A 243,793-nucleotide genomic window follows, 5' to 3' on the forward strand; every position below is an offset into this window, starting at 1 on the left:
TCTCGAAGAGAGCCCTACCCGCCACCCAGGTGCTTCCATTTCACTACTCGTTCAGGTGGACTATAATTGCTGAGCCTGGTGAGAAGTTGTCCAGGCATATGTTTTTCACATTAAAAATCCCATTTAATTCTTGGAGATGGTCTCCAGAGATCACACGTTTAACCCGAAAAATCTGCAGTGTGACAGCATTCCCCATGGCCTCTCAGGACATCTTTTGTGTCAGGAACTCCTAACTGAGGACTCAAAAGGAAAATGCCTGTCTGTTCATCACGAGGAAGAGTTGAGACCTCTCCCTCATATTTGTTCCCGAGGTGTCAGCCAAAACTTTGCCTTGCAGCTTTTAACAGATCGGCTGGGAATACGCTTCTTCTTTTTCTTTTTCCTTGAAGATTGAAACAAGACAGATTGTCCTTTCCTTCCCTTCCTTTTAGGATAACAGATTTCTTTCTTCCTGGGGGGACTGTTTCAAATTTCCCCTCTTTTCAAAGAGGAAAGCACCCCTTCTGTCTCCCGAGATCAGGGGGCTCTTAGTCAGGATCCCATCTGTGTAAAAAAGAGATGAGCCACAGTTCCTGACAATGTGTTCTTCAGGGGATGGTTACTCACATCAGGTGCCGAGTGGCCCAGGGTCTTTGGAAAGATTGGAGCAAATTCTCCATCGCAGCTGAACGAGGATATCCGTGCATGTGTTCGCCGGCTGGAGGGGAGCTGGTGTTCCCCGCCCCCACATCCTGCCCCAGGCAACTGGCTGCCCACCGGGTGAGGTGTCCCCCGGCTGGAAAGTAAGAAAGTAATGGAGGCTTTTCCTCCAGAGCCGTGGGACAGGTTTTTACCACATCTCTGCCGGGAACATCTGCGGCACTGGTCCCATGGTATCAGTAAGGCCCTCAGAAGATTCCCAGATAGGCACCAAAAGCGACTTTCTGGCCTTGAACGCATCAGGCAGGTTCTCTGGCTGTGGCTGGATGGATAGGAATGGTCCTCTGTGAGGTCCGGTTTTTCCCTCTTCCCCCACCTAAATTAATCCCTAAATTATTAGTGACCTGTTTCTATCAAAATTCTTTGGATTCAGGTTGAAACATAATAGTAAAAGAGCCAAGGGGCGCCTGGGTGGCTCAGTCGGTTAAGCGTCCGGCTTGGGCTCAGGTCATGATCTCGCGGTTTTGGAGTTCGAGCGCCGCGTCGGGCTCTGGGCTGACAGCTCGGAGCCTGGAGCCTGCTTCGGATTCTGGGTCTCCTTCTCTCTCTGCCCCTCCCCCACTTGTGCTCTGTCTCTATCAAAAGTAAACAAGCATAAAAAAAAATAAAATAAAAAATAATAAATAGCCCAACCCAAAAGATTGTGTTTTCAGTCTAGTCTCCTGCAAACATACATTTGACAGCAATAACCAGGAAGGCTCCCTGGGGTGCTGATCTGATTCGCTGGCACTGGAGCACAGAGAGCATTTCCGCTGATTAGACTGGAGGTGATAGCTTCCTGGGTGGATTACCTAGTTGGCCCTGAGGTGAGGGCTCCCTCCCCATATGCTGTTCCCTCTCTCCTTCAGGTGGCCTTGCTGATCTCCGGCCTCTTCCTCGTAGGCAGCTTTTCACCACCCACCCCACCCCGTGCTCTCTGAGGGTCGGGCCTCAGGTAACATCGAATCACCTGTCTCTTCCACCACCACCCCCGCCTTGGTCACCGATGCTTGTTCCCCGGTGGCTCATCTGAAGAACCCCTCGGCTCCTTCTCCCCCTTCCTGCGGCCTGCGTTTTAATCCATGCAGGATGTGGAAAGAGTCTAGGGGTGAAAGGCAGATATGATTGCACACCACACGGTTCTCCTACTGCAGCAGCCCAGCAGTGACCGAGACAGAAATTTCCTGCGCCCCTACCGTTTCCTTCCAGGTGTGAGGCGGACCAAACAGAGCCACCCAGCTGGAATCCCAGCCCTGCCTCCCTACGTCCTAGTGACCTCTTCTGCGAAAACGGGGATGATGTTTTGGTGAGGGTTGTGTGAGCTGTAGCACAGGGGAAACTTCTGTCAGGAGTCTGTGAAAAGCCACTCCCTCCCTGGTTCCCTCCCCACCCCCACCCTCACCCCCCAGTGTCCTGATGGACAGGGCATTGGTAGTACCTGCCTCCCACCAGCCTTGCCCGCCTCTTGCCTACCCGCTAACTAGCCTTCCTCTTGTCCAATTGGCGTGCCAACTCCCCGTGAAGGCCAGGAACACTGTTGAGTACAAAAACTAATGCTCATGTAGCATCTGTTGTGTTCTAAGCTCTCTCAGCATGTCTGAGGCATTCTCTCATTGGTTCCCCCCAACTTGTGAAGAAGGTCCCTTTTCCGTTCCTGTATCTTGGGGGGGGGGAATCGGAGGCTGAGAGGCCTTGTGTCACGTTGCCAAGGCCCGGCGGCTAGTGCGTCGCAGAGCTGGGACACAAGCCCAGACCTGCTGACTCACCCACTGGTTTGTAGACTTGCGTCTTCTTCCACTTCTGTCTTCTGAGTGTGTTTTCTGAAGAATATTCACCTCACCCCTTCCAGAAGTGTGGTGCTGCTTCATACTTTGGACAACCGGGTGTTAACGAATTACTGGTCTCTTTCAAAACACACTCCCATTGCCGCCGCGTTCTCTTCTGCTCCCGTACGGATTCATCATGTGTGTGGACAGCCCTTTCCAAGTAGCACTTGGCTACTGTTTTGTCGACCCATGAAGTTTGAAACCTTGCTCTTCTCGGATGGTTCCAACCACCTCCTGCTTCACTGATCCCAAAGGTGGCTCAGAGTAACTGCTGTTTTAGCATCGAAACTTATACACGTGTGCTGTGGTCTGTTGAGAAGATGGAGAGGTAACCGGGCCCTTTCAGTGCTGGTTGATAATTAGACGTTCCCTTCCAGTAACTGAGCGTGCGACCAGAGTTGGCCTAGTGTTTGTCTTATCCGGAGGTGGGGCTGGTCAAGAGGAGGGAGGTTGACACTGTGTGTAAGGTTACTTTTGTAACAATTGAGGAAAGGACTGAAGGAGACAAGAGGGAGGTACTTAAGTAAGCTGTTTGTTAAGTAATAAATTCCCCGTGTTTGGAGCCATCTTGGAGGTTGGTTAGTTGGCCATCTTCTGGATGGGGACATGATGGCTCCAAGAAGTTAGTGACCCCGAGGTCTGACACCATTTCATAGCAGACACGTGATGGAAACCCAGGTCCTTCCTTGTCCATCACTGCTCTTCTGAAAGATAGCAGCTTTACTTCTTTATAGCTTCCAAAAGGCAAAACTAGCAACCTCAGAGTGATCCATGTGCAAGGGCGCATAGGTGTTCAGATAACCAGCAATGGGTAAATCATAGCAACAGATAACTTCTGTATCTTTCATCAGGTCAATGATTTCTCCATCTAGAATCATTCTTTATTCATGAACCTTTCTGTTGTAAGACTCCCATTGACCTCCCGAGGCCCTTCCCTGATTGAATTTCTTCCTTTCTTCCAGAGTCATTCTCTGTCACTTAAGGAGAGTAAGAGTGAATCCGTGAATCCCTCCCCATTCGAGGCTCTCTTGCTGGCCTCCCTCGTATGTGTCCCCCATGACAGGGAATGCCCAAGGACACCTGTGGAGGGGGTAAGAAGCCCCTCGGCATCACAGAGACCTGGGGCTTCTTCTCCTGATGCCCCTGAGCTTCCCTCTGTGGTACTGTTACTTGGGTACCCTTGCCGCCGGGCACTTGGCCACTTCTTCTTGTGGTGGCCATGTTTGCCTGGTTCCGGGTAACAGCCCCACAGGCTCAGAACCCTTCCCGAAGGGTTTCCTTTAGAGAAACATGCCCTGGGAGCCTCTTTTCAAATGCATAAAACAGACAAATACAGAACTCCCTGGCCCAAGGAGCCTGGAGTGGGGCCTCTGAACCCCGGAATCTCCTTGACCTTGTTCCCACCCCCATGTGCAATGGCTCCAGAAGCATAATTTGCAGACTCAGGGGCTCAAGAAACAGTTTGAAAATACTGCCTTTGTATGCTGAATTGCAGAGTGAGGTCTTTTCTTGAGCAAGAAGGAGGAGGTAGTTTCAATGGTCTCTTTCTTTCTAGTTGTACTGTGTGTTTCACTCCTGTTAAATCTACCTGAGATCTTGAGGACTTACCTCTTCCAGGCAGTGATAAGTGCTGTATGTGCGTGGTCTCGTTTAGTCTTTACAACAGATTAAGGAGGGCGGGTCATTTGCCCAAGGTCGCACAACTCATGAGTGGTTTAGGGCCCATCAAAGCCAGATCTGTTTTACTGTCTACTCACCATCCAGTTACTGCTAAAAAAAAAAAATCTGCATGGCCAGTCCAGGGCCAGCTCAGTTACTTTGTAAAACTTTTACTTGGTATAGTCCTCTTAAGGCAATTTTCAGAAAAAAGGCAGGAAACAGAGCCAGCCAGTGTTGGTGGTTTCAGATAAAGATAAGGGCCTCTTGAGCCATCCACTCTGTCTTATGTGGGTTTGGTATTTGGACTAATTATAATAAATAATAATAATTTAAGTGGCGCTAATGAGCCCTGTAATTCAGCACCAAAGCTGAGAGACCAGATCATCCAAACATGTTGTACTTTGTCTCCCAGAGTCCAACGTTCCTGTGATTTCTGCCATCCTTGGACACACTGAATCCTCAGACTTAATAAATCATCATTTCCTATCGAGGGGTTAGGCAGGGGTGAAAGGGAAAACAGTGAATTTTTCACTGGAGCTAGAAATCCTTTAATCTAATTGGGTCCAGGTTTCCCCAGGCCTGTTTTTTTAATTTATTTTTTACATTTATTTATTCTTGAGAGACAGAGACAGAGCGTGAGCCGGGGAGGGGCAGAGAGAGAGGGAGACACAGAATCCGAGGCAGGCTCCAGGCTCTGAGCTGTCAGCACAGAGCCTGACGCGGGGCTCAAACCCATGAACCGTGAGATCACGACCTGAGCCGAAGTCGGACGCTTAACCGACTGAGCCACCCAGGCGCCCCAGGCCTGTTTTTTTTTAAATCTGAAGTCTGACTTCTTCCCAACCTTTACTTCACATCGTTACTAACGCTTTAGATGATGGAGCAGAGGGAAGCCCATTAGGTGTCCGTCCCTGTGTCTTCCATTTTGATTGGTGACTGTCGCCACGAGAACCAGATTAAGATGCCGGGCGACTGAGCTGTGCTTCCTTGGGTGGGTGTACCCTAGAGGTAGCTGAGTACTGACGAGCGCAGGGTAATTGACCTACAGAGGTAAGAAAACCCGAGCCGTATCAGAAGGGGAGACTGCGGTATTGTCCCAGCGATGTGTTGCGTGAGTGTGACAGCTTAATGTCTGACAACCATGAGGAAATGGGAGCCTTAGTAAGATTCAAGGCTCTTTGTTTGGGTTTCCGATTGAACTTGGAGTCGTGCAACTGAGCATGACGAAACCTGGGAAGAGCTGCAAAAATTACTGAAAGTTTGGAAGGCAGGTTCTATAACTTGTAGGTGCTCACAGGTACGAGTTCTCTTTACCAGGCTGAACTGCACTTTAATTATAGCATCCAAGTTTATGGCTGATGACATTTATGTGTGTGTTTGTTCCAGCTCATATGTATTAGCTACGGTGGAGGCATAAAGGTGGTACATTCCTGCCGTGAGAGATCGTCTCTATTTCAAGCTACGATGGGGTCGGGGAGAAAAGTAAAAAGCCCAAGTTGGAGTCAAAATGTACTTAGCCATAAGACTTTTCGAGTATTAGGGTTATGGGAATCTACCTGCATGGTAACTGAGGGGTAACCGAGGGGGTTAAAATGGGGTTTCTTGCTGAAAGACTAAGTAAGAAAGTAGAATAGTCTCTTTAGAGGGATGATGTGAGTATAGCAGGGCTTTGTGACACAAAGGCATGAAAGACCTTTCTAGACTCAGGATTCTGAGACACTTTCTTTACCCTTGGAAGAGAACAGTTGAGTCTAGCGATAGCAGTTGCGTTGTTCTCACATCTGTCATCTGATCACTGAATTATCCCAAAATGTTCCATATGGAAATACAATCCCTACCCACCTCTCCCCAGAAAATCCCGCTGGAACTTTTACTGGGATTGCAAAGATTGTCTTGTTTAATTCCTGGAGCACTGACATCTGTACATCAGGCTTCCAATCCATGACCATGGTAGACCTCTTCATCGTTCCTCCGCAGGGTAGAGTTTCGCTGTAGAGATCTCGCACATCTTTCACTAGACTTACCCCTAGGTATTCGGCGTTGTTTGATGCTCTCGCAAATGGCGTCGTCATCCAAGCCCCTGGAGCACGTACCTGATAACACCTGTCCGTCTCTGTGGGCATGAGAAGCAAAGTAATCATGAGCTTCTCCGTTCCCAGGGCGTCGGTGGGCCTTGTTGGAACCCACCAAGGTAGAAATGCAGAATAGCTTCACTGCTGGAAACCCGCTTCAGAATGCAAAGACTGTGGCCCGGAAAGTGTTTTTTTTGGTCCAACCTACATTCCTCCGGTTGGCATGCTAGCTTATTTTCCTTTCGAGTTTGGTTCACAGTTTGCCTTCCACCAAGATTTCATATCTAGCTGTCTGCAGCTTGAATCGTCACACAGATACTTCCACCCTGCGTGGTAAAATACGTATAACTTTCATCAGGAGGGATGTGCTCATGATCCAGTATTATGTTAAAAAATATATAATGAAAATCAAATTTTATTCCTAAAATCTATGCACTGAGATAAAAAGGTCAAAAGAAAAAAAGCGTAATGGTGGTTATCTCTGGGGGACTTACTTACAGACTACTTTTGTACGTGTCTCGATTTTCAAGTTTTTTATGACCAACATGCAACCTCTTTGAACTTTTTAAAGGGAAAAAAGGAAATTAAAGGTGTGTATTCAAATGACTGGCTTGGACTGAACGTCCCCCTTCACTGTGTAAAGGCTATCAGAACACGCTAGTGAATTAAGACAGGTATATACCACATATCTTGAGATAATCAAGAAAGAGAAACTTCTTTTTCAGGGGTGTAAATTTCCCTGCCAGTCCTCTGGGCAGCTGTAAACTCCACTGAGCGCCAAGAATTGGCTCCTCGCACCTGGGACTCGGCAACACCTGTTTTATGTCCCCCTCCCATGATTCCTGGGCGAGACCCACCTCCCCAGTATGGGCTCCAGGGAGGTTCTCCGCGGTCCAGATGTGTCTCCCCCTTCCGCTGCTCTACTAACCCCACTGTTTATTGACAGGTTCTCAGGAATCCGATAGCTCTCAGTCGGCCAAGAAAGACATGCTGGCCGCCTTGAAGTCCAGGCAGGAAGCTCTGGAAGAAACTCTCCGCCAGCGGCTGGAGGAACTGAAAAAGCTCTGCCTTCGAGAAGCTGTAAGCAGTTCATGTTTTGTGCGTGTGTGTCCTCCTCTGTCCTCACAGAGTTAGAAAAAGCAAAGCTGGGGATCACACGGACGGCATAAGAGGGAGGCGGGACCTCTCCTGGACCACAGATGGGGGACACTCACAGCCCCGCCAGTGCTCTGTGACGAACAGGAGTGGGCCTTAATGAACCACTAGGACAGCAATTAAAGTGGCTCTGCCCGAATCCTAAAGGGGACCCCACTGGAACCCAAATGACCGTAATGGCAGTCCCGTGTAAGTACTCGCTGCACCATAGTGTATAAGGCGTCTCCTCCTGTGATACTCCCTCAATGGAGAGACTGGCTTGCCACCATGTAACTAAAATTTTTGTGCCTGAGTTTATGGCCATGGTGGCGCTTGTTTGTCTTGATTATATTTCACATTTATCTTGGGAAATCCTATTGAGAGACCTCGGTGGAGATCAGCAAGGAAACCAAGGTTTCACTTGATATACGATCCCCTTTAAAACCTCATGATCTGGTGTTCCTTTCACTTTTTCTTTAAATGAAGTCTTAGCCTGGTGAGATTTTTAAATTGTACGGAAAGCAATGCTTCCTCAAGCCTCTATACACCAGGCTCAAGTTTCCTTGGGATTTTGGCCCTGTGCCCCGCCCCCCCCCCCGCCGTCTGTATTTGTTTAACATTTATTTATTTTTGAGAGAGAGAGACCACGGGTCGGGGAGGGGGCAGAGAGAGGGAGACCCAGGATTCGAAGCAGGCTCCGGGCTTCGAGCTGTCAGCACAGAGCCTGACACAGAGCTCGAATCCACGAACCGTGAGATCATGACCTGAGCCGAAGTCGAACGCTTACCCAACTGAGCCACCCGGGCACCCCAGAAAAGTTGGTTGTTTAATTCATTACTGTGCGGGGCGGGGTGGGGGGGGGATGGGCGTACGCACACACATGGATGCGGGCACCCTGGGGAGGGCGACCGTGCTCGGCTTAACCTTATACAAAAAGCTCTGTTGGTGAAACAGTTCGGAATGGGAAGCAAAAGAGGTTCCTGAGCTGACGAGTGTCCTCCCCTCCCTTCCCAGCCCCAGTGCCTTGTCGCAGGAAGAGTGAAACAAGGGGCTATAGAATGAGATCGCATTACTTTTCATCTTGGCTTAATTGCGCTCTGGCTTGATTTAAACCCGAGCCTGCTCGAAGCCGACCCACATGAGCACAAATCCACTGCAAAGCTTTGGAAAGCAGCCGGCCGGGCCAGGGGATCTGCTCCCTGATAGTCTTAGCATTAGCAACCTTTTTATAGAGACTGTGCTGAAAGCAATGAAAAAATATGGGCTTGGGTGTCTGTCTGCATTTAATAATTTGTAAAGCCTTGTTTTGTTTTTAGTAAAGGAAACGTCCCTAAACCCAGCAGGGAATCAGCATCCGAAAATTGGAGAAGCCTGTCAGGGCAAGGTTAGCATGCATTATAAAGGTCTCACTGTCTCTCTTAAAATAAAAGCAAAATAAGGGAAACCGAGCTCCCGCTTCTTAGAGTGTCGACACCAGCAAACAAGTTGGGTGGAAGAAATAACCTCTCAGGAAACAGATTGCTTCTGTGCTTGCTCAGCCAGTCTCCCGACTCCCCCGCAGCGAAGGGGCGGGAGAACTCTCTCAGTAACTGCCCCGCTCTTTGTCTGTGTCACACACACCACACACCCTCAGCTCCATCTCGAGGAGCCCCGTTTGTTCGCTGGGGCGCCAGGCGGCCCGAATGCCATGCAGTGCGGCAGGATGTAAGCAACGTAAGAGCAGAAGGAACCAGGCCGACCCCTCCACGAGAGCTCAGCTCGTTAAAGCGCCCCTGCCCCGTGCGGGTCTGGTTCCATGTGAAATCAGACGAGTCATGGAGAATGGAGGGCTTGACTCAAACGCCTTCAAGGGGATGGTGGGAAATCAGTAGCCTCATCTTTGAATCCAGTTTGGTGCAAAACCGCAGACACTTTGGGGTTCTAAGTCAAATGGCCAGGTTAAATCACGTTCCCCTCCTTTTTCTAAGTTTCGAGGTAAAAAAACGAAAGTCCCAAAAAAAAAAAAAAAAAAAAAAAAACGAAAGTCCTAAGAATATAAAACTCCCGGTGTATTGTGTTATTTATAGACAGGCTTTTGGGGAAGCAGATAAAAATGTTGCAAAATAAACACAAAACTACTTTGGAGACATTTGAACTCCGTTCCCTGTTTTAGAAAACAGGGAAGAAAATCGCAGAGCATTTCATACTCAGTAGTTGGCCATTATGTTGTGAAACGCGTACAGTGAGGAGTTAAAAGTCCAAGAGTTCATTTCCTGGTCGCCTGAACACAGAAGGAAAGAGACCCAGGAGAGGGAGCTGCCTGTGCTTATACATTCACACACACACACACACACACACACACACACACACCCTAGTCGCACACACACCCCAGTGCATCCACATCCACAGCCTAGTGCACACACACACCAGTACACACACACCCAGTGCACACACATACACTCCAATGTATGCACACACACACATAGCGGTGGGGAAAGGCCAGATCAGTCCTCCTATAGAAAGTGGGTCCAGACGCCTGGGTGGCTCAGTCGGTTGAGCGTCCGACTTCAGCTCAGGTCATGATCTCATGGTTTGTGGGTCCAGGCCCCACGTCGGGCTCTGTGCCAACATCTCAGAGCCTGGGGCCTGATTCATATTCTGTGTCTCCCTCTCTCTCTGCCCGTCCCCTGCTCGTGGTCCCTCTCTCAAAAGAAACATCATTTAAAAATTAAAAAAAAAAAAAAAAAAGGTGGGTCAACACCTGGGGTCCCACGTCTGGGGCTGTCCCACCCGCCGGCCACTCGTACTGGGCTGCCTGCACAAAAGCTCTTTGTGCAGACGGACCGCCGAGCTCTTCTTATCAGAGCGGCCCCTGGAGTCTCTGTGCCCTGTAGACATGGACAGACGACTGGCAACCCGGGGCTGGGCTCTGCCTGGAAGCGGACCCTGTGCAGTGGAGATGCACAGCGGCCATCCCGCGTTCCCCTGGTCCCTGGAAGTGACCCCGTGCTGTTGATACCCTGGCACTACCAGTGGAGTAGCCACTGACTCAAATCTGGTCTTTATTCCCAGACGTCATCCCTACAATGGAGCCTAGTTCTAATCCTGAATCATCCACAGACCTCAGCGTCAGCCAGGATCACTGTCACTGTGGTGACCTGTCAACTAAATTCAGTGTCCTCATACTCACACAATTAGATTTCTAGAGCTGAGAACACACAACAGATCTCTTTTAATGCCCTTGACCGTAACATAGATTAAAGTTTCAGTTTCTATTGAAACTCTGGAAATCCGTTTCTATTGATTTTTTGGTTTTGGTTTGTTTGGGTTTGTTTTGGCGTTTTTTGTTTTTTGTTTTTTTTTTTTTTTTTAGAGAAAGTGCGAGCGGGGGAGGGCCAGAGGTGGGGGTGGGGGGAGAGAGAGAATCCCAATGCAGAGCCTGAAGCTGGTCTTGAGCCCATGGCGCTGGGATCATGACCTGAGCCAAAATCAAGAGTTGGATGCTCAACCGACTGAGCCACCCAGGCGCCCCAAAGCACATCAGTTCTGTAAAGAAAGGACTGTTCTTACACTTTTTCTGAGACATGAAATTGCGTTTCAGGAGCTCTTAGGTGCGTCACTAAAGGCGACTTTCGAATCTGTGCACGGAATCTGTGCACCACAGTGTGTGTGTGTGTGCACACGTGCATCCTGGAACTCAAGCGCGTGCCTTCCTCTGATTTCTCTTCTCTCTCCTGCTCTTGCACGTACGCAGGAGTTGACAGGCAAACTGCCCATTGAGTATCCCTTGGACCCGGGGGAGGAACCACCCATCGTTCGCAGAAGAATCGGGACGGCCTTCAAACTGGATGAACAGAAAATCCTGCCCAAAGGAGAGGTGTGTCCTTTATGTTGTTGGATTCTGCTACGTCAGCCATATTTGTCCCACGTGTTAGGGCTTCCAGACTTTCTGTCACCGTTTCTTCATTCTCCCTGATGCCAGATGCCTTTTCCCTTTTGCTCCGGGATGTCTCACCTGTTAAGCTAGCTGGTTAGTCAGTGAGGGGCTCCCCTCCCTAGTTACCTTGCTCCTCTGTGAACGGGGAGCCAAGTGCGTGGCTGCCTGCTGCGTGAACAGGGAAGCCAGGCGTGCTCCCAGGGGAGACAGAGGCAGGACGGAGCTGGGGACGGGAGAGCTCTTCCTTCCTAGAATAGCTCTGTGCATGTTCGTGCCAACTTGGGGGTACTTCCTTTTACTGATTCTGGACTGATCTATGCAGGGACAGGTAAGGAAGCCAGGGCACCACGTGGACTTCTCAGTAAGCATTTTGATTTCTGTGGAAGTTGTGTGTGGAACATGATAGGCCTGTCACAAGTGGCTACATTAAGCTTGGGAGAACATCCCAGCAGCACACACATGGGCCTGTCTTTTTAAGGACCTCCCGGCCCTTTGTTACTGGGAGCCCAGCACAGTGTGGAAGAAAACCAGCAGAGAAGCAAACGGGTGCAGGCACCCCGTTGTCGGGGGGAAAGACAGTAGGGTCTGCCCTTGGTGGCCTTAACTTCACCTTGCTGCGAAAAGTGCTACCAGACTTTCAGCAAGATGCTGGGCCCTCCTAATGTCACTCGTCTGCTTTTGGGGGACCCCCTGAAGCTTTGCTTTTTAATCCTCTTTGGCACTAAACGTTGGTGGGGGGCTGGGGCTGGAGAGGTCAGGACTGGGGAGGGGGGCGGGGGGAGGGTCTTGGGTCTCCCTCCGGTTAATAAGCTATCCAGCCTCAGACCAAGAGAGATTCAAGGCCAGGCAAACCTTTAGGCCTCAAGGCCATGTCCAGGAAATGTCTTCCCAGATTTATTCTGAATGAAGCTACTGATGAAAATGCTCTTGAACAGAGGGCTTAAAAGAACAGGCATCAAATCCAATGGAGGAGGGAATGCCACGTATGTGTTTAAATGCACAGACTCTAAAAAGTGATTGGGGGGAGCTCACATTCTTGTGTCACACCCGTGGCGGGTGAGTGTGAGGGTGAATCCCGAGGGGACGCGAGTGCCCTGCAGCCGCCAGCAGGGGATCAGTCTGAGATTGGCACTGGCGGGTCCCCGGGGGGACTGGTGGACACATCAGAAGCTTCATCCACATCACAAGCTGCTCTTCCAGAAGATGAACTTCCCAATCCTTACATCTCTGAGCCTGAGAAACACTTAACTTGCTACTTAACCCCTGCTTAATCGTGCTCAGCGACCAAGAGTTGCTGAGCAGAGAGGAAACAGCGGAGATGCATGGCTGTGGGTGGGCCCTGGATTTTATCGGGGTCAGGACGGGGGTGAGGGTGGGTGGGATTCAGGAGACCACCTGGTTGGGCATTTTTCAAATCCGGCTGTCGGCAGGATTGCCTGAGGAACTGCCATGCCCTTAGGCCGGACAGATGCCTGGCACTAAACTTACAAGAGCAGACCCCACCTTAGCGAGTGCACCGTTGTTCTTCCCGCAGCCCCAAGGGCCTTCTCACCAGTGGCTCCCTCACACTGTCCAGGAAGAGAGGACTGTCCTTTCCTGAGAAGCTCATGTGCAGCCCTGTCTTCCTTACCTGTCCCTGCATAGATCAGTCCAGAATCAGTGAAAGGAAGTACCCCCAAGTTGGCACGAACATGCACAGAGCTATTCTAGGAAGCGAAGAGCTCTCCCACCCCCAGCTCCGTCCTGCCTCTGTCTCTCCTGGGAACATATTTGGCTTCCCTGTTCACGCAGCAGGCAGCCACGCACTTGGCTCCCTGTTCACACAGCAGGCTGCCATCTGGACAGGCAGCGCCGCGGCTCTGTGCTCATCTCTGCTGAAGGGGCGAGAGTGCGTCCTGGGCTCCCACACTGGGGCGGGTCTCGGGCCAGGGCTCTCCTAACTACCCGGGAGCAGCTGCTAGCAGGAGTTACCCGCACAGAACAGCCTTTGTCCTCGGCGACTTGTTTGTTTCAAGACCCCGGGCGGGAATCCATTTCCATATTCTTCTCCCTCCGGGGAAACAAGTGCAGCCAGCCCTGGAAGGAACCGGAAGGAGTTTATCAATCTCCTGAACAGCTCTGTGTAATCTTCACCTCCTCCTCCCTCCTGGGCCCCACTCCCCTCAACAGGAAATGAATCCGGCTAAGAGTTCTGTGTTGGATGGAGGCTGTCGGCCCGGTGCGTGCCTCCCACAGGCGAGCCTTTTTTATCCGGCCCTGAGCTGGAGAGATCTGTCCATCCCAACAGACGTGGTGATGGGTTCCCACGTGATTAGGTCGCTTCCTGTCACGTTTTTGCAAGGGTGCGGATCGCCTGGGGCCTCCCGGGCCTCGCGGGCAGGTACTTGAACACCCGTCTGCCGAGCAGCGGAGAGGCGGCGGGGAGCAGGCCATCCCCGTTCAGCTGCTGCGTCCGCCAGGCTGTTTTCTGGCAGCCACAGGGCAGGCCAGAGGGAGGTGCCCCAGGGGAGGAAGGAGAGCGCCCCGAAGCAGGGCTGCTGCGCCCCCCTGTCCGCGCCTCCCAGCCCAGAGCTGCTGAGAACAAGCAGGTGTGGGCACGGCCGGAGCTGGCACGAAGGGCTTCCGAGAGAGATCCTGGTGAGCGGGGTACGTCCCAGCACAGAGGGCTCAAAATACGAGAGACAGAGGGCACGAGTGCGAGGATGGGGAGTCACACACATGTGAGCTCCTGTTGGTGAACCCACTGCACCCCCAGCCCGGGATGGTGAGAAGCGCCAACCAGACTCCGAATTTCCACGAGGGCTTGGTGTCTGCGAACCTTGCAGTGGGGATGGTGGTAACCAAGGCAGGTGGCCCCCCGCCTGCGGCCGGGGAATCTGCTTCTCAATGATGCCACCAGTGTAGAGACCGACACTTGTCTCCTAAATGTAACAGGAGCCAAGAGTCTCGAAAGTGGGGGTGCCCCGGGCACTAGCTGCCAGAGATTTTAGGCGAAGGGCCATTGCAGGGTCAGGCGAGGTTGGGGCTAGGCCCCGGGCCTTGCTGATTTCCTAGGATGCGTGTCTCCCAAAGAGTAGGGCTCGCTGGCCCTGGGGCAGGGGTGGGGAGGCGGGGTCCCCCTGCCCCGCGTCCCACTGAGTGTAAGCCCGTGTCTCCCTCCCACAGGAGGCCGAGCTGGAACGCCTGGAACGGGAATTTGCCATTCAATCCCAGATTACAGAGGCCGCCCGCCGCCTCGCCAGTGACCCCAACGTCAGCAAAAAACTGAAGAAACAAAGGAAAACCTCTTATCTGAACGCACTGAGGAAGCTGCAGGAGATCGAGAACGCCATCAACGAGAACCGCATCAAGTCTGGGAAGAAACCCACGCAGAGGGCTTCGCTGATCATCGCCGGTCAGTGCTAACTAAGCCCGCTCCCCACAGGGGCCCCTGGCACCAGCACCAGCCCCGAGAGCGGGTCCACAGCTGGCTCCCTGCATGACCTGCGCAAGCTGTTTAACCCCCCGTGCCTTATTTTTGGTCCATAAAGTGAAGCTCATAAGGCCCGGTAACCAGATAGGAACAACACAGCGTGTTCAGGTCCACACAAGAGGATCCCACAAACCAAGCTGTCCGGATCCCTGTCCGCTGTGCCCTGGGAGAGCCAGCGGCCGTGAGCTACATGCTCTCATCGGCCCTCACTGGGAGCTAGGCTCAGCTAACCGTGCCTGCCCAGGTTCTGACGTCCTCGGGGACCTGATCACCCTGCCCGTGTCTGGAAGGAAAGAGGGTGGCTGGGGTCCGCTGCGAGCCAGCACCCCTGCCGAGCCTGTGTCCTCCACAGACGGGCTGTCTCCAAGGGCCCCCCTGTCCCAAAGCCGAACCCCGGGAGGACTGGGCCACCCCACTCTGATTGTCTAGAGTCCTGAGGTCACGACTCCTGGTCAGGAGGGTTTAGAAGCTCGGGTGATTACATTTGGCAAATGCTAGAAAGAAACCCCCCCCCCCCCCCCCGAATCCACCCACGGCCGTTGAGTCCCCCAAACTGTTTTAATCCTTCTTTCCTGTGTCAGCAAACTCTTTGAAACCTACGTCAGATACTCCTTCATGGTTTACGCATGTTGAAAACACTTCTTCGGGAAGATAGAAAGTGGGATAGAGGTGACCAGGGGCTGGAGGGGGAGGCTGAATGGGGAGTTAGTGTTTCATGGGTACAGGTTTTGTTAGGAAAAATGAAAAAGTTCAAGGGATGGTGATTGTTGCACAATAGTGTAAATATACTTAACGGCACTGACCTGTTCAGCTAAAAACGGTTAAAACAGTACATTTTACGGCGTGTATGTTTTACCACAATTACATACGTATAAATCATATGTACTTATAACATACGTAGAGCACAATTGTGTAACCTTAAAATGTGGCCAAACGAGGGAAGCAAGGCTCTACCAGGGCCTCTGCCCCCCAGTTGCCCCCATCCCACCAAACAATACAAATAAAATAACTTCGTAGTTTAGAAAAACAAGAGACCATAAAAAAAAAAATCCTTTCTTCTAGGAAATTTGGAATAACCATCTTTCCCCATCCTGCCCTGTTGGCCTTGGCCAAGACTTTGTCACTTGCTTGCCCACGTCTTAACAGAGCTGCATTCAGCCAGCCTTTCTCCGTCTGAGGCCTCTGTGAGACCTCCTTGGGGAGGCCCAGCTCTGCGGAAACCTCCAGCATGGTCACCAGAGCCAAGTTTGGGAGGGGTACCACAGGGACAGACCTGTCACTGGTCGGCCCCAGAAGAGCCTGGTTTCCCGGCCTGCCCGGCCCGGGCGGTTCTGTGAGCGCTGACAACAGAATTCACATTTAAACAAGTATCTGTCCCAGCGGCACATGGTCCCATGCAAATTTGCAGCCATTGTTTTTAAGTGCTCTAGAATATACTTTATTTTGCCACCGCCTCAAAATGTTTCTGCCACACTTGAATTAGAGGAATAATTACAGTTCTTCTTAGTTCCTTAGTCTGGTGTTTTATTTCTTTTCTTTTTTTTTCTTTTTTTTTTTTTTTTAACATTTTCCGAGAGCAAGAGAGGCAGAGCATGAGTGGGGGAGGGGCAGGGAAAGAGGGAGACACAGAATCGGAAGCAGGCTCCAGGCTCCGAGCTGTCAGCACAGAGCTTGACCCGGGGCTCAAACCCACGAACCGTGAGATCATGACCTGAGCCAAACTCAGACGTTTAATTGACTGAGCCACACAGGCACCCCTGGTGTTTTATTTCAAGAGCTAAAACACTAAACTTGGAACTTCAGACTGGGACCTTTGCTCGTTTTGAGCAGAGCAACTCCAGACAAACCACTCCCCCTCGGTGGCCTCAGTTTCCCCAGATGTTAAGAGGGGAGGACTATTTTACTGGCTCCCTCTTGGGCACGTTCTCATGGTTAACTAGCACCTATAAAAATAAGCTTTGGAGAGATCGAAGCTATAGTTAGCAGCCTGCGTTCACCACTAACGACTTAAGAAGTTTACGGAGAAGACATTTATTGCCACAAGACCAAAGCCAAGTCCTTACCTAGTTTCGCGTGTACCAAATACATAGCAGTTCGCTGCCTTTGGTTGGGTTGGAACACGCCCTGAGATCGGGCCGGGACAACGATGTGGCTTAACCAGGCCGGGCAGCCTTTATCCTGGATATTAAGCTGCTCGGCACGGCAGGGTCCAGTGAAACAAGAGTGCAGATGCGCAAAGACTGGCACATCGCGGTGTCAGGAGCGAGGGATGAGCTAATGACCCACCCCAGGGACTGTCAAAGGAAATGCCAAACAGCATTTTGATTGTACTCCGTGTGTTCTCTCTGATTAGAAAGAGGAGGATGTGGGACGGTCCAAAACGTATGATTTTTACAAGGAGGTCTTTGTCTAAGGGATGGGCTGAACTCATAGACTCTGGCTCTCTCTCTTCTCAGATGGAAATATTGCCAGTGAAGACAGCTCCCTCTCGGATGCCCTTGTGCTAGAGGATGGTAGGTTGTCCGTTTCCTGCTTCAGAACTCGGACACAGATTAACGGGGATTAGGCTGTATGCAGTCTGGCACAGCCCAGTGGGAAGACCAGAACCAGGCTGAGGTGACAGCAGGGTGCCCCGCCAGTCCCTGGTTCGCAGCACTCACCCATTTGGGGGTAGGTGGGCGCCGCGTCAGCTCGGGTCTGTAGGAACTTCGGTATTTCCCGTGGCCCAGAGGTAGGAGGTGAGGTCCGTGAACGGTGTTCTCTGTTTTATAGTTGACAAAACCGCATTTAAAAAAATCTTTTTTAGTGTCTGTTTTTGAGAGCGAGGTAGGGAAGCGCAGAGAGAGGGAGACGGCATCCGAAGCGGGCTCCACGCTGACAGCAGAGAGCCTGATGCGGGGCTGGAACTCACAGAACCGTGAGATGATGACTGAGCCGAAGTTGAATGCTTGACCAACAGAGCCACCCGGGCGCCCCACAGTTTTAACTGAACACCATGTGTAGTTTCCTTTTGAGTATTCATAGTTTCTGGAGGAAAGACATGGTCTTTGGTTGGATCACAAGTCTAAGATTGAAGCCCACTAGGAAAGCCTGGGAGTAGCAGGAAGAAAAACCTTCCATGCCTTCCTGAGAAATCTTGAAAACCAAAGAGAAGATGTCCCTTTAGATTCCTGGTCAGGCCTTGAAATTGTCTTCCTGTTTGCCATTGACCTCTGAAAACCCAGCGGTTATCAGGATATTTTCTTGGGAAATTCTTAGAAAAACAGAACTGATCCCCCACGCCCACACCACCACCACACACAGGGGTAGAAAGAATTCGAGGCATGGGGCCGTCTCTGAGAACGTTCCTGTGGGTTTAAGTCAAAACTTGGGAGGCGAGGACATTGACGATATGGAAATCTATTAAGTGCCAGTTAATTTTTCTGCCCTTTAGGAGAACCTCTGGTGGGCAGTGCTGAGTGGCTGTTGAGACAGAAAACCTTAAAAGGTCTGCCCGACACATAGTCATGATGGGAATTGCAAGGATGAAAATAATTGCTATTGATGTGGGGAAAGGCTGGCGTTATTTACCCAATGGTCTTGGCCCTGCTGTTAGCAATCAGGTCATAATATTTTTATCGTCAGCATCGTTCTGCGGGTGGGGAGGAAGCCAGGCTGCGGGGGAGCAGGGAGAGGGGCTTTGAGTGCGAGCGATCCGGCCCTGGTTTTGGCCTCTGTGGACTTCAGTCTCTCCAGGCGAGGGAACAACAATTGAGTGAGATTCCTTTGTAAGAGAAGAGTTGGGGGAGGTACGTGTTGTTGTTGGCTAACGTGGGTGCATGGATGGCGACTAGTTTCCTCCTGCGTTCCGGACCCCCTAAGGGGCATCATCGCCTCAGTTGGACCATTGCAGGCTTGCCCCTCCTAGGGGCTCTTTGCTTTACTGATTTGAGGGGCGGGCGCATAATAGATGCTGGGTTTCAAGGTTGGGGGATGGAGAATTAGGCTTTGGATAAGAATACGAATTGTAAATGGACTGCGGGGCCAAGTGAAAGGTGGTTGGAGCTTTTGGGGTTTGCTTCTGTGTATTTTTTCCCTTCAGACCCGGCCCTCTGCCTTCACAATGAGCACTGAGTTTCCCCCCCCTCCCCCCCTGCTCACTGCTGTTCCTTCACCCCCCGAGTTGTCCACCCTGATTATCTTCCTTAACCCCTGCCTCGTCTCTCTCCCAGCCTTGCCCACTTGGAACCCTGACAGTTGACTAGCTCTCACACAGGATTTTCATCCTGACCCCTCCGTGCTTAGGAAGTTCCAGAGTCTTCCTAGGGCTTTCAGACCACATTCCCCACTCAGCCTGGAATCGAAGAAAAGCAGAGAGAGTAGATCCCTAGAACCGCCAACAGATAATGACGCGCAACATACATAACTTTCTTTCATTTTTTTTTTTTCCTAACAAGTATTTATTGAGCATCATTCCAGGCACTGAGGTGATAGAAGCAAACACAACAGAACCCTCCTGGAGCTGAAACTCCCCCAGACCAAATTAGACGCTTAAGGTCTATTGAATGAAAACTTTACAACATGTTAATGACTATGTTTTGCTCTTTGGTATGAAGCAATCATTTGCTGTTGGGATTTATTGGCACTCAGGCTTCACTCCATCTGTAGCTAATCAAAAGTGAAACTTCTCTCCCCATTGAAGGCTGCTGCTTGAAGTTTAGGTTTGGTTCATTCTGGTTTGACTTGTCTCGGCAACTGGGGAAGCCATGGGGTGCGCTCGTTGCCTGTCTGGATTGTGGGGGGCGGGGGTGGAATGTGGTCATTGAGCAGACGCCTGTCTGGATTGCAGGGGGGGGGGGCAGCTGTGGGTGGGGGTGGGGGGATCTGTCTGGGTCGGTGGGAGGGACCCTTGCTCAGTTCGTCTCTCTCCATCTCTGTGCAGAAGACTCTCAGGTCACCAGCACACTGTCCCCCTTACAGTCTCCTCACAAGGGACTCCCTCCTCGACCACCGTCACACAACAGGCCCCCTCCTCCCCAGTCCCTGGAGGGACTCCGGCAGATGCACTATCACGGCAGCGACTACGACAAATCCCCCATAAAGCCCAAAATGTGGAGTGAGTCCTCTTTAGATGAGCCTTACGAGAAGGTCAAGAAACGTTCCTCCCACGGCCATTCCAGGTGAGCTGGGTCGGGGAGATCACATGAGCTCACGGGAAAAAACAAAGGGCTGTCCCAAATAGCACCCACAAGTTTCAGAATCCACACCAGCTCATTCCCTCCCTCCTGGGGCGGCCTTAAAACAGTGCTGCGCTCACAGCGCCCTCTGCTGCTGACCCTGTCAAGGTGCAGATCGGTTGTGCAAAAGGGAATGGGCGTTTGGGGCTCACAGTGTCTTGGCAGATGGTCTTAATGTTGTGAAATGACCCGGAAATTAACGAGGGAGGCTTAGGCAGCGTCCTTCTGAAAAGGCAAGAGAGAGTCTACCCCCAGGAATCCCAAAGTGGTTCAGAACCCTACAGCATCATCCAACAGGATTCCAGGGCCAGACAGCTGTAATCCTAGCCGTGCATTATCAGCTCATTACTCAGCTGATACTGCAGAGAGATTTTTGGAAGGCATTTTGGTCTGTTTCTCTGTTTTTCTCATTTCCTTTAATTACACCCTTTAAAGCTCCCAGTGGCTGTCCAGACAGGTAAATATTTGTCCGCTGGAAAACAGAAACTGTGGTTGAGGGCAGGGACTTCACAGAACAGTCCACTGCCTGTTATGCACAAGGCTGATGAGGGTTTCTTTCTTTCTTTCTTTTTTTTTTTTTTGAAGATTTTTATTTTCTAAGTAATCTCTCCATCCCCCCGGGGGGCTTGAACTCACAACCCTGAGATCAAGAGTCGCATGCTCTTCTGACTGAGCCAGCCAGGCGCCCCCACTAGCGTCTTGGTTTCACACTGTGGTGCAGGTCGGGGCCGAGGACCCCCACCCACAACTGGGGCGAAGGCTGAGAGCCAGAATAGGAATCTGGGGGGGAGGGGGAGGGGCGGGCAGACCCGGGCGAGCTTTCCCGACACCCAGGCTGGGGTCCGCGGCCGGGCAGCTCCGCGGGAAGAGGTGCGGTCGTGTGTGGCCGTGACCAGCCTGGTATCCTCTGGTTTGCAGCAGTCACAAGCGATTCCCCAGCACGGGCAGCTGTGCAGAAGCAGGCGGGCGCAGTAGCTCCCTCCAGAACAGCCCCATCCGCAGCCTCCCTCACTGGAACTCCCAGTCCAGCATGCCGTCCACACCAGACCTGCGGGTCCGGAGTCCCCACTATGTTCATTCCACGAGGTGAGTGTACCAGGCCTTTGGGCCACCTCCGTCCCTAGACCAGACCTCCCTTTGTTAACCTGGGCGATTCCCCCCCCCACCCCAAACTGGCCCAAAGAACCGGTAAACTGGGGTCAGGCCGGAACCAGTGAGGCAGGTTCTCGTTAATGCAAAGCGGGATGAAAAATCCGGGACGGCAGCAGTGAGCCCCCGTTAGCTACGAGACCCATTTGTATCCCCGGGTCTACGTCCGGGAGTCACCTGGGAAATCTCCAGGCTTCTGGAAACAGTGGGCATGGAGGGAGTTTCCTCTTTTTTTAAAGTTTTTAAAAGTTTGTTTATTTAAGCAATCTCTACACCGAAAGTGGGGCTCGAACTCACGACCCCGAGATGGAGAGCCACATGCTCTACCGACTGAGGCATCCAGACGCCTCACAGAGGGAGCTTTCCTAATCAAAATGGAGGCAGGAGAGGCTATCCAGATCAGCAGGGAACATGCTGGAAACGGAACGACCTTGCACTGATAGGGGGTGATATTTATTCTCTAGTCTTCATGTGTCTTCCCGCTGAGGCCTGGACTTTTTAATGTCTCAGGGTGTAAATTCATTGAAGAGGAAAAGGAACTGGCAGAAGTGAAGCGTGACTCACTCCTGCATTTTCTGAAAAGAGGCACAACCAAAGCCATCATTTGATTTGATCAAATTGCGCGTAGGGATTTGCATACGCACTGATTGCGTAGGGACTGTGGCTCCAAGGATGGATTTATATAGGATAAGATGGAGCTCGCCAGGCAAGACTGATTCATTCTTTCAGGCAGCATACTTGTCACTTGCCTGTATGCACCAGGTATCACCGTAGGGACAGAGCAGTGAACGAAACAGACCACACTCCAGCTCTCAACGGACTGACGTTTTAGTAGGGGAGAGTGGCAAGAAAGAAAAAGGTCTGTCCCGTGGTGATACGCACTAAGAAAAATGGACAGGGGGCTACATAGTGAAAGGCAAGAGTGACCATTAAGTGAAAGCATCAGGGCAGTTCTCTCTAATAAGGTGACATTTGCGTAGAGACCTGAATGGATGGGGTAGCCAGTTCTGAGGATACATCCGAGAAGAGCAAGGTCAGAGCCCCAGGGCCAGGCCTGCACTTAGCATGTCCCCCGGGGGCTAGGACGGCCAGAGCAGATGACCGAGACCGTGGAGAGGAAAGAGGCCTGAGCCCCAAAGAGCCGCTCGGTGGGGACTTCACGTTCTACCCTGAGTGGCAGAACAGGAACTCACCTCCTCCTGTACTTGGCCAGTGGGGCCGCCCTGAATGTCACATGTGTCCTAGCATTGTCCACCCCTGTGACACTGATGGGTGTTTACAGTGTGGACTCATAAGCAGAGTGGATCATAGACAAAGTAGTGGCATGAGGAGTGTGTGCAGCCGTCAGGTTTAAGTGTTAGCTGCTCCCGCCGCCCAGTTGAGAGTTCCGGGCGAATGGGAACCTACGTGGGTTTCCTAACAGTATCTGGTTGAACCCTGTGAAGTGCGCTAAGTCCGCCTTTCTCTTGCTCTTCAAAGAGAGGGCATTTCATCTGATGGCACGGATTCTCCTGGTTCTCTTTGCATCTATAGAATCCTATTGCGCCATTAAAAAAAAAAAAAAAAAAAAAGCCAGGCTATTAGGGTGCCTTTCTAGAGGCCACCTTTCTGTGGGCGCTGTCCGCTGTCCCGCCCCCGCGCATACTCGAGCATCCAGTCGGGGGGATCTGTGGTCCCTCCGGCCCCTTGGCTTCCCCCGGCGGGACTCCCAGGGCCACCCTGCTCCCGCCCAGCGCTCCTAGGTGCGGTTCGCTGGCGGCTCTGGACGGCGGGTTCTGTCCTTGCCTGCGCCCACCCGGTCCCCCCAGGCGCCCCTCCCCGGGGCACCCCCACCCACCCACCCTCCCGCCCGCCGTCTCCCCGCAGGTCGGTGGACCTCAGCCCCACGCGGCTGCACAGCCTCGCCCTGCACTTTAGGCACCGGAGCTCCAGCTTGGAGTCCCAGGGCAAGCTCCTGGGCTCGGAGAACGACACGGGGAGCCCCGACTTCTACACCCCGCGGACTCGTAGCAGCAACGGCTCCGACCCCATGGACGACTGCTCCTCCTGCACCAGCCACTCGAGCTCGGAGCACTACTACCCGGCGCAGATGAACGCCAACTACTCCACGCTGGCCGAGGACTCGCCGTCGAAGGCGCGCGCGCGGCAGCGGCAGCGGCAGCGGGCGGCGGGCGCGCTGGGCGCCGCGAACTCGGGCAGCATGCCCAACCTGGCGGCGCGCGGCGGCGGCGCGCACGGCGTCTACCTGCACAGCCAGAGCCAGCCCAGCTCGCAGTACCGCATCAAGGAGTACCCGCTGTACATCGAGGGCGGCGCCACGCCCGTGGTGGTGCGCAGCCTGGAGAGCGACCAGGAGGGCCACTACAGCGTCAAGGCGCAGTTCAAGACGTCCAACTCGTACACGGCGGGCGGCCTGTTCCGGGAGAGCTGGCGCGGCGGCGACGAGGGCGACGCGGGCCGCCTGACGCCGTCGCGCTCGCAGATCCTGCGGACTCCGTCGCTGGGCCGCGAGGGCGCCCACGACAAGGGCGCGGGCCGCGCCGCCGTCTCGGACGAGCTGCGCCTGTGGTACCAGCGCTCCACGGCCTCGCACAAGGAGCACAGCCGCCTGTCGCACACCAGCTCCACCTCGTCGGACAGCGGCTCCCAGTACAGCACCTCCTCCCAGAGCACCTTCGTGGCGCACAGCAGGGTCACCAGGATGCCCCAGATGTGCAAGGCCACGTCAGGTGAGCGGGGCGGGGGTGGGGGGGACCTCCGGACATTCTGAGATCGTTAGTTCCAGAAACCTGGGCTGTCAGACGGCTGAGACTGGGGGCCTTCGGGTCCCCTCTCCTTCACGCGCTCCCGCCCCAGCCCTGGCTTTGGGGGACGGAGATCTCAGGGCCGGTGGGGGGGAGGGGGCAGCGCCTCCGACCCTCCCCAGCGGGCTGGGCCAAGTCGCCCTCGGTTCAGCATCCTAGGTGGAGATGCGAACCCTGCCTCCGGCCGCTTCTTGTAAGGACAGACATCAGGGAAGCCCCGTGCTGACGTGGCTCCGGGTTTGTTCCAGTCAAAGATGCACCTTTACCCTGGTGAAGAGACACTAGTACGTTACAGACCAGAGTGGCCCCTTCCAGGGGGACACTTGTTCCAGGCAGGGCCTTGCGTCCTGGAGCCTTGGAACTGGGCCGTGTCCCCTGGGTGGGACCGACTGGTCGGGGGAGGGGGGAAGGGGGGCTTAAAGTCCCAACTGCTCCTGGGTTCCCATGTCAGGGATGTTAGGAGGTGACCAAAAGAATTTTTATAAAGTGCTTTCAGTACCTCGATACTATGCCTTTAAAGCTTTCATAATTAGGCTTTTTTCCTTGTACTCAGAGCATTGAGCAGTGCCAGAACATAAAAAAGTAAAAACGGAAAACACCACCCTTTGCTTCAGAAGCTAGTAGCTTCTCTGGGAAAGAACAGCGGTGACAGCCACCCCCAGTGCTCAGCAGTGACCTCACGGCTCGTGCTCGGGGGGGGGGGGGGGGGGGGGAGCAGGCAGGAGGCTCTGCTTAGACAGACTACAGGGAAAGAAAAGGGAGGCAGCTGAGACATAATAAAATGATTTTTTTAAATAGAAGAATAAAATGAGAGTGATCAGCACACAGAAGGGATTCCAAGTCAGGATCTGACTTGTGATGGGAAAGAGTTAAGTAAGGATAAAGATGGGGAAGGACAGAAAATGGGGTTCACCTTTGGGGAACAGGGGGGGATTCTTGGGCCTTGGAATGAATGGGACAAAGAGGAGGGACCAGCCGGCTGCCTGGGTGCACCAGGCCTCACGGCTCCCGCATTCTATGCCCCGTGTCCCCAGTGACTCATTCGTTTATTATGGCGGCACATTGGCCAAATGACAGGTTCCAGAGAGGAGAACAAAAGTGATTCAGGCAATCATGAAAGAAACCATGGGCTTGGAGGTCCTAGAACCTTCTCCGTGTTCCTCCTTCATCTATAAAATAAGCCCAGTGAAACTCGCCCGGGACTTCGCAGGAGGGTTTGGAGAAAGAACGAATGAGTGCGTTGCTCGCATCATTTAAAAAACATGAGCCTCTGTAACTGTTCAGAGCACTAGCGGTCTGCCAGGAACAAGGAACCAGGAGTGTTTCCCTTCTGTCAAAACTGTAGCACTTACCTGGTGATGAGGTAACTCTTTGAGAACATATTTTAGAAGTTGTAAACGTATTTCGAAGGTCTAAGAAGCTGTATCTGAAGTTTAATGAGAAAGATACTTTGGAGAAGACCGAATTGGCCAAAAGTCAGGGGGGGAAGGGGATCGCCCCCACTGTGACCCTGCCACGGGGTCATACCCAGCATCTCTGGAAAGAAGCTCCTTCACTGGACCTGTCTGACCCCCCCTTTTCTGCATCACCCCTCCGCAGCTGCCTTACCTCAAAGCCAGAGAAGCTCAACGCCGTCGAGTGAAATTGGAGTGACGCCCCCAAGCAGTCCCCACCACATCCTAACCTGGCAGACTGGGTGAGTCCCCTGTTCAGACCTTCTGCCCCCTTCTTCCAGCCTCTAGAATGATCAGCTTTCCTCATCAGTTAGGAAGGATGTCCTAAACACAAGATCCTCGTTGCCGGAAGGGTGTACCCACCAAAAACGTGAGCGTTTGTTCCTGGGAAACCCCTTCCTTCCCAAAGCAGCTGCGTGGACGCTGTTACCTCCCACCTGGCTCCTTTCCGTCCCTGTCCGTGTAGACGGGCCAGTTCTCTGGGCTCTCTTTTCACCCTGGCGGTGGTCCCAGGAACGTGGGGAAGGTGGGTGCCGGAAGTCAAATGGCACTCCTTTGGGCAGAATTCCACGCGGCGTTTGATTTGTGTTCAGATTCTATCAGGCGGACTTCAGGGGGCGGGGCAGGAAGGGGAGAGGGGACTTGAGCTACTCTTGCTTCTCGCCCTGCCCCCACCTTAGAATCAGGACGCATCTGAAGGAAAAGGGCCTGAGGCTCCGAGCCCTTCTCTGTCCTGGCTCCAGCTGCTTGCTCTTAACCCACAAACCAAGGGGATCAGGTGCAGGTTCCCTGAGATCTTTAAGAAGTGACGCACAGCAAAGTAATGAAACCAAAATTCCGTTCCTTTTATAGCTGCCAGCGTAGGCATAGAGCATTCTAGTCTCGTGGACGGTTAGACGTTCTGACCCCTGACGTCCAGCAGATACACGTAAATCGCTTTCCTCACGATCCCTGCCTCTTCTGTTGGTCCTCACACGTCCCCTCGGACTGGCTGTTAGGTTCTGTCCGCGCCCGCTGGGTCAAGGGGTGAGGGATCCCTCGATCGGGCTCTATTCAGTTTCTAGTTTGCTGGAGGGCCCATGGGGAAGCCTGGAAAAAGTTGACGGCCGTCTGGGAGTTGAATCATAGGACAACAGGACCAGAACGGGCTCCACTGGCTGCATTCGGGCTCCCGTGCCTGGCAGACATTTTTGTCTCTGTAAATTTCTCCAGGGTGACTTTAAACCAGGCTTTACGGGGCCTTAGTATTTGACAGAAGGGAAAGGGGAGCTGATGTGTGTTGAGTGCCTGCGGTGTACTCAAAGGCTGGGAGCTTTTTCCGACATTTATAAGTTTCATATATTCTTCACTGCAACCTTGCGAGGGAAAGAGCCAATCTCTTAGTTGTACTGATGAGGCTTAGAGAGAGTAGGTGCTCTGCCCGGAGTCCCACAGCTGAACGAAGCTACGTTCTCTGGCCTCCGGAGTCCTGTCCTCTTCCACCGGCCAGTGGTTCTGAGAGTGCTGTCCTCGGACCGGCAGCTCGAGCATGTGTGGTTTGGGATCTTGTTACAAATGCAGACGCTCCGGCCCATCCATGACTTACTAAATGAGACAAGGGGCGGTGGGGTGGGGTGGGCAGGGCACGGCATTGTGTTTTAACAAGGCCTCCAGGGGATTCTGACGTCTGCTCAAGTCTGACAGTCCCTCAACTATAGCCCATGATGCCTCTTCCTCCTTTTGAGTCAGGAGAACCCATAGTCCCAACCACAGTGATCTGTGTCCACTCCCATTTCTTGGTCTTCGGGGCGGCAGCTACCCTCTCCGTCCTTATTACAGGTCGTTATGACCCTCCCTCCCATGCCACCCACAGGTCAGGTCCATCACGCGTGGTCGGGCAGCTACTGCAAGGCCTCAGGCCTGAGAGTGGCATGGAGATTAATTCATAGGAGAAAGTATGCCAGACCTTGTGTATCTTGGTATCTCCAGTGGCCAAGCCATTTCACCCAAATAAGGAACTTCCCATTTCAGGGTCTTTGTCGGGATGGTCCACATTTTCTGAATCCTGCCCAGTCTCCTCTAATCTGATTATATGACTGTTATTTGCGGGAGGGCAGGCCTGAAAGGAGTGAACGCCCTTGAGCTGGCCTCGAACCCTGCCTGTGTTCCACCACAAAGAGCTAGTGAGGAGGCTGGACAAATTGGAAACCAAGCTGTCTGGGTCCTTGAAGTAAACGTTTATCAGATTGAGGAGGTGGACGGTCGTAAACAACCAGCAACTGTTCTCTGTGATGTGATAGGAAAATGAGAAATGGGTACAAAGTGCCAAAGCCCGCCTTCTGAACAAAACCAAAGAGAAGGCCTTTGAGTCACTCTTGGGGCTTGAAAGTTCTGCGTGAGTTCTGTTATTTGTCACTAACGCTTGGGTGTATAGTCGACTGATCTTTGCAATGTATTAATAAGCTACTAATCATGTCTGTGTCAGTTCCTCTCTTTAACATGACCTCTCTTCTCTTCCTTCTTCTGCTTTCCTTTGTTCAGAGAAGCAACAGAAAACTCACCCATTATGGATGGGTCTGAGTCTCCAACTCACCAAAGCACTGATGACTAGAGGTATTGTAAGGGGGTGTTCGGTTCTCCCCACCCTCCCCCTCTCCCCCCCGCTGCTCACGAGTGTGTGATCTCACATGTGCTGCATGTGTCACCCTTGTCCGCATCGTAATTTCCAGAAGCAGCTTCTGAATGGTGTGGAAGGTGTTATTCTTATGTGGAAGGCGTTATTCTTATGTCTTATTTCTAGATACCTGGGGAACTCTATATGTTTTGACATGAGATGTTAGACATTCCCACTGCTACTTCCCAGAAAAGACCCCACTGTGTGTCGTAGCCCTTCCCAGACTCTGTGTACGCAGATACTTGCAGAAGCTTTTACTGGTGTCATGGTCAATGTCCAGGAAAAGAGGAGCGCCCTACAGTTTACAAGGCAAAGCACCAAAACCAGACTGAGTTGATCCAGTCACCTGCACATCACCCCTGCTTTCATCCTGCATTCCTGAGGGACAGATGTATACTCGGCCTCATGGCCTGCTATCCAAAATGTCCCTAGATAAGAAGCATCACCGTCCTCACTACTTGGGAGCTCGTTGGAAATCTGGACTCCTGGGCCTACTGAATTTGAGTCTGCATTTCAACGAGACCCCTGGGTCAATCCAAGGCACATTCCAATTTGCACAGCACTGCCATGGTGGCCATAAAACCCGTGCTACCTTGTCTGGGTCCGGTTACCAGGGACCAGAATCTAACCGGCAGACAAGACGTTGAAATTTAAATAGCATTGCAAGGGTCAACTAAAAAGATAAGGATACCATTCAGAAGTGGATAAAAAGTTATAAGCTTATGTAACCAGAAAATTAAAATCCTATGTTCCAGGAACCATGCTGGAGGCCAGAGTTCCAAGGGGAGGGGAGGACCCCGGCTCCAGGGCCATACCTCTTGAACCTGGCCTCCACCTCCACGGCCTGGGGTGGAGGGACCTGGAGAAGGGCCATTGCAGGGGCAAAAACACAGATGCATGAACAAGCAGGGCGTTTGTTTGGTAAACACCATGTTGCTGTAGATAAGGAGCCAGACTTCCACCTAAAAGGTAAGGTAGGATGAGGTAAGGAACAGTTCCGAGGTGGCAGATAGGGGATTAGGAAAACAGGGGCTTAGCCTTGGAGAGGGAGATGGTGTTAAGAAAGCAAACAACATTCCGCTGAGGCAATCTGAAAGATTCTGTTGGCTTTATTCATCAATTTATGAATGAAGCAGCCTCTTGTCTAGCAGAAGAAAGGAGCTCAGAGGAACTAGGCAAAATGAGATTTTTATAGCCAGGAGGGAGAGGGAACAAGGAGGCTACACTAGACAAAAATCGGTTGGATATGGCCAAGTCACTTTCCTTTAGGGAATGGCAGGGGTCTGTCAGGCAGACACCCTGACTGGTTTAAGACTCCATTTCTGAGAGAGCCGAAGTTCGGTGAAGTCTGTTCGGTGACGTGGACCTTAGCGTGAGTGACTCCGTTTGGGGCCTATTTTCTTGTTTTCAACATGTCCCTCCTTTTGATCCGATTCTCAGCCTGAGAGATGGGATCCCAACTTAAGGCATTAGGGCCGCTTCCCTCTAAAGCTCGGGAGTTCTCGTGGTCTTTTGCCAAATGTCTGTGTGGTATTTGCGGGTCATGACATCAGGTGCGTTCTTTCCGTTGGTCATTCTCTTTGTTCCTTTTCTGAAGTTCTGTTCTTGGGATTATTTGCTGCGAACATGGATTGAAACCTTTTGAGGAAAAAAAAAAAAAAGGTAGAGAGAGGACTGTCATTATAGCAGGATCGTGGCCACTGTCTAGAGTGTGCATTTAAAAAAAATTTTTTAACGTTTATTTTGGAGAGAGAGTGAGTGCACGTGAGTGGGGGAGAGAGAGAGCAGGACACAGAATCCGAAGCAGACTCTGAGCCGTCGGCACAGAGCCCGACGCGGGGCTCGAACTCACAAACTGTGAGATCATGACCCCAGCAGAAGTCGGACGCTCAACCAACGGAGCCCCCCAGGCACCCCTCGAGTGCACTCTGGAGCTGTGGTCCCCAAGACCCAAACCAAAGGAGGACCCCACTGAAGGAGTCGCTTTCTTAAGTCAGCTGGCTTGTGTAGTAGCGTGTCAGCTCCCCCAGAAGCATCTATCCCAGGTGCCACCCTCACGTTGCTCAGCTAAACGATAAGCAGGGGCTGCCTTAGCGTCAAGAACGACCTCGGCAGAGAGCCTAGGAATTACTGGTAGGCGGCTCTTGCTTTAGTGACGGATTCTGCAACATCTTCAGGAGTGCAGGAGAGGTTCCTAATTGTAGCCTCATTTGCTCTTACTCCTGTCTAGGGGGGGTTTCTGTCAAGGGAAGCAAACTTTGAATATGAATCCTTCATGCTAATTCCTATTTAAGTCTAAGGCTTGGGACTCCCAAGAGCACCACCACGGAGGCCAGTAAAACTTGAGGGGCTGTAGACCCCACAGGTGGTTTTATTTGGTTACCCTTCCCTTGTGTCCCTGTCTTTGGATAGAGCCTGGATGCAAAGTCCTCTGGGTCAGAGGTTCTTAACCAGGGACTGTGACGTGACAGAGAGGGGGCTGGGTTTGGCCCGGAGAAACCGAAGCAGTGGGAGTGAGGCAGAAGTCTGTGACGGGCAGAACTATGGGATCACAAGCACCATGGGAAATCCAGTCTTTTGGAGGTTAGATCACCTTTCTCTCTGCAGTGGCCTGAGCTATGTGAACAAGCGCATTACCTTTTCAGGGCGGGGCAAGGAAAATGGTGGACAAAATCTTGAAGACCCTTCAGGGAGTAAGACTTAGGTAAAAGATGATCAGAAAGTGAACGAGGAAAGAAACTTTCTTACCCCCCATCTTGGGAAGAAGCGGTCGACCTCTCTTGCTGGTCCATTTGAGTTTGAGGTCTCCGGCTTTTGTACCGGACCCAAAGTCAGATGGAGCCTTCCTCAGTTGGGACATAGGCACCCCAGGTTCAGCACCTTCTAATTTGGCAGGAATGTCAGCGGTCCAGAGTTCTTGGTAGGGTTCTTTCCATGCGTTTCAGTTTTGCAGAATCATCAGAGTAAAACAATCAAGGGTCTGTAAATGACAAAATGCTAAAGTTCCGATTGTAGTTCACGATAACGGAATTGATGAGGAAATCTGGTTACTTCTGTGATACACACAATTTAAAGATAATAACTAGATGTCTGAATAATATTATACCAGGCCATGTCAGATTTCTAGACACTTCATACAATTTTAGACTGTTTATACTAATAATATGATCCATACAAATAATCTAATAAGGTTTTTATCACGTATTTGACAATGCTTCCCATGTAGTTTAACACAGCAAATAAACCTAATTAGTATAGCATCTTTTTTTAAGGTGAGAGACAAATCCTTTGGGATTTCCCAGGGACACTCTAGGAAAATCTCAAATTTCTAGGGAAATCTCAAAGTTACCTTAAGGTCAGGAAGACACCCTTGAGAATGTGGTTATGAGAAACTGTCTAAAATATCAACAGGTTTGAACACAGGACTAAATAGGATCACAGATCATTATGAAAGAATACTTCATTAACATCCTGTCACTTTGGTTAGGTAGATAAAGGCAAATAGACAAAGTGACAGAGTGGTGAACAAAACTTAGCTCTTTTACTAGTGGGAAGACTGGGTTTTCTTATGTAATGGACGACTTCATAAAGACCACATGAAGCACGATAAATTATTTTGCTACAACACAAAATCTTGGCTGTCCAGGCCGATTACTTGAAAGGTAAATCTTTTACAGTTGCTTATCAAAATCAGACCAAATGTCCAAGAAGACTTAGTCCTTTCAAGAGAAAACCAAATTCTGTTTTTGCACCCATGTGCTTTGGATGATAAAACGCATTGGGGCACGGGGGTGGCTGGGTCAGGTGAGTGTCTGACTTCAGCTCAGGTCATGATCTCTCGGTTCAGGAGTTCAAACCCCGCATCACGCTGTGTGCTGACAGCTTGGAGCCTGCTGCGGATTCTGTGTGTGTGTGTGTGTCTCGCTCTCTGCCCCTCCCCCACTTGCACTCTGTCTCTCTCCCTCTCAAAAATTAACATTTAAAAAAAACCCCTCGGGGCGCCTGGGTGGCACAGTCGGTTAAGCGTCCGACTTCAGCCAGGTCACGATCTCGCGGTCCGTGAGTTCGAGCCCCGCGTCAGGCTCTGGGCTGATGGCTCGGAGCCTGTTTCCGATTCTGTGTCTCCCTCTCTCTCTGCCCCTCCCCCGTTCATGCTCTGTCTCTCTCTGTCCCAAAAATAAATAAATTAAAAAAAAAAACCCTCATTAAAAAACTTAAATCCATTCCCATCTTAGCCAACTTGACCACATATCAAATTCCCTTCGCAAGATTCCTTTTCCACAAACCACCTACCAATTTTTTAGATCCGTTCAGATTTTGTTCCATGGAACAAAAAATTGGTAGGTGGTTTGTAGAAAAAAGAATCTTGGGAAGTAATTTGAGAATGTGGTCAAGTTGGCTAAGAGCAACCAGTCATTTTGCTTCACTTGCCTACTTTTCATCCACACTTGTTTCTTTTTATTATTTATAAGTAATTTTAATTACATGTATTGATGAGAATTCTTAACCCTTAGAATTCTTCATTTCTAGTAAAAACTATTAGCAATCGTGAATGGTCTCTTACACTAACGTTCTGTAGATTTGCAAACTTACAAATACACTTCATGATTTCTAGAAGTAAATTCTTCTTCATAGTAAACTTTTCCATATGGCCTGAAACAGGTGTACTAATAGGCCCAAATATCTTTATGGCCTCTGTAAAAGGAAGTGAAAAGTGGATAAATCTGTGTCCAGTAATGAACACTTTAGTATTTTATTTGGAAATGAGTCAGTGAAAGTCCATCCTTAAGTTAGCTCACTATAAATTTTCAGGCTTCAAGTGACTAAAAAGATTTTGCAAACTTAAGAGAGAAAGAGAGCACAGGGGAGAGGGGCAGAGGGAGAAAGCGAGAATCTCCAGCAGGATCTGTGCCTGGAAGGGAGCCCTGACACAGGACTCCATCTCACAACAGTGAGATCACGACCTGAGCCAAAATCATGTGTCACACGCTCATCCGAGCCACCTGGTGACCCCTGGAGACTATTTTTTTTTTTTTTTTAATTTTTTTTTTCAACGTTTTTTATTTATTTTTGGGACAGAGAGAGACAGAGCATGAGTGGGGGAGGGGCAGAGAGAGAGGGAGACACAGAATCGGAAACAGGCTCCAGGCTCCGAGCCATCAGCCCAGAGCCTGACGCGGGGCTCGAACTCACGGACCGCGAGATCGTGACCTGGCTGAAGTCAGACGCTTAACCGACTGCGCCACCCAGGCGCCCCTGGAGACTATTTCTTAAGCAGACTGACCCATAAGCATAGCTATTGTTGAAAAGTTCATTTATGAACCTTTATCATCCTTCTGTTTAATTTTCTTGTTCTTAATTTTTAGATTACTCCTAACGTCTCATGAGCATTAGACAGCTGTCATCTTAAATGATCTTTTTGTGGCCAATTCCGTAATAGACAACATGAGCTTATTTGACTTTTAGTTAACCTAGGAAGTAAAGGAGTATTTTATTTCCCACTGGTAATTCTAAAGACATGCCTATTGTAATGAAACTAAGCATCTGAAATTAGCTTTCATTTCCCGAAGATTACCCTAGACCACGTGAACTTGAGAAACATTTGGGCTAGCATTTATTCTTCTTAGAGTGTACCTCATCTGTATAGCCCTTGTTTGTCTTTGAGCCAAATAAATAGAGCTCTTGACCAATTCATTTTGTCAGTACCATCCAGAGGCAGAGAAGATCCCACGTGTATCACAGGCACACATACACTTACAAGATCATGGACACAGATACAAAGATCTTAGAACTTGTGTGTGAAATTTTTAGCCACGAGACAGGTGAAATACTGTAAAACTCACCCATTTATAAGAGGATCACACTCACATCATGCTTCTGGTAAAAGGGTGAGTCAAGGGGACTTCAACTTTTCACTGATACTTGTGAAGACGACATTTTCCACCTTGGAGAACACCACTCTCCCACAGTTTTTCCCTTCTGATGAGAACAACTTTGATTCCTAGAGAAAACCAAACATAACACTTCCATCTCTACGGCACAGAGAAAGAACACAAGTTCGGTAAAGAAGGAATATTGTTACCCTAAGGCCAGAATTTTACAATACCCACAAGCCTTTTGAGATGGATAAGGGGAGGTTTGGGGATTGGTAAAAATGATAGGTGGGCTTTGAATTGCTTCCATTTGAATTGCTACATTTCTGTTCTTGCAAAGACTTGAGTTGCAAGACAACAGGTGTTTGTTTTTAACATTTATTTATTTTTGAGGGAGAGCACGAGTAGGGAGGGGCAGAGACAGAGAATCCCAGCCAGGCTCCATGCCGTCAGCACAGAGTCCAATGTGGGGCTTGAACTCACGAACTGTGAGATCGTGACCTGCGCCAAAATCAATAGTCAGACACTTAACAGTCTGAGCCACCCAGGCACCCCAAGACAACAGTTTTTAATTTCTCAGAATTGGGTTGCAGCCTGAGTGACATCACAGTCTCACCCACCCATCCTGTTATGTTATATTCAGCTTCTTTATCTCAGGGAGATCTTTCTCTAAGATGGAAATCATTAGGTTTCTACTAATTTAGAGCTGCTGATCTTTGTGATGTTCTTCTTTCCCTCTGGGTACGTAGTTCCATTTAGTCTAGGGGGGAAGATCTAAAAGAAAGTTTCTGTCAGGCTCTGAATGTCAGCTTCCAATGTAACCAACATCTGACCACAGAGCTATTTTACAAATCCTTTCCTATGACCTGTCCAGTTTCAGGTGGGACACTCAATATTCCTGGCAGTATGAACCCCAAAGGCATCCTCAAAGAGGGTGCAAAGCATACTCCCCTCCTGAGATGCACAGCCATTCCCAAAGACAGCCAAAAGGAATACAGGTGTCCCTGGGGAGTAATAGGTCTAGATAAGGCAAGGAAGGGAATATGAAATTTCACAGTCGTCTCTCAAATGGGCACAGCAGAGACTGAGGAAAGGTGCCTCGGGTGAGGATCCCCACCCTTTGCCGGCTTCTGCCACTTCACCAGGACCTCCCCTGCAGGGTCCTCCGAAGCAAGCGGAGCATACAGCCCTGGTGGCTACCAGAACAGGGCAAGGCTTTCCATAAATTTCAATTTTAGTTTCCCATTGGCTGTTTAATAGGTAGCAGGTTCCCAGAAAAGCCCTGAGTTCTGTCAGCTCTGAGAAGGACTCGTACAGAGGCCCACGTTTGAGGCCAGTAACTGGGCAGACTTTTGGCTATGGTCATGTAGTCCCTTCTGAGCAGAAAGGCAGTTCAGAGGTTTAGCGGACCACGAGTCCTCCAAGGCACAGGAGGGTGGGGGGAAGCATTAAGAGTCACATCAGTCTCTAGACTCAGAAGGACCAGTGACTGCACCTTGGTCCAGGAAAACTCCCAAGTGGCACAGAATTTTCCTAATGGGGTTTGAGTGATGCTGTTAGTCTTTTCTACTAGTCCCGGAGGTTGAGGACGATACGGCAAAGCCGCCTGCCTCTGAGGTGGAGAAAGGACTACGTGGCCAGGAAAAGGACTTCCAAGGTCACTGTGCAAAACAGGGGGAGGCGCCACATGTAGGGATGATGTCTGCATATAATTTTTTTGCTACAAAACTGGCAGTTTGTTGACAAAAAAAGCTTCTACCCAGTGAAAAACATCTCGACTGTGACCAATATGTATCTGTTCACTTGTTCTTAATGATTATGTTTATGTTAGTCATGAAAATTTCTCAAGACCTTAAACAGCTGGCCAACATCTCAAGTTATCTTTCTGGCTAACAAATTTTGTAACAGAGATGACACGAATTTAAATAACTAGTAAACACGGGTAGAATAAAAGTTGTTTCCTACATTATATTTAATGCTGATAACTCTGAAGACATTACTATTTTAATTAAACCTACAAACCTGAGCCTTTATTTACTGAGGATTTATCCTAGGTCACATGAACTTGGAAAATATGTGTGTTGTTTTTCTATTTGTGACAGTTTTAGAATACGTCATTTAATAAGTACTTCTCTTTAAGCAAATTAATTAAAACTCTTTTACAAATTAAGTTTAGCAATACCGCCCAGAGCCAGAAAAATGTCACGCATTTACAACATTGATCCCTAGACACAGATGGATAGAGATCCTAATCGCTTTTGTGTTAAATTTTAGCCACGAGACAAGTATGATCATGCAAAAGTCATTCGTTACTAACAGAACAGTTGGAATAATTTCAGGTTACCTGCTCAGACAGCCAAAGCATCTGTAGCAAAGACATTTCAGATGTTCATTGGCCTAAGTTCCAAATAGCTTTCCGCCCCCCCACCCCAACCCCTGTCTGATACAAATGATCTCCCTGAAGTTTGCATTTCAAAGAGAGGACCTATTGGCGAAGTTCCTGCAAGTAGAACATTCCCAAGAAGAGCTTTGTTTCTTAAATCCAGATCTCTTAAAATACCTGCAGGCCTTTTGAAATGAAGAGAGAAGGTGTGGAAATTGGTAAAAATGGTAAGTGGGATTTGCACTGCTACTACAGCTACCTTTGTTCTGATCAAGACTTGATTTGTTCTAAGACAGGGACCCCTGTTTTTAATTCCTCAGGAAAGTGGGTTGCAACACAGGCCAACCCACCCATCCAGCTACATTATCTTTGGTTTGCTTCTTTATATCAAGGAGATCTTCAACTAGCATGGAAATTAAATGATTCATAATGTTCTACATTTACACCTTTGTCTCTGGCTTGTTCTAGTAATGCTTCAGAATGTTTTTCTTTACCTCTGGGTACATAGTTTAATTTTGGCCTAGAGGGGAAAGTTCCCAAAGAAATTGCCATTAGGCTCTGATGGTGACTATGCGCTTTCAATTTGGCCAACTTCTGACCATAGAGCTACTTAAAATCGTATCTTGTCAGGTTTGAGCTCAAACCATAAATATTCCTGGTAGTATGGAACAACACCGTGGACACACAAGGTGTCCTCAGAGAGGGCACAAAGAACACTACTCTCGAGATCTGGAGCCACTCCCAAAGATGACCAGAACAAAGTCCATTCCCAAGCACTGGCAGTAGGCATTGGAACCCCAACCGGAAATGGAGTTCAACCGGCATTTCTGCCTGACCACACACTGGGGTTCCCAACGCGATGGTTGCCAAGCCAAGCCCCCAGGACACAGGAAGGCAACAGCTGCCCCTGGGAGGGAAAGGGTCAGTAAGCTGTGGGTCTGGAATTGGGAAGGAAGGGACGTGAAATCTTACCTTCCTCTCTTGAGTGGGCCACAGTAACTTGGGAGAGCAAACTCAGGTAAGGATTCTCACCCTTCTTTTTCCAGGATTCCCATCTGTGAGCTCTGGAGCAAGTGGGGTTCAAAGTACAGAGTGTAACTTGTGCATCTGCCAGAACTTGACAAGGGGTCCCTTTAATTTTAGTTTCCCCTTAGCTGTTCCAGGAATGACTGGTAGTGGTTACAAGAGAATCCCTCAGAATCCCGTCAATCCTGTAAGGGGCCTGTGTGGGGGCCCTCCTTTGACACACTGGTGTGAGTGTGGTCATGTAGTCTCTTCCGGGTGGAAAGACCATTCAGACAGAGGATTAATACTCTTGAGTATTCGGTGTAGAGGTGTAGAGGTGTAGAGGTGGATAAAGGGGAGTTCCAGGAGTCCCAGCAGTCATATGGTCTCATTTTAGGTACCTCTTGGGTCTTTAACTTTTCATTACCCTTTTGCAATCAATCTTTCAATGAAGCAGTTTGGGAATCTTGAAGCCTTCTGGAGGCTTCTGCATGCTGACTGAAATAGGTGACCCGTTCTGTCTGTTTCATTTGGGAACCCTTGCATTCAAGTGCACTTCTTAAATGAGGGAACTTGTCTAACTGGAACATTCCTTGTAATGACCACTGCAATTCCAAGTTGTCTTCAATACTGCCGGTCCGTGTGCATGAGAGACCGTAACTTTTTTTTTTTTTTTTTTAGCATAAAACCACTGGGGTTTTGGGGTGAGGGTCACCCTTAGAGCATTGAGATGCCTGGGATCCCATCTTTAGAGTCTTCCCAAGAGCGCCGAATACTTAGGGTGCGGACTTTGGTTTTGTTTGACAGTGTGCCTTTCGTGGGAAACGTCCTCTTCACGGAGGACAGCCTTTGCCCTACTTGTCTGACCTATGACCTGGTGTCCCTTGTTGCACGGAATCGTCTCGTGGGTGGCAAGCGAGCTGCTGTGAAACTTGCTCGTCTGTCCGCGCCTTATCCTTACACAGTGGTCTTGTACTTTGGAGAAGGCGGTCTCTCCTGGCAGCATCCGTGGTCCAACAGTAAGTTCACTGGCTTGAGGACAGGAGCCATTCCGGGCAGATGTTTACTATGCCGGAGAGAAGTCTCAGTCTCCCGTAAATCAGGCCCTTCCAGGAAATCGGTCCAGTGTTCAGTTCCCTTCTCCTGAGGACACAGGCATGAGCTTCTCCGTGTCATTTCCTCCGGTTTCATTTTAGGCAGTCCTTTCACACAACAGCCCTGGTGATTCTGGCTTGCTTTATGAACATCCTGCCATCTTTGTAGTCACGTACAGCTTCTGGGACCCACTTCTTAGACATAAAAGCAGTTGTGCCAGAAGGGGGCACACTCAATTCTTTGGAACCGGATGATCTCATTTCGTCGCCTGAGCCTTAGGTGTGTCAGAGACAAGTTGATAGTTAAGAGGGACGTACCGCTGGGCTGGGAATCTTGCGGTGTTCCACCGTGTACCTCACTGGGTGGAAATTTTCTTGAGGTTGGCGGGTGACCTAGTGTCCATCTAGCGCATTCCGTAACCAGCTTATAACGGTCGAGTTGGGTGGCCACGCGCTCTAACAGCTTTTAGGTGCCCACCGACTTTCCAGCTCTGGTTTCTGAGCTGCCCATTAACAACAGATTTATTATTCCTTTACCTCATGTGCATGCTCACAGACCCGCAGTGAGCAAGGAGAGGATACTGCGGACTGGCCATGACAAGGCTTTACATGCGCACCACCCGTGGTTCCCAGCGCACAACTGTGGACTGAACGAGCGCACGTCAACGGTGGGCGCCGCGGGCTAGCCGAGGGCTGGGGACTCAGGTTCCAGGTGGAACCACCTGCCAGCTCAGGCTGAGCGGCTAGGCCCTGGACTGGGGTTGCAGAGTAAGCAAGGGCTGAGGACTCGCCCGGTGCCTCCTGGGAGTCCAAACCGAATGTTACCACCGGACTGGGCAGCCGATTCGATGGGGAGCTTAAGGCCAAGAGGGCACAGCTCGAAACCGAGAGGTACTTACCCAGGGCCCTCAGAGATGGTGACAAAGAGAACTCAAGGGGTTTGCAGGTACCACGGTCTCTGTTCCTTGTCCCTGAAGCTGGCTGAAGTCCTCTTTGGATCCCACGGCCGCCACCAAACTGTCAAACAAAATTCAACTGAGTAAATTTTACATTTTAAATTTTAAAGCTCGTTGACTTTATTCAGTCAAGTTGCAACCACACTCCTTGAGGAACTAAAGACAAGCGTCCCCCGTCTTACAAACCCAGGCTCTACAGGAACAGTAACACAGCTCTGGAAACAGTTCACTGCCCACCCCATCGTTTCTTACCAATCCCCAAACCCCCCTATTCATCTCCAAAAGCTTTGCAGATACTTCAAAAGATCAGGATTTAAGAAACAAAATCCTTCTTGGAGAAACTTGCCTTCTTCCCCTGTGTCTTTGAGATGGAAATGCTCTGTCTGGTCTCCTCCTGGAACTATCCCGAAGCCCAGTTCTTTGACTTGCAAACTTCAGGGAGGTCATTCTTGCCAGGAGCAAAAAGCTAGGGGGGAGGCTCCTTAGGATTAAGGCAAATGTCTTCTCTCTGGCTGGCTGAGCAGGTAACCTGAATTTATTCCAACTTCCAGAAACACAGCTTGGATCCAGCTGTTCTTTTAGAAACGGATGCGTTTTACATACAGGCTCATGCTGGTCTCGTGCTTCTGGGCAACAGGGAGCTGGACCTTTCTGGTTCTCTAGCTCCCCTTCTGCTTCCTGCTCCCACCAAGAACTGCCTTCTCAGGAGGAAACCCATCCTCCGGGTGTGAGGGCCACGTGGCCTGGCTTGGGCCTCTGCCCTGCTTTGAACCATGACATTGGTGGGTAGATTCGACTTGGCCCGCTTGCCCACCCTGGGGAGAGTGGAGGGCACCACCAGGACGAGTGTTAGGGAGGGACCGTCCCCCCAAAAACACTATATGCCCCCTGTGGGCCACTGTATGCCACCTTTTCCCGGAAACACTTTCTCAGTCCCTCAGGCACCATGGCAAGAGTCAGTGTTGTCAGCTTGGGGAGGGAGTTTGCAGGATGGCTGCGATCCAGTTAGCCCTTTACCACTTAAATATCGGAACAGATCTCCGTGGCCAGCATCTTATGGGCCTGGATGGCACTTTTGCTTCTGAAAGCATTAACCCCACTGTATTTCAGGCTTTCCAGGCCCAGGACTCCCATTAAAGGCCACAGTGAGCCACAGATGCTTTGAGTTTTCCAACTTTCATGGTATGTTTGTTTTTTTTAAGTTGGTTTCTTTTGAGAGAGAGCAGAGGAGAGGCAGAGAGAGGGAGGGAGAGAATCCCAAGCAGGCTCCCCACAGCCCTCCTCAAGACCCTATCTCTCAAACCATGAGATCACGACCTGAGCCAAAATCAAGTGTCGAATGCTTAACCCACTGAGCCACCCAGGTGCCCCTTTCAGTGTTTCAAAAGCCCGATGACAAACATTTACAAAATGCGCAATGCCTTCAGCTCTTTGTTCCTAGAGAGGTCAGCGAATTGAACAGAAAAATGGGTTCAACTGTTGATTCTTACAAACTGGCTCATGGGGCTGCTCTTTAAACTCACTGTTCCCTGTACCATGTTGGATTAGGGTCTCTTCACACATCCCCACCCATAAAGCAGCAGCAGCAGCAGCAGGGGAGGAAATCAGCTTCCGCCACATATGCAGAATCCTCATGGTGTTTCCAAAGAGAGATTTCTACCCCAAGATGGGGTGTCAGCCTCGAAAATCCAGCAGTAAAAACACAGAGCTACTAACCGGGCATCACAGACCAACATCATTCACAGGAATGTGGCTTCAGCAGCTGGAGGGTCAAGGCCCACAGTTCCATCCCTGTAGGAGTCCGTACAAACATCTCAGAAGGTACTACGAGTTACGCTAAGAAAAAGGAAAGAGCACACAGGCGACACCAGGCCGCTTGGTGTCATTTCTGAACAGAGTACAGAGTTGAGCTGTGCCAGCCAGCACTGGGCGGGTGGGTGGGGGTTGAGTAGAGGCCTTCACCTTCTCAGGCTGCAAGGGCTGTTCCCAGTCGCTGAGCCAGCCTCTGGGCACCTGCCTAGCAATGCTACCCCTTGGCCATGTTCATGGACATGAAGTTTGACCTTTATCTTGCTCCGAAGGAGCCAGTTTGGGATGAGAGAGGGGCTATTTTTCCCAGAAATGATTATTGGCTTTAGTACATCTGTGTAACTATATGTAAAAATTACTTCTCAACGTACATGACAACTTTTTAAGAAGTGTTTTGTTTTCAGTTTAGTTGCCTATATGTTTTCCAAGCATTTTGATAATCAGAAAACAATGCATGTTACTTAAACAGCACCGACGGGGAACACCTGGGTGGCTCAGTCAGTCAGGCATCCAGTGCTTGGTTCCAGCTCAGATCATGATCTCCCCGTTGGTAGGACAGGATCGAGCCCAGCGTCGGGCCCTGCGCTGGCAGGACGGAGCCTGTTTGGGATTCCCTGTCTCTGCCCTTCCCCCGCTTGCACGGTCTCTCTCTGAAAATAAAAAGTAAAGAGCACTGATTCAAAGACTGTTTAAACCACTTTCAAAATACCACGTGTTTCACGATCGGGAAGCCTGACATTTTGAACGTGCTTCTCCGATAGAATAAAAACCCATGGTCACGCCTGAGGCCTCCTGGAACAGAACCGAAGCAGCTGTGCTGCGGGAGGAAGAATCCCGTGGAATCCAGCTCTGGGGAGCTTTGGAAGCTCCCACGGCGCAGGCTCGCCCCTAGACCCGCTAAACCGGCATCTTGAGGGCAGGACCCGAACAGGAGTACCCTTGAGAGTTCCCAGGTGATTCTGGCACGCAGCCCAGTTTCAGAACCACTGCTTCCATTTTGCTCCATCACGGGCGTTCAAGGCTTTGGTCTCCTCGGTGTGCATTTTTTCCCCCATTTGTGAGCACCTCGTCCATACTCGGCACCGAATTAGGCCCAGTTCCTCATGCACAGGGAGGACTACCCATCAGGATCAGCCCCCGCCGAACTGAGCACGAACTCCTGAACCCCTAAACCTCGCTCTCCCCTAACCACCCCCTCTCCTTGCCTTCCCTGCAGGAGCTACGCTGATAGCTGTTTCCTGGATTCCTCCCTCTACCCAGAACTAGCCGACGTCCAGTGGTACGGGCAGGAAAAAGCCAAGCCCGGGACCCTCGTGTGAGCCAGCCGGCCTCAATCTGACCGCCTCAACGCCATTCAGAGATCACCTCACTGCCTCTCATTTGCCTTACCCAGACGCACTGTCACCCTGCACCAGCTTCGGCCCTCAGCACTTTTTTTCTCCCGTCTCCGCATTCCCTTCACCCTCAAAAACCTGACTGAGGAGACATTCTGGAAGGTTCCGGTCCCACTGTGTGTCCTCTGGCTCTCTTGCCCACGGAGAGCCAGGCGCCAATCCTCAACGGCACCTTGGTGGCTTCCCCCTGCCTTGACAGCCCCCAGGCCGGGAGCCATCAGGGAAGGTAGCGGACATCAAACTCCTGTGGACAGGTGGCATTGGAAGAGAACAGGAAAGGGGACTCGAGTACAGGGTGATCCAGAAAGACGATGAAGCTACGGTCGGCCTGCACTCGGTGAAGAGGATGCCTCGCTCGCGCCGGGGAATATGGGACTCCGTTGACACTTGAAATAGTCCCGGGGTGGGAGGGGGGAGGGGGGAGTGGCTGTCGGGGGAGGGGGAGAATGAAAAAGGAAGCTTAACATGTCAGAGATGCATCCGATGATCACAATCAGTTCTATGCTGCCAAAGATTTAAAAAAAAAAAAAAATAAAAAATAAAAAAACAAAAAAGAGGGGCCAAGGGGAAGACATTCTTTCTGCAGTGAAACCTTTTAAATTCTCAACGGCTCCTACTCATCACAAGTGCAAGCCCACCACACGTAAATGGTTTCCCCCTCTCTATCCCTCTCTCCCACGTCCCACCCACTGTCTCAGGCCAGAGCCCGGAGAGCTAACCCAGCTGCTGCCCCAGATCCCTGGGAGTGTGGACGGGGAGGAGCAGGTCCGCCTGGTCTGGGCGGGGGCGGGGCTTCCCGTCCGAGCCCACCACACAAAGCTGCTTTTCTTTTGGGATCTGTAGGAAAGGGAAGGTGGTGATCGCCAAGCACTTCTCTCTCATTAAAACCACCAGTAAAAGCGTGTCCTGTTTTGCACAAGGTGTTTCGTTTTTCTTTTTTACGGGAAACCAAGGGAAAAGCACATGGCCATCCATTCGAGTGTTCTAACCCTTGTGGCTCATTTTCTATTTGTTAGCACTTGTGTGACAAAGAGCTCAGATCCGACTTCGACTTCTCTCAGCACCCGGCTACCAACGTGTCACTTATTCAAAGAACCCAACTATGCCCTTAGATTTTTATCCCGTGTCTCTCAGCTCAGGCGGAGCAGGGGTGGGGGGGGAGAAGGGGGAGAAAGTCCCTGCTCCCAGAGGGCCCGTACGCCTACAGCCTCGTCAGCTACCTTGATGTACCCACATTCGTCTGCAGACACCAAGAGAGGAAGAAAGAAGAGAGAAAAAAGGTGTGTGGGAGCTGCACGTTTACGTGTGTTTTGAGCTCTGCTTAATACACAACCGGAAAGCCATCTATCTTCAAAGGCCTCAAAAATACTTTTATAATAATGAGCGCACACTCTTCGTTGGGTTATTCCAAATGGCACAAACACGGTCTCCACAGAGGGGGTATGCTGTGCTTACTGGCACAGGTTGGGAGGGGGGGCAGGGGAGGGGACGCTTTTTCGCACTTGTAATGACTCCCTATTGCAAAGGCATTTTGACAGCCAGGGACAGGAGCCGGGATGGGGTAATTTTGTGGGCAAACAGAACCACAGTTAGCTTTAGCGTAAAAAGAAAAATCTTTGTTTTTTTTTTTTTTATGTATGTGTAATCCGAGAGTAACGAGACTCTACCAGACCAGGAGGGTAGGATGGACACTACAATGAATTCAGTGGCAGTGCTCTCCTCCTGCTGTAGCTTGGAAAGCACTGTGGGGTCCCACTGAGGCTGGGACCGCTCTGGGCAACTGAGGGCCCGGTGTCCCCTCTCCGTGCACACCAGCTCTGTGGTGATAACAGCTGGAGAAAGGGACATCCTCACAAAACCTCTGGAGAAACCCTGCAGGAGAAACAAAATTGGTTCCAATGCCATGAAGTGATCGTGGGGAGGGAGGGGATGGGGTTTTCGTTGCCCTTATTTTGATGATCAATCAGAGCTACAGCCCGCAGGTTTTCTTCCTTCCCCATTCAGAATATCTGCACCGGGCCATCTTTCTTTCTCTCCAGTGACACACAGATAATCAAACTGAACTGTGTACAGCAGGGCAAGTCAAGAGAGAAACCGAGGAGGTGACAAGGTTACGTGGCTGCGGGGTGACCACGTACCGTAGTTTCAAATCTGGTCTGACGTCCATCGGATCACGCTTTGAGCCCAGTTGGGTTTACGAGGAATGAGAGACGAAAATTCTTCCTCAACGCTTGGGTTCTGGATTCAGGAGGCAGCAAGGAATGGGGTGGGAGGGAAATCCAGTTCAGACAAACACCATTATAGTCTGGTAGTAAAGACGGAGATTAAGTCAAACAGGTTTTACTGTTGAGCTGCGTTCAGTTACTACAAAATGTACATACTGTTAGTCCTTTGAGACCGACATGATTCATGACCAGTGTGGTGGGAAACAATAGCTATTTTGTACAAGCACTTGCCAGCTCTTCCCAGATCCCGATTTCTTTAAAACAAAGTAAGATGGAGTATAAAGCCCCTGGTCTGACATAAGCCCCTACTGGATTCTTGGGATACGTGTAAGAAATTGCCTGTTTAGCCTGAAGACTGTTGGGAACACCTACATCAGACTTTGTTGTGAGACAGGTGGATTTTTTTTGTTTTGTTTTATTATATGCAGGTGAGTGTTGAAACTGTTAAAATCCCGATTTGTTTTCATTCAGTGTTAGTTCTAAATATAGCAAACCCCCCTCCAGGTGCTATCAGATGACCAGTTACTGCTTAGTTAACTAGGTGTAAAGTTTTACATATACATTAATGTCAATAGTTTATTACACGTTGTGTAAAATGGACTCTAGTTTAATAATGGGGAGAAAGGATTAGGTTGTTCCTGAAACTGACTGTAGAGCATGTAAAATGATTTTACTGGATTCTGTTCAACTGTAATCAATGAAAAGGATGTATGTTGTAGACAAAGTTGCAGAATTAAAAAGAAATCTGCTTTTAATTTATTCTTTTTGTATTAAGAATTTGTATAGTACCTTTACATTTTGCAAAACAGTGTTGTCAACACTTATTAAAGCATTTTCAAAATGAAAAGATCTTGGCTGCCTCTCGGAGATTTTGTTTCTAACTGGTCCGTGCTTCAACAGGCTCCGGGAATCTGTAATTCAGGTGCCTTTGTCCTCCTCGGATTTTTTTTTTTCTTTTAAGTCAATCTAAAGCTGATAGATACCCTCACGGTCTTGCTAGATACAGAAGAGCTCAGTTTGTGTCGTAGAGGCTAAGTCTCCCTTTCTCTAATTGCCTTGTTAATTATACAAAGACGACATATTCTCAGTGACGTGCTCCTACCACCAAAAAGGATTAGACATTAGAGGTCAGTCTCTGGCAGGATGCTTGCTACGTTAGCATGTGTCTCACTGTTCCTTACAAGTAGTTACCCATACACAGCATGTGCCGGGCCTGGGTCCTGTCCCCACAGAATGGCGGAACCAACGCTGAGGCAATCTGGGCTTTGGGCCATCCTTAGTCTCTCTGTGGTCCCTGGGTCTGTGGAGGAGGCACAGGACCCATCGGGGAGGCAGGCAGGATGCTCAGGCTCTTCACCAGCACTGCTGTTGGCCCTGCACTCACACCACAGCTCTCGCTCTGTCACCACCATCTACATCACGTCACCGATGCAGCAGCCAGTTGGGCCCGCAGGCGCAAAGAGCCAGCCCCCTGCTGAAGGACAAAATGGCAACTGGCCGACTTTCGTAGAGACCGCACTGCCCTTGCATCCCTGGTCCCCTGACCCGATGTGCGTCTCTTCACCAGCAGGAGACGCTAAGCCCGGAGGCCAAGGACACCCCCTGGACAGAAAGCTCTTGCTGAAGCATTTGCCACCAGAGCGAGCTAACGCCTGCCAGAAATGAACAATCCCCAGAGGAGGCGAGTGAAGCACGTCAGAGGCGAGCCCATGAGGACATTTTACACTTCCTAAGCCTTTCCTTGGGAAAGCAACCAGGGCCGGTGTATCTCAAGATAATCATCACTAACGTCAAACAAACAAACGGAGATATTCTGTAAGTCTTTTACATGTACACAGGTCATGGCTCGGGAAATAAATTCAGCATCTCGTCATTCAGCTCTGACCATCCCACGAAAGCAACTGGCACGCAGGAAGACAGGACTTGAACATTTCTTTTCCTGCTTCTCCCCACCTTTTACACCACACACGCGCACACTCCCCTTTCACAGTGCTAATAACAAAGCAATTCCAAACAGCTATTATGTTGGTTACTAGAACACAAACATCCACAAATCCCAGTAGAAAGCATTAAAAATAGCCAGGGCTGCAGCCGCTTCCTCCCAAAATACTAGTTCAAAAAAGCTCACGCCTAAGATTCTCTCTAAAGCGAGCGTCGGAGAATCACCGGCGAAGGCGAGCAGAGGCCCTTCACTGCACGTCGGGGAGGAATCCAGCTCTTCTCCAGCTCACACGCACACAGATGAGACACAGGCACACAAGCACTGCGCGAGGGGAAACGAGGTAGCCCAGCAGTAAGCAGACGGAAGGAAGAGTTGAAAAGGAGTCCAGAGGAGGAGAAATCGAGGTGTGTCTAACAGGATCTCCCTGCCGGCCTGGTCCAAGGGGCCGGCCGGTGGAAGACGCGGCAGAGAAGGGGGGAAACCCTGCTCCCCCTCTCGGCCTTGCGCGAAGGCCGAGCCCAGCCCAGCCACTCCCTCTTCAGATAGGACCTGAAAGGCCTGGCTTGCAACGCAGGAGACTAACCAGTGAGTTGACAGAACTCATATATTTACAGTTGCACCAAGATTTTTTTTTTTTTTTTTTTTAATCAGAAACCCATTTTTTTCTCCATCAACTATTATCCCTACAACCAAGTGAGTTCCTTTGGACTTTCATTCATTCATCTGTTTTCTATGAAACCCGCTGCCATCAACCTTCTGTTTCCCCCACTCAACCAAAACCACTCCTGTCGAGGTCAAGGACGACTCCCTACAGTCCCAAATGCAACGGTTAATTCCTGGGGAGGTCAAGGACGGCTACCACAGTGCCAAATACAACGGTTAATTCTCTGTTCTCATCTTACATGACTTACCAGCTACACGACACAGTGGGTCCCCTCGCATCCTTCTCTGGAATGCCAGCACACGGCGTCCTCCCGGGTTTTCCTGCTCACGACAGGCAGTCGGGGCTCCTGTTTCCAACCTCCTCGGTAGTTTTCATCTCCCTGGCGCCCCGGCATCGGCCCGTCGCGGCTCTGTTCTCTCCCCTTCACCGTCCCCCACTCTTCCGGTAGCTGGCCTCTGCTCTCACGGTTTTAAGTGTCATGTAGGGGCTGACGACCCCTGTGTTTATCCCCGTGTCCCCGAGCTTGGACATCTTCCTGTCAACGTCTCCACCTGGAGATGATCTAACATGCTAGCATGGCCAGAGCTCACGCTCTGATCTTCCCCCTCCAAACCTGCTCCACTGTCTCCTTCCTCGGCTCAGCCACGGGCAACTCCAACTGTCCAGGGCTCAGGCAAAAATCTTGGGATCATCCGAAAGTCTTGCAGTCACCCCTGGAGGACCATCCGCTCATTCCTTCTCACCTCACGTCTGCAGCAAACCAGAGGTGTGGAATCCCTAGCCCGCAGAGATTTCTATTCTATGGTGAGTGGAGGGAGGGAGAAAATAAAAAGTACATTCTAGAACACACCAGAAGGTGCTAATAAGAAAGCAGGCTCAGTCAGTGGTAGCTACCACTCAGGGCAGGGAAACAAAGGTGGGGGAAGGTTAAGACCTAGAAGCATGAAGGAGGTGCTCTGTGGAGCAGGGAGTCAACCCTTCAAGGAGAGGACCCAGTGGGCGCCCCAGGCACCTGGCGGGACCCGCAGAACCGGGATTCAGGCCCCAGAAGAGGCGGCACAAGCCTACCTCTCCGAGTGATCTCCAAGTGCTGGTTCTCCCAAGTGTGGAAAACTGCCGAACGGAACCATTCCTCCTTCAGCAATTAGGTGGCCCTGCTCATGCTCTGTCTCTCTCTCTCAAAAATAAACATTAAAAAAAATTTATAAAAAACTGGATAAAGGACAAAAAGCCACAAGTACCTTTTAGGCCCACGTGGGCATAATGTGAGTCCCAGACTCATAACGGGAATCAAAGCTGATTTTGCCCCAAAAAACGAAGTCACAAGCATGTACCTTCTCAAGTATCTTTCACATCAGTAACAAGTATTTAGGACTTTTCCCTCTCAAAGCCGTTTGTTACTCTAACAAAGACCTGGGGATAAACACCAGAGAGAGACAAGAGCTAGATGCTTCCATCTAATAAGCCGGGTGACAGAATTGTCCCTCTGGGCCAGAAGCACTCCTCTGGGTCTCCAGCACCCGGTGGTCTCTGAACTGCCTTTAACATCAGTTGGATGAAGGGCTTTTCTGCAGCTGAGATGACCCGGGCCCATATCCACAGACTCACGCACAGGAACGCGGGTGCATTTCTGTCTTACCAGGATGTGGCAAAGCCTCACCTTACTGCAGCTCAGGCAGGCACACCCCTAGAGCACCGTCACATACCTGCCACAAGTCTTGATTTTGTAAGCCAAGAAATCTGAGTAATGTCTGTATTTCTTAGGGGCTGAATTCAGCAACATATGTGGGAACACCCTAAACCAGGAAATTACCCCATACTCCTCTCATAAAACAAGAGGTCACGAGGAAGACTGCTGTGATGCGTAACTGTGTCAACGTGGCCGGTACACAGGGTGCCCAGATGTCTGGTTCAACATTATTCTGGATGCAGGCACCTGGGTGGCTCAGTCAGTTAAGTGTCTGACTCTTGGTTTCAGCTCAGGTCATTATCTCATGGTTTCGTGACTTTGAGCCCCTCCTCAGGCTCCACACTCGACTTGGGATTCTGTCTCCCTCTCTCTCTGCCCCTCTAGCACGCGCGCTGTCTCTCAAAATAAATAAACTTGGGGGGAAAAAGAAAACACATTATTCTGGAGGAGATTGATGTCTGAATCACTGGACTGAGTAAAGCAGATGGCTCCTCGCAGTGTGGGTGGGCCTTGTCCAATCAGTTGAAGGCATGGGGAGCACGCTCACACATGCTCCCTCTCTCAGCCCCACTTGTTGAACTAGGGTATTGGTCTTCTCCTTTCGTCAGACTAGAACTTACACCATTGGCTTTCCAGGGTCTCAAGCATCTGGACTCAGACTGGAATTTCTACCATCAGCTCTCCCAGGTCTCTAGCTGCAGACAGCCAATCATGGAACTTTTCAGCCTGCGTAAATATAAATAGATCTCCATCTCCTATCGGTCTTTCTCTGGACAACCTAAGAAAGCAGCCCAAGGCTTATACATTGACCCCACGACACCACCCACGACCAACTCTGCCATTTTTAGCACCTATCTCTCATCGTCATGATTGCAGGACAGTGGCAAAGCCTCTGAGACTCAGGAGCACTTTCCAGAAAGGAATACAGGATGGGCAGAAGATGTCTGCCGGCTAAGTCTGTTTCTTTCTCTTAGTAAAGCAACAGCTTTCCTGGAATTCCCACCCAACAGACCTCTCCTACATGGGCTACTGGCAGAACATGTCACATAACCAACCCTAATTTCAAAGAGTCATAAATCAGCAAGTAGCTTTAATTATGCACACTGCAGCTCTGAACAAATGAAGCTTCTATTAGCAGAGAGAGGAGAATGAGAGCAGGCTAAGCAACCCGCAGTGTCTACACCACACATAGACGCATCTTAACTTGCACAGCAAAGGAAAAGAACAATAGCCAAGTCTTAAATAATAATGTAATAAAACTAAAGTTTAACAAAAATACAAAAACTCACTAGATTTCCTCTCTCTCAAATCCTATACTCTTCAGGCACACCAATATGGTGACATCATCCATCAAGAGAAAAAATTGCAAGAAGACTGACACATATGATTTATATAAAATCTGGCAAAGACAGCCAACGAAGATTATGTTAACATCTGAGCTAGTTATAAAATTATTTCCCCTTCGCATAAAAAGTAACCTAGCACAGAGGCAAGCCACAGAGTGGGAGAAGTATTTGTAATACATATATCTAACAAAGGACTCATAGCCAGAACAAAGAAATGGAAATCAGTAAGAAAAAGGCAGGCAATTCAATAGAAGAAATGGACAAAAGTAAAATCTGGAAAGGAAACTTCACAAAAGAGAATATCCAAATGGCCAGTAAGCACGTAAAAATGATGCTCAGCTTTATCTGTCGTCAGGGAAATGCAAATTAAAGCCACAATACAATACCATTTTAATCCACCAGAAGGGCTAAAACAAGAATGACAGGATATATCATGTGTAGCCAGGATGTGGAGGACCTGGAACTTTCAAATCCTGCTCATGGGAGTGTCAAGGGTACAAGTCCTTTGGAAAATTCCTTGGCAGTATCCTGTACAACTGAGTAAGTACATATGTCCCAGACATTTCACACCGTGGTGTATACCCATATTCACCAAAAGATGCATACCCAACATTCATATAACAATTAGAACCAACTCAAATGTCTAACAACAGTAAAATAGATAAATCATGGGATGCAGCAATGAGAATGAACAAACCAGAACCATACACAATGAGAATGAGGATTAGAAACTGTAAGAAACAGGGGCACCTGGGTGGCTCAGTTGGTTAAGCATCCAACTCTTTTTTCAATTTTTTTTTGAGAGAGAGAGAGAGAGCATGCACACGAGAGAGGGAGACACAGAATCCAAAGCAGGCTCCAGGCTCTGAGCTGTCAGCACTGAACCCGACACAGGGCTCGAACCCACGAACCACAAAATCATGACCGAAGTGAAAGTCGGACACTTAACCCACTGAGCCACCCCGGTGCCCCAAGCATCAAACTCTTGATTTCAGCTCAGGTCCTGATCTCACGGTCTGTGGGATCGAGCCCCACATCAGGCTGAACACTGACATCACGGAGGCTGCTTGGGATCCTCTCTCACCCTCTCTCTCTTCCCCTCCTCAGCTCACACACATGCTGCGTCTCTCAAATATTAAAAAAAAAAAAAAAAAAAAAAAAAGAGAGAGAAATCAAACATAAAGTAAGTCAAATATACTGAGTCCATTTATAGATGAGCAAATTAACAAACAGGCAAAACTAACCAATGTGGGGAGTGACTGCTAATGGGTATAGAGTTTCTTCTGGGGGTGACAGAATGTTCTGAACTTAGATTAGTGATGGCCCCACATCTCTGAACATTCTAAATCCACCATATACTTTAAATTTTAAGGTATGTATATTATGCAGCAGTAGAGGTTTTTTTTGTTTTGTTTTGCTGTAATGATGTTAGACGCTAGGACCATGGTAGGACTAGATGGGGGCATGAGATTTCTGGGGTGTTAATAACATAATCTTTCCTGACTTAGGTGCTAATTACTTTGGGAGATGCTCACATTGAAAGACTTACCATGATATGGTACTCTCTTGATTTGTACCTTTTTCTCTGTGTTATACTTTGCTTAAAATTTTACATTAAAAGAAATGCAATCTAGCCCTACCTGAGCCTAGGGAAATAATCTTTAAAGGGCTGAGCAGCAACGGAAACAATCAATAAAACTAAAAGGCAACCAACGGATTGGGAGAAGATATTTGCAAATGACATATCAGTTAAAGGGTTAGTATCCAATATCTATCAAGAACTTATCAAACTCAACACTCAAAAAACAAATAATCCAGTGAAGAAAGGGACAGAAGATATGAACAGACACTTTTCCAAAGAAGACATCCAGATGGCCAACAGGCACATGAAAAGATGCTCAATGTCACTCATCAGGGAAATACAAATCAAAACCACACTGAGATACCACCTCACACCTGTCACAATGGCTAAAATTAACGATCAAGGAAACAACAGATGTTGGTGGGGATGTGGAGAAAGGGGAACCCTTTTGCACTATTGGTGGGAACGCAAACTGGTGCAGCCGCTCTGGAAAGCTGTATGGAGGTTCCTCAAGAAGTTAAAAATACCCTACAACCCAGCAACTGCACTACTAGGAATTTATCCAAGGGATACAAAAATGCTAATTTGAAGGGGCACATGCACCCCAATGTTTAGAGCAGTGCTATCAGCAATAGCCAAGGGGCACCTGGGTGGCTCAGTGAAGCATCTGACTCTTGGTTTCAGCTCAGTTCATGATCCTACTTTCCTGCGTTCAAGCCCCAAGTCAGGCTCCATGCTGAGGTGCAGAGCCTGCTGGAGATTCTCTCCCTCTCTCTTCCCCTCCCCCACTCACACTGTCTCTCTCATAATAAACTTAAATAAATAAAATAACCAAAATATGGAAAGAGCTCAAATGTCCATTGACTGGTGAATGGAAAAAAATGTGTTCTATACACACACACACACACACATACATGTACACACACACACACACACACACACACACACACACACACACACACACTGGAATATTATTCAGTGATCAAAAAGAATGAAATCTCGCCATTTGCAATGTGGATGGAACTAGATGGTATTACACTAAGCGAAAGTAGTCAGAGAAAGACAAATCATCATATGATTTCACTCACATGTGGAATTTAAGAAACAAAACAGATAAACACAGGGGAAGGGAAGGAAAAATAAGATAAAAACAGAGAAGAGGGAGGCAAACCCTAAGAGACTCTTAAATACAGAGAACCTGAGGGTTGCTGGAGGGGAGGTGGGTGGGAGGATGGGCTAAATGGGTGATGGGGATTAAGAGGAGGGCACTTGTCGGGATGAGCACTGGGTTTTATAGGTAAGTGATGAATCACTGGGTTCTATTCCAGAAACCAATACTACACTGTACGTTAACTAACTTGAATTTAAATTAAAAATAAAGGGCTAAGCAAACCCTCAACAGATATTTGATGCATACTAGACTCCGCATCTTTCTCTACCCCAACCCCACCTCTGGGTTCTGTTATTTTATACCTTGTTTAATCTTGCTTTACACAACTGACAGCCAGCATAAGGTGGTCATCTATCCACACTGCAATCATATGCAGTGTTGTGGTTTTTCTCCCCTTGGTGGACAGACTCTTCATTTGAAATCTAAGAATTACCGCTTCAGAAGGATTTAGCATTTAAAAGGTTCTAAATTCTATGCTTCACATTAACCTTGAACGCAGAGTGTGATCTCTACACCTCCATATTTAAAAACTTTTTAAAAATTTTCCTAAATATGTTTAATAATGTATTGTTATTATGTTAAACTAGCATAACTATGCTCTTAAATCAAAATTATCTATACATGAGCAGTTCTGGGTTAAAACACTTTTTAAAATTAGAGTCCCTTTGCTCTGAATTCATCTGCCAGCTCATTTTCTTCCTTAACTGATACTTCCTTTTAATCGGTGGTTTTCAAACTGCCAGTCACAAGGCATTATTAATGGGTTTATCAGCCAGTTTAGGGTCACCACCACCATGTTTTTAAAAGAAATACAAGAGAAGACTCTGTAAGTGCTTTTGTTCCAATTATTTATGCATGTAGGTACCTATGTGCTTGTACGGTTTACTCTGAGTGGTGGTCGGGAAAGTTCCAAGTTTTAACTGTCCTACCTCACAGGACAACAGAAACTCTAAGCCAGGCTCAGACTGCAACGCTAATGGTTGGCAATTTCTCCCAAGCGCTTAAGGAAGAGCAGTTGGAGAAGAAAGGCACTTTGGTTTAGGCGAGCTGTCAACCTGGGAGTTCAGAAAGGCACGGGGGCGGGGGGGGCGGGGACCGGGGGGGGGGGGGGGGAGGGGGAGGTGAGGGGGAAGGGGAGGTGAGGGGGAGGGAGAGGGGGAGGCGGAGGGGGTGGGCTGTGCGAATGACACCCGCCCACTGCCGGCAGAAGCTTGGTGAACGCTTCTGATCAGGGTCACTGACAATACTCAAAAAGAAGCTCCAAACTTCTTAGCTGCTCTCCACGGTGAAAGTTCGTGCCAAGCCTGAATGCTGTGAGGAAAAGCCGAGAAGGCTATTATTTCAAAGCTGGTGCCTGAAAGTGGGGAGGAGAGACTCCACAAAACCAAGCGGCCTGCTTCAATAGAGTAATCACGATGGATTATTAGTTCAAGCAAGTTGTACAAAGGACCCTGGAGTTCACAGTGGGGAAAAATAAGTAAGTCATCAAAGCTTTTATAGTAGACTGTTTTGGTAAATGTAAAAAACTTTTTTTTTTTTTTAAACGAGCATGGCTCCGAAATCTTGAATGGGTCAGCTCACACCGCATGGCTGCGGCCAGCCGCACTGCAGTCCCCCTGAATATTCCCCACCACCAGAACTTATTTTTAAATTTCAAAAGACTTTAAGGACACCGTTAACCACCGAAGTACTGGCGCGTGGTTATAGTTCAGCCAATCGAGCTGCGGAGTCTGTGATGAAAACCAGTTGCCATAACAGTGTTCCCATAGCGACCCTCGGGGACCGGCGCTGGCTCCTGACGCTCTGGACAGCTGGAAACTCTTACATAAATATGCCGTGAGAAAGTGCTTATAGTTCAAGACTCGCGGTATGATTCCATACCGTGCATTTCTAGTCCGCGAGGGGCTTCATGGGAGTATCCCAGGGGAGGCACATCTTCAAGATTCAAAGGAAAGAGCCGCACTGAAACTTAACACTCCCCTTTCACTCGAACTGCCCCCCAAAGTTCTCCCACCTTCCACCTTCTATGTTAAGAAGCATTAAAAGGGGTGACTGTGTGGCTGAAAAGGAGCCAGTGATTGGAATCCCCGAATTCAAATCTACCAAAGACTCCGAAACACTTTGCTGTGGTCTTTTCTAAGCTGCTTCCTCTCGGAATAAATTACTCCTTTCTTTCAAATAAAAAGACAGTTGTATTTCTAAAGTATTTACTGAGGTCAAAACCCAAGGCAACCTGAAGTGTGAGAGCAGGTCCAGAAGCCACCAGAAGGAAGCACTTAACGCTAAGAAGCCCTGCCATCAATCCCGTTTCCTATTCCTCCAAATTCCCACTGAGTTCAGAGCCTGCAGCAAATCCCTAAGCTCTGTGACCAGGGACAGCTGCCTTCGTAGCCCTGGTCTCTTGGGGCCTCCCCCTTCTTCTTTGGAGATCTGGACCATCCTCATTCTCTCTCAATCATGTTTGGCCTCAACTTTATTTTCCTAACTTTCCCCAAAGACCAAAAGCAGAGCCCTGCCTTCCCGACTGCCACAGGCTCTGTGTTGCAATGCTGAAAAACACTGCTTGGTCTTTACAGTTGGCAAGAACATTCCCAAGAAACGCAGTAATACTTCTGAGAGAAAGCCAGCATTTTATTAAATTTGAATCCAGAGAGACAGAACTCCTTTGACAGGAATCTAGGCCGGCAATAATGAGGAAAGGGAAAGAACAGTTACTTCCGGACTGTGATTGATTTTTAAAGGATGCCTTTATCATTTTAAAAACAGCTAAAACCAGAATATGTAGTATCTGAACTAAAACTTTCATGATTTGGAGAATGCGAGAGGTCACTATTCTATAGAGCCACATGATTATTTGCACTTACCAGAAGACCTTTAATTTCAGGGAAATGGAAAACTTTCCTATGAACCTGCTTCCTTCTACCCAAGCCCAAAATGGTTAACATTCACGGGACTGTAGAATTTCACCATTTTTTTTTCAAGCCTTCTACCCATACTGATCAATTTTAGAAGGTACTGGTGTCACATAATACAGTTTCTTCCTTATGTGGAAATATTAACAGCAAATGGGAAGACAACGTGAAATTAACGGACTACCGTGCTGTGGCCTGACGTGAATAAAGAAAAGTAATCTGGGGAGTGTTCATGCAACACTATTTATCAACAGGCCCTACCCAACACGATACAACTGAAGTCTAGACTAGCGTCCTATGTTTTGAGCGTCTGTCTCTCTTCTGCTCTAGAGTAAGCTCCCGTAAGTTCTAATTAATTTGATCATAAGAAATGGTTTCCAAAGTGGGGAGTGGGGTAGGGAGTAAGCCTGATTCAGTCAGGGCAGTGGGCTTCAGCCCCCCCGTGCAAAAATCCAGCAGACACGATCAGATAGGCACGGCTATACGCCGGCGACCAGGAGTGGCTTTCAAGCCTTCCCAAAGGGGCCAGAGGAGGCCCCTGTGTGCATCTGTGTGCATCTACACGCTTCTACTGCTCCGCCGACCCTGGCTCCTACCGCATCCTCCCACCTTTTCAACTGAGCACGCGCGGAAGGTGGGCGCGGTCCCAGAGCCCGGACGGAGGCCTGAGCCACAGAACCTTAACGAACGTGTCCGCTACGAAGGCTGCCGCTGCCACCACCACCGCTATGCCGCCACCCTTCTGTGAGCACACGCGGCCTCTCAACGCAGGCCTCACGAAAGCTACTCTGGCTACACGCTAACGACCAGGACGCAACGACCAATATTCACGAAGGTCTCATTCGCCAGACAGTGCGCTAAGCATTTTATTTCACTTGAACACAACGGCGCTCCGAGGTATATACTACGCTTAGTAACTACCACTGCAGACAGGGAAAATGAGGCTGAGAACATGAAGTTACTCGCCCACGGTGGCGCGCTCGGGGGGGGGGGGGGGGGGGGGGGGGCGGGGGGGGGGGGCGGCGGAGCGCTGGAATCTCCAGCTTGGAAGTTGTGGCTTGGGAGCCACCACCTGGCTGCCGTCCGATGGCGCCACTCCACCAAGTCAGGTGTGTTCCCCTCACCCACCTTCCTCCGGGAACGGAGTCCTCTCGACTGCCCGGGCATAGCCATTCATCACCATGATCTGGGTAGGACACCGTGAGCTTCAGAAGTCCTCATCTGAGGAAAGTCAGACCCGTGACCTAGGACTCGGGCAGTAACAAGGGTCCCGGAATCCCGCTCCTCTGCCGGGCAGCTGGCAGCTGGGAGCCGCAGTCCACCGCGGGCCCGGGCACGGCGACACGGGCAGGCAGGCCTATTCTGGGAAGAACCAGGGGCATCAAAATGTCCCCATCCTTGGCTGGCTTGACAATCTATTTCCCCACCTAGAACCTTGATGCACTGGGTTTATGTAATTTAAACTCCTGTTGGGATACCATCTTTTTCAAACTTCTATTTCCTATTAATTCTATCTGTCCCAAGTGATGACGAACATTAAGATTTACACTCCTTACGAGGCAAAAGCCTTGAAATGCCAGAAAACAACACTCCACAGTGATAACGTTTACATTCAAATTCTACTGCAAGATGGCAAAAGTTCAGCAACATTTAAGGACTATAAAGTTTCATTAAATGGTTCCATATTTTCATTGAAGTATATAAAAATATCTTTTATAAATACTACATAAAAGACAATGTGAAAATTACCATATTTTACAGAATTAAGTCCATCCTCAAATGTTCCTTTATAATCACCTGCCAACTCTCAGGTTTAGAGGGGAAAAGTCATTTTAAACCCCCTTCTGTGACAGTTGTCTACACATTTAAATTACGAGGAAAAGTCTTTAGAACTTAATTTTTTGATTAAAGTAAATGACACAAAAATCAGTTTGCAGCCAGATGTGATATGAGAGCCAACGCTGTTTCTTAAAACCAAGAGGACTGCATTAGGTAGAACTCAAACTCAAGAAACTCCTTTTTTCTTCTTCCCTCATTCCTGTTGGTAATTCCAGAAGTCCGTCCCACGTTCACTTCAGTTTCTCGTCACTTATACGCCACACACAGATTTCACAGCGCATTGTACTCCACACATTTTGATGGATCTGTAGGGAAGTGCTTCTGGCAGATGGTCATTAACCTCTTCAAACCCTAAGCAAATAAGGAAAATAAGGACTGGTTATGAACTAGTATTCTTAATTGCCCTTCTCAGTACCCACTGGTTTACCAGTGTCTCCACTCCAGTGTAGCAGCCCCCAGCAAGACCACTCAGATGCACACGCAGAGAAATGTTTGCTCACGTGCACCCAAGAGAAGCACAACACCTTCACAACAGACCTGCTCGTAGTAACAACAGAGCGCTGGAAACCCAAATGTCCGCAAGAGGAGAATGTGTGAATACGGTCTAGTATGGCCACCAAAGGAACATGTGACAACGTAAAAATGAGCTAGCTAGAACTCCAGCAGGTTCCACCGCAGAGGTAAGCCCAGCTCAAGCACCCACTGTACGTACTGAGACAGCAGCTCTCCTTTGTATCTAACACGTCCTGCGTGTATGTACATTCCTTGTGACAAATGAGAAAAGAGTCACAAATCATCTTCTGTGCTGCCTGAGGGAACTGTGTCGATGAGGGATTCTGGTTGAGAACAACTGATACACACACACCTTAGAAACAACGCTGAATATGAAAAGCAAGCGGCAAATCTACATAAGTATAATGTCATTTTAATGAAACTGAAGAACTGTTAAACAAAAGGTACTGCTTATAAATATACACAGAGCGTGGTGGAATTACTTTTGAAAAAGCAAGGCAACAACAAACAAATTCAGGGTAACAATTACTTCTGGGGTAGAGGAGGGAAACAGAGTCAACGATCTAGTTCTTAAGCTAGGAATAAGGCCTTTAGATATTATTTATTTCATAATTTATGTATTACATGTATTCTTTTGTGTATACCAAATATTACATGATAAAAGCATTTAAGATTTTTTTTTTTAGAGAGTGAAAAGTGGGGGAGAAGAGAGGGAGAGAGAATCTTAAGCAGTCTCCACACACAGCACGGAGCCCAACATGGGGCTCGATCCCATGACCCTGAGGTCATGACCCGAGCTGAAACCAAGAGTCAGACACTCAACCAACTGAGCTATGCAGGCACGCCGATAAAAACATTCTAATATCATCGAAAAAACAATACAAATCCCACACATGACTCGGCCGACAGAATACAAATGCCACACATGACTCGGCCGATCCTTCGGAATTCAGCAGAGGTACTCCTGCACTGACCCTGTTCTGGCATCGGCTACCATGCTTTGATTCTCTTCAGGCCACTACGATACACAGAATTGTCAGGACCTCACAAATGTCAAGTGCCTTCTATCTCTTCTGCAGTTAGGCCAGTTCTCAACCAGCCAGTAACTCTGCAGTGACTTTAAATGGATGACAAGAACTGTCACTATTAAAATTGATTTGGCCTCTTTCAGCTCATCTTTCAATCTGTGATCTTTCAACATCCTTGGCTGGCATCTGGTTTTTAGTCATTCCTCTTAGCTTTCTCATCCACCACTGAGCAATCACTAAGTCATGACCCAAGTTCACACACAGCAGAGGGACAAGAACAGAAACCTGCAACATGCCACGATAGACCTCTCCAGTGTCCGGAACAATTCCGGGAAGAGCTTTGCAAACCAGCAATGAATCCTATTAACTCTTTCACCTACCAGTCTATAAACTTCCTTGCTTACAAGGAGGTGCTCTGTCCAATGTTTTACTGAATTCTATATATAAACCACCACCACCAAGAATAGCAGTGCTTAATTTTAATGACTCACAAGGCAACTTTGGGCACAAATTATGTTAAGGCTTCTCCCCCTGGGTTCACAAGAACTGAAACCACCCAGTTCCTACCACACTAACAACAACGAGATCCTATCACAGGCCAGAGGCAGACTATGGTCAGAGCTCTATCGATACTGAATATGGAAGTGTATACAGCACACTGCCTGATACTTAACTAGTTTTCTCTCAGGATTCATTTTCTTTCCTCAAAATGATATGAAATATCATCAGCTCTCACAACGAGACAGGGCTTCACGGCTAGCAGGAAAAGCCATGTGTGGCTATCATTACACAACACAATCACAACAGGGCGTCCCTGGCAGTCTGAGGAGAAAGGGCAAAACAGTGCCTAGAAACGTACGGTGATGTAAGAGGGCTCTAAAACATCAAGCATTTAGAACTCTTACTCTGTAATCACGTAAGTATGCAAACGAAGTTCAAGCTCAGGGACGTCACCAAAAGCAAAGCGAAACAAGCAATAACAACAAAAAGTCCCTGCAAAATCTCTTCAGGGCCACAGTAACTAGACAACAGCAATCAATATAACTCCCTTCTATGAACTGAACTATAATCGATCAGATGCAACATCAGAGACTCATGACTTTCAAACATTTTACTCAAGGTCCTTCTGTAGATTCAAAGAGCGTCCACATTCTGGGACTTAAAAACCAGGAGTCTGGAAGGTTATCTTTCAGCCAATATCCAAGACGGCACCTGCAGGCGGTGCACAGACAGACCATGTGATTCGCTCTGCTCCGCGTTTACGTCTTCTCATTGTTGTCCCCTGTGCTAACCAGGTATTTGCTTTAGGCTAAAGACCATTCCCTCTCACAGTCCAGCCTCTCCTGCTGGGAATTCTCATCATGTGTGTGCAGAATTGTGATTTGTAGCCATGGAAATAGATGTGATAGCACTAATCTGGCATCTTAACTTTTCCGGACAAATAGGTGAGAAGAGAGAAGGCTAAGAAAGAACACCCTGATGAAATCCAAATAGTCTCAGTCAGCCACGAAACATGGCAAGAATTATTATGAGCAAATGAAAGGCAGACTGGTGTTAGGACTGCTGGAGGTAGTTTTTCTTGTCAGAATTGGAAACTTGGCTGTTTGCACCTTATAGAAGATATTTGTGATGCTTATTTAACCCCACTAAACAGATTCTAGGATTTAAAAATAAATACCAGTATCCTGTCTGAAATCTTAGCTGCCACAAGGTTGTGAAATTCAACAGTGTGAGTCATAAATAGTTACCACGAAACATTACAATATATTTTTGCAATAAGGATTGATAGGATGCAGCACAAATTTTTAAAGGGGTGTAATGTCAGGACAGCATATGGTTATTTTCCAAATGGAAACAAATCTTTTCAACCAGATCCCTCAGGATTTCAGTTTCAAATTACCTGAGGATGCTTAAGCCAGTAAGACAATGAGCTGCTTACTTTAGCTTACTGCAAAGAGCTTCTTAAAAACTGGTGCTATTAAATATCATTTTTATTTCCATGTAAGCAATACATATATTTAATAAATCTTTTTTCAGTACCGACAGGGTGCCAAGCACTGTTCCAGGCTGAGAGAACACAGGGAACAAAGCAGAAAAAAATCCCACACATTGAGATTATATTCCAATGAGGGAATGCAGACAAGAAACAAAACGAATATGTAAACCACCTCATGTGAGATTATGATAAATGCTCTGGAGAAAAACAAAGCAGGGAAGAGGTGTGTGTGCATATGGGGCATGGCCAGAAGGACTCTGGCTTTAACTCCATATGAACTGGGGAACCACCGCAGAGCTATGAGCAAGACAGCGCCATAATCCGATTCATACTTTAATGGATCACTCTGGGTGCTGTGCAGATACTGAAGAGGGGCAAAGATACGGGGCGCCTGGCTGGCTCAGTCAGTGGAGCATGCAGCTCTTGATCTCAGGGTCATGAGTTCGAGCCTTGTGTTGGATGTAGAGGTTACTTAAAAGTAAAATCTTAAAAGGAAAAAAAGGGGAAGGGCAAGGGTAGGAGCTCCGAGCCCAGTCAGGAGACGCTGCAATAATCCAAACAAGAGACGTCGGTGGCCGACCCCAGGTGGCAGCAGTGACGGTGGTGAGAAGGGAACAGACTGCAGATACACTGTGAATGTAGAACCATCAAGGTTTGCCAACACACAGGATATGGACTAAGCAATAATTCCTTGTTTTGTATATATATCATTATTTTCTTAAAGTCACATATTACTTAAATAATGGCACTCCTCTGCCTCACCCTTTCCAATCCCCCATTCCAGCACCCCAGAGATAATCATTTCAAATCTCTTAAGTGTTTCTTTCGGTATTTACTGCCATCTTTCTAAACACTATACTGACAGTGCTTGACTTTTTCTGTCTGTACGGTTAATCCTTAAACCACACCCACTGGCCCCTCACAGACAGACACACACACACACACACACACACACACACACACACACACTTTCTCTTTCCTATCTTCCCCAAATACAATTACTAGTGAATGCAATATTCAGGATTTACTGCAGATGTCTACCCAAATGTTGTTCAAAGCAGAGCCACAGAGTATACTATGACAGTATGTCCTTTCCTATCTTTCCCTATCTTTTTGCTTGTTTATGTAGGTATCACCATTTCACTCTTCCACAATGAAACTACACTCAAAATGGCTGAACACAACAGGTAATACATCTGTTCCATTTTTCTCCTGGAGCTCTCTAGGTGTTCCAACCTAGAACAAATGAATTCCAGATCTCTTTGCACTGTGACCATCCTAGAGCATGCCTTCCCCTTCACCCGGGCAGTTCCTTCCACCCCAATCCTGTGCTGGATCTGGTTTCCTGGATCTTTTTTATCTCCCTCCCTCATCTTGGTGGAGCACATCCTCAAGCAGAGGCAATCCAACACAGTGGAGTGAGGATTACCCACGTTCAAACCCGAACTCCAACACTTACTAGCTGTGTGGCCTTGGGAACTAACTTCTCCATGGCCCCATTTCCCCACTTGTAAAACAGAAATTATCCCATCAACCTCATATTATTGCTCTCAAGTGAAGTGAAGCACACAGTAGGTACTAAATAAATGTTAGTTATAATGATTCCAAGGAAGGGTATTTGAGAGGTCACATTTTTAAAACATTCTGAGACTCGTCTGAAAATTTCTTTAGCCTATCTTCACACTTAATTGCCAGTTTAGACAGGAACACTACTGAGTTGAAAATTATTTTCCTTCTGTTACCCAGGTATTGTTTCACGGTCTCGCAGCTTCCAGTACTGCTAATGAGAAGGGCAACAGCTTTTTAATTCCCGAATCTTTGTAAACCACCTGTTTCTTTTCTCCAGAAGCGTTTAAAGTCTTTTCTTTATCGTTAGCCTTCCAGGGTTCTACTGTGTTAGGCCTTGATGGGAGATCTTTCCTATTCATTTGCTATTATTCAGATTTCTCTGAATTTCTCTGTTCACTTTTTCCTGGAATCTGAATAGTGTGATCCTCTAGACTGATTCCCTTGTTCTCTTATCCTTCTCTTTTAACTTTTACATTTCTGCTGTAATGTTTGATTTCTAAGAGGTCATTCTGATTCTGACTTTTCTTTGTGGCATAATCTTACTTCATGGTTACAGCCTTACCTAAAGATATTAATTAAGCTTTTAATTGAAGGGTTTTTGTTTTTGTTTTTTCCTGTTCTTTATACTATAGCTCTATCTCTGAATTCCTTTTTTTCTATGTGTTTCTATGTGTTTTCTAATTTGGTCTCTTTCACACTGTAAACTTTCTCTAAAGGTCTGAAGGTCCTTGATAAACATTTGTATTTATGAACAAGGCACTGGAGAGCTAAGGGAAAGTCCCTGAATGGGCAGGGCTGGTCAAGAACAGAACTTCATGTGGGTACAATACGGCAGCAATCTCGTTTTGTCACTGGAGAAATACTAAATGTTAGTATTTTCTCTGTTCTCTTGAGTCAGTTCACAGAGAAGAATCCTCTAAATTCCTGAGCAGGCTTCCAGCATCACAGGAACCCAGGGAGAGGAGGAACTACAGGTCTCATCTGTTAATACAGAGGCTTTCACTTCAGCATTCTGTTTTCACCATGGCAGGTCAACCTTCCTGAATAGTACAAATCCCTCAGAAGGTTAACTTGTCTTCTGCTAGAGGAGAAGGGCAGTAGGGCCCACGTGGGTAAGGCAGAAGGAACCTCTGGATTACATATCCTAATTCTCAGCCACTATTCCTCGTTTTTAGCCCCATCCCATAGACTGGACTTTTAGAAGTGCCAAAGAGCCCCACATCTTGACCTTTCCAGATTCTACAGTTTGTATTAATGGCTCTTTAATAACTCCCCCCCCCCCAAAATTCAACCAAAGTGTTTTTTTTTAAATCAGTATGTTTCTAGGAAAATATCTACACAAATTAATGGACTGTACACTTATAAATGATTAATATAGTAAATTTTATGTATATTTCACAATGTTTAAAAAATCTAATTAAAGCATTATAGAATATTATAGATAAAGTATAAAAATACCAAATATAGAGGCATCTGGGAGGCTCAGTCTGTTGTGGGTCCAACTCCAGCTCGGGTCAAGATCTCACAGTTTGTGAGTTCGAGCCCCATATCAGGCTTGCTGCTGTCAACTCAGAGCCCGCTTCAGATTCTCTGTCCCCTCTCTCTCTGCCCCTCCCCCGCTCATTCATACTCTCTCTCTCTCTCTCAATACGAAATAAAACATTAAATATACACACACACACACACACCCAATATAGGTACGGTGTGGAGTACCTGCACGTGATACAGGATATGAATCCTGCAAAATGAAAGTTTACACCCAGATAAATCAATGAACGATTATTATATCAATGTGCATCCACTAAAAAATTAGCAATTTTTTTATCGCAGAAAATAATAACTTTCTAAAACCAAACCAAACTACAATCACAATTCTTTAGCTGGATTTGCCTTTTCTTTTACAAACTCTCATTAGTTACTAGGACTTAATGTCGTTGCTTTTAAGTAATCTTTGTACGATGTACAGAGAAGACACTTCATGAAATTATTTCTGTCCCTGTCACTATTCTACACTAAGAACAAAGCCTTGAAAATGAAAGCACAGATCCACTTCGTGATACAGCCCGAGAATGTCAAGAGTAAGGGATGAGTGCCATTTTCCACCTAGCTACTTAAAATTCTAGCAACGAACTGCCCAAGTTCTAATAAAGGAAAGAATTTACATGAGAAAATTAAGTTAAAAACGAATCCTGACTTCGGACTGAAGGAATACTCATTTGACCTCAAGTGTGATGTTCAAAGAAATGTGTACTTAATGATTAAAAGTTAATCTCTACAATTTCAAGTAACACCCATAGTTAAGCATAAAAAAACCAATCCTTCAAAAACTGTTTACCGGAATTCTTTTCACACGAGAACACCATTAAAATTGCATTCATCTAAATAACTCATGCTAGCCTTTTAAGTAACTCATCTGGATCTCACTACTTGGGATGATGAAAAGTCCCACTGCAAGTGCCGAAAGTATAAAAATTTCCAGTATCTGCAGAACTCAATGGAACTTTAGAGACAAGTGGTAACCTGGGACTGACTCACTGTGCCTTTATAGTTTACAGTAAGAACAGAGCTGCTCTCATTCTCACCTGTCTGGATGCTTCTTTTCTGGAAGAGAACATCATTTCACAGAAAGTGACAACGAAGTACAATGACCAGTGATAATCCCATTCTGAAAACAGCATTTGCCTGCTTAGCTAAGTTAGGTGAAAATTTATACCAAAGGACCGATTTGGGCAAAGATTTCCTTTATCTGATTACCAGGCTTTCAGGGGACGAGGCAATCTGACTTTTTTTCATGCATGTAGTTAAGAAACAGACGATGTAATACCCCAAGTTAAATATTTGTTATCAGTGAAGCTGCCAGTTGAAACGAAACACACACAGCTTAGATCAGCATTCCCCAAAATGTGTTTCTACTGAACACTGGCATTCTGTGATATTAAAAGGTGATGTGTATGATTGATAAATGCTAGCCATATTTTTCTCTAAAAACGTAATACAGCAGAGAGTACTACATGGGTAAACAGTTTGTTATCATGAGGTAACTTGTCTTTAAGAAACGGTTTAGCACAGCCAAGAACACCAGGAGGTAGCACGAAGCCACACGGCCCACAAGTGTGACGTATAATTTGCACGGGGACACACAGGGAATGTTTAGCAGCTAACCATGACACCGTATATTCGACATACAGATCAAGTTGTGCCGCTCAGTGCGGTAATACAAGCTTCTGCTATACCATTTTCAGCAACACATGATTATAAATTCACAAACATTCCATGAACAAATAAATCTGGCAAATCCTAGTGTAGGCGAGACATACCCAGAACCTGAAATATAGATTGGACTAATTGACAGAAAATGTTGGCATGATGTCTTTACTAGGGAATTTACTAATCTGGATTACTGACGACAACTCACCAGAGAAGATTACAGAACATTTGCCTTTCATAACAGTGAAACCTCATGAAAAGTATTTGGCAGGAGTATTATTCCTTCATCATCTAATCACCAAAGAAATCTGTGTTATAATACAGTACACAGATCAATTAATCTACATGTATTCGGGACACTATCATCAGGAAACAAAGAGCACGATCAAACTTGAACATGTGATGGCAGTAATTCCAACAATTTCGCAAAGGCATGGGCAGGACTTGGGCCCAACAAGAGACAGCAGAGTGTCCCCGAACTAGCACTACTGGGAAGCTGTAGCCAGCCTGTGCTCTGAAGGGGCAAGAAGGACTGTAGTTACCGAAACCCAGAAGTAACTGTATGGAGATGGCCTCCTGAGAGAAGACATGGCCTTGGGGAGGGGGTGCCATCAGCCCTCACTGACCCCACAGGGAGGAAGCCAGGGACATCAATACTTCTGACCTGTTCTTCTCCCACCTACAAAATGCCTTCAAGCCTCTCTCACTACCAACCCAACAGAAGCCAAAAAGCAAGGGAGACTGTCAATGTCACTGACAAAAGCCAGGTTTCTGGGCCACAGGCCAAGGCGAGGAAACATGGCAAGTGAGCCTGCAGAGCAAAGCCGCCTGATGACAATTTCAGCCTTTCTTCCTTCTCTTCCTTACGGACAAGCATGCCCAAGATATGAACCTTTTCAAGAGAGGTCTTTAAATGACTGAATTATAAGGTCTCTAAATAACCAAGAGCCTCCTATAATCTGTATACAAGAAGCTTTACTCAAATCTGGGCCAAAGGTTACATCTGCATGTGGCAGAACAAACAAAGTTCTTAAAGTTACTACCACCAATTTGAATCTAACCTCAGATTTGAGACCAGCTAATAAACTATACAACTTTTCTTTGATCTGCACGGTGAAAACACCCTCCCTGTGGTGCGTTTAATTTTTGTGAGCAAGAGAACACTTCAAACAACTTTCCCAGTTTAAATTCTATAGAGGTTTGCAGAAAACCCAAAGATGAAATCCCGGTACTATAAAATAGCCTCCTGAATTGTTTTCAGCCATACTTCCTAACACACATATTTCTCACCAGGATGTCTAAATACAAAAATAATTTTTCCATACATCCAAGATTCCATTACATGATGTCCAAAAACAGGCAAAGTTAACCGATAGTAACACAAGTCCGAAAAATGGTCACTTCTGATGGGAAGAGAATTTGGGCTGGGAAAAGGCATGAACAAACTTTTGGGGTCCCACTAGAAACATTCTGTATCTCCACCTTTTTCTCCTGTCTAGATAAAAAATTACATATATCAGGAATCACTGGACTGTACAATTAAGTTTGGTACACCTCATGCATTTAGGTTTATCATAGCTCAGTTTAAAAAGAAATACTGACCCTATTAAATGACTTCCACAATTACCTACTCAGCAAATACCTTAACATAGAATATGTCTGGGCTAGGTAGTCACCAGAGGTCGGCAAACTACGGTCCGCAGGCCATCCGTTTCTTTCCCACTACAGCCTGCAGGGTTCAACAGTTCCAATGGAGACCTAGGAAATGCAAAGCCTAAAATATTTACTATCTTTTAAGATGAAGTTTGTCAACCCCTGACTTTAATATACTTAATGTATCCCTTTTTTAAGGATAGTCCATTAAAAAAACAAAAAAGATATTCTAAATCAACCCCACCTCAACACCAAAGTAACAAGGAGGGAGATTCTAAAGACAGCTTAGCAAACCAGTCAGCTCATCACAATCAAGAATTTCATAGAACTCCGCCACTGGGGGTTGGGGGGGACGGGCAGCATTCTTTGGCCTCGAGCTGTTTAGCACCATAGGTTTATTTTAAGACATCAAAAATCAGCATTTTTGTTTGTCCAAACACAATGCTAACTTTTTAAATTTGGTGCCAATATTTTAAAAAATAGAAGCACACAATATCTTGGAAAAAAAATAAGATCTTTGGCACATATAAAAAATTAATTAAAAAGAGAGGAAGATGGAACACTGACCCATATTCCTACAAGGGAACCGTGAGTTGAAGGGACTCCAGCGGCACCGGGGGCGAGCATCGGCTGACACCTCACACTAGCCTGCACCGTCCCCTGCCATGTCAGAGTCGAGACAAAATGAAACAATGCTTCTGTCTGTGTCCGTATGAAAAGTAGGAGAACAAATGTCAGAGGGTCAGGTGTTTAACACTCAGCTCACTTACTACCTGTCATGGGCATGTGGGTTTGCAACCTTAGGTTTAAGCAGTGGCCTCAAGGGAAATGACAGAGAAGAATCAAAGACATCAAAGGGCCAAAAGGGCAAGAGCTGGGGCACCTGGGTGGCTCAGTCGAGTGTCCAACGTCAGCTCAGGTCACAACCTCATGGTCTGTGAATTCAAGCCCTGCATCGGGCTCACTGCTATCAGGACAGAGCCCGCATCGAATGCTCTATCCCCCCCTCTCCTTGCCCCTCCCCCACTTATTCTCTCTCTCAAAAATAAACATTTGGGGCACCTGGGTGGCTCAGTCCATTAAGCACCTGACTCCTGGTTTCAGCTCAGGTCATGATCTCAGGGTTCATGGACCCAAGCCCCACACTGGGCTCTGCGCTGACAGTGTGGAGCCTGCTTGGGATTCTCTCTCTTTCTCTCTCTCTCTCTCTCTCTCTCTCTGCTCCTCCCCTGCTTGCTTGCTCTCTCTTAAAGTAAATAAACTTTAAAAAAATGAATAAACATTAGGGAAAAAAGAGCAAGAGTTAACTTGATGCTTACAAACATCAAGTGGTAGGGATCTCCCTCACATCTTCCCAGTGGCCCTACTCCTGTCTCAGGGCAATTGTGCCTGTTAAAAAGCTTCTCTGTACTATTTTTTGCAACTTCTTGTGAGTCTATCTGTAATTATTTCAAAATAAAAGTTCAATAAGAAGAGAACTATTGTTTCCTTACACTCATTAGAAAGGTCCTCCTTCCTTCCTATACCTTACCCGGTCCTAAACTACAGGCCAAGTTTCCTCCCCATCCCACCAGAGAGCTCCTCTATTATCCACAGCTCTTGTGCTCAGATCCCTTCCAACGGTCTCCTTCAAGGAGTAAAAAAGGAACATTTTCACATCTCTTGTCCCATATGGTATTCATTCAGGCAGCAGATATTTATTGAGCACCCACGAGTGAGGTACTGTTCTAGATCGGGTATATAACAGAGAACTATGTTCTTGACTTCTGGAACCTACGCTACATTATGTCTAATGATGAAATACAAGCTATCATTACACTTTGTAGCAGTCATATTATACTACTCGTTCAATTGCACGTACAGCCTACTAAATTCCCCAATCCTTTCTCGTATACATTGCTCAGATTGTATACTCAAGCAACTAGGTCATTGGATCCAGATTTTTTTATGGTCATCCTTGTTAAATATTATTTTTTTAGGATCTGTTCTTTTCTTCAGTCTTTCAAGAACTTCTGGAATGCCAACATCTTCTCCACCTTAACACACACCCTACTCTTTCTTGTTTCTTGCTGTCCATAAATCCAATAAATAAACCTCTCAGTATAGTCAACCAAACCAGTCATTAAAATGTTTAACAGGACAGTTTGAGGTGACTAAGACCCCATGACATCTCACCAGCATCCACCCAACAGACATGGATCTATTCAGTACTCCACGGCTTCCCACACTCAACCAGCTAGGTAGGAATGCACCTGACTGTATTACCATATTTACATCTGTCCACAACAATATTATCGGGTTTAAGTCAGACACCTTCCTGAAGTTCTCAGTATGTTTACCAATTTTCCCTAATCATCTTGGGGAAAAAAAGAAGGATTTTTTAAGTGGGAAGGGAACAATTAAAAACGAAGACCAAAGGAAGGGGAAAAGGTCATTATATAGCTTCCAAAAATAAATCAGAAATCTTAAAAACTACTAGATGGATTTTAGGGAGAAAATCAGTTTGTGGGGAAGTAGAAATGACACCACTGCTGAAAAACAAAATACTGCCTTTGAGACAATTTATGTAGTTATACACACTATGGCTCTGGCTATGGTACAGTTGAACACAATTAACACATTTAACAACTGGAAATTTTTTTATTGTTAAAGCCAAATGACTTTTTCTCCCCCAAATAAAAGCTTTTTGCCTTCAATACAGTCACTGGTTATTATTAAAAAATGGAAAGGTCTTTGAATTTCAACCAAGTATTTTTGGACTCTGTAAATTCTACAATTCGTATTAGGGAGTCAGGTTGAACTCCTATCTGAAAATGCTAATATATATGAATAAGGCATAAAGCATGACACACAAGTTAATCTTTAGCACTTGGAACTGAAATCTCATAGCAAGACAATTCATGAATATGGTAATAATTGTTCCCTGGCACAAAATCTGAAAGCACGTTATGCATTTTAAGTGGATTTTACATTTTAAGTGAACTTCCCCAGTATCATCTTCAAGCTTCAGAAGTAACATCCGGCATAAGTCATTATACAGACACAATCTGGGACTTTTGACAATTTGGCAAAAGCTGCGTAACAGTTGACTTTTTTCCCCACTAAGAAAAAAAGTTTTGCCCAACAATAATGCAAACAAGTTTATATGAGGCATATAGGACTGTACGAAAATAAACTATCAACATTTGAGACCTGTTTCTGTCTAAATGTTACTGAAAAATAATTACATTCATTAGGCCCAAATTTTTACTATTCATTCCTTCTTTTTAACCCTGTAGATGTTAAATCTAGCTGGGAAGTGACAAAATGCGATTTACTGCTAAACAGTCTAAATTTGTCCTTCTCCACTAAACTCCCCAAACCAAATGAAGTAGCATTATTTCAGTGCTATGGTAATTAAAGTACAACCCCTCACCCTGTCTTGCGTTATGTATGAAACTTACAAGGGCTCCATTTTATGCAGTGAAGAGGTCTTAAATACAAGTACTTAGGAAAAGCAGACTTGTGTCCTATTGTGCTATGTCCAATTTGCTACAATTCTTCTCCTGCTCTCAAAATTTACGATTGGGGAATCGGAGCATGTTAACCTCCAGAGCAATTTCATTCCCTCCCAACTGCTTACCTGAATATATTTCCGCTGTGTTTCATCGTTTAAAACATGTGCAACGTGCTTAGAAAAGATCTTTTCTCTACCAGTTCTGGCATGGATACCAACCATAGTGACCCCTATGGGCCAAGGGGCATTTCCAATGGCCATCTGAAGATAAGCATCATTAGCCTAAAAAGAAAGAGATCAGAAAAGCAAAAATACTGGGTTGGTCCATATTTTTAAAGTATTTCACAGCCCTTTATGACATAATCTTCATCCATCTCCTGAGCATGTTGAAAGTATTACCATTCCCATCATTCAAACAAAAGAAATTCAAATATGAGGTGACCGATTGCCCTTCCCAGGACCACAAATGTCCTGGAAAAACAGAAACCAAAGTTAATCCTGTGAGTAAAAAGACAAACATGCCTTTGCAACCTTTGTGCACTGGAAATTAATACATTTCAGATCTGGAACTACCAGGTAGGTTTTTTGATGCACTGACATCAACTCCAGTTTGAGTCACCTTTAGACCCAGTCTTCTCCACAGGTGGTCACAAAGAAGACAGAGGTTAAGTGGTTTTTCATAATCCAACCCGCAACTGTATCCACTCCCTGCACAGCAGCAGAGACCTCTGAAAGCAGCAGGGGCTCCGTGAGCTGGGACTATCACACAGGGTCCACAGCAGATGTATAAACAGAGATTAAATACTAAACCTCGAGTCGAATAGTTGAAGGATGAGATCGTTTCACTTTGGCCCCTCAGAACCTCCCACCTGCCAAGAACCTTAAAATAAAAGCTACAAAACGTAAAGACAGGAACCAATGAAGACAAATGGCTCTTTTTCTAAACCAAGCCCAGCTACCTGTGAGGGGAAAAAAGGAGAAAACCAAAAGAGAAATCAAGTAAATTCTACAAGACCCCGAGGGTTTCAGAGACGCTTACCGTCAAGTCTCAAAGATATTCTAATTTTATAAATCCGATACCTATGTGTATGATATGTAGAGCTGATTTAAAAAACAAAAAAATTAGCCTACCAACAGACTAACTAGAAGTTCATTTTCTACCCTAAATTTGAATTTGCTCTACTCAGTAGTTTTAGAAAGCTTAATTTTTAAAAGCCCATTACATACTTCTATCACTGATTCTGAATTGTACAAATTTTAACACTGGGTATTAACTGATAGAATTTCCAGTATTTAATTACCCCAAATTTCTAAAGAAAATTGTCCAAATAGGTTATTCAAGTTTCTTGGTTCTTCTGCGCTCTACGCAAAGTGAACTTTCACCTGATTCGCAAATATGCAAATGCAAAACGTAACAAGAGGGAAGGCACGCTCACTAGCAGACAAGTGATTTCTTCCCGCAGGGATGGTGACCTCATCTACCCACTCCAAGGCAACTGTCCTTAGTAAGCACCATGCAACTAACAGGAACTATCCAAGGATAAAATTGATCGACATAAAACACAAAAACATTTCCTTTGATGAAACTGGCCGGCTCTCCAACAGAAGGAGTAAAATCACTATACCCACGGGTGCCAGCCGGCCCTGTGTTTGGGAAGAGATGGTCAGAGCACAGGGGTAAGCCCGGTCGGTGCCACTTGTCTGGCAGAGCCGCACCTACTGCTCTGGAACAGCCGCTGGAACCGTCACGCTGAAATCCCCTACTCCCACACTCAGGAGGCACCGCCGTGAGAAGCTTCCGCTTCAGACTCTGCTTGTGGCCCAGATGCAGGGGCACTCATCCAGTCCCCACTACTGGTACAGCAGGCCGCTCTCTTTGTGCTCCCCTCCGCCAGCTGACAGCCTTCCACTTGCCTTTCTGAAGTCGGCTCCAGGAACTCCGGGCCACAAGAGCGCTTTCTCCCTGTCGCCACCTCCTAGAGCCCATTCAGGAGGAAAGACACCGGGACAAGGGGTAAAGTCGTCCCTAACAAGGGGTCTGCTATTGTTGCTGTTCTGAAATGGGAGAGGTGAATTCTGGCGGCCTTACTTGCAACGTTTTCTCATAGAAGTATAAAGGGTGGCTAAATTCCATTGTATCATTAGTACAATACTTTAGCTATATTACGGATTAAGTAGGCTTTTATAGCTGGCCTGGGAAACTAATCTACATAACATTGTTTCTATGGGAAAATTTGTTCCAAGCCATAATCTTGAACAGTCTTTGAAATCCAATCCCATTCATGAAATGAACACTGCCTATATCCAGTTCGTGCTCCGAAGAATCTTGACACCTACCTTAAAAATGACTAAAAAACCAGTGTAGTCAGAAAGTTTATTATCAATGTCTAGAAATAAAGCTGACAATACATTAGAGAATAAAAGATTTTGTCACTACTCATTCATTTCACGTTTACTCACATTTCCTCTTAAAGCTCCTATGTAAAATACTCCCACGCTAAATAAACATAATCCACACACACAACCTAGACAGGCTCATACCGTGATTTTGATGCACAGCATAGTAACGTACCTTTACATATTCTCTCTGCAACATGAACTTAATAATATCTGTTATGGATTCTTTAATATCAGCAGGAAGATTCTGGAAAAGAAAAAACATCACTATTTTTGGAAGCTACTGTGTATAGTTCAAGATTGCATTTACTCTTTACAGATTGTTTTTTTAAAAATCAGTTAATGGAAGCATTTTCCAAGGAACCTTACCCTTTTCCGAAGCTTTCTGAAAAGGGGTCTGAGATAGGACTCAGTCTGTTTTTGAGTGGCACTGTTCAGTTTACCCTGCACACTGCGCTTCACGTAATCTTCTCTGGCATTCAGTTCTTTAGCCCAGACACCAAGGAGAAACTGTCGAAAGAATGGGCAAATTTAGACTACAATGCCACCCAGTGGTTCAAAAAGTTTAAATGTTCTCTAAAATACGGAACAACATATTACCATCTTTACAGTATATTTCTTGACTAATTAAAATATCCTCAATTACCGTTTAATTAATGAATTATTTCTGTGTATTGTGTCAGGTATGTTTTGCAGTGCCTCTGGCAAGTCACAAACTTCCCTGTTCTCTGTGTGTGTGTGTGTGTGTGTGTGTGTGTGTATTATATATATTCCTAATTCAACGATAATTTCTCTCAAAAAAAAAAACAAACTATCATATCTCACAGAAATATCTCGACACAAATAAACTTTTACTCGTATTTCTATTATATAAAATTGAACCCACCGAGACTTACTTGCCATAATGGCACATGTGCTATGATACTTAATCAATCTTCCAAATATGTTGGTGTGGCACAGGCACATCCCAGAGATACCGCGGGTTTGGTTGCAGACCATCGCATTAATAAAGCAAATATCGCAAGAGCCCAATGAATTTTTTTAGTTTTCTAGTGCATACGGAAGTTCTGTTTACACTATAATGTAGTCTCTTAAGCGTACAACAGCATTATGTCTAAAAAACAATGTATGTGGCTTCATTTAAACATACTTTATTGCTAAAACATGCTAACCATCATCTGTGCTTTCACATCCTAATCACTGATCACGATTCACCATCACAAATGTAATAATGATGAAAAAGTCTGAAATACTGCAAGCATCACCAAAATGTGACACAGAGACACAAAGTAAACCAACGCTCCTGGGAAAGAACGATGCCAGCACACTGGCTCGAAGCACAGCTGTCACAGACCCATCAATTTGTAAAATAAACCAACAAGCCAAAACGCATTATCTGCAAAGCACAATAAAGCCAAGCACTATAACATGGGGTATGCCTCTGTTTGGACTTTCTACTTTTGCAGGAAAGAGGAGATTCAATTAAATATTCCCACTAAACCACCTGACTGAAGGAGAAGGAAGGAAAAAGAAAATAAATCAACTATGACTCATCCCCCCTCCCCTCTCCCAGCCCTGGAAAGCAGGCCTAGTGCCCCTTGGGTTTAAACGCAAAGAGCACCCTTTCTAGAGGCAGATAACCAGGGAAGGTGGAGGAAGACATACCACCCCAGGGGCATCACCTATGCTCAACCTCTGTCCAGAGAAGAGAGGTGGTCACTCCAAGAGGAAATTCCAGCTCACGCCAGCTCCCAAGCCCTATCTAATTCCATGCCATCTCAACAGACTGAGAATCCTGATGACTAATACACTGTATTTAAACAGTAAACACAAGTAAAAGCACTTCTCGTGTTTAAATCTCTTGGCATGAACATAGTTTGTGAATAAGTGCTAAAATGAATCTGACATTTGCACACACTCTACCTACCCCAGGAAAGCAAGAAATCCCACGGCCAGAGACGGATGGAGCTAACCATAGCGGGAATACGCAGCTATCTGCAGAACTGAGAAAACGAGCAGTCTCTGAAAGGTTGCTGATGTGTTTGCTTTTTTTTCCACTGCCAAGGTCTTCCCACCTCCTTCCTCTCCTTACTGCCATCACCACTCGTAAGAGCTTCTGGAACAAGGCCCTCACTGCACTCCCTCCTGGAGTGTTTTAAAAAATTTTAAACTCCCTGAACTTCTCGTTCGTTCCACCGCTGTGATTCTTTTCTGTGTGTTTACGATAAGTCAGTTTTAAAGTGCCACAGTGAAAGTACACGTACATCCCCTCAGACTAACCTCTCTACCCAAGTGCACGGCAGTGTTGGAAACCAGGTACATACAAAACACGTTTAACGAGGGATTCCCTCTCCAGTCCTTGACCCTTAAATACGGTCCAAAAATTAAAGAACAGTTCATAACCAACCCACACGTCCTTCTTTCGTAGCCCAAAAACACGTACCTTAAGGAATTTGGTAATGATGTCCATGTCTTTATGATCATCCCCTTTTCCTAAAGACTCTCCCAATGCCTGCAGAAAACAGAATGCTTCCGGTCATTCGTAAAGAGCAACGACGGAATACGTGTTATCAACGTGAGTTGAACACGGATCTTTATTACAGAAACTAACTGCTGTTTAAAAAAAAAAAAAAAAACAACTAAGGAATTTCTAGATAAAAAACAAAACGCCTTCGGCTCAGATCATGATCTCATGGTTCGTGAGATCGAGCCCTGTGTCAGGCTCTGTGCCGCTTGGGATTCTCTCTCTCCGCCCCTCTCGTGCACACACACACTCTCTCAAAATAAACTTAAAAAAACGAAAAAGAAAATACACCGTGCCATTTAAATTTAGAGAGTAGGCCATCTTTTATGAACCGAAAGACAAAAGATGGGGCTTTGAGGACTGACTACTAATGGAACGGAGATTTCTTTTTAGGAAAACAATGTTCTAGAATTAGATTGTGATGATGGTTCCATCAACCTGCGAATATACTAAAAATCAGTGAACCGAACATTTTAGATGGGTAAGCTGTATAATAAGTGATTATCATAATAAAGCTATTTCAGAAAAAAAACAAGCTCAGAACTGGTTCCTCACACTAATTTTTTCTGTCAGATTTAGGGTGCATAGATAAGTGAGGGGGAGAAAGACAGGGTACAATTACCAGAACTATGATCTTACTCATGCAGAGTGCAGCCAAGAATGAAAGGAAACAGAAAAATAACAGAAAAAAACAGTTCGTGTTTCATTAAGCAGTTAAAGCTTTAAACTAAGCCATAATTTTAGCTTGAGCTAGATATTTAGATAGTACAACACTGCTTTTTAATTAAGATTACACGCATCACACCATATTCATCACAGTGGCAAAAAATGAGAAAGCAAGATACTGCCAAGTGCTGGCAGGGATGTGGGAACAAAGGGCACGCACACGCTGCTGATGTGGGTGTAGACCGGTACGGGCGTTCTAGGGAGCAGCCTGACAGTACTGGACAAGTGAAACATTTCTAACCCAGCAACCCTGCCTCTGAGTCCACAGGGGTATGTGCAAGACTGCTCCTCACAAAGCTGTCTGTGGTACTAGGGAGCCGGAGCAAGCCAGCTCTCAGGAGGAAGCAAAAAGTACAAGGCAGTGAATGCCACCGAGTACGAAATGCTACGCAACAGTTAATTCAAAGGTTTAGATATATGTGCAGCAGCAAGGATGGATCTTAAAAACAGTTCTAAGTGGGAAAAGAGTAAAAAAAAATTAGTTTCACAGTATAGTATCATTTATGAGTATTCAAAACACAAGCATGCAAAACACTACTGGCTTTACAAGACCACCAACAGATACAAGGATGCGTGTCAAACATAGCCAAATGATTACTTTTGAAGGCAGGAAGTAGGATAATGTGAGTGGACGTTGAGGAAAAAGGGAGTGATTAAGTAAAAGCATGAAATTTCAAATGGGCCTTTGTGCCCCGAAGTGAGCAACCCGATGACCTCAGGAATCTTCTCCAGGGAATGGAAGGTATGCCAGGGAATGAAGACAGGTGGCCGTAGAGATTACCTCTAACTCCTCGATTGTGGTGTTTTCTTCATGAACTTTCAAGTCATTCTGTGTGTCTTCCTCTCCAGGTTCCTGGCCACCAACAAGCTCATTGAGGTATTGCTGGTCGATCTTATCCAAAGCTGCTTTCAGATCGTTTCTCAATCCCTGAGAAGGGTGAAAAATTACACCTCCTATGAAATCTCACTGGTATTTCACTTTTCATTCTTCACTAAGTCCAAGTCATTTTCTTCCTCCACAAGTAGTTAAGAGCTTAGTAAAATTAGGGACTCAAGTAAGATTTCAATTTATTACACAGCTATCATCGGTGTCCAAAGTTAATTATCATGAACATATTTAAATGTGAAAGAATGTATGCACAACAGCTCCTCTGGTCAGAAAAATAAAGTGTATGTGTGACAAATGCAAATGAGAATACTCACAAATGCTTTAATTTTCTAGTGAGGTCTAGTGAAAGTGAGTCCTCAACCCATTTTTCCAGTTGACTTAAAATGTCTAGCCTTACCACAACTATTCTGAATTCCTGTAACATTCAGCAATGTCAACTGGTATCTCATCTATATCCTGGGCTTTTACTAGGTTTCTAATAAATCAGCAAATTCCACATTCTATTCACATCCAGTTTGTGACCACTCGATAAAAACAGAAGCCTTAAAGCTGGACCCAATACCTTACACCACACATAAAAATTCAAAACAGGAGTGCCCGGGGTGGCTCAGTAAGTTAAGCGTCTCACTTCAGCTCAGGTCACAATCCCATGGTTCGTGAGTTCGAGCCCTGTGTTGGGCTCTGTGCTGACAGCGCAGAGCCTGGAGCCTGCTTCAGATTCTGTGTCTCCTTTTCTCTCTGTCTTCCCCCATTCACACTCTGTCTCTCTCAAAAGTAAACTTTAAAAAAAAAATTAACTCGAAACGGATCAAAGATGGGAATGCAAGCTGGTGCAGCCACTCTGGAAAACAGCATGGAGGTTCCTCAGAAAACTAAAAATAGAACTACCCTACGACCCAGCAATTGCACTACTAGGCATTTATCCAAGGGATACAGGTGTGCTGTTTCAAAGGGACACATGCACCCCAATTTTATAGTAGCACTATCGACAACAGCGAAAGTATGGAAAGAGGCAAATGTCCATCGATGGATGAATGGATAAAGATGTGGTGTGTGTGTGTGTGTGTGTGTGTGTGTGTGTGTGTGTGTATTTATATATATGTACAATGGAGTATTACTCGGCAACCAAAAAGAATGAAATCTTGCCATTTACAACTACATGGACGGAACTGGAGGGTATTATACTAAGTGATATTAGTCAGAGAAAGACAAAAATCATGACTTCACTCCTATGAGGACTTTAAGAGACAAAATAGAGGAACATAAGGGAAGGGAAACAAAAATAATATAAAAACAGGGAGGGGGACAAAACAGAAGAGACTCATAAATATGGAGAACAAACTAAGGGTTATGGGAGGGGTTTGGAGGGGTGGCTAAACGGGTAAAGGGCACTAAGGAATCTACTCCTGAAATCATTGTTGCACTATATGCTAACTAATTTGGATGCAAATTTAAAAAAAATGAAACAAGTTAAAATTTAAAAAAAAATGATAAAACTCTTAAAACACACACACACAAATGGATCCAAGACATAAATGTAATAGTTAAAACTGTAAAACTCTTATAAAACAACACATGGGAAAAGCTTCATGATACTGGATTTGGCAATCATCCCTTGGATACAACACCAAAAGCACAGGCCAAAAAAAAAAAAAAAATAGGTACACTGGACTTCATCAAACATGAAAACTTTTCTGCAAAGATACTATCACCAGAGTGAAAAGATAACCCATGGAATGGGAGAAGTACTTGTAAATTACTAATATGATAATGACTAATATCCAAAATATATCAAGAACTCCTACAAATTAACAACAACAAACCCTACCTCATTAAAAATGGGCAAAGGTCTTAAATAGAAGACTACATCCAAAAAAATAAAAATAAATTAAAAAGACCACACACAAAAGGCCAATAAGCAAACAAAAAGATGTTTAACATTACTACTCATTAGGGAAATGCAAATCAAAACCACAGTAAAATAACACTTCAACCCGACAGAATGGCTATGATCAAAAATAACAGTAAGCATTAAGTACTGGCCAGGATGTGGAACGATGGAACCCTTCGTTGCTGGAAATGTAAAATGGTGCAGCTGCTGTGGAAAATGGTATGGCGAGAACCTCAGAAAGTGACACATACCCACGCCAAGACACATTCTAATTAAAATGTCTAAAGGTAAAGAAAGGCAAGGAGAGAATGTTAAAAGCAGCAAAAGAAAAACCACCTGTTGTGTATAAAGGAACCCCCATAAGACTATTGGCAGACTTTTTAGCAGGTTTGCAGAACAAAGGGGGTGGCACGATATATTCGAAGTGCCAGAAGGAAAAACTTCCAAACAAGAACACTCTACCAGGAAGTTATCATTCAGAATTGCAGAAAGAGTCTTGCAGACAAGCAAAACTAAAGAAGTTCATCACCTCTGGACCAGCCTTACAAGGAATGTTAAGGGGCCTTCTTTAAGCAGGAAAGAGTGCTAATTAGTAACACCGTACGAAAGTATAAATCTCACTGAAATAGGTAAATACATGTATTATAAAGGTAGTAGATCACTTTACAAAGCTAGTAGGAAGATTTCAAGACAAAAGCAGTAAAACTGTAACTACAAGAATTAAAGGATTTACAAGGTAAGAACATGTAAAATATGACATCAAAAAACCTAAGACGTGGCAGACAGTAGTAAAAATGTAAAGCTTTAAAATTCAATCACACTTAAGTTGTTATCAGCTTAAAATAGTCTTGCAGTTAGTGCACAAGGATGTGGTGCCACAGCACAGGGACTACAGTTAATACCACACTGCATATTTAAATGATTTACTTATGTTTGAGAGAGAAAGAGCATGAGCAGGAGAAGGGCAGAGAGAAAGGAAGACAGAGGATCCAAAGTAGGCTCCGAGATGTCAGCACAGAGTCCGATATGGGTACCGAACTCAAGAACTGTGAGCCCGTGACCTGAGCCAAAGTCGGACGCTTAACCGACTGAGCCACCCAGGGGCCCCTGGTATTGCATATTTAAAAGTTGTCAAGAGTAGAGCTTGAAAGTCCTCAACACAAGAAAAACATTTTTAACTATGTATGGTGACAGATATTAACCAGACTTACTGCGGTGATCATTTTACAATATACACAAATATCAAATCACTAAGCTGTATACCTGAAACTAATACATCCATTATACCTCAATTTGTTTTAAAAAATGTACTAATGAACTCTGTAGCATCTGGACAAGCTTGAGCAAGATTAAAATACAACAGGTTGGGGACGCCCTGCGTGGCTCAGAGAGTTAAGCGTCCAACTCTTGTTTTTGGCTCAGGTCATAATCTCATGGTTTGTGAATTCGAGCCCCGCTGTCATCACAGAGCATGCTTGGGATTCTCTCTCCCTTCCTCTCTCTCTCTGCCCCTCCCCTCCCCTTCCCTGCTCGTGCTCACTCTCTCAGAATAAACATTTAAAAAAAATTTTTTTAAATACAGCAGGTTGTAATAAATACTAATAACTAGAAAAATTTTCAAGTAATTAAGTATGACTAGTAGAAAAATTAAATCACATAATAATTTCATAGTTCACATTAATATTTTAATACTATCTTCAAACAAGGAAGGAGACTCTGGATATAGAAGAGAAATAAATATTGGTGAAATGAAGCATCACAAAAACCAGTCTAAGACTTCAAGGTTTTGTTTTAGAGACAGAAGGTGCACATACAGACAAGAAGAGGGGAGAGGGACAGAGGGATAGAGAATGTCAAGCCAGCTCCACACTCAGCATGGAGCCTGATGAGGGGCTCGATCCCACGACCCTGGGATCATGACCTGAGCCAGAATCAAGAGTTGGATGCTCAGCCAACTGAGCCACCCAGGTGCCCCTAAGTTAAGGTTTTCAAAAGGACTGAAAATTTTAAAAAGATTGTTGTGAACATTAAACACAACTGAAGAAAATTTTTAAATTCATTTATGCTTGAAAAGAAAAAAGTTAAACACAGAATCGCTACATAATCCACCAATCCCACATCTGGGTATGTACACAGAAGTGAAAGCAGGAACCTGAACAGGTATTTGTAAACCTATGTTCAAAGCCAGCGGCAGTATTCACTGCCAAAAGTGAGAAACAACTCAAAAGGTAGAAACAACTCAAATGTCCACTGTAGCCGAATGGATAAAAACAATGGGATCCATACACGCAACACAGTATTACTCAGCCTTAAAAAGGAAGGAAATTTGGACACATCCTACCACATGGAAGGACCTTTAAGATACCATGTAGTTGGGAGGTCAGTCCAGGGGATCCTTCACATGACCACAGGTGACCCTCATCTGACTGCAACCCCATGCAAGAACACAAGCAAATAACTGCCCAGTGTACCCCCAAACTACAGAATTGTGAGATATCATTAATTAAGTTACTAAGTTTCAGGATGGTTTGTTAGTCATATAGGACCAAGAAAGATTTTACAATAATAAACTGTTGGAAGCTACTAAGTTTTGGGGTGATCTGTTACATAGCCATAGGTCACCCCAGCTATCCCTCAGTAACTGACAGAGCAGATTAGTTAGTAAGGCCACAGAAGAGCTGAACAATACTACCTGACAAAATAACTGACATTTACCCAGCGTATAAAATGCACTCTTTTCAAAAGTCCGTGGAATATTCACCAAAGACAACCCATATGCTTATCAGAGCCCTATGTGTAAGAGCTAACACTATTAACCTTTTAGACAAAATACAGAAGCGTATCTCTCCAAAACCGTGGGATAGGCAAATATTTCTTAAGCAAAACACCAAAAGCAGCAACCATAAAAAAGAAGTGGATTCCATCAAAATTTGAAACTTCTGCCCATCAAAAGACACCATGAAGAGAATAGGTAAGCCAAAAACTAGCAGAAAAGAGTCATAAAACATGTATCTGTATATCTGACAAAGGACTTGTATGCAGGAATATATAAAGAACTCCTAGAATTCAAAAGTAAGAAGGCCAGCAACCTAATTAAAACATGAACAAAAGATTTTTTACACATACTGCACAGAAAAATATACGGGCTGTAAGTCTATGAAAAGATGTTCATTACCTTTAGTTACCAGGGAGCTATAAATAGAACCACAATTAAATACTGAAATACTACTACACCTACAAGAGAATGGTTACAATTTAAAACACTTACAATAAAAAAGGCTGAGGACATTTGGAAATACTTGGCATTTCTAAAGAACTTAATCATACATTTACTCTTACTATTCAGCCCTTCTACTTCAGGTATTTACCAAGAGATGTCACCTTTATTTACTCAGGAGAAATAACACAGACCCAAAAAAGACTTGTGCAGGTGCCTGGGTGGCTCAGTTGAGTAAGTGTCCAACTTTTGATCTCGGCTCAGGTCATGATGTCAGTTCATGGGATTGAGCCCCACACTGCTCAGCGCTGAGCCTGCCCGGGATGCTCTCTTTTTCTGTCTATGCCCCTCCCCAACTTGGGCGCGCAAGCGTGCTTTGTCTCAAAAAAAACGAAAAAAAGACTAGTCAGAGCAGTTTTATTCTTAATAGCCCGAATTTGGACACAAATGGTGGTATATTCAGACAAATGAAGATCATCACCAATGACAACTACTGATTTCTGCAGTAACAACGACGAATCTAAAAACTATGCTCAGCGTAAGAAGCCAGACATGCTCTCATGACTCCATCTACATGACATACTCGAACAAGCAAAATTAACCTACTGTGATAGAATTTTCAAAGGTGGTTGTGCACACATGGAGGAGATGGAATAGGAGGACTGGCTAAGAAGGGACACTAGGTGACTTTCCTGTGTGAGAAAAACACTGTGCATCTTCATAAGGGTGGTGGTTACATGCTTATATGAATTCGTCAAAATGCACTGAACTGTATGCTTAAGATAGGTGCCATTAATTAAGACAGGTGCTTTTAATTAAATTAGACGGGTGCTTTTTAAAAAATTAAACGTTAAAGATTTACTTCAGCAGCAGTAATCTGGCAACTTCATTGTTCCATTTTTGCCTAGAACAACGCAAGTGCTCAAACCCCATACTATTCTAGTTTATGTGGTACAGTGATATTCTCCGAGTTTTGTCCTGACTTCTTACCTTGTTAACTTCTGGTGTGAGGATCTCTATTTTTCTTAAACGCTGAAATGCATCATAATCAGTTTCTCCAAATAGTCTGATTGGTTCTCCTCTTTCTCTCAATCTTCTGATAACCTAGTAAAAAAATCAGTAATAATAGTAATCCCTATGGTTTTAGTAATAATAATTCCTCCTTTAGGTTACCAAATACATTATTTCAAAATTGAAATAGAAAAAGTCAGTTGTCCTCATTTTTTCTTCAATTTTCCGTGAACAGATCTAGTGAGTTACTGTCACATCTGAAAATCTCTAACGTGTTTTGCGTACTTTGGCTGTTTCGGCAAAGGCTCCATCTGGATAACAGAATACATAAGAAAAGCATGAAGATGGGAGGGAGTGGTAACTTTTAAATACAGAAGGAAAATAAAGTCTAGAGTCATCCAAGAACTCACTGACCAGAGCCTGGAGTCAGCACTGTAATGCTACATTAAAAACCAAAAACTTACCCTCAGAAGAGATGGGAGTTAGGATCAGGGCGGGGCACCGGTAAGGCTTTTGAGGGGCTGGAAATACTCTTTCTTGACCTGGGTGATCGTTACCTGGGTTTTTTTTGGTCATTACCCATTATATTGCACACGCATGTTTTATACACTCTTTGTATTCATGTTGCATCTCATAAGAAAAAAATAAATTTTAATTGTGAAAAATAAAGGTTGATCCAAAATTGTTCTCAAGTAACAAGAAAGAATTTTATCTGGAAACATAAATAGTGGCACAGAAACCATTGGTAGGGCTCCCACTGAATTAACCAAAGCTTCGTATTAAAAAGATGCTTAACAGGCCATCCAATGCTATCTCCAATCAAGGCAGACATGACTTCCAAAACACCTCTGCCAGGCCCGTCGGGCAAATGCCAGGGATCATACCTCGTCATGAAACAGGCCGTCCCAATTTTGGACACATACTTTCACATATGTTTTACTTCTCAAAATAAACTAAAACCTCCCTCCCTCAGAATTCTACCAATATGCCTTAGTTCTACTTTATGCAACCACAAGAACACTAAATTCTTTTCCAAAATTACAGCTACTGTCAATGGATTTTTTTTTTCTTTTGTGTCCCCAATATTCTTCTCTTGGGGCTAGGTATTCCAAGTTCCTTTCACCTAATTTTCACATGACAGCTTTTAGAGTCAGATCATCCTTTCCTCTGTAAGTTTCCTTTCGTTCAAAGTTCATTTTTGTTTTGTATCGCTCTATATAGTTTGAATTCTTTATGTCACATGACTTTCTTGAGATTTTTTTTGTTGTTGTTTTTGGCTTTTTAAGAAAAAGAACAGTTGGTCCTGACTAGAGTCTAAAAAGCACTGTAGCTGAGAGCACAAAGTAGCATAACCTGTCTACAGAGCCTGGCGGTCCTATGTACCCCAAGTCATAGAAACATTCAGTCTTTACTCAACAGACTGCAGAAACCATGCTTCTCACATATCTTCCAAAAGAAATAACCATACGTTAGCATGCACGCAATGCCATCTGTAGAAGGATGCTCAACTTAGTATGATTTCTAAGAGGGATGTGCTAAAGCAATTTAAAGGACCATTACTATTTGGTTTTTATTTATTTATTTATTTTTTTTATTTAAAAAAAAAATTTTTTTTTTTTTTTTTACATTTATTTTTGAGACAGAGAGAGACAGAGCATGAATGGGGGAGGGGCAGACAGAGAGGGAGACACAGAATCGGAAGCAGGCTCCAGGCTCTGAGCCATCAGCCCAGAGCCTGACGCGGGGATCGAACTCACGGGCTGTGAGATCATGACCTGAGCTGAAGTCAGACGCTTAACCGACAGAGCCACCCAGGCGCCCCACTATTTGGTTTTTAAAAGAATAACTGGCTTTAAAAATATTATGGGAAATTATGTAGTCATAAAAAATTATACAGATCTCTGTGTTTTGACCTATTAAGACATATTCAGAGAAAGTTATAAAACAGTATTTTTAAAACAATTTAGGGGTGCCTGGGTGGCTCAGTCGGTGAAGTACCTGACTCCTGATTTCGGCTCAGGTCATGATCTCATGGTTCATGAGATCGAGCCCCACGTCAGGCTCTGCACCATTAGCTCAGGCTGGGAGTCTCTCTCTCCCTTTCTCTCTGTTCCTCTCCTGCTTGCACTCTCCTCCCCTCTCTCCAAATAAATAAACATTTAAAAAACTAAAAATAAATAAAGTAAAATAATTTAGACAAGTAACTTAAGGATAATTACTTAGAATGTATACACTTATTTAGAACAATGTGTTTAGTTTCTAAAGTTTAGAAACATATTCTTTTAAAAGTTCAAGAATAACAAGAAAAGCAAAGATTTAGAACTTCATGAATACTGCACAGTATTTTAATCCAGTAGGTCACATTATGTAGGCAATAATGACATAAAATTTACTGGAAAGAAATGGAAATAAATGCAAATGCTGTGGAGGTTTTTCTTTTTTTCATGAAACACTCATACATAAGCTTACCTCTTGCCTAGAAAGAGTCATGGGTAACTTTTCCTCTGCAAGTTCAAGTTCTAACACAGGATTCGAAGAAGTTAATGGTTTCTGGTTCTCCTCTTTTGGCTGTATCTATATTAATAGCCAAAAGAAATCAAATTCAGCTTTTACAGTATAATACAGCTAGTACTGATCATTCTATGCATTAACTGCTCATGGAAATTAAACAGGTTTTAAATATTGGAGGTTTCCTAAATGTTCCACTGAGGAACTCCTAATAAATGTGCCTGCATTTGAGAACTCATCAAACTTCGCCGTCTCAGGGACACAGCCAGCAAGCACACACACAAGGAGATAGCACCCTTGCTACTGAAAAGCGACAGATGTATAATGATTTCTAAAATCTAAAACTTACAAGGGCTAAAATTTAGGCTCGTTTCTCCCTAGACTTGAAACAAGTTAAACTCTTTTCTTAAAAACCATCAACTTGCTTCTCCTCTTTGAGAAAATCACCTCATAGGGTTGTTTGATCCTTGTTCTGGGTTTTAATGAAATAAACAAACAAAAAAAAAGTGTTTTCTAAGAAATCTGTGAAGCCGCAAGCTCCTGCTTTTTCCTACCCTCCTTTTTGAAAGGGGGGATTCCAAGAGCACCGAGACCACTGCTGGATGTGTGGAAATACTCCCAAAGCTACACACAATGTGCCAACAGACCGAGCTCTGAACCTTGGGGGGAAATAACAGCACAACAGCACCAACCTGAGAGACAGCACCTTTCTCCTCATACCCCACCCCGCACCCCCGCTCCCAAGAATGGACATTCTTGTATGTATGAACCCGCGGGGTGGGGTGGGAGGGATCTTTTCACGTACTGAGTCTGCTGTCCAGCTCACAGTTTAGGAAAATTAAGTTCAACAATTCGTAAGCCCCAAGGTGTAGTCTGTAAAAAGATACTGAAACATGGTTTCCCACCTGATCATAGGACTAATTTCAAATGCCAAAAGATTAAAAAAAAAAAAAAAAATAGAAGGCCAACATTAAAGAAATACTCACGTTCCGTTAAGAAGGCTATAATGGTTAAAAATGTATCATTTCTGATTCTATGGTTCATGGCTAACTGTTAGGTTAATGTTAACAGTGCTGACAGAAAACCGAGGTACAAAAATCAACTCCTGTATTTTCACAAACGAAATCGGCATCAAGCCTTAAAAATGGAACCTAGTTTTCCTAAGAGAATGGAAGTGAGACATGCTGAATTTTCATTACTACCAAAAAGGAAATATTAAACACGATTTCGAAAGAAAAGCCTGTGCTTTCTCTTTAAGCATAAAAACAGGCATTTCTCCAAAACTCTCGGGATGACAAGCACTCTTAATTACAGAACGCCAGTTACGTTCTGTCCGCTGGACCCAATGCCACCAGCAGTGTCTCTACGGTAGTTCCTCTGCTTTAGTGCTTTTCTCTACAGAAGCAAAAAGTACTGACCTATAACTGAAGCAATGTAAACAAAGCAAAACCGCCTGGTTTTAATTCTTTTCCTACTTGACCAAAACGTTGAAAAGGTTCAAGTTTAGGCATCTGGGAAAGCAACAAGTCAGCAGACTAAATCCATGGTAAACGATTCTCATTCCAGACCAAGTGTGAGTTAGACAACAATGGACAAGAAAAGATGAGAATTCTTCTGTCCTGGTATCCATTCGCTGGCTGTTTACATAAAATGTATTTTATTTTTCCTAAGCTAGAAGCAAGTGAAATCCATACATTTATGGAGAATATCAAAATAAAAACGCAAACTTCTGTATTTTAGACATCCATGAGAAACATAAAACTACATTTCCAATACCTGCCCCCTGCCCACACTACGAAATAAAACCAAATGCATATACGTACCATTCGCGTTCCTCATGCTTCCTTTCAGAAATGCTATGCCAGATAAATTCATCTCCACACTTTCCCCATTACATGCACAAGAGTATTATATTATACACATGGTTCACAAGCGAAAAGTTACTGTCAAATTTAGGATTTGGCACAAGTATTTCAACACAATTTCTCGGTCTTGTTTAAGAAAAGTATTAAACTAGATACAGTCTTCTTTTAAAATGATTTAAACCTCAACTTCACCTCATAACATTTAACCCCTCCCAATAAAAACCCCAATGTTATTCAGCTAGGAGAAGAGTTGGATAGGATAATAATAGGGTAACCTCAAGGACACTTTGAGTCATGCCTCTAAAATAGAGTCTTCCAGGCCACTCATTCGTTTCTAATATTTCTATACATTCTCTACACACTAGACCTCATCACACAAAAGCACAGTGTTACATGGCATTCTGCCTCAGGCAGAGGTACTTGGGGCCAAAAGGAACTATTAACGATGCAAACATAAAAACAATGGCTCAAAATACTCCAGCGAAAGTGGGGAAACACCACAAGGTGCTACCACCTCGGTTGTGGTCGAATGAGTAAAATGTTTTGAAACCCTTTAAAATGGACTTTTATTGGGAGAGGTGGGGGGAGGAGCTGGTGGTTGGTGGAGATGAAGATGAGGCGGAATCAGACCCAAAAAATTCAAAGAAACAAAATTCAAGCTTTGATCTCGAGCCACTTCATGCTGTCCACAAAAGCCAAACCATTCCAAGCCAGAAGGCATGCATGTATTTGCCTGAATTCAAGATTTAAAAAAAAAGAAAGAAAAAAGCAAAAAAACTCCTACCTCTCCCGATGGCTTCTCATTTATAGGCTAACGTATAACATTGATAAATTGAACAGAGATCAATAATTTTGTCACTTTAACAACAGCTATATAAATTTAAACTCAGAAATATACGACTTAACACAAAAGCAGAGAGCCCTACCTTGTAGCCACATCTTTCAAAATACGCTTCCTCTTCTTTTTTGGCAAGTTCACTACGCTTGAAATACTTTTTATTTTCCTATCGAAGAAAGAAGTACGTTAATAGGTCCCTGGGTAAAATTTCATGTTCCGTAGGCAACCTACCAACACTTGAGTTTATCAAGAGCATGGTAAAGCCGGGTATATTATACTGAACCCCTCAATGTGCCATCTGTCTTCTATCTGCTCTAAGTATGAAGTCTTTTTCTTGCACTATCATTTTAACAGGCATATCCAGCAAAGAGAAGAAACCAACAATATTTTCCAAATGTCCACGTTGTTTTCATTTAATTCCCCAATGTTTAGGTTCAATGATAATTTCTACAAATGAATTCATTAGGAACTACAAAAAAACAGGATGCTTTAATTATTTTCTTCCAACAGAAACAATCAAAGATTATGGTTAACTGTTATCTGACATCTTAACTGCCATTACCCAGAGAGCTCCTAGGGTGTGTCCAAAATCTTTTTGTCACTTGGAATCTTTCTGTACCAATTAATTATATTTGTACCGATCAATTCTTAAAATCATAGTAATTCTTAATCTAGACATAAAACGGTGTGAGTCTTTATCAGCAATTAGCAAGATCGTTTAAAGTTATTTGTTTTATATGATTCAATGTTATGAGACCAGCTGTAAGTCTGTAGGAGAAAATAAAAAGTTAGTTCTTTCTATACTACATACAAAATCATTCTTGCTGTTAAATCTACACTCCCTAATTTGGACGTTGTTCCGTCTACAGTTGTGCCATTTGGATATTATTCCAGTAATGATTTAGCTCAAATAAAGATACTGCCCTACTTTATTAGTAGTAATTATAAGGGTACCTCAATGGTACCTCCATACATGTATTTCAGTACCTCATAGTTCCCAAGCTCATTCACTCCGGCCATGATCATGGATGCCAGGACCATGACAAGAAAGGTTGATGGTGAACAACGGGCAGATTAGACTGCTACACTTGAATGCCCTGATCAAGCCTGGCATCAGGAAAACATTGTGTGTCTCCCCTGTGATACACACAGGAAGTATACAGCACATCTACTAAGTATTCTTGCCAAAAAGCTGCAAGTGAATCTAACCATTTAGGTCTAATTTACAGTTTATTAGAAACGTAGGGAATAGGGAAATAAGCGAAACACCATCACTGGGAAGCAGATACTGGGACGTTTATCAAGGTAGCCAGTTTTTCTAACAAGTTACTGGCATAAAAAATGGGGGAGAATGAAAATGTTCTTGATTAAAAGAAACCAAGAGTCGTAGTTAACAAAGTTAACAAGCAAGTGGATTCTGTGTGGATCTGATTTGAACAAACCAACTGTAAAAATGTCTATGTACATATTTTGATTCAACTGGGAACATTTGAACGTGAGAGGATATTAATGGTATTAAGGACCCAAATGTAATTTTGTTGGGTGTGATCCTATCTTGTTTATAAAAGAACGCGAGACAAGGATAGATGGAGGTTCATCCTATAATTCTATTTTTGTGTATGTTTAGAATCCTCAGGATCAACAGTTTTGTTAAAGTTCATTAGCTCAACGAACATTTACTGACTCATCCACCACAAACGAACAGCTTTACGGATGCAAAGCTGAAGGTTATGACCTGGGGTAAGGAACTGATTGCATCATCCAAACATCAAAGCTACCCTGAGAAAGGTGGGAGCAAAGTAATACTAATCCCAGTTTAGAGGTGAGAGAGCAGAGAGTTGGAAAGGGCAGGTGACATCCCCACAACTTACTGAGCCTTGTAAGTAACACGCACAACTAGAACTCAGGTCCTTAAAGTCTCTGAACGGATCCAGTATTGCAAGCTACAGTTCTTCACTCCCCAAATCTGATCTCAGCATCAATTGTTTCTTATGACCACGTAGCATGAACTGTCATATGTCACGTAAACAAGTTGACAAGCACATACTCGTATCCTCTAAGAAGTAAAGGACTCTCCAAGCCTCAGTCTGTGGTCCAATCTTTACAGTATCTTTTACTACCACATCTCAATTCCTGTTGACTATACCCAACAAAATCTTAGCCTAGGGTATCAATTGTCCAAGGTAGTTCATGGACCTCTAGGGGTCCTAAAGACCTTGTCAGGGGTTCTAAAAGGTCAAACACATTATCGTAATAATACTAAGAGGTTATGTGCTCCATTTTCACTGTGCTCACACTTTCACTTTCACTGATGGTACAAAAGCCAAGGTGAGGAAAGCCACTGGAACCTCAGCATAAATAAAAATTCTTTTTATTTACATCTCAGAGTTCACCATCTTCTTCCCAGCAAGCACATGCAGAAAAAATAAAAACACCAGTGTCTATGCAGAAACTTTTTTAAAAAAAGATTTTATTTTTAAGTAAGCTCTCCACCCAACATGGGGCTGGAACTCACAACCCCAAAAGTTCCATGCTCCACCGACTGAGCCAGCCAGGCACTCCTCTTCAATATCACGATACAGTACAATTCCACTAAATCTCAACCCCTGAGTATTATCATCTTTTTACATTTGGTAGGATGAAATCAAACATACAAGCAGTTCTGCTACATAATGAACTATGATAGCTGTCTCCTATTTGGCAGACATTTTCTCAAAACCGAACAAAGCAAGCCCATTACTGAAAGGAAAAGAGTAATATCTGTTGCCAATGATGAAATTCCATCCTTCAAGCAAAGATCAGAATGGTGGTAAACTTGCAGCCATCACTGTGAACTTGCTGGTTTCCCAATGCTAAAAGGTTTTTCTGGTCAATCAGTGGTGATATGTATCATTTCAAGAACATAACATGTAGAAGACCTATGTAGCTCAGCAAACCATGACAGTACAAAATCAACAAGTTTCAAGATTATGCATCAGCAAAAGATCTACAAGCAGAATAGTTCAGAAAAGATCTGGAAAATAGATCAATAGACTGTAATATACAAAAAAGTTCATTGATGGGCACCTGGCTGGCTCATTGGTGGAGTGTGCAACTCTTGATCTCAGGGTTCTAACTTCAAGCCCCAACTTGGGTGTAGAGATTATTTATAAATAAAATCTTAAAAAAAAAAAAAAAAAAAAGTTCACTGATATGGGTCAGAATCCAAACTCTAATCTTTAAGAAACTTACCATTTGTGTAGTTTTGGTACAGCATCAAAGAATATCCACAATTATCTGAAAGGCTATTAAAATACTACACCTTTTCCAAATACCTGTTTGAGGATGAAGTTTCTTCATATACTTGAACAAAAACAACACGTCACAACAGGCTGAATGGAGAAACGGGACAACTCACCTGCCTTCTAATATGCCAGGGATTAAAGAGAATTGCAAAACTTTAAAATGACGTCAATCTTCTCGCTAAATTTCTTTGTTTTGCAATACAGTTTTCACACAAACATTTACGTTAACACACATGGGCTAATTATCGTATAAAATACAAGTAAATATAGAATATATTTTTTAATTTCCCAGTTTTAATTTCTAAGAGAGTAATTATCAATAAACATACCCTACGTAAACACAAAGCTCTCCAGAGCCAACGGTTAAGCACACAACGGGGTCCTGATATCAAGAAGTGACAATCCGGGGCCTAGTAGAACCCCCTTGCTGGCCTTCTCCATGCCTGCACCCAGGGTGCTGGGCAATGTTGGCAAACCACTTGGGCCTCAATGCCACCCACGGATCTATTTAGTTTTTTTCTCCAATATATTCTCTCCACTGACCAGTACATATTCTCCCCTCGCTTAAACCTCTTCTCCCATCCTCTCTCCCCTTATTTTCAGCAAATGACTAAGCCACTCTGTTACAGAGAAGACGGAAGCCATGGAACAGGAAGTCCGCCCAGCACCAAGCCTTTCTTCCCTTGGGAAGCAAAGAGGAAGTCTTCCTCCTGCCTAAGGCCAGTCCCTTCCAGCTGCACCCCGCTTCTCAATTCCTCCCGCCTTCCTCAGGGACTTCTCATCACCCATTACTATTTTCTCTTCAGCATCTGCACCTTTTCCCTCTGTACTGGGCTCCTGGCCATTACCACTTAAATACGCTCAAGACTCCAACCGTAAATATTCCTTGCTCTGCACGAGGTAGAGACATTTACAACAGAACTACACGAACATGTTTTCTCTCCTCTGTATCCACGTCCTCACTTCCAGTTCTCTTTGCAGCCCTGCCACAACCTGGCCTCTGTTCTTACTGCTCCAGTGAAAAATCCTGAGGTCATCAACAATGTCCACAGTGCAAATGCAAAGAATCTTCTGCGACTGATCTTAGGCAGTCTTCAGTTCAACTGCTAACTCCTCCTTCAATAGCTACCCTCTGGGTTGTCAGATGACTTTTCTTATTTCTTTCTCACTCATTTGTTCAGATTTTCTAATTCTTGTATTTTTAATATTATCTTTTAGTCACTTCACTTAGATTTTTCAATGTATTAAAACATATTAAGGCATTACTCTCCCTAATGATTTTATTTCCAGCATCTTCCATTTTAGTAACGGCAGTTTCTCCCTTTACTATTTCAAAATTTTGTCCAGTTCTGTTAAACAAGTTTTAAACATTAAGTTGATTTTATATTGTGATAAATGAAAAAAATCAAGTGCAGAAGAGTAGATCTACTATGCTACATTATATTTAAGAAGAGGAAGAAAGACTATACACCCACTTGGATCCTTTTCCACGTGTGTTTCACATGCATGAATGTTAGCTGCTGTGGAGGAGGGGAACTGGGCGGCCTGGAGACAAGGGTTAGAAGGAAACTTTATTGTACTCTTCAGTAGGTCTGGAACTTTGAATCATTTGAATGAATTATTAATGATAAAATTGTTAAATTTGCTTTTTATTTTAGAATTATAATGAGAAAAATAAAAATATTTTGCTTGGTACTACATGACCCTTTATTTCATGACATCAAAGGGTGTCTAAAACAAAAGGTTCCCTACCATGTTTCAAATGTCATCTTTAGATACATTATATTTAGTAAAACAGAAGAGTTTAAAAGAGCAACTAAAACTTCTCTAATTGTAAAACATTGTTTTATAAAGCACACTGAAAATACACTTTGAAATACAAAGTGCTGGGGACACACTGATGACAATTAAAATTGTACAGCATTAAAACTTGAGAATCAGTGATTCAGCCCCTTTACAGGTAACCCAGGCGGGTTAGACGACTTGCCCAAAGTTACAGAGCTATCGAGAAACGCGGCCACGATCAGATTTTAGGGCTTGTTCATTCATTTCACAAATCTGCTTTCCTTTCTAACTGTATTCACAATTCTCAAGCTCTAAGTTTGTTGAATTCACTACAGAATGAATAAAGACCTACAAACACAAAAGTCTAAATAAAAGTGGGTGGTACACATTTTAAGACAGCATATAGACTGATGGTTAAATTTCTTTAGATTCTCTCCTAAAGCACCTAACTTTTTTTTTTCCAGCACCTAACCTTTCTCCCTGATTTTAAAGACAACCTGCAAAGGGTATACAAAAGTACTTCTCCTTTTTAAGTCAGAACCTAATTCCTACATGCTGCTTTACAAATGTTATTCTTGGACTCTACGTTGTACTTTCTGTATGATAAAACTGAGGTCCATAGGTCTAAAGTGCAGAAGCGTATCTACTGTACCACCTGAAATGTCTGCCAACACTAATAAAGGAAAATCAAAATTTAAAACATTCACCCATGACTGTCAGCATTTCATTAATTTAGAATCATCATTCCTCAATCATGTTAAGGTTTTTAGTGTTTAGATAAATGAGACAGAAACATCATCAAGAGTTGTAAAAAAAAAAAAAAAACACACTGGAAAGCCAACAAATATAAATATACAGCCTGAATATGCAAAGATACTATACATGAGATCAAAGTATGTGGCAAGGTTAACACCTTGCTGAATTATGAAAATAAGCCTTAAAATCCCTCAAGTAATATACCATATGGGAGGATACACACACACACAATTTAAAGAGACACAATGCTCCATCAATGGATAGATCATCCAGATAGAAAAAAATAATAAGGAAACAATGCCTTAAATGACATGTTAGAATAGACAGACTTAACAGATGTATGCAGAATATTCCATCCAAAGGCAGCAGAAGGGGGTTGCTTGGGTGCCTCAGTCGGTTAAGTGTCAGACTTAGGCTCAGGTCAGGATCTCACAGTTTGTGGGTTCAAGCCCCACGTCGGGCTCTGTGCTGACAGCCCCAGAGCCTGGAGCCTGCTTGGGATGCTGTGTCTCCCTCTCTCTGCCCCTCCCCTGCTCATGCTCTGTCTCTCTCTCTTTTTCACCTTCAAAAATATATAAACATTAAAAAAGGAAAGAAAAAAGCAGCAGAACAGACATTCTTCCCAAGTGCACATGGAACATTCTCCAGGACAAAGCATGAATGAGGCCACAAATCAAGTCTTGATAAATTTAAGAATGAAATCGCATCAACCATCTCTTCCAACCACTATGATATGAAACTAGACATCAATTACAAAAGGAAAACATGTTACTGAACAAACAATGAGTCAATGAAACCAAAGGAGAAATCAAAAAACACCTTCAAATAAATAAAAATCGAAGCACAACTTACCAAAATGTATGGGACGCAGCAAAAGTAGTTCTAAGAGGGGAACTCCTATCAATAAATGCTTACCTCAGAAAACAAGAAAAACCTCAAAACCTAACTTCACACCTCAAGGACTGAGAAAAAGAACAAATGAAGCCCAAAGTTTGTAGAGGGAAGGAATTAACGAATACCAGAGCAAAAATAAATGAAATCAATTAAAAAGAGATCAATTAAACTCAGAGCTGTTTTGGGTTTTGGGTTTTTGTTTTGTTTTGTTTTGGGTTTTTTTGTTTTTTGTTTTCTGAAAATTGACAAACCTTCAGCTACATTTATCAAGTAAAAAATAAAGTGCTCAAATAAAATCATAAATGAAAGAAGAGACATTACAATGATACCACAGAAACACAAAATATCCTAAGAGACTACTATGAATAATTATACACCAACAAACTGGACAACCTAGAAGAAATGGGTAAATTCCTAGAAATCTACAACTTTCCAAGTCTGAATTATGAAGGAATAGAAAATTTCAAATTACTATTAAGGAGATTGAATCAGTAATCCAAGTCCTCCCAAAAAACAAAACTCCAGGACAAGATGGCTTCACTGGTGAATCCTACCAAACAGTCAAAGAACTGAACTCATCCTTCACAAACACTTCCAAAAAAAAAAAATAGAGCAGGAAACATTTCCAAACTCATTACCCTGATACCAAAATCACACAATGATCCCACAAAGAAAGAAAACTACTGGCTAGTATTCCTGATGCATATAGATGAAAAAAATCTCAACAAAGTATTAATGAACTGAATTCAACAATTTATTAAAAGAATCCTACACCATGACAAGTGGGATTTATTTCAGGGATGCAAGGCTCATTCAATGCCCACAAATCAATGTGATACACCACATTAACAAAATGGAGGGAAAAAATCTTATGACCATCTCAATAGATGCAGAAAAAGCATTTGACAAAACTCAACATCCACTTATGATAAAAACTGTCCAAGTGGTATAGCGGGAACATACCAACATAAAAAGGGCAAATATGACAAGCCCACACATAACATCATATTCAGTGGTGAAAAGCTGAAAGCTTTTCCTTTAAGGTCAGGAACAAGACGAGGATGTCAACTCTCACCACTTTCATTCAACATAGTTTTCGAAGTCGTAGCCACAGCAACCCACCCAAGCAAATTCCAGAATGAAGAGGTAAAACCGTCAATATTTGCTGATGACATATTATTCATAGAAAACCCCTAAAGACTGCACCAAAAAGATGTCAGAAGTGAATTCACTATAAATTCAGTAAACCTGCAGGATACAAAAATCAATGTACAAAAAAACTGCCGTTTCTATGCACTAATAACAAAGTATGAGAAAGAGGAATTAAGAAAACAATCCCATTTACAACAACATCAAAATGAACAAACTACCTAAGAATAAATTTAACCAAGGAGGTAAATAAAAGGGCTGTACACTGAAAACTCTTAAGACAGTGATGAAAGAAACTGAAGACACAAATAAATGCAAAGATGGTCCGTGCCCCTGGACTGCAGGAACTAGTTACAGGTATATGTCGTTTCATTGACCTTCACTTTATTGCACTTCACGAATACTCCATCTTTTACAAACTGAAGATCTGTGGCAACCCTCCATTGAGCAAGTCTATTGGCACCATTTGTTCAACGGCATTTGTGTACTTTGTGTCTGTGCCCTATTTTGCTAATTCTAGCAATATTTCAAACTTTTTCATTTTTATTATTTTTGCTATGGTATCTGAGATCAGTGATTACAACTCACCAAAAGTGTAGATGCTGGTTAGCATATTTTACCAATAAAATATTTTTTTTTTAATTTTTTTTTCAACGTTTTTTTATTCATTTTTGGGACAGAGAGAGACATAGCATGAACGGGGGAGGGGCAGAGAGAGAGGGAGACACAGAATCGGAAACAGGCTCCAGGCTCCGAGCCATCAGCCCAGAGCCTGACGCGGGGCTCGAACTCACGGACCGCGAGATCGTGACCTGGCTGAAGTCGGACGCTTAACCGACTGCGCCACCCAGGCGCCCCACCAATAAAATATTTTTAAGTTAAGTTTTATTTTCATAGACCTAATGCTACTGCACACTTAATAGTACAGTGCAAACATAATTTTGATATGCACTGGGAAACCAAAAACCTCATCTGACTCACTTTATTCCAATATTTGCTTTATTGCAGTGGTCTGGAACAAAACCCACAAAAGCTCCAAGGTATGCCTGTACTGTGAGTATGTCCCTACTATTCAAAGCAATCTATAAATTCAACCCAATCCCTATCAAAATTCCAATGGCATTTTTCACAAAAATAGAACAATCCTAAACTTTGTATGGAACCCCAAAAGACCCCAACAGCTAACATAATTTTGATAAAGAACAAAGCAGGAGGCATCAAGCACCTGCATCTAGAACTATGATACAAAGCTATAGTAATCCAGACAGTATGGGAGTGGCATAAAAACAGACACATAGATGAATGCAAAATAGAGAGCTCTGAAATAAATCCATGCATGTAAAACCCATTAATGTACAAGGGAGCCAAACATTTACAGGAAAAGGTTGTCTGTTCAAAAAATGGTGCTGGGAAAACTGGAGTGCCACATGCCAAAGAATTTACACTACAATCTTAAACCATACACAAAAAGTAATTCAAAACAGATTAAAGAGTTGGATTTATGACCTAGAAAACTCCTAGAAGAAAACACCAGCAGTAAGCTCTTTGACACCGGTCTTGACGAGTTTTTTGGTCCGACTCCAAAACCAAAGACAACAAAAGCAAAACCAGCAAGTGAGACTACATCAAACGACAAAGCTTCTGCCAAGTAACAAAACCATCAACAAAAAGACAATCCACAAAATAAAAGGTATTTGCAAATCACATACATGATAAAGGGTTAATATCCAAAATATCAACGAACCCATACAATAGCATAAAAAGAAATAATCCAACTTTAAAAAAGAGCAGAGGGTCTGAATAGACATTCTTCCAAAGAAGATGTACAGATGGCCAACAGATACATGAAAAAATGCTAATCAACATCACTCATCATCAGGGAAATGCAAACCAAAGCCAGGAGATAGCACCTCACACCTGTCAGAATGCTATTATCAAAAAAAGACAAGAAATAACAAGTGCTGGTGAGGATGTGGGGAAAAAGGAACCCTTGTGCACTGTTGGCGGGAACGTATACTGGTACAGCCACTGTGGAAAATGGTGTGGAGGCTCCTCCAAAACTTACAAAGAGAAGCACCATATCATTCAGCAACTGCACTTCTGGGTATTTATCCCAAGAAAATGAAAACACTATTTTGAAAAGATATATGCACCCTCATATTCATTTTAGCAATATTTTCAATAGCCAAGGTATGGAAAAAACTTGTCCATCGATAAACGAATAGATTAAAAAATCTCTCTCTCTCTCTCTCTCTCTCTCTCTCTCTCACACACACACACACACACACACACACACACAAAACGGAGTATTATTCAGCCATAAAAAATAAAATCCTGACTTTTACAACAACATGGACGGATCCCAAGGGTATTACACTAAGTGAAGTAAGTTAGAAGAAAGATAACGTATGATCTCACTTATATGAGGAATTTTAACAATAAACCAAACTCATAGGTACACAGAGGCAGAGGTTGAGGGGTTAGGGGGCTTGGGTGACTGACAAGCAAAAGGTACAAACTTCCAGTTATAAAATAATCAACTCAAAGAGATATAATGTACAGCATAGTGACTATAGTTAATAATACTGTATTATAGAGGTACCTGGGTGGCTCAGTCAGTTAAGCACCCGACACTTGATTTTGGCTTAGGTCATGATCTCACAGTTCGTGGGTTCAAGCCTGCATCAGGCTCCACATCAGTGGCATGGAGCTTGCTTGAGATTCTCTCCCTCTCTCGCTGGCCCTCCCCCACTTGTACACTCACACACTCACACTCTCTCTCTCTCTCTCAAAATAAATAAATAAAAATACTGTATTATGTATTTGAAAATTGATGAAAGTAAATCTTAGAAGTCCTCATCAAAAGGGGAAAAAAAAAGACACAACACTTTTCAAAATGAAAGAACTATGAAGTGGTAACGAATCCCTGTTGGCTGTATTTTACCACTGATAACATCCCAAGCAGAAATCTACACAAAAATATGCTTTGCACAGATGAAATGTTTCATAATTATATATACTATAAAACATTAAATTTTATAAAACTGTATGCAAGAAATAACACCCAATCTAACAGAACCTCTTTAAAAAACAAAAGTTAAACATCCTACTCCATGACCCAATCATCCCACTCCTTGGCCTTTTCTTAAGAGAAATGAAAGCATATGTCCATATAGAAGCCCATATACCAGTGTTCACAGTAGCTCTATTTTAACAGCCCAAAACTGCCAACAACCCTAAGGTCTTCCAATAGTTTAATGAATAAACAAACCGGGTATACCCATTCAATGGTGGAATGTTGTTCAGTGTAAAAAATAATTAAGTACCAATACACAGAACCACAAGAATGAATCTCAAGATTAGGCTGAATGAAAGAAGATAAACAAGACCGAAAACATACTGAATGACTGCATTCACGCAAGACTCTAGAAAATGGCAACTAATTTAAAGTAAGAGAAAGCAGATCAGCGGGTGCCTGTGAGCAGGGTGGTTTTGGGGTGCAGGGAGGGGCAGGAAGGCAGGATGACCAGGAGGCAAAAAGAAGCTCTGGGGTGAGATGGGCATGTTTACTATCTTCACTGGGGTGAAAGTTTCACAGGTGTATACTCATGTCAAAATGCACCCAACTGTATACTCTGGTTTACTGTATGTCAATTACAGCTCAAAAAAGCTGCTCCAAAATAAACTATCACAGCCAGAGACTAAGAAGAGGAGGAGGAAGGGGAAGAGGAGGAGGAAAAAAGGAAAAAGAACAACTAGTAGTATTGATGGTAGTTTTTACCTTGCCAGACCTTAAAACTCACCATAAAGCTATAGGAATCAAAAGACTGTGGGGGCGCCTGGGTGACTCGGTCGGTTGAGCGTCCGACTTCAGCTCAGGTCATGATCTCACGGTCCGCGAGTTGGAGCCCTGCATCAGGCTCTCCGATGACAGCTCAGTGCCTGGAGCCTGCTTCGCATTCTGTGTCTCCCCCTCTCTCTGCCCCTTCCCTGCTCATGGTCAGTGTCTGTCTCTCGATAATAAATAAATGTTAAAAAAAAAAAAAAAAAAAAAAAAAGACTGTGTGGCACTGGCCTAAGGATCAACAGACAGTTTACATGAACAGAAGTGAGCACCCAGAATGGAACCACACAACACAATTATTTGATTTCTGAAGACACTAAAACCATCCAAAGGGAAACTTATTTTCAGTAAATGGTGTGGGACTGGATACCCACAGGGAATGCAGCAAACCACACCTCTATCTCACACACAAAAAAACGGATTCAGAATTGTTTAGAACTCTGTTTATTAAATAAAAACAAAGCTTTTAAAACCTAGGAGAATACCTTACGCTCTTGAGTAAAAGCCTAGGGTGACTGGAGCGTACAATGGAAGTACGCTGAACTTTTAAGAAACTGCCCAACTTTTTTCCACGTGACTGTACTCGTTTACATTCCCAAGCAGAACAACACAGACCATGAGACACATGCAAAAAAACTGATAAATTGGGCTTTATCAAAATTAAAAGCCCCTGCTCATCAAAAACACTGTTAAGAAAATGAATAAAAAGCCCATAGTCTTGGAGAAAATATTCACAAAACATATCTGACAAAGGCCTGGCATCCATGATATATGAAGAATTCCTTCAACACAGTAAGAAAAAAAAAAAAAAAGCCCATCAACCCAATTAAAAAATATGCAAGCAATTCTAACACTTTAGAAAAGGGATAGAAATGGTCAAAAAACACACGAGAAGTACTTAAAATCATTACCAGACAGATGCAAATTAAAGCCACCCTGCGGTGTCTAGACACATCCTCCAGAATTGCTGGACAGAAGACAGATAACACAAACTGCTGACCAGAACAGAGGGCATCTGAACGGTCTTTGCTGGTGGATGGAAAACATGGTCCAAGCACTTTGGAAAAACGACTGGTGGCTTTTCAGAAAAACACAGACTTACTCTACGACCTAGCAATCCCACTCTCCGGCATCTTCCTAAGAGGAATGAAAACCCATGACTTCTACATGAATTTTCGCAGCTGCTTTCATCCTAAGAGCAAAATCGTGCAAACAGCTCCAGTGCCAACATCAGAGGAACTGGGTCTATTTATACAACGGAATACTATTCAGCAGAAAGAGGCAAACAACTCAAAACGTTATGGTTAAAGACAGTGGAACACAGAAGAGCACACAGTATGATTCCACTTACGTGAAGTTCTAAAGCAGGAAGGACTACCCAATGGTGGAAAGAAATCTGAACGGTGGTGGCTTCTGTGGGCCCAGGGCATGACTGGAAGATGGAACGAGGTAGTATTCTGTGTCTTGATACAGAGGGCATTACACAGGCATGGGCACGTGTCAAAATGCATTGATTCGTGTATTTCTTAATATATGAATTTGTGCATACACACAAAAAGAATAAATAATGAACTCTGGTTAATGATAAGCACACCAAAATGTTTAGGGGTAAAGTGTACCAATGTCTGCAACTTAACGTGAAATATATTAAGATCGTTAAATTGTTTTCATTGCCCCATCTGCAGCTGAAAAACGCATCTCTATATAGTTCCAGAAGAGCTACCTCATCTTTGGTCGCTTCATGTGGTGTCCCAACTTTTCAGGGTTAATCTGTGATGGCTGAAATAATAAATACTTAGCTTCTGAGTGCCCCTTCATCAAACTGTGGACACACTACTAAAATAGCCGATCACTGAATCTAAAAAGCTGACTGCTACAAGCCCTCTAAAGTAGTTTCTGAAATGTCAGATGAATTAATGAATGGACAATTACATGGTAAAGCAAATACAGTAAAATGTTAATGCAGGTTTCACTGTGGAATCTAGGTGGTAGCCATGAGTGTTTACTGTGCAATTATTTTTGAGTTTTCTGTACATTTGAAAATTTTCATAGTGAAATGTTGGAAAAAGAATCTACTCTAAAGATGTCAAAATATGGATGCTATCAACGTGACAGCAAAATCCCTACCGCACTGTTTTTGAGCTACGCTTTAAATTAAAAAAAAAAAAAAAAAAAACACCTTCAAAGGCTACTCACTGACCATTAAATAGAAGCTGAAGAGAATTATAGAAAACTACTACAAAGAAAAGGATAAGTAACCATAAAGCCAAGTTCAAAGCAGTGAAAAAATGCAAAAAGGTTCAGTAGGGCCGAAACGACCTGGGGCTGGGGTGTAATGGGCACAGATTTTCACCAGCACAGAAATTACTGTTTTTTTTGGGGGGGTGGGGGGCGGGCTGTTTGTTTTTTAAGATTTTATTGTTAAGTAATCTCTACACCCAACCTAAGACTCAAATCCACATCCCCGAGACCAAGATCTGCATGCCTCACCCACCAAGCCAGCTGGGCGCCCCACTAATTCGTAACCTTTTTAAGTCCAAGATCCTTCGAGTACTATCATCAACAGGAGGAGAGGCAGAGGGGCTTATGTAGAAAGGAGCCGGGTCAAAAGTGTCACGTGCTGTTGAGGTCAGGAAAACGTGGAGGGCACTACCGTCCCTGATTAGAATAGATTCAGTATAGTTGTGGGGGCAGGAACCAGTCTGCATCATGTCAAGGAGAGTGTAGGAATTACAATTCATTTTAAGAAGCTTGGTTATAAAAAAAAAAAACAAAAAAACAAAAAAACCTTTTTCTTAAAGATGGAAGAGACATCAGGATGTTTCAGTGCTGGTGGGAGTAAGTCAGGAGACTAAAGGCACAGGAAGAAACGGGACGTGACATTAAGGTCCACGATGCTAAAAAACAGGACCTGGGATCCAGTGTGCAGGTGGGAGGTCGGACCCAAGTCTTAACTGGTGCTGCACCCATTTTAACAGGAGAAAAGGTGAGGAATATCTTGCCTGGTGGCTTATTTTCTGTGAAATTGAATGTATGTTCCTTACAGAATCAAGTATTACTTTTTCTTTAATTCTCTGTGGCAGAGTATAATGTCACACATAGAGAAAACATTCAATAATATATATGGGGGTGGGGGGTGGGGAACAAAGCCAGAAGTCTACACAAAGCCCATGTTCATAACTACAACTAAAACTGCTGCAAGGTGTTTTCCACATAAATGAAGCTCTGTGTTAAATCAAGATGCACCAGAGGCACCTGGGTCAGTTAAACATCCACCTTCAGCTCAGGTCATGATGTCGCAGTTCATGAGTTCAAGCCCTGAGTCAGGCTCTGTGCTGACAGCTCAGAGCCTGGAGCCTGTTTCGGATTCTTTGTCTTCCTCTCTCTCTCTGCACTACGCCTCCCCTGCTCACACTCTGTCTCCCTGAAAAGTAAATTACTAAAAAAAAAAAAAAAATTAATCAAGACTCACCAACACCAGGACTCCAAAGCATGGGTATTAGAGCCACGCAGGGCCTACGCTTACCTCTGAGTAGTCACAGCAGGCAGAACATGTAGGACAGGTGATAGGAGGCTGTTTTTTGGAGTTTCTCTAACCTAACAAAGAGGCACTCACAGGAAGTATTTACTATTTCAACTATCAGACTAACAATAAAAACCTGCAACATCACTTGAAATGACCAAACTGAGACGCCTCTTCTGGAAGAACAATGTAGCACAGACAGGTGTTTTCCAGCTACAGATAAGGTAATGGAAACAATTCACTGATCCCCAACCAGTATTTTTTTTTTAAATCAAACAGAACGAATTAAAATAAAACACATGATAGAATCACACCTAGGGGCACCTGGGTGGCTCAGTCAGTTAAGCGTCCGACTCTTGGTTTTAGCTCAAGTCATGATCTCACGGTTTGTGAGTTTGAGCCCCACATTGGGCTCTGTGCGGACAGCCTGGCGCCTGCCTGAGATTTTCTCTCTCTCAAAATAAAAAAATAAACTTTAAAAAAAATTTAAAAAATAAATCACATGCAGTTAAGGTAAGAAGCGTTTTCATGAAACTTTTTCCAAATACGTATCACAGCAAAATACAAAAATTTCTTACTGTGACTGGGGCCATGAAAAATGTGAAAACTATTGTGGGACACTAGGATGCAGAGAGATAAGGACTATAAATCAACAGGTTCTATATAAAATTATATAGCTGCATATCAAAAAAGAATGCAATCTTGCCATTTGTGACAACATGGATAGATCTAGAAGGTACTACACTAGTTGAAGTCAGAGAAAGACAAATACCATATGATCTCACTTGTATGTGGAACCTAAAAAAATAAAAGCAACAGACAAAACAGAGACTAATAAATACAGACAACTGGTGATTGCGGAGGCGGTGAGGACGAGCAGAGAAGGAGACTAAGAGATACAAACGTCCGGTTATAAGACTGATAAGAAATGGAGATAAAAAGTACAGCACTGGGAATATAGTCAATCGTATTTTCTAATGTATATTTTTAAGAGAGAGAGATAAAACACCAGCGGGGAAGGGGCAGAGAGGGAGACAGAGAATGCGAAGCAAGGTCCAGGCTGTCCGCACAGAGCGGGATGCGGGGCTTGAACTCACGAACTGTGAGATCATAACCTGAGCCAAGGCCAGAGGCTCAACCGACTGAGCCACCCAGGCGCCCCGGGTCAGTAATATTTGAACACCTTTGTATGGTGACAGATGTTAACGACACTTACTGCGATGGCATTTCCTAACGTTTGTCATTGCCGAATCTGTTATACACCTGAAACTAATATAATTTTGTACGTCAACTACAGTAAAAAAGAAAAACTTCTCAGCTTTGACTTCTAATGCGGTAAACATCGATAAACACGTAACCAAAAGCCCTTCGTGATCCTCAACAATTTGGAAACGTGTAAAGGGTTCTCGAGGCCCACGGCTTTGAGAACAGCTGGTCTAGTTAGTTACGCAACAAAGCAACGAAGATCAAGTTAAGGAAGTAATTTTCCTCGTTCTCCCTTTATTCCACTGTCTCGCCCACATCGCTTTTAGCCGTCCCATCGGCGAAGAGCTGGCCAACAGACTTTTGTTATGCGTTGGGAGAAGGAGGCTGGGGAAGGTAATAAAAACCCAGGTTTTAGTAGCAAGACGGAGTCAAAGATTTTTATTAAATAATTCTGGACCTGCCCTTTCTCTGTTCCAGCTGGGCACAAGAACTGGGGCACGTTCGCAGAACTCGGACAGATCAGAGTGGACAGAAGGGGCAGATACGGAAGCTTTGAGGAATAAGGGGCAGCTGGGGGGAAATTTGCCAAAATGTGGGGGGGGGGGGGTGCTGCAACTCCCCACTTCCTCAGTCACCCCAGGGAGGTGTCGAGGGGTGGGTCTTAAAGGGGCCGCTCCGGGGTACTGACGGGCTCTCGTTAAGCTCCATCCCCACCAGGACCCCTTTACCGCCCCGCCCCCCCCCACACGCGTCTTCGATCGCCAAAGCCCCACGACCCCCGAGGATCCTCACCACCAGCAGGTTCCTGTCCTCCACCAGCTGCCGCTTCCGGAGGATCTCCGATTTCAGAACGTCCATCTCGCTGCCCGGGTTTACGCTCGAGCTTCCCTCTCCAGCTCCTCCGTCCGAGCCTCACTCGGCCAGGCGCCGCGAACCAACACAAACAAGCTCAAACGCCGGAGGACGACTGACAGGAACCGCTTCCGGCGGAAGCTGAGGTGAGCGAGAGGACGGAAGGAAGCGCTCCAGGGCCCCTGTTGTTGACGAAGCCGCTTGGATTTGCACCCCCTGGTGGCGCCCTCCGGAAGCGCGCCTGCCGTTTATGCTAGTAGATAGAATTGAAAGCGGGCTGAAACCCGAGTCGTGGCGCATTTTTAATGAGAAGTTATCACACCTGCTTGTACCTGCTAGTTCAGGTGCAAAAGCCTCCTCGTAGAACACTTCAATTAAGTTAACTAGGGCCAGATCTTCACTCATTATACCAGAAGTTCACATCAGAGTTCCAAGTTACCTGCTCACCAATATGAATGCACTAGAGTGGGAAAAACCTGAACAATACAATTAGCTCATAAGTTCAGAATAAAGGGGCAGGGTTCATTGCCAGCCCGTTAAATTTCCTGTAAAGTTAAGCAACTACATCCATTTAAGTCGTTTTGGAAGTAAATGTCTCTTCTTCCTCAGTTCTAGATTGCTTACGTACCTTGGTCATAATTGAACATTTACCCTAAGCTAACTCAGATCATTTTTATGGTCATGTGTTCAGCAATCAAGATTTTCAGTGATATGATTGGAGATGTAATAAGAAATAGTTGCGTGTTTTTTAAGTCCAACCCAACAAGAAAAATTAAATTGTGGAGAAAAATTATATCTAAGATTTTAATTTTATGTTTATAATTTTTTGATGTTTTATTTTTATTTTTAAGAAAGAGAGACAGAGCATGAGCGGAGGAGGAGCAGAGAGAGAGGAAGACCCAGAATCCGAAGCAGGCTCCAGGCTCTGAGCTGTCAGCACAGAGCCCGACGTGGGGTTCAAACCCACAAACTGTGAGATCATGACCTGAACCAAAGTTGGATGCTTAACCGACTTCGCCACCCAGGCACCCATAAGGTTTTAATTTAAAAAGACCCTAAGAATTGTTTACAAAGCATTTATCTTTGGTTCTACGCCATTGAAGTTGTTTTTGAAATTCTAGTTAAGTCATAACTGAAAATATTTGACGTTAGTTTTTCCTACTCAAAAAGGAAAGAAATATCATTCAGTTCCATCAATCAATACTAGGTAAGATGATTTATCAAAAAAAAGATGGTAAAGAATTGTTCAATCAGTTTACAAAGTTTTGTATACATGTTTATGTTGGTTTTACCAGAAATAGATCGACAATAGGAAGTTAACTGACTCTCTGACCTAAGAGGCTTTGCTAATTTTTAGGGCTTTTAAAAGCTTAAAATATTTTACAGAAAAAGGGTCCTTGAACTAATAAACATGACAACACTCTTATATGGATATCTATTTCCTGAGTCACTTTTAATTCACTAAGCAAATAATTTGTTAGCACTTTCCTGTTTTAGGGATTATTATACAAAAATCTGAATGAAGGACAGAGATGACCGTAACAGTAACGGAAGTTGACAGCAAAGGGTTAGCTGGCCAATAGGAGACAGTTAAGTGTTAAACCAGAGAAAAAACTAGCTACCATAAACAGGCTTCTACATTTCAGACTTTCACTGATTTTGATGTTTCTGTAAACATGTGCACTACATCCTGATAAAAGCTTGAGATGGGACAGTGAGAGATGTGTACTTGAACAAGCAAACTGACAAGTAAGCTTTTTGGGGCGCCCTGTTGGCTCAGTCAGTTAAGTGTCTGACTTTGGCTTAGGTCATGATCGCACAGCTTGTGGGTTTGAGCCCCACGGGGGGCTCTGTGCTGACAGCTCAGAGCCTACAGCCTGCTTCAGATTCTGTGTCTCCCTCTCTCTCTGCCCCTCCCCTGCTAATGCTCTGTCTCTCTTTCTCTCAACAATAAATAAATAAACATGAAAAAAAAATTTTAAACCTGACAAATAAGATTTTCAATAGAGAAGGGAAAAAAGACTCTAAGGGAGAACATGTCCATTTTCAGAATATGCATCCCGTTCCATAACGGCAGTTATTTAAAAAGTGAAATATTAGAAGCAACCCAAATATCTTAAACAGGGGAATGGTTAAATAAGTTGTAGTTCACATACACAATGCAATAATATGGAACATTAAAAACCAGGTTTCACAAAACATTCATTTATATGAGAATGCTTGTGATATAATGCTTTGTAAAAAAAAAAGTAAACTAATAAAACTAGAAATATAGCATATGGTCTCTTTTTGGATAGAAAAGCATATAAACCTAGAAAAAAAATGACTGGAAGGAAACATATCAAAATGTCAGGTTGTTATCAGTCAAGAGTAACCTCTGGTGATTCTTCTTTTCTTCTTCATGCCATAATTTGACACAAATTCCATAATGTGGAGAAAATATCCAGAGAGTAGTCATATTTTAATTATTGACATTCTTTACACGTTTTTCTAGCGTATCTACTTTAGAAATTACGTATGATAAATGGTAAATAATGCCATTAAAAGAAAGCAAAGGACTGGACAAAAAAACATTTGTGTAAATCTTCATAATTGTGTAAATCTTCATAAATCTTCATAAGTGTCTTCTGTGAGCTCTGCACTGCGATCTCGAGGTCGTGAATTCAAGCCCTACGTTGTGTGTAAGTATTACTAAAAAAATAAATAAAATAAAACTTAGAAAAGGAAGAAAGGAAACACTGGTCATTGTCTATGGGAAGAGATAGTCAAAACCAACATAAGATGGATGAGACTATTGCTCTGGTGGAATAACTCTTCCAAAAAAAAGATTGTCATTTCTGAAGGGTGGAAGAAATACCAAAGTAATCAGAATGACCTGGGGTTTTTTGTTGCTGTCCTAACGGATAGAATGTAACTTTTTAAAAAGCTACCTCATTTAGGGGTGCCTGGGTGGCTCAATTGGTTGGGCATCCAGCTTTGGCCCAGGTCATGATCTCACGGTTTGTGGGTTCGAGCCCTACATCGGGCTCTGTGCTGACAGCTCAGAGCCTGGGGCCTGCTTCGGGTTCTGGGTCTCCCTCTCTCTCTGCCCCTCCCCTGCTCATGCTCTGTCCTCTGTCACTCAGAAACAAAAAACAAACAAACAACAACAAAAAAGCATTAAAATATTTAAAAATAAATAAATAAAATATCAACCAGCATTCATGTCAGAGCTAGACTCGCTCATCCTTTATACCCACAGACTGGCTGGGGAGACAAGAGTTCTACAGAAATCAATGAAAGCATTCGGTGAGATTCAACAGGCTATATGGGCTTTACAATAAGAGTGCTGTATAGCTCATCATTACCTAAAATTGTGTCCTCCACATCCCCTAGATCAGTAAAAATTACATGAATACATGTGCTCACTTCTTTTCCTCCAGAGAGACAATTTTGAAGCATTCACCAGCACAGTACGGGCCATCATCCACGTCCTACAGGGGCGTGGCTAAACTGTTTAGCAAAGAAAGCTGTGATATCAAGAAGGAAGAGTAAAATAGATTTGCAAAAAGACCCGTGAATGACAGATAGTGGAAAACAGTCCCTGAGACCCTCTGGAGTTCCAATTCTCTACTAGAATTCTTCCACAAGTCCAGCTTGCTCCTCCATACCAAAACAAACAAACACTACTGAATCCTTATACCGTATTTCTACCCTGCAAAGGTGCACTTTCTTCACATTTCACGTTTCTGAATTCAGGATGTATCTTACAAGCAATGTGTTTGTAGTGAGTGCTGTGGTGCTCTACCCAGAAACTCTCTTCAGGGCCAAGGCACCTGTCGCCCATCTGCTGGAAATAGGGGGCGCACAGCTACAGCCCCCCCCCCACCCCCCCCCCCACCCCCCGTGCACAGCCCGGGGCTATGGGGCTCAGCCAAGGCTCCAGGCCCTCCCAGCAGGGCGTCCATACCCAAAGACCGAGCAACCCACGGACACGGACACGGAGATTCCAAGGCCCAGCTCGGTTGCCTCGATTTAGAGTATCTCAAAGGGTCCTTCTCACTGCAGAGCTCTCAATGGGGTCACAGGAGATCTGCCAAACGCTGCTCGTTCCCTCCCAGCTGCATCTCCAAGAACAGTCTCTAGGAAACCACGAACACTTGTATGCGGAAGAAAGAAATGCGTTGATCCGTAGGCACAGGTATTTTGGTTCATTTGTTAGGAGACTATTAACCCAGCATTCCAGTTTTTACAGGAGTCATTTTCATAAATATGGTTAGCCAGTCACCGCAGAGCCTGACCCAAACCTGGCAACACAAGCAAACCTGAATTTCAGGATGCTAAAGTTTAGGAGGAAGGGCTGAGATCCTGACTGGGCTACGAATACCCACGGCGCTGTGAAGCCCAGGCTGGGAGACCCGCTGGCAATGCCCACGGATGTCTCTGTCTCGAATTCGTGCCGAGATCACACCAGAGGGCACAGTCCATACACCCCGTCAGCCCCCTTCCCTTCTTCCCGGTTGCTTCTTGTCCGCTGTGCTCTCCCGGCTATTCTCTTTGTACTGTTTCCTTAGTGGGGTGCGGGCAACAAATGAAATAGAGAGAGGGCTGAGGAGAAAAAACATTGAAGACCAGGAATAAGAAAGGAGAATTAACCTAGGGTACAAAAAGCACTGAAGGAAATATGAGAAATTCCACCTGCGACACAATGGTAATAAATCCAAAAACCGAAAAGATACGATTTCTCAACAAAAACTTGAGCTACCAAATTTGTTCTGCCCAAAGTAGAAAACAGAAATAAGCAATTGTAGTGGAGAGAAAGAAAAGGGGATTATAGATTCCCCATTCAAAAAGCACTAGAACCAGGGCGCTGGGGCGGCTCAGTCGGTTAAGCGTCCGACTTTGGCTCAGGTCATGATCTCACATTCGTGGGTTCGAGCCCCGCATCGGGTTGTGTGCTGACAGCTCGGGGCCCGGAGCCCATTTCAGATTCTGTGTCTCCCTTTCTCTCTGCCCCTCCCCCACTCATGCTCTGTCTCTCTCTCTCTCTCTCTCTCAAAAATAAAAACATTTTGAGGAGGGCACTTGTTGGGATGAGCACTGGGTGTTGTATGTAAGGGATGAACCACAGGAATCTACCCCCAAAACCAAGAGCACACTGTATACACTGTATGTTAGCCGATTTGACAATAAATTATATTTAAAAAATAATAAAAACATTAAAAAAATTTTTTTTAATTTAAAAAGCACCAAATCCTGATGTGTCCGTTGCATATGATCTTTAAAGAACAGAAATTCAAACTTTCTGGCTCAGAGCCCCTCTCTATTCTTAAAAATTCTTGAGGACCTCAGAAAGGCTTTGTTTACATAAGTTAGAACTATCAATACCATACTAGAGATTAAAACATGAAAAAAAACTCATTGAAAAAGGTGACATATTCATATAAATCATTTTGTGAAAACTATTTTCAAAAAATTTAAAGTGAAGAATGGTATCTTTTACATTATTTTACATCCCCTTTTTTTTTTTAGAGACAGAGAGAGCAGGGTAGAGGCAGCGGGAGAGAGAGAGAGAGAAAGAGAGAGACAGAGAGAGAGAGAGAGAGAGAGAGAGAGAATCCCAAGCAGGCTTCACACCGGCATGGAGCCCGCCAGGGAGGAGCCCAAAGCAGGGCATGATCCCACGACCGTGACATCACAACCTGAGCCAAAACCAAGAGTCAGACTGTCAATCAACTGAGCCACCTGGCGCCCCTCCTTTTTTTTTTTTTTTTTTTTAGTGTCAGCCTCTTTGATGTCAGGCCTAAGTAAAAAAAGAAATCCAGATTCTCATATCTGCTTCTGCATTCAATCTGTTATAATATCTTATTTTATTCGAACTACATGAAGAAAGTCTGTTCTCACACAGATATGTAGGTGGAAACGTGAATATCTTTATTATTTTTTTTTAAGTAAGCTCTACACCCAACGTGGGGTTTGAACTCACGACCTCCGGATCAAGAGACACATGCTCTACTGACTGAGTCAGCCAGGTACCCCAAGAAGAGTGTCTTTATCAGATAATTGTGGACATTCTTCTTTGATGGTATACCCAAACACGACAAGTGGTAGTTTTCTTTTTTTTTTTTTTAATGTTTATCCATTTTTGTGACAGAGACAGAGAGAGAGAGAGAGAGAGCACAAGCAGGGGAGGGGAGGAGAGAAGGAGAGGGAAACACAGAATGTGAAGCAGGCTCCAGGCTCTGAGCTGTGGGTACAGAGTGCGCTCACGAACCCCGAGTCATAACCTGAGCCAAAATCAGATGCTCAACCGACTGAGCCACCCAGACACCCCGACAGGTGGTAGTTTTCCAAAAGTTAGTTGCAGTGTGGAATTCATCAAAAACCATATTGATAAACTTTTCATACTCCTTTACATTAAAATCCATTGGCCCATCTTGAAGTTTGAATGTATCTTTTAGTTGCGCATAATTGTGTAACATCATGCATTGGTCATTTGGAAAATATTAGTTCACTGATTCATGTGAATCTTCCAAATGTTGACACTCTTTACTACACAATATTTTTAAAACCACATCCATTAATATCACCCCTCCATCTCATCAGAAAAGCCTTTTAATTATTGGGAAGCTATTAAGCTCATGGTGGCAGACACAATTTACTAATTGCAAAATGCTAATTTTTACTGAAAGCTCATATTTTATCACTAGCAACAAATATTGCCCTTTGTTTTCTCTAGGCGACAGGCTCACTTTGTTGATTTGCAAGAAAACATCTGCCAAATATCCAAATCTGAATACCCAAATCTGAATAACTGTATTTGACCATTGGTTATTCTTTTTTTTTTAATTTTTTCAATCTTTATTTATTTTTGAGAGAGAGAGACAGAGTGAGAGTGGGGGAGGGGCAGAGAGAGAGAGGGAGACACAGAATCTGAAGCAGACTCCAGGCTCTGAGCTGTTAGCACAGAGCCCGATGCGGGCCTCAAACCCACAAACGGCGAGATCATGACCTGAGCTGAAATCAAGTCAGACACTTAACCAACTGAGCCACCCAGGTGCCCCTTTTTAAGAACATTTTTAAGTGAAACTGACTTCTGTGCGTGTGACCACATGGGGATGTAGAATATGACTCCCTGTGCAATTTAATGACCTCGTTCGATTCCTACCAACACACCAGCAAACTCGCTATTGCCTTTGTAAATTCAGCGCCAATGTCAACTTTTGAAAGGTAATATATAAATTCCATGTTTCGCTTATAATTTTCACAGAGCAGGGTTTCATAATGGGAGATAATTATCTTAAAGATCACGTGGAAATAGACATTTCCAATAATGGTCACGAAAATGGTGAAAAAGTGTAGGAGATCGTTGCTTTGGGTCTGAAGAACTTACTGCTCTAGGGACTGCTGTCCCACCATAAACAACTAGAAAAGCAGTTGTAAACTAAACTGTTTTTCAGACATTGGACAACAGACTACAATCAGGCTCTGATTCCTAAGAGAAGGAAAACAAATGAGGTGAGCCCAGCCCTGGATTATTACCTGGAGACAGTTTCCAGGATACAGCACAGGTACAGGAAACCTAAACAGGGCCAAGTTGTCTCACTGAGATCAGGAAAAAGTGCTGGCAGATTGAGGAAGCTACATTTGTGGGGCAGAGCACCAGAGACGAGAGAGGTGTCCAGGGGGAGAGCTCGAGAGATCTGCAGAGGGGACCCTTCAAATCATTGGCAGATCAAATCCTGATCTGCGTATGTTTGGACTTAAAAAAAGATTTTTTTTAATGTTTACTTTTAGAGAGAGAGAGTGTGTGAGTGGGGGAGCCGAGAGAAAGGGAGACACAGAATCCAAAGCAGGCTCCAGGCTCTGAGCCGTCAGCCCAAATCCCAATGTGGGGCTCGAACTCACAGAGTAGGAGATCATGACCTAATCCGCAGTCAGACGCTTAACCAACCGAGCCACCCAGGTGCCCCTGCTCTGCATATGTTTGGATGAAACTCCCAAGACTGAGTAAGAACCACCATAAAGCAGTGGGCCATGCAATGCCCAGAGTCTACACAGGAATGGACATTTTCCAGACACAGAATAAAATCTTCAGAAAGGAATCACCCAAGTTGTGTGCCTAAATTATCCTAGACTGAAGACTGCTTTGATTCACCCTAACACAGCAGAAAAGCAAGCCTCAAAAGGATCGCACTAATTCTAAGTAACTTAACTGCCTGTCAGATCACAGGCTTGTATTTTTGAAGGAATACAACAAAATCCCACACCCAACAGCATAAAAATCCAGCGTCCTGAGATCCAAACACAATTGCCAGACATGCAGAAAACATAATCCATATCCAGGAGAAAAACCAATCAATATAAAATCACCTAGAAATGACAGAGATGATGAAATGGGAGAGCTTCTAAACCAGCAATTATAAATATCTTCTAGATACTCAAGAATCCAGAGGAAAACATAAACATAATAAAAAGAGAAATGGAAGAAAACAAGACCCAAATGGAACTTCTAGAGATGAAAAACACAATATCTTAAATTAACAAAAAAGTATACACAGCATGAGTGACCAGTAGAACAATATCAAGCAGTCTAGCGTATCTGTAATTGGGGCCTCAGGAAGTCACAGTTGGGGGGGGGGTGGATATTTCAAGAAACAATGGGCAGAATGTTTCTAAATTTGATGAAGACTAGAAATCACACAGATCCAAGAAGCTCATGAACCCAGGAGAAAACCACACCAAAGCCCAACATAATCAAGTGAGACACAGCGATAAAGGAATATTTTAAAGCTGCCCTCCCAGAAGTCATTACATAAAGAGCAAAGAAAAGAATGACTGCAGAGTTCCTGTTAGAAATCACACAAGCTAGAAGACAAAGGAACAACATTTTTAAAGTACTGAAGGAAAAAACTGCCAGCCTAGAATTCTACACTCAGCAACAGTATCCATTAAAAATGGAAATGAACTAAAGATTATTTTTCGACAAAAAAAAAATGTTGAAAAGATTTATCAGCAAGCCTGCACTACAAGAAATGCTGAAGTTCTTCAAATGGAAGAAAAATAAAGCAAAAGAACTAGGAATAGTACAGAAATGCTGAACATGTGGATAAAATATAAAAGATGTTTCCTAATTTTTTAACATCTCTAAAAAAAAAAAAAAAGGCAACAGAGAAACAAAAGCAAAAATGAACTACGGGGACCTCATCAAGATAAAAAAAGTTTCTGCACAGTGAAGGAAACAATCAACAAACCTAAAAGGCAACTGATGGAATGGGAGAAGATATTTGCAAATGACATATCTGATAAAGGATTAGTATCCAAAATCTATAAAGAACTCATCAAACTCAACACCCCAAAAATAAATTATCCAGTTAAGAAATGGGCAGAAGACATGAATAGACATTTTTCCAAAGAAGACATCCCGAAGGCTAACAGACACATGAAAAGATGCTCAACTCATCATCAGGAAAATATAAATCAAAACCATGTTGAGATACCACCTCCCACCTGTCAGAATGGCTAAAATGAACAACACAATAAATAGCAAGTGTTGGCGAGGATGCAGAAAAAGGGGAACCTTCTTGCTCTGTTGGTGGGAATGCAAACTGGTGCAGCCACTCTGGAGAACAGTATGGAAGTTTGTCAGAAAGTTAAAATAGAGCTACCCTACGATCCAGCAATTGCACTACTAGGTACTTATCCAATGGATACAAAAATGCTGATTCAAAGAGGTACATGCACCCCAATGTTTACAGTAGCATTATCAACAATGGCCAAACTGTGGAAAGAGCCCAAATGTCCATTGACTGATGAATGGATAAAGAAGATGTGGTATATATATATATATATATATATATATATATATATATATATATTACTCAGCCACCAAAAAGAATGAATGCTTGCCATTTGCAATGACATGGATGGAGCTAGAGTGTATTATGCTAAACAAAACAAGTCAGTCAGAGAAAGACAAATACCATACGATTTCACTCATATGCGGAATTTAAGAAACAAAACAGATGAACATATGGGAGGGGGGGAAAGAAAAAGAAAAAAGAAAGAGGGAAACAAGCCACAAGAGACTCTTAAAGGTAGAGAACAAACGGAGGGTTGCTGGAGGGAGGGAGGTGGGGAATGGTGTAGGTGGGTGATGGGTATTAGGAGGACACTTGTTATCATGAGCACTGGGTACTGTATGTAAGTGATGAATCACTGAATTCTACTCCAGAAACCAATGTTGCATTGTATGTTATCTACCTAGAATATAAATGAAAATCTGAAAAGAAAATAAATAAGTAAAAGAAAGGCAACTAACTATTTACATCAATAATTGCATTAAATATAAATTGCCTAAACAGCATACTTGAAAAGTAGAGATTATCAGGTGGACTTAAAAAAACCCCGAAGGCCCAATTATATGATGTCCACAAGAATCCTAGTTTAAGTATAAAAACACAAATAAGTTAAAGGTGAAAGGATACATGCATGCCACCACTAATAAAAAGAAACTGGGAATGGCTATATTAACATCAGACAAAGTAAACTTTGGAATAGGGAATATTATTAAGGAGAAAGAGGGATATTTTATACTGATAAAGATGTTGAAGTATTGAGACGACATACAATCCTAAATGTACATGTATCTAATAACATAGCATCAAAATACATAAGCAAAAACTGTTAGAATTGAAAAGTAAACAAGTCAACAATTATAGGTAGAGATTTCCCTATATTACTATCAGTAATTGATAGAATAAGTGGACAGAAAATCAGTACGAATACAAGAGGCTTGAACATTACCCAACTAACATGAGCCAATCAAAATTTAGAGAATGCTGTAGCCTGAACTTCAGAATGCATACATGCTCTTTTACTTAATTTTTCACGTGAGCTCTACACCCAACATGGGGCTTGAACTCATGGCCCTGAGATCAAGAGTCACACGCTCTACCAAGAGAGCCAGATAGATACCCCTATACACGTGCTCTTTTAAAGTCCAATTGGAATATGCACTAAGACAGATCATATTCTGGGACATTAAACATGTCTCAATAAATTCAAAACAATTAAAACCATACAATGTATATTTTCTGATAACAAACTAAAGTGGGAATCAGTAACAGAAAAATAACTAGCAAAATCCCCAAATAACGGAAATTAAATACACTTATAAATAACTCACAGAGTCAGAGAAGAAATCACAAGTGAAATTAGAAAGTATTTCAGGGGTGCTGGGGAGGCTCAGTTGGTTAAGCATCCGATTTCGCCTCAGGTCACGATCTCACAGTCTGTGAGCTCGAGCCCCACATCAGGCTCCGCACCGACAGCTCAGAGCCTGGAGCCCACTTCAGATTCTATGTCTCCCTCTCTCTCTGCCCCTCCCCACTCACTCTCTGTCTCTCTCTCAAAAATAAAATGAAAACATACAAAAAAAATTTTTAAAGTATTTCAAACTGAATGAAAATGAAAACACAAGACATAAAAATGCAGAAATCTGCAGGCCTTGATAGATTCACTGGAGAAGTTACCAAATATTTAAAGAAGCATTATCACAAATTTGGGACAGTTTCTGCCAGAAATGGAAAAGGAAGGAACGCTTCCCACCTCATTTTATGAGGCCAGCATTCCCCTGATACCAAAACCAAAGACAGTACAGAAAAAGAAAATAATAAACCAGTATCTCTCATAAACTTCAGACACAAAATTCCTTAACAAAATGTTGGTAAATGGAACTCAACAATGTGTAAAAAGAATCACATACCTTAATGAAGTGCTATGTAAGGCTATGTTTCGACATCCAGGAATCAATCAATGTAATCCACCCTACCAATCAGCTAAAGAAGAAAAAGCATGTGACTTAATTGACAAAGAGAAAAAAAGCATTTGACAAAATCCAACACCCAAAGCCAAAAGACAGCAAACTTGGAAAAAGAGCATTTACCAAAAAACTACAGCTAATATCATATTAAATGGCGAAAGACTGAATGGTTCCCCATTCGGTTGGAGAAAGAACCCAAACGTATGCCAACTAATAAACGGATAAATAAATTGTGGTACAATCCATTCAAAGGAGTACTATTCTGCAATAAAAAAGGAACAAATAGCTAAGACAAGCAACAACATGCAAAAGTTATAAAACATTGTGCTAGGTGAAATATCCTGGACACAAAATACAATAATACTGCATGATTCCATCCACATGAATTTTTAAATTTTTTTTTTAATGTTTACTTATTTTTGAGAGGGAGAGAGACAGAGCATGAGTGTGGGAGGGGCAGAGAGAGAGGGAGACACAGAATCGGAAGCAGGCTCCAGGCTCTGACTCCAGGCTCTGAGCTGTCAACACAGAGCTGGATGCGGGGCTCAAACTCACCAACTGTGAGATCATGACCTGAGCCGAAGTTGGACGCTTAACCGACGGAGCCACCCAGGTGCCCATGCACATGAATTCTTCAACAGTTAAAACAATAGTGATAGAAAGCAGATCAGTGATTGCCAGGAGCTGGGGTTTGGGCTGACAATTGAATACAAAGGGGCAGGGAGAAATTTCTGGAGGCGGGGGCGGGGGGGGGGGAGGATGCAAATATTACGTATCATGAAAAGGTAGAGAGACACTTCTAGAACCTCCCTGAACTCCCTATCATCTGATATATTCCACACTCTGACCGCACTTAACAAGCACTATCATTCTTTTCTCTTGTCTGAATCACCACACCCAAAAGTATACACACTTCACGAGTATTTGGAGGAAGGCCCTATTTGTGACAATAGCTGCTACAGTCCACAGCACCCAAAAGGAGGGGCAAACCTTGCGAGTTGGCAATGGCAGTGGTCATGAGAAAAGCTGGCTACAAACAGCCCCCAAGTGTTAGAAAAATCTATCAAGACACATTTATATGCTGTATTTCATCAATTTTAAGATGCTCTTTTTTTTAATATATATACACATTTTAACTTCTCTGAAACAGGGACGCATCACCTTTCAGTTCCTGACACCATGCCATTAAAATTGGGTGTGTTTCTTTTTCTTAGTGGTAGATTTCTTGTAACGGTGAACCTGAGAGTTGACGGCTTCCACAGAGTCCATAAACTGCAGAATGGCTGGGCAGCGGACGCACAGGGTTCTGCTGCGGCTGACAGGGGTAAGATAGCAGAGATGGGAGCCACGGCAGAATCAAGACTGGAAGCCACGTCCTGGGCCGGAGTCTCCATGTCACGTATGGAATCATCAGCCCTGTCGCCGCCTATTTCTGTCCCCGGTTAAGGCCAAGGGGGATACCCTGGCAAACGGTGCCAACAGACTTCGGAACAGGAAGTCACTACTAGGAGTGGCTGGAAGAGATAGTGGTCGGGCAAGGTAACAAGAGCAGGTCGCCTCTCCAGCAGGTGGCATCACAGACAGAAAAGACAGATATAATGGACTTGGGCCTGGCTTACTCAAGGAAGAGCGGGGTCAGCTAAGTGCACTGTGAAATTCGGTAACTAGGGACCTTGTTACTGTGCTGCTAGTGGACTAGGGAACAGAGGCTCAGTACTTTAATTACTGAATCCTTCTGGACTTCAATTTCTTCATCTGGAAAATGGGGAATAATAGTAATACCTACCTGAAAGAATTAGTGTGTTGGTTCAAAAGAGTTAAAGGCTAAAAACAGGGCCAGGCATATGTAGGTACTCAATGCTTTTACGTTACCATTATGGTCATTTTCGTAAATATTTTATTTTTTTTGAAAGAGAGAGAGAGTAAGGTAGGGGCAGAAAGAGAAGGAGAGAGAGAATCCCAAACAGGCTCCTCACTGCCAACGCAGCGCCCGATGTGGGGCTCAAACTCACAAACTGTGAAATCATGACCCGAGCTGAAATCAAGAGTCAGATACTTAACTGATTGAGGCACCCAGGTGCCCCTCCATAACTATCTGAAAATGCACCTATTCACTTATTCATTCTTTCAACATTTGTTTAGCAGTTATGATGCTAAAATCTGAAGAGTGTCTTGTTCGCTACTGTTCGTTATGTCTTATTAATTCGTTTAGCGATGGCCAGTAGCAAATGCCAATTCCTCCTGATTCTTACTGATCTTCCTCAATATATTTATCTCTGTTTCGTCCTCCTGCCAGTCAGGCAACTGATCGAACACAGGGCCAGAGGTTTTTACTCTTTACATTAAAACCAATACTACTGACTCATCACAAAATATACAGTGTCAACAATGACTTAGAAAGATACTTAAGACTGAAGAAAGAAAAACCGAAAATGGCTTTGTCACATAAGGAGGTGTGCCTGTAGGTCAGTCAGTTGCAAAATAAAAATAATACTTCACTGGCAAAGATTTGGAGAGAAAGAAATGAGATGATGGATGTCAAAATGCATAAATTTACTATGATGAATAGACTCTTAATCATAATAGGTTTTTGTTATCCAAAGCAACATATACTCCTGAAACTGATGTTATTTGTCAATTATATCTCATTTTTAATTTCTATTTACTTATTCAAATTTAAATCCAAGTTAGTTAACATATAGTATAACACTGATTTCAGGAATAGAAATCATTTAGTGATTCATTACTTATATATAACACCCAATGCTCGCCTCCTTAATGCCTCTCACCCATTTAGCCCATCTCCCTGGATAAAATGTAGTGATTAAATGTATTTACTTAGTAACTTCCTACTAAAAAGTCCCCATGTTTAATTTTCCAAATTCCTGAGAGAAACAAGGGACAGAAACGATATATTACCCTGAGTTTATATACGAGTTGTTACTGTATTGATGACATTGTCCAAGATGTATAAATGGCACTCATGCTAAATCTAGAATCTGTACTTCCTATTTCCCAAATTTGTGTTTCTCCCCTTGGATACTATGCCTCTCAACCTTTCAAAAGAAAAAGACATACACAAATACTAGAGGTTTCTCAATCCTGGCTGCTCATTAGAATCATCTGGAAGCTTCAGAAAAACACTAATGCCCAGGCTTGACCCCAGACCCATTACATCAGAATTTCTGAATGTGGGGTCCAGACATCGGTCATTCTAAGAGTTTCCCAAGGGATTCTTACGTGTATCCAATGTTGAGAATCACTAGTAAAGAATTAAATATCAGCTATGCAATTTGAAAAGCACACGTGTACCCTTTCCAACGTCAGCTTTTCTCCTGAAACGGTTCTGTTGAGTACGTACTCCATACAAGGCATAGCACTAAGTGTTGACTGTCATGGCATCCTTTTTTCTGGATCCCCATACCCTTTATTTGTACTTTTCTTGTGGCTAATAGTCGGCTTTGTTGTAGTTATTTTTGTACTTATTTAAACCATCTTTTAGAATATCCCTTTCTTGGGGTGCCAAGAGCATGTGGCTCTTGATCTTGGGGTCATGAGTTCGAGCCCCACGTTGGGTATAGAGATTACTAAAAAAACTAATAAACTTTAGAATATCCCTTTCTTGAAGAGAAGAACTATGACAGTGCCCTTTAATGGGAGTCCTCTGCTAGGTGTTTTAGTTGCCCACTCTTATCATTTCACCTTGGAATGGCCCTGTATCTCACCATCGCAGCCCTCACTCCTGCCATGTACCTCCTCTCTGACTATCACACCTATTTTCTTTTCCTGTATTCGGCTCTCACCTCTACATACTTTACTTTTGTTCTCATGGAATTCAAGTTTATGTATTTATTTTGAGAGAGAACACAAGCGGACAGGGGCAGAGAGAGAGAGAGAAAGAGAGAGAGAGAGAGAGAGAGAGAGAGAGAGAGAGAGAACCCCAAGCAGGCTCCATGCTGTCAGCACAGAGGCTAACACTGGCTCAGTCCCACAAACGATGAGATCATGACCTGAACTGAAATCAAGAGTTGGACACTTAAGCAACTGAACCACCCAGGCACCCCCATTTGTCTTCATTCTTTCAAATGTTTTATCCCCCAAATGTTACTTGAACAGCCCTACTATTCTTCCTCTCCCTCCATAGCTCTTCCCTGGCATTTTTGCCCTTTCCCACTTCCTCATCCCCTCTCCCTATCACTTAACCACCTGTCTTCTAAATTCCCTCTAGGGGGTATTAACCCTATTCAAAGGTATCTGTTGCCCATGGGATGGATTTGGGGTGCTCAGGAGCATTGCTTCTGGTCATTTCTGGTGAGGTGCTCAATTAACACTAGACCCCAAAACAATGAAAATCAGTATAGCAGCTGGCGGAGGAGAACCTAATCATTCCATACTGGGCAGGCGGGGTGGAGGACAGGTGGAATGTTAAGTAGAAGAGGTAAGCCAAGAGCTTCTTCATGGATCCAGCAAATTCATGGATCCAGCCAAGAGGAAACAGGTTAGAGTCAGGGACAGATAGAGAAGTAACATAGGTAACAAAGTGCAGAGATCAGAGTCCATGAGCAAGACAGTCAGATGAATATATTATTTACAGCTTCCTAGTTGCTCTTCACACTTCTTTTTGCTGTACTGTCTTAAAGTGTTCACACTTGAATGGTTTCTGACTCGGCTCTCTATAAACCTTGCCCCTGAGGGTTACTAGATTGGGGCTTTGCAGGGTAAAAGGGGTGAAAATGGCTATAAAACTATAGTCCTTACAGTAGGGTGGTAGACTGATATGTTAATTTCTTACGTGCGGTTCCTATTAACAGGGCTAGGGTGAAAATACCTGCCATGAGACGGTAATGTCAGGTGTTATGGGGGGAGGACTGAGCCAGGCAAAAGTGTTGACTCAGAGAGGTAGAAGCAGAGGTAATCCTAAGGGTAAGCGAAAGTTGTTGTAAAGAGAAACAAGAAGTTCATGCCCATAAGCCAAGCATGAGATCAGAGGGACAAGTATATGCCTATAAACAGGAGGTAGGGCAAGGGATCAAGAGCCAAAGGCATTAGAAATATTTTCCTCAAGCAGACTGCAATCATGAAATAATATTTGGCATTCTAAGCTGTGCACAATGCGTCAGAGTAGAAATTCATTTACATTGAGAATTGGACTCATGTGTTAGGGGTGCCTGGCCAGTTTAAGGACACAAAGTCAGGTTAATCTCTTCCAAAAGGTCCCTTCCATCAAACAGGATAGGCCCAGAGCTGCCCATCTGGGTATTCTTGATGGAAATGGAGTTGCTCTCTGGGGTGTGTAGGAATATCCTTTGAGCATCCTTCAATCTGAGCCCTTCCTACTGGGCCAAAGTTGGAACTATTCTTGGAATAGTTCTTGAACTATTCTACGAATAGTTCTTGAACTATTCTACATCATCCTCACTAATCACTTCTTTGGGGGTCCATGTACAATTGCTGGGATGAGTCTTTCGGAGTATGGAATAGAGAACAGGTGCTAAAATTGGAGGTAGAAATGTATAAATAGGGGAACTGAATATGGGAGGCAACCAGAGTTATGAACTTTATCATTACAAAGGGGTCCAGACTCTATGACAAGGACAGATGAGGAGGGCAGTAGAAGGACAGGCAGGACATCTCCCATCTGAATCATTCACCTTGCTATTTGGTAGTTATTGACTATGGCCTTTATTATAATGTCCCTTGTGATGCTAGAGGGTGTCCTGTAGGCTGAGCAGCCTGAGCTACTACATAGATTTGACCAGTAGCTGAGCTCACAGAGGTTCAGGATAATAGCCGGAAGAGGTGGTGGTAAAGCAATAAATACCACCAAAGGGGGCATTCAGGGGAGATGTGTTCAGAGAGCTATTATATATAAATTCAGAGGTTATTTGTGGACTACTCACTTATCTGTTCATCTTTGCCACCATTAAGGTGTACAAAGAGTGCCACCTCCACAGCCTCCTCTGGAAATTATTATCCTCAATAAATTCTGTAGCTGCCTAAGAATATCTGGGCACTAGAGCATGGTGACTTCCAAACAGTCCCAGGAGAGTCATTAATGCAGATGGTATTTTAGAGCCCATTGTGTCAAAAGACATAAGGTTTTTGAGCACAGTCCTGCCCTGACCTCCCCTGAATGGAGGATGTGGGGGTTACAGGATCCATTCAGGGGCCGAGGCCCTTCTCCCTCAGCAGCAACTTGGTAAAGTTGAGTGATGGCTCAACTTGGCCTTGCTTCAACAACCCTCCCATCTCCAAAGGTCAGTAACATCACCCTCTGAGCAAACGAAGACATGGCACGATTATGTAACTTGCCCACAGTCCCACAGCTATGAGCAGAGGACCTAGAATTTGAACCCATTTCTGCCTTACTTCAAAGTGCATGATCTTACCAACTAAGTTAGCACCGCCTCAAGGTAGAAAGCCCAGCTATGCTAGAAATCAATATAAATCCAATTATTTCCAGTAAACAGGTACTTCTTGAAGTGCCTGGAAAAAGATGTTTTTGTTGTTGTTGCTTCTTTGTTTTTATTTTTCATCAATGGCCAAACCTGCTTTTGGTAACGAAACGATGACTTTCTCAAAGTGGCTGGCTTTATCCTCACTCAAGGCTCATTCCAGGACGTAGGAGACAGGAGAACACCAATAAATGTGTCAAAATAATCATTTAAATCAGAGAAAGAATTAGTCTCAGCAGGAGGCTGGAATCCCAGAATCTTTAAAACTAATATAACCATGTTACAGAAATTTGGAAAACAGAGAAAATGAAAGCATACATAAATCCACCTCTACCACAATCATTGTTACCATTTCATACAACTTTTACACATATTTTATATGCATATTCAGATTTTGTAATAATTGTGTGCATATTCTATACCCTGCATAATTAACATACAACGTTATATTAGTTTCAGGTGTACGATAGACTGATTCAACAATTCTATACATTACTCGGTCCTCATAAAGGGAGCTCTTAACCCCCTTCACTTTTTTCACCCATCCCTGCACCCACCTCCCCTCTGGTAACCCTCAGTTTGTTCTACTACATTCTCTGGTTTGTCTCTTTTTTGCTGTTCATTTGTTTGGTTTCTTAAATTCCACGTGAGTGGAATCATATGGCATTTGTCTTTCTCGGACTGACTTCTTTCACTTAGCATCATACCTTCTAGCACCATCCATGTTGCTGCAAATGGCAAGATCTCATTCTTTTTTTATAGCTGAGTAGTATTTATTGTGTATATGTACCACATCTTCTTTATCCATTCGCCTCTTGATGGACGCGTGGGCTGCTTCTATAATCTGGCTATTGTAAATAATGCAATAAACATAGAGGTACAAATACCTTTTAAAATTAGTGTTTTGTGATTCTTAGGGGAAGTACCTGGTAGGGAATTGCTGGATCACATGGTAATTTTCCTTTTTTTCTTTTTTTATATTTTATTTGTTTTTGAGACAGAGAGAGCATGAGCAGGGGAGGGGCAGAGAGAGAGAGAAGGGGAGAGAGAGTCTAGAGTGGGCTCTGTGCTGACAGCAGTGAGCCTGATGGAGGGCTCAAACTCATGAACCATGAGATCATGACCTATGCCAAAGTCAGATGCTCAACCAACTGAGCCACCCAGGTGCCCTGGTAATTCTACTTTTCATTTTTTGAGGAACCTCCATATTGTTTTCCACAGTGGCTCTACCCTGCATTTCCAGGATCCTGCCTTTTTTTCTTTAATATTTCGTCACATGCACTTTCCCATTTTGATTGATAACCTTCCTAACAATTTATTTAGTTAGCTTTGTAACATTTCATTAAGCGGGCTATAACAAAATTTGCCCAAATCATTTCCTATTGTTGGATATTTAGGTCATTGCAAGTTTTTGCTATTATAAATTATTCTGCAGTGAACATCTTTATGCAAATAAAATTTTATTGGCATAGAGTGTTTAGATTCTTTACTTCTTCTTATATTCACTACCACTCTATGCCACTTAAGCATCACATTCCTCAATTAATAGGTCAACATGTTCGCCAGTCTCCCCTTCTTCCAATCTATCCTGAGTAACGCTGAGAGATTAAATTCCCTAAAATACCATTTTCATCATGTCACTTTCTTACTTAAGAATCTGTATTTGCCTGTCTTCCATGTGGTGTGATTGGATTACTGTATTATAACCCCTTACAGACCAAAATGTGAAGCGTGTTGGGCCCCCAAAGGCTAACCAGAAGAAACCAGGAAATTAACTGGAGACGATGGGACTAGATTCACGATGTATCAACACAGGAACAATACTGGGTCCCTAAACGCATGTCAGTGTCCACTGCAGCAAGGAAAACTCGGGTCCAGTTAAAGTTGGACCCACTCAGAAGATCTCACTCAGTAAGGACACGGCACTGATGGTCACCGAGGGGTGGTAACACACACAGTCAAGTGGAACCAGAAATCAAAGTTCAAGAGAAGTTTATCCAGGTTGAACAAGACTTAGTGGAGTGAGTAGCGTCAGACACCCTGGGGCATAGGAACCAGCATACACTGGGCAGGGGATCAGAGCCCAGCCAAATAGGTCTTGGTTTGTGGCATGGTTCCAGAAGTACCAGATTACTAGAGTGCAAACAAGGAACCAGGGGAGAATCCCAGTTGTATAAACCGGGCCCTTGTAAGGGATGGCAGGGAAGGCTGTGCCTGCAAGAAGCAGGCAGGCTTGTGGGCAATCAGGTTTGGGGCGGGGGGTGGGGGGGGATCACCGCATTAGATGTCTGGTTGACAGCAGCAGACTGCGTCTGGAACTAGGGGACCTGGGCTCTTAACGTACCACCCGTGGACTGAGAAAATCTATTACCAGACTGTGAAGACTTAGCCTGCCGTTGCAAGCGCCGACCATCCACAGCTGGCAGAGACTGACCTCCAGAAAGCGACTCCAACCAAAACCCAAATAAGTAAAAACACATACCTGTGTACAGATAACCGATGCATATGTATGGTACAATCCGCTAACCTTTTAGCACTCCTCTCTTTTGGCCTGAAGGCATTATCGTTGTTTAAGAGGCACTACAATGCCCTATCCACTTCACGTCAACCGCACCTTAACATAAATTGCCTATTTTTCCACACATTAAGAATTAGCTGGAAGCCGATTTGGGTTGCGGGCAAGAAGGAGGCAAGAGGAATTCAGAGCTGGCACTGGACTATTAGCCATTGTATTGGCCAGAGCGGTTCTCCAAAGAAGCAGAACAGCAGCCTAAATAAATAAATACACAGAGAGATTTATTTTCAGGAAATGGCTCATGGAGGCTGGCAAGTCCAAAAGCTGCAGGCAGGCCAACAGGCTGGACCCCGGGAAGACCTGATGCTGCAGTCGATGCAAAGGCAGCCTGGAGGTAGAATCTGGGGAACCTCAGCCAGTCTCTTAAGAGAGTCTCTTAAGAGAGGCCCCCATCTGATTGGATGAGGCCCAAACATTACGCAGGGCACCTGCTTTACTCAAAACTCTGCTGACTTACATGCTAGTCTCACGGAACAAACCACCTCTAAACTGGTGCTGGACCAAACGACTGGGTGCCATGGCCCGGCCGATCTAAAATGAATTGTTACAGCCCCTGAAACAAATCCAGGCCAGTCAACTCCTGAGTATGGGAGAAAGATAAATGCATCTTCTCCCAATTATTCCAAGATTACGTGACCAGCCCCCAATTTCTCATTCTTATGTTTAAGTACTTATTTGTCATGGATCCTAAATACAACCCTCCTCTTGCGGAGTCCGGTCAGCTCTGCCTCTTTCTTGCTCGCTAGCACTCATCCCTAGATCACGGCCACTCCTGCTGCCACGAATCCCAATTTCTCGGCCTGTGCAGACCCCTCACTTCCTTCAAGAACAAGTTCACGACGATGCTTCTCTCCCAGGATTTCTGTCACATGTGCGCTCAGACCTCAGGTGGCATTTCCCCTCTGACTAAATCTGAAAGAAAAGATATAATCAGGCATCAAAAAAAAAAAAAAAAGCCATGGAAGAATGAAATATGGAGCTAGCATTGTTCCCTCTGCATATTAGCTAATCTGAAAGGCTAGCTGCGCAAGGAAATGCATTTGAGAGAGCCGTTCTCCGCCTCTTCATGACACGGCAGCATCTTTCCAAGGTCAACAACACTTACGTAGAGCTGAGTCCTGCTTCCTTTAAACTCTTCAGTGTTGTATCAGCCAAATTAAGAACAGATAATAATACAGAGTTGATTTTTTTACCGAGGTACAATTTACTTGCCGTTGAACGTATAGATCTTAAGTGCGTGATGAAATGAGCTCCCATGAATCCACACACATGTGTAAACACCCCTTCTGTCACTACAGCTCTTTCCTCATGGACTTGGCTTTTTAAATAGCCTCTCTTTTCTTTCTCTTTCTTTTTTGTAAATAATAGACTGGGGCGCCTGGCTGGTTCATGAAGTAGAGCATGTGACTCTTGATCTGGCAGTCGGGACTCCATGTTGGGTGTAGTTTACTTAAACGGACAAAACAAAACTATATTTTATATATATAAATATACATGACATATACATAAAACTATATTTGGACAATATTTTATGACATATATATAAAAGTATATTATATATATAAATACATGTGATTTATATTTATATATTATATTTATATTTATTTATATGTATATATTTATATTTATTATATTTATACGTATATATTATATTGTTTATTATATTTATATATACTTATAAATATATGACATTCTTTTTTTTGATCTGCAGTCAAGACTTCATGTTGAGTGTAATTTACTTAAAAAAAACAAAACTCTCTCTCTCTCTCTCTCTATATATATATATACGTATATATATACATATGTATATATATACGTGTGTATATATATATATATATATATATATATATATGAGACATTCTTTCTTGGAGCAGTTTTAGGTTTACAGAAAAATGAGCGGAAAGCACACAATTCCTAGATACCTTCTCTTCCCCACCCGGTTTCCCCCCATTATTAACATCCTGCATTGGTAGAGTGCATTCGCCAGAACTGATGAGCCAATATTGATACATTATGATTATCTGAAGTCCAAATGTACAGTCGGGCTCACACTTTGTGTTGTATATTCTGTGGGTTTTGACAAATGTATGATGGCATGTATCCACCGTTACAGTATCATAGTTTCACTGTCCTAAGAATCCCTTGTGTTCCACCTCTTCCTCCCTCCCTCCCACCTTCTGGTCCCTGGAAACAACTGGTATTGTTCTCTCCATAGTTTTGCCTTTCCAAGACTGTTGCATGTTTGGAATCACTCACTGTGAAGCTTTTTCAGACTGGCTTCTTTCAGTTTTCAGTCTTTCAGATTGGCAACATACAGTTACATTTCCTCCATGTCTTTTCATGGCTTGATAGCTCATGAGTTTTTCATCGCTGACTAATATTCCATTGTCTGGATGTACCACAGTCTATTTATCCATTCCCTCAGTGAAGGACATCTTGTTTGCCTCCGAGTTTTGGCAATTTTGAATAAAGCTTCTATAAACATTTGCATGCAGATTTTTGTGTGAATGGTAAATTTTCAACTCATTTGAGAAAATACCAAGGAACATGACTTGCTGAATCATATGGTAAGGTTTTGTAAAAAATACAAACCAAACAAGCAAACAAAAATAAAAAGCAAAAAAGAGCTGCTAAATTGTCTTCCAAACTCACTGTATCGTTTTGTTTTCCCACCAACAATGAATGAGTTCCCCTTGCTCCACATACTCAGTAGCATTTGGTGTTGTCAGTGTTTTGGATTTTGGCCATTCTAACAGATGTATAGTAGTATCTCGTTGTTGTCTTAATTTGCAGTACTTTTCTATATATGATGTTCAACACCTCTTCATATAATCATTGGCCATTTCTATATCTTCTTTGGTAACGTGACTGTTCAGATCTTTTGTTCATTAAAAAAAAATTGAGTTGTTTTCTTATTGTTGACTTTTAAGAGTTTTTTATATATTGTGGATATCAGTCCATTATCAGATATATACTTTGCAAAGATTTTCCTCTCAATTTCTGGATTATTTCATTCTCTGAACAGTGTCCTTTGCAGAGCAGAAGTTTTTAAAATTTTAATGAAGTCCCACTTATCAGTTTTTTCTTTCATGGATCATGCTTTTGATGCTTTATCTGAAAAGTCATCACCAAAACCAAAGTCACTTAGATTGTCTATTTTATCTTCTAGGAGTTTTGTATATTCAGGCTTATGTTTATTTTGAGTTACTTTTTGTGAAAGCTGTATAGATTCATTTTTTTGCATGTGGATATCCAGCTGTTCCAGCACCATTTGGTGAAAAGACAATTATTTTTCCATTAAGTTGCCTTTTGCTCCTTTATGGAAGAGGACTTGACTATTTTTGTGTGGGTCTATTTCTGGGCTCTCTATTCTTGGATTAGGATTGCATTCGATCTATAAATCAAGTTAGAAAGAATTGACATCTTGACATATTGAGCCTTCCTACCCATGTGCATGGAATATCTCTCCATAACTTAGATCTGCTTTGGTCTCTATCTCAATGTTGGTGTTAATGTAAATGGTATTAAGTTTTTAATTTTAAATTCCACTTGCTTGTTGCTGGTACATAAAGAGGCAATTGGCTTTTGTCAGGTAACCTTGCATCCTGCAACCTTGCTATGACCAATTGCAGGTATCTTTTTGATGTTGTTGATTCTTTGGGATTTTCTACAAAGACGGTCATGTCATCTGCAAACAAAGACTATTTTATTTCTTCCTTCTTAGTCTGTTTATGTTTTCCCGCTTTTCTTGTCTTATTTCATTAGATATGACTTCAAGCATGACGTTGAATAGGAGTGTTGAGACGGTACATTCCAGTCACGTTCCCAATCAAGTGGGAAAGTACTTTGTTTCTCATTGTTAAGTATGATGTTAACTGTAGGTTTTTTTTAAATAGACATTTCTTTATCAACTTAAGGAAATTCCCCCCCCCCATTCCTAGTTTTTTGAGAGTTTATACCATGAATAAGGGTCAGATTTTGTCAATTTATTTTTCCGAAACTATTGATATGATCATATGATTTTTCTTCTTTAGCCTATTGATGTGATGGATTACATTAATTGATTTCAAATGTTTAACTAGCCTTGTATAATTGGAACAAATCCCACTTGGTTGTGGTGTATAATTTTTTATGCATTGTTTGATTTGATTTGCTAATATTTTGTCAAGGAGGAATTGATTTTTGAGCAGCAGTAAAACACATTATTTTATAAAAATCCACACGGGTTTGTGCAGAAAAAAAAATTTTTTTACATCCTTTGCATAGCAGAATGATTAAATAGTCATGCTAATTGGGACTATAGATTCAAGAATATAAAGTAACAGGACTGGGTTAAAAAATGACATCTAGGTATCTTTTGTATTTGTCCCCATCTGCGGTCTCTCTCTCCAGTTGTGATACCCTACCCTGCACTTTCTACAGCTCCAAATCACACTACCTTTTAGGAAAGCACGGAAGGATTTCCAGTTTTTCATGGTATATTAAGCTAAAGATCAAATTAAAGTATTTTTACCTGCTGACTCCTGAAACCAAACAAAAATGATAGTAAAGAATTTAAAAATGCAAAACCACAAGAAGGGACAAAGAGAGACAGAGAGAGAGAAAGAGATTGGGAAAAGGAAGGAAACAACAGATAAGTATTATCAATGAAATTTTGGAAAATGGAAAACAGATGGTGGAGTGGAGATTTTCCTAGCAGACAGGAGAAAGCTTAAGAAAACCCAACCAGGCTTGTCGGCAATAGCATGCCAACAGGAAGCAATCTGATTCACCTAAAAGAACCCTGGGAAGGCCTGGACAGTAGAGGCCCCAAATAAGACAGAAAGTGGATGTGACAATGGGATTAAAGTGTCTATAGACAGTCTCTCCCATACTTCAAAAAGTTGGGTACTCTTTACCAGCCCACAGAAAGGGTGAGAAGTTTAACCCTACACTCTGGACACGGACACTAAACATTGTAGAGGAAGGCGGTGAAAAACTGTCCCTGAAACATTTTTGCAATAAAGTCTGCATGGTAAATGGTATCATCCAAGGTCCTCTTTCCCACTGTCATCTCCCAAGCTTCTGCCACCAACCACCACTGCACCACACCAGCACCCCTCACCCACCCCTATTCTCCTGGAGAAATGTGCAGAAACATTTGCATTTGGTGGTTGTCCAATAAAACAACTTTGTGCCTGTCAATTATCCTACAGTGAAGCCCGCCAGACAACAAGCCCTACTCATACACATTAAACTTTTTAATTATTTTTTTAATCTCTTATTTCTATAGGTAAAAGGACAGCCCATGATCACTAGTTGAGGATCTCCTCTAATGTTCTTTTCCAAGATTGCTTTGAATACCTTAGGTCCTTTGCAATTCTACCTAAATATAATTGGCTACTCAATTTCTACAGACACACACACACACACACACACACACACACACACACACACAGCCTGGTGGGACTGAAATCAATTTGGGGAAGAGTAATATATTGGCAATATTGGGTCTTCCAATTCTTCAGCATGGTATCTGCCTGCATTTCTTGAGATATTTTCGTTTGTTTTTGTTTTTTTTTCCTCAAAGGTATTTTGTAGTTTCCAGGATAGGCGTCTTGGATATCTTTTGCTAAATTCTTCCTAAATGTTGTAAATTTGACATTACTGTAAATGGAATTTAAAATTTTCATTTCCGGGGCAACTGGGTGGCTGAGTCGGTTGAGTGTCCGACTCTTGATTTCGGCTTGGGTCATGATCTCACATTCCGAAAGTTTGAGCCCCGCTTTTGGCTCTGCGCTGACAGTGTGGAGCCTGCTTGGGATTCTCTCTCTCTCTCTCTCTCTCTCTCTCTCTCTATCTCTCTCTGCCTCTCTCCTGATCACTCTCTCCTCTCTCTCAAAAATAAATAAACCTTAAAAAATTTTGTTTTAATTTCATTTCCAATTGTTTGCTGCTAGTATATAAAATTAAAATTGATTTTTGTATATTAAATTTATATATATAATATATATATATATAAATTATATTGTAACCTTGCTAAATTCTTATCTTTTTTGTGGATTCCTTAGGATTGTCTACGTAAACAGTCTACAGTTTAGACTGATACACCTGTGTAACCCACACTCCATCAAGACGTAGAACATCTACGTACCCCAGAAATATCCCCAGTATCCCTTACCAGTTAATCCCAGCACTGTCAGAGGCAGTAACTGTTCTGAGTTTTTTCCATCATAGATTAGTTCTCCCTCCTCTAAAACTTCATATAAATGGAATCATGCATTATGTACTCTAATTTTGTTCACTCAGCATAATGTTCTATGTAATTGACCCATACTGTTACATGTATAAATAGTACATTTTTGGGCACCCATGTTGCTAAGTCAGTTAAGCATCCAACCTCAGCTCAGGTCAAGATCTCCTAGTTCATGAGTTCGAGCCTCACATTGGGCTTTCTGCTCTCAGTGCAGAGCCCACTTCAGATCCTCTGGTTCCCCCCCGCCCCCCGCCCCTCCCCTGCTTGCACTCTCTCTCAAAAGTAGACATAAATTTTTTTTTAAATAGTACATTTTGATTACTGAGTAACACTACATTATATGATTCTATAAAAATTTTTTTCAATTAATTTATTTATTTTGAGAGCGAGAGTACAAGTGGGGAAGGGGCAGAGAGAGAGAGGCAGAGAGAAAGAATCGTAAGCAGGCTGAGCACTGTCAGCACAGAGCCCAATGCGGGGCTCGAACTCACTTGAACTGTGAGATCATGACCTGAGCCAAAGTCAGATGCTTAACCGACTGAGCCACCCAGGGGCCCCTAAATCAAAATTTTTAAATCCATTTTCCTACTGATAGATATTTTGCTCCAGATTTTGGCTATTAGGAAGACAGCTGCTGTAAGTATTCCCATCCAAGTTATCCACGTGGGCATACATTTTCATTTCTCTTGGGTACATACCTAGGAGAGGGACTGCTAGCTCCAAGGAAGGGTAAGTTTATAAGAAACTACCAAAGCTTTCCCAAAGTGATTTTGTAATTTTACATTACACTAGCAATTTATGAGCATTCTGGTGGCTTCATATCCTGCTCTCGACATTTCTATCATCCTTTTGTATTTATTTTAGCCATTCTAACGATATCTTGTGGGTTTTCTTCCTCAGTGGGTATTTGTTTATTTTGGAAACAATCTCAAACTTACAGAACAGTTGTGGGTACCGTGCAAAGTACTTCCACCCCCCCACAAACCAGCTGAGAGAAGTTGCTAACATCCTGTTAATACTTTAGTGTCTATTTCCTAAAGATAAGGATATTCTCCTGCATAATCACAACACCATCATCAAAGTGAGGAAATTAACATTAACACCTTACTACCATTTAATCCTTCTACCTCATTTAAGTTTCACCAATTGCTCTAGTAACAATCTTAATAGCAAAAGGAGCCGGACCAGGCTAATACATTACATTTATTTGTCACTTTTCTTTTGTTTCCTTCTATCTGGAATAGTTCCTTGGTCTTTTCGTGACCTTGACAATTCTAAAGATTAACAGAACAGTTATTTTGTACTGTGTCCTTCAATTTGTCTGATGTTTCTTTGTGATTAGACTCAGCTTACGAATCTTTGGCAGGAGTTCTCACAGAAGCGATGTTTTGTGTGTTCTTCTCATTGTGTTCTAGAAGGTGGTTCTGATTTCAATTTGTCCTGTTACTAGTGATGTTGTTTTGGCTCATTTGATTAAGAGGGTGTTTGCCAGGCTTCTCCACTATCAAGTTACTTTTTCCCTTTGTAATCAATAAGTGCTTTACAAGGGGGTAATTTAAGACTATGTAGGTGTGTTTATCATCTAACTTGCAATTTATTCACATATTTACTTAGAGTGGATGTGGACTCATGGATTCTTGTTTTATTCAGCGGCTTACAGTTTGTTACCATTATTTACTTTGAAGTCATATTCTTCCAGATTTCACCAGTGAGAGCCCAGTCAAACCAGATTCTGCAGCCTTTGACAGATCCCCATCATTCCTTGGGGACTTCCTTACTTTGGGGCACAAAATGTTCCAGGCTTATCCTGTACATTCCCTACCCCAGTCCTCAAGTCAGTCACTTCTCCAAAAAGCCATTCAGACATTTACATTGAGAAGGGTTTTCAGAAATCAAGATTGGACCTCTAAATATGTTCTTGGTTGATGCTTTCAAACCTTGTCAGTGGTCACAGCTAGAAATCATATGGTTGTGTGCATCTACGGATATCTATGGATATCCACATAAATAGAGAGATTCACGGACATAAACACAGGTATGTATGTATATACATACATACGCATATTACATCCATATTTATGTATTTACTTATATGAGTAATTCCAACACCACTGGTTCATTCTTGCTTCTACCTTTGTAACTCCCTTCTCTGACAATAAGAAAACGAGCCGCCATTATCATTAATATACATTTTTCCCGTTTGTTTTCTATTTGTCCACTTCATTCTTTTTTCCTCCCTTCTTGCCTTCTTTCGGGTGATCTGAATACTTTGTAGCATTCCATTTTGATTTCTCTGTTGGCTTTTTAACTGTATATCTTTCATAATTTTGGTGGTTACTCCAAAGGCTTCGATATGCCTCTTTAACTTATCCCAAGCTACTTAGAGTTTATATTGTTCTACTTCACACAAAAGACAGTAAACTTCTAATATTATAGTTTTATTTACCCTTCTCCCAACTTTGGGAGATTTTTGCCGTATCTATTACATCTACTTATGTTACAAACCCAATACAGTGTTATAGGTTGTATTGTACAATCACATGATTTTTTCAAGAAATTAAGAAAATGTGTACGTGGCACAGCTGGCTGCTGGCTCAGTTGGTGGAGCACGCGACTCTTGATCTCAGGGTTTTGTGTTCGAGCCCCACTTTGGGTATAGAGATTACTTAAAAATAAAATCTAAAAAAAAAAAAAAAAAGGGAAGAAACTGTGTACCTTCCCTTATATTCATCCAAATATTTACTACTCCCCGTGCTTTTCATTCTTCCCCTTGCGCCCAGGTTATTGTCTGGTGTGATTCATCTCCCACTGGAAGAATTTCTTCAGTCCTTCTTATAGCACAACATACACATTCTTAGCGTTCGTCCGCCTGAAAATATCTTTATTTTTCTTCATTTTTGAAAGACAATTTTGCGGCATATAGAATGCTGCGTTGACGGTTCTACTTATTTCGGCACTTAAAGGTATTATTCAGTTGTTGTCATGGGTTGGGTTTCCGAGGAGGTAGGCTCTGAGCTGAAATTTAGCCAGCAGAATGCTTACTAAGGAGTCCCCTGGGTATCAAAACCTGTAAGAAGGAGAAGGAAGTGAGAGTAGTCAGAAGGAAAAACTGAGCTGTGATGCACATCCTCTGACAGCCTCGACCGATGCCCCGGGGGAGCTAGAACAAGAATAGCCCTTCAGATTTGTCTTGCACTGGGCCAAGATGGTCAGCTCGGGCACTGATCGATCAATCGCTGGATATAGGTCTCCCAGGAAAAAGCAAGATCTTAAGCGAGTCAGTGCTCTACAGTTGAGGCAACCTTGAAAGGGGCTGAAAACTGAAGGTACTCCGCTGACGCCACTCCTCTCAACTGGGGCAATCCTTCCACTGATGTGATCTGGGTGTGCTGCTTCTGATGAGAAGTCTGCCATCATTTGTCTTATTGTTTCTCTCCAAGTGATACACAGGTTGTTTGTTTTTTTTTTTCTCCAGGCTCTTGTCTCTTTATCTTTGGATTCCAACAGCCTGTCATGTGCCTAATGTTATTTGTTGTTTTTCGTTTGGTTGGTTTTGTATTTATTCTGCTTGCGGTTCACGCACCTTAGACCCATTAGTGTTTTTACTAAATCGGTAAGTTTTCAGCCATTATTTCTTCCAAATTTTTTCTTCAAAATTTTTTCTTCCCTATTCTCTTGGTTCCTTCTAGTATTCCAAATCACGTATATCAGATTGCTTATATATCAGAAACTATAGGTCTCTAAGAATCTGCTCTCATTTCTTCTTTTCTCCTTTTTCTTGAATTTGGATAATTCCCATTTACCTGCTTTCAAATTCATGGACTCTTGTGCAATCTCCAATATGCCATTAAGCAAAGCTAGTAAATGTTTCATTTTAGTTGCCATTTTTTTCCACCTAGAATTTTCATTTGAGTCAGCTATAGACTGAATGTTTGTGTCTCTCCCCCCACTCACATGTTGAAAACTTAACCCCAACTGGGACAGTGTTAGGAGGTGGTGCCTCTGGGAGGTAACGAGGTCATGAGGTGGGGTCTCTGTGAATGGGATTAGTGCCCCCCATTAGTGCCCCTCTTGTAAAAGAGGCCCCGGAGAGTGCCCTTATTCCTTCTGCCATGCGAGTACACAGTGAGAAGATGGCCACCTAGGAACCAGTTAGCAGAACATCACCAGAGACCAAATCTGTTGGTGTCTTGATCTTGGACTTCCCAGACTTCCAAAACTGTGAGAAATCAATGTTTACTGAAGCCACTCAGTCTATGGTGTTTTTGTTACAGCAGCCTAAACAGAGTAAAATGGGAGCTTTTCATTCCTTCTATTTTGCTGCTGTTTCTCCATCTGTTCATTCATTAAGACTACGGTTTCCAATAAGTCCTTGAGCATATCTATAATAGCTGCTTTAAAGTTTCTGTCTACTAAGGACCACTGAAGGTTCGGTTTTCTCTGATTGTTTTTTCCTTCTTCTTGCATATGGGTCATATTTTCCTATCTCTTTGTACATTTGGGCAATTTTACTGTATACTAGACATTAAGAATTATACATTGTAGACATTTGTGATTCTGTTATATTGTTCAGAAGAGTGTGATTTTTCTTCTAGTAAGGAATTAAATTGGCTAGACTCAAACTCCTAGGTCTGTCTCCTCTGTTTTGGGTGTAAGCTGAAATCTTTGCTCAATTCTTCCCGTTCCTAATGGTCACTTTTTCTCTGTACTCTATGTGGTCTCTCCCACTGATGCATATTTCAGTGGCTGGACATGAATTTGAGAAGAGTTTATACGCAAATTTGGGGTGTACCACCTCCATGACCTCCTCTTTTCTAGGATTCCCCTTCTAGCTGCCCAGCTGCTCTTCCAGTCCTGAATTCTATACTCTGACACTAGTATTCAGTAATTCAGCTGAATTATTCAGTAATACAACTTCATTCTGAGCCACCTAATGGATTGGTGAACAACTCTGAACATAAACTGCAAAGCCAAAAGTCACGTTTGTGTAGTTCCCATATTTTAAGGGCAGACTCCTCTCCAATATCCACCTGCTTTTAGTTCCTGCTGAATGTCTTCAGATAGTTGGTTTTTAATATTCCCATCCAGACTCTATCATGCTTGCCTGTAGGAAGATTATCCTGACCAAGCTACCCTGCCATTACTAGAAGTCAAATTTCCTCCATATTACCATTGTGCTCCATACTGAAATCATATCTAAATCCTGATTTGTCTTATGTCAGTGCTGTAATTCATTTCCCTTGCATCAGTGCTATGCTTAGGAAGGGTCACATATCAGTCCAGAAAACAGAAGTTCCTCTTTGCAGTCTAGCTATAAATGACTTTAATACAGAGAATTGGTGGCTTATCCCCACCACCGCCCCCCCCCCCAAAAAAAAATGTCTCTAGGAGTATCACACCTGTTCACAATTCTGGCTGCAACTGACTGAAGAATAATGATTTCTCCATCATTTTGTCTCAAGGATGCCTCTCATGAATACGCTCTAGGCTGGAACCATACAATAAAGAGGAATGTAGCGCCTGGCTTCTCTCCAAAGCAAAGGAGACCATAGAAGGGGTGGTGGTGATGCCAAGCTGACTAAAGATAATCCAACACGGGGCATATGACCCAAATTATCCAAAAGCACGGGAGGGGCAGAGAGCTTTGGAGCTTCTGGGAAAAAATTTATTTGCTGATAAACAAAAACGAAAACAATAACACCACACACACACACACACACACACACACACACACACAAAGACTCACCAGAAGAATAGTGCCTCTTCTTACATTGGATTTTTTTTCATGTGACTGTTGTAACAGAAGCATTGATCTCGTGATCATGATGAGAAGCCAACTGAGATGGAAGCAAACATGGTATCTGAAGCCTGTCCAGTCTGGATTTCCTGTTGTGAGAATCAGTGGTATTATTTAAGTCATTTTCAATTGGTTTATTTTGTTACTTTCCACAGACACAGTACCTTATTTAGAACATAGAAGTAAATCCCAGAAGAAACCATTTAAAGGGGGGAAAGTGGTACCTTTAAGGAGTAAGACTGGAGGTAATGAGACATAGTACTGTGCACATTGGTTTTTATTCTATGCCTTGTGTTATTTTACATCGTAAAGAAGATATATATACACTACTTGGATAAAAAATTAATTAGAAAAGAGTCAATCTGACAACTCCTCTCCATCTCCACATCACAGTTTTCTTGATTAACTCTGGTCCTAGCACAAAAGGAAATGGTGGCTAAATTCAACAGTTCTCCCTTGCTCCTTTTTTTAAAGTTTTTTTTTTCCTTTTGAGAGAGAGAGAGAGTTGGAGAGGGACAGAGACAGAGGGAGAGAGAGAATCTTAAGCAGGGCTTAAGAGGGTCTCACAACTGTGATTACATGACCTGAGCCGAAATCAAGAGTCAGATGCTTGGGGCGCCTGGGTGGCTCAGTCAGTTAAGCCTCTGACTCTTGATCTTGGCTCAGGTCATGATCTCACAGTTGTGGGATGAAACCCCGTGTTGGGCTCTATACTGATAGCATAGTGCCTGCTTGGAATTCTCTCTCTCCTCTCTCTCTGCCCCTCCCCTGCACACATGTGCTCTCTCTGTCTCTCTCAGAATAAATTTAAACAAAAAAGAATAAAGAAGAGTTGGATGCTCAACCTACTGAGCCACCCAGGAACCCCTCTTCCTTGCTCTCATTTCAGGCAATCATAAATTCTAGCTGCCTACTGAAGAGCGTCCTGAGTGAACAAGATCCTCATACCCCTCAATCTACTATTTGTCACCAAAATAATTGTTCTGAAGGACAAATATGATCACGTACCTCTCCTGCTTACAATCCCTAATTGGCTTCATAGTGTCTCTACAGGCTAAAATCCAAATTCCGTAATATGGCATCCAAGACTCTTGCTTGATCTGGCCCCTAAAACTCTCTCATGTATATATTCTAGCTATTTTTAAATCTTGCTTTTCTCCACACTCAGATCTCCATTCTGTTGGCATTTCTTTGATTTGGAACACCTTCCTAAAGAATCTACTTTCAGTTACCTGTTCTGTAAAGATCTCTTACTCCTCTAGCTCTCCTACAGTCTCTTCTTCGACATGTGTTGTAAATGCCTATCGCCTCCATCAGCACAAATTATATTACAACTCAAAAAACACTTACTAGAAAGTCTAAAATCCAGGAATCTCTTAAAAGGGAAATATTTTTTGGAAACCCATTTGGTGACAGAACCTGAATTGAACTATTTATATTTATAATCTCAATTTAGGGGTGCCTGGGTGGCTCAGTCAGTTGGGCGTCCGACTTCGGCCCAGGTCATGATCTCACGGTTTGTGGGTTTGAGCCCCATGTCAGGCTCTGTGCTGACAGCTCACAGCCTGGAGCCTGCTGTGAATTCTGTGTCTCCCTCTCCCTCTGCCCCTTCCCTACTCACACTCTGTCACTCTCTGTCTCTCAAGAATAAATAAACATTGAAAAAAAATTTTAAATAATCTCAGTTTAGTCCACTTTAATATTCATTCATTTTGTTGCAGAACTATTCATGGGTTTCATCGCACAGTGAAGCCTCAGACAGCACTGATAATGGTCTGGAACACAGGGTACACACACCTAGAGTATATGCACCATTCCAAAAATGGCTACTGCAGCATTTCTCATCTCAGAAGTTATTCTAGAACTTTTACTACTTATCAAGAGGGGAAGTCTATTTCCTCTCCCCCTTGAAAATGGGAGTTTTTATGAATAAAAGTGGTGGAAGTGACATGGCTTGAATTCCAAGGCTAGGTCATCAAAGGTGATATGGCTTCTGCCTATTTTCCCTTCTCCCCCAAAATGCTTGCCCTTTGAACTCAGCCACCATGTTGTGAGGAAGCGCAGCCACAGTGAAGCCACCCGAAACTGTTCTAGCCCACAACCCCAGCCAGGGTCTCAACCACCAGCCATTATTAACCACCAACCAGCATCAACTATCAGACATGAGAGGGTAGTTGACGCCTGTCCTCAGCACTCAAGTGCCCCCCACTGTTGGCTGAATGGAGCAAAGATCAGCTGATGCCAAGCCTTGAATGCCAAGGCTTGATTCATGCCAAGCCATGAATCTAAATGTAGATTCATGAGAATGACAAACGTTTTTGTTGTTTTAAGGCACAAAATTTTGGGTAATGTTCTACAGCTATAGTGACTGGCCTCTCATCCTATTTACTTTGTAAAAATGTGAAATATTCTGAATTCTAAAACCCATCAAAGGTTTCAGATAAGATCTGCATACTAAAATCATGCTTGTATATCTTTTTCTCTATAGAAATAGAAGTTCTTTGAGGACAAGAACAAAGTTTTCTTCTCGGAGCTACCATTTAAGATAGGGTAGGTCCTCATGGCGTGTCTACTGAATTAATGTTGAATGAATAGATGAATAAACAAATAAAGTAACACAGTTGCAAACAAATGATTATTTTGAGATAGTTTTTCAGTAGACTACTCTTTTATTCAACACAATCCATTGCTCAAAAATAACTTAGAATACCTTATTTTTTATAATTATTTTCAGTTTATGAGCTATACAAAAAGCGCCATCAATTTTCCTATCTTGTTTTTATCCAGAAGTGTTATCTATTATCATTACATGTTTTATCCATCAAGGCATGTTCCAAATAATCCTTGGCTGTTTCCAGAAGTCAAATACATCGTTAAGGATGAAGATTTTCCATCACTGAAGATATTCGAAGTAACTTGACAAAACTCTGAAGGTTATGCCGCAACAGGAGATCCCAATGGTTTTGAACCATGCAATGTTCAAATGTAATGCAATCTGAGACAATGACGCACAGATGCAAAGACTGTAGCATCCGTATCGACAACTTTGGGAGGAAAAAAAAAAACATTAATTTGGAATGTAACTTCTACCCTGCATGACAAAAATAAAAGTGTATTTATCTCACGATCCTATGTCACATGTATGTCATGTCACACATGTATGTAACTATGTGAGGGAAAGGGAGGAAGGTAGAGAGAAAATCCATAACGTCATAAAGACATGAATAGACAACATCAATTTACGTTTTAGTGTTCCTGTTGGGAATAACCATTTTAGCTCTTCCCGGGGAATGTTGTAATGATGAAATAAGTGAGGTACTAGTTTTACAGTTTTGCTGCCAAAATAGGTGTCTGATTGGAATTTAATGGATCCTTACTGCCCTGCTTTTTCCTTCTGCCTCATGTTGTGTAAATTGCGTAAGCTAGGTTGCATGTAGGTGTATTTCAGGATAATTCCTACCCAGAGGAAATCTCTGAGAAAGTAAGAGTCATTAGATAAATATAATATTAACCACGGTCTCTCAAAAAATGCCAAGAGGGTGACAAATCCTACAACACACAGCACAGCTTCCTGAAAACCTTTTCTTTCTCCTCTCTGGTATCTCACAGAGCCGGGCAAGAACACTGCCTCCAGACCTCCTTTCCATCTAAAATCCCCCCTTTTCGCTCTTTCCCCTATGACCCCTTCCACACACATACCCCTCTGTTCTTTTTCTGCCTACCACTCTTATCTTCTCTATCTGTTCTTTTCTCACCGCACTGCTTCCTGAGATCAAATGAACTGGCCTTGGCTGCATTTGATTCCCTTTCTCATGCATTAACCTGGTCCTGTGCAATCCTAGGACCAGGGACACAGCACAGGTAAAAAGAAAACTCTCTTTTTCAAGGTGAGGAAGGGGAGAAGAGGCTGTGAATCCTGAAATATGAATTTTTTCCTTGTCATACCAATGTCTTACAAGCAGAATTCCATTTCACTAAATAGCAGTCGTGTGATGAGTGATCTCAACCAGATAAACTGTCAGGACAGCAGAAAGTACAACATGACCTGACTATAGACTCTAGATGAACAGTTCAAGGACCACATATTCACTGGTATATACTGCTGCAGGCCCGCTGGGGTCTGGATAACTCGGTATTGATTTAAATGGATGCGTAAACAGTGTCATAAGAAGCTACCTCATCCCTGAAGCTACATTATTCCTGGGGTCCCTCCCCTATTACCTGATACCTAAGTACCACTTTTCTAGGTTTAAAAGGGAGATGAAAGCCCCAGAAACTGCCAAAGACCTGACAATGAAAGTCAAGTATCCATTCCTATATCCCTACTCCCTCTCCCTCTCTTTGGACTCTGAACCCCAGAAGAAACACTGGGGATTGGAGGGTAGAGAAACTGGAAAGCAGAAATTCCCATGTATGATAAGGTGGCCAAATAAAATACAGTACACTGGGGGCACCTGGGTGGCTCAGTCGGTTAAGCATCCGATTTCGGCTCGGGTCATGATCTCACGGTTTGTGAGTCTGAGCCCCACGTCAGGCTCTGTACTGACAGCTCAGAGCCTGGAGCCTGTTTCAGATTCTGTGTCTCCCTTTCTCTGCCCCTCCCCTACTCACACTGTCTCTCTCTCTCTCTCAAAAATAAGTAAGTTAAAAAAAATTTTAATACAGTACACTGAATTAAGTCTGAATTTCACATAAAGAACAAATAATTACTTAGTATAAATATGTCCCAAATATTGCATGGGGTATACTTACACTTGAAAAAAAAAGTATTCATTCTTTATGTGAAGTTCAAATTTAACTGGGTGGTCCTGTTTGACTTTTCTCTGGAGATCTGGTAACCCTAATTTAGGACAATCAGTGAGGAGAATATCAACCACAAGTGAATATCTTAGGCTTAAAAATGAGAATTCTTAGGTATACGCTTTCTCTTGAATTGCCCACTAAAAATGTACCTAAAACATCAGAATATTAAAAAAGGTGGGGGGGGGTAGGAAGAAAGGCAGTCTCTGAAAACAGCAGGATCAGGCAGAGGCAATCTGGAGTAGTAAGATGCTTAAGTAGCTGGAAATGTTTTGTTGATGTACTAGACATAGAAACCAAGTCAGCTTGTCCTCACAGCATACACGACGCTGTAGCCAGGTAACAATTTATTTGTCAGCTCAGCTTGCACAGAGGAGTGCACAGCCTTTTCTCCGTTTCTGGAAGGGAGATAGGAATTTCAAGGCAAATTGCTTGAAATTTTAAACATTTTCGTTTAAAAATCTGAAAGAAATCTGCATTACCGAACTGAGAAGACAAATAGATCAAAGACACTATGGTAAAAGAGAACCATGCTGACCTGGAAAACTGAGGGGTGAAGGGTAGGCGTCAACCAAAGTGCTCAAAAGCTCATGATGTTTTTGTCTTGAAAAACGCTAATGTAGACCGAGTCGAAAAGCGAAGACTTTCAGTGATAAACACTGTCTAAACTGGCTTATTCTCATGTGCCTACCTTCAGTCCTGCTCATCCTCTTAAGAAAAGGAAAAGGAGTCTCAGACTAATTCTTCAGAGACTGAAACTATTGCAGCATGGGGGTGGGTCATTACTTTCAAAGCAAACATGGAATATATTTACATCTTATTTAAAAGGTAATTAAAAACAACTTCAATCAAATTAGTAAAAATTACTAGAATTGTATCCATAGATTTACATCTTATTTAAAATGTCATTATCAATGACTTCAATGAAATTAGTAAAAATTACTAGAGTTGTATAATGTATTTACATGGATTATTAATTACTAACAATCAAATTATGAAACCAGAAGATGTACCAGATCACTTAAGTTTTATAGCTGACATCAAATTTTACTTGTCTTGCTTTGCTTTTTTAAAAACTACATTTCCCCCAAAAGACAGATCTCATTCAAGCATTCTTCTTTTTTTTTTTTTACACAATGTTTTAAAATGTTTGTGTATTTATTTATTTATTTCAGAGAGAGCAAGAGGGAGGGAGAGGCAGAGAGACACAGAGAGAATCCCAAGCAGATTCTGCACTGTTATACATTTTTAAAAAATGTTTATTCAGTTTTGAGAGACAGAGAGAGACAGAGCATGAGCAGGGAAGGGGCAGAGACAGAGGGAGACACAGAATCCGAAGCAGGCTCCAGGCTCTGAGCTGTCAGCACAGAGCCCGACATGGGGCTCGAACTCACAAACTGTGAGATCGTGACCCGAGCCAAAGTCAGACGCTCAACCAACTGAGCCACCCAGGCGCCCCGATTCCACACTGTTAGTGCAGAGACCCACACAGGGCTCAAACTCACAAAACATGAGATCATGACCTGAGCCAAAACCAAGAGTCAGATACTTAACCAACTGAGCCACCTAGGCACCCCTCACGCAAGCATTCTTAACAAAGTTTTAACAATCCAGGATTCTGCAGAGGCAATGAAAGACCCTTGGTTGGCCCCATCGGGCTGAACTGGGTCTGTGCTATTTCAAGACAGCAGCAGCCCAGGAGGTGGGGAGTACAGAACCTCTTCCTGTGCCTGTACAGTGGGGGATTCATGGGGGATGGGGTCAAGGAGATTCAGCCCATGTGACAGCAGAGCTTCCGGGAGAACAGAGCAGGGGAACAAGGAGAGAGAAGCCCTTCAGTGTGTGAAACAGGATGAGGCTCAAGTGAAGGCTTAGACAGCAACAGGTGTCTCCTCTAAGGAAGCCTAAAACTTATGCTATTCACGACTGAAAACTTACGCTGAAATACGACTTAAGAGTTGTGATGGTTAATTTTATGTGTCAACCTGACTGGGACATGGGGAGCTCAAAGTAAATGTTATTTCTGGGTGCATCTGTGAGGGTGTTTGCAACGAGATTAGCAGGTGAGTTGGTGGCCCCAGTAAAGCAGATCGCCCTCCCCAATATGGGTGAGCATTACCCCAACCATTCAAGGTCCAAAGAAAACAAAAAGGCAGAGGAAGGAGGAATTCTCCCCTTTTGCTTCCTCCCTGCCTGCCTGAGCTGGGATATCAGTGCCCTCCTGCCCTTGGACTGAGATGGACACCATTAGCCCATCTGGTTCTCCAGCCTTCAGACTCGGACTGAACTACACCACTGGCCTTCCTGGGTGTCAAGCTTGCAGAATCAGATTTTGGGACTCCTTACCACCTGCAATCATGTGAGCCAATTCCCTAAAGGAATCTCTTTATCTATATCTATATCTATATCTATATCTATATCTATATCTATATCTATATCTATATCTATATCTATTATTTATATCTATATCTATCTCCCATCGATTCTGTTTCTCTGGAGAACCTTGATTAATGGGAGAGTAAAAACAAGGCCATTAAATAATCACAGGGGGAAATAAACTTATTCCCACTCAACCTGGTGATCTCTTCCTGCACACCCCTTCTCCCCAGCCCCTCATCACTCACCTGTCTGAATTCCATTTCCCATTGAGCATTCACTGTTTTAGAAGTGATGGCCCATGTAAAGACAGCAGCTCTTTTGAGGAGCCTGGGTGGCTCGGTTACGCTTCTGACTCCAGCTCAGGTCATGATCTCGTGGTTCATGAGTTCAAGCCCCACGTCTGGTTCTGCGCTGACAGCTCGGAGCCTGGAGCCTGCTTCGGATTCTGTATCTCCCTCTCTCTCTGCCCCTCCCCTGCTCGTGCTCTGTCTCTGTCTCTCTCTCTCTCAAAGACAAATAAACATTAAAAAATGAAAAAGACAGCAGCTGTTTCTCATTTTAGCAGCTTACCAAACTGTACTCTCACTAAAGGCAGGAGCAGTCTCCCAGAGATCTTGATTTCCTATGGAGCCTAAAACCCAGAAGGGCTTTGCACATAAGGAGGAGTTTTAGGGAATTAACGAATGCAGTCTCCAAACTGCTAACATTCAAAAATTCTCATTAGTATTGTATTATTAACCTCAAAAACAAAACACCACCAAATCACAGAGAGAGCATCCTGCCTTTCTGGTTCTCTCCCTCAGAGAATGAGGCTGAGCACAAGGTCAGGGGAGTGTAGGGCAAATGGCGGCCTCCCGAGCTATGGGCCTGGCACCCTTTACCAGCCTTAAATTAGCCATAAGAAAATGGATGACAGTCCTGTCAGCATGCCATACACTTTGGTGAAAAGAACAAATGAAATAATATTGAAAAAATACATCTCCCTCTTCTCTACAATTGTTCATTTGATCTTTATCCCAAACCTACTTTGACAAGATTAACCAAACACTGAAAGCTGAAGGTACGAGACACGCAAAAGCCTATTAGGTTATCTAGTCCATTTTTTAGGCCACATGTACAGTTACGTGTTCCCTATAGAAATATTTTCGAGAACTTTGTCTGCCCCTTTCCCAGTAGACTTCTCTGGATGTTTTAAAGTCTTTTCCGAGGAGCGTGTTCTAGTTAGGCACATCTTAAGACACCTGACAGTTTTTCTGAAGCTTCTATTTCAATTTGTCTTATTTAAATTTTGCCCCATTGCTCCTACTTAGGCCCTTTTCCCGTCACCATATTGTAGATAGTTTTCATATTCCTTTTTAGGCGTAATTTAACCATGCTTCACACATTAACTTGAGTAGACAGTATATGGTATAAATTACACAAAACAGCGATGTGTGAAGACATTCTGTGGTGAATAAATTAAAGCATTAATTTCAGACATATCAAACTAACACTTTTTAAATTTGTGGTTCCTATAATTTTCAGACCTGTTTCTGAAGTCTCTGCGGCAGGGGAATTAAATGGAAGAGATTAGTCCAAAACTTTTACTTTCAATTCATAGGTTGGAGAGCAGCCATTCCCATGAATATTCAAAAGAGAAAAGATTTTTTTTAAAAGGATTTAACACAGAGCGGCGCCTGGGTGGCTCTGTCGGTTAAGCGTCCGACTCTTGATTTTGGCTCAGGTCATGATCTCACAGTTGGTGAGTTCGAGCCCCGCAGCGGGCTCTATGCTGCCTTGGCCTCTCTCTCCCTCCCTGTCTGCCCCTCCCCTACTCATGCTCTCTCTCTCTCTCTCTCTCAAAATAAGTAAATAAACTTTAAAAAAATGTGTTAAAATTTTCTAAAAAAAAAAAAAAAAAGAACACAGAGGGCTTACTCAGATTTAAGGAGATGTTGCCATTCAGACATAAAGTGAAAAAGACAGGGTTCAGCAACTCACCAGACATCATCACCACCAGTCTGGCAGGTAAGAGAGAACTGAGGGAGAGGGCTTCGTTGCTCACAGAGTGTTTGTGAAACTTGGTACGACAAGCCTGAATGGACTGAAGAAGGGCGCCTGTCTTCGGTATGGAGAGAAGATTGGCACAAAGAACCCAACTCACATTTAACCCAAAACTGTCCCGGCACAGGCTTTCCTGGGCTCCTTGGGTTTCTAGTTTCTACAAATGATACGGAACCAAAGAATGGACCAGGGACTGGCACCAAACCACATATGCACACAATTCCTCTCGAGGAGTGAGACTCGAGAAGAAGAATCGAGTTGGTCCCTGTTCCCGGTTTTAATTTTCACCAGAGTGTTTACCACTTGGACCGTAGTTTTATTTAGTTTGCTTACTGCCTGTCGCCTCCAGCCCCCACCTAGCAATCTAAGCTCCACGCGGACAGAAACCTTTGGTTGTGCCTTGTTTGCATCTATATCCCCAGTGCCTAGGACACTGCCTGACCCACGACAGGCAGTTAAGTATCGGATCAAGGAAGTCGCTGATTTGGCACTGATTTCTTCATTCACAGAGTCAGACAGAAAAATAGCACGCATATGTCCCTGCTGAAAATGCTCCAGAAAAAAAAAAAAAAAAAAAAAAAAAAAAAAAAAATTGTTCTACTATGGGAAGAAGTTTTTAAAATTCTTGGAGGTAGGCTTTGAGACAGTGTTATTCCTTAAAATATAAACTAGGAAGTATCTCAAATCTGACCAGCCTCAAACTAAAGGGGAGGCCCTGTGAGGGCAGGGGCCGCGTCGTCTTTGTCCCTCCGTGTGAGCTCATGACTTGGACCTGAGAAATAAGATCCAGTAGGAACAACTGACCGAGGCTGTGCCAGCCGCTCGTCTGAGCGCTCGCCCGCGTGAATTCACTACTTTCTACGATAATTCTATGCGGGGGGCACAACGATTCCCCCCAGCTCCCAGGTGAAGAACATACATTGTAAGGGAGTAAATAACCGCCCGTTATCAATGTTTGGTTTCTCAGCTCCAGACCCACCCTCCTTTGCCCGGCTTTGTGAGCTGGGACTGGCGAATGTTAGGCAGCAGCCCCAGGATGGTCGTCCCTGATAGGCCCTGGCCCTCCGTGTTTGTTGGGCAGCAAGGGAAACCAGAAGCCAGCTTTGGGCGAGTCCCCAGCTGTACCCCGGGGCCACACCGTCCTCACAGAGAGCTGCTTCTGCAGAATGGCGCTACCTTCTGGAAAGTCCTTTCCCACCAGCGGGCTGCATGTTCCCGAGGTCCCCGCGGCTTCTCTGGAGAAGACTGACTCCCGGCCGGGTCCTCAGTTCCTTTATTGTCCCCTCTCCTCAGCCAAGGTGTGGTGGGTGCACCTTGTGGATCCCTTACACGCCTTTCACTCCTTTAAGTAGCTAACCTTCCACTACTTAACAATTCTTTAGGTTCAATTGTGCCTGGATAGAGCGCTGGGACGGTACTCTATTATTTCAGACCCCAAAGAGCTCCAGATTGTACCACGGGGAAGCGATCAGGCTGGGCTTCAAACGCAGCAAGTCTGAAACCAGAGGATACACTCCAAACTCTGATACTACACTGTCTCCAATTTGGGGAGAGAATCCAGGTTAACTCCGCCCACAGCCCGGACACCTCTGAGGATGCAGATATGAGAACCGCAGTTACAAGGGCCAGACACTGAATCACGTCTCCTCTGGTACGACACGGATTAACACTACACGACCCTAAATCTTAATAGCTCAAAACCCTTTTACATGCAGAATTCCACGACTAGACAACTCTGTAGAGTTGAAAAGGCATATGTTATTGTTCTCATAGGTAAAGAAACTGAGGCCCACAGACAGTAAAATTTTGCACAAGCGGTCACACTCAAGTCTTCCAGCTCCCAGCCAGAACTTTGACTATAATGTCACTATCTTACCTTGGGGTTTCGTTACACTGGAGTCAGTTTGACTGTGAGACTGAATGGTGGATCTCCAAAAGATCCGTGTCCAAACCCTTGAGGCCTGTGAACATAACCTTATATGAAAAAGGGATCTTTGCAGATATGATTACATTAAGGGGAGATAGGGAGTTATCCTGGAAAATCAGGGTGGCCCCTAAATGCCATCATAAGAGTCCTTAGAAAAGAGAGGTAGAGAGAGACTTCACACACACAGAGGAAAAAAGGTTGTGAAGCCAAAGGCAGAGATGGGAATGATGTGGCCACAAGTCAACGAATGCAAGTAGCCTCCAGAAGCTGGAAGAGGAAAGGCACAGAAAGCAGCAATGAACAGATTCTCCTCTAGAGACTCTGTAGGGAACACAGCCCTGATGACACCTTGACCATAGCCCAGAATTACTGATGCCCAACTCCTGGCCTCCAGAGAGACCAAATTCTACTGTGTTAAGTCACCAAGTTTGTTGTAATGTCTTACAGCAGCCTCAGGAAATTAATATACTGACAAATTCAAGTTTAAAAAAAGTTTATACAGATAGAAAATATCTAAACATGACATAAAGTTTTATGAAATTAGCTTCATTAAAAATGAAGGATGTTAAGACCATTGAGAATGAAAACACGAGCTACATAGAAACATAAGATCTTCCAAAACTGAATAAGGGAGAAATAGAAAAATCTGAATAGCTCAATTACTAGTAATGAAATTGAACTGGTAACCACAAAACTCTCAAGAGACAAAAGTCCAGGACCAGCTGTTTTCACAGATAAATTTAAAGAAGACTGAATTCCTATGCTCTTCAAACTATTCCAAAAAATAGGAGGGGAAGGAAAGCTTCCAAATACATTCTACAAGGCCAGCATTACCCTGATACCCAAACCCAAAGACACTAGAAAAAAGAAAACCATAGGCCAATATCCCTGATGAACACAGATGCAAAAATCTTCAACAAAATATTACCAAACTACATTCAACAATACTTTAAGAAGATCATTCACCATGTTCAAGTGGAATTTATTCTGGGGATGCAAGGATGGTTAAGTGCGTGTAAGTCAATCAACCTGACATTCTACATTTTAAAAAGTGAAGGACAAAAATCATATGATCATCATGATGGATGTGGAAAAGCAATTTGACAAAATTCAACATCCATTTATGATGAAAATGCTCAAAAAAGTGGATTCCAAGGGAACGTTGAATCATTATGCTGAGGCCGTATTTGAAAAACTCACAGCTAACATCATACTCAACGTTAAAACCTTTAAGATAAAGAACAAGACAAGAATGTCCATTCCCTTCACTTTTATTCGACATAGTACTGGAGGTCCTAACCACAGCAATTAAACAAGAAAAAGAAATAAAAAGACATCGGAATTGGTAAAGAAGAAGTTAAACAGCACTATTTGCAGGTGACGTTATACTGTACATATAAAACCCTAAAGACTCCACCAAAAAACTATTCAAAACAATAAATAAATTCCATAGTTGCAGGATACAAAACCGATATACAAAAATAGGTTGTGTTTCTATACACTAATAACAAAGTAGCAGAAAGAGAAATTACGAAAATAATTCCATTTATAATTATATCAAACAGAATAAAATACCTAGGTACAAACTTAATGAAGGAAAAATGAGGAAAGATTTGTATTTTGAAAACTACAAAACACTGATGAAAGAAACTACAGACGACACAAACAAATGGAAAGATAGTCCATGCTCATGGATGGGAAGAATTAATATAGTTCAAATGTCCATGTTACCCTAAGCAATCTACAGATTCAATGCAATCCCTATCAAAATACCAATAGCATTTTTCACAGAATTAGAACAAATAATACTAAAACTCGTGTGGAACCACAAAAGATTCCAAATGGCCAAAGTAATCTTAAGGACAAAGCTGGGTTATCACAATCCCAGATTTTAAGAAATACTACAAAGCTGTCATAATCAAAGCTGTAAGGTACTGGCATAAAAACAGACACATAGAGGGGCGCCTGGGTGGCGCAGTCGGTTAAGCGTCCGACTTCAGCCAGGTCATGATCTCGCGGTCCGTGAGTTCGAGCCCCGCGTCAGGCTCTGGGCCGATGGCTCGGAGCCTGGAGCCTGTTTCCGATTCTGTGTCTCCCTCTCTCTCTGCCCCTCCCCCGTTCATGCTCTGTCTCTCTCTGTCCCAAAAATAAATTAAAAAAAAAAACAGACACATAGATCAAGAGAACAGAACAGAGAACCCAGAAACAAACCCATGCTTTTATGGTCACTTAATCTATGACAAAGAAGGAAGAATATATAACAAGGAAAAGACAGTCTCTGCACAAAATGGTGTTGGGAAAACCGGACAGCTACATACAAAAGATTGAAACTGGACCACTTTCTTGCACCAGATGCAAAATAAACTCAAAATGGATTAAAGACCTAAATGTGAGACCTGAGACCAGAGACTCCTAGAAGAAAACATAGGCAGTAATCTTTTTGGCATTGGCCTTAGCAATGTTTTTCTAGATAGATCTCCCCAGGCAAGGAAAACAAAAGCAAAATTAAATTATTGGTACTATACTAAGATAAAAAGTTTTTGCACAGCAAAGGAAACCATCTATCAAACGGTCTGTAACATACTGAATGGGAGAAAATATCTGCAAATGATATATCTAATAAGGGATTAATATCCAAAATACATGAAGAATTTATACAACTCAACACCAAATAATAATAATAGTAATAATAATAGTAATAATCCAATTTAAAAATGGGCACAGGAACTGAATAGACATTTTTCCAAAGAGGTCATCCAGATGGCCAACAGACACATGAAAAGATGCCCATCATCACTCACCATCAGGGAAATGCAAATCAAAACCACAACATGGTATCACTTAACACCGGTCAGAATGGTCAGAATCAAAAACAGAAGTGGGACGCTTGGGTGGCTCAGTGGGTTGAGCACCCAACTCCTGATTTTGGTTCCAGTTATGATCCCAGGGTTGTGGGACAGAGCCCCGCATCGGGTTCATGCTGAACATGGAGTCTGCTTGAGATCTCTCTCTCTCTCTCTCTCTCTCTCTCTCGAAGAAGAAGAAGAAGAAGAAGAAGAAGAAGAAGAAGAAGAAGAAGAAGAAAGAGAGAGAGAAGAAATAACAAGTGTTGGCGAGGATGTGGAAAAAAAGGAACCCTCATGAACCATTGGTGGGAATGTAAATTGGTGCAGTGTGGAAAATGGCATGGAGGTTCCTAAGAACATTAAAAATAGAATTACCATATAATCCAGTAATTCCACTACTGGGGTATTCACCCAAAGAAAATGAAAGTAATAATTTGAAAGGACATATGCACCCCTACGCCTATTGCAGCATTTACAACAGCCAAGATACAGAGGCAACCCAGGTGTCCATCCACAGACGAAAGGATAAAGAAGATGTGGTATAGATATACAATGGGGTATTACTCGGCCATAAAAAATTGAGATCTTGCCATTTACAATAACATAGATGGATCTAGATGGTATAATGCTAAGTGAAATAAGTCAGTCAGAGAAAGACAAATAGCATATAATTTCACTCATATATGGAATTTAAAAAACAAAACAAACAGGGGCACCTGGGTGGCTCAGCCGGTTAAGCATGGACTCTTGATTTAGACTCAAGTCATGATCTCACAGGTCATGGGATTAAGCTCCACGTCAGGCTCTGTGCTGACAGCGTGGAGCCTGCTTGGGATTCTCTCTCTCCCTCTCTCTCTCTGCACCCCACCTCTCTCTCCCAAAATAAGTACACTTAAAAAAAACCATTTTAAAACAAAACAGAGGGGGTAAAAGCGACAAATAAAAGAACAGAATCTTAAAAACAGAACAAATTGGTGGCTGCCAGAGGAGGGATGGGTCGGGGAAAAGATGAAACAGATAAAAGGGATTAAGAGCCCACTTATCTTGACGCACACTGAGTAATGTACAGAATTGTTAAATCATCATACTGTACACCGGAAACTGATGGAACACTGCACGTCAATATACTTCAGTTAAAAAAAGAAAAAAAAATGTACAAGAATATCCATTAACAGAATGGGTGAAAAATATTCTGGTAGGTTTATACACGGCAATGGAAGACAGAACTGCCACTATACCCAATATGAATGAATCTCGCAGATATAAAGTTGACCAAAAGAAACCTGAGCCAAGATAGCATACACTACGATTCCATCTATATGAAGTTCAAGAACAGGTACAAATTGAGCTGTGGTTTTGGAACTGTGGTTTCCCGGGGGGCGGGGGTTATCTGCAGGGAGGGACCACAGGGAGCATGCTGGTGGGCTGGAAATGTTCTGTATCTTAATCTGGGGCAGGGAATTTACATGGATGTATATCAAGATAAAAGAAACTGATTGAGGTGTATGCTTCAGATTTATATTCTTTACTGCATATAAGTTAGATCTCAAAAAAAAAAAGAACATTAAATATTTATTTTAAAGAAATGACAGAAATGTAGCAAGGTTCATGCACCACATTCAAGATTGTCAGAAAACCAGTATACCATCCCCAAGTTGCACTAAAAATTAGTCTAACTAGGGGTGCCTGGATGGCTCAGTCGGTTAAGCGTGTGACTTCAGGTCATGATCTCGCGGTTCACGAGTTCAAGCCCCACATCGGGCTCGGTGCTGACAGCTCAGAGTCTGGAGCCTGCATTGGATTCTCTGTCTCTCTGTCTCTCTCTCAAAAATAAAGCACTAAAAAAAAAAATAAATAAATAAGTAGAAGAATAAAATAAAATGTAATAACTAAAACCCATAAAGTAAATGAAAGATGAACTATGAGTTAGGCCAAAAACAAATTGATAAATTGGGACCAAAGCAGGGTTGCCCATTCTTTCCATGACCTTCCTGATGGGGAATTGTCATTAAACTGAAAAGTCAATATTTATCTTTATTAAAGCTTCCTGAAAGATTCCAGAATCTACCTAGGACAGGATTTTCAATTCCAGACACTCCAAGCAAAGATTTATAAAGTCTTAAATCCAATAATACCATCCTGCTTATCTCCTTTTTTGAAAGTTATTAATAAAACAAACAATGTTTGGATATAATCATCATCTGTATGGATATAAATAGCATGGTTCAAATCATAGTTCCTCTAAATCAGAGCTGTCCAGTGAGGTAGCCACTAGCCACATGTGGCTATTGAGCACTTGAAATTTGGCTAATTTGAATTGATCTGCCCTCCAAGTACAATATACACACCATTTCCAAAATTTTGTACCAAAAAAAGAACGTAAAATATCTCATTAATGTTTATATTGATTACATGTCAAAATGGTATTATTTTTAACGCACTGGGTTAAAGAAAATTTATTACAATGAATTTAACCTGTTTATTTTTAGTATTTTTAATATGGCTAATAGAAAACTTTAAATTCTATGCAAGGTTTGCATTATATTTCTATTGGACAGCAGGGATCTAAAGAAAGATGGAAATTTTCATCTCAACACAGAGTTTTCGAAAGGGTTTTAAGAATTAGGATTAAGACTGCCTAAATGTTTTCCGGCCAAACTACCTGTCTTTGTCAAAGATTATAATCTATGTTTAATCTTTATAATCAACTGAGTTTTAGGATGGTTATATGAGGTTTGGCCTCCATGAAGTCACAGAACATTTACTGGTTTTCCGTGAACCTTAAATAATACATAAACCTGCAGTTCTAAAACGTTTGGGGGCTTTGTACCGTTGAGGCAGAGAAAGGACCTTAACAGATCTCCGCATGACTTTCCAGAATACCCTAACCCAAAAGCTATATTCAATCAAGCAAAAATGATACTGCTATGAATTGAATTGTGTTCTCCCAAATTCATAGGCCGAAGCCCTACCCCCCAATATGATGGTACTTAGAGGGCAGGACTTTGGGAGGTAACTAGGTTTAGATGAGGTCATGAGGACAGGGTACCGATGATGGGAGTAGAGTCCTTATAAGAAGAAGAAGAGGGGCCCCCGGGCGGCTCAGTTGGTCGGGTGATCAACTCTGGATTTCGGCTCAGGTCGTGATCTCACAGTTCATGAGCTGGAGGCAGAGTCCGGCTCCATGCTGGTGGCATGGAGCCTGCCTGGGATTCTCTGTCTCCCTCTCTCTCTGCCTCTCCCCTGCTTGCACTCTCTCTCTTCCTCTCAAAAAAAATAAACATAAAAAAAAAAAGAAGAGGAAGAGATCAGAATTCTCTCTCTCTCTCTCTCTCTGCAACAGGGAGGACACTGTGAGAAGGCAGCCATGTACACGCCAGGAAGAGAGCTCCCACCAGGAACCGAGCCTGCCAGACCTTCATCTGGGACTTGTAATCTTCAGAACAGTGAGAAAATAAATTGTGATTCACAGTCAACTGTATTTTGTTATGGAAGCTCAAGCAAACTAACACAGAGACCTACTGCTTAAAGCAATCTTTTTTTATTAAATGTCATCATTAAGCTTTACCTATATACATTTTGCTATGTAAAGCATGGTGATTTGCACCCTGTGATGAATAAGAATAAAAAAGTATTGATTTTCTCTAGACGTTAACAGGACAGGTCTGACCTCTGGCCTGTGTAGACCACTCACTCACAGACCATCTTTTTTGAGCCAGGAGAAAGGGGTCAAGGAAAATGATTGTTATTTAAAAACATTATTACTTTAAAAAATTTCATCCTTGATTATATTGAAAATATTTTCTTCAGTAAACGGAATCTATATTTCCATTCTAACCGAAAATGCAAAGTTGTTCATCTCTCCCCTAGGGATTTGCTTCTTGGTGGCACTTTCAATGGTCTCACCACAGTTTGAGCATAATAAAATCTCATTTTATGCTCCAAGGCAGGAAGCATCCTAAAAGCTCCTCAACCAGTATAGTACACAACCTTGTGGCTTTTGGACTAACATTTAGACTTCACAGGGGCGCCTGTGTGGCTCAGTTGTTTAAGTGTTCGACTTTAGCTCAGGTCATGATCTCACAGTTCGCGGGCTCAAGTCCCTCATCGGGCTCTGCACTGACAGCAGGGAGCCTGCTTCAGATCCTCTGTCTCCTTCACTCTGTGCTTGCACTCTGGCTCTCTTTCTCTCAAAAATAAATGAACATAAACATTTTTTTAATAATTTATAAATAATAATAGACATCACAAAAAAGAAAGGAAACAAAATGGTGTGCTTGTTTCCTTAGAAACATTCAAAACATCTTCAGATGTTTACTGCCTGTTTTCTTTTAACTTTTTTTTTAATGTTTATCTAACTTTGAGAGTGAGAGAGACAAAGTGTGAGTGGGGGAGGGGCAGGGAGCGAGGGAGACATAGAATCTGAAGCAGGCTCCAGGCTCCTAGCTGTCAGCACAGAGCCTGCTGTGGGGCTCGAACCCACAGCCCATGAGATCATGACCTGAGCCAAAGTCAGACACTTAACAGACTCAGCCACCCAGGTGCTCCTACTGCCTGTTGTAAAGAAAGAAAGAGGAGGGGGAAAATGGAAGAGAACCAAATAGCACAGTTGATTTAATCCCTGTTATCACTTTAACCTCTTTTGCCACCTTTTGGAGCTCCAATGGGTCCAAGTACTCCAAGAAAACTCCACAAAATTTTGTTTGTCCTACACATATTCTCTGGGAAAAGGACCCTGAGCTTTGAACATAATCTCCAAGGAGGCAGTGACCAAAATAGGTTAAGAACTTCTGTTTAAGAGTTTACTTTGGTGAACTGCATGAATATTTCTCCTTGAACCTGGCCAGGTATAACCAGCTCCCTCACTTGATGCATACCACCTAAGACCTCAGAATGTGTACCAGGCCCTGCTTCCACTAAATTAATGACCTTGTGCCTTGGTTTTGTTTCCTGGTGTGTGTATGCTAGCTGCCTCCAACTTCTCCCTTCCTCCAAGTTGTCCTATTCTGTGTATCCCAGCTAAATAAGAGTGGACCCAGATGGCTGTCTCCTTATCTGAGAGAGACCCCAGGGTGAAACTTGTCATATTTAGCAACATACCCTTTTCTCATACTCCTCTCCACTCTTTTGGGGCCATCTGCATTTGCCACGGTGCTGGATGGGTCGTCCGTTTCTCTATTCTCTTTTTATTTAGGTCTAGGAACCATCAGTTTGGTGAGGCACCTTCAAGGACGTCAGATCGCAGTCCTGTACCGCCATTCCCACGTGGTGTAAAATTCTCTTGCATTCCCACCCTAAGGATGTTGTGAGAAAGAAATGGCGTGCTCTTAGCTCCCCAGAGAAGATTATATAAAAGTAATAAAAGCATTCTGTTGCTGTCGATTATTTTGGCACGATTACACCAAGTCGCAGAGTCCCCTGCACCTGCCTTGACCATTCCTTGCCTAAGAGTCAGCAGAGGCACAAGCACCCACTGACGTTGCGCCCCTCACTCCGTCCACCCTCTCCAAGCCCCACATTCCAAGTTGTCTCCTTGAATATAACTCCGGATCTTCCTACAAACCCCTTTGTACTGATGTAAAGAATTGAAGCTCACTCTCTCCTGTACTCTTCTCACCGGTAAATTCTCAGATCTCTCCGTTTCCTTGCAGAGCGCAGAGGGGTAAGTTGTGTATGCGTGTGTGTGTGTGTGTGTGTGTGTGTGTGTGTGTGTGTGTGTGTGTTTCCTAAAACTTGCATAGAGCCCATGAGTGTGGCTCTCCGACCTCCTGGATCTCAAGGCAAGGAGTGGGCTCGCCGGAGGGTCCCCGACACCCCGCACAGCAAGCTCGGCCCCGGGGGGGCGGCGGCGGCGAGAGGCAGACGAGCTCGGGGCCGAGAGCCGGGCCCCGAACAGCGGCGCCCCGACGCCCCGACCCCCCGACCCCCCGTGCCAGGCAGGGCCCGCCGTCCCCGCGGGAAGGCCGGCCGGCCGGCCGGGCCGAGGGCGCTGCGCCGCGGCCTCCGGCTCCTCCTCGGGGCGCCGCGCGGCCAGGCCGGTGGGTGGCGGCGGCCGGGGCCCCCGGGGATGGCGGCGGCCGCGCTCCACCAGCAGGTGGCCCCGGGGTCCCGGCGGCGCCGCCTCCTCCCCGGCGCCCCTCCTCCCGCGGGGGCGGTCAGCGCCCCGACCCGGCTCGCACCCCGCCGCCGCCGCCGCCGCCCTCGGCCCGCCCGCCGCGTCCCCGGGGCCGCGCTCGCCGCCGCCGCCGCCGCCGCCGCCGCCGCGTCCGGAGCAGCGCCCAGGCCGGCCCGCGGCCAGCGCGCAGGGCGCCGGCAGCACCCGGCCCGCCGCGCCGCGCCCTCCCCGCCCCCAACTCGCTCCCCAACGGAAAGTTCGGCTCCGGCTGCGCGAAGCACAGAGCCCGGGAATGAGAAGGGGTCGGGGGGCGTGCTGAGGGGACCGGGCGGCGGCGGCGGCCAGGCGGGGGCAACTTCTCCCGGGAAAGCGCCTCCTGCCGACCCCGCGAGCCGCAGCCCCCGAGTGGGCTCGAGGTGGTTTTTCCCTTGCCTCTGCCTCCCCCTGCGGATTCAAGACGCGGACCTTGGTCCTGGCGCTCCCGCTGCCGGGTGACAAGAGCCAGCGCCGCCGCCGCCGCCGCCGCCGCCTCGGCCGCCGCTCCCTCCGCCCGCCGGCCGCCCCCCGGCCGCAGCCCCTGCCTCCTGCCTCCTGCCAGCACCATGGAGTTCTCCGAGAGGAAGAGGAGCAGGAAATCCCAGAGCTTCAAACTGGTGAGCCGAGGTAAGCGGCGGGCCGCGCCGGGCCGGGCGGGGGGCGTGCGGGCGGCGGAGGGAGGACTTGGCGCTGCGTAAACAGCCCCGCGCCCGGCCCGCCGCCCCGCGCCGCGGCCGCGCGTCCCACTCCGGGGGTCCGGGCTTCCGGGACCCCCGAGTCCCCTCCCGCGGTGGAGGGGGGGCCGCGGCCGCACACGCCGCGCGGCGGGCAAAGTTGTGCGGGGGGGAGGCAGGATGCTATTCAGCGTAAACAAGTCGGAGGGCTCATCAGGAAATTAGCAAACAATGACACTTGGGGAGCCGAGAGCCTTCTTTGGTATTCCACTCCTGTGGCTAGGTTGGGGGGTGGGGGAGAGCTGCCGCTCCGTCAGGCCGTGCACACACGAATCCCGACCAATGGTTGTGGGTTTGCTTTTTTTCCCCCCAAACAGAAGCAAAAAAGGTGGTGGTTCTGTTAAGAACCAGAAAGAAGCTCATGAGGTGCACGAGCCCAAAATGAGAATTGCTGACCTCCGGCGTCTTTTCTAGAGACGTTATTTGGGTTGGAAAGGTGTTTTGGAATAGATCACTTATCGGTCAGAAAAGTATCCTTAAAAAAAAAAAAATCCAGCCGGTTCCTGGCGATTTAACAGGTGTACATCACGGTGTTCGGGCTTAGGAATGTTTTATGGGGGAAGGGGAAAGTTGAGTCGTCTTGTCTGTGTTCGGTTACTTGTCAGAGCCTTCATTTTCCTGATAGGACTTTTTAAAAAACGCTGAGAACTTAAGAGCGGACATAAAAATATGTCTATCCGAATGCATTGTGTCGCCTTAAATTAGAGGCAGGTGACTTTTTTCGTCCTAATGTCCCGGGTCCCGATATTGAGTTGAGAACCACCTTGCTTAAATAATCTTCTTTGAATCAACTTGAGGTCAAAAGCAAACCACAGAACCTGTCCCCTTTTTCCTCTGTTGTTTTATCTAGCACTGGCATCAGAGTAGAGAGAGCACTGGCATCAGAGTAGAGAGAGCAAGGCGACCAACCTGGGGAAGTCACATGTGAGCTGATGAACATTAGAGGGCAATTCCAAGTAACAGAGCTTTTCAAGCTAAGCTGAGCTACCTATGATGTAGATTCAATAAAGCCTGTTTTCGGCAAGCCTGAAAATGGTTTGATTGTGGACATTTTGAAGATCGCCTCATACCTGTTTTCCCTGATTTAGTTCGGATACTGCTTCATGAAAGAGGCCTGGCATAGTTTTACGTATTCAAAATATTTGGCTCGTCCCTCTGTTTCCGTGTTGATTACTCAGTCATTTGTACTTTAAAAATCTCCATATGTGACCGGCCTGTTGGTCTGTTGATTCATTCGGGAAGGTAGGCTGCTTTCCTTATTTATGACCTCAGGGAACTTAACTACTCTATCTGAAAAGTGAGAGTGGTTTTGTAGACCTTGTCCTGTCAGGTCTCAAGCCACCAAAGAAAACAAAACAAAAAAGGAATAGCTTTTAAGAAGGAACCTCTATTTTCTTACCTAGACGATCCTACTTTTCAGAAATAGACCATTGGCAAGTACAGGAACCTCTGTAGAAAAGAAAGAAGCTCTTAACGTATGGTATTTTAAAGTTTGCCTGACGAAGCAAGTTTTTCTTTTTCCTTTTTTTTTTCTTTCTTTAAATTATGGGTCTGATTTTTCTCTCTGCTCTGCAGGTGCATTTTTAGAAAATAAACTATTGCATATTAAAGTGCCATAGCTGAATGCAAAAGATTCACTTGTGTGAAAGATGAGAATCTTGCTTTCTTATCTAAGCTATACTATGTTTGAAATAACAAATCAGTTTTTTCGTGTGTGCTTTCCTGTAAGCTGCTTAAAGGCTGGTATTTTTCTGGGTAAACTGAGAAAACAGAGTGTCGGGTTACCCTGAAGCATGCTGTTGATATACTGTACTCATGGAAATGGGTTGTGGAGATAATTTTGGAATCACCCCCGCCCTCCCGGCCTATGATTGGGCAAGGTTTTTCTTTTCCTTATAAACATGCTTGTCATTTGAAAGAAAAGAGGCCTAGTAATTGGCATCTGTGGGCCAAATTTACTGGGAAAACTATGTGATCAGCAAAGCCGTTTTCTAAAGTCAAAGTAATAGGTCAAGTTTGCGTACTTTTTCAGAGTAAGCAAAGTTTTAGAGATTACTAAAGACTATGAATTCCGTGACTAACCGAGTTCTTGGAAATTATGTTTATAAATTAAAGTATAGATTATACATCTTCTCTATAACGAGAGTCTAGTCTTTATTGCTTATTCATATCTTGCTCGTCATTAGAATTGTAATTTTTGGTTGTTTTCTCATCCCAGATTATCACCATGAGGTATATAAGATCTCAGAATTCAGCAACGATGTTAATGGGGAGGCCAAAGAGACACAACCCATTTATTTAGGTAGGTTCCTATGTCAATTAATTTCTCAGCAAAACAGTGTGGCCATTTGCAATTAGGGGGAAGGGAAAAAAAAAAAAAAAAGATTGTGCCAGAACGGGAAATGTCTGCCATTGCTTAATGTATGACATTCTTTTCAAGACCTTTTATTTTACAGATTGCCAATATATCCCTTATTAACATTGCTAAAAGTTGTAATTTCAGACATAAATGTTTATTAGTGTCTACACACAGTGCTAATTATCGCTCACTCCCAGAGCCAGATGCTGACTGAGCAGTTTTGTCGCTCTGTGCTCACCCCATTTCCATTGCATATTCGCTGGCATGCTTCACTGGCAATAGTTTGTGTAATTGGGGTATTACATCTTTGACATCTGGATAACAGAAATTCAATTTCCAGGAAGCCGCTATTTGTTTGGTTTTGCTTCTGCCTTGGGTGGGATAGAGGATTAATATGCTGTCTTATTATAATGTCCCTTCACCTCTGTGGCCTGGTTGCTAATCCTGCCATGACAAAATTAAATTAAATCTACAGTCAAAAAAGCGGAAGGAACATCAAAGTGCGATTGTCCGCCCAACCACCTCTTGATAGCTCCAGCTCTCCCCTTCCTGGATTTGTGGGCATTTCACACCAATGTTTTTGGTCAGAGAGACTAGCCATGCTTTGTCTTTGCCGTCCTCATTGCCAGCTCACCTCAGGGTCAAACGGAGCCAAAGCAGCGCCTGTGAGACCCATCGGACGAGTGTAGCCGCCTGGTGAATGAGTAGGTAGTCCAAAACATTGCCACTCTTTCCAAGTGCAGCGTTTGCTACAGATACCATACGTGAAGGACCTGGCGTGTGCGGCTTGTCAGTTGCAGACCACGAACCAAAAATTAAACAACTTCAGATTTTGCCACTAACAGTGCAGTCCCCCTTAAGTAAGAGCGGAGAGCAAATGGTGGCTTGTGGCTTCAGCCTTGCCCATCGCGAACACCTTCACCACCCCAGAAGTAGGTTGAGAGCGGGTGCCGCACAAGAAGGGAGCAGAAAGTGGGAGACCGTCGGGGCGAGAGTGATGAAAAGCCGAGGCCAGACTTGCCAGACCTCTGGTGAGAATTGAGAGCGGAAGGAAGTAGGATTGCTGTTCAGACCCAGTGTGAGGGGTACTGAAAGGCCGAACAACGTGAAAGCCAGATGGCGTAGTATTCTGTCACTGAGATCTCTCTTTTTTTGCTTTGAGGAAGAGAAAGGGTGGGTTGCCAAAGGACTGAGAAATCAAATGGATACTTGATGGAGGTAAAATAGGAGGGGAGTATCAGCACGTCTTACATATGCAGCCACTGAAGGTGCCTAGATCTTTCCATCCTAGGGGAGAATATTACTGAGGCCAGCAACTACACTCACCACCTGTTCACTGTTAAGAGGACTAAAAACCAAAAAGTTAATAGTCAAGTGAAATGCTGTGACCCAGAAGGAGAATATTCTTGGATTGTACTCTCTGTAGTTCCTTAAACTTAATGAGTTGGAATTCTGTACTTTCCATTCCCTAACCTTATTGGTTGGAATTCTGTATCTAAGTACCACTCGACTTAGCCATTTGAAATGAGGAGTTTGCCTATTAGTAGAAAATCTACATTTATCGTCAAAATGTAACATCATGTCCTTGGTTCAGTTAATGTCCAACAAAGCAGGCCTTTTTCCCCCTTTGTGCTGTGTATTTGGAAAACAGTAATTCTGGGTGTGAGAAAGTGGGGGATGAAGAAGAGGAAGATGCGAGTGGTCAGAATTCGGTAAACTGTACGCTCTTGAAGGGGGCAGACATCGCTGCTTTCATTTTTCCCAGCTCGAGTCCAGGAAGATAAGAGAACATCAGCGAAACACCAGGGTGGGGATCAGCTTTCCAAGTTACCGGGCAAGAAGGCCTCAGACATCAAGTGACAAAAGTTTGAACAGTGGAAACGTGTACCTGGGTGACTTCTCAATCTTTCGCTCATCCTGGGAAAAGTGTGATATGGTTCCCAAAGACCAATTTTATTTTGTGATCTCTGGGTCCATTTTTTTTTAAAAAGTGGAAAAGCAAATGAGAGCGATTGGAAATAGTTACCGACAGCTTATGAACTTAAGAATTTGGTTGTTGATGATGTTATAAGACATAGGCATTAGGAGTTTGTAGGTACTCCTCTCAAAACATAGCTTTATATCATGTTTGTTTTTGTAAATTGCTAGAGTCTATCCATAACACTACTCGCTAGGGTGCAGATTTCTGTGTGAAGTTTCTGACCCCCAAGGGAGTTTGTTAGCAGGACAGCAGAAGAACTGTTTCACCTATAATGCAGTCCTAAAACGTGGCCCCGAGATGCTGTGTAGGATTTTCTGTGTTCAGACGTAGGTATAATCCCTAGGGCTATCTGCACCTATAAGATTAAAGTTCATATCTCCGGGAAGGGGAGCGCTCCAAGTTTTGGCAGAGTTCCCACATGAAATCTCTTTCCCTGGAATATATTCAGGCTGTTGACTAAGGAAGCCCACGAGTGAGGCAGGGTAGCTCACTGGTGTGAATGGCTTGGCTGAGTGCTTTGCGACTCACACACACAGTATCAATGTGATAATAGGGCCAGACGAGGGTATTTTGCCCTGTGGACATTGATGTGGCCCAGCTGGCTGCGGTGGGCCTACAATAAAAATTTGAGCACCTGTTTGGAGAGGAACAGCAACTCGTTTTAATCAGTCCAACAGATGTCTTTTTTAAGAAAATACTGTGCACTCAGCACTTTTCTGGAACAGGGGTGGGAAATGGATAGGACCAAGACATCTGGGGAGATAGGACAAATTGAGAACACCATCAAGGAGCAGTATTCAATAATAATAACAGTTTGGACACTTGGTGCATGCACCAGTGTTGTGTTGAGTACCTCACATGAATTTTCTCATTTACTTCTCACGGCATATCTGCCAGAGTCGTTATCATCCCTGTTTTGTACAGGAGACTTAGGTGTTTGATAGCCTGTCAGAGGCCTCTCAAGTAGCAAGTGCCATAGCCGGGATCCCAGTGCACATCTCCATGTGCTGGAAACACCCCACCACATGCCTCTCTGTGTGAACGATGATTCATTGACAAATGTGATCCGTGAGGGCAACGAGCAAAAGCAGCGTTGGAAGGGACGGATCAAACGCAAGGTCAAGTGGAGAGCTCTGGAAGGGCTGGACCTTGAACTTGGGGAAGATTTGGATAGGCAGAGGGGAGGTGAAGAAGGGGCTAAGTGTCACAAGACCCAGACGTTAAGTGAAGGTCACACATGTAGTTTAAAAAGTGTTTTCACATCTGTCATCCTGTGGTTTTTACAGTAGTCCTGTGAGGTCACTGGGGCACATGTTCTTAACTCCCATTACCTAGAGGAGGGAACTGAGGCCCAGAGTGAAGTGACTTGCTCATAAATAGTGGAACCTGGCAGAAACCCACGTCTTCTGTCCAAAGATTTCCCTCTGTCGTGTTGGGCCAGACAATTCAACGATTATCAGGAGACCTTAGCTGGTAGCAAAGCACTTTTAGCAAGTATTTTAATGAGACAGTGAGTTTATTACTCATAGCTTTAAAGGAAACATTTAATGAAATCTCTTTTTATACATTGGATTTTCTTTTGGATTTACCATTATAATATATAAATTTGAAACATGTCTGTTTTTCAGGTGTTCACTCTCTTTCATTTATTCATTCAACAAATATTTATTGAGCTCCAATTATGGGGTCAGGCCCTGGCCCTCTTGGTCCTCTTCTGGTTCTTTTCTTTGTTGTTTGTTGTTGCTGTTGTTGTTGTTCTTGTTCTTGTTCCTTTTGACACTAAGTTATACAGCTTTCAGAAGATGAACCACGGGGTATAGTAGCCATGCCAGATGAGCACGGTCAAGATCTCTGAATTTTTTAAATGTTTATTTTATTTATTTTGAGAGAGAGAGAGAGTGAGCAAGCAGGGGAGGGGCAGAGAGAGAGGGACAGAATTCCAAGCTCACAGCACAGAGCCCGACACGGGGCTCAAACTCATGAACTGTGAGATCATGACCTGAGCCAAAATCAAGTCAGACACTTAACCGACCGAGCCACCCAGATGCCCCCGAGATCTCTGAATTTTTAAATCTTTTTTTCAGTGACTTTGTTGATAACAGCTGCCCCCACCAGGGTCCCCAGTCTTTTCAAAGGTGACACACTCGAACAATCCCTACCCACTTTTCCAGGTTAGGGAGTTAGCCTCTAATGACAATGGGAGTCGTTAGAGCCCTGGAGAAGTGAGCAGGTGCATGTGTAAAACGGGGGGGGGGGGGCGGCCTGGGTCCCACCTGGGTCCTGTTTCTTTCCAACAGGGAGGGGGGCCCCGATGTTTACCTCACCTGTGGCTAGAGTTGCATGAGTGAGAAACAACCTCAAATGAAATGAAGGGCCCAGCGGACCTGAGTGTTTCTTGGGGTTAGAAATAGAGCCGATAACAGCAGGTATCATTTTTGGAGAGGCTGCTGCGTGCAGGGCACTATGCTAAGAACTTGGCGTGTAATCGCAGGGCACCATGCAACATGCCCCACGTCTGCGGGACTCCACACAGCTTTTGGGGTGCCCTTGCCACCACGTATAAGTGGTTTCTAAGGCTTCCTACAGCACTAAAAGTAGATCTGCTTATCCTTATCCTGTAGGTGCACAAACGGCTTCACAAATCCAAGCAAAGTCAAAGCCGAGAGAGCCTCTGAGGCTCTTGACCACCGACGGCTCCCTTGAATATGAGCGCATGTGTGAGTGTGCTTCTGTACCCATAGGTGCAGCGGTAGACCGCTTCGATGCTACTCGCTGCCTAAAGTTCGGGAGGCATCTGCAGTCAGGCCCGTCACACTCTTGGATTGGTCATTTAGCCAACATCACAACCACAGTGTGAGGCAGGTGCTCCATCCGTCATTCAGACAGGAAGCCGAGCTCGGAGGTGAAAGTGACTCACGCGAGGTTATACCGTAGTTAGTAGTTGAGCGTGCTTTAAAACCCGGGTTCCTGATGTCCAGCTCTGCCCTCTCTCACCACGTGGGGGCTGCCTGCGGTTCTGCCTACCTGTGCCGTTCTGCCCACACGGGCTCATCTTAGTGTGTGACTGCTCATCCTCTCCCCGCCGCCCCCCCCCCCACCGACAGAGTGGGGCTCAAGACATGAGAGGGGGCACCGTCGGTAGAAGGGAGGGGTGGGCAGAGCCTGGGACCCGCTTGGGAAGAAAGGAAGTAAACTTGGTTGAACATCTGCTGTACGCTGGGCACTTTCCCAAACTGGAGAAGTATTGCTATTTCCATTTTTAAATGAAAAATACAGGCCTTTGGAAATGTCAGTTTGCTCAAGGTCAGAGAGTTCGCAGACGAGAGCTTGGCCATGGACCCGGCTCCCGCGGTATTTCTGCTCTGTGGTGTGGTCTCTGAGAAAGCCGGGGCCCCTCGCCTCCTCCTTCTGCTGTTCGCTCTCTGCTTCTAGCTCACCTTTCCAGTCTTTTCTCCCTCTTCTTCCTACTGAAAACTTTGGCCTGCGTCAGACTGGTCTCTTAGCATTAACTTCCTGGGGTGCCTTTCCCTGTCTGTGTGTGGGCTCTTCACCATGCCTTCCCTTCCAGGCCCTCCCACATGTTAGCCCGTTTCCAGACCCCATCTATCACCAGCCTATCGCCTATCAGTTTCTGAAGCCCAATTCCAACATTACCTAGGCCTGGAGGCCTTCTCAGTTCGTATAGCACAATAGAGAGAACTCAGGTTTGAAGTCAGAAAACCTTGGTTTGAATCTCAGGCTAACGGTTAATAGCACCTTGCACGAAACTCTTGAGAGGCTTTCTTTCTCTTCCATAGTTGAATAGGAATGTTGGCCCTGGCTTCCCCAGCAGGCTCCCCTTCAGCATCTTGGAAATCCTATATGATAAAACACTTTTTCAGAGTAGAAAATGGTGTATTCTTATTTTTATTATCCCCTTCTCCTGAAATAGAAGTTCTATTCTTCTGAACACCTTAGCACTAAATAATAACGTCATCTAGCATTTGCCACGTACTGCCTAATACTCGTTTTGTACACGGCTTTATGGCGCTCCAGGTCAACCTGCAGACACCCCTGTCGCCCCCAAACCTGAACAGTTACCACACTGAATTGTGGTTGTTTATTCGCACTGTCTCTCCTCATGTAAATTGTAAGATGACAGAGCAAGGGTGACCTGGATTCTTTTTTGTATCCTCTGAAGCACCCAGCACGGTGTTGTGTTCATAATAGGAACCCAGATGACAGGTACTCAAGTATCTAAACGTGTGAGTATGTTGGACAATGTCGTACAGAACTCTGAAGACTTGCTTTAAAATATATCACTGTGGGGGCGCCAAGAGTCGGTTAAGCATCCGACTCTTGATATTGGCTCAGGTCGTGATCTCATGGTTTGTGAGATCGAGCCCTGAGTCGAGCTCTGTGCTGACAGCAAGGAGCCTGCTTGGGATTCTCTCTTTCCCTCTCTCTGCCCCTCCTCCGCTCATGTTTGCTCATGCTCTCTTTCTCTCTCTTATTTATTCAAAAGAAATAAGTAAACTTTAAAATATATATACACACACCACACTGTTGAGATTTTGGAGACATTTAGCGAGCCAAACTAAAATATTCCTCATTTAACCAGAAGAATCTTTTATCATACATTAAAGCAGCACGGAAACTTGGGACTTCTGATGTTGATGTGTGAGATAGAACTTGAAATCTTTTTGTTTTCCTTCACATCTAGAAAAGACCAAAAAGGAGAGGACCTCACCTAGGAAAGCCAGCGACATGTTAAAAACCAAAACTGAAAAATAGTATATGCTCTGCTGGCTCTGTATTGTGCCGTAATGTGGGCACAGCTTTCTAGAGGCGCTTGAGATAGTATTGACCTGCTTATCAACTGACTTTGGCAGGTCTGGTTGTCCAGCTCTGTGGGAAGCAAGTTTACCGACCTAAGTTTCAGAAAAATAGCAAGCTGTGCATTCAGCAGCAGGCTTGTCCCGCTATGAGGGAACACTCAAGCCGGGCCTGCTCCCCTAGGCCCGTGTCTTGAGAAAAAGTTGCCTCTTTCCGTTTCCCATCAAGACTTGGTGTGGTTCAGGAGTGAGCGAAATGCGTGATACGTTTTGATGGTTTGCTGTTCCTACTCTGATCATGACCAAATCATTAAAAAAAAAACAAAAACAAAAAACAAAAAACAAAAAACCCTCCACGAAGGACAGACTCTAAGGAGATGTATTAACAATTTAGCCTCTCTGGTTCCCATGGGAATATGGATTTTTACTTTTGGAAGAGAATAACATGGCTATCTATAAGATAAAATAAAGATTTTGGAACAGTGTGTTTTGCATCTCCAAGTTAAAAATAGACCTAGGACATTTACAAAGCAACTCTGTTATTCTTACAAGTCACAGATTACTGGAGAGAACGCCACCTAGACTGGAATGTGCGTGCAGAAGCAGGGGGTGGTGGGCCAGGAGGGAGCAGACTCCCACGCCGGCAGGGATTCGCCCAGGGGCCCCGTGTGGCTCCAGGGCCTGCCTGCCTGAACCTCTTCACCGTCTGTGGCTTCCTAGTTAGGACTGAGACTCCTAGGCCTGATGGATGAGACTTTGCACGAACTGCCACCTGCCTCCTCGGGGCTCGCGGCTGAGGCTTTCCTTCCACCTCCCAGGCTTCGGCCACGCCACACCACTTTCGTCCGTGCAGCAGGATTCTGTCCTTGCCTTTGAGGCCAAGCACTTAGTCACCCGGGTGGCTGCACATACCACCTCCTCTGCTTGGAATTTCACACTTGGACCATCCTCCCTCTTCTGTCCGTGGCTCTCTCTTATCCCTGAAGACTCCCAAGTTGATGCAGCTTCCTCCAGGCAGCCTTCCCTGATTCCCCTCACTTCTCCTTCCACAGCATCCAGGGCTGGGTGCTATCACAGCAAAGCCAGTTTGCTTTTCTCTCTCTCTCTTTCTCTCTCTCTCTCTCTCTCCTTCTCTCTTTCTCTCTCTCTCCTTCTCTCTTTCTCTCTCTCTCCTTCTCTCTTTCTCTCTCTCTCTCTCTCCCCACACTGGGGTGTCAACTCCCTGAGAATCATCTCTGTGTCCCCACTGTCCAGCCCCACGATGGTCACATAAGTACATGCTCAGGGAGTGAATAAGATGTCCACTTTAAATTCAAAATAAAGTGGGGGCGCCTGGGTGGCTCACTCGGTTGAGTGTCCGACTTCGGCTCAGGTCATGATCTTGTAGTCTCTGAGTTTGAGCCCCACGTCGGGCTCTGTGCTGACAGCTCAGAGCCTGGAGCCTGCTTCGGATTCTGTGTCTCCCTCTCTCTCTGCCTCTCTCCCACTCATGCTCTGTCTCTCTCTCTCTCTCTCTCTCTCTCTCTCAAAAATAAACACTAAAAAAAATTTTTTTTTAAAGCAATAAATAAAGTGGTGGAATCAGCCATTTTGAAACTTTATTACCCAACTCTTTTACCTCTGAGTCCTGCCCTGGCTTCAAAGGGTGAACATTTACACAATCTTCTTCGTACCTAACTGGACCTCACATACCAGGCGTAAAATTTGTCAGCACTGACTATCGAAGCTATATTTTTCATTTGTTTTTTTTTCTTTTTTATTAGGTTAATGGCAGGTCCCCCTCTTCAAGTTTAACCCCAAAAGAGGATGCACCACTGTGCCTTTGTGTGTATTCCAGCCCCTGGCCTCCAGGGCCTTGCATATAACACCGCGCTGTGCGGGCATCTCTGGATACGGCCGCACATGGGCCTGGCGTCTGCCCTTCTGGGCTCTGCCGGGAACAGTGTTTGCCACCCGGGCTGTTTGAGCCTTCATTGCTCAAGTCTCATCTTGAATTCCTGCAGGAAAGGCTCCATTCACCGTGTTCCTGGTGCCCGGTACCTGACACGGAGTAGATTCACAACAACTATTTCTGAATAAATGAAGGAGTCCCATGTTTGGAACATGTTAAAAGTGTAGTTATCATCTGATGTGAGCGGGACAGTTTGTTGAGGGGAGACCGTCTTCTTGTGCAGGACTGTCCCACATGTTACAAGAGGTCTGAGTGTGGGCGGCACAAATGTACATGGATGTCAGGAGCAACCCCCCCCCCCCCAGCCATTGTGACCATCAGAAATGCCCCCTACACATGTGAGTTACAGCACCGTCTTCTGCAGTCCACAGTTGTGGGGTCAGTTAGCTTTGAGCCGAGAAAAACGATTGCATTGCTATAGGCTGGACGCCCTTCCCTCCCCAGCTGTCTCCCAGATGCCCTTGTGAAGGGGCAGAAACGAGGGGCTGGGGTGGACCCAGCCAGCCACATCACCATACCCAGAGCGAGCACATCCATTCACGGCCAGGTTCCTGAGCCTCCTTTCTATGCAAAGGACAGCTTCTTACATGCATACTCGATCATATATTTTAAAATCATTAAGAAGTTTAGACAGATTTCCTTTCAGCATTGCAGACAAAGAGTATCCTTGTAAATAAGAATCCATAAAATTGTTTTCTTAGTTTTGCATTTTTTTTCAAGCACGTACAAATATACTATACCATTTGAACTGCAAGGGTTTTACAATGTTTTTTTTACTCAGAAATCAAATTTTATATCTGAAAGGTTAATGGAGAAAACTAATTATGCGATCTGGTAACCAAATGTGTGATGAGACATTTGTCTCTGTAATTAACAGCAAGGAACTTTTATAGTTTCATAAAATCGAATGGTACATGGAGTGTTCTGTGAGCATTTGTTTGGATGAGGTGTCCAACACAGAGATGTTTATGGATGATATAAAGTTGAACTGAAATGTAATGCAGGTGTCTGTACATCTCACGGCATTTCTCATTGTTGAAATGGAAGCCGGAAGATTAATAACTTTACTTTGTCATGATAAAATAAGTAATGTGTTCTTGGAACAGTGGTACGGTACATAAGTTACTCAGTAATTCCAAGAATTTATTCTGTTCCAGGAATAATATCCTTAACAATTTATTTTTACAGAAAAAGTTGATGCCACATAATAGCCTCTGAAGTTGCTTGTATGGCTAATGGAATTATATCTCAAATATGACTTTACACCTCCAGAGAAAATGTAAAGAACCCCACAAAAATGCAAGGTTAAGGTACAAGCTAAAAGTTAAAAAGTCAGGAGATGCAAAAGTTAAGGTTCTTCTGTTAACGTTAACTCATTCTCATTGCACATATATAATTTTTTCAATTACCAGCAAGACTTTAATGGGTCCCTTAATAAGCCTTGTGTGAAATACGGTTGGAAAGGAGTTGTTGCAGGTGTGTTTGCCTTAATCACTCTACAGGAGAGAGCCTGGGGCCTTGAGCAACACAGACGGGCCCAGAGCTGATTCGTCTTCCTCTGGTCTACTTTGGTCATGTGGGCAAGCAACTTACTCTCATCCTTTGCTAAATGGGGGAAATGAGTCGCTGCCTATCATCTCTGGTGAGCTAGGAAGACGACGAGGATGAGATATGTGCCTTTGGGAAAGCTTTTCAGAAGAAGGCACGATTGAATTTAGGCACCAAGTGTTTGCCTCTGTTTGCCAGCCCTACACCATGGAAACGAGAATCTCTTTCCAGGATGTCACAGATTTGGTTTACGTCTTACCCATCGTCAGTAGTGTTTTTTCAGCCTTCCTCAACTGTAGTGTTTTTTCGGCCTATCCCAACTTCTTGGCATAACTGATGCTTAGAATTTACTGAATTCTTGTATTTGTTTTGTAGGTCTTTATCGAGTAGCCATTAGGGCCAGGCTAAGAGATTTTAAAGCTCAGGAGGTAGCGACCAGGGGGATGAAGGGTTCTATGGGAACATAAAGAGGGGCCTCACCAGGCCCGGGGGGGTTAGGGACTATGATCCTTGAGGAGATGACATTTCAGTAGGAGATGGGGCTGAGGAGGTATGAAGGCCAGGAAGTGAGTGCTTCCAGACTTTCCTTCCAGCTAAAGCAGAGGGCCTCTGGCTTTCCATTACACCCACCAGCTGGGTTGGTATTTAATTGTCCTGAAGTGAGGCCTGGGCACTGGTCCTTTTAGAAAGTTGTCTAATGTGCATGCAGCCGCACCCAAGAGCCACCAGTTTAGAATAAGGGGGGTGGGGGGAGTAGGGAACATGGCAAGGGCTAAGGTGGAGAAGTGGGCAAGGAAGGCCAGATGCAGAGCCGGGCTGCATCAGAGGTGGTTGGCATTCCACGGAGCTGTGTCACGTGATGAGGTTTGTGTGTTTGGAGATCGCCCTGGCTTCGGGGTGAAGAGGGTTTGGAGGGAGGGGCGCAACACTGGAGGCTTTTGGCAGTAGCCCCATCAAGTGATAATGGAAGCGGGGGGCGGGCGGTGGGTGTGGAGAGAAATGAGAGGGTTCAGAAGTGATTTGGAAGTCACAATAATCAGGACTCTATGATTAATTGGCTTTGGGAGGGCGAGGAGAGAGAGGAGCCCCAACTTTCTGGCTTGTACAGCAGGGTGGATGCTGTTAGTAAGGCTCAGGGATGGTCATCATTAAATACAGTTTGGGGACATGATACTAAGGTTGCTTTTGAAATGCGCAAGTGGGGCTATTGGGTATGTGGGTCTGGAGCCCTGAAGTGGGATCAGGGCTGGAGTCCTCACATACAGATGGTCACTGGGGCCAGGAGAGAGGATCGGGGGACCCAGAAGGTGTGTGGGGAGTGAGAAGGCTGTTCGGGCAGCATCCTGAAAACGTTCGACATTTAAGGCAGTGCTTTTCACACCAGTGGTTGTGACCTGTAAATGGGTCAGGAGATCAATTTAGCAGATTGTCACCCGCATGAGCAATAGTGGTAATAATAATAATAATAACAAAGACAGAGTGGAAAAGAAAATGTCAGAATGCATTGCATGCAGGAAGGATAAATTCGTGAAACTTTTTAGTTATATATGTAGTATACGTGTGTGTGTGTGTGTGTGTGTGTGAAATCGTCATGAAAAATATATTTCTTGCTGTGAACTATGGTCAAAAAAGTTTGGAACCCATTGACCTAAGCTGCGTTTGTCTTACCCCTAGAGAGTTGTCTTTAGTCTGACTCAGGAAAGACTGCCAGTCTCTAAGTGCTTTTGGACCCAGAGTTATCAGAGTTCCCTGAAATCCTTGGAAGAAAAAGGTGCTATGAATGTGACCCATTCTTCATTGTCAGTAACACTATTTACATTGAAGATGAAACCGTACAATGGCATGTATATTTAACTTGGAATGTATTTTTAAATGTATTTATTTTGAGAGAGAGAGAGCACGAATAGGGGAGGGGCAGAGAGAGACAGAGAGAATCCCAATCCCTGACATGGGGCTCGATCCCACGAACCATGAGATCATGACCTGAGCCGAAATCGAGAGTCGGACGCTCAACCACCTGAGCCACCCAGGCGCCCTTAACTTGGAATATTTAAAAATTTTAAATGGCTGAAGAAATGTAATACAGCGAGTACTTAATCAAGTTCATACTTAGCTGATCCAAGATGTAGATATGCAAATTAACAGCTCAGTTAGGGGAGATTTGCACCTCTGTATAGCATTCTTCTAGAAGTTTTCTGTGCAGGAGAGCAGAGGGTCAGCATTTCAAGTTATAACGAGAAGGATCGTCTCTTTCCAGGCAGTGAGTTATGAACATTTTCTCTCTTACTGAATGAAGGCAAGACGTTGGCTATACTACCAGAGGCATATGGGAGCTGCTCTTAACCTACAGTCTTGTATTTTACCTATGTGAATTACCGGCATTCGAAGACTTTTGCTATATGTTTCACAGAATCATGAACGTAAATAAATTCTTACTTCATGTCTTCTAAGTGTTGATATGTGGCTTTGGTAGAACTAACAGGATTCACGTGAACCATGCTGCCAAAGTAAAAAGAAATATCTGAGCCTTATTAGTTAGAAACAGCGCAACTAAGTTGGAATCCGCGGATCGTTTGGGGCCGTGATTTCACTGTTTCTACCACGTGTGTTAACATAGCTGGGTGGTTAAGATGCCAGCTGGTTCAGACAGCACGGAGTGTGTGTCCTGACCGCTTCCTGGATACCACGCAGCTGGACTGTTGTGTGAATGGCCTCCGTCCTGCCCGTCAGCCCGTTCCTTGAGCGCCTCCGGAGAGTAGCTCGAGGACCTTGGAGCCCGACCCACCTGGTGTAACTCTCCAGTCTCAAAGTCCCTGTTTCCTCCTGGGTGGAATGTGTTCAGCAGCATTTGAACCTCTTAGTTTGTTATCAGGATTAAAAATTGGCAGAGCGTTTGCCAGAGGGCCTGGTACACAGTGAGTGCTCTGTAAATGGTGGCTGTAACACTTTTACCCCTGCCTGCTGCCAAATTACTTTTTAAAAAAAACACACGGCTTGGGGTGCCTGGCTGGCTCAGTCGGAAGAGCACGGGACTGTTGATCTCGGGGCTCATGAGCTGGAACCCCGCGTCAGGTATAGAGATTACTGAAATAAATAAATAAACTTAAAGAATAAAAACATAAAAAATAAATAAATAAACAAAATAATAAAAACAAAAAATGCACGGCTTCTATGAGCTTCAACAGAAGGTAATCTTAGGCCTGTACACCAAGGGTTGCAAAACAGACCACACCCAGCACCGTCTTTCCTTTGACTTGCTGTCACTGCTCTCCCTAGCCACCTATCTATCACTCGTTCCCGTCCAACTTCGTCTTTCCTGGGTGACATTACAGAAGATGTTTTTGCGTCCAGTGCCACAGGGAGAACATTGTACATAATTCTTTTAGGTCATCTTTTTCATCCAAAAAATAATAATTTTTTTTTTAAGTTTTATTTATTTATTTTTTGAGAGAGAGAGAGAGAGAGAGAGCACGAGCGAACGCAGGGGAGGGGCAGAGAGAGGGAGAGAGAGAGAGAGAGAGAGAGAATTCCAAGCAGGCTCCACCCCCAGCACAGAACCCAGCGAGGGGGCTCCATCTCACAATCATGAGACCGTGTCCTGAGCTGAAATCAAGAGGCAGACGCTTAACGGACTGCGCCGCCCAGTTCCCCCTCAGAACCACTCTTAAAGTTAAAATTTATAAAGGTGCAAATGAGGTATAAAGTAAAAAGGAAAGCATCCTGTCCCTTTCATACTCTCCAGTAACAACCATTGTTAACAATAGAGGGGGGTGTGTGTGTGTGTATTACAATGGAAGAAATATGGGATCGTGCTATGTAATATAAGGCTTTGTAACTTTTTTACATAACTGAGTCCCCATTTATTCCACAAGAATCGAGTGGCTACTTTGAGGCAGGCAGTAGACCCCAGTTGTAAAGTAGTGAAGGAAGTCACTGTGATGTCAGCCATCATGAGTTTACAGTTTGTCTGGCAAGTAACCTCTAAATGACTATAAAAGGGTTATTTCATTCTTTATAGGTACGTAAACATACACCATAATTTCATTATACCAACATGCCATGATTCATTTATCTAGTACTCCACTGATAAATGTTTGGACTGTTCCCAGCGTTTCACCAGTAGGATGCTGCTGCATTGAATAGCCTTGTACTTGTGTCCTTGGTGCTTGTTGGGATGTCTCTGTAGGATAAATTCCTGGAAGCTGAATTGCTGAACTTCCCTCCAGAAAAAGGTCCCTACCAACGGCATATGAGAGTGACTGTAACTCTATCCCTTCACCAAAAAAAATGGGTTTTATGAATCTATAGCCTTTGCCAAATTAATAGACAAATAATTTCACAGTATTTAATTTCCATTATACTAATAATTATGGAGATAAAGGAATTTAAACTATTTCTCTTGTGAATTACATGTTCGTGTCCTTTGCCTTGTTTTTTATTCTTAGTATTTGTCTTCCTCGTTGATTCACAAGACCTCTCCCTTGTATTTGGGATTTTAACTCTTTGGCTCAGTTACTCTTGAACATTGCTTAGAGTGGTGGCTTCTGACCTACTCACTTCATGATGGCTAGAATTACTTATCCAAGGAATATTCAGTTGGGCAGCCACGTTATATTTATTATAAAATTTTATTTTCTGTGATATAAGAACATTCGGGGAGAAAGAAGCAGGCCCACTCTTTGAATTGGTCGAGGAACTTCAGCTTTGTTACGTATCACTGTTTCATGGAAAACCTTTGTTGACTTCCTGTCATTTGCAGGATAAAGTAAAAGCATCCAAGGCCCTTCTGTTGTTCACTCTACCCACTCAGTGCCTTAACTCCAAGTTAGCTTATTTACCATTGCCCATTGTGTTTTTCTCTGCCTTTAGACTTGGTTCAATGCTTTTCCAACTCTTTTCTCTTCCCAAAAGTGCCCGTGGAAACGCTGGTCATCTTTAACTGACCACCTCACATCTCACCGTCTTCGTGAAACTGGCCATAATCCTCTCAGTTTAAAATGATCTCTTCCTTTCAGGGCACCTGGTTGGCTCAGTCAGCTAAGTGTCTGACTCTTGATTTTGGCTCAGGTCATGATTTTGCAGTCTGTGAGTTCAAGCCCCACATAGGGCTCTGGGATGATGTTGTGGAACCTGCTTGAGATTCATATTCTCTCTCTCTCTCTCTGAAAGAAATAAACATTAAAAAAATCTCTTCCTCCCAATTCCTGAACACTTGTCATTTACACAACATCCAAGGCATTTATCACACATCCTCTTGATTTTGTCTGTTTTGTCAGTTCAGTCACAGACACTATAGATGTACTCCTAGAAAGTGTAGCTGGGGCCATTCAAAAGCCTGACTGAAAAAGCTAAGCCCTTTGCCTTCTGTAATGGGCCAGCCGCTCCTCCCGCTGGCCAGTGCATTTTCAACTGCAGACCGTAACTGGGACCCGGTGGTGTTCCACGAGCTGCGGGAATCTGCACATCTTGGTGGGTGGAGAGCAAAGTATAACACTGGCATTTATTTTTAAAAAATTTTTTTTTCAACATTTTTTATTTATTTTTGGGACAGAGAGAGACAGAGCATGAACGGGGGAGGGGCAGAGAGAGAGGGAGACACAGAATCGGAAACAGGCTCCAGGCTCCGAGCCATCGGCCCAGAGCCTGACGCGGGGCTCGAACTCACGGACCGCGAGATCGTGACCTGGCTGAAGCCGGACGCTTAACCGACTGCGCCACCCAGGCGCCCCATGGCATTTATTTTTTAAGGTAAAACATGAAGACATCAAAGAAGATTGTTCCCTTGGGGACTTTGCCCTCGAACTGCTTGTAGGTGTTTATTCTCCTTGTAGGTGTTCTCTGAGGACACCTTTGAGAAGCAGCTTGACAGCCCATTTTTTACAGCTTTCCAATGGATTCTGTTTTTTTGAAGTATGGTTGACATACAACATTATGTTAGTTTCAGGTGTACCACCATAGCGAGCTGACAACTGGGTACGTGACTCAGGGTTCACCCTGGTAAGCGTAGTCCCCATCTGTCACCCGACAGTATTATTGACTCTATTCCCTAGGCTGTACTTTCATGACCGGACGTTTGTACCTCTTTTGTTATGTTGATTTATTTTTGAGAGAGAGACAAAGACAGAGAGAGTGGGGGAGGGGCAGAGAGAGGAGGCTCCAAAGCGGGCTCTGCGATGCAGGGCTCGAACTCGCCAGCGGAGGGATCATGACCTGAGCCAAAGTCCAGACGCTTAACTGACTGAGCCACCCAGGTGCCCCTGGATGTTTGTACCTCTTAATCCCCTTTACCTGTGTCTCCCAACTTCCCTCCTCTCTGGCAACCACCAGTTCTGTGTGTTTAAGAGTGTGTTTCAGTTTTGTTTGTGTTATATGTGTCCCACATAGAAGTGAAATCATGTGCTATCTATCTTTCTCTGACTTCTTTCACTTAACATGATACCCTCTGGGTCCATCCGTGTTGATGCCAACAGCACGATCTCATTCTTTTTTATGGCCCATTTTGAATCTCGAGTCCTTGATTCATTTCCTGGTGTGTCTTTGCTCGTTTGGCCTTTAATAGGCGTCTCGAGCTCTTTTTGCTTTGAAGGCCTATTGTCCAGCTCAGATCCATGGCACTCTCTCTTGGTGCTTGTCCTGGCCTCACATGCTCAGCCTTGGACAGAAAGAGCTCCAGCCTCCCACCCTGGCAGCAGGTGTTTGCACTGGGTAAGCCTGCCATTCATCAGCAGAGGGACATCATACCCTTAGAACTGCCCGTACAGTCCTATGTCTCCACTGCTGGACTGTGCACTCCTCAAGGGGAGAGACTGTAGCTTATACTTCTCTTCCTCTTTTTATGCACACAGTGTCTCATATTCAGTAGTACAATAAATATTTATTGAATGGATGAATGAACCTGATGTTATCTAAACAGACTTGAAAGGAACTCAGTTGCCCTTTAAATGAGAATGCTGTGTATACACTGAGCTGCTAAATTATTTTCCACCTGTAACTTCCAGTTTAACAGGGTCCTCGAACCTGTGCCAACATGTGCACAGTTGAGATACTTCTTATCATAGTATTTGATTCAACCAGTTACATGATTCCGTAGCCACTCTTTGCCTCTTTCCATCTCGGTGGCATTTAGAATATGTTGTGTGCTGCCCTTGGAGTTCCTGAATGCACTCCAGGGACTGGCCCGGGAATGTGGGTTCTGGCACAGTCTCCTCCACACGCTTTGCCCTGCTTTATTTATTGGGGTTTCGCTGAAGGTTGCATTAGAGAAAAGGACGCCCTTGGAAACCAGTGCTCTGTTCTATAAACTAATGCATTTTCAGACCATTTTTGCTGAGTTAGAATCTCAGCCTTGCGTGTCCCTTGTAAACATGGCTCTTGTCCCTGAGGGTGGCCAGGTGGGACCTTGATAGCATCTGCACGTCAGTATGGCCTTGGGAGGAGGGTGCCAACCTCAGGCCTCAGAGCACAGAGTCTGCTTCACATTCCTTCACTCTGAGCCCCGTTCGTCAAGAGCTGTAGTGCTGGCGGGAAGGACCCTGTCCCCCCTTCCTGCTCTTTTCTTTCTGTCACCGCTGTCATCTTGCTGGCAGTGGGCGCGTCTTTTCTACCACATGGCTGCGTGCTGCTTCTACTAGGATTTGAGAGGAGATGTTTAGACTGTCTAGTACAAAGCCTGACCCCCTTAGTATTTCTCAACCGATGCCCTCAACTTTTTCCTACTTTAACATGTTGTTACCTGAAAAACGCAAAGCATTGCTTGAAAGCATTCTTCTTTGTAAGTATATTCAACGCCGTGCAACCACCACCACTGTTTCCAGAACTTTTTCGTCATCCCAGAGAGAAAAGTATTCTTGTCACTGCCGGGGCACGTGTTCTCGGACGCTGCTCTGCTGTGTTGTTGGTGTTTACGGACTGACTGCGGGGGTCCTTTAAGACCATGTGTTGCCCAGTCTCCTGGGATGAAGAACTGTGTCCCTCCCCCACACCAACCCATAGTAGAGGTGAAGACCAGTCACCCAGTAACCATAAACTTATTTCTCGGTGAAACACCCAACTTGTGTAGCCTGTCCTCGTCCCTTGAATCTTTCCTGTTGGCTTTTCACGATCTCCTAAAGATTCTCGACGGCCTCTTTAAAACAGTACAGAACTGGACACGATACTGTAATGAAAGGCGACCGGTACTGAATACGGTGGGAAAAGTGCCCCTCGGTTCGGTTCGTGAAGATTCTGTCCTGTTGCGGCACGTGACCGGCTGTGGCACCTTGGCGGTGGACTGGATGTTGGGGGGGGGGGGGGTGGCGGGGTGGGTTGGAGGTGACTCAGTTCTGACCAAGGCGACTGCCACTTGCCCCATGGTAGGGAGCCCAGGAGGGATGGGGTGACCCACTTTGCTGGCTCAGAAACAAATGAGCTCAGGGTTCTTTTAATGTTGAAAGGGGACGGGGGGCGGGGGGGTGTTGCACCCTTTGCACACTAGGTTGATAGGAAATCTGGCATCTGTGTATAGGGTGTCCTTCTAGCCCCTGACTTGTTAGTGATCCCCAGGGGCTTACCCAGTCCAGAGGGCCAACTACTGCCAGTAGTAGAATGGTTCTGGGGTCAGCTTCATGTACCACGGGGCTGCAGCCCCGCTTGCCTGCTTATTATCTGGATCTTCTTTGTCAGAACTAGGCTCATTATAACCTGACTCCACAGCAACCTTTTTCTCTAACTCTGCCCGGCGTTAGTATCCATCAGTCACCCAAGCCAGAAACCGTGGCTTTATCTTTCATGCACCCTTCTTGTTCACCACCCTCGCCCCTGGCCCCACATCCAGTCCCTCACCAGGTCTGTCTGGTGAAGTTCCGTAAGTGTCTCTCTCCAGCCGCACCCCCTCAGTCCTTCCCCCAGCCTTTAGCAACGACACTGTTACTGGTTTTCTCTCCCCACACCACAGCTCACCACAGTTTTGCCAGAATTGTTTTTCTAATAGATAGCTCTGTGTTGAAAGAGATAATGAATCTAAGATTGCCCAGAGTAATAGCCCAGTATCTCCAGTGTAAAATTATTCTTCCTTCGCCTGGCATGTGTGGCCCATAATGGGATGACCTCAGTGTCCATTTCAGCTCCATCACCTGTCCTTCCCCACAGAGAACTTGAACTCCTGGCACACAGAACTGCTGTTCAGGAAGAAGGGGGAAGATGCCAGAGCTCTGTGACATCAACCCAAACAACAGTGAGCTTTCTCCTGGGGCCGGAAGCGTGACATTTTGGGGAGCCACCATCCCCAGCCCCAAGGGAAAGGGGAATGACCAGCTTTCACCCGGGGGCTACAGGGAAAGCAGGACCCTCAGGGAAGGTCTTTAGCTATAGGAGGAAGCAGGGTCATCGAATAGTAGGGCACTTTGCGCCCTGGCATCCCGGGGTGCACAGTTAACAGTTTGGAGTCCGCCAACAGTCCAAGAAAAATCAGGATCGTTTTTCAGTAGAGCCAATCGATCTAAAGGGATTTGGGTAAAAAAATGTTGACACATTTGGACAGGGGCTACCTTTACCTTTGAATTTGTACCGGATGATCTTTATACCTCTTGAGCCCATAAGGTGTTTGCTAAATGCTTGTTGAGCAATTTTATTCTACTTTTTCACTCCGCTCTATTAACACGCTGTTTGCTTATAACCTTAATATTACATTTAATTCTACCGGATTCATTCTGGTTTGGATAAGCCATTTCTTGCATTCACTTAAGAAAGTTTTGTGGAGGGGCGCCGGCCGGGGTGGCTCAGTCAGTTGAGTGTCCTACTCTTGATCTTGGCTCAGGTCATGATCTCATGGTTTGTGAGATCAAGCCCCACACCAGGTTCTGCACTGACAGCATGGAGCTTGCTTGGGATTCTCTCTCTCTTGCTCTGTCTCTCCCTCTCTGCCCCTCTGCAGTGCACTTACTCTTTCAAAATAAATAAACTTAAGAAAACAGTTTTATGGAATACCTACTCTACATCGACACCAGTACATTTGTAGGGCAAAGATACGATTGTTTCGTGAATCTTCGTAGTAAGACATTTCTAGATAGACCTGACATGGTCACGTACAGTCTCTCGCTATATGTTTATATATTACCATCTTTTTCTTTTATCATCCCAGACCGTGATGGTCTGTGTTGTATATCCTTAGTTAAGAGGATATACAAGTTAAGAGAGTTCTGGCCAAGTTAAGAGAGTTCATGTATGAGGACTTATTCTGTATGTATTATTGTGCCTATTGTGCATGTATCTGTATGTGTTATGTAAAGACACATGATCTGGTAGAGTCTTGAAATTTAGCCAAAGATAGAATTCAGCCTGCAGTTGTAGACCTGTCCAGACTCAAAAGAATTTCAGTTAAGGCTGTTTTACCTTTTAGTAAGATTTCTTTTTGTTTGTCTTTCCTAAAAACGTTCAGCCTCTTGGAGTTGAGTGTAAGTGAAGACATAGATTTGGAAAGAAATCAGGAAATGGCACACAGTTCCTTATAGAATCGTGCTCTGGAACTAGCCTGTGGCTCCTGGGAGCTTCCTTTCCCCGGCATTATACATGGAAAAGATGCTGACTGATTCCAACTGGAAGGACAAGTAGACGTCAACTAACACTTCCAATCTCAATCTTATACACTTCCCACCATTTCAAGTCAAAGAACTGCATGCACCCCCTCAATTAAAAAAAAAGAACAAAAAACAGTGGGCCCCATGCGAGGACAGAAGAAGCCCGCCGGTTCTGAGAAGGGTATTTGTGACCTTAGAGGCATCAGATACTCTGTGAACATCCCACATCGCCCCTCAGCGCTGCTGTGCGTCCCCCTTCAGACCTTCCTTTTGTGACTCAGGAGGCCAAAGTCGGGGGGCCCGTGGGTGACTTGTCTCCTGTTAAGCAGCAGGTCAGTCCAGCTGAGGGGAGTCCAGCCCGGGCCTGTCCGCTGGACCACACCAGCATCCGCTGCTTGAGCCTCCACCGGCTCATCCCGCTTGCCTGTGTTGGGCACCCGCTCCATCCCAGTGTATGCGCGCTCACCCAGCTTCTTATGCCATCCCTGCGTTTGGCCTTCAGGTCTCATTTCTGACCCTCTGCTCCATCCGCCCCCAACGTGCAAGGCAGCGTTTCCCCTCTCTCTGCCGAAGCCCATCGTCGCCTGCAGGTGCAATGAGGCTTCAGGACTCTTCCCCAGGGGGGATGGTCAGGGCTGCTCCCTGCTTCATTGGCCAAAGGAGGGACAGTTCCCAGTGGTTACCCTGAGACCGTTTGCACACGTCAGGTTGTCCTCTAGGGATGCCCAGCCCGTCTCCTCTGAAAGCCTCTTAGGTCACCCCTTCCTCCACCTTCCCCAGTCTCTCCACTGTCCTCTCGTTGACTTTTACAGCTCTGACTTCTGCACCTGACTGTCTTCTGTGCTTTAGAAGGACACCGTGCACCGTGTCCTGAGTGAGGTCAGTCGGGTCTGCCTTGGCCTCCTTCGCAGCACCGTGATTTCCTCCTTGGGCCCTGCCAGCTCCTGATTTGTCATTTGGTCGGGTTTTGTTTTGACTTTGGAAGACATGTTTCTAAACGTTTGCTGGGACAGCCCACACCCAGAGGCACCCTTTAAAGTCTCACCTCTTCCCCTGGACTCACCCTGCGGCATAAGCTTCTGGTCCTCCACACAAACATAGAACGTATGTGAAACTCAAAATCGAGTGTTCATTCTGGTAATTTTCAGAACCGAGAAACTAAGGTTGCAACAAAGCAGATTTGCTTTTAGAAACTTCCAGAATCCTGTGACTTTCTTTCTCCCCCTAAAGACAGCACTTGATCGTCATAGAGCTCCGTCTCCAGAGCAGAGGTGGAAGCTTTGAAAAGACAGCATCCCTTTTGCTTCAAGTGTCAGGGTCTGTGTGGAGAAGTAAGCTGGCACCGACTCAAGACCCAGGCAGAACGCGGCCGAGTCGGCGCGGCTCTTGCCCGGGCGCCAGGAGGGAGGGGAGTGGCAGCCACCAGCATTGCCAGCTACGATCAGTGTGCTGCAGCCTGTGATGCGTGCACGACTTCCCTGCTCTAGAAAATGGAGGATAAAAACCCCACAGGAAAGAAGCTTCTTGCCCAGATGGTGCTGTTCACTAGCCAGGAAAGTTACGTGTTTGGGTGCTGACACTGACACCAGTTTGCCTGTACGTTTCCTTCCGAATTCCTCCGGGAGCCCTTCAGACACACCCTGGTCCCTGCACATCCTGAGGAGGTCACAAGTTTTGCTGGCTCTGCATTATTTAAATTGTGCTTAGTCATCCATTCCCATAAAATCTGGAGTATCACTTAGTGTTTCTGTATTGTAATTTTCACAGGTGTTTGATATGAAAAGAGTCTTATTACAAATGAAAATATTTCTCCTCTCCTCTCCTCAAGCATATACCAACACATAACAATACTGTAAATTTGGAAATCTGTGTCATTTCTGTGTTCACCCATGTTGGATATCAAAGGCAGAATTAATATTTTTAGTACCTTTTTGAAAATTGGGGATTATTTCAAAACAGTATATAAAAGTTTCTTTATAGTCAGTAATGTATCCATACATTAATTAGCTAAATACCTAACCAGGCAACACAAAAATACCTAGATTCATTGTGTAGTTACTAATTCTACAGAGAAACCTGGCTTATACGATGCTAAGTGCATTAAAACATCATTTATATTAAATGTGCTGTATTTATTTGCAGGAGCTATGTAGAAAAAGCCTTTTCTTTTTATCATAGTTTAAATTTCAAGCATTTAATAGAGTGACTGTGAGAGGCTTTTAACACCCAGATTAGAGGGGGAAAAAAATCCTGGTATAAGACTTTTATTTTAACACCCAGATTAGAGGTAAAAAAAAAAAATCCCCTTTTCTCAGTCTTTGTGAAGATACCAGCTGATGCACAGTTTAGTAAGATAAGATGTTCAAAAAAGCTCCTAATAACATCCCGTAATGTCATTATTTACAGAAAATATTTTACGTCTGTATAATTTGAGAGTTATCTTTAAATAATATTTATTAAGTACCCCTAGTGCAGTACAGAGATACCTTAGTTCAAAAAAAAAAAATCCCCTTATGGAAAAGGAATCTTACTTAATGTAAAGGTTCTGGAGGTCTGTTGCACAACAGTGCAAATAGCGTTAACTGAATGGTGCCCTTAAAAACAGTTAAGATGGTAAATTTTATGTTACGTGTTTTTTAACCACAGTGAAAAAAAAAACAACAACAAAGGTGAGGTGGGGTTCTTTTGTGCACGTAGTTACAGAGTGGAGGTGGCAGTGGTCTGGGCAGGTCCGTCCAGGGAGACATAGTTCCAGGGGTGTCTCCCCACCGTGAGTCGGAGCCAGAGAAAGACAAAGCCCTCCTCCCATGTCTTGGATGTGTCTGTGCTCCTGCATTGTCATGTCTGAAGGTGATGCCCCCACTGACCGTGTCTTACTGGAGTGTGACCTCTGCCAATGGTGCTAGCCATTTTCTTGCCTTTAATTTTTATAGATTAAGTTTCTAGAAGCTTGCATCTGGACTCAGTAATCATTCCCATTTCCAAAGAAGGGGCGTGGTTTTTTTTAGTAGTGGATTATTTTTTCTGCTCATGCACAGTGATCTCTTTGGCCCTGTTTCCATTAGGAAACGAAAGCATGGAAATTAAAAAACAAATTACAGGAATGAGAAGATTACTGAATGACAGCACTGGGAGGATCTATCAGCGTGTCGGCAAGGAAGGAGAAAAATTAAAAGAAGAACCCCAGGATTTGGATTCAGTCTGGCCTCCGCGTTTGAACTCCACTGCTGAGGCCCCCCAGAGCCTCCACCCTTCTTCACGTGGTGCGTGGAATGAGTTACCACCCTCCAGCGGGCAGTTCTCAGGGCAGTATGGCACCCGCTCTAGAACCTTCCAGAGTCAGCCCCACACCACTGGGAGCTCCAACGGTATGGTTTATCAGACATTGAGAATGCTCGGGGCCAGGGGCGGGGAGAGGGCTGTCCAAATGTTTTGTATTTCTAAATATTCATCGTGGGTTTTTTTTTTAAGTGTATTTATTTTGAGAGAGAGCGTGTGCGCATGCGTGCAGAAGCAGAAGAGGAATAGAGAGAATCCCAAGCAGGCTCCATGCTGTCAGCACAGAGCTAGCTGGACACAGGGCTTGATCTCATGAACCGTGGGATCTTGACCTGAGCCAAAATCAAGAGTAAGATGCTTAACCAACTGAGCCACCCAGGTGCCCCAAAATATTCAGCATGGTTTTTGAGTTCAGTACATTAAAGCCTCCCCTAGTCACCTGCCTTAGCTGAGTTACACTAAGAGAGAGTAAAAACTGGAATTGAGAAATAAGAGAGACTGAGGCTTTATATTAGAAGTGACGGTTTCTTCATAGAGATTTTAGCTCCTCGAGAGGTGAAAGCTATCATTTGCCAACATACAGATATTATTGCCATGAAAGACAAACATTAGGGCAGAAGGCGCTCACTTTGTCATCAAAAGAAGCTTCTGTTCGTATGGTATGTCATTAATACATCCTCTTGCTTTATTCGCTTTTCTGCATTGTCAGAAGAAGGGGGTGGGAGACACCTGTCCCAGCATCCTAGTGACTAGTGATACCTTTGCTTTAACCTCACATCCCAGTAACTGAACCGGATGATCCATGTCGTAAGACTTGCTTCAATTAGGGCTGAAAATTACCCTTTTAGAGTTGCATTTCCTTAATTTAAGTTCCTAATTGTTCAGGGGGAAAAAAATGGCAATTTTTCCCTTAAGGGAAAAGAATTGATATTTTTCTGGACGTGTTAACTTTCCATCCGGTTACTTGCTCCATAAATTACGTACGGATGCGCAGATCTGTAGTCTTCGCAAAGAGAACAAGGAAAAAGCAAGACTGCATTTTTAGTTTCCTTGAAAAGTTAAGGATTTTTCTCCCACGTTCACTATTCCTTCAAGAAGAAGAGAATTGTTTTGATTTTTTTTAACACAATTTGCAGTAACCAGTTCAGGCATAAAAAGCCATCCCGAGACACTGCCGATGAGGGACCCCAAGAGATGTATGGCGTCTTCTCTTTCTCTCAATATTGCATAAGCCAGGATCAGGTTCACCTGCTGGCACGCTTCCAGGTTAGGGGACATGGCTCTTGAAAGACTCCTCCATGAAAATGAAAAGTCAGTTCTCCTTAAAATTAGAAAATGATTTATAACAAGCTGGAAACGGTTGGTTTTGTCCTCTAAAAATGATAAAGACAGCGCTGAGAATAGTGACTAGGAATATTCTCTAAGGCCCTCCTAATTTGACTGCCGTGGAAGAAACAGTAAGAGAAACAGAACACCCCTAGGTGTGTATGAGGCTAAATAAACGCCACATCAGTAAGTTGTGGGTGAACAGCGTTCTGTTTTCCAGTCCACAGCAGGCATGGTGGATTCACTCTGGAAAATGTTATTAACGTTACCTAAGTTCCCCCAGGTTGGTTTGAAAATAGATTTTTGCGTTTGTCGTTGGCATTATTTCCAGTAGAAACCCATCACATAGAACTGTGACTACTTAGAATTCCATTGAAATTATTTGCAGTTTTAAAGCTGTAACATCTCAGTTTGCTACAACTTTGGATGTAAATAATTGCATTCCTCCAGGCATTAAGTTATCCGTATGTATGTCATGGTTTTGCCGTGAATTTTTTTTTACAGCGTCCACAAATAATGCATACAGTGGGATTAAAATTACCTGTAGTGTATGATAACAGGTATAATTGGATCAGTGCCTTAGAACTTTCCCCCTGCACCTCCGACAGCAATCACAGTGGTCAGATTGGACACAGATGCTGGAGGGCACGCTGCAGAAAGAGCAACTTAACAAATGTTCCATCGTGTTCCAAGGACAATGGGACAATCTGTGTTTACCTAAATAGGATCGTTTTATTAAGGAAAAGATAACTAAATTTAAATAGAGATAAAGAGAGTAAAGTGAGGGAAATGTAGGATAGGGGAATGGAAAAAAAGGTGCATGAAGATTGAGCTGGAGAACAGCCAGCAGCCCAACACCCTATAACCCACCAAGTTCAAATACGTCCTCCCATAGACACCCTGCTCCCCTGGCTTTTGCCCGCCCCACGCATACCACCCCCAGAGAGTACTCTCACAGTTTTAATGTGGTGACAGTTCCTAACTTGGGAAAACGTGCTTAATACTACAAAACTATTTTTAATAGTGTGACACATTTAATTTTTTTTAATGTTTATTCATTTTTGAGAGAGAGAGAGAGAGCACAAGCGGGGAGGGGCAGAGAGAAGGGGAGACACAGAATCAGAAGCAAGCTCCAGGCTCCCAGCTGTCAGCACAGAGCCTGACACGGCGCTCGAACCCGTGAACCGTGAGATCATGAATTGAGCTAAAGTTGGCTGCTCAACCCCAGGCACCCCATAGACACATTTAATTTTTAAGGTGAACGTTTATAACATGCAGCGACCAGGGTTTTTTTTGGAAGGCTTGTTCTCAGAGCTGGTGTTTCTGTGCAACATAGTGTGTGTTTCTAGTGAATTTTTATGGAGGTGTGACCTGAGATGCACTGGTTTGGCACTAGGGAGGCCTGCCCACAGCGCATCGTGGGCGCACAGTCAGGCAGACTCCACCTCCCGCCCCATGAGCCGCCAGGCACCTTACAGTGCAGAAGCCTGGATAATTTAGGTAAAGTCAGACCCCAGCATTTAGGTGGTAACAGTTATTGGATACGTTTTCCTTACATGCTTCAAAATGCTGTCAATATGCCTTCTTTTTTTCTTCTTTTTTTTTTTTTAATAATTTATTTTCAAATTGGTTTCCATACAACACCCAGTGCTCATCCCAGCAGGTGCCCTCCTCCATGCCCATCACCCACTTTCCCCTCCCTCCCACCCCCCCCCCCCATCAACCCTCAGTATGTTCTCAGTATTTTTTCCTCTTTATAATTTTGGTGTTGACATTCGGAGTATGCCCTTCTTTTCTTTGATGCTCAGGAGAACTTCCAGCAGTGAATTCGTCAGGTGGATCAAACTGCTGTACTTGTAACTGCCAGTCAACGTTGCAGGCCATCCTCCAAGAACTCAGGACCATGCGGAAATTAATGCAAATTCAAGCAGGTACGGAGACCGGGCCTCGGGTGGAACCCCCTGATTTGTCATGCGTATCTGACATCTTCTGTCAGGATGTTTGTTTTGTTTTTGGTGGTCAGCGCTTCCCGCCTCGCTGTCTCGCCATGCTTTTCCAAGTGTCCGTCTTCTCGGCTTTTTCTACAACGCATTTTTCCTTTAGCAAATCTAGCAGATTTGTTACTGCTAACCGTGCTACTCACGTGCCGATGTACGTGTGCTCCACATCGTTCATGCCCTCGTCTCCTAGGACTTCACAAGTGTCAGTTATTTGAATTTTCAAACAGTCGTACTTGAAGATGGGCATCATTCTCCAGCTCCCTTCCCTATTGTGAGTTGACAAGGAAGTTCACATCAGGAAAGAAAGTGAGGCTGACTCACCTTCACCTCCTGAAGTGCTCTGTGTGGGGGCTGTGTGCTGGTCGGCAACCCCCACGCCCGTCCCACCCCATCTGGGGCCGCTGTGTGACAGTAGGGAAGCCACGCACTGTTGTCTAAGGGCCGGGGGGGGGGGGCGGGGTGCCCTCTCGGGAGCGTGGGCTCTCCTGGCGGAGACATTTAGGAGCATGAGCACTCCGAGCTCCCGCCTGTGGCTTGTCTCCTGGATAAATATTCAGGATGTGGAAGCTCAGGGACCCCTCACGTCTCGTCTTCTTTATTTACGTGATGCCTCTCTCGTTGTCACAGTGAGTCCGCAGGGTGGGGTCCGAGTCCCAGCTCTCCTCGGGAAGCTGTGTAACCTCTCTGCGCTCCGATTTCTAATACCTAACTCACAGGATTGTTTTCCAAATAGAAGGGGTTGGTAAATGCAATGAGCTCTGTAAGGGACCATCCAGGCTCTGGTGTTGTTCTAGAGACCAGGAGCCGTTCATCTCGAAGGCTGGGGCATCGTGACAGCGGCTGCCGTTTCTAATCTCCACACATGGGGGCGGGGGGCACGGAACTTTTTTGTCACAGGTACAGAAAATAATAAATCATTTCACGAAGTCCTCCTCTGGTGAGGGAAAACTCCTTGAGCAGGTAATAGCACAGTCGTATGTGACCAGCATCCCCACCCCTCCCCTGTAAAGAGATTCAGGAAGGTCATCGCTCAGAAATCGTACCTGGTGCCATTTAGTGAATTCTAGTAAAATTTGAATATTCAGTGATGTGGTTTTGATATAAAAAGCTTAATACTTAAACACACCCATCACCCAAGAGCACGTGAAAGTAAGGTTTGCAAAAGGCCGTCTGAAAAGCAACATCTAATTTCGTGTGCCGAATTTGGTTTTAGCCCAAGGAAAGAATAAGCATTTTGGTCAGGCCAGTGAGCATGCAACTCCCCCTGTTCTTCCACGGTAACCCGTCTTCTCCTTGACCCGGCAGAAGGTACCATCTCCCAAGTAAGGAGCTCAGAAAGAAAGGTTCCTTCATGATGGACAGGTTCTTTTCTCAGAGGAAGAGTGTGTTAGCACTTAAGAAAATATGCATATGAAACCGTAATGATTTATTTTGTTACTTAAGCTCCTTACTACTGAGATGGCAAACTGCAAATTGCAACCATCTAAATCCTCGACGGAAGCCCTTTTGGAATCTATTAGGTAAATGCCACTTTGTCACTGTGTTTCCCTTTCTGAACGTCTGTAGGTGAGGGAGGTAAGCAATGCCAGAGCTGTAGGATAGCAGAAAGGATAAACTATTACTCTTTAATTTCCGTAAACTTAAGAATTTGTGTAGTGTGGGTAGATTTACTTAAGATTTATTGCCTATAAAACTTAGACTTAAATTATATTTAGAAAGTTTTGCCTTTACTTTAGGGAGAAAGGGCAAGGAATAAGATGAAGCGATACGATCTGGATACAAGAGACTGTGTCTAGACTTGCAAACGGAGAAGAAAAACTCAGATAGTGCCTGTGTTAAACCAAAAGCACTTTCACTTTTAATGTAGAATAGTGAGTCTTCTTCTTACTGTTATTATTATTTTGCTTCCATTGTCCATTTAACCTTGGGCATGGAGGCCTAGCCTTGGGTGAAAATCTGGAGAACAGAGAAAAGTTCTCTACTCAGGCTTGCACAGTGGATCACTTGAGAAGCTCAAAAAAAAAAAAAACAAAACAAAAAAAAAACCCAACAACAACTCAGTGCCGGGGAACCACCCCTGCAAATTCCAATTCACTTAGTCTGGGGTGAGGCTGCGAGGCACTGACTTTTTTTAAAAGCTCCCGGCTAACTCTAACATGCAGCCAAGGTCAAGCGCCAATGAATTAGACTAATTACTCTACAGGTGGTTAAAAGCCTTTTCAGTGCTCCTATGCAAGGCAAGTATTTTGTTTCTTGTTATTTTATTTTTTTAAGTAATCTCTACACCCAACGTGGGGCTTGAATTTACAACCCCGGGTTTATAAGTGGCACCCTCCACCGACTCAGCCAGCCAGGCACCCCAAGTAGTTAGTTTCTGATGCTAATAAATTTCTTGCCAGTCTGGGAAATGCAAATACCAAGTTCAAAGTATAAATATCCTTTATTTGCAAACTGATAGGAGATGATCCATATTTATGCGCATTTAAAGATCTTTAGTTTTCATTCAGCTTATTTCTGTAAAAAGGCAGGCGTATCCTATGATCGTATTTAGTAAGCCATATTGATACATGAAGATTTAAATAATGATGCCGTATTTTTCTATTACACTTCCCATCAGAATATTCTTAAGTGGTTCACGAACACCACTTGCCAAAGTACATCTGTGAAAACTGAAATTATCATCCTTGGTTTCCTTAAGTGTATGTTCAGTACTAGTACTTGGTCCTTGCTCAGTGCTCTTCATCTCCAGAACTCCACCTGGATTTTCTGGATTTTACTAGTCTTCTTGACTTGTGCAGAATTGTACCATTCCTATTTTGTAGCTACCTGAAACCCAGGTATGGCGTGGAGCCCGGTCAGAAGCCAGTGGTGTGGTGCCGTGGAGGTAGCTGCGTGCGGACAGCACTGGTTCGTGAGGAAGGGGCAACTGGCCCCAATAAATGACCAGCGGGCTTTTGCCCGCGTGCTTCCTGGTCATCCCAGACTGATTCTTTGATAAATGATCATCATCGCTCAGCCCTGGTCAGTTGCGGTGCCTGTAGACTGCTCACAGCTGAGGAGCTTTCCCTCGGAGGACGATCGGAATATTCCTGAGTTGGGCTTACCTCAAGTTCTGAATTCCCGCTTATATAAAAATGTCCTGCGACCGGTCAAATCACACTCAGGTGTTTTGCTACAGCTCAGAATGCCCTTTCTTCCACGGAAACAGGGGCAGCAGTCACTGTGGCCCACCAGCGGCAGGGACACAGTTTTATCTGAGCTGCTTTTCCGCGTGTCGAACTTTAAAGTGCTCCAGAGACATCATTTGGTGACCTACAGGCCCCACGGGGGATGGACTTTGGTCTGCCTTCTGGACTGAACTCCATTTCGGTCTCAGTGTTCTGGGCCGTGTAGACAGAGGGGTGATCACTTTTCCTCAGTGAGACTCAGGTGTCTGAAGCCCATTTCTTGTTTGTTCTTCACAGCTGGAGCCCAAAACAGACAACAACCCCCCATTTCCCTCATGTGCTCCCAGCGAACCGCTGCCTCGCGCAAGAGAAATAAAAAGAAAAAAGTGCCCCCGAAGACTGTCGAGCCTCTGCCCGTGAAACAGAAGGCCGGCGTGTTGGGAACCGAGAAGCCAGCCGTGGCCTCTGAGCAGTCTGGTCCCCCGGCGGCCGAGCACCCGTCCCCCGGGGACAGCCGCGTCCTCGGATTCGGCATTGTCCTGGAATCGCCGGCCTCAGATGTAAGTCGATGTTTTCTGGCTGCTGACACGAATGTGACATAACTTTCAGGATTTTGCCGTATGAATACACGTTCCCCTCAACTCATCCGGGCCCAGAAAACTAGAGAAACCTTGCAAAAAGACGCGTGGGAAAGAGGAAAGGACGACTGTTAATCATTTCCTCGCCTAGAATTTCCTCTCCCGAAAATCTTCTACCTTATTTATTTGAACGGGTTTCCGTTCTTTGTCGCTGAGAGAAGGAGGGTGATGGAGTAAATAACCTGCTCACTAATTTCTTTACCAGTTTTAATTCTGAAGTGGCCGTTTTCAATTTCCTCAGTGCAGAGAGCTACAAGAACATAATTAAATCCTTTGTAAATGGGCATACGTGAACAGAACCTTACAGATAAGGTCACACCTTTCTAGAAACACAAACTAATAATAAAAAAAGAGCAGGAGTGCTAATTCTATTTTATAGAGGCAAACCACACTGCTAATTAGGTGGTAACCGCCATGCCATTTACTCCGTGTAATGATAGGTTAATGCTCTGCAAAGGTTTTTCTATTTTAATACCCTAGCCAGAAAGTTGTTGTGGTCCCAGATGTTGGATGACATCTAAGATACCCATCTTGCTGTGGCTTGCCATTTCGTATCCACGTGACCATAAACGAATTTCTTTAAGAACGTGCCGTCTTTGCAACCGCAAACTCTCCTCACAGTATCTTTATCTACGTACGTTGATGCGAACCCCATCTTGTTGGGGGAATTCTTAAAATAAACAAGAGGGAGTGATCTATTATTATCAGATTGCATAGGATGAGAATCCTGCCGAGAACACCCACAGGCCTATATGGGATTGGAGTTTGGCCCTACCTTTTAAACTTTAAATAAAAAATAACTGCTATTTTCTTTTTTAAAAAGCCCTCCCTTTCAAATCGCAGAAAGACAGTTTGCTAGCACGTTTCCACACTGGGTCTTTAATAAATGGAGGAGACTTTTTTAGACTAGAAAACCATTTGAACTTATCCAGTCCTTGGTGTTAAAGGGGTTTTCACTTTTTATCTTTGAACACATGTTGAAATGTTCTTCTAGACTCGAAACTTAGCTTTAAAAAAGTCATTAATGATGATAACGTTCTACCCCAGGCGAGTCAGCTGATTTGTTTATATCAAATGATTATTGCCACGAAGGCCCTGGTGTCAGAACCCAGGTAAATCATATATTTGGAAACAGGTAAATTATTCTAAAACACAAAGTACATTGAACCTTAAGCAGTGTTCATAATACTTATTTATTTTTTATTTTTTTGTATTTTGTAAGCATTCTTTTCAGATAGACATTAATATATCAGGAGCAATCATTTGGGTTGTATAAATCATCTCCTAAATGGGTCAATTTAATGCTAATAACTAAACTTTCTCCTTTATTTTTAAGCTCCAAATACACTTCAGAGATAAGTTTAAGAAGATCTGATTAAGGCCTTATGTACATTAATGAAGTAGAATAGAATTGTTCTTATCTTTACCAATATCAGCATAATTTTGTTTACACGCCCAATAAAAATAATTCGCTTTTCATTCATGATTATTTTTGTTAACAAGAGCTGTTCAGTTTAACAAAGCACATTTGGAATTGTCCCTGAAAACTCAGTTAGGTGCTGATTATCTTTGATGGAAGAATAACATGCTTCTAAAAGCAAAAAATACAGAGAGATAATGATCTTTGCATTATCCAACTGATAGGCCATTTGATTCATCTGTTCAACGGAAAGTGTAACCACACCTAGAGGACCGTGCAGTGAATCCCATCATTGGATAAGGAAGTTTTGTCCACAGATTGTGTTCACCAGCATTAGTGAGTCTAGCTTCTGAAGTCCCTGGGCAGGGCAGGGCAGGGCAGGCCAGGGGGGTTGTGGGGGGGTAAGGGTGTGTGGATCGACTCCCTCAGGTGATGGAACCATCGATTTAAAGGCCTCCAAATTTAGGTGCCCTTCTAGTGTTTTATTATTTCTTAGCCAGGGTCCTTTTAAATTTTGGCAGAAGTCCAGAGGAGAAAACAGAAAATATATAATAATCTTGTAGGAATTACTGTCTAAAATGGACTTGAGAAAATGTACTACCACAGGATATATATGAGCAGATGGAAACTCTGTATTTGTGCATTTGAAGATGGGCCCTGGGAAATACCCAGCATTGGGAGTGGGAAGATTAGGTCCAAAACTGTAGGACTGGGCAAGTGGTCCAGTGCTGCTAGAACAGCTGTCTGGCCAGCATCGGTTGCCAACGATGATGATAAACAGGTAGGATGGGGCCAGGTAGCGAAAGCCCTAAATATGCCATGCCAGTGCCCTTGACCTACCTTCATCTTGTGGGTGCTAGGGAGCCACGGCAAGTTTCAGGTAGAGGACTAATCACACTTGTGTCTTTAAAGAGTGGAAAGGGGAACTGCCTTGTGGGTGATAGATAGATGGAGAGAAGGTAGTAGAGACAGAGAGACGAGAAGGAAGACAAGTACCGGCAGTCAGGCATGGGAGGGTCTACATGAGCCGTGAGCCTGAAGAAAGAGAAATGGGGCACTTAGGAAGTCCCCACACAGAGGACGTGGTGGCTCAGAAGACACCCCCCACATTTCTGTCTTGGAAAACCAGGTGCATTGCTGGGTGGCGGCAGCTTCTTTAACTGAGGCAGGGAGAGCAAGGGCGGAAGCAGCCTTCAGTTCTGGATGGGAAGTACAAGTTTGCTACCGCAAAGCGGTCAGTAGATGTTTGGAACACAAGAGAATGATTAGAGCTAGAAGCACCGAGAAAAGGACACGTAAAACCTAGGCTCCCGTTGCTTTGTAACGTGTAAACATTCACATTAATTCTAATTCACGGTGTAGTAAGTTATCTGCCTTGCACCGTGACTTTTAGCGTCGCTGCCACACAAATTCACGGAGGGCCCGTGCAGGGCCTTGCGGGCAGACCACCCGCCACCCGAGCCATCATGGCCGCCCCTACTCAGATGTGGAAAAACACTGAGCTCCCATCACAACCAGCTGCACCATCGCCTGCGAAGCGTTCACACTAGACAATGGAGGGCACGCGAGAAACCCCTCCCGCAGAGCCTGGCACGTAAGCGGGGACTCAATACACGAGAGCTAGTCCGCCACTGACAAAACGTCTTCATTTGCATTGAGCACAATATTCACAATAAACTTTCAGAACTTTAGGCCTAGGACTCCGTTTTCCTCAGAAGCCTCCCTTCAGTTTAACCCCCGTTTCCTCTCCCACAGCCCCCAGGCCCCAACATAATTTGAGCAGTTCTCTTTCATAGAACCTTCTAAACTAGTTTGTAACTATTCACGTGATTCCCCCTCCATCTACCCCGGTCTCTCCAGGGCAGGGACCATATGATAATAGTATTTCTGTGCCACCCTGTGCTAAATAATGTGCCTCTGAGGCAGCGTTACTGTCCTCGTGCTGTCGACGAGGACCCTGTGGCCTAAAGTGCTTGCGTAGCCTGCTCAGGGTCACAGCCAGAAAGGTGAGCTGGTCCTCACACCCGCGCGTGTAGTTGCCCTTACCCACCGCGTGACAGACTCGGGTGCCCGGTCTAGCTCAGTTCCTGCACGTGACCAACGCTCAGGAACCAGTCACGGGATGATGGCTGTATGAGGAGAACTGAAAGGTTGGAGCATGGCAGTTTACTCTGTTTACTTGGAAGGTTCTGGAGGAGAAGTTAATGGTGAAGAATGCAAACTCTGACGTCAGGCTGCCTGAGCCAGAAGCTTAGCTGTGTAACCCCTCACCTCAGTTTTTCTCTCCATAAAATGAGAATAATGATAAGAAAGAAAGAACCTCCTAGAACTGGTCTGCTGGAGGAGTTAACTGAAGTAATCTGTGTGAAGCAGTTAGAATAGATCCTGGTCCACATAAACCCTCAATAAATATTGGTTCTTTTTTTAGACTTCAGCAGTCCTAGCTAAGTACCTTATAGGGACAAACATAAATGTTAAATAAAACTTAAGTGTACATATGAATGAACAAATACCCATGGGTAACTAGTGAGTATAAAAAAGAGAGTGGCCAGAAATGTTTCCACTTTGGGCAGTATTGTTTGACCCATTTAAAACTAGCACATTAAATTAAATAAAACCCAGGCCTCAGTGACACGGAAGCAAAAGCGGGAACCCCAAACCCAGAACCATAGTTCACATTTAAATCCAGTATTCCCTTCTTTCTCCATATGCTCACAACCCGAGTAGTCTACCAACACTTGGACGAGGCGGCTGGGGAGTTTTTGCCATCACCGTTCTTTCTGACTTGGTTGGAAATAGTGATTTGGTTTTTTCTGGGTAGATACACCCGGCCCACGCTTGTTTCATTGTCATTGCTTTTTTGTTTGGCTTGTTTCTTGGCTTTAGTGAAACACTCCGATCAGTTTTTAAAAACAGATTTATGACAATTTTTAAGAGTAGAAAACCTTTTTCTCTTTGTTAGGATTACTGTGAATATTTCCCAGTAATCCTAGATGACACAAATTTAGAAGTTATCAGAAGATAAATCTATGGTGACCCATCAACTGAAGATTAGTTCACTGATGTTTGTAGTATGTCATTTTTCTTCCTTTTTCTTTTTCAATGTTTATTTATTTTTGAGAGAGGACGAGCAGGGGCAGGGAAGGCAGAGAGAGGGGGATAGAGGATCTGAAGCAGACGCTCTGTTGACAGCAGCCAGCCCAATGCGGGGCTCAAACTCACGAACTGGGAGATTATGACCTGAACTAAAGTTGGACGCTCAACCGACTGAGCCACCCAGGTTCCCGAGTATGTCATTCTTCTTAAAATAAGTAATATTAAATGTACTGCTGCTTTCCACAGAAGTAGCTTCTGAAATCAGAACCTGTTCTCTTAACACCTTCTTAGCCCAATAAATACGTAATCCACTGGGAAACAGTAAAGCGGGCAATCAGTCAAGCAAACATCTGTTTATTCCTTCATTGACTCATTGAACTTCAAGTAGCATATGCTTCAGAGTGTAGGTTCCGGTACAGACTGCTTGGGGTCAGATCCTTGCTTCATCACTAGTTGGCTGGATAACCTTAAACAAGTTACCTGACCTCTCCAAGCATTGGTTTTTGCATCTGCAAATAATAATAATAGTCATACGGGGACTCTCCTATCCCCTCCTCAATAGGGATAATAAAATAGTCACTCCATAGGGTGAGGACAAAATGAGAAAAGCCACTTCATGCATGTTAGCCCAGGGCCTGGCACATGGTAAGTAGCGAATAAATGTTCCTTGTTATCCCCATTTTCCGGGGTGCACCGAGATGAATGCAAGAGTCATCGCCCTGCAAGGAGCTTAGGGAGGGAGACGTGTACGCAGTGAGGACACTGTACTGGGACATGGGCCCTAGGAGTGGCTGTCAGAAGACCACAGGGGAGCCGGGAACAGCGGGAGCTGCCCATGGCCTGGAGGGTCAAGGACAGGCTCTCAGAGGTGGACATCTTCTCGGAGCAGCAGTCTCACTGGAGTTGGGTGGAAGAATCCAGACAGTAGTGGCTGCGATCTTCCATCTTACGCATTTGGGCTCAAATATCTTGAGCATAAATCAGGCCGTAGTGCTCAGAGTCGTTAATTCACTGCCCAAGGAAGGAGAAGCTTAAAAACATCTCTGAAACACTTTGCACTATCTTATTACGCAAGAGCATGGAGAAATTTCAAGGGTCCAAATCGTGTTGTATTTTCTAAAATTAAACGCTTAGGGGTACCTGAGTGGCTCAGTCAGTTAAGCATCTGACTTCGGCTCTGGTCATGATCTCGCAGTTTGTGAATTTGAGCCCCGCATCGGGCTCTGTGCTGACAGCACAGAAACCACTTCAGATCCTCTGTCCCCCTCTCTCTCTGCCCCTCCCCTGCTCTCTCTCTCTTTCAGAAATAAACATTAAAAATAGAGAGAGAGATGGGCGCCTGGGTGGCTCAGTTGGTTAAGTGTCCGACTGTGGCTCAGGTCATGATCTCACGGTTCATGAGTTCGAACCCCACGTTGGGCTCTGTGCTGACAGTTCAGAGCCTGGAGCCTGCTTCCGATTCTGTGTCTGCCTCTCTCTCTGCCTCTCCCCTGCTACTGTTCTGCTCTCTTTCTAGCAAAAATAAATAAACATGAAAAAAAAAGTCTTCTAAAATTAAACACTTAGTTCTACCAAAATTTTATCAAATAAAAAATCTACAAAGGATTGGCCCTTTAATGACTTCCTATAATTTTTATCTGATTCCCCCTTAAATATGTGCCAGTATGTAGCTTACACATACTTTGTGATAGAACTTCTGCCCGAGCATTTTTTACTTAATACAGAGCATCTACCTTACAGTACAGTTCTGTTCATAGTACATCCAATGTAGACCCTCATCAACACAGATTCTCAGCTCCAGGTAGACCAACTAGACCAAGCCTGCCCTCCCATCCAGGGTATTCTCATGGGTTCCCAGCTCACTGGCCGTGCTCTGGGCATTGCATTTAATAAATAGTAACAGTGCTTCCTGCCAAATCTACCTGGAGCAGACCTGTGTTCTAGGAAATGATTTCAGTTTTTCTCAAATAGAAGCAGATCGTGTTTGTGAGCACAATAAAATCACTTAGGAGGGGGTTTTGGTGGCTTTTTTAAATTTCATCTCGTGAACTAAAGCTCATTTTCCTAGAAATACATCTGACGTGCTGCAAAGTAAATAGCAAACAATAATAAAGGATCATTGTACACGGAAGTATTACGAGCAGAAAGACTTAACCTCACGATCTTTCAACCATCTTATAAATTCTGTTATGTGCATTGAGCCCCAAATCAGTTAGGATTCCACAGAATCCTGACTCTTCATCCACGTTTTTTTTTTCCTTGAGCCAGTCTTAAACTTAACTAGTTAGCCAGTTGAGTATACAAACTAGGTAATTTATTACTTTTCAGTTGAAAACCTGAGACTAATGTCCAATATGAATACTCATACAGTTGTTTTTACTTCTTTAACCAATCACCACATGTAGCTAGCTATAAACATGTTTTACTGTTATTCAGCATTGTTAATACCTGATGTAAAATAGCCTGTATCAGAAATGTTGCCTCTGTGATTACTTGACATGATCTCTTTAAAATTGTTTTACATATTTTCCTTTAGATTATACAGGGGAATCACATGATATGCTCATAGGGACTGAGGGGGAAATCTCTTGATTTACCTGGTTAGGGGATTCCCCCACTCAAACTAGAGCTTGACCCCAACTTCTACTAAGCAAAGGGAGGCCACAACTGAAATGCAAAGAGAAACAAGAGAGTTAACGTCCACAGGTCCGGGTCCATGAACATTTTCAAGAGTCATTATGACTACATGTAGTTTTTGCCTTCAGAACTTTACCCAGTGCAAGATATGATGCCACTAGATAAGGAAAATGCAACATTTGATAGGCTATTGTGCTAAGTAGCTGCGGTCCTGAAAATAAGCAAGACGTCCACGAAAATCCAAATTTACAGTGTGAATTCAGACTCCTAACTCTTAAAGTGATGCCTCCAAGTGTCATAAATTCTGCCCCATCCTTTGGATGTCATCATTTAAAGATCATATGACTTCAGGAATCAACAGAATCTGTCAATTAGCGTATTAGCCATCTGTCTTCGCTGGAGTCAAATAGCGATTCTGTCAGAGGATGCCTAGTTTGTAAAATGATAATTCATTTGGAAGAGTGTGGCTCCTAGCATAGCCATCATTAGTAAGCAGAGAGGTCTCGTTTAAAGTAGCGCCGGTCAACAAAAATAAGGGGTTCTATGATACAATGGAGTTTTAACCTGTTTTTAAAAATATATGCACGGGGCGCCTGGGTGGCGCAGTCGGTTAAGCGTCCGACTTCAGCCAGGTCACGATCTCGCGGTCCGTGAGTTCGAGCCCCGCGTCAGGCTCTGGGCTGGGCTGATGGCCCAGAGCCTGGAGCCCGTTTCCGATTCTGTGTCTCCCTCTCTCTCTGACCCTTCCCCGTTCATGCTATGTCTCTCTCTGTCCCAAAAATAAATTAAAAAGTGGAAAAAAAAATTAAAAAAAAAAAAATATATGCACAACATTGTCTGTCGTTACGTGGTAGTAAGACACTGTCACTGTATTTATAAAATGGACATCAAAAAATTTCATAGTGAAAGTTTGAGATTAGTTTTCTTCATGTCTCAGAAAATAAAGCTACCCTCTCTTTTTAAGCAATCAGTTTGCTGCTTTGCGGCACCTTGTAAGACATAGCATTAGCACCCGTTACTATGAAATCTGCATATGAGAAAGGACAGAACAGGGGCACCTGGGTGGCATATGAGAAAGGACTGGACAGGCAGGAAGGGGGCAAAGGTTAGTCACCTCTGCTCCTGCCGCTGCCCTTACTGCCTCAGCTGGTAAAACTGACCCCTTTGTAAGAGGCTCATAACTGGGTGAGCTCACGTTCCTTGATCTGGAGAGAACACTTCAAAATAACAATGTTTGTCTGTCAGTAGAAAGCAGACCAGGACATGCTGACAGCTTCTGCATTAGGACAGCCTCTCAGAAATCAAGATACTATTATCCGTTAGTGAATCTCTGGGCTCCACAGAAACCTCCAGATACTTAGTTTTAGGAGTCGCAGCAAATGCTAGAAACAGTAACTGCGTCTCATAAAATGCTATCCCGTCCCTTCCTCGATGATGCCCACCCCTCACCCCTCACCCCTCACCCCGAGGCAGACGTTCACCCACACTTCCTGTGTTTTGGGATAAAAGGTCTCTAAATCAGTATTATTTTCAAATGGATGAATTTTGAGTGAATTCTTACACAGTGTTTTGTTTACTCTGTATTCTGACAAATAGCTATTGGGCAGTGACTGGGCGTTTGGCACCGTGAATACAAACAAGCACACATTCTGATGAGAAGCACAAACTGCCAAGCAAATAAATGCAGTGTGGAAAGTGCCGGAAACACAGTTCACAGACAAGGCTGAGTATGTGAAGGAAGGAGGGCTCATTTCGCCTGATGGCTAGTTCAGGTCACTATTCCTCAACCCGGGGTCAAGTCCTCCAGGGTGAGTCCAAGGGCAAGTTCTGGGAGTCTCAGGTCAGGTGGCTGAGCTTTAAGCACCTGTTGAATGGTTTCCCAAGTTCAACAGAGATAGATGAATGAGTTCAGTTGGTGTTTCCCCCTTTTGACTCCTGAAAATTTGAAAGCTTCAATACCACCCTAGCCCCTCAGATAGCTGCTTCTGTAAAGGAAATTGGGACTCTTTTTTTTTTTTTTTTTTTTTTTTTTTTAATGGCTTGTAAATGATACATAGGAGCACGGAGCAAAAATCTGAGATCAATTCATTTAGAATAAGGTCTAAATGCAGCCAGCCATAGGATATGCAGAGCAAAACTCTGGTTATGAATAAAAACTTCCCCTTAGATTATGATGATAAAAGTCTCTCAATGTGATATTTCCACATTGAATCATTCAACAAACCTGCATTGAGCATCAGGTGGTGTGACAGCTTCTTTTCCAGGAGTTGGCAGTGTAGCCTCTGGCTCCCAGCCACACACACACACACAGACTTTTACCAACTGCAAGACCCAAAACTCAGCAATCAGTCTGACGCCACTGCCCTTACGGTGATATTTACCAAGCATCCAGGGACTAAAATTTGAAAGGCAAAGTGAGGCAGAGAAATGAGACGACCTTGTGGATAATCCAGTCGAGAATTGCATTTGGAAAAGGCAGGACCCAAACTTCCACGTCATCAGAATCATTTGCAGTCTCCTCTGGACCCTCTTTACTCCGACTGTAGTGTGTTAGGCATTGTGGGAAGCACGAGGCCAAACAAAAGTGATAATTCCTATTCTCCAGGAGAAAAACTAATCCCGGATCCTCGTGTTCGTAATATGGTTTTAAAAATCCAAAGGAGTGCCGGGCTTGCAAAGTGATTAAGTATGGTTATCCAAGAACAAGCTTTTGTAACACATCTTAGAACCAATGAGATGTTCTTCTGACTTTTTTCCTAATCAAAGTTTACCAAGTGCATCTCATCATGTTACTGTTTTAGAGTTATCATTATAATCAACAGCAGATGACTTAATAGCTTAGATTATGACTAATGAACTTCTGCCCATTCGACAAGAACTTATTGAGTATTTACGATGTGCCAGGCCTGAGCGATACAGAGTCTGACTTACAGGCATCAGGAAGGGCCACAGTCTGATAACTAATTATACGGTATAATAAATACACCCATAAATAGCAGTGACAAAGAGTGGATGGCCACCTCCACGGGAAGGCATTTATTCTAAATGTTCGCTGGGCTGCCGAATGAAAAGACAAGCACTCCGCGTCCACGAGTGCTGACAGACAAGATATTATTACTGTCTGAGCGTATTTCACACTACTTAGTCCAAGTTGAAAGGCGCCTTCCAAGTCTCCTGCTTCAACATCCCAATCGGAAAATCCCTGATGGGGAGGCAATGTGACCAGAGCATCGGTTTTCCAGTGGCGCTCTGAGACATAGCTTCAGATTCTCCTCCCAAAAGTAGCGGCGAGAGGTGGAATTGAATTACCTTGGGCACCTGCTCGTTGTTTTTATTTATTTTATGGGTTAGTTTACATAAGGTTTCACTGGAGGAAAAAAAAAAAAATACAGTTCCACAGCTGGAAACCACTGGCATGGGCCTGTGGGGCAGTCCGATGTTTGTGTCCGTACGCAAATGAGATGATTTAATGTTGGGGAAAGTAGTCTGGAAAGTGTAATGCACTGAGCACGTTTAAATTATTTTTAAGTCATTTGGTTACCATCTCTTGGGACCGTAGTGCCTTCACTTAAAAAAGGAGGGTGTTCCACCCAGAAATTTCCCATCCCGTGTAGCTTTACAATTACAGGAGTTTGTGATTATCCTCTTTCTCTTGACTGTTTTCGGAGACGAGAATGCATTTTCAGCGTGCTCCTCTCCGTTGCTTTCGAAGAGACTTAATGCTGGAATTAGAGCCTCGTATTTTGTAATAACTAGTCACTGGTTTTATAAGTCGCAACTACTGGCACACAAAAGCCAAAACCATATCGTACGCAGGGTATGGACACTTCAGTAGCTAGTGATGTTCTTCTGTTGCACATATGCCCAAAGGCGCATGCTTCAAATGTTGCTTTTAATGAAATATTTATGTTCTTTTTGGTAGCCAGAAGTGCAACTTGCTGAAGGCTTTGATGTGTTCATGCCTAAATCACAGCTGGACTCTATATTGTCAAACTACACTCGCTCAGGAAGCCTTCTGTTTAGAAAGCTGGTGTGTGCGTTTTTCGACGACAAGACTTTGGCTAACTCCTTACCGAACGGGAAGAGGAAAAGAGGACTCAACGACAACCGGAAAGGACTAGACCAAAATATCGTGGGTGCAATAAAAGGTTGGTCTGCATCATTTCATTTTATGGGTTCTTGGTTGAGCTTTGCCTTCTTTTCATAAAGACGCAGCTGAAATTGTACTCAGCTAACTGGAAGCGAATTGAATTTGCCCTTGGCAGTTTTCACCCGCTGGTGTGGCTTTCCGGTATGACCTCTGACACTCGCCACCCCGAGTATCACTAGAATTTGGTATTTCAAGGGTGATGTTGGCTTGTTAAAAATCATCATTTCAGAGCCAGTTTGATCTGCTGCAGAACCAAAAAGAAGTGTTTTTCTTCATTGTCTCTTAACATGAAAGTATCTTTCTTCGTAGTAGTTTCTCACTAAGAACTTCACCAGAATATGATTTTGACCTAAATTGTTAGTTATAAATAAGAATAAGGCTCTGATGCTTTTTTGAAAACAGTTCTCTCCAAAGTTTGGAAGTTGCTTTATGAGGTCATTGCTTGTAAAGACTATTTATTTATTTATTTATTTATTTTTATTTTAATTTTTTTCCAACAAGGCTCAGTGAGGAAGTTTTAACAAACATTAACATTTTTTTTAATGTTTTATTTATTTTTGAGAGGCAGAGCATGAGCAGGGGAGGGAAGGAGGGGCGGACAGAGGATCCGAAGTGGACTCTGCACGGACAGGAGCGAGCCGATGTTGGGCTCGAACTCACGAACCGCAAGACCATGACCTGAGTTGAAGCTGGATGCTCAACCGACTAGGCCACCCAGGCACCCTTCTAAAGATACTTTAAATGTCAGTGACCCCACTCTGAAGGCAGATCCCGTGTACCTCCACACATCCCTGGCCTGCTCTGCTCCCTCTGGTTGTGTATGCAGTCATGCCAGCTACATGCAGAGAAAACCATGAGTCTCCCCGCCCCCCCTTAGCGCTCATGAACAGGTGCCTGAATTCCACTGCGTCACAGCAGCCAGGCAGGTGCAAGTATGAGTTCATTTACATCCAGTTCCACATCCTAGACCTATTTCTTAACTTTGAAATGTCCGTGGATAGGACTCTGATAAATGTAATTTCAGGTAATAGAAATATTTAAATGTTATTTTTTTTTAATGTAAATGAATTCTCAAATATGAACACAGCTACCATGAAAGTGGAATTTGAGGATCAGGCCTTAATTTACACTGGAATCACTGATAAGGATTCTTCACTGCTCGGTCCCGGCCTCGCGTGGCTTGTGGGCCGGGACTGGACCCAGAGAGCCTTCCTGCCTCACTTCTGCTTCCTGTTATCTTGCAAAATGAGTAAATGAATTTAATAGCGCTTTAAGGATACTTGGAAACCCACAATTAACTTTACAAAATATTGTGATTTTTTTCTAAACAGTTAGCAAGTACCAAACAGCCTTTGTTGGTGGCCAGAAGGACGTAAGCCTTCAGTAACAGAAAATTTATCATCCTCCAACAGAGTTTTTTCACTTAAAGTGACAGTTGAGTTGTATGAAATAAGCAAAGCTACAGAGACATTACAATCCCTGTCATTTCTGAAAAAGATGATTCAGCCTGAAGTGACACTAAAAACAAGATTACTGAATTTGAAGAATGGTCAGTGATGTAACTGAGACCAGCTAAAGTTGAGAAGGGTCTCATTTCCATTTAATATGTTTGGAGCCTTCTAGAAACACGAGGGTCAGGCTGATGACGCTTTTTAGGCTGAAGCTTTTAAACACGTTGAAATGTAGCTAGGAATTGTTTTAATTTCCTTCTTTTCAGGACAGTGTATTAACAGTATGCAAGTATTTGGAAATGAGGGAACTGTAAATGACAGTAGAGGAGTTACCTTTATACTAGATGGTAATGAAACATGTCATTACAAGTAGAGTGATAGGGGTTGCTTCTGCCATTTTCAGTGGAGACTGGACATCATACGATAGTTTGAAAAAGTGTAGTGCACAGAGAAATAGAGAACATGCCTTAATTTTCTTCACAGCCCTACTCTTTAGCTAGAAATAAAAATGGTAACAAGGTGGGCCATCTGGGTGGCTCAGTTGGTTAAGCGACTGACTTCGGCTCAGGTCATGATCTCGAGGTTCGTGAGTTCGAGACCTGCATCAGGCTCTGTGCTGACAGCTCAGAGCCTGGAGCCTGCTTCGGATTCTGTGCCTCCCTCTCTCTCTCTGCCCCTTCCCTGCTCATGCTCATTCCTCCCCTCTCTCTTTTTCTCTTTCTCTCAAAAATAAATAAACATTTTTAAAAAAGGATAATAAGGCTTCTGCTCCTCATACTCAATAAAGCAGATTATTCAAATCAAAGACCTTAAGTTTTCCATACACTGTTTTGTTGAATTAAATCTGGCATTAAAATTCTATTAAAACAACAAAAACACTTTAAAATGGACAGAAACCCAACCATAAGCCACCAACTTAAGTCAACAAATACTGTATATTCACTTGTTTCCTTGTAGGATTTACTCATAAACATATATTTTGATCTAGACTTTCCCCCTGGGTACAAAAATAGTACATGCTTGTAAAAAATCCAAACCATAAGAACGTATAGAAAGCTAAAAGGCCTCCATAGTCCCACTCTTCAGAACTTACTGCATACATTCCTACACTCTTTTTTTTTTTTTTCCTAAAATCTTTATTCACAATATGGGTATGGTATCCGATTGGTCTTTCTTAACAAGGACATTCTGTTTATACTGGTCAGCCAACATCTTTACCTGATTTATTCTGATAATTTCTTGTAAGCATCTTGAGGACAAGCTGCAATCTTAAATATGTTTGATTACCTTTTGTGCTTCACTGAGAGCTTTACATATAGTAGGGTTTCCATCAGTACATGTTGGGTGAGTTTTTATTTTTTATCTTGACTTTGGCCCTAATTCATTGACCTAATAGTTCTGGTACTAAATACCCATCCTTATGTCTTCTTCCAACCAATCTGAAATGATAGAGATCAAAAATGTTATAAATTTCTCCCAGTTTTAATAAAATGCCAATGAAAGCAAAAAAAAAAAAAGGGGGGGAACCAAAGTGCAGTATAAATTTGGGTACAACTCTCTTAATTCTTTGATACTTTCTTCCTTAATTTCCTTAATTCCTTTGATATTTTTTTCCTTTAGCTGCAAGTTTATTAACCCACATATTACGATATAGGGTGGTTTTTGAAAGCAGCTAGTAATTGAAGGTTACTCTACCCGGTTTTTCTTGCTACTTATTGGTAGAGATAAAAGGGGAAATTTACTTCCCCCAGCCCAAGTCTTTTGAATCTGAGTAATCTGGGCAAGTGATAAAATGGTTTCTTTGTACACAATAGCAGCAAAGCTACTCATGTTACCGTTGGTGTCTGCCACTTAATTTAAAAAAAAAAAAATTTTTTTTAATGTTTATTTTTTAGAGAGAGAGTCAGAGTGTGAGCAGGGGAGGGGCAAAGAGAGAGGGAGACACAGAATCCGAAGCAGGCTCCAGGCTCTGAGCTGTCAGCACAGAGCCTGATGAGGGACTCGAGCTCACAAACCATGAGATCACGACCTGAGTCAGACACCCAACTGACTGAGCCACCCAGGTGCCCCTACCACATACTTTAACAAAATTTTATAGATATGAAGTATTGTCTTTCCTCCTCTATCCTTTAGGGGATAGTGCACCAATACTGTATTAGTTTCAAAAGTCCTGCAACTCGCAATATACAAGACTGGTCAATTTTATTAAATATTAGAACTAAAAATAACAGCAGATGCTGACTTTGTTTCAAATGAAGTGACTATGTTGGTTAAAACAGCAGTGGAGGGGGGGGAGACAAACAAAAATCTGTAAAACGCTTATAATAAGAACAGAAATGGACTGAAGAAGAATCTATTGTGGGATTATTAACAAAGCTCTTTGTAGTGATAATTAATATTCCCCCTGACAGTATCTTGAAAATAAAACATAAGCCTCTTTGTAGAGATCACATTTTTGACATATTTTCCTCTGTTTTATGGTAGTTAACACTTTCTGGTAATTCATTAGAAATTCATTTATAAATATGATGCAAGGTATTGATGATGAAAGGGTCTTTAATGAGAAACAGTCACCTGAGCACTTTGAGTCTAACTCTGGAAAGCAGCAACTTACGATCTGATTAAGTGGAGCCTTAGATTTTAGTGCCAAGGATGGTTTAGTATCTTGAATTTAATTCAGAAGTGATTTCATGACCAGGATGTAGAATGGAGGTCAGTACCCAGGTATGCTGTCCTCACTTCGTGCTACACCTGCTCGAGGCCAGCTAATTCTTGATATCAGATGTCAGGAAACCACGCAGTGTGCCTTAGTGAGAGTTATTTGAATACTGATACAATCCTCGGATCTGGTGCTCTTCAGAAGACATAGTTGCAGCGAAGCAATTTGTAATAATTTTTTAAATGTTTACCTATTTTTGAAAGAGAGAGAGACACAGTGAAAGCGGGGGGTGGGGGGGGCGCAGAAAGAGAGGGAGACACAGAATCCCAAGCAGGCTCCAGGCTCCGAGTTGTCATCCCAGAGCCCGACGTGGGGCTCGAACCCATGAACCACGAGATCATGATCCGGGCCCAAGTTGGACACTTAACTGACTGAGCCACCCAGGCGCCCCGCAGTGGAGCGGTTTTTAGAACCCGGGTTAGGGTTTTTAATTCAGCTTCATAGTGATTAGTTGAGAAAGTTTTATTACTATCAAACTCTGCTAGATTCTTGAATCTTCTTGCATTCAAAGGAAATGATGTGCACCTGTCAAGTGAAAGACCTGGTCGACTGCTTCCTTAGTTTACTTTGTTTACTCCGTGCAACCCCCGTGTGCAGCCCAAACTGTGGCTCCCCTGGAGGGTAGTCAGTGCCGATGGTCCGCTGGGGTCAGAACCTCCCTGCGAAGGAAGGGAGCTCTTGGTTGGTGCTCCTCCAGAAACTGAACTGTGCCTCTAACAGGGTTAGAGAGCCCGACCACAGTCGGCATCACCCCCTCAGAGGCTCTGGCCAGCAGACCACCAAAAGCTCGCGTCTTATTCCAGCAACTCTGGGGACCTGTGGGGTCTGTGTGAGTCCTGTCACAATACTTTCACCTTCTGTTTTTATTGTACGTCGTCACCATTCTGCTTTCAGTTTGACCTCACAGGGATGTAAATTAATATGGTTGGGGTAGAATTTACGTCCACTCTATCATTCATTTCTTGACAGTAAGTTGTGTGTATCCTGAGAACTTTCTGTAAGACCAGGGAGGGAACGTCGGCTTGGGCTTGAATGTCCTAACAGCGCTGGTGATGTGCTCTTCATTTACACGAGAGGAAACTGAGGCTGTGAGAAGTCAAGTCAGCTTCCTTAACTTAAAGATACACAGGAAGTGGTAGGGCCGAGATTTAACCCCAGGCCTGTCTGGCTCCAAAGCCACTGTTTAGCACAGCTCATTGCTTTGGAGTATCTGGGAGGAAAAAAGAAAAGGTATCCCAACTTTAAATTTCCATCTCAAAATGCATCATTTTGGATTCTTTATAAATTCCCCTAGGAAAGTCACCATACTAATCATCTAAAACGACTCAGTCAGTCACTGTGTATGCAAAGCACATTCAGAGTGAATTTCTGGGTAAAAGGGTAGCTTTACCTCAATTTACTCTCTAGCTTCTAGGCAGGTCTTCCCCGGAAGCTAGTGATCATCGGTCCCATCATGCTAGGGAGGAGAACAGAAGTGTGATCCCTTCCCCAAGGAAAAGAGTCACAGCTCAGACTCTTGCAGCATACAGGACCACAAAGAAAGAGCTTGAAAGTCACGCTGCACGTAAGTAATTTTTCAAAGTTGCCTGTAAATTACATTTTAGCTGCACTGTTTGGCAGTTGAAACCAACTGATGAATGCTTTAATTCAGGAATCCTTTTGGAAGATAAATCATCGTTTGTTAATTTATCTGTTCGTATTTTGACATATCAGATCAGCTTAAAACAGGATACGCTGCATAATGTATAACAGCAAAATAATACGTAACAAGTCTATAATTCTCTCACACACACAGCCCGTCTCTCAGCTTTGTGACTCTTACACAGTTGTTGATTATTTTTCCCCACTCTTTATGGAGGCCCCGTGACAAGTAGGTGGTATTGAATCTTAGCCATTCTATGTGTAGAGCCCTGTACGTTCAACCCCTTCCATGGCGGGTCTCGTATTTTAGCGTGCATCAGGATTACCTGAAGTGTCGGTTCAAAATTCAGATTTCTGGGTCCCATCCTCGGAGACTGATTCAGTAGGTGTAGGGTAGTCCCAGGAATCTGCCTTTGAACAAGGCAGATGGTTTGACACGACCCTTGGAGAATCCGAGCCATCGAGCTCCTGATGCTGATGGCCGATTCTATCATACAACAGCCCTCCTGGGAAACCGTCTCCTTCCTCTGTTCCTTAAGAACAGCCCTTTTTCTGAAGGCTGCCCCGCTCGTCTCCTGGAACAAGCGAGACGACAGCGCGTGTCGACGCCTCTCATCCTTTTAAACCTCTGGGGTTCGACGTTATTCGTGCCGGCTGTGTTGTGCAAGGTCCTCGTTTCAGACATGCCTGTGGTACCTCACCAGGACTTCCCTGAAAAACTGCCTAGTTTACCAAGGCGGGCGAAAGGCCTTTCCAGACTTCAGCACGACTCGAACATCTGGATCCCAGAACAAATGTTGTACAGTTTTCCCTATTAAAGGCTTGAAGAAGGCGTGGCCTCCCTTGTGGGCAAGTTCCCGGCCAGTCTCCTGGGCCGCAAGTTTAGAGCACTTACTTCGCCAGCTTCTTCACCAAACAGTGTGACACCAAAAAACATCGTCCTTGCTGCTTCTCCACGCCTGGATAAGTCATGAGAACAACCAAAACCTTCTCAGTATCATTGACCTCGCACACGCAGAAATCATCAGCAGGCGTGAAAGCTCTGTTAACGGCCCCCACCTTGGTGCCCACCCGCTGTGAGCCAGGAACGTGTGATTTACGGCTGAGTAAGGCATGGCCTCTGACCTTCAGACGCGTCAGCAGTGAGCCACGCACACAGAACTGTCCCCCAAGGCAGAATAAAATGAGCGTCAGAGTGCCCGTTCCTGAATGGAGGGAGAAAGCACAGAGGACGGACAGCCATGGAAGAGAAGGCCTCACACAATAGGTGACTCTGAACCAGACTTCACAGGATGGGAAGTGTGTCCCGTGCAAAGGGATGAAAAAGTTGACTACAGAATACGTTTAATGAAGTTTACGTTAAATAAAACATGGGTGAAAGCCTTCCGCCACCAGAACTGTTTGAAGTCTGTTCAAGTTGATAGGCCTTGAGTCCTCACCAACCTGTTTGTTTACCTGGAAGCATTTAACTCCGTGAATATAAATATAAACGCCAGTGAAACAGGCCCGGGATAAACGCCAGTTTAGCCCCCCGGCAGGGGGGGGGGGGCGGTGTGTCAAGCAGAAGCTGCTTTTTAAAGCTTCTTCCTGAGCTTCCGAAGGCAACATCCCAGACCTGATGAAGCAGAATTGGGGGATTGGGGCCACAGCAAGTCAAAAGTCTGTTCCTGCTTTGTCCCTGGTCTTCCATAAGCTCAAAAAGGAATCTCACCCTCCTCAAAATTACACATCCTTTTGCTTGCCATGTAAGGCACAAATAAGAGGTGTGGGGAGATCTGTTAAGAAGGTCACGGCTTTTGGGGTCTTTATCCAGCCTCTCACATAATGGGCAGGAACCAGTTGTAGGTTAACTTGCAGGGATTCAGCTCTGACTCCCAGTCACCGAATTCTTACAAAACCTGCGTTTTAACACCCCTGCTGGGGTTGACAAAGACAGCCTCCTGTCAAGAGAGATCAGTTTCTGTAGCACAAACGGGGCCACTCCAGTGTCATCGTTGCACAGGGTTACAGGTACCCCCTTCCCGTTGTTGACATTGTCGACTTGCGTACTTATTATGACAGTTTTCTGGCAGATTCAAGTAAGAATGTCGCAAGGAAGGGGTGTCTTCCCGGTTTGCACAGTGGCACCATATGGGCCAGCCAGGGCCCCGGAAATAGAAAGCAGTGTTTTCTGTATAGCCCATCTCCTTTTTCCGTGGATCCCGCAACAGATTGGCTGATCTCAAACGCCTCCCCACCCCTCCCGCCAGCGTCACAATGTAATGCCACATCTCTGTTTTCTTTCCCATCGTGGGGAAGCAGAATTGCATAAGAAGTCCAGAATTGGTGAAATTATGGTCCTCATCACTTTTCTCCTGGACCTATAGTTGGTGCCCATAATCTGGCAAATGTTTCAGTTCAGTTCCATGAATGGTCATTGACGATCTCATATGAGATATGCCTCAAAAATCTGAGAGATGCAGGAATTGATACTCACTTGAATTCCCGCCATAGAAGTGCGTATGCAAATGATCATGGAATGCATACAGTCCCTGCAGTATTGTGGACTGATGGTAAGCCCACCCAAAAAACAAACAAACCAACAAAGGAAAAGAAAAAAACTAAGAATAAGTCAGCTTCCATTAAGAAAACCCCTTGAAAATCCATCGACCTTCACTTAAAATTGAACCGAGCGCTGTCATCGATTTTGCCTGCCTTTTTTTTTTTAATTTTTTTTTTTTTTATTTTTTTTTCAACATTTTTTACTTATTTTTGGGACAGAGAGAGACAGAGCATGAACAGGGGAGGGGCAGAGAGAGAGGGAGACACAGAATCGGAAACGGGCTCCAGGCTCCGAGCCATCAGCCCAGAGCCTGACGCGGGGCTCGAACTCACGGACCGCGAGATCGTGACCTGGCTGAAGTCGGAAGCTTAACCGACTGCGCCACCCAGGCGCCCCGATTTTGCCTGCCTTTAAGACATCTTTGTATAAAAGCAAGCGTGGCTGTGTCTATCCCGTTAAAAGCGCCCTTAGAGGAGAAAGGTGTTGCCTCTTGGAAGCAGCCCAGTCTTCCCAGGGGCTGCACCCCTACACTCAAGTCTCCCGTTACACTGTGTTTCCAGGCTCTGTCTTTCCTGCATCTGGCTCTTGGTTCGATTCTGATGCTTCTCTATGGCCGGCTCCTGGTATTTCTCAGAACCTTAGCCTCCCCTCCTCAACCCCTTCCTTTGATCACCGAGTAAATCCAGTATTCCGTAAGTACCTCCCACCGCACCTCTTCCTCACCACCCACACCATCAGCCTAGCCATGTGCAGCTCAGTGAGGGCCGCTCCTCATTAGAAATGTGCACAGAAGTCAGGAGCGAGTGAGGCCGGAGACGGTGGGGACTAAGACACACAGAACATTCCAGCTCAATCGCAGGGCTTGGGGCCCGGCCTGGTCTTTTTTTGAAAGAGTCACGTGTGCCCCTCTTACCCCCACAGCCTGAACGGCGGCACAGGGCTTCTAACAGAACTCCCCGGAGGTGCCTACATTCTGCTTGCTACCTCTGAAAGCTCGGAATCCTCATCAGTGCCTTTTTGCCTTTGCCGCTAATCCCCCTCCTAACCCAGCCCTGCCGGTTCTTTTTGTCCTTGCTCCCTCGCCCCTGGTCTTCCGCTCCTCTGACGCCCTCCTAATCTAGCTGGGCATCACCTCGTCCTTGACGCTCTGCAAAAACCTCTGTAAATATCCTTCCCGCCCTGCGTTTCCCCCTCGAGTGCATGCTGTATTAGGATGTGACCAAGTAACACCTTGTAAAACAAAATTTCCTGACGTTTCCCCACCCAGCCCCTCTTTGCCCATGACGTCAAGTGCAAACTCCGGCCATTTCCAGACTCGCCATCACTGGGTTTCTCTCTCCTTGCAACTACATGTCTGAGTGCTCCCTCCCACCAGGTGACCAGCCCAGTGCTGGCGCTGTTTCTCACGCATCCCGTCCTCCTTGTGGACCGTGAGTTACGCTGTGTTCCCAGGTCTGTGATGCTCTGCTCCTTCTCTCTGAGCGAATCCAGCTCTTCACGGTCTAGCCACCTCGCATGACCTCTACCTCGAGATTTTCTCCAGGTCCCAGCCTGCACTGATTTCTGTTTTCCCTGCATTCCTAGAGCACACGTTACCAAGGCTTAACCCTTCACTTTGCTACTCATGGCTTATGTGGAAAATGACAGGGTCATTTGTTTCCCAAACCATGACACTTTGGAGAGTGAAAATGGTCCTCTTAACCATTTCACCGGGAAAACGGGCATTCTGAACCGTCCTGAACAAATCAGGATACGCGGTCATCCTATTTATGTTTGGGCATCTTGTCTCCTCAACAAGACCACAAGCCCCTGTGGGGTAGAGACCATGTTCTGTATTTGCTCTGCATATGCCTTGTCACATGAAACAGTGCCACTCACATAATTAATGATGAATGAATATAGGAAGAAAGGAAAGAGAGACAGAAGGAATGAGGCGGTCAATTTCTCTTCACTGAAAAACGTGGCTTCTTAAAAATGTAAATACAACTCCACTACATCGGATGGACACAGGGCACGAATAATGGGATAACGACACAGCTTCTCCATGACGACTCGGAGGAGGGCAGCTGAAATCAAAGACGGCAGAATCTAAGTCTGAAGGTGCGAAGAAACACCAACAGACAAATCGAGTGGTACCCAGCAGTCGGCCAGATTGCATCAAGGTGATCCCGGATATTACACCCAGTTTGGACAGGGGAGGCTCTGAAAACTCTTGATTGTTGCTGAATGTCCTAGAGCAGCCTCCACGGTAGGTAATGTGGAGAGACTAGTGGGTCACGCTTCCATTCACACCGGAGAGTAATTCTCTTCCAAACGTTAAGTATAATAATGGTATTACGGGACCATGATTTGAATAAACCCAATAATGGAAGCCATAAGCAGGCCTGGTAAGCCATTTCCTGCTTTGGCCATCTCAAGACTTCTTGATACCTAAGGATGCTTATCCATCCATGTGGTTTTTTGGCCCTCAGCATCATGGCACCGTGGCGCCTCAAGGACAGTATCAGAGAGAACTCTGAGAACTTTTATTTCGACAGCCTCAAAATATGAGCTCCCAACTCTCCTATGACTGACCTCAATGAGGAGGGAGTTGTCACCATTAAAACACAACAGAAAACAAAAGCCTCGCTCTGAGGCATCGGGCCAGTCCTGACACCCAGTGTCGTCACCCTGAGGTCACACCGCCACACGACAGCCATGGGGGGAGGGGCAGGGATGGTGGCAAGTGGGTTGATCTGGTGACCGAATCCTCATAGGCGAGACCCTGTCGCTGCCACTGCCCTCCTAGCTCCTTGCTCTTGTCTTCATACCTCGGCCGTCCCTGAGTGGTAGTGAAGGACAGAATGGTACCTGAACTTCTGGAACGTGCCCTAACGGACTCTAGGACTGTGAGTGCAGCTTCCAGCCTTACTGCTCAGGGCGTGAACTCTGGACTTCGTGGAGTGACTTTGAAAGTTCCTACTGCAGGGAACCCAAGCTTTAAAAACGGAGAGGCGAACTCAGTACTTTCTCTTCATCGTGTCTGTGCAGAGCGGACAGACACAGAAGCACTGTGAGCGGCCGAGCTCAGGCAGAGGGAGCACTGGTGTCCGTGTGGCCCTTCTGCCACTTGCCTGACTCTTTGAACGGATGATCCTCTCGGCTCTGATCTGTAAAATAAGTGACTTCTATATTTCCAAGATGCCTTCCAAATAGCATTTCTATAAATCTGTGATTCTGAAACATTCTTCTTTGCCCAGAAAAGGGAGTAAATAGTAAAACACCATGACATCAGAACTTGTTATTATCCAGACCTTAATATCTCGCAGATATAATTTATTCCGTTGAAATATAGCAAACATGTTAAACAAACATGTGCTGTAGCAGCAAGCCAGGGGAAAGTGTTAATCATATTTCCCACCAAGCCGTATTATAAATGAGCCCTGCTGAGGGCTCTCTTAAGTCGAAGTAAATTTAAAATTAACTTTGTTTAATTTGAGAAACCACTCAAGGCACTTTCTTGTAGACAGAGATGCCATTGTAGCAAAAGGAAGACAAGAGTATTGTTCTTTTCCGCCAGACTGCCGTGGCCTCAAATCTTTGAGAACCGCTGTGATTAAACAAGATTGCTCAGACCTCAAAGTCCCACCAGTTGGGGGGTACTGAAAAGGAGCCTTGTGGGTGTAGATTTACTCCTGATTCTGCCATGAAGGTCTTGAAACATGACCTCTCGGAAAAAAAAAAAAAAAAGGTGGGGATTGGCTAATTTTTAAACTCTCTCCCAGTTCAGAAATTCCATGCTTCCGTAATCTTAGTCCAGATTCTCAGAAGCAAACCTAGAGAATTAAATAAATATAACTGGGAATCAATTTTCTGGATAGGTAGGGCCCTTTCCATTACAACAACCAACCGAAAATCGTGGCCCCACACAGGGATCGGCACTAGGGGACCAACAATTTGACCGTCAGCATGGTCAGGTTTCGCTCTCCTCGACCAGCTGACTGCCCTACAGTCTCTGGCATAGATAATTCGGTAGAATATTCTCATTTCATCAATAAACACGTTATTGTTGGCCTCACTGTATTTTCTTCACGTGTGAGTTAAAGATTTCGTTTTTAGGCACTTTAGTTGACGGACTGTGCTAAATCTCATTGTTAAATGAAATCCGAAATGAACTTCGAGGGCTCAGGGTCATCTCAAGACCTGTGGCCGTTTACCGAAGGAATTCTTGACTTCTTTCAAGTTAAGTCACAGACCAGAGCAAAATGATTCTCAGGTTTATTCTGTCACCAACTGCTGCCTGACCTGTGCCGGCCACGCACGAGACAGCCGTGATCTCTGCCCCTGCCGAGCGCGGCATCTCGGTGATCGCTAAGCGTTGTTATTTTGAAAACCACGGGTTAACGAACTCGGGGCGGTGGGGGGGGGGGGGGGTGGCTTGCCTGGGAAGGTCACATCTCAGCCGAGACCTGGGGGGTGATGGACTGATGCTTTTAGGCAGGCAAGCTGAAGCCTTCTCCCGGCTGACCCTGAGGGAGAGCGGATAGAAGCAGTGGATTGAGGTCCGGTCAGGATTGATGTCACGGCATTGTCCTAGGAGAAACTTTCTGATTCCTTCATAGGCTGGCATTTGTCCCCGTTAGCAGAAGTGGGAATAATAGTATTCCTCTTCATCGTGAATGTGTTGAAGACATTTTCCAAGATTCATTTTCTCTCCACCTTCCCACCGAGATTAAAAACAGATGTTATATTTAGTTCGCACCCACCTTCTTTATTTTTTTAAAAAATCAAAACGTTCTGCCTTCTATATCTTGTCTGTCTTCCTCCCGCTCCAAGTAACCTGAAGTTGGTGTGAATCTGTCCCATTTATGTTTTTCTATGTTATTGCCTAGGTGTGTGTCCAGAAATCCCATTGACTATGGTCTTATGAATTTATGAACCTACATACACAGCCTCATACTGTACTTTTGCAAATTTGTGTCCTTTTTTTCCCCAAGATTTATCCATCTCAGTATATTACGAATCTCATTTTTTCATCTTAACTGCAAAACCATACAAAGAAAGCAATTTTTTTCTCCAGTTTTCTATTCTACTAAAGGACAGTTAGGGTGGTTCTTGTGCACAGTTGCCTATGGCAACAGTCACCTTTGTGTTTCCTGTGGCTCATGTAGGAGTTTCTCCAGGGGACACGCAGGGAGCGGAATGGAGTCACAGCATATGAGCAACTTCGGCCTCATTAAGTGTTGTCAGATGGCTCTCTGACGTGACATATCATTTATATATCCATCAGCAACGTAAAAGAGATCCTATTTTTCCTCGTTCTTGCCCACACATGGTGTTAACAAACTTGAATTTGTCCCAGTCTCAAATGGCGCCTCAGTGGTGGATTCCCTGATTATTAATAAGTTTGACCATCATTTCATATTTACTACCGTTTGGTTATTTGCCTCTGTGAATGTCCATCCTTTGCCTGTTTTTTCCATTAGGCTGTTGTATTCTTATTGACTTCTGTGAATCCTTTTGTCGGTTGCCTGTGTTACAGATGTTTGTTTTCTCTTACTTTCTAGCCTGTGAAAACTTTGCGTGTGACACCAAAGTTTCGATTTAACAGCCAGATGGACTGCTTTGTGCTTTGTGGTTTCTTCTGTGCCCGTTTTAAGAAACTCTCCCGACCATAATAGAATGGTATTCTCTGCTGCTTTGTCCCAGCCCAAGTTTTATCTTTTATATTCAGATCTTTTTCATCCACTTGGAATTTACTTTTGCCTAAAACGTGAGGGAAGGATTTAATTTGCTTTTCTCCCTGGGCAGTCAGTCATTTTAACCTTATCCTCTTCATTCACACAAATTGTCAACCCCTCTCAGTCGTACACTGAGCTCATGCTTTACCTGTTTGCACTTGGTCTTTTGTCTGCCTCTGAGCCTGCACTACCCAGCTTTCATTCATCTCGCACTGCGCGAGCTCTTAGTATCTTACAGCTCCTGTCCTCCCTCCCTGTGTCCCCTCCCGCCCTTCCCCTCTGCTTCCGGTGGGTGTTTGGAGCTCTTCCTCCTCGGCTACAGCCTGTAGCAATTCTTTGAATGAGGGTCTCTGTGGTGTATCATTTCAGTTTCTGTTCTGGACGTTTCTTTGTGGCACCCTCAGTATCGAAGGACGTGGAGTCTAGGGGGATAATCTGTTCTGGACTGAGGGTTGTTTCTGCAGGGCAACTTGAAAACCTGCCACCGTCTTCCAGATTTTGTTGCTGTTGTGGGTCTGCTCTGAGTCCGTTGTTCTTTTATAGATAAACCGTCCTATCTGCCTGGCTGCTTTCGAGACCTCTTTGCTTTCCGTATTCTCTGTTTTCTTTCTAGCTGTATATTTTTACTAATTTGCTGGGTTGTCTAATTTGTCATCCTAAGAGCAGGGTTCGGTGGTCATTTACGTGTAATCGACGGTGGGCTAAGAATCAGGCTCTACTCCAGGGGGTAAAAAATGCTCTCTTCGGGAAGGCTCTTTTGGTCTCAAAACACAGTGTTACTATCGCTGCCTTAGGAAGAAGCTGTTTTGTGAGCCTGCAGGATAGAAACAGCCTGCCTGCACGCTGCCTGCCTTCCTCCCAGGTGACACTCACTCTCTCTGGCTCCTTTCTGCAGTCTGCTTCGTCCTCCTCCTTACCGGCTTCCTCTGCCCGGTTTCTGTCGCCTACCCCCTGCCACAATTCCGGTTTGCAAGGTGTGTCAGGGCCACTCAATACCAGGAGGTCTCGGCTTTGCCTACTATTGTAAAGCCCTCATCCTCTCATTGTTTGCTGTTCTGAGGAGCTCAGCCTTTTGTGCAGTCTGCAGCTTAGACTTAGGTCAGGTGCCCACCGCTGCTGTGGTCAGGCTGTGCTGCGGAGGGCACAGGTACGAAACATCCCTGCCCAGTTCGGCAGCGGGGGCTGGGGTGGGCCGTTTCCCACAGGCGTCCTTGAGCTTGGCCAGCCCCACACCATCCAGCTGCCTTTGGTTCAACTCAGACCTTCTGCATAGTTTTTCGTTCCAACATCTTGATTCCAAGAAGTGAGAGTACTGGGTTGTGACATCAAATGCTTCAGATACTGGAAAGACAACCCCTCCCCCCTTTACACATTAATTAGCTGCATCATAGCTTATCCATCAGGCCCTTGTAGGTCTGGTTATCGTGAGCTGGTTTCTCGGGCATGAACCCCTGGGTGGTCAGGTTCAAATTCCAGAGTTTGAACCTGCACGGCGGAGAGCCAGTCCCTAGGCCAGGAACAACTGCCCCAAGATAGGAGCATCGGCCCACCCCACACCATCAGCCAGCCCTTCTTCTAGCTCTTTCCCTTTCCCTCCTAGTACCTGAACTTCTACACTTCTTGTGACTTTAATAAATCACAATGGGTTTGGAATGGGTAGCAAGCCCATGACTTGTGGATTTCAGCTGTCCCATGAATTTGGTAACTGAAGCACCATAATATCATCAAAGGAAAGATACTCTATTAGAGTCCTAGTGGGCCAGAGTCATCAGTCTCCAAGCCAAAAATACCTGTAGACCCATCCTACCCAAGGCCCAGTCTCCTTCTCCCTTCCTTGCTTCAGGCCAGCCGGCCCCTTTGGTCTAGAAGGGAGGTGATCTCACAACCCACCTGGCTCTCTGCCCTGCTGTCCACTGTGCTTCTGTTTTGGGCAAATGAAAGTGAGACAGCGTTCGCAGGGAAGCCTGAACTTAGCTATTGATTTGCTTATATTTAGAATTCAGTCGTTACTCTCTTACAAGATCTGTGTGCTCATATATAACTTTAAAGTAAAAATTAAATAATTCAGGGTGCCTGGGTGGCTCAGTCGGTTAAGCATCCAACTTCTGCTCAGGCCATGATCTCACGGGTCGTGGGTTCGAGCCCCACATCAGGCTCTGTGCCCACAACCCACAGCCTGGAGCCTGCTTCGAGTTCTGTGTCTCCCCCTCTCTCTCTGCCCCTCCCCTGCTGATGCTCTGTGTGTGTGTCTCTCTCTCTTTCAAAAATGAATAAACATTAAAATTTAAAAAAAAAAAAAAAAGGAAAGAGCAAAAACAAAATTTTAATTTATGCACAACACAATCCCTATGAGCCGTGCGGTCTGGGGCCGGTTTTTTAACCTGCCTGTACCTTGATTGTGTCTATAATGCAGGATTGAAAATACCTGCACCATCAGGTTACAGCAAACATTAAATGAGATAGATGTGTAAAGTGCTTAGCTCGTGGGAAGCTTCACAGAATAAAGAATAAAGGAAAGAGGAATGTGCCGGAAGGTGCCGGTGGCCTTCCAGCGGCTCCCAGGTGAGCAGGGGGAATGTGCACAGCCTGCAGGGAAACCTAGTCTCCTCCGCCTGAGGGCTGGTCCGAGCGCTCCCACTCCTCGGCCCAGCCCCAGGACCCTCCTGCAGGGAGCTCTCTTTCTCACCCTTGTCCCCGGCCCCTCTCACGCTCTGGGAGATGGGCGGCGCCCGCGAGGCCCCGGCCTTCAGTTTTGCTTGACGTCCACCTTGATTTCCACTTGTCCGTTTGACCATAACTTAGAACTGCGTCATCAGAGCAGAGGTTGGGCTCTCACTGCCGGCCAGGTGTAGCCTGGGTAGAAGGCTCCACAGCGACATTAAAGCTCCGTAGGTCCCCTCTTGCTTCTCAAAGTGTGCGATCCAGTGACTTCCTTCAAAAAGCCACACCATATTCTGTTTCTCCCAGCAAAGGGAGCCAGAAGAATCCAAATTAAGGGTCCTCTAGGAACCATTGTGTGAACAGATAGCTGTTTGGGGAACGCGGCCAATCCCCTCTGTTCTCAGCATGTCACATTCAGACACACTATATACCGCCTGTTCATTGATGATTACATTAAATGCCGCGTTCCCAGGGAAGGATCTGCTCAGCCACCACTAGCTTATTCATTATTTATATACAATTAAAGGGCACGCTTCGAATGAACACGAGCATATGAGAAAAGCCATTCTTCACGTACACATCAGATTGAACATTTGTCATTTCCCTAGTGACTTAACGTACTCTTTGTACCTTGGGACCTCAAATTATATTAAGCACCGGAGATGCTTTAACTCTTTTATTTAGTTTAATTGTTGGCCTTAGTCCGCTTGTTGGGATTATTTGGACTTGTTTAAAATTAGCCCTTGCTTCTCCTTAATATATTAGAATGGAAGAAGAGGGAAATTTCTTTTTAGTACCTATTGCATTCTAAGGATGAATGCAAATTGTTCTATGATTCTTAATGACCCACTATTAACATAGTAGGAAACCCAGTGCATTAATGCAATGCCTCTTTTCACATCATTACTCCTAATGGAACTGTTACCAGGATAATAGCTTGACCTTTCGCTACAGATTCAGACAGCAAAATATATTCTGCTTACTCGATACCTCTATTCACATAGCATATTGAGCATTTTCGGATCAATACAATGACAATCTTTCGGCCTTGTTCTAAGGTCTCATCTGCACAAGTTACACAGTATAGGATTGTATCTTCGGTAGACAGATTCAAGTTAAAAGTCTCTTTTAAGTTTGAATGTAATCCATAAAACAGAATGTCAGTAATACTCACAGTGGAAATATTTTTTTATATAGGTATTTTTCGAGAAGCCTAGTGCTGTGCCTTCAAAGGTCTCAGACACAGACCTGGGAGACAGAGACCTCTCTGGCTTCTTTTTATTGTACCCAGATAAATTTTGATTTTTTTAATGTTTATTTATTTTTGAGAGAGAGACAGACAGACAGACAGACAGACAGAGCTCTAGTGGGGGAGGGACAGAGAAAGAGGGACACACAGAATCCGAAGCAGGCTCCGGGCTCTGAGCTATCAGCACAGAGCCCAACGCGGGGCTTGAACCCATGAACCGCGAGATCACAACCTGAGCCAAAGTCGGACACCTAACCGACTGAGCCACCCAGGCACCCCTGTACCTGGATAAATTTTAACTGGAAAAGGAAAAAAAAAATAGCCAGAAATTGTTGCCATTTTAGTGGGTGACGGTATTTGGGCCCAAGATTAGATTGGAAAGATCTGCTGAGAAGCCCCTCACAGAATGGGAGAAAACATTCCAGAGCCTTCCCTTTGGTTCTCCTAAACTTGGTTGTTGACATTGACATATGTGGTTGCTGGGAGTCATTCTGCATAATCCACATCAACTTTGCAATTTGGAACCACTGCTTTCTAGTGTGTGCTAATTTGGATGCATGGATCTCGCAATCTAAGAAAAGAGGGGTTACTATGGAAATGAATTGTACAAATAATATTACAGGGAGGGAGATGTTTACCTGGTAAGATGATATGTAACACCATTTTTGTGGTATACATTTTCATATAAACTAATAGCATGCTAAATGCAATTAATTATTCTCTTCTGTTTGTTAAAATAGGACTTCGAGAACCTTTTGGCAACTCTCTGGTTAGGAAATGTTACTGTGGGCATCTGGATGTGATACAACCTCGTTTCTTTAACTGTATTCTATGAATTTAAAACTTCCTACTAATGCAGATAGGCGTTTCTTCCCCAATTAGTCTAAATTCATGAGCTCTTGTAATCGCTGCCATTAGAAACCAAACTGGAAAATATGCTTGTTCATCAAATATTTATTGACTTCTTGCTCAGTACGGGACACTGTGGTCAGTGCTCTGAGGGAGACCAGATTAATGAAGACCTTTGAAGTGGTCTACAGTCTGGCAGAGGAGATTCAAGATCACACCTACCTCGGGGATATCGCGTCCCCTGCATCCCCCCCGAGGGGAGACCGCCTGCTCGCCCACGTTCACATGCCATGTACTGGGGAGCCTGGGGGATACTCCCCCCGACCCCTGACCCTTAGTTCTACTTCCCAGTCATCACCCTTCCTCTGCACAGCTGGGGCTGGGGTGGACCCTGTCCATCAAGGCTCTTATCACAGCTATGCGCCTTCCTCTCGCTCTCAAGTCCCGCTGGCACCTTGAGTGGCTTCACTGTGCCCATGACAGATCCGCCTGGCCCTCCAGCCACATCATGCCCGGCCCTCATCCACGGTGCCCACACCTTAGCGCTCTCCTACAGAGCTCTGCTGCTGATGCTTTCTACTCCAGCCTGACACTCTCAATTGCCCTTACTCCGTCACCTCCTTGCCAACCCCACTGCTAGGCCATTCCCCGGTCCCCAGAGATTTCTCCAAGTGTGTGAGCCTCTTTCTGGCTTTACTGCCTTCTCAGATTTGTGTAGGGAGGCAGGGAGCGAAGAAAGCAGAGGTAATTAATTGCAGCTGACCTCTTCCAGCGCTTTGTATCCTTGTCCTTCTGCCAGAACTGTCCAGCAGAGTCCTACCCTGGGCCGGTCCTGCCATCCGGTGGTACCACACCCAGCTCGGAGCCGCGAGGTGCCACAGGATGGTAGCCTGCTCTTGTGCTTGGCGTCCTGACATCCTCAGTCGGCTGCCTTCCTATTCTTCTTATTATCAGAGGCAATTCCAGACCTTCCCCACGCTCTCCATACCCCTCACTGTGGAGCCACTGAGTCTCGGGAGTGATTGGCCCAGCCTGTGCCACTTCTAAATCTACCCCATTCCCCATCCCGTCCGGGCTCAGAGGGGGCATCTTCTTCCTGTTCAGGGACAGCCTCCACTTCTGGACCCCACCACCTCAGCCGTGGTTCCCGTGACTGCCTCCTGCCTTCCCCAGAATGCTGGCTGCTTCCCTCAGCCTGTAAACCAGGCCCGTGTCTCCCCAGCCTGCAGCCCTTCCCCAGCTTCCCCTCCAACCCCTCATCTCTTCCTTCCCCCACGGAACCTGGGTTTTTCTGGAATGCCATCTGTGGCCACCCTGCCGCTCCCTCGAGGGCCTCCCGTGACACTGTGAGAACCGCCCTGCCCAACCTTCTCTTGCACTTCACACGGTTGTCTGTTGTCCTCTTTAGCACCCCTTGCCCTTCTTTACGAGACCTCACTTCCGGTTCCCCCAACTTGGCCCTCAGAAGCCAAGCTTGTGCGTTCATCTCCTTCCAGCTGGGGTTCCCTCTGGCCCTGTACTCGGCCCACCCAGTGCTGTTCCGTCGCTGTGTTCTCACTGGCCAACGTTCTTTCTTGTTGCCTCAATCACCACATAGAAATATGTGCCTGCCGGGGCGCCTGGGTGGCTCAGTTGGCTGAGTGTCCGACTTCAGCTCAGGTCATGATCTCATGGTCTGTGGGTTCGAGCCCCGCGCCGGGCTCTGTGCTGACAGCTCAGAGCCTGGAGCCTGCTTCGGATTCTGTGTCTCCCTCTCTCTCTGCCCCTCCCCAGCTCATGCTCTCTGTCTCAAAATGAATAAAAAATTTAAAAAAGAAAAAGAATCATGTGCCTCCCAGGCCCGTATCTTCTGCCTGGACCCCTTCCCCGAATCCTGTCCCCCCCATGGGTGCTCCGCAAACACCCCAAATCAGCATGACCCAAACCAAACCCAGTCCAGCCTGCCTTGCCCCTCAGACATTCCCTTGCTCCCATATTCACCAGGTCATAGGATTCCTCAGAAATGCCAGTTCTAGATACCATTCCAGTCACCTGCCGCCTTCACTCACGCTGCCCTAACACAGAGGACAGCAGTGGCTTCCTGCAGGGAGCCCCTGCCTGCTTCCACTCCCAGACCTAGACCCCCCCACTGCCCCTCTTCACCACGTCCTCCACAACTGGATGGACTACCCTTGTGTATGGGCTTCTTCCTTCTTTCAAACGATTTCCTGATGCTAAGTTCCTAGGAGCAAGATTCTCAGGTATCAAGCCCCTCGTTCTGTATTGACCACCTCATTTCCCAGAAGGGTTCTGCCATTTATGCCAACAGTAATGTTTGAATGTGCCGGGTCCCCACAATTTTAGCAGTGTTATTAGCTTAACATTCATTGTGGTTCTAATTTCGTAGAGACAAAGTGTGTTTTGCAGTCCTTTGGTTTATCTGTTTTCTGAACATCTTTCCTAGATACACTTTGTTCATCTGTAGAGACTTTTGAAGTTGCTCTTTTATTTGAACAAACTCTTTTGGGGCGGGGGGTAGATATTGAACCTTTTTGGTCGTATTTAGCACAACGAGCTTTTCTCGTTCTAAGGAAATGTTTCTTTTTCATTCAATAGAAATGTTACAGTTTTGGGGCACCTGGGTGGCTCACTCAGTTGAGCACCTGACTTGGGCTCAGGTCATGATCTCATAGTTCATGAGTTTGAGCCCCGCGTCGGGCTCTGTGCTGACAGCTCAGAGCCTGGAGCCTGCCTCGGATTCTATGTCTCCCTCTTTCTGCCCCTCCCCTGCTCACACACTCTCTCTCTCTCTCTCTCAAAAATAAATAAACTTAAAAAAAAATTAGCTTTATATAATTGAATCTGTCAACATTTTCCTTGGTCATTTCTTTTTTAAAAAGAAACCTTTAAAGCTTTAAAACTACCAGTACTTTATTTTTTTTTTTTAATTTTTTTTTTTTTCAACGTTTTTTTATTTATTTTTGGGACAGAGAGAGACAGAGCATGAACGGGGGAGGGGCAGAGAGAGAGGGAGACACAGAATCGGAAACAGGCTCCAGGCTCCGAGCCATCAGCCCAGAGCCTGACGCGGGGCTCGAACTCACAGACTGCGAGATCGTGACCTGGCTGAAGTCGGACGCTTAACCGACTGCGCCACCCAGGCGCCCCTAAAACTACCAGTACTTTAAATACCAAGAAGGCAACGTGAGTGTAGGTCTTGTCCTTACAGACAGCAGGTAGCAAAGATGGGGTGTGAAGGCGCTCAGAAGTAGAGGGAGTCAGAAAGGTCCACAGCAGCTCTGAGATGGGCAACCGCACACGGTGTAGCTTTCATAAAGCCATTGTCCTGTCTCCCTCTCGTCCTGTCACACGATTCTCTCCATAGTTCCCTCTGTGCTTACCAGGTAGCTCTCCTAGGTGCTGGCACAGCACGCAAGAGGCTGATTCAAAGTACAAATGGGGACTTTCATTAAGACACACCTGCACAGGGGCGTCTGGGTGGCTCAGTCGATTAAACTCCCGACTCCTGGTTTGGGCTCAGGTCATGATCTCACTGTGAGTTCAAGCCCCGTGCTGGGCTCTGCACCTGCTTGGGATTCTCCCTCCCTCTCTCTCTCTGTCTCAAAATAAATAAATTTAAGAAGACACAACTGCATTATTATTGAGTACTGATTTAGTAGGAATCACCACGAGAACACCATCTTTCTGTGTAATCTTGCATGAGATTAGATTTAACAACAGTAATAATACATTTGCTGAATTTTTTCATGGGGCCAGTGGACCCATAGGAAGCATTTTCTTCTCTGCCCATAAGACACATATACGCAAGTGGAAAGAGCAGTACCATAGAACTGCTTCTATTTTATAGCCGGTTTCGTTCCGAAGCACAGTTCACTGTATATGAGCAGGGCCCCTGCCAACCTCCGTCTTTACCAAAGGAATGTAATGTGGGGATTGAAGCCATGCACTACGGAACTGACGTCTTCTAGAAATACGCCTTTTTTTTTTTTTTTATTCTTGGGATATATTCCCATTTCAGATCTGCATGTTTTTTTATTTGCTGAAGTATTTAACACTATTTCACATTTTCTTTCAGTCTTCACAGAAAAATACTGTACCGCTAATCATGTGGATAAACTTCCTGGCCCGAGAGACTGGGTACAGATTCTACAGGATCAAATTAAACTGGCCAGAAGAAGGTTAAAAAGAGGCTCAGGTATGAATAAGCCGTGAGAAAATAATTGCCAAAGCCCTCAATTGAAATCTTGGACGTTGTAAAATACAATTCTTTGCTCTAGGGTATTTTCACCGTCATTTTGTCTTTTGAAGGAAAAGCTCTACCTAATGTGCTGTGGTTTCTATTTTAAAGTCTTAGGCAAATGAATTTGGAAACTCACCTGAAGATTAAATAGTAAAAATTCTGTCAGACCATTTAATTTTAACAGTATAAACGAAGAAGATGGCTAATCTTATTTTGTGGCTTTATGTGTCTTATCTGTGAAACTGGGTCTCTCTTGTGTGACTTCCTTCTGTTTGCTATTGACTTTTGTTTGTTTGGATCTGCATGACTTTCATAAAAAATACCAGTTGCTTAAGGTAACAAAAATAACAATAACCCTCCTATCAGAAACACCACATGAAACAGATTAAGTCAAGTGTGTATTTTTCAAATCTGGCTTTGGGGATTCTGAGATTATTTTAGTTGAATTATGACTATTTGGATTTGGTCATTTGAGGCCTCAAACGACAGCCAATTTACCAGTGAAGAATCCCCTTGAGGCCATTTTTTTGCCATCATGTAAGAATAATCATCTCTAGGAGGCCACAAACCTCTAGATACTATTTTTAAAATAAGCAATAGGCACCTGGGTGGCTCAGTCAGTTAAGCGTCTGACTCTTGATTTCGGCTCAGGTCATTATCACAGTTCGTGAGTTCGAGTGCGGAGTCGGCTTGAGATTCTCTCTCTCTCTGCCTCTCTCTGCACTCCCCCCCTCCCCTGTCTCAAAATACTTCTCTCGGAATAAAAAATAAATACAGCAAACAATTCTGATCAAACCTCAGGACACCCCGCCTGCTAAGAGCCTCCGTGTTTCTATAGCTGGAGAACGCCCAGTTTCGGAGACGGGCTCCAGACAGGGACTGTCATACATCTGGCTGGTACAGAGGCCTGGAGAACAGCAGCACAGATGCGTGGGCCTGTGTCTCTACCAGATCCTTTATGTGAACTCACAGTGTACTAGAGCAGTGAGCGGCCTGAGTCAGCGAGCGCCCTGGGGGAGAGCTCCCGGCACAGGCTGGGAGCGCCCTCGAGGCTGCAAGACTTGGCCGCAAGGGACCAAGTGCATCTTCACTGTGAAAAACCTTACAGCTCGCTTCTGTAAAGTAGCCATCAGGACTTCACATATTTAGCTGTAGAGGATTTTTTTTTAAATCTTCCCTTCCTCTTTTTTTTTTTTTTTTTTTTAACCGTTTGCTTCCTTTTGTACTAATTGATGCTCTTTATAAAGAGCAGTGGACTACTGCTCCTTGTCATTGGTGGAAACGTATTGAGTAGCCTGCGGGCAGCAAGGTGAAGCGGAGTCCAGAGACCTGGCTCTGCAGTCTCTCTGCTCTTTACCAGCCCCAGACCTCCACCGGACCTTGCCCGGAGGCAAGTCACGCCACCCATCCAGTCCTCTGTGTCCCTCTCACGACACAGACAGAAAAATAAAGTCTGCTTCACAGTTGTCATGAGGTTCCAGATCTGTCATACGTGAATGTCTTCATAAACAAAACGAGCATGCCCTCTGAAAACGTCTGTATTGGTGCTCGGCGGCACCGGGAGCCTCCCCGTGTCCCAGGTCAGAGGGCCAAGCGCCCCCTCTGTGCCTGGCGGGGGCCCCCCTCTGCTCCTGTTGTCCCAGCATAACTGCTACTGATGCCCTCTTCACCCACAGAGGTTTTGGGGCTTGGGTGATAAATCATCCCCTCACCCTCCCCCCAGCTCTCTCTGTTTCTCTGCCTTCTTTTTTGTAATCTACAAATCATCACACATAAATGCAGTGAGGTACACTGGGGAGAACAGGTCTGAATTCCCAGCTCCCGTCTGCCATTTACAAATTCCTGGGACCTTCTCTGAGCCTCAGGCTTTCCATATATATAACAAGGCTAATACCTACCCTCTTGGGTGTTTTCAGTGTCAGAATCAGACAATGTAAGTTTTGCCACTAATATAGAGCTGACGCGGAATGCTCAAAAAGTGTTCATGCCCTCCCCTCCTTCCCTCTGCCGCCCAAAACAAACCAGAACTATTCCTTCAACCCTACCATTTCTTTTTTTTAAATATGTTTTAAATGTTTATTTATTTAAGAGACAGCACGTGTGTGGGAGGGGTAGAGAGAGAGAGGGAGACAGAGAATCCCAGGCAGGCTCCTTGCTGTCAGCTCAGGCCCCGATGTGGGGCTTGACCCCACAAACCATGAGATCATGACCTGAGCTGAAATCAAGGGTCAGTGTCTTAACCAACTGAGCCACCCAGGAGCCCCTATCCCTGCCATTTCTTAAAACCGCTACCGTCTCTTTCTCCGGAAGGTGTTGGTCAAATTTCCTCCCAAAGGGTTTGCATTCCCTGAGTTGGCTTCCCCTACCTGTTTAGAACCCATTGCATTTTGTCCTCTGGCCCCGCACCTCTACAGACCCTCTTCCTGCAGTCACCACGGAGATCAGATTCCCCTTCTGTTACACCAACGCTCTGTTTGACCTGCATGTTGATTTTGACTCCGTCGGATCTCATCCTTCTTAAAAGTCTCTTCCCTTGGGTTCTGGGGTTTCCCTGTCTTTGCCTCTCCTCCCTGTTCTCCCACACTGCCTTCCGTCTAATCCACGGCCTCCTCCTCCTTCGGTCTAAACCACATGGTTCGCTTTCCATTCCTGGTGCTGTTCTCATTCTAAAGCCTCATCCGGGACTTGAACCGTCCCACCATCGCTGACTCACCAGTGTGCAGCTCTAGATGTGGCCATGTCCCAAGACCCTAGACTTCATTCTTTGAGAATTACATCTGTTTCGTGCCCCAACCCTGATTAGACACTTCTAGCCTCCTGTCTTCCCCAAACACAACCCCTTCTACAAACCCCTCCAGCACGGCATGCGGGGTCCTTGACAGGCTAGCCTCACCCTCCCCCACTTTTCTTGCCAGAGGCCTGTGCCTGCCTGCCTCACCAGCGCCTCCTTACTCTGAGAAATGCTGGGCTCTCACACTCATGCTTTCCCTCTGTCCAGAAAACAGCACCTCCTCTTGTCACAGACCTTAAAGGCGACTTCCTCCTGGAGCCTTCATTGGTGGCCCCAGCGCTTTGGTCTTCTGCCAGGGTGACACTCCGGGCTCCTCCAGTGACCACGAGACCCTCAGGAGCAGAGTCTGCATCAGGGTCGTGTTTCTATCCCAAATGTCTAGAACAGCGTGTGGCACATTGCGCACACACACGAGTGTTTGTTGAATGAGCCAACGAATCAGTCGATGAAAAAGAAGAGACGATAATCCACAACAAAAAGGTCTTATCGTTTAGCTCAATCTGGTTGCATGAGATCCTGGATAATATTCCATATGTACCTTACCTGACATTCAAATATTCAAATATTTATTCTACAGGGTGGCAACATCCCCGAGCTCTGTCCCCAGGGACATGGTCCCTAGGACTCCTGGGGATGCCTGTGACCACTTACATGGTGTCCCTTAGTCCTTGGTGTCCCTTCCTTCCCCCTTCTCAAGCCCGTTTTCTCATTTCCTTGTGCACACCCCACCTCCTTAGTCCCCTCCCACTTTCCTCTCTTCCCCCTTCTTCTCCCAAAGGTTCAGAGCCATGTGTCATGGCTGCCTGACCTCACTCAGGGTAGATTAACTGAATAACACGTAGGAAGAGTAACTTCCTGCTAGTGGGTCCCTCCTCCCTTCCTATTCCAGATGTCTGCTGCCTCAGCCTTACTTGCTTTACAAAGTCCCCCTTTTATTATGTAAGCCTCCTTAGACTTCAGTCTCCAGGAAAGGGTTGGGGGGTGAAAGCCTTGTTTTACAGTTGAATGACAGGTGTTACAAAGATAACTGCCCAGTAGATACACAGCAACTAACCCCTTACTGAGCCCTGATGCCATGTTGGGTGCTGTGTTCTCCTCAGTTTTATGTCCCAAATCAAATGTCATTTGTTAAGCCTGAATGGTGTCTTTGCTAGTAAGTATTAAGTTGGTGTTGTGTTGCCTAAAATCTGCCTTGGCAATCTTGCCTGTTTGGGTACGGAAGAGCTTTGTTTACCTGTTGATTTGCCAGGGGAAATGGTTGAAGCCCAAGACACAAAGACGCTAAATAGGCAGGCCTGAAAGAAATAAAAAATTTGCCATAGTGATGAGACCTGAATTTAATACTCCGTGAGCCCAAAAGAGAGGAAAAGGGCCAAAGGACCCCAAGAACCAGCCACTCGACTTCCTTTGGGTTCTTCCACACACCGGTCCCAGTGATGCCGCAAACTTGTAGCCGGAGGTCGGCTCGCATATTCCTGCACCCCTGCCTAGGGTCCACAGCAGCTGCCTGGTGTCGGCCTGCTCCACAGGGTGGAATGTGAAACATGCCTGGAACAACTTGGGAGCTTGAGGGAAAAGAAGTGTACAAATCCAGAGTACGGAGTGTACTGGTTCAGGTACCGCAGGGTCAGCTCGGAGAAAGGAAGAGGGCTTTGGGCTCCAGAACACGTGCCTCTCGCTGAGGAGATGATTACAAGTCCCTAGGGGACCTGAAAAGTCTAAGTTTGAAGAGAAACCTCTGAAGGGAGAAGACATGAAAAGTAGAGAGAATACTGAGTATATATGGAGTGCACCGCGGTAGGCTGGTCTCAGACACACAGAAACAGCCTTCCTGGTGTTAAAAGGAAAACCAGAGGCCCAAAATGGAGACTCTTGTGCTAGGTCACATCACCAGACTGCACTTTCAACCTCCTCCCGAAATGTAGTTTGAACTGGTCATTGAGGAATCTTCTGTTTGTCCCAGAGGAAGGTGGCCTTAGCCGAAATAATCGTTTTTTCTCTTGATGACTTCCTTGTCCCATCTTCTAAAACCTTTCAGTCTGCTGGAGCTCCCTTCTGCTTGCCGGAGGGGACACTGCCTGATTCATGAATCACTTGGTAAAGCTAACTCGATCTTCACATTTACCCAGTTGAATTGTTTTTAGCGCTGGAAATGGGCCACATGACTAAAATGGGAAGTTTGGCTTAAATTTTGTTTCCTCTTTGTGAGGTATTCTGGAAACCTCTTTGACATATAGTTTCTATACCATACTTTTTTTTTTTTTGAAGTTTATTTATTTTGAGACAGAGAGAATGAGAACAAGCAAGGGAGGGCAGAGAGAGGGGGACAGAGGATCTGAAGCGGGCTCTGTGCTGACAGCAGAGAGCCCGATACGAGGCTTGAACTCATGAACCGTGAGGTCGTGACCTGAGCCAAAGTCAGGAGTTGGATTCTTAACGGACTGAGCCACCCAGGTGCCCCTATACCATTCATTTTTTAACAAAGAGAGGGAAAGATCCATGTATAAAAGCTGGTTGGAAAAAAAGTTAATCCTGATATAGATTTGTGTTTAATAAATTAAAAACAACTGTGTTTCCTCATACTCTTATCTTTTATACATAACCACACCTTTTTTTTGTTTTTCCTACTGCTAGATGCAGAGACCAATTACTGTGAGCTCTGGAATCCATTCCCTTCCATGCTCCCCACGTGCACACAGTGGGGACGTCCCTCCACATTCCTGGTTCTCTTTCCCACCGACTGGCCACTGAACACATTTCTTAACCATCCAGCATTTGTATTAGTAATTCACATGACACACACATCTCACACACACGTGCCTGTCTGTGCCCAGCGGGATCCCAACCATAGACCCTTCCCTTCCTGCGGGAGCGCCCTGGTCTTTGGTCATCATCATACTCGATTCGGGACATTTTCACGTCTGACCCCTGATCTGCCTAGATATTTGTGATTGGTGCCTTGGCACTTCTCCTCTGCCTTTTCAGCAGGTTCCTTGTGCATCTGAGAAGGCGGAGGTGGCTGGAGGACAAAAGTAGCCCTGAAGTACAGACCCAGCTAGACCAGATGTCAGCCTATCAGCAGTGACCAGCCGCATAGGCTCTATCGCCTGATTTTGTCAAATTCTATTACACTAAAGTCTCCTCAAGCCGCTTCAAAGTGGGACCCTTGCAGATTGAGACTAGAGCCACTCGCCTTTCCTTCCTGAGGCTGATAGGAACGGAGAGGCCGACATCAATGACGTTGCTCCCTCTCGTGTTTTTTGTCTTGATTACTCAGTCCAAACGATAACAACAAACAGTGTCTCATAGATGTTCCCACAGCTTCAACCTCATTTATCATATTTGGCTCAATTCCTGGAATTAGGGACAGACGCTAACTGGGCAAGCTAATCAACTCAGTGCTCGAGGAAGCCCAAACTGCCTCTAGGAAGAAGTGCTCCATACAGATTTGAGAGGTTGTTGTGCAAACCCAAAGAGACATTCATTTGGGGCTCCCATCACATGTAATAATTTTTTTCTGTAACTGGAATGATTCCTTTCCCGGTGTGGATTTTTATCATTTTCATTACATTATTTCCTCAGAGCTGAAATCACAATTTTTTATTTGTGTTAGATCTAAGAGTAAAACTGTCACTGCTATTAAATTTTTATTGGACTTGCTCAATCTTTTCTAAATTTCACAACTTGACTGTCACCGGGGAAGAAAGACCGTGAGCTTGTGGTTACAGACAGATGTTATAATTAAATTTCAGTAACACAGCCACGTTCTTCATCCGTGACACTTGGCCCCGTGCGTGCAGCTAACATACACTAATTTACATATAATAATTTGTCTGTTTTTCGGACGCATATGTTCTGTTTTTGCTAAAGCCCAGAATTGCATAGGCCTGGGTTATGAAAGTGGGGATAACGGAGTTACAAAGGGAAGGGCTTTGTTATAACTACATAGAAAGTCATTTTTCGTGTAAAGTAGAGAAAGTTACTGAAGTAGAAAATGAACTAGAAGTTGAAGATTTAAAAAAAAAAAAAAAAAAAAAAAGCTCATAGGGATGCATAGGGACGTACATTTGGATTATTAACAGCAAAGAGGGAGATTAAGAGCCCAGGCGTGGACCTGACTCACAGCCGGGACGGTGTCACTCGCTGTATTCCCTTAGTCTCTCTCTCTCTCTTTTTTTTTTAAGTTTATTTATTGTTTTTCATAATCTCTATACCCAGCGTGGGGCTCGAACCCACAACCCCGAGAAGCAGAGTCGCACGCCCCACCAAGCCAGCTGGGCGCTCCAGATTACCTCAGCCTCTTAGCCTCTCTGTCCCAGTTCCGTTTGCTCAAATGGGCGTAAAAACAACTCCCCCCCCCACCCCTTTGTAGGGTTTTCTAAGAGTTAAATGACGCGATGTACGTAAATTGCTCAGTAAACGGTAAACATCTAATAAACGGTGGTGGCAGTCGTTGCTATTATTATTACTGAAGACTTTTTAAAATCCTAGACAACTCATCTGGAGAGGAACGCTGTTAACATTTTAGCATGTCCTGTACTTCATCGATAAGCCTATTTTAAAGTGTTTAATCTTTTCCATCTGTCCTAGCGCTTGAGTCAAATGTCTTACGTTATTAAATATTCACCTACAACATCATTTTAGAGGGGAAGAGTAGACACGCTTCTCCAGCCCAAGCTGGTCTCGACTGTGGTGTCTCCGCTGGGCATTTTCTTTGCGGTGGACGTAGCAGGTCAGCAGACAATCGTGTGCAGCAATCTGAGGACAAGGTGTTAGAGAACGAACTGGAGTCGAAATCTTTGAACGTCTCTGACCCCCTGATTGTGTTCAAAGCCACAGCGATAAAAACAGGGGCATGGTATTCGCTTCCCACCAACTCAGCATTACAGCCCGGTGGCACAGGGCAGCCCCACGTGGCTGGCCCCACGCACACGTGTGCCGCGGCGGGAAGGTGGCCGGGAGAGGAAGCCAGCCCCGGGATGGAGGGAGCAGTCGCCGAAATTCTCTACTTGGTCGTAACGAAATGTTCTGACCTGTCCACAGCATCTGCCCAGAGAGACTGACGGGCCCCATCAGTTATCAGGAGACAAACGAGCGCTTTCTTTTTTACATGTAGCAGAAGGTTTTCTCTAAGGATCTGCCTTTGGAAAACCCTTAAGGAGATTAAAACACAGCAGATGTGAGCAAAGGTTTGCATTTTGAAACAGAGACGTGACAAAGCTTTTGAAGATACACTTATTCCTTCTGACTTTCTCTATGACTAAATTGATGCCAATTTCCAGTCATCTCCGAAGAAGGGCTGATTCTCAGGATTTCCTGAGCCTTGCTCGTGGGGATGGTTAGGGTGGTTCTGGGGATGACCGGGGAAAATTCTGCCACAGCGATTCACTGACCTCTGTGCCTTTGATGATCATATTTGAACAATTCACCCCGGATTCTGGGCGAAGATTTTAAGTCCACGCAAACAAGTGAAAATGAACTGAAATCGTCAATGATTGATAGAATAAGGTCACAAGATAGCAAAAAAAAAAAAAAAAAAGTAATGCAGGAGCAAACCTCCTATCATTATCTTAAAACAATGTTTGATTTAAATAATGGTATTAAAATCTGTAACGCGAACCAACAGACGCCGAAAAGGGGAAAGAAAGTTGAGCATATGCATACTGGAATTTTTTAATTGTATTACTGTATTCCGTAAAATCAACGCGCTCCCCGAAACTGACGAGATTTGTGTTTTCTGTTTGCCACCAGCAGAGGCAGCGGACGGTGATGAGAGACTGGACGGCATCTCTCTACCGCCAACAGGTAAAACACATTTCCATTTCCAACACCCGCTGGAAAATACAGCCCCTGAAAACACTAGCATTGAAAATGTGCGTAACGTCAGAGGTGCAGAGGCTTGAGCAGACTGCTCCTGGCCCCGGCCCTAGGAATCAGAGCTTCTCAGTGCCTTGTGCTCAGAGATATTTTTACATTGAGTATGAAAAGCTCCTTTTGCCTCACGCCCTGTCTCCTAGTCTCAAAAACCTGAGAACAGCAAGCCCTAAGACCTTGGTGTCACAACACGTGCCTCCCCAAACCTGCCGCCGTTGAAAGTACTTTAACAGGAAATGATATTTCTTTTTAGAACAAGGATCACCAGTTCTGTGGTGAAATTCATGTCCGTTCTGTCCCCGTCCACTGCCCCCACCCCAAAAGGGTTTTGAGAGGCAGTCAGTCATTGCTCTTCTTATAACGGGCACCTGACGAATACGGGTGTTTTAAGAGAGTGACTGAAGAAGCCAGTCCGTCTAGCACGGGTGCACATTCCTAGAACCCGAACCAGATCAGCCGCATAGAACACGGTAAGCCATAGACATAATTCCAGGTTCCCATCCTTTGTGACCCTGGCTGGCCTCCTGCCTCTGCGTTGGTTCCTCCCCGAGAGCCCAAGAGACGGGATCTGATCAGTTTGCCAGATGATAATTTATTCCCTCAGTAGTTGTGGGGGCTCTTTATTGACTGCCCTCACGAGACTACCTGGAGATTCTCTGCCCACCAAACCCAGACACCCCCAAAAAACCCTCTAAGTGAAAATGCTCAATTCCAGATGTGGGGTGGCAAGTTTTAAATAAAATTCGGCAAATCTCAGTACAGTAGCCAGTCTGTGTAGGAACTCGGCTAGGTCACCTGTTCCTTGATGGCACTTGTCCCGGGATGGCAAGGAAAGCAGAGCTCGCAGGTAGGACAGACACGGGTGAGCGAGCCTCAGAACGATGAGAAAGCTCAACCGTGCAAACGATGCAGAACCTTCTCGGTCACCGCGTAGCTAAGCAACAGATCGATGGACAAACAAATGAAATGAGCCGCCTGGTGCAAAAAGGACCTGCTTATATCAAGTTCTTCCCATACACGGCCATCTCCTTGTTGGGCCCTGTTTCCACATTTATGAATTAAGATAATTGAAATGCATGATCTCTATTGTTCCTTCCCATCGTGTCCTCGTCTGTCAGGACAACTCGGGTTAGCCTTGTTCTTATCACACCTGGCCCCCTCCCAGCAGATGCAGGAAATACTACTACCAGTAACGAAATCGTGCATTTCGGGAGGCAGACTTCCTCCCCCGGCTGCCCCAGCCCCACTGGCCCCGGGGCATTTGGGCTGCCCGTCCTCACTGTCTTCTGACACCCTGGACTTTTGCTGTTATTGAAAGTACTACTATAACCACTTGAAAACCATTCCCCTTGAAATAATACCTTTGCATTTTCCTGTCCGAAGATGGAGGCAGAGAGATGTTTCAGATGAGGAAATTGAACACGGGATGGTAAAACCACCTCATGGAACTGAAAAGAATGTCAAGGAATCTGAGAAAGAAGGAACGTTAGAGATCATCTAGTCCCATCCCTTCTTTTTATCCAGTCCTTTTATTTTACAGGTAAAAAAGCCTGAGGCCCAGAAACACTAAATGACTTTCTCAAGGTCTCACAGCTGGTTGGTGGCTGGGCCGGAGCCCAGGCCTCTCGACTTCCAGCCATTACACCGCATAGCTTTCTCATACCTAAGCCAAAGCCAGCTTTTCTCCGCATGTTTCTTAAAGACCCTAAGAGCTGATGGATGTACTAATCCCTTTAGGATTCCATTCCAGTGTCTGTCTTCACCGTTAGAATGTCCGTCGTTAAGTCTGCCCGAAATCCTCCTGCAGTTTAAACTCAATGAATGACTGGAGTCAGTGATGAGACTAGCGTGTCTTGATGGGCCCTAAAGTAAAACCCCGGGTCTGGGCAGCGTCTTTGAACACAGCGCCACTTCGGACCCTTCCCTCGCGTGTGCCCTAACGAGGCTGCCCCAGAGGTGAAGTCCACCCTTCTTGCACGTGTGAGACTCCCCGGCCAGACTTTCCTGATCTGCTCGATCTGAGCTGGCAGCGGTCGGTCCTGTTTCTAAAGATCTAACAACGCCTTTATTACCTTCTTAAGGTCTTTTTCCTCTTCCCAAACCCACGTGTGTTGGGGAGGGGCGGGGAGAGGGGCGTAAATCCTTAAGCGTTTGCAAGAAGCGGGATTGAGCAGGTCAGGGGGACAGTCAGGCAGTCCAGGGACATTCGCATCCATCCATTACAGGCAAGCAGCCTTCCGTCTGTCTAGCTTCCACAAGAGCGCCTACGGCTTTTGCAGCGGAAAAACGTAGTTTCTTCGTTTCTTTGCCCTCACACCCCTGCCGGTAAGTGCGTGTGAGCAGCTCGCAGGAACCCACGCTGTTGGGTCCTGGGCACAAACGCCCGCCCTCGGGGAGCCCCCCTGTCCCGGGCGGCAGGCCGGGTGTTGGAGGGCACTCTGGCAACCGCGAGAAAGCGCCCGGGATGGGCGAACACTTTGTGTTGGGGGAAAAAAAAAAAAATCAGCAAAGAGCAAGTGAAATCGAGCAGTGCTTTCTAAAATTTACAAAGGGGGCTTCTCATTTGGAAATAGGGTAGAGCAAGCCCCCCACCCCCCCAGCCGGAGCCCAGCGGTGTTTGTCACGAATTGGCAGTCTTTTACATACTTTCAAAGAAGTAACAAAAGTACAAGGAAGAAAGCAGAAATTAACTTTACCACTCAGAGACGACCATTACTGGGTGTTTTCCCCCAGACTTTTCTCTAAATTTATTTATTTACACAGTTGGAGATCAAATAGATAAAATTTTGTTTTCTGGGTGTTTTTTGTTTTGTTTTGTTTTGTTTTTTAACCTAACGAGCATTTTCCATTTTTCACAAATCTTCATACACGGTACCTTAAATAGCTGCATCATGATCTCTGTTACAGGTAAACTGTATTTTGTGTAGCCATTGTCTCTTCCTGGACAATATGTGGACATACTCCAGTAGTAACACACATTCACGGACTTCCCTGTAAAAGTTATCATTACAAATTTCTAAAACGGCTCGCGTAGCACAACTAACTAAAGCCTTGGCTGAGAACTTAGGGATTTAAATATGAAACAGAGGCTTCCTCCGGGCGCCTGGGTGGCTCCGTCAGTTAAGCCTCCGGCTTCGGCTCAGGTCACGATCTCACGGTTCCCGAGTTCCAGCCCCACGTCGGGCTCTGTGCTGACCGCTCCGAGCCTGGAGCCTGGAGCCTGCTTCGGATGCTGTGTCTCCCTCTCTCTGGGCCTCTCCCCTGCTCGCGCTCTGTCTCTGTCTCTCAAAAAGCGACTAAACATTAAAAACAGAAAAAGAAACCAAGGCTTCCTCGGCCAGGTTCTCTCCCCACCTGGCGCCCTCGCCTCTAGCCCTGTCACAGAAAACTGTGCAGCTCTTCTTTGGAGAAGTGCCCCCCCCCCCCTCGTTGTCTTGTCTGTGTCGTAGGTAGTGTATTTGACACCAGGAGAGAAAACACGGAAGACACAGAGCCAGATGTCACTGCCCAGACTTCCCTTTTAGTGACAGTGTCCATGAGCACACATGACTCTTCCGTTTGAATCCCCTCAAAGATCCACGTAGCATTTCAGGTTACTTCCTGCCAGGTGTGGGTGTTCTGTGAATCTTTCCCATCATACCTGAAAAGTTGTCACCTACTTGCTTTGTAGTATGTGATCATCAAGCCTCCAATTTGCCCTAAGAGTTTTAGAAATCGTTTTTAAGAGTTGACTCACGCATTCCCTCTTAGAAGTCCAGCGTATGATCCAGTCAGTTCATTGTTCACTAAAAAGCAGTCCTCTCTTCTCTGTTCTTTTCCTCATAAGCTCAAGGTGAATATATAGAGTTCTGACGCATATTTATTTTAATGTGCACTGCGTAGATGCAGCCTACAGGAGAAGAGCTCTTCTCGGCACTGAGGGAGCAGTTGGGAAGGCCAACGTCAATTAGGCCTTCAGCGGCCCGGAAGATGAAACCGTTGATTGGGGAGATAAGCTAGCTCTGCCCTATTAGACAAAATCATCTGTGACATCAGTTCCTCCAAAAATAGCCACTTGTAACTGAATAAGTGCAAATGAGCTATGAATTCCTAGGGAAGAAAAACCTTTCACATGGGTCGTATCAACACAGTGACAAAATGACTAGTTAAAAGGCGAGACGCTCGGGGCATCTGAGTGGCCCAGTCAGTTAAGTGTCCGACTTGGGCTCAGGTCACGATCTCACGGTTCATGGGTTCGAGCCCCGCGTCGGGCTCTGGGCTGACAGCTCGGAGCCTGGAGCCTGCTTTGGATTCTGGGTCTCCCTCTCTCTCTCTCTCTCTGCCCCTCCCCCGCTCGTGCTCTGTCTCTCAAAAATAAACATTAAAAAAAAAAAAATGAAAAGGCAAGAAACTCAAAGTAACCGGTGACTGACATGTTACGTAACAACTGTTTTCACGGATGGCCTAAACTGAGCCGTCGGTGTCTTGGCGTGGCGTGGCAGCCAGCCACAAATGTCCTTAAAATTACATACTTCATTTTCCCGGTACACTTGCCTTCCGCTTCATACGAAACCGACATACGAAAATATGGGTTTATACTAAAGCGCTATCTTGCCATGTGGGTATCTGTGGTACAGAAATATTTACCTCCAGGTTCCCTTCTCCAAAAAGATGGTGACTCTAAGCCGTTTTCCTCACAAACACTGCGTGTAGACCTCATTCACTGTATAAAGCCAACTCCCGTGAAATCTTTAGCACCTGACCCGGAGGCCAAATAGTTGGCTGGAAAGAAACTTGGACGGTAGAAATGCCAAAGCAGAGGGGGAGAAATCGTTGTGCTGACCGTTACCCACCTTTGCCTAGCACTGGAACCAAGTCAGAGGGGGAGAGCTCAGAGTTACTGTAGAGGCGCCCTGTCCGAGGCACTTGCGCCCCATCGCACTGAACCTGAGCCAGGAGGGGGCCCCGGGCCGAGTCGGTGGTCCACTGACGACCAGCTCATCAACCGGAGGGAGATGGTTGGAGGCGTCCCTGAAATGTGATGACACTGCTTCTCGGTGCTGCGGCTTGTGGACTCAGCCCAACCGCTAGACAGCTCCCTCTCCCGTCTGTGCGTCTCCTGTCTTATTCCTGAGGCGGGGAGGAAGGTCCCGAGAAACCGTTGCCACCACATCCTAGGGTTATTAGCCTTTTACGTTTTAGGCCGGTGAGCAGCCCCTTCCCTGAGACCAGTCCTAATGGAACACGGCACACCAGGGCTCTTGTTTTCCTGCAGCTTAGGTTTGGGAATTTGTCCTCTGCCCCTCGGAAGGAAATACTGCTCAAGGGAACTGGAAAGATTAATTAGTGACCTTTCCACTCTATTACAGTTAGATGAGTGCGTTGCTAATGCAGGTAGAAACATTTACCTTACAACTGTGGGATCTGTTAATTATACACCGTGAACCTTCCAAAGCCCTTCCTTCCAAGACGGGGCGACAGCTTGGAGTTTTCGATACTTGAGGAGGAGTAGGGATTGTTCAGCTCACAAATACGTGCAGTGCGTCCACAGATTGGAGCCACGTACTCACAAAACCGCACCAGTGAAATCCCATTTTGTGCACTCGAATTGTGTTTGTGTTTACTTACTGTGACTACTGTTCAGACTTTATTCAGAAATCCTTTTTATAGGCTTTCTTAGTAAAAAGAAAAATTCCATATCTACGGATAATGTCTCAATCTTCTGTATATATGTTTTATTAATATGTAAATATTTAGATTTTTTTAAAATTACTATGTTCTTTAAAAAAAATTCAACACAAGGCTAGTTGTGAAAATGGTGTATAATGTTGTGTTGTGATATCAATTCCCAAGATGCTCTTTATGTCCGTTCCAGAAGAATACAATAAATTACTTTAATCGAACATGCCTGTGTTCCGTGCCTGTGTGCCAGTCCTGTGTTTATGGAGTCAGTGCTAACCACTAATTAAAAGGTATTTATTAATACTCTGGTGGTCTTACACAGAAAGTTGTATCTCCTTAGGAAGTTAATTTTTTAAAAATAAAGAAACAAACTAGATAGCCATCAGGAAGAGCGGCTTCAAATCGAGAAAGTCGCAGGCACCCCCTGGGAGTCAGATCACTGTCTGCCTCAAGTCCCACAGTAACACTTGAGCATTAAGCGCTGATAGAATTGAAGCCTAATTTTAAATGAATTAGGTAGCTTTATAATCTTCACTTAAAAGGTTAAGCCCCGCTTCTATGGAAACAACACATCAGAAGGACAAATCAATCTTCTTCAATGCAAAGTGGCTGGTAAAACCTAATTGCCTTAGTCCCCTCTCTGAACACGGGAGGGCGCTGCTCCTCACTGGGCGCCCGCCCCACCCCCACCCCGCAGGCATTCCCAGCACTGACCCTTCCCCCCCCCCCCCCCGCCCCCCCCTGCCTGGAGCCCCCCTGGCCTGGAACACCTTCGGCTGGTCTGCCGGTTCTCTGGGGGCCTCGCTTGGGAAGGCCTGAGCTGTTCCCGCTTCAGGAGAAAGCCGCCGGACGGCTGGGGAGGAGGCCGCGCGGTGAGGTGCTCCCAAAAGGCCAGGACGCCCTCGATCCCACGTTCGGGCGTCATCCAACTGACGGCCCTAAAGGGCTCCCTCCAGTGCAGCGTGGGGGGGCCCGGGGTACCACAGGAGGCTGCACCGGAAGGGGGCTGTCCTGTCCCCGGAGACCAGAGCCGTGTCCCCTCCCGCAGGCCCAGCCTCAGCCGTTTCTTGAACACCCACTGCGGCAGGTGCCATGTCGGGTCAGTCTGGCAGGAAAGAGAGGAAAAGAGTGAAGAGGTTGTGTAGACCATCCCAAGAAACTGGGAGGACCGGGGGTTGGGGGACCACTGAGG

The 243,793-nt window shown here is 44.6% G+C and overlaps 3 protein-coding genes and 2 long non-coding RNA genes across 28 annotated transcripts in view; 2 read left to right on the plus strand and 3 right to left on the minus strand.

Moving 5' to 3' along the window:
- The window catches only part of FRMD4A (FERM domain containing 4A), a 614,411-nt gene extending 571,456 nt beyond the window's left edge, over nucleotides 1–42,955 (plus strand). For 9 of the 12 annotated variants that reach the window (XM_058682170.1, XM_058682174.1, XM_058682172.1 and 6 more), the window contains 9 exons: nucleotides 7,182–7,315; nucleotides 11,103–11,225; nucleotides 14,451–14,679; nucleotides 17,214–17,270; nucleotides 19,679–19,916; nucleotides 20,892–21,059; nucleotides 22,989–23,851; nucleotides 25,526–25,622; nucleotides 42,370–42,955. In XM_058682170.1, the coding sequence (XP_058538153.1) occupies nucleotides 7,182–7,315; nucleotides 11,103–11,225; nucleotides 14,451–14,679; nucleotides 17,214–17,270; nucleotides 19,679–19,916; nucleotides 20,892–21,059; nucleotides 22,989–23,851; nucleotides 25,526–25,622; nucleotides 42,370–42,472 (2,012 nt within the window). In that variant the 3' untranslated portion in view covers nucleotides 42,473–42,955. Of the gene's footprint in view, nucleotides 1–7,181; nucleotides 7,316–11,102; nucleotides 11,226–14,450; nucleotides 14,680–17,213; nucleotides 17,271–19,678; nucleotides 19,917–20,891; nucleotides 21,060–22,988; nucleotides 23,852–25,525; nucleotides 25,623–27,900; nucleotides 27,973–42,369 lie in introns of those variants that run through there. The other 3 variants (XM_058682173.1, XM_058682168.1, XM_058682169.1) reach the window with 1 other exon arrangement.
- On the minus strand, nucleotides 30,781–37,624 carry LOC131483774 (uncharacterized). The gene is made up of 3 exons (XR_009247914.1): nucleotides 37,262–37,624; nucleotides 33,877–34,034; nucleotides 30,781–31,013 (listed from the first exon to the last, which is right to left on the minus strand). It is a non-coding gene; the product is annotated as an uncharacterized LOC131483774 (long non-coding RNA).
- Nucleotides 39,450–107,059, minus strand: PRPF18 (pre-mRNA processing factor 18). Of its 5 annotated transcripts, none has more exons than XM_058682186.1 (11): nucleotides 106,480–107,056; nucleotides 89,335–89,412; nucleotides 89,193–89,219; nucleotides 86,505–86,609; nucleotides 84,015–84,128; nucleotides 77,809–77,955; nucleotides 76,221–76,289; nucleotides 74,147–74,287; nucleotides 73,953–74,024; nucleotides 71,507–71,662; nucleotides 39,452–41,803 (listed from the first exon to the last, which is right to left on the minus strand). In XM_058682186.1, the coding sequence occupies exons 1-11, from the start codon at nucleotides 106,543–106,545 to the stop codon at nucleotides 41,687–41,689; spliced, it is 1,092 nt and encodes a 363-aa protein (XP_058538169.1). In that variant the 5' UTR covers nucleotides 106,546–107,056; the 3' UTR covers nucleotides 39,452–41,686. The 5 variants fall into 5 exon arrangements, with proteins under 5 accessions (XP_058538173.1, XP_058538169.1, XP_058538170.1 ...); XM_058682188.1 differs by lacking the exon at nucleotides 39,452–41,803 and adding an exon at nucleotides 57,674–58,269 and having other exon boundaries at nucleotides 106,480–106,697; XM_058682187.1 differs by lacking the exon at nucleotides 89,193–89,219 and having other exon boundaries at nucleotides 39,453–41,803; nucleotides 106,480–106,712.
- A 2,156-nt stretch (nucleotides 107,060–109,215) lies between these two features.
- LOC131483770 (uncharacterized) lies at nucleotides 109,216–160,121 on the minus strand. Of its 2 annotated transcripts, XR_009247900.1 has the most exons (8): nucleotides 159,980–160,121; nucleotides 158,500–158,693; nucleotides 139,354–139,493; nucleotides 136,323–136,674; nucleotides 118,286–118,358; nucleotides 110,489–111,126; nucleotides 109,887–110,048; nucleotides 109,216–109,230 (listed from the first exon to the last, which is right to left on the minus strand). It is a non-coding gene; the product is annotated as an uncharacterized LOC131483770 (long non-coding RNA). The 2 variants fall into 2 exon arrangements; XR_009247899.1 differs by lacking the exon at nucleotides 109,216–109,230 and having other exon boundaries at nucleotides 109,694–110,048.
- On the plus strand, nucleotides 160,044–242,822 carry BEND7 (BEN domain containing 7). Of its 8 annotated transcripts, XM_058682178.1 has the most exons (10): nucleotides 160,044–160,177; nucleotides 162,503–162,586; nucleotides 186,556–186,858; nucleotides 189,904–190,026; nucleotides 193,560–193,822; nucleotides 204,976–205,201; nucleotides 228,111–228,230; nucleotides 236,818–236,871; nucleotides 239,166–239,265; nucleotides 239,848–242,822. In XM_058682178.1, exons 1-10 carry the CDS (start codon nucleotides 160,117–160,119, stop codon nucleotides 239,849–239,851), a joined length of 1,338 nt encoding a protein of 445 aa, XP_058538161.1. In that variant the 5' UTR covers nucleotides 160,044–160,116; the 3' UTR covers nucleotides 239,852–242,822. The 8 variants fall into 8 exon arrangements, with proteins under 8 accessions (XP_058538161.1, XP_058538163.1, XP_058538166.1 ...); XM_058682180.1 differs by having other exon boundaries at nucleotides 238,324–242,822; XM_058682183.1 differs by having other exon boundaries at nucleotides 238,481–242,822.
- Nucleotides 242,823–243,793: the final 971 nt, after the last annotated feature.

The sequence above is a fragment of the Neofelis nebulosa genome, chromosome 8 (genome assembly GCF_028018385.1).
Source record: "Neofelis nebulosa isolate mNeoNeb1 chromosome 8, mNeoNeb1.pri, whole genome shotgun sequence".
NCBI classification, from domain to species: domain Eukaryota; kingdom Metazoa; phylum Chordata; class Mammalia; order Carnivora; family Felidae; genus Neofelis; species Neofelis nebulosa.

Excerpts from the sequence above, each read along its gene's own strand:
- BEND7 (XM_058682178.1), top strand. The coding sequence starts at position 160,117 with ATGGAGTTCTCCGAGAGGAAGAGGAGCAGGAAATCCCAGAGCTTCAAA. Across the intron at positions 186,859-189,903 it reads CACCACTGGGAGCTCCAACG|GAGAACTTCCAGCAGTGAAT; the intron begins GTATGGTTTATC and ends TTTGATGCTCAG. Across the intron at positions 193,823-204,975 it reads TGGAATCGCCGGCCTCAGAT|CCAGAAGTGCAACTTGCTGA; the intron begins GTAAGTCGATGT and ends TCTTTTTGGTAG.
- PRPF18 (XM_058682186.1), bottom strand. The coding sequence starts at position 106,545 with ATGGACGTTCTGAAATCGGAGATCCTCCGGAAGCGGCAGCTGGTGGAG. Across the intron at positions 89,413-106,479 it reads AGGACAGGAACCTGCTGGTG|GAAAATAAAAAGTATTTCAA; the intron begins GTGAGGATCCTC and ends TTTCTTCGATAG. Across the intron at positions 77,956-84,014 it reads TCACACCAGAAGTTAACAAG|GGATTGAGAAACGATCTGAA; the intron begins GTAAGAAGTCAG and ends CACCCTTCTCAG.